This window comes from Amblyraja radiata, chromosome 34, assembly GCF_010909765.2.
Source record: "Amblyraja radiata isolate CabotCenter1 chromosome 34, sAmbRad1.1.pri, whole genome shotgun sequence".
In the NCBI taxonomy this organism is placed as follows: domain Eukaryota; kingdom Metazoa; phylum Chordata; class Chondrichthyes; order Rajiformes; family Rajidae; genus Amblyraja; species Amblyraja radiata.
This window is the reverse complement of record NC_045989.1, coordinates 24105750-24352086: the sequence shown is the minus strand read 5'-3', so window position 1 is coordinate 24352086 and position 246337 is coordinate 24105750. Positions and strand designations below refer to the sequence as shown.

The window sequence follows — 246337 nt, the reverse complement described above, 5'->3', positions numbered from 1 at the left end:
TAATTGCGTTAGTGTTCTCGGACCAGGAAAGATCTTCAGAGATGTGCATGCCCAGGAATTTGAAGCTCTTGACCCTTTCAACCATCGACCCGTTGATATAAATGGGGCTGTGGGTCCCCCTCCTACTCCTTCCAAAGTCCACAATCAGTTCCTTGGTTTTGCTGGTGTTGAGGGCCAGGTTATTGCGCTGGCACCATATGGACAGTTGCTCGATCTCTCTTCTGTACTCTGACTCATCCCCATCAGTGATACGCCCCACAATAGTGGTGTCGTCAGCGAACTTGATGATGGAGTTCGCACTGTGGTTCGCTACGCAGTCATGGGTATAGAGTGAGTACAGCAGGGGGCTGAGCACGCAGCCTTGAGGTGCTCCCGTGCTGATTGTTATCGAGGCTGACACATTTCCACCAATACGAACAGACCGTGGTCTGTGGACGAGGAAGTCGAGGATCTAGTTGCAGAGGGATGCGCAGAGACCCAGTTCTGCGAGTTTGGTAACCAGTTTGGAGGGGATGATTGTGTTAAATGCCGAGCTGTAATCAATGAATAACAGCCTGACATATGAGTTTTTGTTGTCCAAGTGGTCCAGTGTGGAGTGGAGGGCCAGCGAGATCGCATCCACCGTTGATCTGTTGTGGCGGTACGCGAACTGCAGTGGGTCCAGGTTTTTGTCGAGGTAGGAGTTGATTTGCTCCATGATCAACCTCTCAAAGCACTTCATCACCACCGGCGTTAGTGCCACTGGTCGATAGTCATTGAGGCATGTTACCTTACTCTTCTTGGGCACCGGTATAATTGATGCCCTTTTAAAGCAGGTGGGGACCTCAGACCTCAGAAGTGAGAGGTTGAAAATGTCCGTAAAATCTCCCGCCAGTTGGTCCGCACAGGTTTTTAGAACACGACCGGGTATACCATCAGGACCAGGTGCTTTTCGGGGGTTCTCCCCTCTGAAGGATTTCCTGACATTGGCCTCTGTGACTGAGACTGAAATGCTATCACAGCAAATGGGGGATCGGGAAGGCACATCAGTATTCTCCCTGTCAAAGCGTGCGTAAAACGCATTGAGCTCGTCAGGGAGTGATGTTACACCGGCATTCGAGCTGCCTCCTGGTTTTGCCTTGTAGAAGGTGATTGCATTCAGACCCTGCCACAGCTGCCGAACATCTGTCTCGTCCTCCAGTTTGGAGCAGAAGTCCCTTTTGGCCTTTTTGATGGCCTTACCAAGGTCGTATCTGGTCTTCATGTAGGCCACTGTATCGTTGGATGTGAATGCCCTGTGTCTGGACTTCAGGAGAGTGCGGATCTCAAAGTTCATCCAAGGTTTCTGATTGGGAAACACTCGGAAGGTTTTTGGTCCGTCCTCAACCTTCTAAACTCTAGCGAGTAGAGGCCCAGTGCTGTCAAATGCTCACCGTAAGCTCACCCTCTCATTCCTGCTGTCATTCGGGCAAATTCCACAATACCATGATTTGACTTGCTGTTGGTGGAATAATCTTGGGGCGGCACAGTGGCACAACGGCAAACTTGCTGCCTCACAGCGCCAGAGACACGGGTTTGATCCTGACTACGGGTGCTGTCTGTATGGAGCTTGTTTGTTTTTCCTGTGACCGCTTGGGCTTTCTCCGGTTTCCTCCCACACTCCAAAGACGTCCAGTACAGGTTTGTAGGTTAATTGGCTTTGATAAAGATTGTAAATTGTCACTAGTGTGTGTAGAACAGTGTTACTATACGGGAATGGAAATGGAAATGAAATGAAATGAGTTGTTTGGCCTGCCCTGTGCTTTTGCTTTGGCTTTGCTTTGCTTGACCTCACCTGAAATGAAAGCAAATGGATTGTATTGTTGGCTGGCCCCGCCTGCCCTGTGCTTGACTTGACTTGAAATGGATTGAAATGGATTGTTGGCCCTGCACTCACTGTGCTTCACTTGACTTGACCCACAACACCCATGCTAGCGCTCCAGACCCCCCCCCCCCCCTTCCCCTTCCCCCTCCCCCCCCACTGGCCACCAAAATTGGAATTGGTGGAGAAGTGGAATATTACGTTTTGGGACCAGCCCTCCCATGTAAACCTGGGACCAAACGGGTCCCACTTAGTCTAGTACTTTATTAAATACAGGAAATACAATGGTCAATGTTACTCAATGTTACTCATGTTTCCTGTTTGAACAACACTGTTGAGAACTAGACTTACTGGGAAAGTGTGCCGGATGGAATTTAATTTGCACAAGTGGGAAGGGATGCATGTTAATAAATTAAACCAGGACAGCACTTATACAGTAAATGCAAATTGGAGGAGGGGGGGGGAGTGGTGGGGGGGGGGGGGAGGGGGTGGAGGGGGAGAGGGGAGAGGAGGGGGGAGGGGGAGGAGGATGGGGGGGAGAGGGGGGGGGGGAGGAGGGTGGGGGGGGGGGGAGGAGGGTGGGGGAGGAGGGGAAGGGGGGGAGGAGGGGGAAGGGGGGGAGGAGGAGGGGGGAGGAGGGTGGGGGAGAGGGTGAGGGGGGGGTGAGGGGGGGGGGGAGAGGGGGGAGAGTGGAGACACTTTTAAGAAGTCAGGCAACGTTTAATAAAGTTTAGCAGGCATTTAACCTACCGGTCAGTTTTCCTTGGTCCTGAAAACTCCAATGAGCCAATTAAAATGCCCGGTCAGCAAAGGAGATGGCCTACGGCTGCCCTCGTCTGCCTGTAACTAAATAGTGACCCCACTCCACTGCACTACGAGTTAAAAAGAACCATGACGACCAAATTTTACTCGCTGAAAATTTTTCAACGTGCTGAAAAACTTTCCGCGACCTAGCTGAGGCCGCGAGTATTCGGGAACTTCCCTCGAGCATGAAGGAGAGTTCCATCGACCTCATAGGACCTCCTAGGACCACGTGTTGACCGTGCTGCGAGTTTGAAGGTCGAAGACACTCTTCTAAACTCGCAGATTAGGTCGCCCAAGTGGGACAGCCCCTTAACTCAGCGGGACAGGCAGCATCTCTGGAGAGAAGGAAACGGTGACATTTCGGGACGAGACCCTTCTTCAGACTATTTCCCCATCCTTATTGAGGATAGTCTGTGCTGCATTTTGGTGGAACCAGTCTCTGTTGCTGAAGGTGCTCCTCAGGTTGGCCAAGCCTGTCATGGAGGGGGGGGGGGGGTGTGGGGGGGGTTCACCACCCTCTCAAGGGGAGTGTTCTCCAGGAGGGAGGGAGACCATTGCTGGCCAGGTCCGAGTGAAGGGTTTGTGACTAAATAGCTAACTAAATGAGCGTGTGACCATCCGGGCCACACACTCATCTCCCCGCTAACTTCAGGTAGAAGGTACAGGCAACGACCAGGTTCAGGAATAGCTACTTCCCCAAAGCCATCAGGCTATTAAACCTGGCTCGGACAAAACTCTGAACATTAATAGCCCATTATCTGTAATTTGCATTTTTATCAGTTTATTTAAGCATGTGTGTATATATTGATATAATGGTATATGGACACACTGATCTGTTTTGTTGTCAATGCCTACTATGTTCTGTTGTGCTGAAGCAAAGCAAGAATTTCATTGTCCTATCAGGGACACATGACAATAAACTATCTTGAATCTTGTTGTGTGGGGATGGTAAGTCCTCTAGCGGTAGGCGTAGCATTTTCAGTCGCCTGAACGGAACCTCCCCTTTAAAAGACATGTTGCAAAGCGAGTGAATGAGGAAGTGCCTTGTGTGTCAGTGCAGACGGATACTCCAACGAGGTGAGTGACACTTTTTAAAACCTCTGTGCATTTATGCTAAGACATAATTATTATTGTTCCTCAGTCTTTCTTTATTTGCTGTTCTCTTGACCAGTTGCTTTATTTTTTTTAAAAAAGACAAAAAGAGCAGCAAAAAAATGAGGCAGGATTTAAGCCAGTTTTCATTATGTAACGAACAATGAGGATATCTGTGAGCTGCTCTCTGAAGTTGGCGGAGAGGGACGAGGGGCAGCTTTTAATTGACTTTAGACAACTTTACATTTGTGTGGGCAGCGACCTTGGGTCGTTTTGGCGTTTGCAATTTTCTTTTAGCTCCGCATTTGTCTCATTCGTGACAATTCCTGGTGTTTTAACCCCGAAATCGTAGTGGGAGAAGGGAGGAAGGATAGGCGGCTGTGCCGATGTACAGCGCCGTTGTGCTGCTGTCCTTAGCTGGCCCTGAGAGGTAAGGAGCAGCGGCAGGGTGACACGGTGACCAGGCTCTGCGTGTGTGTGTGTGTCTCTCTCTCTCCCTTTCTCTGTCTCTGCTTCCTCGGTTCGTCTCCCGGGAGAGTCTACACCCCATTAAAACAGGTCTGAAAAGCTGCCCGTGACGAGGCGTTCGTTCACCTCCTTACTAAATCACACTGGCTTCTTGCCCCATCACCTTGCTGCCTGTATTTGTCTCTGCTGTTCTAGCAGGGACACAGTCGGGGTTGTGTTGTGTCTTTTCTTTTAAAAATAGCAGTGACAACTAATGTTGTCTGTGGGTAAAAAAGAGATGGAGATACACAGACAGGCAGGGACACAGACAGGGTTGTGTGATACCTTTTTAAAAAATAGCAGTAACAACTAATGTTGCCTGTGATAAAGGCACAGAGGGACAGAGGGACCTAGAAATGTACACAGACAGGGACTCGCACGCGCACACACACAGGAACATGGACACTCGTATTCACACTGGCACACACACACACACACAGGGGCACACTCACACACGGGCACACTCACACACACTTACACACAGGGGCACGCTCACACACACACACACTTACACACACAGGGGCACACTTACACACAGGGGCACACACACACACACACACGGGCACACACACACAGGGGCGCACACACACACACACACACACACACACACACTCACACACAGGGGCACACACGCACAGGAACATATCTGGTGATGTCATCAGCAGTAACAGCTAAGCTTCCTCCCCGTGATTCATTGATCATATAATCGTATAACATAAAAATAGATTTTCATTACTAGAATTCCTGCAAAGGGTTTTAGCCCTGGAGAGCATGCTGGCAGCATGTCTGGCTATGAGCTAGTGTGATTTGTGATGCTGTGCCTGGTGTTTCTCTAGTTCATGCCTTGCACACAGTCAAGGTGCTCTGTGCATAGAAAGTATCATTGGTAAATGAGGTCAGCAAGGTGGGCTTGTGGAGCTAGTGATGATGTTTGTGGAACTGCTGCAGAGAGGTGGAGGCAGATTAAGAGTTCATACGTGATGGGAGCAGAATAATCAACATTTATCAACTACTCCGCCATTCAATCATGGCTGATCTATCTCTCCCTCTCAACCTCATTCTCCTGCCTGCTCCCCATAACCTCTAACACCTGTACTAATCAAGAATATATCTGTCTCTGCCTTAAGAATATCCACTGACTTGGCCTCCACAACCTTCTGTGGCAAAGAATTCCACAGATTCACCACCCTCTGACTAAAGAAATTAATTCTCATCTTCCTAACGGAACATCCTTTAATTCTGAGGCTATGACCTCTAGTCCTGGACTCTCCCACGAGTGGAAACATCCACTCGATTCGGGCCCTTCACTATTCAGTAAGTTTCGATGAGGTCCCCCCCTCATTATTCTAAACTCCAGCGAGTACAGGCCCCAGTGGCATCCAATGCCCATCATATGTTAGTCCACGCGTTCCTGGGATCGTTCTTGCAAACCTCCACTAGACCCTCTCCAGAGCCAGCACATCCTTCCTCAGATATGGGCCCAAAACTGAGGAAGTACTCCAAATGCGGCCTGACCAGCACCTTATATAGCCTCAGCATTCCATCACTTCTAGAGGGACCTTGCAAAACGAATTATGTACAATGTGCAGCGGAGATGTAGACGTCAGTTGGACGGATTAATTAAATCTGTGTACCACGTTAGAATGATGGATGGAGAGTTTGTTGAAACGTACCGAGTAGTGAAAAGCCTGGATAGAGTGGATGTGGAGAGGATGTTTCCACTAGTGAGAGAGTCTAGGACCAGAGGTCACAGCCTCAGAATAAAAGGACGTTCTGTTAGAAAGGAGTTGAGGAGAATTAATTTCGTCAGAGGGTGGTGAATCTGTGGAATTCATTGCCACAGAAACTGTGGAGGCCAAGTCAGTCAATATTTTTAAGGCGGAGATAGATAGATTATTGATCAGTACGGGTGTCTAGGATTATGGGGAGAAGGCAGAAGAATGGGGTTAGGAGGGAGAGATAGATCAGCCATGATTGAATAGCGGAACATGTCAATCTCTGCTTCAAAAAGACCCAAAGGTTTGGCCTCCACAGCCACCTGTGGCAATGGATTCCCGGTTACGGAGAGAAGGCAGGAGAATGGAAATGAGAGGGAACAATATCGCATGCAATTTATCCATGGATTAGACGCTGTGCTCCACATATCGTACTAGGAATGTACCACATCCCTGATTTTAAACAATAATCTCCTTGCCTTACCAGCAGAATATAAATCTTTGTCCTAATGCCTGCATTTAATACAAAACTTTCAAATTCTTGCCCAGGGAGTATAATAATTGAGTATGTTTTGGATTTAAGTGGTTGCCAAATCTGTTCTTGGCAGATCGATGGGGGCAGAATGGTCGCATTGTTCACTGTTGATGTTGAGCTTATTTTGAGGATTGATTGATACTTGGGAGAGGTTGTTTACAAGACTAATATTCTGTACTTTAGATTGTGATCTTGTAGTTACTGCAAAGTTATCGGGAGAGATTTTGCCCGCGAGTTCCTCGTTAGTTTGTGCTTGGTGCATTTTAAATGTCTCCTCGTTTGAAGAGAACAGTTGATGTATTTTTAAATTGGGGTTTACCTCAAACTGCAGGGGAGCACGATGACACTGCCAGTACAGCCACAGAGCTGCATCGTAGTGCCAGAAACATGGGTCCAATCTGATCTCTTGTTGGTGACCCTCGGACTATCCTTGTCTGGACTTTGCTGGCTTTACCTTGCACTAAACGCTATTCCCTTATCGTGGATTAATACACTGTGAATGGCTTGATTCTAATCACGCATTGTCTTTCTGCTGACTGGTTAGCACGCAGCAAAAGCTTTTCACTGTACCTCGGTACACGTGACAATGAACTAAACTGAACTATCTCGGGCGCAGAGGACAGATCTGAAGGTCACGGGCGTCGAAGGTGTTGCGTCGACACCTTTCTTCACATTGACCGTAATAGGGAGAAGAGAGGGGGGAGCGGGACAAAGCCTGGCAAGCGATAGGTGGATAGACCAACGTGCTGGAGTAACTCAGCGGGTGAGGCAGCATCTTTGGAGAAAAAGGATGGGTGGCTTTTCCCATTCTTCCCTCCAGAGATGCTGCCTGACCCGCTGAGTTACTCCATCACTTTGTGTCTATCTTAGGTATCGACTCTACTTCTGCGCCCCTGTGCCACCCCTAAATGTTGTCTGTATTTAATGTGGAGCATGGCCTCTATAATATCCTAATGCCACATTCCTGTCCATGCTAGGAGTTAATCTGCATTAAAAAAACAATGACACAATGTGCTGGAGTAACTCAATGGGCCAGGCAGCATCTGAGAGCTTGGAGAGGTGACGTTTTGGGTCAGGGACCCTTCTTCAGACTGAGGGGAGAGAATGGAAGCTACAAGGAAGGAGGACAGATTGAAGCATCTGCTCTCTAGTTGGTGAGAGGATGGTTCAGTTGCCTGATAGCAGCTGAAAAGAAATTGTCCCTGAATCTGGAGGAACTCAGCGGGTGAGGCAGCATCTATGTAGCGAAGGAATAGGTGACTTTTCGGGTCGAGAACTGTCTTTGGAGAGGGGAGGAGAACTTCTTAAGTAATTTATCTACCTTTGATTTTTCCAGCGGATGCACTTCCTTCTCAAGCACTGAATCTGGAGGTGTGCGTTTTCACACTTCTGTACCTCTTGCCTGATGGGAGGGGGGAGAAGAGGGAGTGACCGGGGTGAGACTGGTCCTTGATGATGCTGCTGGCCTTGCCGAGGCAGCGTGGGGTGTAGATGGGGTCGATGGAGAGGGCGGTTAGTTTGCGTGATGCCTCAGATTTAGTTAATGGCTTGAATTCATTGTGTTCTCGTGGTGGGATTTGAACATGCATCTTCAAATTAGTGGTGTGGACGTCTGGATGTGGGTTCAGCCCTCGGTCCTTATTCTTGTTGGAGTGGTGAATGCAAATTGGTGTCACCTGGAAAATCGTGAACAGGTCTGATCTCCTGAACCGGTAAAGATGTGCTTTCAAGTCAGTCCAAAACATAATCTCTACCATATTAAATATTCTCTCTGTGAATGCCAAGATTTGCCTAAGGTGTTCAAGTTCCTCCCACATTCCAATCACATCCGGGTTGATGGGTTTAAGAAACATACATGGATAGGACAGGTATGGAGGGATGTGGGCCAATCTCAGGCAGGCAGGACTAGTGTAGCTGGGACATGTTGGTTGACATGGGGAAGTTGGGCCGAAGGGCCTGTTTTCACACTCTTTGAAATCAGCTCACATACTGCAATTCTCTCATATTTTTAGAAGATAAAGCATTCCCTCCCATAAAGATGCTGAACAAAAGGATAGGGTCCGCAAGGTGGCGCAGCGGTAGAGTTGCTGCCCTACTGCGCCAGAGACCCGGGTTCGATCCTGACTCCGGGCGCTGTCCTTATGTAGAATTTGAACGTTCTCCCCGTTTTCTCCAGGATACCTCCCACATTCCAAAGGCATACCGGTTTGTAGGTTGTTTAAGAAGGAACTGCAGACGCTGGAAAATCGAAGGTACACAAAAAAGCTGGAGAAACTCAGCGGGTGCAGCAGCATCTATGGAGCGAAGGAAATAGGCAACGTTTCGGGCTGAAACCCTGAAGGAAATAGGCAACGTTTCGGGTCGAAACCCGGAAGGGTTTCGGGCCGAAACGTTGCCTATTTCCTTCGCTCCATAGATGCTGCTGCACCCGCTGAGTTTCTCCAGCTTTTTTGTGTACCTCCGGTTTGTAGGTTAATTGGCTTTGCCAAAAATTGTAAATTGTCCCTAGTGTGCGTAGGATAGTGCTCGTGCACGGGGTGACGGCTGGTAGGTGCGGACTCGATGGGCCGAAGGGCCTGTTTCCATGCTGTTTCTCTAAAATCTTACGGTAATTTCTGTTGATATTCCAGTCAGGATCGCCTGGTGATTTCTTCTTCTGAAGATGGGTCCTGACCTGAAATGTCACCTCTCCATGTTCTCCAGACCTGCTGAGTTACTCCGGCGTTTTGTGTCTTTTTATTTCCCCGGTGTGTGACTATCAAGCAGCAGGTTTGATTGATCAGTGGCTGATTAACTTGGCTTGTTGCACAGAGTTGACCTTGCGGCTGATGAACAGGGATCGCGCACACACACACGCTCACATACGCCCCATCATCGATCCCTGTCTCTTCAATGCTTCATTCTGCTATAACGTTGGGATAACTGCACTGGGCAGAATCTGATATTCTCTCCTTGGTACAATGCTCTAAAAATAGAGGTGAAATGCTGTGGATGTTTGAGATGTGAATTGCAAGCAGTTTGCACAGCTGGTCTGCCAGATTCTGGAGGTGGGGATGTGATATCACGTAGAACTGAGGTTTCATTAAAAGCTGCTCGACGCACCAGCGCTGTTGCAGTGACTGTTCCAGCAGTGTGCGATGGCACTGTACTCTCTGTCTGAGTGTGGCCACGTGAGGGGGCACTTTCAAACCGCGCTGGTTGAAATGTTAGTCCCTCGTACCCTTTGTAAAGGTCACCCTGCTGCATCCACTGGTGTGAATAGAAAATTGTAGCAACCGAGATTCTTTTTCCACCTACCACAATGTCAGGGTGTCGAGAGTGGCAGAGCGACGGCAGGAACATGGGGCCGAGAGGGAAAAGTAGGTCATTTAGAACGGAGACGAGCAAACACTTTTTCACACAAGAGTTGTGAGTCTGTGGAATTCTCTGCCTCGGAGGGTGGTGGAAGCCGGTTCTCTGGATACTTTCAAGAGAGCAAGATAGGGCTGTTGAAGATAATGGAGTCAGGGGATATGGGGAGAAGGCAGGAACGGGGTACTGATTGGGGATCAGCCATGATCACATTGAATGGCGGTGCTGGCTCGAAGGGCCGAATGGCCTACTCCTGCACCTATCATCTATAAGGGCGCAGAGAAGATTTACGAGGATGTTGCCAGGACTAGAGGGTGTGAGCTACAGGGAGAGGTTGAGCATGCTAGGTCTCTATTCCCTGGAGCGCAGGAGGAGGTGGGGTGATCTTCTAGAGGTGTCTAAAATCATGAGAGGAATAGATCGGGTAGATGCACAGTCTCTTGCCCAGACTCTGGGGGAAATAAGAAACCCACAGGTTTAAAGTGAGAGGAGGAAGATTTTTATAGGAAACTGAGGGATAACTTTTCCACACAAAGGGTGGTGGGTCATGTGTATGGAACGAGCTGTCAGGAGGTAGTTGAGGCAGGGACCATTGCAACATTTACAGTACAGTATTGAGGCAGGTACATGGATAGGACAGGTTTGGAGGGATATGGGCCAAACGCAGGCAGGTTGGACTAATGTAAATGGAACGTATTGACTGGTGTGCAAGTTGGGCTGAAGGGCCTGTTTTCATGCTGTAAGACTCTGTGACTATCAGCTCTGATTGAATGCTGGAGTTGACTGTGTGAGTCGGTTGGTTTATGCCTGCTGCTATATTTGTGACGATGATGCTGCTCTGGTACTGAGGGTAGAGCATTTCCTGTTTGTTCGTTGTGGTCGAACGCCAGTGAGAACAATGTTATTTGGAGAGTTATTCTTTTGAGCTTCCACTCACCTCACCACAATTTCCCTGACAGCCGTGACTTGTTCCTTGATGGAAGAGCGAGAGAGAGAGAACATGTCAATTTCCCCTATGTTAGCTGCCGCACTGTTCCAGAGTGAGGTTTACAAACTCGTCACAAACGTACCTCGTACATCCTGTGATGATTAAAACTCGCCACGTCTAAGAAATGTGGGTTGGGATTGTAGTCGGAGCTGATCGCTGAGCCTGACTTTGCCTCTGCCCCTTGACAAAGCTGGCAGACGGGCGGGGCTCATTGGTGCCAATGTCAGAGTCGATAAATTCAACCGCTAAATCGTCACAGTGTGGAAACAAACCCTTCGGCCCACCGAGTCCATGCTCGCCCACAATCCCCATACACTAGCACCACCCCTCACCACACTAGGGCCAATTTACAATTTATCAAGGCAAATGAACCTACAAACCTGCACGTCTTTGGAGAGTGGGAGGAAACCGAAGCACCCGGAGAAAACCCACGCAGGTCACGGGGAGAACGTGCAAACTCCATACAGACAGCACCCGTAGTCAGGATAGAACCGGGGTCTCTGGCAGTGTGAGGCAGCAACTCCACCACTGCACTGTTGGACTTAAAATCATTTTCGTACCACCCAGCCCTTGTTTACAGGTCCACTGGAGATTGTTATTCCCTTGTCAAAACTTTCCAAAAATGTGACTTGTTGATTTGGATTTCCCATCTGTTCCTCTGCCCAGTGTGCCCTCCTGATTTAATTCCTGCACAGTCACCATCCCTGGATTGCAAACTCTGCCGTGTCCCTGAGATGAGGCACCTAAAACTGGAGGCCAGTCTCCAGATGTGGTCTGATTAAAGCTGTGATGGATTAAACCTGTCACTGTGAATCTTCGCCTGATCAAGGGCTGATCTGCTGCTCTGTGACAGGACGTTGCAGTCGTGCATTGTAATCTACTGATGTTTCGTTTAGTGTCCTTTAGAGACACAGCGCACAAACAGGCCCTTTGGCCCACCTGTGCCCGCACCCACCAGCGATCCCCGCACGCACTAACACACAATTTACATATCCTACACACAATTTACACAGAATATTGTTTAAGAAGGAACTGCAGATGCTGGAAAATTGAAGGTCGACACAAATGCTGGGGAAACTCAGCGAGTGAGGCAGCATCTATGGAGCGAAGGAAATAGACAATGTTTCTGGACGAACTAAAGAAGGGTTTCGACCCGAAACATTACCCATTTCCTTCACTCCATAGATGCTGCCTCACCCACTGATGTTCTCCAGCATTTTTGTCGACACAGAATATTGGGTTCAGTTCTGGGCACCAAGTTATAGGAAAGATATTGTCAAGCTTGAAAGGGTTCAGAAAAAAATTACGATGATTCTTGCCAGGACTAGAGGGTGTGAGCTCTAGGGAGAGGTTGAGTCGGCTGGGTCTCTATTCCATGGAGCGCAGGAGGATGAGGGGGGATCTTATAGAGGTGTACAAAATCATGAGAGGAATAGAGTGGGTAGATGCACAGAGTCTCTTGCCCAGAGTAGGGGAATCGAGGACCAGAGGACATGGGTTCAAGGTGAAGGGGAAAAGATTTAATAGGAATCCGAGGGGTCACCTTTTCGTGCAGAGGGTGGTGGGTGTATGGAACAAGCTGCCGGAGGAGGTAGTTGAGGCTGGGATTGTCACATCGTTTAAGAAACAGTTAGACAGGTACATGGATAGGACAGGTTTGTAGGGAAATGGACCAAGCACAGGCAAGTGGGACTAGTGTAGCTGGGGCATTGTTGGCTGGTGTGGGCAAGTTGGGCCGAAGGGCCTGTTTCCACACTGTATCACTCCATGACTAAACTAGGTTCAAATTTCATTTTTTTTTAACAAAGCCAATCAACCTACAAACCTGTACGCTTTAGGATTGTCGGAGCAAACGGGGCACCCAGAGAAAACCTACTCTGGTCACGGGGAGAACGTACAAACTCCATACAGACAGCGCCCATGGTCAGGATCGAACCCAGGTCTCTGGCGCTGTGAGGCAGCAACTCTTCCTCATTCTCCACGATTACAGAGCTTGTGCCCTTGCTGTGCATGGCTCGTACTTGGAGATTGTCCGTGCTTTCTTGCGAGTCGATGTAGCTTTATTATTGTCACGTCGAGATACAGTGACAAGCTTTGTTTTGCAGTTTACCCAATCCGATCAGTTGCTCCTATACATAAATCCAATCAATCCGAACTCGGGTACAGTTGGTAGGGGGAAGGGAAAAGTACAGGGTGCAGAATATAATTCTCAGCATTGTAGCTCAATATAGTTCCAATAGACAAAGTCCAATGTCCATAATGTGGTAGAGGAGGGTGGCACAATGGTAGACTTGTTGCCTTGCAGCGTCAGAGACCTGTGTTGGGCACAGTTTACGGGTGCTATCTAGAGAAGTTTGTACGTTCTCCCTGTGACCTGCGTGAGTTTCCTCCCACACTTGGAAGATGTACATGTCTGCAGGTTAATTGGCTTCAGTAAAATAGTAAATTGTCCCTACTGTACAAGATAGTGGTGATGTACTGGGGGGTCGCTGGTTGGTGGGGTCTCGGTGGGCTGAAGGGCCTGTTTCCATGCTGTGTCTCTAAAGGAGTATAGGACAGTAACTTGTTCAAGAAGGAACTGCAGATGCTGGAAAATCGGAGGTACACAAAAAAGCTGGAGAAACTCAGCGGGTGCAGCAGCATCTATGGAGCGAAGGAAATAGGCAACGTTTCGGGCCGAAACCCGGAAGGGTTTCGGCCCGAAACGTTGCCTATTTCCTTCAGGGTTTCGGCCCGAAACGTTGCCTATTTCCTTCAGGGTTTCGGCCCGAAACGTTGCCTATTTCCTTCAGGGTTTCGGCCCGAAACGTTGCCTATTTCCTTCAGGGTTTCAGCCCGAAACGTTGCCTATTTCCTTCGCTCCATAGATGCTGCTGCACCTGCTGAGTTTCTCCAGCTTTTTTGTGTACCTAGGACAGTAACTTGCCTTGTGGATGTTGCACCATGTGTGCATGTGAGTTCTTGGCTAAATCTACACAGCCAATGAGTTTGTGTCTGGCACTGCTGATGAATCCAATTTGAATCATAGACCTTGGGAACGTGCTATAACACATTTGATTCGTGCCTTCCTCTGATGGGAGCAGTGGGAACACATTGCTATCTCTCCTCGCTGAATAACGCAACAGCTGTGCTTTCTATGCCTCGTAAGCCAGTCGCCCACTCTTCACATTCTGTTTCTTGCACGAGGATTGAGAGAAATTGATTTCTAGAGGATTCTTCTCCAGGGAGCATCGGCCCATCTGTCGCAGTGCCAATCGCGCTCCCTCCCATCTTCACCGTCTTTCCCTGCAGTGGCCACAGAGGCAAGGAAGCAGGGAGATCCCGGCCACAGTGAAAATACTGTTTGTTGCCTGGTTCATAAGTGATAGGAGCAAGATTAGGCCATTCGGCCCATCGAGTCTACTCCGCCATTCAATCATGGCTGATCCTATCTCTCCCTCCTAACCCTACTCTCCTGCCCTCTCCCCAAAACCTCTGACACCCGTACAAATCAAAAATCTATCTATCTCTGCCTTAAAAGATATCCACTAACTTGGCCTCCACAGCCTTCTGTGGCAAAGAATTCCACAGGACAGGCAGGTGGATATCCAAGTGTTGTTTAATTGCTGTTCTAGTCCCTGCTTAAACTAGCACTGACAACTCAACCGGCAGCTCGTTCCATACACCCACTGTGTGGGGGAAAAAAGCTGCCCCTCGGCTTCCGAGGAAATCTTTCCTCTCTCATCTTAAACCTATATCTTCTGGTTTTTGATTCCCTTACTCGGGGCAAGAGACTCTGTGCCTCTACCTTGTCTATCCACCCTCACGATGATGGTCTTGGCATCATCTTCGGCACAAACATTGTGGGCCGAAGGGCCTGTCCTTGTGCTATACTGTTCTAGCGTGGTGAATCTGTGGAATTCATTGCCACAGAAGGCTGTGGAGGCCATCATAGGTTTTTGAAGAACAGAGAGTGATAGATTCCTGATTAGTGCGGGTGTCGGGGGTTATGGGGAGAAGGCAGGAGAATGGGGTTATGAGGGAGAGATAGATCAGCCATGATTGAATGGCGGAGTAGACTTGATGGGCCGAATGGTAATTCTACTATCATGTATTAACTTGTGAAGAGAATATGTGATCCCAATCAAGTTGTCCACAGTGTACAGACACATGATAAAGGGGACTAACGTGAATAAGGTTTAGCATAGTTAAATAAAGTAATGTTACTGTCGGAGTAGATGTTTAAAAGAGTGGAGCAATTGTAATACTTATGATAATACTCGGGTTATGTTCCTCTAAGTACATAAGTACACAATGTCTTTTCATTATGAAAGTGCCCTAACCATGCAAACCTAGCAGTTCTGTTCCGTTTAAGAAAGAACTGCAGATGCTGGAAAAATCGAAGGTAGACAAAAATGCTGGAGAAACTCAATGGGTGAGGCAGCATCTATGGAGCGAAGGAATGTGTCAGATGTATAAAAATAGCAGCCATCCAGTAGTGGCACGAATTGCCCTTTAAAACTGGTTTATGGGCAGCGTTTCATGTGCCTCCATGTACAATGCTGGCCTCTGTACGATGCTGTATGTGTGGGATGGGGAAGGGAATCGCCTTAATCCTGAAGCATATCGTGAATGAAGTATATCGGTACGGCAGCAGGGTTACCATAGCAACAATGAGGCATATCTTAGCAGGCAGAAGATGGTGATTATTTCTGTGCTGGGATATTGGCCAAGCACATCTTCCTGTGGTGGTGGAGGCAACGATTCAGTCTCTACTCTAGACTTTGGAGACGCAGAGCAGAGACGGGCCCCTCTGCCCACCGAGTCCACGCCGACCAGCGATCACCACGTACACTAGCGCTATCCCGCGCACACACACACACACACACACACACACACACACACGGGATAATTTTCAATCTTTATTGAAGCCAATGAACCTACAAAGCTGTCTGTCTTTGGAATGTGGGAGGAAACCGGAGCACCCGAAGAAAACCTACACGGTCCCAGGGAGAACGTGCAAACTCTGTACAGACAGCACCCGTAGTCAGGATCGAGCCCGGGTCTCTGGTGCTGTGAGCAACTCTACCGCTGTACCGCTTGTTCCCTCCAAAAACCCCTCGCTCCTCGCTGGGCTGGCACCTTCCCTCATCCGGCCATCTAAAGGTCTTGCATAAATGTCGTGCCTTCCTCAGAGTTGGTGTCTCCCAAATCACAGCAGTTGAAGTACTTTGTGTAACGATTTATGGAGTTGCAGTCATGCCCATTGCGTAAGTCGGGAAGCGTCTGTGTTTGTATTTTGAAGAGGAATGGAGATCTTCCTAATGGCCTGGAGAACGTCACTCTCTGGTTAATGTCACGCTAAATAGATTGCTTGGTGTTTATCATATTAGTGGGAGCTGTTTACATACTAGCTACCACGTGACCTAACAGTGACTACCCTTGGAGCAGTTAGTTGGCCAAGAATCACTTCATGATGCAGTAACAGATGCTCATGAGTAGGAGTCTGGTTGTCTGCGTCAGTAGAAGATGGAACAGGGCTCCACTGACTTCAGTGACATTAGTGAGTTGGAACCAGTTTGACTGATACGAGTGGCTCGTTCAGAATGAGTCAAAGCCAGGTTTATTTTCTCAGCAAAGTACCATCTGCTTTGTGGGACAAACAAAGATGTGTAGTTGGAATGTTGGATTGCTCACTGTGTTGGGCTGTCCTTGTCTAACGGCAGAGAGGAAGTAAAACAACTAGTGGACTGGTGCGGCAAAAATAATCTAGAATTAAATGTCGACAAAACGAAGGAGATGGTTGTCGACTTCAGGAGGGCGCAGCCAAAGCATACACCCCCTCAACATCAGTGGCACTACAGTGGAGAGAGTGGAGAGCATAAAGTTCCTCGGTGTGCAAATTACAGACAGCCTCACCTGGTCCAGGAACACCACTGGGACCGTCAAACGTGCCCATCAGCGACTGCACTTCCGGAGGAAACTAAAACAGGCCTCACTCCCCACCAACATCCTCAGGACTTTCTACAGGGGTACGGTGGAGTCTGTACTCGCGTACTGCATAAATACGTGGTACTCCACCTGCAACTGCTCGGACAGGAAGGCTCTGCAGAGGGTAGTGAGGGGAGCAGAGAGGATCATTGGCGTCTCCCTACCCTCGGTACAAGAACTGTTCCAGAGCCGCTGTCTGAAAAAAGCTCAGAGAATTGCTAAGGACAAGCTGCACCCCCTCCACATACACCTGGATCTCCTGCCTTCAGGCAAGAGATATCGAAGCATCAAAGCCCGGACTACAAGTCTGCTAAACAGCTTCCTACCACAGGCTGTGAGGCTGCTAAACAGTCACTCTGTACTCACAGTCACTTGATTCTGCGGCTGGCACGGACACTTTAATAACTGGCACTGGCCACTCAAATCAGCTGCCCCGGACATTTTTATGATTGGTTTATTGTATTTTAACGTTGTGTTTTACCTGCTTTTAACTATTTATACTGTTCCATCAGGGACTGGATTGTTTTTAGTGTTGTTATGTGTGAAATGTTTTAAATTTCATGTGCGAGGCTCTGCTATTCCCTGGGAAACGTCTTTTCATTTTGCACTGTACAACTGTTGCTTGCAAGATGACAATACAGGTTGATTGATTGATTGATTGATTGAGGTGAGAGAGAGAAATAGCAGGTGGTGACAGCAGTGACAAAGAGCTTGCATTAGGAGGGAACCCTGGAAGATCTGACCATGGGGAAACAAGCCAGCAATGGCGGCCGTGCTTACCCAGAAGGCCGCGTGCCACGGAAAGTGCCCTGGACGCTGCTGAGACAGTTAATACTCTGAGTTATTTTGGGCTGAGGATGGAGGTGGTGAAATCTGACTGGCGTAACAGTTCACAGAACGTAACCCTGATGTAAGATGGGGCGTGCCCGCACTTTGGTTTCCTTGCCCCACCTTTAGAAGGAAGTGTTTAGTTTAGTATAGATATACAGAGCGGAAACAGGCCCTTCGGCCCACTGAGCCCGTGCCGACCAGCGATCCCCGCACACTAACACAAGCCTACACACACCAGGGACAATTTACACTTATACCAAGTATACAAACCCAAGCCAATTAACCTGCAAACCTGTACATCTTTGGAGTGTGGGAGGAAACCGAAGACCTCGGAGAAAACCCACGCAGGTGACGGGAAGAACGTACAAACTCTGTACAGACAGCGCCTGTAGTCGGGATCTAACCCGGGTCTCTGGCACTGGACGCGCTGCAAGGCAGCAACTCTACCGCTGCAGCTCCCCACGGCAAGATGTTGGTGTAAATGACCCCTTCATGCAGATGGAGGGTAAAATAATCTGTTGTGGAGGCCTCGGCTGATGCACACTTGAAACCACACTGGGTGCAAGGAAATAGATGGGGGAATGTGATAGATGGGACTGATCTGGGACCTAGCGTAGACTCGTACAGCATGAAAATGGGCCGTTCGGCCCAACACCTTTATGCCGACCAAGATGCCCCATCTGTGCTGGTCCCATTTGGCCCGTATCCCTCTAAACCTTTCCTGTCCAAGTAGCTATAAATAAGCGCTAGGGATATTATCATGTTAAATGCAAGCTGTACCATTTGAATGGAAATGTTGCAAGGTTGTTGGTAGTCTTTGAGGTGAATAATTAAACACTTAAAGTTATTTCACGCAAGGGATTCAGTTAAGAATTAGAAATTGGTCGCAAGAACACCTCCACAATACCTGTGTAGAAACGACGAACTGCAGGCGTTGGCTGACAAAAAAATACACAAAGTGCTGGAGTAATTCAGCAGGTCAAGCAGCATCACTGGAGAACATGGATAGGTGAGGTTTTGGGTTGGGACCCTTCTTCAAAAGATGACATCATTGGGTGATCCTGACCAGAATAGCAATGGAAACGTCACCTATCCATGTTCTCCAGAGATGCTGCCTGACCTGCTGAGTTACTCCAGCACTCTGTGAAACGTCACCTATCTATGTTCTCCAGAGATGCTGCCTGACCCGCTGAGTTGCTCCAGCACTTTGTGTGGTTTTTTCTCTCCACAATACCTAGTTATAACAATATATTGTACATCCTGATAATAAAGAGTTGTTTTTGCAATGTGATCCCTTGGGGTGTTACGTAAACTGGCGAATTCCCTCCAACAAGCAATTCACTGTTGTGGCAAAATCGGATTTATTTCAGGGAAACTGAATCTTCGAACTTAATAGCACAAGGAAGTTTAGTTTTTGCCTCCTTGCCTCGGGCATTACAATTATGTATTAATAATAATAATAATGGATGGGATTTATATAGCGCCTTTCTAATACTCAAGGCGCTTTACATCGCATTATTCATTCACTCCTCAGTCACACTCGGTGGTGGTAAGCTACTTCTGTAGCCACAGCTGCCCTGGGGCAGACTGACGGAAGCGTGGCTGCCAATCTGCGCCTACGGCCCCTCCGACCACCACCAATCACTCACACACATTCACACACATTCACACACAGGCAAAGGTGGGTGAAGTGTCTTGCCCAAGGACACAACGACAGTATGCACTCCAAGCGGGATTCGAACCGGCTACCTTCCGGTCGCCAGCCGAACACTTAGCCCATTGTGCCATCTGTCGTCCCGATGGCGCTGTGGGCTACATCTTTTGTGCGAGAACTTTTCTTGAAATGGATTCGGTAGAAACTTCACAGAAATGGCTGAACAGCAGAGTGAATTATCGAGGCAGCATGGTGGAGCAGCGGTAGAGTAGCTGCCTCACAGCATCAGAGACCCCGGTTCGACCCTGACCCCGGGTGCTTGTCTGTACGTTCACCCCGTGACCTGCGTGGGTTTTCTCTGCGATTTTCGGTTTCCTCCCACACTCCAAAGACGTCCAGGTTCGTAGGTTAATTGGTTATTGGTCTCCCCATTTTTCTTCCCTGGTCAAATTTAGCAAAGAGTTTGTCTGCTTGTGGAACTGCTACCTTGTGCCTTGGAGCTGCCGTTCTTCACGAACAGTTTACAAGATTGAAATTGTAGATGAACCTCTGACCTTGGGAACATCACCAAATGTGCGGGGATCGCTGGTCGGCGCGGACTCGGTGGGCCGAAGGGCCTGTTTCCACGCTGTATCTCTAAAACTAAAAAACTAAAACCATTTCTTTACACCAGGACTAGCTTTGTGTAACCTGCAATGTATTGTTAAAGCAGCTAAGTTATGATTGAGTTTGTTAAACAACTGAATGAGGTAATTGCTACCCCTAGTAATGCACAGAATAACAGCAGTCATTGTAACCTGCTCAATATTATTACCTGTACAAGATTCTCTCATTTTAAGTGACTTCCACTTAAACTCCCCTCCCCATTGCCCCCTTCATCAATGCTTCATTTGTCACACATGTAACTCCACAGTGACATTATTTTTGCATATTTACACATGCAGGCGTCACCGAAACAGCACCGAGTCTAGAGTCTGGTCGGCCCGTGCGCTCGATGTACTGGAGCAGTTCTTGCCAATAGACATCCCTCTCCTCCCCTCCCCTCACCCGGCCATCTTTGTGTCCTAGGGGTGCCTCCTGCAGCCCACCTTGAAGGTGCCGATGGCATTGCCCTCCGACCGGCTCTTGCTCCTTACATCCGACGTCTCCAGCTCCCTCCTGGTCCCGCGAGTCTTTGGGTCTCCCAGGCACTCGCTGCAGATCCTGGGGCCATCCTGGTCGTTTAACCACAGTTCCCCACACTGTATCCCCCTGTAGATTACACCTTCCCTGGCCAATGGTGGGGCCCACCAGGCACCAGCCTGCCAAAGGTCGTTGTGGCCCTCCCTTCCTCTTCTCCCCCCCCCCTCCCCCCACCGCCTACTTTCAGTGCGAGGAAGGGTCCTGACCAAAATGTCACCTATCCTTTTTCTCCACAGATGCTGCCTGACCTGCTGAGTGACTCCAGCACTTTGTGCCTAACCTACTCAATACTCCTTTACATGTGGATAGACACAAAATGCTGGAGTAACTCAGCGGGATAGGCAGCATCTCTGGAGAGACGGAATGGGTGACATTTCGGGTCAAGACCCTTCCTCAGACTGACTGATTTTCATGTAATTCATGTTTCTTTCCTTTTAAGTGAGTCTGCACCTTGTGTCTCTGCCACGTGGCTCCTGGACTTTGTGCTGACTGATTGAAGTCTTGGTTGCTTGTCTGTTTTGTATTTTTCACTGTACATGTTGGATCTCTTCCAAGAGGGAAGGCTTCTTAATATCTACCTGTCAAACCACCAGGGCTTACTGAATCGGGTCGCCTTTCAAAAAAACCTTTCATGGAGAAAATAGTCCTGGTGTGATCATTCACTGTCTACACCACCTTGTTTAGTTTAGTGATACAGAGTGGAAACGGGCCCTTCGGCCCACCAAGCCCGCATCGACCAGCGATCCCCGCACATTAACACAGAGACAGAGACAGATATTCCAACGCAATTAACCTACAAACCTGCACGTCTTGGTATGTGGGAGCACCCGTGGAAAAACCCACGCAGGTCACGGGGAGAACATGCAAACTCCTTACAGAGAGCACCTGTGATGGGGATTGAACCCAGGTCTCTGGCGCTGTAAGGCAGAGGTAACACTGCCCCCCTCTGTTCTACCATCTACATACACAGTTGACCTTATAGCTCTTGTAATCTGCACTGTCTCGGAGGCTGTGTCCTATATTCCTCACTATTTCCTTTTCTATTTTTGCGATCACCTTTTTATTGTACATGTGTACGGTGTGGTTACCAACATGTCTGGTACGCTCTGCCTGAATAGCGGTTAAATAAAGGTCAGTCTGAAGAAGGGTCTCGACCCGAAACGTCGCCCATTCCTTCTCTACTGAGATGCTGCCTGTCCTGCTGAGTTACTCCAGCACTTTGTGCCCATCTTTGACTTAAACCAGCATCTGCAGTTGTTTCCTACACAAAGTGATCCCAATATCTGTCTATGCACATTAAAAGACCAGTGGGAGTGGGGGGGGGGGGGGTGCAGCATTAGAGATGCTGCCTTGCAGCGCCACAGACACAGGTTCGACTACAGGTGCTGTCTGTACAGAGCTTGTACGTTCTTCGCGTGACCGTGTGGGTTTTCTCCGGTTTCCTCCAACACTCCAAAGACGTACAGGTTTGTAGGTTAATCAGCTTCAGTAAAATTGTAAATTGCCTCTAGCGTGTGTGACTGGGCCAGTGTACGGGGTGATCACTGGTTAGTGCGGACTCGATGGGCCGAAGGGCCTGTTCCCGCACTTAAGGAGGATAGAACACTTAACCTCGCCCCATAGGTTAATTGGCTTCTGTTAAATTGTACATTGTACCTAGTGTGTGAGTTAGTGTGCGGGGTGATAACTGGCCGGCACAGACTCGGTGGGCTGAAGGGCCTGTTTCTGTGCTGTATCTCTAAAGCCTGCTCTTCCTCAAGGCTGCAAGTCCAGCTCTCGTTCAGCAGCTTCACTTCGAGGTTTTTGCTGAAACATGAATAAATTAGTTGAGGTGAATGTTGGCAGTGAAATGAGTCATGGTTTTCAGCGCCAGGTGAAGTCTTTGTTAATTTGTTTGGATAAATTTGTAAATTTCTCCCACGAGTTTATTTTGGCCTTCGGTTAACTGTTAAACGACAACAATCTCTTGCCATTTGTACCGTGGAAACTCTGAGGGAGGAACTAAAGGGAAGAGGAGCTGGTGTAGGCCACTCAGTCCATCAGGTCTGTCCTACTGTTCAATATGATCATGGATGATCTGCCCAGACCTTAACTTCAGTTCCACAAACTTCTCACTGCCATCTTCTCAAAAACTCCCCTTGAAACACCTTGGATAGACACGAAATGTTGGAATAACTCAGCGGGACAAGCAGCATCTCTGGAGAGATGGGTGACCTTTCAGGTCGAGACCCTTCTTCAGACTGAGAGTCAGGGGAGAGGGAGAAGTAGAGATATGGAAGGGTAAGGTGTGAAAACAAGATTAAAGGGGATGAAGGTCACGGAATATAATAATAATAATAATGGATGGGATTTATATAGCGCCTTTCTAATATTCAAGGCGCTTTACATCGCATTATTCATTCACTCCTCAGTCACACTCGGTGGTGGTAAACTACTTCTGTAGCCACAGCTGCCCTGGGGCAGACTGACGGAAGCGTGGCTGCCAATCTGCGCCTACGGCCCCTCCGACCACCACCAATCACTCACACACATTTACACACATTCGCACACAGGCAAAGGTGGGTGAAGTGTCTTGCCCAAGGACACAACGACAGTATGCACTCCAAGCGGGATTCGAACCGGCTACCTTCCGGTTGCCAGCCGAACACTTAGCCCATTGTGCCATCTGTCGTCCCAATATGTAGAGGGAATCAGTCTGAAGAAGGGCCTCGACCGGAAACGTCACCATTCCTTCTCTCCAGAGATGCTGCCTGTCCCTGGCAGACAATTCCAGAGCTTCACCACCTTCTACATCAAAGTTTTAAATCACTCTCTCTCTGTATTTTCTCTAAACATTAGGATGCCATTAGAGTCTGTACTGATTTAAAGCACAGCCCAATTCCACCCCAGCCCCTCCCTATTTTCCCAATGATCTATTCTCTTCACATTCCTCGTAATTTCACTACCCACTTACACAATAGTGAGTCACAGCGTCATGCAGCACGGAAACAGGCCCAACTTGCCCACACTGACCAACATGTCCCGTCTACACTAGTCCCATCTTCCTGCGCTTGGCCCATATCTCTCCACCTCCTCTCCAGCTCCCAGTCTCCGGGGGTGAGGAGGGGATGGACCTCTGACTATCCCACATATGTAACTACATGGGACAGTCCATCCAGTAAGTTTCCTTTTAGTTCAAGCTAGAAAACGGATGTAGAACCGCTATGATCCTGCAATGGAGCAGGCCTGAGGGAAGATGTCGTCAATTCATTTATATGCTAAGGGTAAACCAGTACCCGCAGTTCCTTCCTATACATTATATGTTCTACCCATGCCTGTAAGAAGCGGATAAATGTGATGCCGGAACTCGAAAGAGGGAGCACATTACGCCAATTTTGGCCTCCCTTCACTGGCTCCCAGTGCACTTTCGAGTTCATTTTAAAATTCTTTTATTTGTTTTCTAATCGTTGAATGGGCTCGCCCCGCCTTGCCTCTCTGAGCTATATGCTCCTGCCCGGTGCCTCAGGTCAGCTGATCAGCTGCTCCTTGAGGTACCACGGTCTAAGCGGAAGCTCAGAGGGGATAGAGCCTTTTCTGTTGCTGCTCCGGCACTCTGGAACACCTTGCCGCTGCACATCAGACAGGCCCCCTCACTGTCCATCTTCAAATCCTCCCTAAAAACTCATTTTTATTCTCTGGCTTTCGACACTGGCTGAGACATTGCTCCTGTTCTTAGTGCTTTTAATGTCTTTTAATTTTTACTGTTTTTTAGTCCTTCGTTTTACGGTTTTTAATGGTTTGTAATAACTTTTTGTCCATGAGTTCTCATGTACAGCACTTTGTGGCAACTGCGGTTGTTTAAAGTGCTTTATAAATAAAGTTATTATTATTATTATTATTATTAAGTTGATGCTTTTGGACACTGTACTTCTTGTCAACTGTGTTAAGGTTTGCCCGTTGGGATACAAAAGACAACAGGTGCAGGAGAGGCCATTCAGCCCTTCGAGCCAGCACCGCCATTCACTGTGATCATGGCTGATCATCCACAATCAGTACCCCGTTCTTGCCTTCACCCCATATCCCCCGACTCCGCTATCTTTAAGATCCCTATCTAACTCTCTCTTGAAAGCTTCCAGAGAACCGGCCTCTGAGGCAGAGAATTCCACAGATTCACAACTCTCTAGGTAAAAAAGTTTTTCCTCATCATTTATCCACATTAAACTGCATCTGCCATGCATCTGCCCACTCACCCAACCTGCCCAAGTCACCCTGCATCCTCATAGCATTCTCCTCACAGTTCACACTGCCACCCAGCTTTGTGTCATCTGCAAATTTGCTAATGTTACTTTGAATCCCTTCATCTAAATCATTGATGTATATTGTAAATAGCTGCGGTCCCAGCACCAAGCCTTGTGGTACCCCACTAGTCACTGCCTGCCATTCTGAAAGGGGCCCGTTAATCCCTACTCTTTGTTTCCTGTCTGCCAACCAGTTTTCTATCCATGTCAGCAGTCTACCCCCAATACCATGTGCTCTAATTTTGCCCACTATTCTCCTATGTGGGACCTTATCAAAGGCTTTCTGAAAGTCCAGGTACACTACATCTACTGGCTCTCCCTTGTCCATTTTCCTAGATACATCCTCAAATTCCAGAAGATTAGTCGAGCATGATTTTGTGTGACACATCACAATGCTGCTTGTCTAGGCTTTGGTTCCAAGACAGAATTCAAGCAATAACTTGCATCCAACATTTTAATTGTGAAAGTTAGAGACAGTTTTCTGCAAAGGAAACGATGCTGTTATTCCACGCCAAACGTTTAGTATTCTCTTCACCATAGCAACCAGTTGATGTTCTACATCGTAGGGAAAAAAATTGAAAATAGGTGCAGGAGTAGGCCATTCGGCCCTTCGAGCCAACACCGCCATTCAATATGATCATGGCTGATCATCCAAAATCAGTACCCCGTTCCTGCTTTTTCAAAAAGTTTAGTTTAGAGATACTGCGCGGAAACAGGCCCTTCGTCCCACCAGCGATCCCCGCACATTAAACTACTCCACACCCACACTTGGGCCAATTTACATTTATAACAAGCCGATTAATCTACAAACCTGTACGTCTATGGAGTGTGGGAGGAAACCTAAGATCTTGGAGAAAACCCACGTGGTCACGGGGAGAACGTACAAACTCTGTACAGACAGCACCCGTAGTAAGGATCGAACCCGGGTCTCTGGTGCTGTGAGGCAGCAATTCTAACAGTGCTGCAGTCAGAAAGGTTCTGACTGTCTACCCCATCTATCATGTTATAATCAGCTGACCTTTTTGAGTTTAACGAATTTCCCCATAAGCCCGTTATCATCAGAGTAAAATATCTTCTGCGTGGGTTAGGCCACAAGTTCCTGTTAAATAGAGAATATCTTGAGGTGTGTCAGATCTGTCCATTTACCACAACAATATACATTTGACCAAGTACGTTGAGATGTTTTGCAGTTTGACACAAGTAATGAAGGGCTGAGAGAGAATGGATGTGTCCAGTTGTGGGAGAGATATCAGGCAAACAAAACCTTTTCACTTTACCTCGGTACACATGAAAATATAAACTAAATTAAATGAAATAGAGTAGGAAGGAACTGCAGATGCTGGTTTAAACCAAAGATCGACACACAGTGCTGGAGTAACTCAGTGGGTTTTCCCTAGTCTGAAGAAGGGTCCCGACCCGAAATGTCACCCATTCCTTCTCTCCAGAGATGCTTCCTGACCCGCTGAGTTCCTCCAGCTTCTTGTGTCTAAATAAAATAGAGGTTCAGCCATTCAAGGTAGGGATGTAAAGAAGCTCTTTTGCCGAATGGTTTTTGAACTTCTGGAATCCTCGACCAAGGAGGGCTGCAGAGTTTTAGTGGGTGAGAATGCTTGGGACTGATTTTTAAGCTTGGGGAGTTGACTGATTATTGAATTAATACAGGAAAGTGTTGATGTTTTGGGGGAAATGGAAATATCAACTGCGGCCTCATTGTGTGAAATTGAAGAAATTATTCTTGTGAGAATGATAAATCCAGGATGTGTATCACAGCAACATTTTTAGTTTATTGTCACGTATATTGAGGTACGGTGAAAGGATTTTGTTGCGTGCTATCCAGTCAAACATGAATGTAACCAAGCCATGTACAGATACAGGATAAAGGTATTCGTATTTAGTGTAAGGTGGAGAAGCATAGGTGACATTTCAGGTCCAGTCGAGCCTGAAGAAGGTACACAAAAATGCTGGAGAAACTCAGCGGGTGCAGCAGCATCTATGGAGCGAAGGAAATAGGCGACGTTTCGGGCTGAAACCCTTCTTCAGACTGGTGGGGGGGAGAAGGAAGGAAAAAGGGAGGAGGAGGAGCCTGAGGGCGGGGGGATGGGAGGAGACAGCTCGAGGGTTAAGGAAGGGGAGGAGACAGCAAGGGCTAGCAAAACTGGGAGAATTCAACGTTCATGCCATCCGGACGCAAGCAACCCAGGCGGAATATGAGGTGCTGTTCCTCCAATTTCCGGTGTTGCTCACTCTGGCAATGGAGGAGACCCAGGACAGAGAGGTCGGATTGGGAATGGGAGGGGGAGTTGAAGTGCTGAGCCACCGGGAGTTCAGGTAGGTTATTGCGGACTGAGCGGAGGTGTTCGGCGAAACGATCGCCCAACCTCCGCTTAGTCTCACCGATGTAGATCAGCTGACATCTAGAGCAGCGGATGCAGTAGATGAGGTTGGAGGAGATACAGGTGAACCTTTGTCGCACCTGGAACGACTGCTTGGGTCCTTGAATGGAGTCGAGGGGGGAGGTGAAGGGACAGGTGTTGCATTTCTTGCGGTTGCAACGGAAAGTGCCCGGGGAGGGGGTGGTACGGGAGGGAAGGGAAGAATTGACGAGGGAGTTGCGGAGGGAGCGGTCTTGGCGGAAGGCAGACATGGGGGGAGATGGGAAGATGTGGCGAGTTGTGGGGTCACGTTGGAGGTGGCGGAAATGGCGGAGGATTATTTGTTGTATTTGCCGGCTGGTGGGGTGAAAGGTGAGGGCTAGGGGGACTCTGCCCTTGTTGCGAGTGCGGGGATGGGGAGAGAGAGCAGTGTTGCGGGGTATGGAAGAGACCCTGGTGCGAGCCTCATCTATGGTGGCGGAGGGGAATCCCCGTTCCCTGAAGAGCGAGGACATTTCCGATGCCCGGGTGTGGAACGCCTCATCCTGGGAGCAGATGCGGCGTAGGCGGAGGAATTGGGAGTAGGGGATGGAGTCCTTACAGGAGGCAGGGTGGGAAGAAGTGTAGTCCAGATAGCCATGTGAGTCAGTGGGTTTGTAGTGGATGTCGGTCAGGAGTCTATCACCTGTGATGGAGATAGTGAGGTCAAGGAATGGTAGGGAAGTGTCGGAAATGGTCCAGGTGTATTGGAGTGCCGGATGGAAGTTGGTGGTGAAGTGGATGAAGTCAGTCAGTTGTGTGTGGGTGCAGGAGGTGGCCCCAAAGCAGTCGTCGATGTAACGGAGGTAGAGGTCGGGGATGGGGCCCTGGTACGTATTGAACAAGGATTGTTCAACGTACCCGACAAAGAGGCAGGCGTAGCTGGGGCCCATGCGTGTGCCCATAGCTACGCCTTGTGTTTGGAGGAAATGGGAGGAGTCAAACGTAAAGTTGTTGAGGGTGAGGACCAGCGCCGCTAGGCAGAGGAGAGTGTCAGTGGCTGGGTATAGGTTGCTCCTCTGGTCGAGGAAGAACCGGAGGGCTTTGAGGCCATCCTGGTGGGGGATGGAGGTGTAGAGTGACTGGACGTCCATGGTGAAGATGAGGGGGTGAGGGCCTAGAGAATGGAATGCGCGGAGGCGGCGGAGAGTGTCTGAGATGTCTAGAACATAGGTAGGAAGGGATTTGACAAAGGGGGATAGTATGGAGTCAAGGTATGTGGAGATGAGTTCTGTGGGGCACGAACAGGCAGAGACAATGGGTCTACCGGGACAGTCAGGTTTGTGGATTTTGGGGAGAAGGTAAAAACGGGCCGTGCGGGGCTGGGGAACGATGAGGTTGGAGGCTCGGTCGGGCAGGACGTGGGAGTTGATGAAGTCGGTGATGGTGCTAGATATGGTGGCCTGGTGCTCGTCAGTGGGGTCATGGTCCAGGGGTATGTAGGAGGAGGTGTCCGAGAGTTGGCGCGTGGCCTCGGCTTTGTAGAGATCGACGCGCCAGACTACCACGGCACCTCCCTTGTCGGCTGGTTTGATAACCCAATCTGGGTTGTTGCAGAGTGATTCAATGGCAGTGAAGAAGCCTGAAGAAGGGTCCTGCCACGAAACGTCACCTATCCATGTTCTCCACAGATGGTGCCTGACCCGCTGAGTTACTCCAGCACTCTGTGTTTATCAGTCTTCATCCTGTTTGTCGTTAGAAACATTCATAGTGACTTGCATTCTTTGCTCTACAACAGAGGACAAATTTGCTGGCATTGATTGACTTCCGCAGGCTGAGAAACCTCAAATATAAATTAAAACCCAAAATATTTGAAATATTCAGCAGGTCAAGTTGCAACTATGAGAAGGGAGAGAGATATCCAGACTTAATAGATGGAACACGCAACAAATAAATGTTCAGTCTGAAGAAGGGTCTCGACCCGAAACATCACCCATTGCTTCTCTCCAGAGATGCTGCCTGTCCCGCTGAGTCACTCCAGCATTTTGTGTGTGTCTTTGTTTTAAACCAGCAACTGCAGTTCCTTCCTACACAAAGAAATGCACAGGACAGCATCGGAACAGGCTCTTCTGTCAACAATGCCGAACATGATGCCAAGAAATGGTTTAGACCCGGTACGAAGTTGTCAGTCTGAAATATTATCTTGGTTACTCTTTCAAACAAGGGCTGCCTCTCCCTCTGTTTCCAAGAATCTATCTTTTTATTTGGGGCTTATGCAATATTCTACTTTGCAATTAGTAACATTTTGATAGCTCAGGGACATTCCATAGAAGGAGCTTAGTAAAGCCAGGATGTTGGTGAGTGACCAACCGTTCCAGTTCTATGGTTTGTGGCAATTTATTGTCACATGTACCCAGGTAGAGTGAAAATCCTTTAGTTGCGTAATGTTCAGTAAAAATTCTTCTTATACATGGGCACAATCTTGCTAGAGTACGGAGTGTGTTCAGCAAAATGGTCGAGAGGTCTACGCTTGGTCTCACCCACGTGCATCTGGCCCTGCTTCGGGAGGCGGTTGTGAAGCCTGTGTATTTGTGAGGAGAAAACATCGTGAATCTCTGCTCGTTGCCTCCGTGGGTGTGGAGAGCCTTGGTCATGGCCTTGTGGTCAAAGATGTCCTTCTTGGGATGTCACTGATGTTTTCTGACAAAGTCCATCGTATTGCCAGAGTGTGGTTCGGGTAACCGGCCAGGTGTGGGTCGGGTAACAGGCCAGGTGTGGGTCAGGTAACCGGCCAGATGTGGGTCGGGTAACCGGCCAGGTGTGGGTCGGGTATCCGGCCAGGTGTGGGTCAGGTGACTGGCCAGGTGTGGGTCAGGTAACTGGCCAGGTGTGGTTCGGGTATCCCTCCAGGTGTGGGTCAGGTGACTGGCCAGGTGTGGGTCAGGTAACCGGCCAGGTGTGGTTCGGGTATCCCTCCAGGTGTGGGTCCGAGATCTTCGGTTTCATCCCACGCTCCAAAGACGTACAGGTTTGTAGGTTAATTGACTTGAGTTTTTATACTTTGTATAAATGTAAATTCTCCCTAGTGTGTGTAGGATTGCGTTAGTGTGCGGGGATCGCTGGTTGGTGTGGACTTGGTCCTGTCTCCACGCTGTATCTCTAAACTAAGTTTTATCACACCTGATGATTCCATGTGGTCTTGTACTGAACCTCGATTCGGATTGATACAATGAAGATTGATACAACCTCGTGTAATGCTTTTAGTAGAATATTGCACAGTGTGCAGCCAATTTTACGACGAGAGGCAGAGTGACTGTGACCTCACTGCCTGAAGCAGCAAAGTGTTCCTTAAAGCCCTGGCCCACGGTACGAGTTTATTCCAAGAGCTCTTCCGAGTTAAAAAAAAATTAAACTCGTGGTAAGCACGGAGAATGAACGTCGGAGCTCGGGGACGTCTCTTAGCGCTAACGGCAGGTACTCGGGAAGACTCGCTAACGGCAGGTAAGCACGGGAAGACTCGTGATGATTTTTCAACATGATGAAAAATGTCCACGAGAGCCCCGAGTACCGACGAGTGGCCATTACCGTAAATCTCCGAGTTCAAATCAGGGTAACCTCGGTAGAACTCTTGGAATGAACTCGTACCGTGGGACAGGGCTTTTAGACTGACAGCAGGAATCGAGCATCGGAAGTGGAGGTGTAACTTATTGGTTGGCAGTGTGAAAATGACGATGCGTTGTATATCACACGGTGGTACAGCTGCTATAATTGAGCTGCATCAGGAACATTGTCGTGTAGTTGTGATGAAAATACATTTCCAGTCATAGTCACACAGTGGAAACAGACCCTTCAGCTCAATTTGACCACAACGGCCAACATGCTACACTAGTTCCACCTACCAGCGTTTGGCCCATGGCCCTCTGATCCTGTCTTATCCATGTGCCTGTCTAAATGTTTCTTAAATGTGATAGTCCCTGCCTCAACTACCTCCTCCAGCCAGCAGCTTGTTCCACTCACCACCACCCCCCCCCCCCCCCCACCTTAAACCCAAGTCCACTGGTTCACTATGGGCAAGAGTCTGTGTCTATGTCTGTGTCTGGTATTATACTGGCTAGTATACTCTGGAGATTAGAAGGATGGGAGGATATCTAATTGAAACATGTAAGATTATTAAGGGTTTGGACACGCTAGAGGCAGGAAACGTGTTCCCGATGTTGGGCGAGTCCAGAACCAGGGGCCACAGTTTAAGAATAAAGGGAAGGCCATTTAAGACTGTGGTGAGAAAAAAACATTTTCACCCAGAGAGTTGTGAATTTGTAGAATTCCCTGCCACAGAGGGCAGTGGAGGCCAAATCACTGGATGTATTTAAGAGAGAGTTAGTTAGAGCTCTAGAGGCTAGTGGAATCAAGGGATATGGGAAGAAGGCAGGCACGGGTTATTGATTGGGGACGATCAGCCATGATCACAATGAATGGCGGTGCTGGCTCGAATGGCCTCCTCCTGCACCTATTTTTTAATGTTTCTAATACAGGGCAAGCCATTTAGAACGGAGATGAGGAAACACTTTTTCACACAGAGTTGTGAGTCTGTGGAATTCTCTGTCTTAGGAGGTTGGTTCTCTGGATACTTTCAAGAGAGAGCTGGATAGGGCTCTTAAAGATAGCGGAACCAGGGGATATGGGGAGAAGGCAGGAATGAGGTACTGATTGTGGATGATCAGCCATGATCACATTGAATGGCGGTGCTGGCTCGAAGGGCCGAATGGCCTACTCCTGCACCCATTGTCTATTATCTATTGTTGTTTTCATGTGTAGTTCTGAGGCAGACCAGCTATACCAATGGAAATGCTTTGTTCTGGTGTAGGTTAGATGCTCAATAAACATCTTCACAGCTGTTTTTAATTTCCAAAGCTATTTCATAATATTTGTCTCTCTGCCTAGTATTTTCAGAGAAACTCTACACAGTAATGGACGGACCCTGGGGCAGTCTGTTGTTCTCTGCCCAAAAAGCTAAATCTTGGCCAAGCTGGCCAACCGCAAGATGCCAGACGGTGGAGGGCTCTACCCGAGCCGGCTGCCTGCCCCTTTTCCGGGGATACGTCCGTGCCCGGGTGCGGATAGAAAGGGAATACGCCCTGTCTACGGGGACCCTGAGGGAGTTCTGCGCCCGCTGGGCACCGTGGGGGGTTGAATGTATCCTGGACAAGGATTGCAATATAGTTGTTTAGCAGTTGCTTAGCATATTTGTCCATCTTGTATCATGGTGGTGTTTTGTTTTATTGTATTGTAAATACTATTTTAATATTTGAATAAATATTTTTGATTTAAAAAAAAAAAGAAGAAAAAAAAAAGCTGAATCTTCAATCCCTTCATCAGGAATTGTTCTTAAATGATTTCTAAGGAAGTTTAATTTCCTCATTATTCAAGGTACTGCACGATAGTTTAGTTTAGAAATACAGCGCAAAACAGGCCCTTCGGCCCACCGTGTCCGCGCCGACTTGCGATCACCTCGTATACTTGTGCCGTCCTACACACTAGGGACAATTTGCAGAAGCCTATTATTTTACAAGCCTGCACGTCTTTGGAGTGTGGGGGGGAAACAGGAGCACCTGGAGTCACATAGAGAAGTTACAATCTGAGTACGGACAGCACCTGTAGTCAGGATGTAACCTGGGTTTCTGGTGCTGTAAATACCCCTGTCCCACCTAGGAAACCTGAACGGAAACCTCTGGAGACTTTGCGCCCCACCCCAAGGTTTCCGTGCGGTTCCCGGAGGTTGCAGGTGGTTGCCGGAGGTTGCAGGTAGTGGAAGCAGGCAGGGAGACTGACAAAAACCCTCCGGGATCTGCTGTGCCGCCCTTGAATGGCTTCAGAGTTAGTTTCATTGCCCCTTTATTCCATGCGCTACATATTCTGAAGAGATTAAGATTGAAACCAGTTGATAAAATGTCACTTCTCAGTGGCCCTTTACCCAAAGATGTATCAGCATTTTGCAGTAACATTATGGGAGACAGACACAAAAAGCTGGAGTAACTCAGCGAGTCAGGCAGCATCTCTGGAGAGAAGGAATCGATGACGTTCTGGGTTGGGACCCGGCATACTCCTGGAGAGCTGCATCCTAACTTCCTCTCACTCTTATTTTTCATGCCCTGACCGATGAAGACAAACCGACTACATAGCCTCTTTACCACTCTGTCAACTTGTGTTGCCACTTTCAGGAAGTTGTGGGTTTGGAAAAAAATCCTAGAAACCATTGGATGCGTGAGGAATAAGTTTTGAGATGAGTGTGGGAAGGAAAAAATGAAGGAGGAACACACACACACACACACACACACACACACACACACACACACACACACACACACACACACACACACACACACACAGACACACACACACACACACACACACACACACACACACACACACACAGACACAGACACAGACACAGACACAGACACAGACACAGACACAGACACACACACACACACACACACACACACACACACACTGATAGATAAATCATGACACGCAACACGGTGGCGCAGCGGTAGAGTTGCTGCCTCACAGCGCCAGAGGCCCGGGTTCGATCCTGACTACAGGTGCTGTCTGTACGGAGTTTGTACGTTCACTCCGTGACCGTGTGGGTTTTCTCCGGGCGCTCTGGTTCCCTCCCACACGGTACAGCCAGCACCCATAATCGGGATGGACCCCGGGTCTCTGGCGCTGTGAGGCAGCAACTCTACCGCTGCGCCACTATACATTAGTACTCCAAGTTAATACATTCTACGTACAAGGCACCAGTGATGCTTTAGTTGGATCCTCGCCCCTTGCTACTGGCCAAAAATCCAAGTCTATTCTTGTTGCAGGGCGATAGTTTCATTTCACCGTGGTGTATTGAGCTCCTGTGGTTGAGTTTTCTTTCATGATAAAATTACAATGCCTCCCAATGTTTGCTCTCTTTCTGCAGATCCTGTTTCTCCTGACGTTGGCCAGAGTCCCATCTCTTATTTGCCGCTTGACGTGAGGACTTGGCACGGCGGCCAACGTGATGGATGAGCAGAAGGAGATCACCAGGTGGAGGTCCTTCCGGGCGAAGACCAAACCCCTCCTGCAGAACCTGAAGGGCAAGATGTCGGGCACGAAGAAGGCAGGCTTGCAGAGACGCCTCCTGGATCAGCGGATGAGCGTGTCGGAGCCCGACATGCTGCAGGTGGTCAAGAGCTACAACGAGGGCTACTCGCCTTCCCTCGTCCCGTCCCGCGCCCCCAATTACTACAGCAGCCCCTCCACCCCAGTCAAGAATGCGGACGAGAGGAGTGAAGAGGAGATCCTCCAGGAGGGTGCAGCACTCTCGGGGGAGGCTGGTCATCCAACAAACCCTTTGCCTGACAATGAACCTTCTCCACCCACTGGGTTGCCCGTGTCGGAGATGGAATCCAGCAGAAACGACGAGGAAATCATTCCGGACCTGAACCTGGCAGATGCATTGACGGAAGGAAAATATGTGGTAAGTGGTGACTGTTCCGATGTGGAGAATTGAAGGAATGAATTGGTAAATCCAACATGTGTTGTGGAGCAGAGGGATCTAGGAGGGCAGCTTTCTTGAAAATGAGGGTGGTTAAGAAGGCTTTCGGTACATTGGCCTTCATCAGTCAGATTACAGAGGTTGGGAGGTCATGTGTAAGAAGTTGGTGAGGCCACATTTAGAGTCTTGTGTTCGGGCTTGGTCACCATGTTACAGGAAATACATTGCCGAGCTTGAAAGGGTGCAGAGAAGATTTACAGGATGTTGCCAGGTCTTGAGGAACTGAGCTATAGGGAGAGGTTGAGCAGGCTAGGATTTATTCCCTGGAGAGTAGGAGGATGAGGGGTGATCTTAACAGAGGTGTACAAAATCATGAGTAAGTAAGTAAGTTTATTGGCCAAGTATTCACATACAAGGAATTTGCCTTGGTGCTCCGCCCACAAGTAACAACATGACATACAATGACAGTTACGAATCTCAGAAAACACTAAATATTAATAATAATAAAATATTAATTATAAAACACCATTGATCAAGCAAGTGAACCAACAAAATACCAGATCAAAGGGAGGCTACAGATTTCTGGCTGTTGAGTAGCACAACTACTTGTGGATATAATCTGTTTTTATGTCTGGCTGTGGCAGCTTTGACAATCCGGAGTCGCCTTCCAGAGGGAAGTGATTCAAAGAGTTTGTGGCCAGGGTGAGAGGGGTCAGAGATGATCTTACCCGCTCGCTTCCTGGCCCTTGCAGTGTACAGTTCAGTTGAGAGGAATAGATTGGGTAAACGCACAGTTTTTTTTCCAGAGTAGGTGAATCGAGAACCAGAGGACAGAGGTTTAAGGTGAAGGGCGAAAGATTTAATAGGAACCTGAAGGGTAACTTTTTTACACAGAGGGTGGTGGGTGTGTGGAACGAGGGATATGGGCCAAAAGCAGGCAGGTGGGACTATAGATGGGGCAGGTTGGTTGGCGTGGGTGAGTTGGGCTGTCGGGCCTATGACCGTATCATGAGAGGGAGAGTGTTTCTTTGGTGTTCAGATCAAGGAGTTGCATTAGAATCCGAACCAAGACTGTTCGGCGTTGGTGTAAAAATATACTTCACCCAAAAGAAAGTCCAACTTTGTATAGGAAACAGTACAGCATAGGAACAGGCCATTCGGCCCGCGATGCCTGTGTCGTGCACGATGATAAGACCAACCGTTATCTGCCTGCATGTGACCCATGTCCCTCCATTCCCTGCTTGTCCAAAAGTCTTCAATGCCACCATTGTATCGACCCATCCCATCATGTCCAGCACTTTGTTCCAGCTGTGTGTCCATCTTGCCTTGCACATTTTGCCCCTCATCTTTTCCCTCTAGTATCAAATACTAGCTGCTATACTCTTGAGTATTTGATATTTCCACCCTGGGGAATAAAGATTCTGTCTGTCTACTGCTAGAACTGAAGAGTTCCCGGCTATCCATAGCTCTCATCGTTGGAATTCCACTAAAAAGTTGTTTGAGACGGGGGAGTGAAAGTATAATTCTGATTTGTGCCAGCTGGTAATGTTAGTATGTGTTTAAAAATATCAATGTGTTTAATATATCAAACAATTATCTTACTGATAACTAGACCGCACTCAAGACTGAAGAGCCTTCTTCTTCTTGTGTATGGCGTGCACAGCCTAAAGTTGTAAGACAACTTGTTCTATTTGATTGTGCACGCCGGGTTGATTGCATTCGTTGAAACAGGGCGGACCACGTGAAGGTTGCAATCTCCCACCCCCCCCCCCCCCTTTCTTAAGTCGTATAACTGGGTAGGAAAAGGTATTGATTTTGCGAAAGGACCTTTGATAATCTGTACTAACAGTATTGATCACCCTGAGTCAAGCAGTTAGTCATTGTTTGAATAATAAGATGCTTGACTATTTGGTGTCATTATTGTGGCTTCGGTAACTTGATGACTCACAAATGCCAATCTCGGGGGACATGATGCCCTTTGTGAAAATTTGAGCTCCTTTTCTCCAAAAAAAAAAAGAGAGATACCAGGTGGCGCAGCGGTAGAGTTGCTGCCTCACGGCGCCAGAGAGCCCGGGTTTAATCATGACTGGTATCTGTACGGAGTTTGTACGTTCTCCCTGTGACCACGTGGGTTTTCTCCAAGATCTTTGGTTTCCTCCCACACTCCAAAGACGTACAGGTTTGTCGGTTAATTAGCTGGGTATAAATGTAAACATTGTCCCTAGTGTGTGTAGGGTAGTGTTAATGTGCAGGGATCGGTGGGCCGAAGGGCCTATTTCCGCGCTGTATCTCTAAACTAAACCTAAGACATAGGAGCAGAAATAGACCATTTGTCCCATCGAGTCTGCTCTGCCATTTGATTATGCATTACTTATTTCCCCCTTTCAACCCCACTCTCCTGCCACCCCCCCCCCCCCCCCCCCCCCCACACACACCCATTTCCAGCCTATTTGTTTGGAATTGAGAGGAAACTGGAGGAAACCAACACAGTTACAGGGAGAACATGCAATCTCCACACAGACAGCACTCGAGGTCAGGATCGAACGCGGGTCTCTAGTGCTGTGAGGCAGCAGCTCTACCCGCTGCAATACGGCAGTGTAGCTGTGAGAAGACATAACCTCAAGGCCAAATGTATCTGTTTGGTTCACTTCCTGTACATGGCTAATGGATAGAAAGTTCGATCAGTGGTGACTAAATTATTCAACAAAACCACAAACTGCGACGTTTGTCCCCATGGGTTGGTTTGAGTTTACAGTTGAGTTGTACGTTAAGTGTTGGCATCTGAATTGATGCGAAGCAGGTTGTGCACTAAAGTTACGGCAGATTATTGATGTAGGCGATGACATCCAATGTGGAGATTAGCAGGAATCGCTCGCGTAACACTTCTTACAAGTTAGGCAGTGGGTAGGCCCAGGTAGAGTGTGTGTGAGGACATGTTAGATCAACATGCATGACTGAGTTCCAAGTTGGGTATGTTACAGGTAATGCCAAGCAGACTGCACAGGACTAGCTTTTGTGTTTAAAGTGTACATTACCTTTCTTGCTATTAATTAGCACGGGTGTCAGGGGTTGTGGGGAGAAGGCAGGAAAATTCCAGGAATGAGTGGGTGAGCGTTTGACAGCACTGGGCCTCTACTCGCTGGAGTTTAGAAGGGACCTCGTTGAAACTTGCAGAATAATGCTTCCAGAAAGGATGTTTCCACTGGTGGGAGAGTCTAAGACCAGAGGCCACAGCCTCAGAATTAAAGGGCGCTTCGCTTAGAAAGGAGGTGAGGAGGAACTTCTTTAGTCAGAGGGTAGTTAATTTGTGGAACTCATTGCCACAGAGGGCAGTGGAGGCCAAGTCAGTGGATACTTATAAGGCAGGGATCAAAAAATTCTTGATTAGAACGGGTGTCGAGGGTTATGGGGAGAAGGCAGGAAAATGGGATTAGGGGACATAGATCAGCCATGATTGAATAGCGGCGTAGACCTGATGGGCTGAATGGCCTGATTCTGCTCCTATCACATTAACGTATTGGTCACTTCCATGTGCAATGATGGAAGGTTTGCTTTGCCCTTTCCCTTGTGTTCCAAGTTGGCCACTCGACGTTTATCTGCCAACGTAGGCATCCTTTTGGAGGAGAAGGCTTTCACTCTACCACACTGGATGTAACTATAGTGTGGGCTAGCAACTGCCAACAGAATGGATCTGGTTAATGTCATGAAGTCATAGCACGGAAACAGGCCCTTCTGCCCAACTCATCCATACTGACCATTACATCCCCTTTACTTGGTCCCTCTATGGTTGTGATAGGATGGTTCAGTTGCCTGATTGATTTTGCCCTCTTGATCCCATTCTTCTGCCTTCTCCCCATAACCCCCAACACCCTGACATGTGGGGTCATACGGAGAGAAACAGCATTGATACAGGCCCTTTGGCCCACAAAGTCCACATTCTCATTAACTCGCATACCCTCCCCTGAGATGTACATAACAACATGTATTAAAATGTTTTTAAAAAGGAACGATATTTGCTGTTTATACCAAATATAGACACATAATGCTGTAATAATTCAACAGGTCAGACCCTGACTCAAAATGTCACCTTTCCATGTTGTCCAGAGATGCTGCCTGACCCACTGATTTACTCCTGGACTTGTGTCTATCTTTTAACAACATATACTGTATGGTATCATATCTACCTCATTGGTGACCCTCGGACTATCCTTGATTGGACTTTGCTGGCTGTACCATGCACTAAACGTTAGTCCCTTATGTATCTGTACATTGTAAATGGCTCGATTGTAGTCACGCATTGTCTTTCCGCTGACTGGTTAGCACGCAGCAAAAACTTTTCACTGTACCTCGGTACACGTGACAATAAACTAAACTGAACTGGACTATACACCTCCGATTTCTGGATTCTTTCTCCATTTAGAGAACTTGTGGCCGTTCAAAGAGTTGAAGTCCTGTCCAGGATGAAGCAACTCATTTGGTTGGTGCCACATCCATTGTCTTTGTCCCTTTTCACATAATTCTGACCTTGGAACTGAATCCTCAATCTTCAATCCTTCATCACTATGGGATCTACATCCAGATAATCCCAGCCCAACAATACCAGAGACTGTCTTCCCCACAATGAATGCAGGAGATTGAGAAGATGACCCTCCACTACTTTATAACAGATAAATATGAACAGGGAACAAACGCTGGCCTTGTCAGCAATGCCCACATTCCTCAGAAACAACCAATGCATAACTTCCTATCAATTATTATTTTGTTCTCTATTCATGTCAATATTTAGCCTTCTCTCGTTCAATGTTTAATTCTTTGATTCATTCCGTAGCTTCCTTATAGTCAACTGGAACTTTCACTCCCATTCTGAGGTCCCCTTCTTCCCCTCTCATAGCTTTCACTCTGGGTCAGTGTCCAAACTTCTCATGCAACGTATACTCAGGGAACTGAAGCATCCCACCACAACCAGAGAGCAGTGCTGAACTACTATCTACCTCTTTGGTGACCCTCGGACTATCCTTGATCGTGCTTTGCTGGCTTTACCTTGCACTAAATGTTGTTCCCTTAAGGGTCTGTCCTCCCCGGCAGTCGCCGAAAAAATTGCCAAGTGTGACAGGCCCTTTATCATGTATCTACACACTGTAAATGGCTCGATTGTCATTATGTATTGTCTTTCTGCTGACTGGTTAGCACGCAACCAAAGCTTTTCATTGTACCTCGGCACACGTGAAAATAAACTAAACTAAAATGGGGCATGAATGAACGGCGGAGTAGACTTGATGGGCCAAATGGCCCAATTCTGCACCTATCACGTATAAGCTTATGAACACGTGGATGGTAGAGCAGGCCTGAGGGGCAGAGTGGCCTACTTCTGTTCCTATCTTTCTCATGAAGTTAAAGGACTCGTCTCCAAAGCCGAAAGGGCCTGTCCCACTTAGATGACCTAATCCACGAGTTTAGACCCTAGACGAGTTGAACAAAATGTCAAGGTCGTGTTGACTCGCTTTCAGTATCATCAAAATTAATTGACTTTAGCATGGAACTGGAATATGCAGATTGCATTTCAGTCTTGCCACTGCTTCTGCTGTGATGTTTGGAGAAATTAGTAATTATAGATTAGTTCATTAACGTGGGCCAATTAGACTGAAATGTCATTTGCTGTATTTATTCCGGTATTTTTGTCTCCTGTATTTCTAACGGGGTTACAATCTGCACCAACCCCGGCTGATGTTTCCCATCAACAGTGTGGGTCACCTCTGGGAACACAGTGCAGTGCGAATTATACTAAAGAATAGAAGTCCCGTCGGAGTGGAGCCCAGCCCGAGGGAGAACGGTACTCACGTGAGGGCGATCCGGCTCGGGGCTGGAACGGTGCTCCGGTGGCTGGGACGGCGTTCTGGCGGCGGTGACCTGAGTCCTGGGTTGAGCCGCGGGCCAGCGGCTGCGTATGCTGGACTGGAGAGCGGCAGCTTCGACCACCCCCGGGCCGCGGTGTTTGAGCCGGCCCGTTTGCGGGGTTTGGCGAGCCGCGGGACTGTTGTGCCATCGCCCGGTGGGGAATCGCCTCAGCGCAGAGGGAGAAGAGGAGGGAAGAGACAGTAACCCTAAGATTTTTGCCTCCACCACAGTGAGGAGGTGCTTGGAGGATACACTGTGGTGGATGTTAATTTGTGTTTATTGTTGTTTATTATTGTATGATTGTATGTATGACTGCAGGCACGAAATTTCGTTCAGACCGTAAGGTCTGAATGACAATAAAGGTATTCAATTCAATTCAATTCAATTCAAGTCGCAGGTTCAATCCTGGCTCAGGTTAGTTGGAAAATAGTGAGGACATGCTTGGTCCAAGCAAATGACCTTGGTGAGAGAAGGGGGTTAAAACTCCAATAATCTGTATTCTGACACTATGGAATGTCCCAATGGTCTGGCATGTGTGGAGATGGTGATGAGTGAATTGGGGGGGGGGTTTGGGGAGGGGGAGAGAATCTGAGGCAATGGAGGTGTAAGAAACTGCAGGATTTGTGTAGTTATCTTACGATGAGGATTGGAGATGTTATCTTGCTTCCAAACAGTGCATCTCGGTGGTGTGGTGTGTGGGGGGGGGGGGGGGGGGGGTGAGTTAATGACCATATGGGGGAGATGCAGATGAGACAACTTACATTGGTGCTTGACAGTGTATGTGGACTCAGTGGGCAGAAGGAATCTTGAGTAAAACATACAGAACTGGAGGGACTGAAGAAGGGTTTCGGCCCGAAACGTCGCCTATTTCCTTCGCTCCGTAGATGCTGCTGCACCCGCTGAGTTTCTCCAGCATTTTTGTCTACCTTCGATCTTCCAGCATCTGCAGTTCCTTCTTGAACAGAACTGGAGGGACTCGGCGGGTCAGGCAACATCTGCGGAGGGAATGGACGGACAACATTTTGGGTCAGGACCCTTCTTCTGAATGACTCGTTGAGTTCCTCTAGAATGTTGCCTTAGTTCGAGTTAAAAAATATATAATAATTTGGGTGGGCAGGAGCCAATGAAAGTTTTTTTTGATCAAAAAGGCAGTCCTCTGGTCAGTAAAGATGGTCAATAAATGTGGGTGTGATTGGTCACACCCACACATGCAGGAAGTGAAGAAAAGTCTGGCACTTTGGTCCAGAAGCTGTCTGATCTCCAACGCAGTGTGAATCCAGTGTGCAGCATCTAGCCCAAGTAGGAACCAGGAACTGCAGATGCTGACCTACACCAGAGATAGACACAAAGTGCTGGAGTAACTCAGCAGGTCAGGGGGCCTCACTGGAGAAAAAGGATGGGTGATGTATTGGGTCGGGAAAATGGTCTTGACGTGGAATGTTCCCAACCCTTTTCCTCCAGTGATGCCACTTGGCTCGCTGAGTTACTCCAGCACTCTGTGTCTACCTCTGGTGGCTCTGGGCTGAGTTCATGTCTTGTGGGGAGGTATCAAATCTTTCAAATGTCTGTAGTGTTGGTCTGATGAGCATCTTCCTGTTTAGCAGCTGATCATGTGTTTGACTGTGGTGAACATAAGCTTTATTTCCTTTGGTGTGTACACACTGCCCAGAGTGATGGCTATCTCGCTTGCACTGCCTCATTGGGTGCAAGAGGCAGGATGTTTAGAAATATTTAAAAAGCATCTTGATTTGAGTTCAATTGCAAAGGCATAGAAGGTTATAGACCAAGTGCTGGTGAATGGTATTAGTATAGATAGGCCTTTGATGGCTGGCACGGGTATGTTGGGCTGAACGGCCTCTTTCCATGCTATATGACACAGCAGGGGTGGCACAGTGACGCAGCAGTAGAGCTACTGCCTTACAGCGTCAGAGACCCGGGTTCGATCCTGGCTAAGGGTGCTGTCTGTACGGAGTTTGTACGTTCTCCCTGTGACCACGTGGGTTTCCTCCAGGTGCTCAGGTTTTCTCCCACATTCCATAGACCTACAGGTTTGTACGTTAATAGGCTTCAGTACAATTGTTAATTGTCTGTAGTGTGTGTGTGTGTGTGTGTGTGTGTGTGTGTGTGTGTGTGTGTGTGTGTGTGTGTGTGTGTGTGTGTGTGTGTGTGTGTGTGTGTGTGTGTGTGTGTGTGTGTGTGTGTGTGTGTGTGTGTGTGTGTGTGTGTGTGTGTGTGTGTGTGTGTGTGTGTGTGTGTGTGTGTGTGTGTGTGTGTGTGTGTGTGTGTGTGTGTGTGTGTGTGTGTGTGTGTGTGTGTGTGTGTGTTACATTATGGAGAGACAATGAAAGCGTGCAAATTGAGAGTTAAGGTGTTGTTGTTTTCAGCTTATCCTGGAGTGATAGAACTTTCAGTTACAAGCTTTAGTTGGGTGCTACCTTGTCAGTGAGCCTCTGCTGGGCAATTTTGCCCTTGAACGTTAATGGCTTGCCGATCCACAGCTGCTGCCTCACCTGCCGTGTGTTTGGAGTGCTTCCTGTTTGTATTTGTGTTGCGTTCCCAGTAGTTGAGATGATGCAGTCTGCTCGTGGAATCCCTGGTCCTCCAGGGTACCGCACTCTGTGTGGGGAATCCATTTTCCACCGGTTTGTCGTTGCTCATTCGGAAGCTGCCTTTCCTTGTGGCTGCTCATCGCCGAGGTTGAAGAAGGGTCTCAACCCGAAAAGTCACCCGTTCCTTCTCTCCAGCGATGCTGCCCGTCCCGCTGAGTTACTCCGGCACTTTGTGTCTATCCGATCTTGAAACCTGCGCTGTGCTGATCGCTGCCTGCCTTCACTGTGATCTGGTAAACATTCCCTCGTTAATTTAGAAATACTCAACATCAGGCTTTACCCATTGGGATTGTATCATTTATTTGTTTTAATCGGTACCTTTTGCTTTCATGCTTGGGATTGAACTCTTTGCTAATTGCAAGGTTGTCTTTGCATGCGTTACCAGCTGCCATCCTACGCTGTTGCTTAAACGTTGAACTAAAAAGAGGGTAAAACGCTGATTAAATTGAACGAGTTCACAGAGAAAGTTGCTGGAAGTGGTGGAGTTGCTGCCTCGCAGTGCCAGGAGACCCGGGTTCAATCCTGACTACGGGTGCTGTCTGTGTGGAGTTTGTATGTGACCTGTGACCGCGTGGGTTTTCCCCGGGTGCTCCGGTTTCCTTCCTCACTCAAGTCACGTGGGTTTGTAGATTAATTGACTTTTGTAAATCCCCCACGAATGTCGGTAGCGCACGGGAAAGTGAAATAACATTTGAACGGTGGCGCAGCGGTAGAGTTGCTGCCTTACAGCGCTTGTAGCGCCGGAGACCCGGGTTCGAACCCGACAGCTGGTGCTGCCTGTACGGAGTTTGTACGTTCTTCCCGTGACCTATGTGGGTTTTCTCCGAGATCTTCGGTTTCCTCCCCCACTCTAAAGACGTGCGTTTGTAGGTCAATTGACTCGGTGTATGTGCAAGTTGTCCCTAGTATGTGAAGGATAGTGTTGGTGTCTGGGGGTCGCTGGTCGGCGTGGACACGTTGGGCCACAGGGCCTGTTTCCATTCTGTATCTCTAAAGTCTAAAGAGGAATTAAGTTGGCCCTTGTTTGTGCCAGCTGAAAAATAATTCTCGTCTAAAATATTTATTAGAGTGAAGATTGTGACTGGGTATTAATATATTGTAGAATTGAGAATTATTTTTTCTTTACTATTTGACTGTTTTCCAGAAGCTCTTGTCATTATGACATTCAAAATGCCACCTGTTCATATTCTCCACAGATACACAAAATGCTGGAGTAACTCTGGTTTCAGGTTGAGACCCTTCAGACTAGTGTCAGGATGGAACCCGGGTCCCTGGTGCTCTAAGGCAGCAACTCTACTGTTGCTCCACCTTGCCACCCTAAAACTGAACAAGCTACAGATGCTTATTTCTAGCGAAGATAGACACAAAGTGCTGGAGTAACTCAGCAATGGGTGACATTTCGGGTCGAGACCCTTCTTCAGACTGGCCACCCGGAAACGTCACCCATTCCTTCTCTCCAGAGATGCTGCCTGTCTCGCTGAGTTACTACAGCATCTTGTGTCTACCTTCGGTTTAAACCAGCAGCTGCAGTTCCTTCCTGCACATACCCTCCGGGGTTGCTGCCTGACCCACCGAGTTCCTCTGGAAGTTGGTGATCCATATTCCTCCTATCCCTGGGTTTCAGTGTGCCTTTTGAAGGCCACTATCGTACCTGCCTCCTCCACCACCACCACCCTACTGACGGGCTGTTCCAGGCACCCACCACTCTCTGTGTAAAAAGACTTTTGCTCAAGATTCCAGCATCTGCAGTTTCTCGAGTCCCCAACGTTTCAGTTTGATAGCACGTGTAGAAGCCTGTACAGAGAAGTGAGAGTGAAGCTGATGAGCTGTATCTCTGCGGAAGATGGAAGAGGTTTAAATGACGGCAGTGATGGTGGGGGATGGCGCGAAACAAAAGATTTGGTCTGGTGTGGGTGCGGACGGGGGTAGAGGAATCGTTATGTGAAATAACAAAGGGAAAATACTGTGGATGCTGGGAATCTGAAACCTAAAACAAGAAGCTGGAGATGCTCATTATCTGGAGTAGTTGATGTCATTGTTGAGACAAGGCTGATGTTGGCTTAGTCATAGGATGAGATGTTGTTCCTCTGTTTCAAGGGAGGGTGGAGGAGGCGGGGATCGGAGGGATGCGGAACGCAGTGCTGAGAAGCTGCAGGTCACGGAGCGGGCTGGAGGGAGGTGTGTGTTTGCGGAGCTCCGGAGGCAGGGAAGCATAACTGGGAAGCGAGGAGTGGGCCCGGTGGGACAGAGCGAGTCCCGAGGACATCCAGTCCAGTTGGTGCGCAGCCTTGAAGTGCGGTGGTCGGCTGGCCCAGGGAGGAGGACTTCAGCAGGTTGACCAACGATGTCCGTGCTGGAGGTGATGAGCAGAGTGTGGCCGCCGGAGGAGGTGAGTCCAGGGGAACGAGTCATCACCCAATCACCTGTGCCCCACCTACAGCTTGCAATGGAGCGATTAGTGGGGGCACAGTGGTAGAGTTGCTGCCTCACAGCGCCAGAGACTGTGGTTCCATCCTGACCACGGGTGCTGTCTGCACCAAATTTGTACGTCCTCCCTGTGAGGACCGCGTGGGTTTTCTCCGGGCGCTCTGGGTTCCTCCCACATCCCAAAGACGTACAGGTTTGTAGGTTGATTGCTTTCTGTAAGTTGCCCCTTTGGTGTGTCTGATGTAAAACTAGGATGATGTGGAGTGAAAAAGAGGGTCTGTAGATGGCTTCCGACTTGGAACGTCGCCCATCCTATTTCCCCAGAGATGCTGCCTGACCTGCTGAGTCGTTCTAGCATCTTAGGATACCATACAACTAGGGTGCGGGTGATTGTTGGTCGACGTGGATACGGTGGGCTGTTTCCACACCGTATCTCTAAACTAAACTAAAATTAAACCATCTCGAGAAGGGAAGGGGGTCTTGGAACATGGTTTAGATTTATTATTGTCATGTGTACAAAGGTACAGTGAAAACCTTTGATTTTTATGCTATCTAAACAAATCCGATACTACATATAATGACTTGCCGATTTTCTGACGTATTCTGCAGCTAAATTTGTGCATTTGTAATTGTTGGAAAGTGCGGCAACAAGGGATTTGCGTGTGTTTGTACATCCTTTCCAAGCCTCGTACTAAATCAAGACATGTAAAAATAGAGGGGAATCTTTTTCCAAGGGGGAAGTTAAATCATTTTTTTGTTCCCGACCATTTTCCTGGAACTGGATGTAAGAGTTCAGGAAAAAAACATATTAATCACAAAAACATTTCCAGTTTGTGTTTATTTTTCATATTGTCCACAGCTTTGAGTTAATTTCATAAACTTCCTCTGTTACTAAGCGAGTGAGCGTCATATCCAGCTCTGCCTGTGAATGTTGGAAGCAAATAGCCACATCATGTTGGGTCTTGACCCGAAATGTCGCCTATTCCTTCGCTCCATAGATGCTGCCTCACCCGCTGAGTTTCTCCAGCATTTTTGTCTATCTTCGCTTTTTCCAGCATCTGCAGTTCTTTTTTAAACATTGCTTTCCTGAAGATTTTTCTCGAACTTTTTTTTTCTCAACATTATAATCAGTATTTTAAAATAGTGGCGTTAACAACTCTACAGTTCTTGCATTATTGAATGACTCAAGGGGCAAACGTTCAATTATAGTTTAAATATAATCGAGGATTAGTTCAGAATAGAACTAGCAATACATCTTACACTGAAGGATCAATGTTGCAGTAAAAAATATAGTTTTTGAAGTCATAGTCATACAGCGTGGAAACATTAATATACCAAGCCAATTAAACCCTACAAACCTGTACGTCTTTGGAGTGTGGGATGAAACCGAAGATCTCGGAGAAAACCCACGCAGGTCACAGGGAGAACGTACAAACTCCGTAGAGACAGCACCCGTAGTCAGGATCGTAGGTGGACACAAAGCTGGAGTAACTCAGCGGGACAGGCAGCATTACTGGAGGGAAGGAATGGCTGACGTTTCGGGTCGAGACCCTTCTTCAGACTAGTGTCAGGATCGAACCCGGGTCTCTGGCGCTGTGAGGCAGCTACTCTACTTCTGCGCCACTGTGCCACCCTAAAACTGAACAAGGTATCATGCCAGGGTGCCATGTTTATTCCTGACCTGAGCTTTGTGGACTTCATTTTGAACTGTTGGTCGTAAGCTACTATTTCTTGCCTGTAGTTTTTGACTTTGTGGGTCATTTATAGAACTTGAGCCATGGACTAGAACTTCGAAGTTTACGTTTTCATAAATTATGTGAACTATCTTTTGCGCGACTGGCTTTGTTCCAAGCTGTCATCCATTTGCAACTAAGACCAGATCTTTCGTACACAGTAAACCTGGGCTTTAATGACCAAGGTCTGAAGCTCCCTACTCTTCAACTGAATGCAGTGGGAATGTGAGGATTCGGATTTGAACCAATTTGGCATCTGGTCTCTGTTAGAGATACAGCATGGAAACAGGCCCTTCGGCCCACCCAGTCCATGCTGACCATCGAACACCCATTCACACTAGTTCTGTGTTATTCCACTTGCACATACACTGTGGGCAATTCTACAAAGGCCAATTAACCTACAATTAGGCAGCACGGTGGCGCAGCGCCAGAGACCCAGCTTCAATCCTGAGCGTGGAAGCTGTCTGTACGGAGTTTGCACGTTCTACCCGTGACCTGCGTGGGTTTTCCCCAGGTGCTCCGGTTTCCTCCCACACTCCAAAGACGTACATGTTTGTAGATTAATTGGCTTCGGTAAAATCATAAATTGTCCCTAGTGTGAGTAGGGTAGTGCTCGTGTACGGGGTGATCACAGGTTAGCATGGACCCATGGGCCTAATGGCCTCTGTCTGCACTGTATCACTAAGGTCTAAAGAAAAGTCTACAAACCTGCACATCTTTGGGATGTGGGAGGAAACTTCCTTTAGGAAGGAGATGAGGAGAAATGTATGTTGTCAGAGGGTGGTGAATCTGTGGAGGCCAAGTCAGTGGATATTTTGTATGGCAGAGATAGATAGATTCATGATTAGTACAGGTGTCAGAGGTTATGGGGAGAAGTCAGGAGAATGGGGTTCGGAGGGAGAGGTGGATCAGCCATGATTGAATGGTGGAGTAGGCTTGATGGGCCGAGTGGCCTTATTCTAGTCCTATCACTTTTGACCTTAAACCGGAGATCTTGTTGGAAACCCTCACATTCACAGGGAGAACGTGCAAACTCCACACAGCCAGCACCTGAGGTCAGCATTGAGACCCCGCTCTCTGGTGCTGAGACAGCATCTCTACCAGCTGGGCCACAGTGGTGGTAAAGACTGAGTCCGAAACTTAAAAGATACAAATAACTTTTCAAAGGTTCACAACTGATTATGTTTTTTTTTTTTTTTATAATATCTCGCCAGTGTGGTTTATTGAGTATGTGACATTTGGTTTCCAGAACCTTCCCTGTACCTTTTTTAATTAGGCCAGAATTCAGATTCTGGTTTCAAAAAAATTTGCCACTAATAAGTAGTTACCACAGCAACAGCACCTTTGGAAATGAGTGTTACTTTAGCCCAGCGTGCTGTTTCAATCATGCATTTCTCTTGTATCAGTGTTCTTTTCTTCGCTGTTCCAGATTCATTGATGTTTCTCACCTTTAGATCATCAGATGTAAGTGCAGAATTAGACCATTCAGCCCATCAAGTTTGCTCCTCAATTCGATTGTGGCTGATCTATCTTTCCCTCTCAACCCCATTCTCCTGCCTTCTGCCTGTGACCTTTGAGCCCTTGCTAATCAAGAACTTATCCACCTCTGCTTTAAAAATACCCAATGTCTTGGCCTCCACTGCCGTCTGTGGCAATGAATTTCATAGATCCACCACTCTCTGGCTAAAGAAATCCCTCCTCATCTCCATTCTAAAGGTAGGAAGGAATTGCAGATGCTGGTTTACACCGGAGAAAGACATAAAATGCTGGAGTAACTCGACGTGACAGGCAGCATCTCTGAAGTCTGGGTCGAGACCCTTCTTATTAACATTTCGAGTCTCTACCCGAGACGTCACACAAAACCTCTCTCCAGAGATGATGCCTGTCCCGTTGTGTTACTCCAGCATTTTGTGTCTATCTTCCATTCTAAAGGTACATCCCTTTATTCTGAGGCTGTGTCCTCTGGTCCTAGACTCTCCCCATAGAGGAAACATGCTCTGATTAAAGAAGTTCCTCCTCATCCCCATTCTAAATCCACTTAATATTTTAGTTGGTTCTCTTTCACTCTTGACATTTAGTGAGCTGTCCCACCACTATAAAACCAAACTAAATATCTCTTGTGTCGACTTGTGTCATTAATGGCGACTGGATTTGAGGCATGCAGGGTCAACCTGCACCTCGGACCAAAATGTGTAAATCCTGGTTGTGTTTCAGTGCGGGAGGGAGTAGCTGAAATGCAGCCCATCTGGATGTATAGCCTCTCCTGCTGTTAATCACCGGAGTAGCGAGTTCTCCCAGAGTTGTACTCCGAGATTCCTCCCTCTACGACACGATATAATAGAAGTTTGTTCATCCCCGGAGGATAATTGGTCCGCCAACATTCACAACACACAACCAGTTACCACAACGAAAACTTGAAATTAAAAATTGAAACAAAGAGAAAAAAGAGAAAAAAGACAAGGGACTGTTGTGGAAGCAGGTCCTTCAGCCCACCTAGTCCGTGCCGACAAGCGTTTTTCCTCCCCACACAGACACACACACACCCAGACACACCCAGACACACCCAGACACACCCAGACACACCCAGACACACCCAGACACACCCAGACACACCCAGACACAGACACAGACACAGACACATACACAGACACAGACAGACAGACAGACAGACAGACAGACAGACAGACAGACAGACACTAACACTATCTTACACATATGGGATTATTTTACAGAAGCCAATTGACCTGCAAGCCATGGAGGTTTTTGGAATGTGGGAGGAAATGGGAGCATGCGGAGAAAACCCACGCGGTCACGGGCAGAATGTATAAACTCCGTACAGACAGCACCCGTAGTCAGGATGGAACCTGGGTCACTGGTGATGTGAGGCAGCAATTCTACCCCTGTGCCACCCTAAACATGTTCAACGGTGTGATGGAAATCTGCAGAGGTTAATGTGCAAACTGAACTTTGAGTACAAATCCTGGCACAAAGTTAGCTCTGCCCATCAATAATATAATGGTGTGCTCAATTCTGGGTCAACATGGAGAATAGGTGCTGAAGAAGGTCATTCGGCCCTTCGAGCCATTCAATATGATTATGGCTGGTCATCTGAAATCAGCACCCCATTCCTGCTTTTTTCCCCCCATATCCCTTGATTCCTTTAAACCTAAGAGCTAAATCTAACTCCCTCTTGAAAACATCCAGTGAATTGGCCTCCACTGCCTTCTGTGGCGGAGAATTCCACAGATTCACAACTCTCTGGGTGAGAACGTTTTTCCTCATCTCAGCCGTAAATAGCCGACCCCTTATTCTTACACTGTGACCCCCATATCCCCTTGAGATGGGAGGTGTTCAGAACACAATGTGGCTTCACACGCACCGTAGACACTCACACATCACCTCTATTTATCGGATCAGGCTCCCGAGGCATCTAATGCGGTGAGGTGAAACAGAAGTATAAAGGACAGGCGTGATCCAGGAAACAGGATATCAAAGTTGCAAAAGAGGAAATGTCAAACTTGTTTCGATAAGCACTGTTTATATTCAGTTACTATGGCTCAATGTAAACAGTAATAATGTGTCCTTCAAACAATAATATCACCAATTAATGTTAGAAATTAAAAATTGAACATTAATCTTTGTCATCTTTCTTCAGAAGGAAAAGTATAGAATAGAATTTAGAATAGAATAGAATTTATTTGCCACACAACCAGGGTCGGTGGAATTTGGGTTGTCAGCAGCAGTACAATAATAAAGAACACACAGCCACAATAAAAATGTAACACAAACATCCACCACAGCATTCATCACTGTGGTGGAAGGCACAGAATTTGGCCAGTCCTCCTCCATTTCCCCCCTGTGGACAGGACCAGAGTCCAGAGTCAGTCCAGGATCGGCTCTTCCTCACCGGAGACTGCAGCTTTAAGTTGGTGTAGGACGCAGGCCGGCGGTCGAGATTTAAAGTCTCCGCCGCAGCCAGAAGCACCGTAGACTGCAGGGCCGGCGGTCGAAGCTCCCCTCCAGGGGTGATGTTAAGTTCACGCCGGGCCCGCGGTAGAAGTTGGCCGCGGGCCGGCAGTGGTGGCTTCTTTTTCCCCCCCCGGGTCCCCAACGAGGGATCCCGGGCTGTAGACGCCGCACCAGCTGGAACTCTGCAGACCGCGGCTTCAGGCTGCCGGCTGCCGCGGGCTTGCAAAACCGAGCGCTCCCCTCCAGCGAGCCCCAGCGAGGGCTCACCCGCTCCACGCCGAGAGTCCACGCTGCGCTCGCCGCTGAAGTCCCGGGCGCGTCTCCGTGGAAAGGCCGCGCCGATCCTTGATGTTAGGCCACGGGGGAGGCGACCTGGAAAAAGTTGCCTCTCCATGGAGGAGGCGACCGAAGCGGTTTCACCCTCACCCCCCCCACACCACCACCCACCCCCCACACAAAACACACAAAGGAACATTAAAACATACTTTAAACATACTGTAGAACATACTAAAAAATAAAAAAAAAGTTGAAAAAACTAACGTGCTGCTGACATGGCTGCTGCCAGAGCAGCTCCCCTACGACATACTACCTGAAATTTGGGTAATGATTGATTAGGGAATGGAATTCAATCAATCTGGGCAGCACGGTGGCGCAGCGGTAGAGTTGCTGCCTCACAGCGCCAGAGACCCGGGTTCCATCCTGACTATGGGTGCTGTCTGTACAGAGTTTGTACGTTCTCCCCGTGACCTGCGTGGGTTTTCTCCGGATTCCTCCCGCATTCCAAAGTGGTGTAGGTTTGTCGGCTAATTGGCTGGGTTAAATTGTCCCTAGTTGGTATAGGATAGCGGTAGTGTTCGGGGATCGCTGGTCGGTGCGGACTCGGTGGGCCGAACGGCCTGTTTCCGCGCTGTCTCTCTAAACTAAATGAAAGAAATGAAACATCTTAACTAGTCAGGACTGCCGTGCTACCGTGGCCCCCGTTAGGACTTTACGATGACTTAATTTAATTATTAAGTTTGATTGTGCTCTGTCACCCAGTCCTGTGGGAAATAAGATAAAACATGTTTAATAAGTAGACGATGAGAATTGATGCAGAAATCACTGGTAGCTTTCACCAAACAAGGATATCGCGCTAAACGGGCAGAGATGAAGGGTGTGGGCGGAAATGTGTTGAAAGCAGAGCAGCCAGTTCATGGAATGTTGTTTACTAATTAAACAATAAGAATACCGAGTCTGAAGAAAGGTTTCGGCCCGAAACGTCGCCTATTTCCTTCGCTCCATAGATGCTGCTTCACCCGCTGAGTTCCTCCAGCAATTTTGTGTACAAACAATAAGAATATTTTGGTTTATTGCAGAAGTATTTGTGGTCCCGCTGCGAAATAAAAAGGAAATCTTCCAGAAAATGTTGAGTTTCCCCATCCAATTGACGGCACTTCTGGTTAACCGTTTAAAACGGGATGAGGAAATGGTGATGGACTCACAAAAAGCTGGAGTAACTCAGCGGGACAGGCAGGCAGCATCTCTGGAGAGAAGGAATAGGTGACGTTTTGGGTCGAGACCCTTCTTCAGACTGAGAGCCAGTGGAAAGGGAAATGAGATATAGATATACATATATATATAGGTAGTGTAGAGAGATGTAGAACAACTGAATGTAGAACAATATGCAAAAAAGTAACGATGGTACAGGCCATTGTTCAGTGTGGTCAGGGTGAGAATGAGAATGGTGAGACCTGTGGTTTTTCAAACCGTTCTTTCTGTGGCTCGTTTGTCAGCGTTCTTATCTCCAAGTGATCGAAGATGTGTTTTGGGTCCTGACTCAAATTTCCTTGGGCAAAGGTTCTGTGTTGGCTTTCCATTGCCGTTTGAAGGAGCGTTACTAATGTCCTGGTGGGAAATTAAAACAAGGAAGAGAATCTTGAAACAAAATGACTCTGCTGTTTATGACTGTGTTTAAGAAGGAACTGCAGATGCTGGAAAATCGAAGGTAGACAAAAGTGCTGGAGAAACTCAGCGGGTGCAGCAGCATCTATGGAGCGAAGGAAATAGGCAACGTTTCGGCCCGAAACCCTTCTGGGTTTCGGCCCGAAACGTTGCCTATTTCCTTCAGGGTTTCAGCCCGAAACGTTGCCTATTTCCTTCAGGGTTTCAGCCCGAAACGTTGCCTATTTCCTTCGCTCCATAGATGCTGCTGCACCCGCTGAGTTCCTCCAGCACTTTTGTCTACCTCAAGTGTTCAAGTGAGTTTATTGTCATGTGTCCCTGTATAGGACAATGAAATTCTTGCTTTGCTTAAGCACACAGAAAATAGTAGGCATTTACTACAAACAGATAAATGTGTCCATATACCATGATATAAATATATACACACATGAATAAATAAACTGGTAGTGCAAATAACAGAAAGTGGTTGCTAATAATCAGAGTTTTGTCCGAGCCAGGTTTAATAGCCTGATGGCTGAGGGGAAGTAGCTGTTCCTGAACCTGGTTGTTGCAGTCTTCAGGCTCCTGTACCTTCTACCTGAAGGTAGCAGGGAGATGAGTGTGTGGCCAGGATGGTGTGGGTCTTTGATGATACTGCCAGCCTTTTTGAGGCAGCGACTGCGATAAATCCCCTCAATGGAAGGAAGGTCAGAGCCGATGATGGACTGGGCAGTGTTTACTACTTTTTGTAGTCTTTTCCTCTCCAGGGCGCTCAAATTGCCAAACCAAGCCACGATGCAACCAGTCAGCATGCTCTCGACTGTGCACCTGTAGAAGTTAGAGAGAGTCTTCCTTGACAATCCGACTCTCCGTAATCTTCTCAGGAAGTAGAGGCGCTGATGAGCTTTTTTGATAATTGCATTAATGTTCTCGGACCAGGAAAGATCTTCAGAGATGTGCACGCCCAGGAATTTGAAGTTCTTGACCCTTTCAACCATCGACCCGTTGATATAAATGGGGCTGTGGGTCCCCCTCCTACTCCTTCCATAAACTCCTACTCCTTCCATAAACCATAAACACCTGTTGTTTATGACTGATCTACTTCCTACTTTACAATGACTGATGTATTTCCTACCTATTCAAATGGTTCTTCAACATTGTGATAGTCTAAAGAAAGGTCTCTCCGCACACATGGCATGTCCCTTTGAGTTATAGTTTCACAAAGTGATACAGTGTGGAAACAGGCCCTTCGGCTCAACATGCCAACACCGGCCAACATGTCCCAGCTACACTGGTCCCACCTGCCTGCGCTTGGTCCACATCCCTCCAAACCTGTCCCATCTGAAGAAGGGTCTCGACCCGAAACATTGTCGATTCCTTCTCTCCCTCGATGCTGCCTCACCCGCTGAGTTTCTCCAGCATTTTTTTTTGTCTACCTTCGATTTTTCCAGCTTTTCTTCCTTAAACAACTATCCATGTACCTGTCTAACTTTGTTTAAACCTTGGGATAGTCCCAGCCTCAACTACCTCATTTGGCAGCTTGTTCCATACACCCACCGCCCTTGGTGTGAAAAAGTTACCCCTCAGATTCCGAATAAATCTTTCCACTTCACCTTGAAGTGATGTCCTCAATTCCCTGAGTCTGGGCAAGAGACTCTGTGCATCTACCCGATCTATTCCTCTCATGGTTTTATACACCTCTATAAGATCCCCCCTCATCCTCCTGTGCTCCAAAGAATAAAGACCCAGCCTACTCGACCTCTCCCTATAGCTCACACCCTCTAGTCCCGGCAACACCCTCGTGAAGTAGAGTTACTCCAGCAGTATGTCTATCTTTTGTGATAACAGCATTGGGTGATGTTTTGGGTCGGGTCTCTTCTGCTGTTTCTGTTGTTGTATCTAACGGGACAGCAACAGAATCTGAAGAAGGGTCCCGACACAAAATGTCACCTAACGCTACTGTCAAACAAATGCTGAACAAGGTGGCTTGGCCCATTGAAGTAGAAGGGCGAGGGGGGAGGGTCTCATTGAAGCCTCATGGATAATGAAAGGTCAAGATAGAGTGGACATGGGGAGGATGTTTCCACTAGTCGGAGAGTTTAGAACCAGAACGCACAACCTCGCAATAAAAGGTCATATCTTCAGAATCGAGATGAGGAGCAATTTCTTTAACCAGTAGGCGGTGAGTCTGTGGAGTTTATTGCCACAGATGGTGGTGGAGGCCGCCATTGGATATTTTTAAAGCAGAGATGGGAGGATTCTTGATTAGGAAGGCGGGAGAATTGGTTTGAGAGGGAAAGGAGAGACTTGATGGGCCAAATGGCCAGATTCTGCCCCTATGTCTTATGATCTAATCCTCACCATTGACCATTTAGATCCATTCCCCTAAGCACTCTCCATTGCACGATGGTGTGAATGTGACCAATGAGGTAGACAGGAGGTCAGGGCGGCAATCTAGTGGATGAGAGGACGGTTGCGTTGCCTGACGACCACTGGGAAGAAACTGTCCCTGAATGTGGAGGTGCCTGCTTTCAAACTTCTGTGCCTCTTGCCAGAGGGGAGAGGGGAGAAGAGGGAGTGACCGGGGTGAGACCAGTCCTCGATGATGCTGACAGAATGTTTTATTTTTCAGGATGAACTTGGTGAAGGTACAGACCTGGAGTCTTCGCAAAGTTCCATGTTCTTCGAAGAGCAGGTAAAGATCTGCTTGTAAAGTCTTGAGTTGTCCTTTGATGACCAGGTGTGCAAGAGCCTTCTCCTCATTCCTCGCACAATCTCAATTTGGTTTTGATATACAGCGTGGAAACAGGCCAGGTCGGGGCGAGTTCTCTCACCCCCCCCCGCCACGGGTACCATGTAATCCCGTGCTACCTGCTCCATGGTCGGATAGTCGGCGACTAAACCGTCTCCCCCACCTGGTTTGCCAGGTGAGGAGGGGGCTGTGGATGAGCTCCTAGCGAGCCAATGGCTATCCACACTTCAGTAGAAGTTACGATCACTGTCGTACACGGCATTGTAAGGAATGATGATAACACACACACACACACACACACACACACACACACACACACACACACACACACACACACCACACACACCACACACACACACAACACCATCTTGTACTTCCAGTGGCGGAAGTCTGCAGGAACTGGAGGACAGAGACGTGCGGTGCGTCCGTCACCGTTCCCGTCGGAAACCAGCGCCACTGCATCGCTAATGTTTTCAACGATGATGAATGAATGAAACAGGCCCTTCAGCCCATCGAGCCCATGCCGACCACCAATCACCCATTCACGCTAGTTCTATGTTATTCCACTTTCTCAGCCACTCCCTACACACTGTGGCATTTTCTAGAGGCTAATTAACCTACAAACCTGCACTTCTTTGAGACGCGGAAGAAAACTTGCAGGGAGAATGTGCAACCCCCTAGCAACCAGTCTGAAGAAGGGACTCGATCCGGAACGTCGCCTGTCCATATTCCTTGGTGCCTATTCCTTGGTAAACCAACATCCAAAAGTTCCTTGTTTCTACTTCTGTTCTGCTGCACAAACTGATCCACATCATTAGTTCCACTAGAGTTGTCCCGGATAGAGTGGATGCGGACAGGATGTTTCACCAGTGGGAGAGTCCAAGACCAGAAGACACAGGCTCAGAATTAAAGGACGTTCCTTTAGGAAGGAGATGCGGAGGAATTTCTTTAGTCGGAGGGTGGTGAATCTGTGGAATTCATTGCCACCGTAGGCTGTGGAGGCCAAGTCGGTGGTTAATTTTAAGGCGGAGATAGATAGATTCCTGATAGTATGGGTGACAGGGGTTATGTGGAGAAGGCAGGAGAATGGGGTTAGGAGGGTGACATGGATGAGCCACGGTGTAGACTTGATGGGCCGAATGGCCGCATTCTGCTCCGATACTTTCTGAATTTAGTGTTAACATTGAGCTGCACTCACACTGGGCTGCACGCACAGCTGGTGAAACCTCGCCTCTGGTTGACCTGCTGTTAATACAACTGGACCTTTGATTATCTCAAATAAACATTCAGCAATATTTGACGGAAATGTAACCACTTCATAATTCAAGTATTTTTTCCCCCCACAGTTAAAATAAATAAATCAGGCATTTATTAGAACATTGAAACTGATTTAAAATTAACATAAACAATTCCTAGTCAGCCTTCCTTTGGAGTCAGTGTTCCTCCAGGTCACACAGAGTCGTGAGTCTGTGGAATTCGCTGCCTCAGAGCGCAGTGGAGGCAGGTTCTCTGGATGTTTTCAAGAGAGAGCTAGATAGGGCCCTTAAAGATAGCGGAGTCGGGGGATATGGGGAGAAGGCAGGAACGGGGTACTGATTGTGGATGATCAGCCATGATCACATTGAATGGTGGTGCTGGCTCGAAGGGCCGAATGGCCTACTCCTGCGCCTATTGTCTAGTGCGTTACAGCTGTTGGCTTGGGATTAATGCAGCATATACTCAGTTGCACATCCTCTTAGAACTGGGAGACTTTGGAAGACCCACAGTGGTGCAGCAGGTGGAGTTTAGGTTAGAAATACACCGCGGAAACAGGCCCTTCAGCCCACCGGGTCCGCGCCGACCAGCGTTCCTCGAACTTTAACACCATCCTACACACACTAGGGACAATTTACACTTTAAACAAGCCAGTTAACCTACAAACCTGCACGTCTTTGGGATGTGGGAGGAAACCGGAGCTTCCGGAGGAAACCCGCACAGTCGCAGGGAGAACGTGCAAACTCCACACCGCCTGTACCCGAGGTTGGGATTGAACCTGGGTCTCTGGTGCTGTGAGGCAGCAGCTCTACTGTATTTATTGTATAGTGAGGCTCTAGGATGGAGTAGAACTTGCTGCAGTTAATGCATTATTACCATAATAGTTTAAGATGCTGGTTTACACCGAAGATAGACACAAAATGCTGGAGTAACTCAGCGGGTCAGGCAGCATCTCTGGAGAAAAGGTATGGGTGATGTTTCGGGTCAAGACCCTTCTTCAGTGACCAGAAACATCACCCCATTCCTTCTCTCCAGAGATGCTGCCTGTCCCGTAGAGTTACTCCAGCATTTTGTGTCTCTTGCTGTGGTAGTAGTGATTGAACTGCTAGTCTGCTTGCACTGTCGTCCATTGAGGCTGGTTTTTAAGATGACCATGGGCTTTGAAACATGAATGGATGAATGAATGAATACTTTATTGTCACAAGTGATAATCCGCAGTGAAATTCTTAGCTTGCAATCCCAAGGTATGTGAATAGTCGCTATGTAAAGGGCGCTTAGAAAGTTATGAATTATCCCCGGAGCCAGGTTCCCCCTTTGTTCTCCCCCTCTCGCCCTCCTCATGGCAGCCCCCCCACGCCGGGCCCTTGGCATCATTGACTGGGAAGCAGGGGCTGGTTAACGGGGATTTGTTTTGTTTGTGTTCCAGGCCTTGGAGCAACAAGAAGGGAAAAGTAGCGACCTGCCGTCATCCCGACTCCCCTCGTACCTGCTGAAGATTCACCTGAAGGAGGGACATCACCTGGTCGTTCGGGACCGCTGCGGTGAGCAACTTCACTGTGTTCCGCCTCGCGACACTGGCTCCTGCTGCTGCAAGGATCAACACATTCAGCGGCACAGAGCAAATCTGCCAACTGTTGCGTACATGGACGTGCTTGCTGCATGTGCTGCCCTTCCAATGCTGTGCACAGTTGCAGAGGTTGTGCGGGAGGGAGACGAAGAACTCGGAGAAAACCCACGCCGTTTTCTCTGTGATCTTCGGTTTCCTCCAACACTCCAAAGATGTACAGGTTTGCAGGCCGATTGGCTTGGTGTAAATGTAAATTGTCTCCAGTGTGTGCAGGATAGTGTTAGTGTCTGGGGATCACTGGTCTGTGCAGGCACGGTGGGCCAAAGGGCCGGTTTCTGCGCTGTATATCTAAACGATGCTAAACTAAACTGGTTTAGTTCCAGAGTACCAGCTAAACTGGTGAACATGGTTGTGTATAAGAATAAGAAAGAACTGCAGAAGCTGGTTTAAATCGAAGGTAGACACAAAATGTTGGAGTAACTCAGCGGGTGAGGCAGCATCTCTGTAGAGAAGGAATGGGCGACGTTTCGGGTTGAGACCCTTCTGCAGACTGATTAAGACATGGTTGTGTGTTGCTCAACTAGAGGAACAAGTGTGGTCAGCGGAGCTTGGAGGTCAGGGTCAATACTTCCTGGTTGATGTTATTACCATCATATTTAATAAATATTTTCAGTTGAACTTTCCCAGGTAAAAAATAAATGAGCTGAATTGAGTTTAGTTTATTGTCACGTGTAACGAGGTACAGTGAAAAGCTTTTGTTGCGTGCTAACCAGTCAGCGGAAAGACAATACATGATTACAATCGAGCCATTTGCAGTGTATAGATGCAGGATTGAGGGAATAATGTGAATAAAGTTTAGTGCAAGATAAAGTCCAGTAAAGTTCGATCAAAGTTAGTCCGAGGATCTTCAAAGACGTAGAAACATAGACATAGAAAATAGGTGCAGGAGTAGGCCATTCGGCCCTTCGAGCCTGCACCGCCATTCAATATGATCATGGCTGATCATCCAATTCCGTATCCTGTACCTGCCTTCTCTCCATACCCCCTGATCCCTTTAGCCACAAGGGCCACATCTAACTCCCTCTTAAATATTGCCAATGAACTGGCCTCAACTACCTTCTGTGGCAGAGAATTCCACAGAGAATAGTAGATAGTATTTCAGGACCGCTCTCTAGTTGGTGATAGGACGGTTCAGTTGCCTGATAACAACTAGGAAGAAACTGTCCCTGAATCTGGAGGTGTGCGTTTTCACACTTCTGTACCTCTTGCCCGATGGGAGAGGGGAGAAGAGGGAGTGACCGGGGTGCGACTCGTCCTTGATTATGTTGCCGGCCTTGCCGAGGCAGCGTGGAGTGTAGATGGAGTCGATGGAAGGGAGGTTGGTTTGTGTGTCGGTCTGGGTTGTGTCCACAATTCGCTGCGATTTCTTGCGGTCTTGGATGGAGCCGTTCCCGAACCAAGCTGTGATGCATCCTGATAAAATGCTATCTGCTGCCAACTCTGGTTTTGTACGTTGAAGAGTTTTTCTTCAAAAGTAAACATTTGTTTTAACCCGCACAATGGTTGTTAGAAGGAAAATCCGAGGGAAAATGATGAGCAATCTCAAAGTATTTGCAATGAAGGTTGGCCGTTTGTTTGCAGTTCTATAGTCTTTATGACTAAATCAATATTTTATACAGCGTAAATATAAACCTACGTAAATCTCATTTGACCTTGGTCATCATTAGTTGTAAACAAGATAGCTTGTGAATCTGAACCAGATGCCTGAATCAGCTAATCATTAGACTACGTGGGGGAAAAAAAGCTGAATAATTTAATATTTAATAAGAAACCAGAGGGTTCAAATGGAATATTTAGTTCAAATATCCTGGTGAGGATAATTTGTAAAGGGCTGAGTTACTCCAGCATTTCGTGTCTATCTTTGGTTTAAACCAGCATCTGCAGTTCCTTCCCACACACATAGCTCCTCTGGCAGCTCGTTGCATACACGTGATGTAGGAACTTCATTCCACTCTGGAGTATATGACACAAAGCTAATCTGTATTTGAATCTGAATCTACAAGAAAGTTCCTCCTCTGGCAGCTCGTTTTTTTTTTTACACCTACCACCCTTTGGGTGTCAAAAAAAAAGCCCCTCAGATTCCTATTAAATCTTTCTCTCCCCCCCCCCCTCCTCTCGCCTTAAACCTATGTCCTCAGATTCTCAATTACAACATCCAGATGACCTTGCTCCCTGACATACATTCCTTCAGCATTGATCCTGTACTAGGAATTGAGGCCACATCCTTCAGACCCAAGGCCCTTTACGACACAATGAACAGGCAGTTTTGAGAAGAATAGTTTGTTTAAGCATTGATGGGGAGAAAATGTATCCTCTGTTAATTGTGGTAAACTTGGCACTGTCAATGAATGTCGGGATTGCCAGTGGTATGTGTGTGGATAAAGGCAAGGAGTTTAGATCAGATTAGTTGGGAGATAGACAATGGAAGTAGGCCCGTCAACCCTCAGAGTCCACCTGTCTGTATGGAGTTTGCATGTTCTCCCCGTGACCTGCGTGGGTTTTCTCCGGGTGCTCCGGTTTCCCCCCACACTCCAAAGACGTACGGGTTTGTAGGTTAATTGGCTTCTGTAAATTGTCCCTCGTGTGAGTAGAATAGACCTCGTGTACGGGTGATTGGTTTTCAGTGCAGGCTCAGTGGGCTGAAGGGCCTGTTTCCACGCTGTATCTCAAAAGTAAACTGTGTCAGCAACCAGCTGGACTCTGTAAAGTTTCTGGCTTGAAACTTTTAAATGGTATTCTCATGAGTAACTTTAGTGTTAAGAACAGTCTCGGTCGTGTATTTAAAGTTTGTTTGGCAGACGTTATGTTGAAGACTTTGTTTTATCTGCAGGGCAGTGCAGTCATTGAGAGCCAATTAATAACTAAGTTCCATTGAGTAAGGTACTAGAGGGATGTATCATAATGACAAACTGTGAGCTTGAGTTAGCGGGAGGTGCACATCAGTGGCCTTGGTTATGATTAGATGCAGTGGTGGAGCTGTGATACAATTTGTAGCAGCTTTGAACCAGGTAATACCAGATAGAAAGCCTCGAAAAGCAAAAACAAGCAATCGGCACGGTGGAGCAGTGGTAGAGTTATGCCCCTGTCCCACTTAGGAAACCTGAACGGAAATCTCTGGAGACTTTGCGCCCCACCCAAGGTTTCCGTGCGGTTCCCGGAGGTTGCAGGTGGTTTCCGGAGGTTGCAGGTAGTGGAAGCAGGTAGGGAGACTGACAAAAACCTCCGGGAACCGCACGGAAACCTTGGGTGGGGCGCAAAGTCTCCAGAGGTTTCCGTTCAGGTTTCCTAAGTGGGACAGGGGCATTACTGCCTTACAGCGAATGCAGCACCAGAGACCCGGGTTAGATCTGTACAGAGTTTGTGCGTTCTCCCCGTGACCTGCATGGGTTTTCTCCGGGTGCTCCGGTTTCCTCCCACACTCCAAAGACATGCAGATTTGTAGATTTGGCTTGGTATAAATGTTACATTGTCCCTAGTGTGAGCAGGGTAGCGATAGTGTGCGGTGATCGCTGGTCGGCGTGAACTAAAGGGCCTGTTTCCGCGCTGTATCTCAAAACTAAACTTAAAAACGGAGATGCTGGCAATCTGAAGCCAAACCTTGCAAACACTGGCAATGCTCGGCAGTTGTGATTAGACTTGAGATCTCAGCTCGATAGTGTAAGAAAGAACTGCAGATGCTGGTAAAATCGAACGTAGACACAAAATGCTGGAGTAACTCAGCGGGTGAGACGGCATCTCTGGAGAGAGAGAATGGGCGACTTTTCGGGTCGAAACGTCGCCCATTCTTTCTCTCCAGAGATGCTGCCTCACCCGCTGAGTTACTCCAGTATTTTGCGTCTACCTTCAGCTCGGTAGCCTTCTGCCAGAGCTGAGGAAAGTCCACAATCTAACGCATCTCAAGTTACGGACTTGCGGAAGGAGTGGAGAGAACAATGGGGGTGTCTGTAGTCGGGTGGAGATCTGGACAGCTTCCTGTGGTTCTGGTTTTCATTCTCAATGGATGTTACCTGATTCTCTGGAGCGATTCCAGCATTAGGTTTGTGTTTTCAGATTTCCAGTAACTGAACTCGTTATCCCATGGTCTTGGTTTGCCATGGTAACGATATTATATTGTCACTTGTACCCAGGTACAGTGAAGATCTTTGTTTTTGCATATATAGGAGACCGCAACATTACAAAAGATACACATCCCTTCTCTCCTTACCAACATGCTTTTATATACTTGTCTCCTTTTTGTCTCTTAGCCCCGTCCTCCTTTGACTGGTTTTCATTTCCAGTCTGTATCCACCCATCTGCCAGTCATTCACCTGTATCCACCTATCACTTGTTAAAACAAGGATCTGCAGGTGCCTAGTTACACCGAAGATAGGCACAAAGTGCTGGAGTAACTCAATGGGTCAGGCAGCATCTCTGGAGAGAAGGAATGGGTGATGTTTCGGGTCGAGACCCTTCTTCAGGCTTCAAACCTCAGACCCTTTTTCTCCAGAGATGCTGCCGGACCTGCTGAGTTACACCAGCACTTTAGACAATAGACAATGGACAATAGGTGCAGGAGTAGGCCATTCGGCCCTTCGAGCCAGCACCGCCATTCAATGTGATCATGGCTGATCATCCCCAATCAGTACCCCGTTCCTGCCTTCTCCCCATATCCCCTGATTCCTCTATTTTTAAGAGCCCTATCTAGCTCTCTCTTGAAAGCATCCAGAGAACCGGCCTCCACCACCCTCTTGAGGCAGAGACTTCCACAGACTCACAACTCTCTGTGAGAAAAAGTGTTTCCTCGTCTCCGTTCTAAATGGCTTACTCCTTATTCTTAAACTGTGGCCCCTGGTTCTGGACTGCCCCAACATCGGGAACGTTTCCTGCCTCAAGTGTGTCTAAACCCTTAACAATCTTATATGTTTTGTTCTAGACACAGTCTAGTCCTGCCATCAGCCTGGGTATTCTGGTTATGGGATGGGCAGGAGATAGTTAGTTTCCACTGACAACACAGAGCTGATGTCATCAAAATGGCCACTGGTTCAAGTGAGATTGTTATTTCTATTTGAAGTTGTGGTTGGAAGTTTTATGGGCAGTTCATAAGTTCTAGGAACAGAATTTGGCCATTCTGTCCATCAAGACCACTCCTCCATCCAATCATGGCTGATCTATCTCTCCCTCCTAATCCCATTCTCCTGCCTTCTCCCCATAACCTCTGACACCCGCACTAATCAAGATTGGAGATAGGACTGGTTTAGAGGGATACGGGCCAAACAACGGCAGGTGGGACTGGTGCAGAAGGGGCACGTTGGTCGGTGTAGGCAAGTTGGGCCAAAGGGCATGTTTCCACGCTGTATGTCTCTGACTCTATGTTGGGTGACAGCCAATATGGTATTGAAAGTGGAAAAGATGCAAAATGCTGTAAATTAAAACTATAAACAAAGTGTTGGAGGCACTCAGTGGGTTAGGCGTCGTCTATGTTGCTTTGTTTTTTAAATTGTCCATTAGTGGTCCTTGATTGGAAGAATCGGGCGCATCTGGACCGATTGCCAGTGAAATAGCAGTCTTCCAATGACTGCCAACTGTTTATACAGCAATGGGGAAACTCCTTTTTACCGGTAGTGCTGATGTGTTGCGACATTATACATTAATTTTCAGAAGATAGTTTCCCAGCCAAATGGGGAAACAAATATGAATTGTACTTCAGCAGTTGTTGCAAAACTGCTGCAGTAAAAGCCCATTGTTTGTGTTGAGATTAGTTTAGATTAGAGAACACAAATGGATGATTGAAATGTGTGTGTTGAGAGCATTTGGTCTTGTGTGAAGCTCAGCTACAAACATATAAATGCATTCTTGTTTACTTTATTGATTCTCCAACATTTTGGGGCATAATTGGTTGTACGAAACTATCCGCTAAAATGTGGGAAGAAGGAACTGCAGATGCTGGTTTCTATTGAAGATGGACACAAAATTCTAAAGTAACTCAGCGGGTCAGGCAGCATCTATGGAGAAAAAGGAATAGGTGACATTTCAGGTTGAAACCCTTCTAAATAATAATAATAATAATAATTCAGATTCAAAGGTAGACAAAAGTGCTGGAGAAACTCAGCGGGTGCAGCAGCATCTATGGAGCGAAGGAAAAAGGCAATGTTTCGGGCCGAAACCCTTCTTCAGACTAATTCAGATTCAAATCTGAAATCCCTGGTCTGAAGAAGGGTCTCGACCCGAAACATCACCTATTCCTTTTTCTCCGGCTGAAATGTCGTGATGTTTACATATGGAGACACAAGAGACTGCAGATGCTGGAATCTTGAGCAAAACACAAAGTGCTGGAGTAACTCAGTGGGTCAGGCAGCATTTGCGGAGGGAATGGACAGACAACGTTTTGAATCGGGACCTTTATTCCAACTCTAATAGATGGTTAGATTAACAAAGGTTACCTGAAGATTTCAGACTACAAGTGCTTTTGATATTGTTCAAACCTTTGGTAAATCAGCTTAATTTTAACTTTGATCAGCATATTATTTTTAATTGTACTTCAGTTTTGACTACACATTTTATAATTGGTTTTGGCCGAGAATATCTGTCAATGTTTTAGCCATTTTGTTGTTACTGCTGGCAATATAAGGTACCTGCAGGAATGAATTCAACCAGCAAGTGGTGAATCTGTGAAATTTGTTGCCACGGATGGCAGTGGAGGCCAAGTCAATGTGTACTTCTAAAGTGGGGAGTGACAGGTTCTTGATTAGTGCGGGTGTCGGGTTATGGGGAGAATGGGGTTGAGAGGGAAAGATAGATCGGAAGACAAACACAAAATGCTGGAGTAACTAAAGGGCCTGTCCCACTTACGCGACGTTGGCTCGCAAATTACACGACCTCGTGGTCGCTTGAGGCGTACGGGCACCGTATGGCCACGCGAGACCGGTCCCACTTAGAAGCGCGGAGTTGTGCGGGGCTAGTCCCGACGTCGCGCGGGGCTCCGAAAATCTGACAGTGTCCGAAATCTTCATGCGCCAACGCCTGTCGGCCCGCGTACGCACGCAGGCGCATTACGATCGTATGCAGCGTCTTGACGGCGTACGCCTAGCGCGTGGCATTGCGCGATGATGTCACCGCCCGGCGTTGCGTGATGACGTCACCGCCCGACGCCGTGCGACGCCCAAATTCAGTCGGCCCGCCTCCTGCCCAGCTGATTGGTAAGTATGACGCAAATTACATCACACGCGAACTTAGCGCAAACTTAGCGTGAACTCCGCTTCCGTTTGGTCGCGCCAAACGCATGCAATCGCAAGCAAGTGGGACAGGCCCTTCATGCAGCAACTCTGGAGAGAATGAATGGGTGACGATTCGGGTCGAGACCCTTCTTCAGACTAGAGTCAGTGGAAAGGGAAAGGAGAGATATAGACGGTGATGGAGAGAACAAATGAATGAAAGATATGCAGAAAACTAACGATGATAAAGGAAACTGGCCAATGTTAGCTGTTAGCTGTCAAGGGTAGATCAGCCATCATTGAATGGCGGAAGAGACTTGATGGGCCGAATGGCCTAATGCTGCTCCAATCACTTTTGAACTTAAGAACCTATGAATGTAAATGATTGCAATCACTCCAATGGAATGAGGATAAGTTCCCCCCTGCTCCCCCCTCTCAAAAAATAAAATGGCCAATCTTGGTAACCTCTGTGATCAAGCCACAGAAGCACGCTGGGTGCAGAGACACCTCGCCCTTTATGCTGCTATCAATGACGGGAAGGCAAGAGAGAAAACTCTACACAAGTGTAAGAAGGAACTGCAGATGCTGGTTTACACCCAGGTTTCTTGGTTCAGCGCTTATCCTGGAGTTATAGCATAAGTACTTTGTGCTTTCAATGTCATTTATCCCTGTTCTACAGAGATGCTGCTGCCTGACCCGCTCAGTTACTCCAACACTATGTCTATCTTGGGTGGCGCAGCGGTAGAGTTGCTGCCTTGCAGCGCCAGAGACCCGGGATTGATCCTGACTACGGGTGCTGTCTGTACGGAGTTTGTACTTTCTCCGGGTGCTCCGGTTTCCTCCCACACTCCAAAGCCATGCAGGTTCTTGGATTCCTAGCGTGTGTGTGTGTGTGGGGGGTAGTGTTAAGCGGCCTTTTCACGGGGCGACTTGACGCAAGAGTTAACCGGAGTTTAACATCGTGGGAACCTCGTGCGATAACAGTGCGGCATTCGTGGACCACCGTGGACCACCGTAGCGCTAACGGCAGGTAATCGTGTAACTTGGTCACTCGGGAGAAAATTCAAGAAAGTTTGAATTTCTCCAAGAGTGACTTGTACACTTGTGGTTGAGCATTGCAACATTATATGGACGTAGTGACCAGTGCGATATCCGTAATAACTCTTGCGGGTACCGTGGGAACTCCTGCGAACGGTGAACCCGGAAGCTGGACAGAGGGGACAGAAGGTGAGTAAAAATGATCTTCTGTGGGATTGAATTTAAAAAATAAATAAAAATAAAGATTTGCATCCGCATATGGACATCAACTTATTCATGAGTTATGTTAATGAGATTCAAGAAAATAACTATAATCTTTAAAAGGGACTTTAAAAGGGACTTTACAGAAAGGTTACGCATTTTTATGGTCCGTGAGAAATTTTTCACATGTACTTCTTTGAGAGATACAGGTCGGAGTCCTCGGGTCCAGGGGTCCGGAACGCTACCAATCAATGTTGTACAGAGACCCGTGTAAGGAGTGAACTGCACATGCTGGTTTAAACCGAAGACAGACACAAAAAGCTGGAGTAACTCAGCGAGCCAAGCAGCATCTCTGGAGAAAAAAAGCTGATGTTTCGGGACGAGACACATCTTCAGACTCAATTCCGATTAGGCTGTCTGAAGAAGGGATCCGATTCGAATCGTCACCTATTCTTTTTCTCCAGAGATGCTGCCTGACCCGCTGACTTACTCCAGCTTTTTATGTTTTTCTTCCCAGATCTGACTTACCTGCTGAGTTACACCAACATTTTGTGTCCTTCTGTGCGTATTAACCAGCATTAACCAGCGTCTGCAGTTCCTTTAGACATTACCTAACTTCAGATTTTAGAGATATAGCGCGTGGGAACTCCTGCGAACGGTAAACCCGGAAGCTGGACAGAGGGGACAGAAGGTGAGTAAAAAACGTGGTCTCAATATCGACAAGGGAACATGTGTCCTTCGAGGACGTCCCACCTAATTGTCATTGTTGGATAATCTTTTTAACAGGAACACTTGCAGAGATGGCTCCCAGAAAATCTCAAAGAAAGGGGGTAAAGCGTGTCAGAGATGTTTTTGCCATGTTGCGCTATTCAGTGCCTATATTGTTTCAGTTTCTATATCTATATTGTTGCTCTATTCAGTTTCCCAGGGGGTCGGGACGGGACTGGAGTTGGGAGGGAAAGGTGGGGGAGTCGAGGGAGAGGAGGGGGAGACAGATGGGGGTGTCTTCATTTACTGGCGGCGGGTGTCTGTCACTGAAACAGGCAGGTGAGATTTCACATCCACCTTGTGTGTGCCTCTCTCTCTCTCTCCATCCCTCTTACACAGGCTGAGAGACTCTGCCTCTGTGAGTGTACGTCTCTTTCTCCCCTTCTCCCACACACAGTAAGACCGAGGTACTGTGCTCAGTCCATCTGTGTCTCCCACATACACAGTAAAATATGTCACCAAATGAGCCAATTCAACCAAGGGAGGATATATATAGTGTGTGAAAAAAAAGTTACATCATTTGTGTCACGTGTAGTTCACGATGTTCATTCAAGATTTAACGCGAAAGCTCGGGAAACGGACAAATCACTCGCACAAATAACAGAAATGCCGAGTACCGTGGGAACTCTTTATCTACCCCCGTTATATCGTGCGAGACTCGCGCTGGACTACGACCTCTTCACTCTGGTGACATCTTGCGTCAACTCGCCCCGTGAAAAAGCCCCATTAGTGTGAGGGAACTAAACAAAACTATCTTTCCTCCACTGCCAGGCTGCCCAGGGAGTGAGAGAGAGAGAGAGAGAGAAAGCTGGCCTGCTTCAAGAAAAGCAATCAGCATTTACATTGGTGTATCGAGTTAGCAAACGCTCATCTGAGATTACCTTCAAACCCTGCAGGGTCTAATTCAAATCTTTATCCGAGACCACAAATGGCCACTGGGCAGAAGGCACCACACACCAACAATCCAATTGCCACTTTTAATGATGCCACAGACTTGTTGCCAATCCAACATTCCCAGAATGTTTTTCTCGCTTGTCAGTGTCCCCACCCCTCTCTATTCACGCCTCCTCTCTCCTTAACCTCACAGCGTTTAGTTTAGTTTATAGATCCAGCGCGGAAGCAGGCCCTCTGGCCCCCTGAGTCCCCAACACTAGCACTACCCCACACGCATAGAATCATTTACAATTTTACCGAAGCCAATTAGCCGACAAACGTGCACGTCTTTGGAGTGTGGGAGGAAACCGGAGCACCCGGAGAAAACCCACGCAGGTCACGGGGAGAATGTACAAACTCCGCACAGTCAGCACCCGTAGTCGGGATCCAATCTGGGTCTCTGGCGCTGTGAGGCAGCAACTCTACCGCTGCGACACCGAGCCACCTTTTCATTCTTGGCCTTTGTCCACCTATCTGTGGTGAAACCAGCCCTTACCTGTATCCACCTATCACTTGCCAGGCTTTGTCCTGCCCCCACCTCTCTTCCAGCTTTCTCCCCCCCAACACCACAATCAGCCTGAAGAAGGGTCGTGACTGAAAACACCACTGTTCCATACTCTCCCGACATGGTGCCTGGCCCACTGAGTTACTCCAGCACTATGTTTTTTGCTCAAGTTTCCAGCGTTTACATTTTCTTTAGTTTAGTTTACTTTATAGATACAGTGTGGAAATAGGCCCTTCGGCCCAACGAGTCCACACTGACCAGCGATCGCCCGTGCACTACTTCCATCCTACACCTGATGGACAATTTGCAGAGGGCCAATTAACCCCCAAACCTGCACATCTTTGGAATGTGGGAGGAAACCGGAGCATCCGGAGAAAACCCACGCGGTCACGGGGAGAACGTACAAACGCCATACAGACAAGCACCCGTGGTCAGGATGGAACTGTGTTCTCTAGTATCATCTTCAGACATGAGTAGCAACAATTTCCACAGCCGTACCCTCTGGGAAGATCACCATTAACCAATTCTAAAGCCAGGACACACATTTCTATGTGCAGGAAGGAACTGCAGATGCTGAAGATAGACACACAACGCTGGAGTAACTCAGCGGGACTGGCAGCATCTGTGGAGAGAAGGAATGGGCGATGTTTTGGGTCAAGACCCTTTTTCAGACACCCATTTCTTTGCTTGTCTCATCCTAAGTTTAACTGCGATAGTTGCAACAAAGATTTATGCGGGGCTTTGAATTTTTTTTAAATTTTAGCATCTAATAAAACTCACCGAGTTAGTGCGTGAGTCAAGGATGAGGAGAGGCTGCTGTGCGTGCCCTTGAAACTGAAAGAAGCAGAGGTTGTTGCAACATTTCATTGTATTTTGAACATTCTCGCTTATTGGAGGGAATGGGCAGCTCTCTGAAGCACTGTTTAAGAAGGAACTGCAGATGCTGGAAAATCGAAGGTAGACAAAAAATGCTGGAGAAACTCAGTGGGTGAGGCAGCATCTATGGAGCGAAGGAAATAGGCAACGTTTCGGGTCGAGACAATGCTGCCTCACCCACTGAGTTTCTCCAGCATTTTTGTCTAACTCTCTGAAGCAAGTGTGAATGCAGTTGATCAAAATGTATTCTCTCTATTTTAATCTCAGTCCTTGGCAGTAACTATGATTTCACACTTTGAAGTTGTGATCAAGACTGTCTTATCTATCGCCTTTCATATTTCGATGAACTCTCGTAAGCCTCACCTATAATTGCATTTGCAGGGAGCAGCACTCGTGTTTATTTGGGACGACAGATGGCACAATGGGCTAAGTGTTCGGCTGGCAACCGGAAGGTAGCCGGTTCGATTCCCGCTTGGAGTGCATACTGTCGTCGTGTCCTTGGGCAAGACACTTCACCCACCTTTGCCTGTGTGTGAATGTGCGTGAATGTGTGTGAGTGATTGGTGGTGGTCGGAGGGGCCGTAGGCGCAGATTGGCAGCCACGCTTCCGTCAGTCTGCCCCAGGGCAGCTGTGGCTACAGAAGTAGCTTACCACCACCGAGTGTGACTGAGGAGTGAATGAATAATGCGATGTAAAGCGCCTTGAGTATTAGAAAGGCGCTATATAAATCCCATCCATTATTATCCAATCGCACTTTGTCCTTTCTTTCACATGTAGATCAGCCTCGATGCTATCTTTATCTTGCTGATGATTTTTGAGAGAAGAACTAAAGATGATGGTTAGGATCAAAGGAGTACGGATGCTGGTTTATACCAAAGATAGACACAAAATGCTGCAGTAACTCAGCAGGACAGGCAGCATCTCTGGAGAGAAGGAATGGGTAACGAGACCCTTCTTCAGACTGAAAGTCACGAGCGATATAGATGATGATGTAGAGAGATGCAGAACAAATCAATGAAAGATATGCAGAACAAGTAACAATGATAAAGGAAACGGGTCAGTGTTAGCTGTTTGCTTGGTGAGAACGAGAAGCTGGTGTGACTTGGGTGGGGGAGGGATGGAGAGAGAGAGAGAGAGAGAGATTGCAGGGGTAAGTTAGAGAAATCAATATTCATGTTACTGGCTTCTGTCCACACCAGTCCTGCCCAACCATTAAATTGGGAAACATCGCCACCCCTGGGTTAAACTAAACATTGCAGGCGAGGGCTAGATTAACTTCACCAAATGTGTGAACAGTGTCATTGGCAGACTGTCATCATTGAAATTACTTGCTTTGGGTATTTGGTTTCAAATCAAAGTGTTTATTTTTGTTTAATTGCATTTTCTAATGTGGATACGTGGAGCAAAATCTCTGATAAACTTAATGTCAACATTTTTTAGCAAGAGTGGTTCTAGTTTAGTTTAGAGATACAGCGTGGAAACAGGCCCTTCGGCCCACCAAGTCAGTGCTGACCGACGATCCCCGCACACTAACGCTATCCCACACACACTAGGGACAATTTACATTTATACCAACGCCAATTAATCTACAAACCTGTGTAAGAAAGAACTGCAGATGCTGGTTTAAATCAAAGGTAGACACAAAATGCTGGAGTAACTCGGCAGGTGAAAGGCAGCATCTCTGGAGAAAAGGAATGGGTGACGTTTCGGGTCGAGACCCTTCCTCGGAGACCTACAAACCTGTACGTCTTTGGAGTGTGGGAGGAAACCGGAGATCCCAGAGAAAACCCACGCAGGTCACGGGGAGAACGTACAAACTCCATACAGACAGCACCCGTAGTCAGCATCGAACCCGGGTCTCTGGCGCCGTGAGGCCGCAACTCTACCGCTGCGCCACCGTGCTCTAGTTGAAGCACTAGACCTCCTTGAACCATTATTTGCCCAGCAACGTAATGCTGATTAGAAGATTCACCGAGAGTTAACGAGGTAATGGGTTCTATCTAACTGGTTTCTCCAATGTCTGGAGGGAAATATAATAGTTTTGTTTAGTTTACTTTAGTTATTTTGTCATATGTACCGAGGTACAGTAAAGTGTTTGTAGCATGATATCCAGTCAGCAAAGACTATCCATGATTACAATCAAGCTGTCCACAATATACAGATGCAGCATAAAGGGAATAACGTTTAGTGCAAGATAAAGTCCAGTACAGTCTGATTAAAGATTGTCCAAGGACTCCAAGTACAGTAGGTGGGAGGTCGGGACCACTCTCTAGTTGTTGATGGGATGGTTCAGTTGCCTGATAACAGCTGGGAAGAAACTGTCCCTGAATCTGGAGGTGTGCAGTTTTCACACTGCTGTACCTCTTGCCTGATAGAAGAGGGAGTAACCGGATTCAATACTGATTACGGATGCTGTCTGTGCGGAGTTTGTACGTTACCCCTGTGACCGCTCCGGTTTCCTTCCACACTCCAAAGACGTACAAGTTTGTACGGGGATCGCTGGTCGGCGCAGGCTTGGTGGGCCGAAGGGCCTGTTTCCGCGCTGTATCTCTAAAGACTAAAGAGAACAAGTGAAGTCCCTTATCTGCTGACACTTTATCTATTATCTTCACTTGGAGTTGGATGAGACTTTTAGTCATGGGAATGGAGCAAGTGAATGCATTTAACGTGAGCAGTTGGCTCACACAACACAGGCCCTCTCAAGATAACACGTTTCATTTAGTGTCTGAATCTGCGAGCTTTAAATAGTGTTGAGATAGTGTTGGGTTGGGTATTGTACTGTGCAAAGGTCATGGCCAGCTGGCTGTGTGTCTTCTTGCCATCTGCCTTCGTGCCAAGGCCTTCTGCTAGTTATGGATGTAGGACACGCCAGGAATGCCAAGAATAACAAGCAGCAAATCAGGTCAAACAGGTTGCCTCTGTGGTAAAAGATCAGTGTTTGGGCTTGGAGCTTTGAAGGAACTGCCCTGGTCCAAACCTTTCATCCACCCAGCATCCGCGGGGCACAAAAGTGTACAATTTACAAAAGAGCCACGTTCTTTAGTTTGCATATTTATGCAGCATCTGTGAACCAAACATGCCATTGTCTAATCCTCTAATTATGAAAGGCTAATGTTGCCAAGCACCGATCGACACAGTGTGCTGGAGTAACTCAGCGGGTTAGGCAGCATCTGTGGAGAACATGGATAGGTGATGTTTCACAGAGTGCTGGAGTAACTCAGCGGGTCAGGCAGCATCTGTGGAGCTAAGGAAATAGGCAACGTTTCGGGCCGAAATCCTTCTGGAAATAGGCAACGTTTCGGGCCGAAACCCGGAAGGGTTTCGGCCCGAAACGTTGCCTATTTCCTTCGCTCCATAGATGCTGCTGCACCATAACTCAGCGGGTCAGGCAGCATCTGTGGAGAACATGGATAGGTGACGTTTCACAGAGTGCTGGAGTAACTCAGCGGGTCAGGCAACATCTGTGGAGAACATGGATAGGTGATGTTTCACAGAGTGCTGGAGTAACTCAGCGGGTCAGGCAGCATCTCTGGAGAATATAGATAGGTGATGTTTCAGGTTGGGACCCTTCTTCAGACTGATTGGTGAGGGGGAGAAACTGGAAGCAAGAAGTGAGCAGGACAGATGGGGGCGGTCAACAGATGACCTTGGGCAGGGTAGTTCCCCGATCAGTCAATTATTGGCTGGGGGTGGTGAGGGGAAGGTTGTTAAACACTGAGTTCTCATTGGCAGGGAACCATCAGAAATGCAATGTCGTTTATTGGGGAAGAATCTCATAGCCCGTGGTATGAACATGGGGTAATGTTTAGTTTGGTTTATTGTCACGTGAGCCGAGGTACAGTGAAAGACTTGTTGTGTGCTCTTGCATTGGATGCAATCAAATCTAGAGGGCGGCATGGTGGCGCAGCGGTAGAGTTGCTGACTCACAGCGCCAGAGACCCGGGTTCCATCCTGACTACGGGCGCTGTCTGTACTGAGTTTGTACGTTCTGCCCGTGACCTGCGTGGGTTTTCTCCGAGATCTTCGGTTTCCTCCCACACTCCAAAGACGTGCAGGTACATGTATGTAGGTTAATTAGCTCGGTATTAATGTAAAATTGTCCCATGTGCGGGATAGTGTGAGTGTGCGGGGGATCGCTGGTCGGTGCGGACTCGGTGGGCCAAACGGCCTGTTTCCACGCTGTATCTCTAAACGAAACTAAACTAGATGTGTAAATAGGAGGTGCAATAGACCGAGGATAATATTGGTCAGCATGAACAAGGTGACCAAAGGACCTGTTTTTGTACTGTACAACTCTGTAAACTGATATTGGGGGGCACGGTGGCGCAGGGGTAGAGCTGCTGCCTTCCAGCACCAGTGAGGTGGGTTCAATCCTAGCTACAGGTGCTGTCTGCAAGGAGTTTGTACGTTCTCCCTGTGACCTGCGTGGGTTTCTCTGGGAGCTCCGGATTCCTCCCACACTCCAAAGACAGGCAGGTTTGTGGGTTAATTGACTTGGTAAAATTGTAAATTGTTCCTAGTGTGTGTAGGGCAGTGTTAGTGTGCTGGGATCGCTGGTCGGCACGGACACGGTGGGTCTGTTTCAACGCTGGCATCGCTAAACTAAACTAAACTAATATGTGCTGGTGAAACTTTGAATGTGTGAGGATTCCCAGTGTAAAATTGAGCGGCTGCGCCCTCTAGTGAATCCCCTGCAAATCGCATGCTTCAACACTGAGGCCTTTCTGGATCAATCAGTCAATGCTGAGTTAAGGGGCTGTCCCACTGTACGAGCTAATTCGAGAGCTCTCCAGAGTTAAAAGAAAAATCAAACTCGTGGTAAGCACGTAGAATGTACGTCGGAGCTCGGGGACGTCTCTTAGCGGCTCGTAACGCTAACGGCAGATCCTCGGGAAACGCGGTAAGCTCGTGAAGACTGGTGAAGATTTTTCAACATGTTGGAAAATGTCCACGAGAGCCCCGAGTACCTACGAGCGGCCATTACCGTAAATTCTCTGAGTTCGAATCGGGGGGGAAACTCGGAAGAACTCTTGAATTAGCTCGTACAGTGGGACAGCCCCTTTTTTTTGTCACGTGCAAAGCACAGTAATTCTTTTCCCATCAATCACACATGCACGAGTCTCCATATCTTGGCACCATTTGCAAAAATAAGTCGGATCCTTACGCTCGATGTACGGGGCTGGTTCAGTTCGGTTTATTGTCACGTGTACCGAGGGACAGTGAAAAGCTTTTTGTTGCGTGCTAACCAGACAATACAAGATTACAATCGAGCCGTTTATAGTGTGACAAGGGAATAATGTGTCCTGGACGAGTTTCTTGAATTGATCCAGCTGGCAGAGGTTCTTTTGTGATCAGTTTAATGTGAAACAATCCAGAGATGCTTTGAACTTGCCCTGGGGTCAGTGTTGCTAAGCGACCTCTGACCCTGTGGTCTTTTGCCTCCACATCTGTCAAACTCCTAGCATGGGTTGACAACATCTGGGCTGTTGGGAGAGGTCAGTCGGCTGGTGAAGAGTTAAGGCCTTGTCCCACTTACGTGTCCTTGGCACGCAATTTACGTGACCTCGTCGTCGCATTGAGGCGCACGGGCATCGCGTTGCAGCGCGGGGCCGGTCCCACTGAGAAGCACGGGGGGATGTGGAGTTGCGTGCGGTATCGCGCGGCGCTCCGAAATTTTGTAGCGAACGAAATCTTCGCGCGACAACGGCCTGTCGCATAACTGACGGCCAAAGTGGGACCGGCCCAAGACCCTGGCGCGACGCAACATCTCACCTCCAACAGCAGCAGAAGCAGGCAAACGATCGCCGAGCTCGGCCTGGGGCTCACGGCCGTTGCGGTCCGGATCCGCCCCCACTTCTACTCCCAGAGCGGGGCCAAGAAAATTGAAGATGGACACAAAATGCTGGAGTAACTCAGCGGGACCGGCAGCATCTCTGGAGAGAAGCAATGGGTGACGTTTCGGGTCGAGACCCTTCTTCAGTCTGAAAGAAGGGTCTTGACCCGAAACATCACCCATTTCTTCTCTCCGGAGATGCTGCCGGTCCCGCTGAGTTACTCCGGCTTTTTGTGTCCATCTTCAAATTACGTCAAAAGCTCCAGACGGCTGTGCGGACGCATGAAGTCGCGCCTCCACGCGACGACGAGGTCCCGTAATTAGCGTGCTAAGGACACGTAAGTGGGACAGGGGCTTTAGTGTCATCCTGACGTTCAGATCTGTGAAGCTTTGCCCCCTGCTGTAGGCTGGTTTCAGGTGCTAAATTAAGTGTAAATCAAACTCTCTGCAGCGAATTAGAGGGTGGGGAACTGAAGGTGGGAAAAGGCCAGAACTGAAGAGACAAACATGGAAACGTGCCTTTTGACATCGATTTCACGGCCACCATCGATAATCCGTTCACACTGTTATCCTACTTTCCCATCCTACACACTAGGGACGACTTACAGAAGCCAATTAACCTACAAACACCAATCTTTGGAGTGTGGGAGGAAACCGGTGCACCCGGAGAAAACCCACGTGGTCAGAGGGAGAACGTGAAAACTCTGTACAGACAGCACCCGTAGTCGGGATCGAAAGCGGGTTTCTGGCGCTGTGAGGCAGCAACTCTACCGCTGCGCCACCGTGCCGCCCTATGTTTTATATGTTGGTTTGTTGTTCAAACTGATACATCTGTTCTTTTTCCCTGGCCTCTCATTAAAACTAAGAAAGCAATCCTTTCAGGCACAAAATGCTGGAGTCACTCAGCGGGACAGGCAGCATCTCTGGAGAGACGTTCCGGGTCGAGACCCTTCTTCAGATTGATGTTTGACATCAAATCCTTTTGCTTGACACAGGAAGGTTTTGGATCATGAATGAAACAATATGTTGGGGGACTTTGTATGTTGGGTAAATATTTAGCTTGCACAGCTCGACAGAATAAAGTACAGCATTTTTCATTTCATTCAACCAAATTCTGCTATTTAGCACAACAAATGAAGATTTGGAGGTGATTCAACTCCTAAGACTGTACTACATCTTTGATAAAGTTACATAACTGGCACCAGTTCCGTGCGAGTTCTCCAGGGTGCCGTAGTTTGCTCAATCAGTATTCTCCAGTTCTCTTTTGCAGATGCTGCTTGGTCTGTTTCCACCAGGGTCTAAGGCAATGCCTTCCAAAACATCACAACTCACAGCTTTTTGAAAGAGCCTATGGCTCTTAGATAGACGCACAAAGCTGGAGTAACTCAGCGTGACAGGCAGCATCTCTGGAGAGAAGGAATGAGTGACGTTTCGGGTCGAGACCCTTCTTCAGACTGTGGCTATTAGTTTCGGATTGTTTCCGCGTCTTTTGCCCAGAGTTTGTGGAACAATAACGACAAAAGGCTTTGTGATTGTCTTCACTGAAACCTGTGACTGTTTGCTGTGGTTTTGTGATTTTTTGCTGCAAGTTTTCAACCAGTAACATTGACAATTCCTCGCCCTCCACATGCTGCCAGAGGTGCTGAGTTCCTCCAGCAGTTTGCTTTTTGCATTCGATTTTCTTTGTTGCGTTCGGCTGCCTGTTTTGAAAGATGTTCTTATCGAGTCAGAGCTGAACACGCTTCTCGGCATCTGCATACAAAGGTGTCTGTCTTGTGATTCTTGTGCATGGTGCTGGAAAGATTGGTGGAAACAGGACTGCGATGTGAATGCTCTTTCCTTGACCTGGTTTTGAAAGATGGATAATAGGTGCAGGAGTAGGCCATTTAGCCCTTCGTGCCAGCACCGCCATTCAATGTGATCATGGCTGATCATCCCCAATCAGTACCCCGTTCCTGCCTTCTCCCCATATCCCCTGACTCCGCTATTTTTAAGAGCTCTATCTAGCTCTCTCTTGAAAGCATCCAGAGAACCCGCCTCCACCGCCCTCTGAGACAGAGAATTCCACAGACTCACCACTCTCTATGAGAAAAAGTGTTTCCTCATCTCCGTTCTAAATGGTTTACTCCTTATTCTTAAACTGTGGCCCCTGGTTCTGGACTCCCCCAACATCGGGAACATGTTTCCTGCCTCTAGTGTGTCCGATGCTTTTACTACTGAAGTTGGATGTTTGTTGTGTCGTTGGCACTTGTGATCTGATCCTTGTTCTCCCACCTGGAACCCTTTCTCAGAAGAAAATACTTTGATCTTGATTGAGCTGTTTTAATCCCCTGGACTGGATATCGTTTTAAATTTTGAAGGTGGACAACAGAATGCTGGAGTAACTCAGTGGGTCAGGCAGCACCTCTGGAGAAAATGGATAGGTGATGTTTCGTGTTGGAACCCTTCTTCAGACGGAAAGTAGAGGGGCGGGAATTGGAGATAATTAAAGGCCAGAACAAAGCAGGGCCGGCAACAGATGACCAAGGAAGGGTGGAGCTCATGATGATCCATTGTTGGCTGGGGAAGAAGTGATAACGAGGGGATACAAGGGTGTGAACAGTGAAACTAGCAGGACCATTAGGGTGAGGGAGATAATGCAGGAGTTACTTGAGTTGAGAGAAATCAACATTTATACCAATATAATACTGCTCCCTATGCTGTGTACAGATCCTTCGGCCCACTGAGTCCATGCCGACCAGCGATCTCCGCTCACTAACACTATCCTACACACAACTAGGGACAATTTACAATTTTTACCGAAGCCAAATAACCTACAAACCTGCACGTCTTTGGAGTGTGGGAGAAAACTGGAGACAACCCACGCAGGTCACAGGGAGAAGGTACAAACTCCGTACAGACAGCACCCGTAGTCAGGATCGAACCCGGGACTCTGGTGCTGTGAGGCAGCAACTCTACCACTGTGCCATTTCTTGCTAATGTTTGTTTCTCTCGTTACAAGAAGGACATAATGACACTTGTATCATCCTCACAACCGGAACGAACGACCCTCGCAACAGATGCAAAGACGTCTTATTACTGGAGAATTAGTCCATAATATTAAACTTCAGCTTTGAGATTAAGGCACCAGAAATGTTATTGTGATTTATTTTTATAATTTCACCATTGCCAGATTCTTTAAAATATTTGGAAACTAAATGACAGAAATGCTTTTTCTAACCAAAGACCATGAGAAGTCAATGTGACAATGTTTGACAAGACTTCATTGGAGTTGCAAAGATGCTGTGTTTGATATCTAAGAAGTACACAATTCCTTTACGATCTAGATCTTTAACACATGCGCGTGGGCCCACAGGGGGCAGGGAACTTCGTTGCTTCTCTGTATGTTAATGTTTTGAAATTGTTTGACTTCCTTGGACATCTGCTTTCAGTAAACTTCAAATAGCCTCCTTTCAGAAACTCAACACTTTTGATTATCTAATTTGTTATAAGAAGTGATATGTGGGAACAAACCACTGGAAATGTGCAGAGAGATCTGAGACCCTCTTAATTGGAATTGTATTAACGTCATTGCTCTTCGTCGGGTCGAGCACTGTGAGAGGAGGCAAGGAGGGGAGCTCTTCGTTGTTGGGTAGTCTCTGGGTTGGACTGGAACCATTTAGTTGTGACCCTGGTCCTCTTTGTATTCAAATCATTTGCAGACAATGGCTTTGAGGTGATGCCAGTGTGGCGCTTCCTGTCAATCCCATTTTTCACAACTTTTGATAAAGTTACATTTCTTCCGAAGGGCAAATCCATTCATCTTGAGTGCAGGAATTTCACAAAGCACATGCCTGAAATAACTTTGTGTACACAGTTTGCGAAAGTCACATCTATCTTTCATCAGGCGCTCTGGTTTGGTGTCATAAGTTCATCAGTTATAGAGGAAGAATTAGGCCATTTGACCCATCAAGTCTATTCTGTCATTCGATCATGGCTGATCTATCTTTCCCACTCAACCCCAATCTTATGCCTTCGCCCCAGAACCCTTGACATCCTCATTAATCAAGAACCAGTCAATCTCTGCTTTAAAAACACCCAATGACGTGGCCTCCAAAGCCGTCTGTGGCAATAAATTCCACAGATTCACCACCTTCTGACTAAAGAAATTCCTCCCCATCTCCTTTCTAAATGTACGTCAATTCATTCTGAGGCTATGGCTGTGGAGGTGGTATCACTAGCATAGGAGCAAGGTCGAAGGTCTTGCTAACTTTTCATTTAGTTTCAGTTATATTGATGGTTGGACAATATTTTAATAATTTATCTCTCGTTATCTGGGTAGAGGAATTCGCTGAGGAATTAGCTGAGGAATTAGCTGAGGAATTCCCAGATCTACAACACCTCTGGTTCCAATTTTTCCGTTGCCAACATCATCTAGTTTAGTTTAGAGATACAACGTGGAAACTGACCGTTCAGCCCACCGGGTCCATGCCGACCAGCGATCACCCGTACACTAGTTCTATCCTATGCACTCGGGACAATTTACAGAACCCGATTAACCGAGAAACCTGCGGGTCTTTGGAGAGTGGGAGGAAACCGGAGCACCCAGAGAAAACCCACGCGGTCACAGGGAGAACATGCAAACTCCATACAGACAGCACCCTGTAGTCGGGATAGAACCCGGGTCTCTGGCGCTGTGAGGCAGCAACTCTACCGCTGCACCAACTAATGAACCTTCTATCCAATGGTGTTTGGCCCTAGCCATGTTTGAGCACATTGGCTGCGAACGTCACCACAGTCCTTCACTAACAGTGCACTGTGTTACCCAGGAGGAAGGGGAAGTCATAGAAACAAAGACAATAGGTGCAGGATAGGCCATTCGGCCCTTCGAGCCAGCACCGCCATTCAATACGATCATGGCTGATCGTCCAAAATCAGTATAGTTTTCTGCTTTCTCCCCATACCCCTTGTCATAGGGGAATGGGAGTCAAGGGCAGGTGAGTTTGTTGCAAATGGCCCATGTCCTTGTGGCCGGGGATAGAGTGGCAACTTCCCACACCGCGACTGATTCAACTTGAAAGTAAGTTGGTGGGAACAAAGCGGGTTGCAATGCAGAGAGTCTCTGAAGAGGCACTCTGTAAAAGCAAGCCTGTTCTTCATTGTGACTTCAGCTAATCGCGTTATTGAGGACAACAGCAAGTGAGCGGCTTTTAAGGAAATGTGCTTATTTTTAAGACAAATCTCCCTTTGTGTTGTTCCATCTTCGGCTTGGACACACATCCCTGGTGTGGGTAGTTATCTGTGAGGCTCGGATGCTCTGGCAGGGTGCTTCTTCCCCACGCTGCACTGGGATCCAAGCAGCTGCTGTAATCCCATTGGAATATATTACTTGGGGCCGAGAGAGTCAGCTCGGGTTGGCTTTGTGTGCGCCGCAACTTTCAATTGCGCGCTAATTATGTGCTTGCGCCATCGTTACTAGTTGTATAATTGAATAGCCGGGGCAGCCTGCCCAAGTGCCACATGGATGCTGGGGAACATTCCGACTACTCTGCCAACAGGTTGAATAAAAGAAAAATAGAAAAGTCTCATTGACTGAATTGTTTTGTTGTTCCCTGTTCTCCTGCCTGGATCGCGTGAGAATATATAACAAAGTTTAACATTTTGAAGTGCTTATTCTCAAAGCCGCTCCTTGTTTTGGACCAACAGAGTTGCTTTCTTTTTTTAAATATATATCCCTTTTTTCCCTCTCCTCTCCACACAAGCCGCCTAGTTGAGATGTTACTGGTTTGACAGGTGACACTTAGCTTCTGCTTACAATTACCACACATTTTCCTTCCCAATTATTTTACCAACAGTCTAGGTCCACTGACTTGACACTTTCCTTGACCAGCTTTGTGAGTTATAATCCGCCTCTATTAACGCCGGTTTTAATATCATCATTCATGCCAGTGTTTTATTATTCAGCCACGGAATAGTTGCAACATTATTAGCCTGTCAAATGTTCAGTTCCACCTGTCAGCCAGATTACCCACTCTCCTTTGCACGTAGGGATGTGTCACTGGTGAGCAGAATTTTGAGATGTTCATTTAGTGTTTAATCTGACAGGCATGACAGCTGATCCCAAGACTGCTCTCTGATTAAAGGCAAGCCTGAAATCGCACTCCATCTACCCCCCTACCCCTCCAAAGCTGGAGCAGAACGCTAAAGCTTGCTTTGAACGTTACTCCAGGTAGATTTGCATCCCATCCACGCAAATTAAACCAACCTTGTGATCAGATGGCTTTGTTATTAAGGAGTGGGGTCCCTTTCCCATCATTTATTAAGCACAAGAATGTGATACGGTCATAAAGATTTTATTTTTAAAGTCCAAATACCACACAAAGTCTTTCAGCCATCGTTGAGTAGCTGTTCACACCGTTAGTTCCATCTTTGGTGTCTGGGAAATGTTTAGCGGTTGTGATATTTACAGAAGAAATAGAATGGCACGGTGGCGCAGCGGTAGAGTTGCTGCCTCACAGCGCCAGAGACCCCGGTTCGATCCTGACAACGGGTGCTGTCTGTACGGAGATCGTACGTTCCCCCCCCCATGACCTGCGTGGTCCGGGTGCTCCGGTTTCCTCCCGCACTCCAAAAGACGTGCAGGTTTGTGGGTTTAATTGGCTTCAGTAAATTGCCCCAAGTGTGTGGGATAGAACAAGTGTATGGGGTGATCGCTGGTCTGCGTGGACTCGGTGGGCCAAAGGGCCACTTTCCACGCTGCTTCTGCAAAGCCTTAAGGAAAGTAAACTTGTGTTGTTCCTTGCATTTTATTCCTGAGATCCAATGCCATCGACATAACGTAAGCAGTTGGAGCAGAATCTTTGCTGCTCACAATGGTGAATAAAACTGCTGCTAAATACTTATTTCCCAGCCTTCTTCTTCCTATTGAGTCCACACACAAGGTTAGAAGTTGCTCAGCCACTTCTCGGCATCGGCACACAATGGTGTCTGTCTTGTCGCTTGTGTGGTGGTGGCGGAAAGGTTGGTGGAAACAGGGCCGCGATGTGAACGCTCTTTTCTTGGCCTCGTTTCCCAGTGAAGAACCAAATGTTTTTGTTTTTTTTAAAAAGGTACCTCCGTGCCTGAGGTGTGGGCGAGGTGCAAATATTACTGATGCAAAATATTCTGGCTTGTATAAATGGTGGCACTTGTGAATGCATTTACGGAAACTATCAACCCTTTTTAAATGCTATGGAAGTGTGAATTTCCCTAAATCATTCTCATTTTAACATGCCCCTTTAAACATCTTAAAATAAACCCCCCCAGATCGTGAGAATAATTCACTGGGTCAAGCAGCATCTGTGAAGGCAAAATGTACATGGTGTCTGGGTTTTTGTTCCAGATTCCAGTCTCTTTAAACTAAGTTTATCTTAGTTTAGTTTAGAGATTCAGCACGGAAACAGGCCATTCGGTGGGGTGACGCCTGTATGGCCGTGAGTAGTCGTCCAAAGAGTTGTAACTTTTTCTAGTCACCGCTGGATTTTCAACATGTTGAATATTTTCGGAGACCTGCTGAGACTATGACGGGTGCCGGCCAGTCGCCGAAAACAATCACATAAGTGGGACAGGCCCTTTAGGCAGCAACTCTACTGCTGTGCCATCCTGTTCATCCAAGTCTTAATGAGACAAAATTGTGACATAGGATTGGATCAGAAACATTAACTCTATTTCTCCCTCATCGGATGCTGAGTTCATGGGTTCTGGGAGCAGAATTAGCCATTCGGCCCATCAAGTCTATTCTGTCATTCAATCGTGGCTGATCTATCTCCCTGTCATCTCCATTCTCCTGCCTTCTCCCCGTAACCCCTGACACCCGCACTGATGCACGTGGTAGACCATGTCAATTGGCAGAATCTTTATTCACAAAGTATAGTAATCCTATTTCACACTTGAAAATGGAGGAGAAAGCGTACAAGATGAAACGAGTTAGAGTTGGTGTGAGATGACTGAGATCGTTCTTTGTAAATGTGGAAGTTAAGTAAACTGATTACTTTGTAAAATTGATTCTCAATTAGCTATTAGGTAACATTCTGTCGGTCTCATTGCCTCTATTTTCTTTTCCTAATTCCTTTTGCTGTGAAATTCATTCCTGCATGGTTCATTTTGCAACATAAGGCCTTAAGACAAGGGGGCAGACTATACATGATTACAATCAAGCCCAGTCCATAGTGTACAGCTCCATGGTGGCGCAGCGGTAGAGTTGCTGCCTTACAACGCTTGCAGCGCCTGAGTCCCTGGTTCGATCCTGACTACGGGCGCTGTCTGTATGGAGTCTGTAGGTTCTCCCCGTGACCGCGTGGGTTTTCTCCGAGATCTTCGGTTTCCTCCCACACTCCAAAGACGTACAGGTTTGTAGGTTAATTGGCTTGGGTTTGTGTACTTGGTATAAGTGTAAATTGTCCCTGGTGTATGTAGGCTTAATGTGCGGGGATCGCTGTGGACTCGGTGTGGACTCGGTGGGCCGAAGGGCCTATTTCTGCACTGTATCTCTAAACTAAACTAACGGGAATAACGTTGATTGCAAGATAAATTCTGATTAGTTTGAAGGACTCTGATGATGTAGATGGGAAGTCAAGACCACTCTCCAGCTGGTGAGAGGATGGTTTAGTTTACACCTGGGGGAAAAAACTGTCCCTGAATCTGGAGGTGTGGGTTTTCACACTTCTGTACCTCTTGCCTGATGGGAGAGGGGAGAAGAGGGAGTGGCCGGGGTGAGACTGGTCCTTCATTATGGCAATGTTTAAGAAGGAACTGCAGTTGCTGGAAAAATCGAAGGTAGACAAAAATGCTGGAGAAAGTCAGCGAGTGAGGCAGCATCTATGGAGCGAAGGAATAGGTGACGAGGCCCTTCTTTACTTTCCAGCACTTTGTGATTGGACTCGATGGTTTAGAAGGGTTCCGACCAGAAGCATCACCTATTCCTTTTCTCCAGAGATGTTGCCAGGCCCCGCAGTGGGACAGCCCCTTTACAGACTCCAGCACTTTGTAAAGGGGCTGTCCCACTGCGGCGACCTAATCCACGAGTTCAGAAGAGTTTGCCCTCGACTCATACTCGCAGCATGGTCGACACGATGCCATTGGAGGTCTTCGTAACTCTCCTTCATGCTTGAGAGTAGTCCCCGCGTACTCGAGGCCTCAGCTAGGTCACGGTGTACATGCTGAAAAATGCCCGCGGGTAAAAAAAGGTCGCAATGGAAAAAATCGCTACTTTTTTTACTCGTAGGTTTAATCAAGGTAGGCCGTAGTAGGTCGGCATGTTAGTCGTAGGTAATCGAGGGTAGTCAAAGGTGGTCGTAGATAGTTTTCATCATAGTCGAAGGGAGGTCGAAGGAGATCGTCTCCACGCTCCACTATTCGGTGTCCAATTTTAACGAAGCTAGTCGTAGCTAGTCTTCAACATAGTCGAAGTAGGTGGAACGAGGTCTTCAACATGACACTTTTTCAAATTCTCCTAAACTCTTCTAAACTCGCCAATCAGGTAGCAGCAGTGGGACAGCCCCTTTGCTAAACTAAACTTAGTTTGTTGGCCACTAGTTCTCTAACAGCATTTAAAAAATGAATCACAGTGAGTATAGATGCTGTTTCCCAAAGCAGGCAGCAAGGAGGAGACATATTCCTTCCTGTCATGGGTGATCAGATTTGCTCAGATCATTGTCGATGGGACAGAGAGACTGCTCTCCCTTGTCTCGGCCATTAACAACTCACAGCTCCGACAGCACGCATGCCCATGCACAGGTCATCCTCAGCTCTGGCTGTGATTTATGGCAGCCAGCTTCTCCTCCTCTTCAAAGTTACTCTGACAGCAGCCAGGCGCTGAATTCCTTTCCTCTGGCTCCCCCACTCACTCTGCGCGCTGCCTCAATGTCTCTGAAAAGTCTGAAGAAGGGTCTCGACCCGAAACGTCACCCATTCCTTCTCTCCTGAGATGCTAGCTTGTCCCACTGAGTTGCTCCAGCATTCTGTGTCTATCTCTGAAACGTCAGGCTGGCAGCCGTATGCTTGAAGGAGGAATATTGTGTTGTGGGTTGTACTAGTTTCACTGTCGTCCGGTTGAGTTCCACTGTCTGTATCCCTTCATTATCATCTATTCCCCCCCCCCCCCCAGCCAACAACGGACCATTGTGGGCTCCACATTTCCTTGTTCATTGTTGATTTTTGCGTATTTTCCGTTCATTTGTCCCAAGTACTGTCTATATCGTATCTAAGACGTACGAGACGAATTAGGCCATTCGGCCCATCTCTCGCCATTCTCGTTTTCACCCTGGCCATAGCTAACAATGGCCTGTATCATCGACACTTTTTTTGCATATTGTTCATTCATTTGTTCTACATCACCATCTATATCTCCCCTTTCCCCCCGACTCTCAGTCTGAAGAAGGGTCTCGACCCTAAATGTCACCCATTCCTTTTCTGCAGAGATGCTGCCTGAGTTTGTGTCTGTATGAGGAAGAAATAATGTTTGTGTAACATCTTATATCACCTTTGTATTGAGCACGAGGGCCAGTATTGTCTAGGGAGCTTCACCAGCTGGATTTCCACAAGACCAGATGATGTCGGAGTAGAATTAGGCCATTCGGCCCATCAAGTCTACTCTGACATTCAATCATGGCTGATCTATCTTTCACTCCCAACCCCATTCTCCTGCCTTCACCCCAAAACCTTTGAAGCCCTTACTAATCATGAACCTATAAATCTCTGCTGTAAAAAAACAAACCCAAATGACTTAGCCTCCTCAGCTGTCTGTGGTATGAATTTCACAGATTCACCACCCTCTGGTTAAATGAATTCCACCTCATCTCCTTTCTTAAGGGAGCAAGTCCTGCCCAATGAGGTAGATAGTAGTTCAGCACTGCTGTCTGGTTGTGGTAGGATGATTCAGTTGCCTATAACAGCGGGGAAGAAGCTGTCCGTGAATCTGGAGGTGTGCGTTTTTACAATTCTATCGCCCGCGGACTCGAAGGAAATGCCAAGAAACTGTTGTGGCGATATTTAACGTCTATATTTGTTCACTTTCAGGCACGAGTGATCCGTACGTCAAGTTTAAACTTGCTGGGAAGACTTTGTACAAGAGCAAGATTGTTTACAAAAACCTGAATCCTCGGTGGGACGAAACCTTTGTTGTTCCAGTCAAGAACTTAAATCAAAAGCTTTATGTCAAGGTAAAGAAAACTCTGCCAAAGCGTTCTCTTGCGTTTTACCAAGATTTCCTCCCACATTCTGTAAAGGGCCTGTCCCACTTACACGACCTAATTCACGACCTTTTTTACCCGTGTACGTTTTTCAGGCTAGAAAAACGCCCCGACCTACTTGATGCCACTAGTACCTACGACTAGCATCACGACCTACCTACGGCCACGTGATGACCATGCTGCGAGTATGAGTCGAGGGCAAACTCGGCAGAGGTCGTGAAAGTGGGACTGGCTTTATTATGCTCTGTGTTCATGTTTATTGGTTGTGTTTGGGTTCAGTTCACTGGTTTGGGTTAATGGTTGTGCTTTGTTAAGGGCCTGTCCCACTTACACAATTTTTTCGGCGACTTGCTGACACCCGTTATAGTCACAGCAGGTCGCCGAAAAATTTCAACATGTTGAAAATCCTGCGGTGACCAGAAAAAGGTACGACTCTTTGGGCGACTACTCACAACCATACAGGCTTCGCCCCGTGACAGGAACGGGGAACTGATTCTGGATGATCAGCCATGATCATACTGAGTGGTGGTGCTAGCTCGAAGGGCCGAATGGCCGACTTGCACCTATTTTCTATGTTTCCATGAGACCTGGAAAGAGGACAGACTGTGTAGGAAGGAACTGCAGATGCTGGTTTACACCGAAGATAGACACAAAAATAGCTAACGTTTTGGGTCGAAAGCCTGAAGGAAACTGGAGATATGAAAAGGAGCAGAACATATCGGAGCTGGCATCGAAGACCAAGGAGAGGTGGAGCCCACAATGGTCTATTGTTGGCTGTGGAAGAGGTGATAACGAACGAATATGTATTTTTCGGTGACCTGATACATCAGTCAACAATGCCGGCAGTCTCCGAAAAAATCACCAAGTGTGACAGGCCCTTTAGTGCTGCTGGGCTGCAGGGCAATTAGACAACAGGGAACGAGACTGATGGGGTTTCCCTGCTGGCAAGGAATGGGTAAAAGGGCCACATCCTGCGCTGTAATACGTTTGTCAAATCTCATTTGGAATGATTGATTTATGAATCTATATTTGACTGTTGAATGGGCATCACACTGCTTCCACCATGCCAGACACATCATCTTGTGTTTTGATCAACTTTTTTTTTTTTCCCCGACTAATCACATTTTGTTAAATTAATCATTTTCTTTAGAGATTAGAGATACAGTGAGGAAACAGGCCCTTGGGCCCACTGGGCGATCCCCCCGCACGCTAACACTATCCTACACACTCGGGACAATTTACAATTTTGCAGAAGCCAATTAACATACAAACCTGTATGAATTTGGAGTGTGGGAACAATACAGGAGCACTTGGAGAAAACCCACACGGGTCACGGGGAGAACGTGCAAACTCCGTACAGGCAGCGTCCGTAGTCGGGATCGAACCTGGGCCTCTGGCAACTGCCGGCGGCTGTCATAGTCGTAGCAGGTCGCCGAAAAACCGGCGATTCCTCCTAATGGATAAATCGGACCAATTCATAACGAGTTGGTCTCCATTGGTCGTTTTTTTGGAATCATATGGTGCAACACAATTGTAAAAAATAACTGTTTCAGGACTGGACGAGGGTTGGTCAAGATTATAAATAATGATCTCCTTTTCTTTTTTATTTTATTTTCTTTTCTCTATTTTCTCTCTCAACTTTCTCCATTTACTCGTTTTCATTTTTCACACACTATATATTTCACATCTTTCTATCCTTTACTATCTAACTTCTTTTTCTTATTCTAATCTTTTTTCAATGTAACAAAAAAAACAAAAGAAGCTGTATATAAAATGTATTATGAAAATATATATTAGGCACTTTGGTGCCATATGACTGTACTTACTTCTAATAAAATAAAATATTAAAAAAAAAAAAAAACCAAAAAAAAAAAACCGGTGACAACCTACGTCACCCTGGCGACAACCTACCACAGCACCTACGTCAGGAGAAGTCAAGCTACGCTCATTGGCATCAAACCCAGTGTCACCGAAAATTGTTGAAAATTTAGCGCCGACCAGAAGGTTGCTACGACTTTTTGTGCGACTGAGGAGACGACTCACGGCGACCACCCGCGAACATGTGGCGACAAACTAGTCGCCTGTAGTTGCCTAAAAAAACTCCTAAGTGGGACAGGCCCATAAGACAGCAACTTTGCCGCTGCGACACGGTGGTCCTGTGTGGCCCGGCAGGACATTAAACCTTCTCATGTACGTGTCAGTGCAGGAACTGGCACTTCAAATTTGAGTAGAAAATGTTCTACATTATCCTCTAGTTTATAGTAAACTTATGGTGATGGCAATAACAAGTCTGCAATCTCTCTGCTAACAGGTATATGACCGAGACTTGGCCACTGACGATTTCATGGGGTCTGCATATCTCAATCTCAATGATCTTGAAATAAACAGGTAATACACTTTGACTCTTTGTGCTATCGTTCAACCACCGTGTCAGATAATACCTACAGAGTGTTTAAACTTCATGGAGTGAGTGATTGATGATTGAACAGCACACTACCTGAGCTCCGTAAATCAGATTGAAGCTAAGCAAATAAGATGCAAAGCACTCCGATTCTGTCATCTGAGACCGAGTGCTATTAAAAGCCCAACATTGTTTGCCAGCCGTGAGAATTCAAGGGTTATAAATTATAACTTGATGGAGACCGGAATTAGAACTGTTAGATCTAAAATAGCTAACGTTGGGCTAAACCTCTGCCAAAGTTTTAAAAGACCGTGTTAATAGATTGACTAAACCCACAGTGGAATAGTGAAAGTGCTGACGACTGATGTAACCTTCTGATTTTAGGTTCAATTAGACCCCGTGCTTCCAAGCGAGCAGTGATAGACAATTACCTAAAATTATAGCCGATGGAAGATGAATGTGTGGAATTAGGAAAAGGTCATTTGGCCCATCATACCTGTGGCAGGTTTTTTACATGATGTCTGGTTTCTATGCTGGGAAACGAGAAGATACCACATATAAAAAACAACGTGTAGGAAAGAACTGCAGATGCTGGTTTAAATTGAAGGTTGACACAAAATGCTGGAGTAACTCAGTGAGACAGGCAGAAAATCTGGAGAGAAGGAATGGGTGACGTTTCAGGTCGAGATCCTTCTTCATACGCCAGTCTCGACCCGAAATGTCACCCATTCCTTCTCTCCTGTCCCGCTGAGTTACTCCAGCATTTTGTGTCTAACTAAAATAATACCTAACAGGTATGATGGGCCAAATGACCTTTTCCTAATTCCACGCAATAATCTTCCATTGAGTTCTCTCCATTGTAAGATCAGGTTTCAACTTCACCATTAGTATGCTGAGGAGGACCTTGTCATAATGATGAAATGGTAAATCGGACACCCTTGTTCCTCCACCAGGGAGAGCTCTATGGCTGCCACTCCCAAGTCTCTATCCATCATTTGTTCCTTGAGAGAGCAATTTTCCCCTCTCAATACATCTCTCCATATCATCGTCTATATCTCTCGTTCCTCTGTCCCCGGACTCTCAGTCTGAAGAAGGGGTTCGACCCCAAAATGTCATCTATTCCTTTTTCCCAGAGCTGCTGCCTGACCCGCTGAGTTACTCCTGCTTTTTGTGTCCATCTTTCCTTTGGGACTGGTGCATTGGGAAGTCAAACTAAATATAATCTCATTGAAGCAGGGCCATCCGATTCCACGCTGTCTCCTTGTGTAGCACCCTGTTCATATTGTACTAATCAGTGGCCAGCAAAATGGTTCTAATTTTCCCTTTCTGACGTTGACTGGGGGTAAATTACATCTAACATGTTCACCAGAAGAAGTTGTGTGCGTGAGTGGGAAGATATTTTTCGATTGTGGAGTTGTTTTTTCTTTCAGTGCTGTGCAGAAAGAGTTGCAGCTCGATGATCCAAATAGTCTGGAGGACTACATGGGAGAAATAATCCTGGAGATAAAACTAATCAACAAGCCATGTGAAAGGAAGGTGAGTAAATGGTTCTAAGGCTACTACATTTTTGTATTTGTTGACTAATGTACTATTAGTATCTTTCCATCACTGGTTCTAGCAGTCGGATATATCGGGACAGCCTCAGAATAAAAGGACGTACCTTCAGAATGGAGATGAGGAGGAATTTCTTTAGTCAGAGGGTGGTGAATCTGTGGAGTTCATTGCCACAGACTGTGGTGGAGACCAAGTCAGTGGGATAGACACAGAATGCTGGAGTAACTCAGCGGGACAGGCAGCATCTCCGGAGAGAAGGAATGGGTGACGTTTCGGGTCGAGACCCTCCTTCAGATATGAAGAAGTCTATCTTTGGTTTAAACCAGCATCTGCAGTTCCTTCATATCCAAGTCCAGTGGGTATTATGAGGGCAGAGATTACTAGGCTCTTGATTAGTAAGGGTGTTAAAGGTTGGTAAGGATCTCAAATGTTGCAGGAAGAGGGGAGGAGAATGGGGTTGAGAGGGAAAACTAGGTCAGCCGGGGTTCAATGGCAGAGTAGACTCGATGGGATGAATAGCCTAATTCTGTTTCTGTGTCTTATAGTCTTATGATCTTATTGGAGAAAAAAGCACCTTGTATTCTGCTAGGGTAGCTTACAACCCAATGGTATAGACATCAAATTCTCCAATTTTTGGTAATCCCCACCCTCACCTTTTTCCCCTTCTCTGCTCCTTGTGTCCCGCCCAGGGGCACACCCATTCCTCCCACTATCCTTTCCCCCTTCCACCTCTATCCCTTCCTCTGGCATCACACTTTGTTCCTCCTCTCTCTTCATCTCGCATCATCTTGTCTCCTTCTCGTGTCTAGCCTTTGTCTGTCCATGTGGCAATCAAACTCCCCCTCCCCACCTATGCACCTATCTATGGCTTGGCAGGCTTTATTCCACCATTCCCCTTTTCCTGCTTTCTCCCTCAACCCCTTCTCAACAATCATCAGCCTGAAAAAGGTTTCCACACCTGAAACATCCCCCACCATGTCCCCCGCAGAGATGCTACCTGACCTACTGAAATACTCCAGCACTTATTGCGTTTTTTTTTGTAAACGAGCATCTGCAGTTCCTTCTACCACCATTTCTCTGCTATTAATTAGCCATGGATGCATTTTGATAATCGACTTTCTATCCCAGGATTATTGTTGAGTCTTGGGTACACACCGAGCATCGATGCGTTGCAGGAAATCTACTGTTGAACAACTTGGGTTAGTTTATTGTCACGTGTACCGAGGTACAGTGAAAAGCTTTTGGTGTGTGCTAACCAGTCAGCGGAAAGACAACACATGATTACAATTGATCCATTTACAGGGTACAGATACATGATAAAGGGAATAAAGTTTAGTGCAAGGTAAAGTCAGTAAAGTCTGATCAAATGTGTAGGAAGGAACCAACTGCAGATGCTGGTTTAAACCAAAGATAGACATAAATGCTGGAGTAACTCAGTGGGTCAGGCAGCATTTCTAGAGAGAAGGATTGGGTGATGTTTCAGGTCGAGACCCTACTTCAGATCTGACTTCTTCAGTCTCAAGAAAGGTCTCGACCTGAAACGTCACCCACTCCTTCTCTCCAGAGATGCTGCCCGTCCCACTGAGTTACTCCAGCATTTTGTGTCTATCTTTAGTCCGATCAAAGACAGAAGGAGGTAGACAAAATTGCTGGAGAAGCTCAGCGGTTGAGGCAGCATCTATGGAGCGAAGGAATATTCCTTCTCTCCATAGATGCTGCCTCACCCGCTGAGTTTCTCCAGCATTTTTGTCTACCTTCGATTTTTCCAGCATCTGCAGTTCTTTCTTAAACAAAAGACAGTTGAAGGATCTTCAATGAGGTGGATGGTAGTTGAATAAGGATGATGAGGCCGCTATTCTTTGGGTGATCGCAGACGGTCACAATGTGGGGTATAAACTCAGTTATCATCACTCATCAGTCATGCGATGCTTTTCAACGGAGCTGCCAGATTGTGTAATTGTGCAGCTAACATGCAGGACAACTCCCGGTGTCGTGCGGTTAGTAAGTCGATGTTCGTGGTTTCCCAGCCACAACCTCCCCCAGCGCCAGCATAAAGCCGTGTGATAATGCGGTGGGCCCCGCTGCGTCAGACCTGCCTAGATGGAATCAAATTTAATTGATGTGGAGGCAGGTTCTCTGGATGCTTTCAAGAGAGAGCTAGATAGGGCTCTTAAAAATAACGGAGTCAGAGGATATGGGGTGAAGGCAGGAACGGGGTACTGATTGGGGATGGTCAGCCATGATCACATTGAATGGCGGTGCTGGCTCGAAGGGCCAATTGGCCTATTCCTGCACCTGTTTAAGAAGGAATTGCAGATGCTGGAAAATCGAAGGTAGACAAAAATGCTGGAGAAACTCAGTGGGTGCAGCAGCATCTATGGAGTGAAGGAAATAGGCAACGTTTCGGCCTGTTCCAGTACTGTACTGTTCTATGGTAGACAAAAATGCTGGAGAAACTCAGCGGGTGCAGCAGCATCTATGGAGCGAAGGAAATAGGCAACGTTTCGTCCCGAAACGTTGCCTATTTCCTTCGCTCCATAGATGCTGCTGCACCCGCTGAGTTTCTCCAGCATTTTTGTCTATCTACTCCTGCACCTATTGACTATTGTCTATTGTCTATTGACATTAACCCTCAAAGATCTGGATTGTTTAACCTGTTTGGACACGCTAGAGGCAGGAAACGTGTTCCCGATGTTGGGGCAGTCCAGAACCAGGGGCCACAGCTTAAGAATAGGTGGTAAGCCATTTAGAACGGAGGTGAGGAAACACTTTTTCACACAGAGAGTTGTGAGTCTGTTTCGGTCGAGAGCCTTCCTTCTCGCCATAGATGCTGCCTCACCCGCTGAGTTTCTCCAGCATTTCGTATCTACCTTTGGTATCACCTCAGCTCATCTCAATGTACGATCAAAGAGCCAGTTCACGAGGAGAAGATCCACAGAGATGGATGGCCAAAAGGCATGCACCTTCTGGGCAATGCTGTATGTAGACTCGGGCATGCTTTGGTGAGTGTTGTCATGTATGTTGGGTGCCTTTAGGAATAGCTAATTAAACATTAACAACCATCTCCCGTTCTTCCTTTCCTCTGTCTTATCTCCTGCCTCCTGTGATGCCTCGTGTACCCTTGGCCTCCACAGTCCAGTCAAGTAAGGAAGAAACGGGGGGCCACCACAAAGGTAAGGCTTTGCTCTTTCATTCATCTTCCCCATGCTTTCATCAGCCCAATGTTTAATATAAAAGAAACTGGTTCTATCTATTAGCCTAGTTTGGAAGCAAAACGCTCTAGTGCGGAATCTTCACTCCTTCAAGGACACACTGTGTTGCCAATGTATCAGGCCAACCGATAGGTGACTGTGGCCAAGATGGACGCTACACACTGGAGCAACTCAGCGGGTCACGGTGGCGCAGCGGTAGAGTTGCTGCCTTACAGCGAATGCAGCGCCGGAGACCCGGGTTCGATCCTGACTACGGGTGCTGTCTGTACGGGGTTTGTACGCTCTCCCCGTGACCTGCGTGGGTTTTCTCCGAGATCTCCGGTTTCCTCCCACACTCAAGGCGTGCAGGTTTGTTGGTTAATTGGCTTGGTAAATGTAAAAATTGTCCCTAGTGGGTGTAGGGTAGTGTTAATGTGCGGGGATCGCTGGGCTGGGCAGACTCGGTGGGCCGAAGGGCCTGTTTCCACGCTGTACCTCTAAACTAAACATACTCTTAAAAACAAACAAATGATAATAGTGCAAAAACACAAAACCAATGTACCAATTCTATGTTGTTCATGGCTATTTCTCCACACCCCTCTCTCCCCCAAACATTTGTGTGCCTCCCCATTCAATGCAACAAATGATGCACCTACTACCCACCAGAGTAGAGAGTGCCAGAGATTCACCACCCTCTGTTTTTTAGTTTTAAAGATACAGCACGGAAACAGGCCCTTCGGCCCACCGGGTCCGCGCCGACCAGTAATCCCCGCACATTGACACTATCCCACACCCACTAGGAACAATTTTTACATTTACCAAGCCAATTAACCTACAAATCTGTACGTCTTTGGAATGTGGGAGGAAAACAAAGATCTCTGGAAAAAATCCACGCAGGTCACCGGGAGAACGGCACGAACTCCGTACGGAGAGCACCCGTAATCGGGATCGAACCCGGGTCTCCGGTGCTGCATTCGCTGTAAGGCAGCAACTCTACCACTGCGCCACCGTGACTGCCCAAAACTCTGCAGGTTTCGAGGGATATTGACCAAACTTGGGCAGGTGGGACCAGTGTAGATGGGACAGCTCTGTTTCAGCTCTGTGTGACTCAGATGCAATCTTTACTGAAGCCAATTAATGTACAAACCTGTACGTTTTTGGAGTGTGGAAGGAAACAGAAGCATTCGGAGAAAACCCACGCGGTCACGGGGAGAACGTACAAACTCCGCACAGACAGCACCCGTAGTCAGGATTGAACCCGGGTCTCTGGCGCTGTGAGGCAGCAACTCTACCGCTGCGCCACCGTGCCGTCCCAGTGTTGAGCAGTACCAATACATTTATGTGTTCAAGAAGGAACTGCAGATGCTGGAAAATCGAAGGTAGACAAAAATGCTGGAGAAACTCAGCGGGTGCAGCAGCATCTATGGAGCGAAGGACTGAAGAAGGGTTTCGGCCCGAAACGTTGCCTATTTCCTTCGCTCCATAGATGCTGCTGCACCCGCTGAGTTTCTCCAGCATTTTTGTGTACCTTCCAATACATTTATTACTGGAGACCAGGCGATGATGCTCTGGTTTCTGAAGTGGACGTAGCTGTATTATATGTTCAAAAGGGAACTGCAGATGCTGGAATATCGAAGGTACACAAAATTGCTGGGGAAACTCAGCGGGTGCAGCAGCATCTATGGATCTATTGAGTCTGAGGAAGGGTTTCGGCCCGAAACGTCGCCTATTTCCTTTGCTCCATGGATGCTGCTGCACCCGCTGAGTTTCCCCAGCAATTTTGTGTACCTTAGCTGTATTATATGCTGTGTTTTGCAACCCTGGAAATTACAAAAGCATGTAACATCATGAACAAATACGTGCAGGATCAATTTCAGCAACTCTTGCAAGCTTCCTCATTTACACATCTGTTCTCATTATTTCCTTGCCTGGCCCAGTGTCCGATTCCTGCCAACAGCATGAGTCAGTGCCACCTTGAGATATTCTGCGGTTAAATATCCCGTGTCAATGCAAGGTGTTGACTCATTCACTGGTGCTCGATCACTTCTCCTACTTGCACCGTAGTTCAGGAGCATGGCTGTGTGGCTTTGCAGGTTCTGCATCTCACATGGTGCTGTACATCATGTGAACAGGAGGCAACTGTCTCAGAAACCAGGAACTGCAGATGCTGGTTTATGCAAAAGGGAAACAAAGTGCTGAAGTAACTCAACAGGTCAGGCGGCCCCTTGGGGGAAAACGTGACGTTTTGGGTCGAGACTCTTCTTCAGTCTCTCTTGTACACTCCTGTACTTACAAAATTCTTAAGGGGTTGGACAGGCTAGATGCAGGAAGATTGTTCCCGATGTTGGGGAAGTCCAGATCAAGGGGTCACAGTTTAAGGATAAGGGGGAAATCTTTTAGGACCGAGATGAGGAAAACATTTTTCACACAAAGAGTGGTGAATCTGTGGAATTCTCTGCCACAGAAGGTAGTTGAGGCCAGTTCATTGGCTATATTTAAGGGGGAGTTAGATGTGGCCCTTGTGGCTAAAGGGATCAGGGGGTATGGAGAGAAGGCAGGTACAGGATACTGAGTTGGATGATCAGCCATGATCATATTGAATGGCGGTGCAGGCTCGAAGGGCCGAATGGCCTACTCCTGCACCTATCTTCTATGTTTCTGTGTATGCGCATGAATTTGTCCCGCTAACACATCTCCACTCCTCCCCCCCCCCCCCCCCCCCCAACCCTTCCACTTCCATCCATTCACGCCTCTCAAATCACGCCTCTTATTTTTCAACCCTTTGTCGTCTTGTCATTTCTCGTTTTTGTCCACCCTTCTGCTTTCTCCCCTCCCCGCCTGCATCCACCTTTCACTTGCCACCGACCAACAAGTCTCATCCACCTGCAATTAATTTAACCACTGATTACTATATTATTGTATTACTGATCATTGTGCATTTCTGGGTGTAATTGCATCAACCGTCTTGAAAAGTTGCAACAGTGACAATGTCACCGTTCCATTGCCGGTACATGTGGCAATTAAACACTCTTGATGCTGACAATGAGTTACCTTGCGCTGAGACCAGATCTAAGCGCTGCAGTCCTGCTTGTGGGCAATTAAGCAGACAACTGGAAGTGGGGGCCTGACTGGTGGGAGGAACAAGAATGTCAACTGAACACAAGGTTAAAGCATTAGCAAAGGATGAAGCAAAAGATCTAGCTCTTGGGGCTAAGGGAATCAAGGGATATGGAGAGAAAGCAAGAACGGGGTACTGATTCTGGATGATCTGCCATGATTATATTGAATGTCGGTGTTGGCTCGAAGGGCTGAATGGCCTACTCCTGCACCTATTTTCTATGTTTCTATGCCGCAACATATGCAGCCTGACGTGCCAATAGAATGATCCCTCTTGGCTTGAGATCCCACCAATGCAGAAACTTGTCTGTGGCCAAAGACAGACACAAAGTGCTGGAGTAACTCAGCGGGTCAGGCAGCACCTCTGGAGAAAAAGGATGGGTCACTTTACAGTTTGGGACACTTCTTCAGACTGATAGTCGGGTCCCGACCCAAAACGTGACCCATCGTTTTTCTCCAGAGATGTTGCCTGACCCGCTGAGTTACTCCGACACTTTGTGTCTAACTTTGCTATAAACCAGCATCGGCAGTTCATTGTTTCAGCAGAATCCTGGAGTTGAACTGAGAACAACTGCGCTTGATAATGGCGTGGAAACAGGCCCTTCGGCCCACCGAGTCCGTGCCGACCAGCGGTCACCCCATCCACTCGCAGTATCCTACACACTAGGGACAACTTACAGTTTTTTTACAGAAGCCAATTAACCCGCAAAACTGGAGTGTGGGAGGAAATCGGAGAAAACTCCCGGGTAGAAAGTACAAACTCCGTACAGACAGCACCCGTAGTCAGGATCGAACCCGGGTCCCTGGCGCTGTGAGGCAGCAACTCCACCGCTGTGCCACAGTGCCGACCCTTCTTGTTCCAGTGCAAGTTGAAGGTGTTTAGCTCCACAAACGGTCAACAAAGCAGCTTCACTCTGACCACAAGCAGCGAGTCCTTCTGGCCTATTGCTGACTGACCATGGACTGAAACAGTGTCAGCGTGTGAACACTAGGGGGTGGTGTTGATCCAGTGTTCAATGATGTCGTTCAGCCATTAAGTATTAATTAGAATTTCAAACGAAATCCAAGTAACTTTCATTATTTGTTGGCTGCTGCTTCACGCCTTCTTTTGCAATTCTCTTATTTTACAAAGCTTTACCTATGACAAATGCTCGATTATCTTAAGAGTTCTCAAAGATTAAAGATCCCTGTGGCTTTGCAGCGAGCATTATATTTTCCATTTTATTTTTCAATCTAACCACACTGGGTATAATTATTTAAAGTGCTCTGACAGGCCACTAATTAGCAGATCGCACAAATTGTGTCTTGAAAAGGAAATTAAAAATTAATAATCTGTCTTTGGAAATTTTTCGAAACTTATTTTTGCATTATTATAGCTATTAGACAATTATTTACCTTCTGAAGATAATTCATCGTGGTGTGTGAACCTGCCCAGATAGCAGCTAGCTTAAAGAGCAGAGGTAATTATAGTGTAAATGTCAAGAAACAAAACTGCTGGAAGGCAGCCTCTGTGGAGGCAAAGAGATGGGTGTCTTCCCTTCTTCAAGGTTAGATGGTCAGAACCAAAGATCCTATCTTGCTCTGCTATAGGATCCTTCTAAATGCAATGGGCTGACGTGTAGGACACGATGAAGCGGAACGTGGGCCTTTTTTCATCCATTTCCATAACCGGACCCGACCCGCAGTGTAATCAACGTTGCGGGGGAACAGATTGTGTTAATAAATTATAATACTGAAAATGAGGAGAGGATTTTTCCCAAATAACTCTTATTTTTACGAGGATGTTTCCGTAACCGGCTTCCGTCTCCGCACTAGTATCCTACGGGATCTTTGGTGCGGAGACGGAAGCCGGTTACGGAAATGGGGCCGAAAATGACCCATGAATCTGCCCATGACCGTACTACGTCTTTTTAGTCGAGTGGACCATCTTGCTCCGCTGTAGGGTCTTTGGTCAGAACCATTGTCCCAGGATGAAAATATCACATACTGGTATCGAATACCAACTACTGCACTGAGTACAGAATGTCGCAGTTGTTTAGGATATTGGTGAGGCCACATTTAGAGTATTGTGTAGGAAGGAACTGCAGATGCTGATTTACACTGAAGGTAGACACAAAATGCTGGAGTAACTCCATGGGACAGGCAGCATCTCTGGAGAGAGGGAATGTGTGATGTCTTGGGTTGGAACCCTACTGTGTGAATTTTCATTCCTTCTATCCAGAGATGCTGCTTGCCCCATTCAGAGTATTGTGTTCAGTTCTGGGTGCCATGTTATATTCAAAGTTTTCAAAGTATTCAAAGGTATTTTATTGGTCACATTCACATACACCGAGGTGTAATGAAGTGAAATGCTTTTTGCCATTTTGCAGCACACAAAGAAAGAATACAGACATAACACCAATGAGAGTCTTAAACACAAATAACATCCCCCACAATGGCTCCCACCATGAGGGAAGGCACAAAGTCCAGTCCACAACCCCAGTTCACCCATAGTCGGTCCTATTGAGGCCTCCACAGTTGCCTCTACGGAGGCCCGATGTTCCTGGCCGTTCTCGCCGGGTGGTGGTGCTCCGGCGTCGGGAGAGTCCTCACAGCGGCATGGGAACCCTGGAACGGCCGCCTCCGTACTGGAGGCCGCGGCTTCCGAAGCCGACAATGCCGCGCCAGTTGGAGCTCCACAACTGGCGATCTCGTCGCGAGATCCCAGGCTCCCGGTGTAAAGTTCGGCGCCGCCGCCCGCAGCTGGCCTCTCCACAGTCCCGCAGCTCCGCGATGTTTTACCCGGCGGTCTCAGCTCACCGGAGCTCCAGCGCGGCGACCCAGGCAAGGCATCGCCCGCTCCACCATAGCGCTCCAGCGCTGTGCCGCCGCCAAAGCCGAGGTTCTGGGCGGTCCGCGACAGGAAACGCCGCTCCAGGCCCGCTGGTAGGCCGCGAGGACGGGTCGAAGCTGCAGCCCGGAGAAAAGCTGCCTCTCCGACCAGGTAGGGACCCTGAAAGGCAGTTTCCCCCTCCCCCCCCCCCCCCCCCACCCCCCACACAATAAAGTCTAGACCTCCAAACAAAACACTTTAACTAACTAAAAATAAAAATAAAACGGTGAAAAGACAGACAACTGCTGGCTGGGCAGCCGTGCACAGGACAGCGCCCCCTTAATATAGGAGTGATGTCAAGCTGCAGAGAAGATTTATGAGGGTGTTGTCAGGATTTGAGGGCCTGAGCTATAGGGAGAGGTTGAGCAGGCTGGGACTGTGTTTCTTCTCTGCAAACAGACTGCCCTGCACATCTCCTTTAAGCTTTGATCCTCCCACCTAGTCCTGCAGTGTGGAAACAGGCCCCTCGGCCCAACTTGCCCATGCTGACCAACATGTCTCATCTACACTAGTCCCATCGGCCTGCGTTTGGCCGAAAATATCCCTCTAAACTTGTCCCATACATGTACCTGTCTAAATATTTCTTATACGTTGCGATTGTACCAGCCTTAACTACCTCCTCTGGCAGCTCGTTCCATGCACCCACCACTATTTGTGTGAAAATGTTACCCCTCGGGTTCCTATTAAATGTTGCCCCTTAAACCCATGTCCTCTGGTTCTCAATTCCCCTACTCTGGGCAAGAGACTCTGTGCGTCTACCCGATCTATTCCTCTCATGATTTTATACACCTCTATAAGATCACCCCTGGTCCTCCTGCGCTCCAGGGAATAGAGTCCCAGCCTGCTCAACCTCTCCCACTAGGTTAAACATGTTGGCTTTGGAGTTAGAGTGCGCTTAAAGGGATCAGTGCTTCAGGCCACACTTGACTACAGTGTATCAGGTTTTAAAATCATAGCTTATCTGTACAATATGTACTGGAGGCCCAAGCATGCACTGGTTCACTTACAGAACGTGCTGAAGCTACTCTTCAATTTGAATGTGTTGGATGAAACTGTAGATGTTGCTTATGCACCAAAGATAGACACAAAATGCTGGGGTAACTCAGCGGGTCAGGCAGCATCTCTGGAAAGAAGGAATGCTTGACGTTTCGGGTCGAGACCCTGCTTCAGACTGAGAATCGGGAGAGGGAGTCTAGAGATATGGAAGGGCAAGGTGTGAAAAAGACAGATCAAAGCAGACTGTGACAAGGAAAACTTAGAATAGTGCATTGTTAGCTGAGGGGAAGGTGACAAGGAGGCATCCTGTCAGTAAAATGAAGAAGGGTTTCGGCCCGAAACGTTGCCTATTTCCTTCGCTCCATAGATGCTGTTGCACCCGCTGTGTTTCTCCAGCAATTTTGTCTACCTTCGATTTTCCAGCATCTGCAGTTCCTTCTTAAACAGTAAAATTAATCAGAAGGACAATAAAGCTGGTAGTTCTCTCCAGGGATGCTGCCTGTCCCGCTGAGTTAGTCATAGAGTGATACAGTGTGGAAACAGGCCCAACTTGCCCACACTGGCCAACACGTCCCAGCTACACTAGTCCCACCTGCCTGCGCTTGGTCCATATCCATCCAAACCTGTCCTATTCGTGTACCTGCCTAACAGTTTCTGAAACGCTGGGATAGTCCCAGCCTCAACTACCTCCTCCGGCAATTTGTTCCATACACCCACCACCCTTTGAATTACTCCAGCATGTTGTCTATCTCTTCAGTTTGATGTTGCTTTGGACTCTTCCAAGCCTTGCAAAGGGTCCGAGTGTCTCACTCCTCTCCGTCAGTGCCCAGAGGGAGCGGCCAGTTGCCATTTCCACCACCCGGGATAAATACCCGGCCTGCTAAAATCCCACCGCGGGCTGAGGCAGGTTTTACAGTGTGGATAAATAAACACTGCGCGTTCCCTAATGGTTTAAACATGTGTCACTAACCTCCTGACTGCTTGAAACTCTGATGGTACTTAAGCCAGTGAAATTGGTAGAAGATTTCTCTCAGCATGTTCATTACAAGTCCTTTCTTTCCCCAGTATTTACAGGATGGAAAGTTACTTGATTTAAAAGAAAAATAAAGTGTGTAATGTTTTGCTTTGTAAAGAGGTGCTAGTACACACAATGGGCTCCCGCAAGGGTCAGTTTTAGCCCCAACCTTGTTCAACCTTTACACAAATGACCTACCCACCACCAAATCCCGCAAATTCATCTATGCAGATGACATCTGTTTGGCCTTCCAAGCACCAGATTTTGGTACATTGGAACAGGTGCTCAATGAAGACCTTGCTAAACTGGACGAGTACTGCAAAACCTGGCGCCTAAAACCAAGCCCAGCAAAAACGGTCTCCAGTGTGTTCCACCTCCATAATGCAGAAGCCACAAGAGAACCAAACATCTATCTGAGCAGGACCAAACTGAAGTATGCCCCCACTCCAACCTACCTCGGAGTGACCCTTGACAGGACCCTATCCTTCAAGGAACATCTTAAAAGAACAGCAGCTAAGGTGAAGTCCAGAAACAATCTCCTCAGTAAGCTTGCTGGCTCAAGGTGGGGGGCAGCAGCCCCCACACTGCGCATTTCAGCACTAGCCCTTGCATTTTCTTCAGCCGAATATTGTGCCCCTGTTTGGTCCAGGTCATCCCACACACACCATGTGGATACCCAATTGAACTCAACAATGAGGATCATCACAGGAACAATCCGCTCAACACCACTCCCCTGGCTCCCTGTCCTATCCAACATAGCCCCTCCACACATCCGGCGAGTAGTCCTCACTCAAAGGATGCTCCAAAAGACCAAACACTCCCCTCACCTGCCAATTCACATGGACATCTTCAACCCACCCACTGCTCGACTTCCATCTAGACGACCAATTTGGAAGAACCCACCACCAGCTGATTTCACCATCCAATCAGCTTGGAAAAGGGAATGGGAGTCCAAGGACGTCCCAAATAAACATCTGGTGTCAGACCCCACCCTACCGGTCCCTGGCACCAATCTCCCAAGGAAGCAGTGGACGACGCTGAATAGATTCAGGACTGGACATGGCCCCTGCTTGGCCAGCCTTCACAAATGGGGCAGCAGTCCAACCCCATGGTGTGCTTGTGGAGAGCAGCAAACAATGCAACACATCATTGAAGCATGCCCTCAACAAAGACTCAAAGGAGGACTTGTCACCCTTCATACAGCAGATCAAGAGGCAACTGCTTGGCTAAAGGACTTTGCATTCGCTAAATAAATAAGTACACACATTGTTCTTTGCAGAAGGCTGTGAAGACCAGGTATTTCTCTGGCAGAGATAGATAGATTCTTCATTACTACGGGTGTCAGAGGTTATGGGGAGAAGGCAGGTGAATGGGGTATTCTTCTTTCCTGTCCATCTTCCATGTTTCAAATGTTGACGCCACTGTCATCGTGAAAAGGACGCAAGCTTCCGGCGACAATCAGCGGGAGCCATCACTTGATGATGGTGGTGGTAGCAGAATTAGCTCAGGATACTTCCAGTTTCCAGCCCTGCCACGTGGATGCTTCTGCTATGGGGCAGGAGAATGGGGTAAGGAGGGGGAGATAGATCAGCCATGCTTGAATAGCAGAGTAGACTTGATGGGCCGAATGGCCTAATTCTGCTCCTAGATCTTATGAACTTATGTTGCTATCTATGGTAGATCATTGTCCTATCAGCCAATTAAAGGCCTGAAGGCCTAATTGAATTAATACATTTTACTTTCTATACTTTAGTACTTTTTTTGTGACATTAAAAATTATAAAACATATTTAAATCTGTTTTTTAGCTTCTTAGAAGTTTCCATTCAATATTCTATCTTTGCACTAAATGTTTATCTGTACGCTGTGATTGTAATCATGTATAGTTTGTTATTTGACTGGGTCCCACGCAAACAAAATGCATTTCACTGTACCTTGGAACACGCGACTATAAACTAACATGGTAGCGGCACGGTGGTGCAGCGGTAGAGTTGCTGCCTCACAGCGCCAGGAACCCGGGTTCGATCCTGACTATAGGTGCTGTCTGTACGGAGTTTGTGCGTTCTCCCTGTGACCTGCGTGGGTTTTCTCCAGGATGCTTTGGGGTTTCCTCCCACACTCCAAAGACGTACAGGTTGGTAAGTTAATTGGCTTTTGGTCAAATTGTAAATTGTCCTCAGTGTGTGTAGAATAGTGTTAAGCCCCTGTCCCACTTAGGAAACCTGAACGGAGACCTCTGGAGACTTTGTGCCCCACCCAAGGTTTCCGTACGGTTCCCGGAGGTTTTTGTCAGTCTCCCTACCTGCTCCCACTACCTGCAACCTCTGGCAACCACCTGCAACCTCCAGGAACCGCACGGAAACCTTGGCTGGGGCGCAAAGTCTCCAGAGGTTTCCGTTCAAGTTTCCTAAGTGGGACAGGGGCATTAGTGTGCGGGATCACAGCGGACTCAGTGGGCTGAAAGGGCCTGTATCTCTAAACTAGACTAAACTAAGGTGTGTACCATCACAAAAAAATACCCAGAGGAGAAGAGAAATTGTAAAACGATGCTCGATTGATGAGAATGAGGTGAAATGTTACTGAGAGAGGTTGAGAATCTGACTGCACTTGTCATCATGAGTTGCATCGTGCAGAGAGAGAGAGAGAGGGGGGAGGGGGGGTAGGGGGGAAGTTAGCCCTCTTTCAGCTTGCTAAGGCACACCCTGCTCTGCACACTCACTCCAAATCCATGGACTGGTCCCCAGCTGAGATTTGTCTGAAGGTTATTTGAGGCCTCACTAAAACGGGGTCATTGCCATTTATAAAAAAAAAAAAAAAGTCACCTGTATCTTCTCAAACGTAAAAACGAGCCCCATGTCTCGCGGCTATCAAAGTGCGACTGGAAAGTATCCCAGCCTTGCCAAGCCTTGCCTTACACGATGACTCTCTGGTGTATTTCAAGGCTGCTTTGCTGTTAAGTCTCACTCTTGAGAAACAAGAATGTCCGCCCTCCGCCCCCCCCAACGAGACCTTCAAAGAGCCGGGGTCGTAGGGTGAGCGAGGAGGGAAGGGGTCGGCTGGGGGAAGGGATGGGCTTCACTTTCTTTTGAGATGAGGGTAGAGACGCCGTTCGCCAGCGCGAGTGGCCCTGGAGCAGATGTGGGGGGGGGGCAGCTAGGGGGCTGTCAGTGGATGTAATGGGCCAACCTGCTGGATAGTGCCTGACTTTCCCCGCATTCCCCTCCCTCCGACCCTCTCTCTCTCTCTCTCTCTCTCCAGTATAGTTCCAGCATATGGAAGTAATCTCCCCTCCTTCCCCCTCCCCCCCCATCCCCCCCTCCCGCCCCCACGATCCCCAGCCCCGTTAACAGCAAGCTTTGCAGTCTACATTCACAAGCATTATAAGGCCGAGAGGAGAAGACTTTTGAACTAACCAGATAGAAGTCGCTTCCAAGATAAACACTTAATTAAAAAATTAGACATACCAGGCTGTAGATTTATTTTGACATATTTCAGAAGAGGTTCTGGTGTTCATCTCCAGTGAATACCAGATCGTAGCCGGCTGCTTTGATCCTGTTTTGAAGAGCAGCTCCCCTAATCTGCCCTCACTAACATATAAATCCACAAGTGCTCTCCAACGCCGGACGGGACAGTGTTTGGCACTTTGAAGCCTAACTCCGGGTATGGCTCAAAAGACGTTTCCACCAGTGGGAGAGTCTAGGACTAGAGGTCGCAGCCTCAAAATTAAAGGACGTTCCTTTAGGAAGTCGATGAGGAGGAATTTCTTTAGTCAGAGGGTGGTGAATCTGTGCAATTCTTTGAATGAATGAATATATTTATTGGCTAAGTATTCACATACAAGGAATTTGCCTTGGTGCTCCGCCCTCAAGTGACAACATGACATACAGTGACAGTTAGGAATGACACATAAAACATTAAACATCCTTGCCACAGACGGCTGTGGAGGCCAAGTCAATGGATATTTTTAAGGCGGAGATAGATAGATTCTTGATTAGTACAGGTGTCGGTGGTTATGGGGAGAAGGCAGGAGAATGGGGTTAGGAGGGAGAGATAGATCAGCCATGATTGAATGGCGGAGTAGACCTGATGGGCCGAATGGCCTAATTCTCCTCCTGATGACCTGATGAAGATGAACTCTTCCCTGTGAATTGTGCTCGTACAATTGGAGGAAACACTTTTGAGGCCAGTTCCCAGGTCGGTTCATCTGCAGTAGCTGGTCCTATCGTTTGCATTCTGGTGAAGGCTCCCAGACCCGAATCATCAGCAGTTCCTCTCTCCACAGATGCTGCCTGACCTGCTGAGTGTTTCCAGCGTTTTCTGTCTTGTTTAAATAACGAGAGGACTTTTGTCGATTGGCCCATTATTAGTTAACAGCGATACAGTGTGGAAACTGGTCCTTCGGCCCACAGAGTCCATGCCGACCAGCGGTCACCTATACACTATATTGAGTCTGAAGAAGGGTTCTGACCAGAAACGTCCTTCCAGATTCAGGGACAGTTTCTTCCCAGCTGTTATCAGGGAACGGAACCATCCTACCACAACTAGGGAGCAGTCTTGACCAACTATCTACCTCATTGGAGACTGCCAGACTAGCTTTGATCAGACTTTACTGGCTTTATCTTGCACTAAACAGTCTGAACCTTGTTCCCTTCGTCATGTACCTGCACACTGTTCATGGCTCAATTGTAATCATGCATTGTCTTCCCCCTGACTGGTTAGCATGCAACAAAAGCCTGTCTCTGTACTTTGATACAGATGACAATAAACTAAACTATGCTAAACCATGTTCTCTAGAGATGCTGTCTGACCCACTGAGTTACTCCAACACTTTGTGCCTTTTTTTTGGACCCACACCTGTAGTTCCTTGTATCCCCTTTCTTGTGAATATTATTTTCCCTATAATTGTGCGGCACGGTGGCGCAGCGGTAGAGTTGCTGCCTCACAACGCCAGAGACCCAGGTTCGATCCTGACTACGGGTGCTTGTAGCTTAATTGGCTTGGTATGCAATGTTCAAGTTCAAGTGAGTTTATTGTCATGTGTCCCTGATAGGACAATGAAATTCTTGCTTTGCTTCAGCACAACAGAACATAGTAGGCATTGACTACAGAACAGATCAGTGTGTCCATATACCATCATATCAATATATACACACATGAATAAATAAACTGATAAAGTGCAAATAACAGATAATGGGTTATTAATAATCAGAGTTTTGTCCGAGCCAGGTTTAATAGCCTGATGGCTGAGGGGAAGTAGCTATTCCTGAACCTGGTTGTTGCAGTCTTCAGGCTCCTGTACCTTCTACCTGAAGGTAGCAGGGAGATGAGTGTGTGGCCAGGATGGTGTGGGTCTTTGGTGATACTGCCAGCCCTTTTGAGGCAGTCCCTAGTGTTGGATAGTGTTAATGTGCGGGGATTGCTGGTCAGTGTGGCCAGAAGGGCTTGTTTCCATGTTGTATCTCTTTTCTAAACTAAACTAAACTGAACACAAAACCTATTAGCAAGACATTTTCTGATTGTAAAATCACCGATGAAGCGCGTGTATGTATTGGTTGTGACTTAAGAATTGCACTTGGCCTAATGTCCGAACCATCTCTCTTCTTTCCCCCCTGGCCTGCCCGTGTACGTAATTGGTGCTGAAGACGAGTTTCATCCAAAATATCCGCTTGTCCGATTCCCTTCGCAAGAACCAGCTGTGGAACGAGATTGTCGGCGTCACTCTGTTCGAGGGCAAGGGCCTCGAGGAGAAGGCAGCTGAGCAACGTTACGTGAGGTTCAGGCTGGGAGATGAACAGTATACCAGCAAGGTATGTATCAGCAGGCAGATACACAAAGCTGGAGCAACTCCACGGGACAGGCAGCATCTCTGGAGAGAAGGAATGGGTGACCTTTCGGGTCGAAACAGTTAATCTGTGGAACCCATTGCCACAGAGGGCTGTGGAGGCCATCAGTGGATGTTTTTTAAGGCAGAGATAGACAAATCCTTGATTAGAACGGGTGTCAAGGGTTATGGGGAGAAGGCAGGAAAATGAGATGGGAGCCAGAGATGAGCCATGATTGAATGGCAGAGTAGACTCGATGGGCTGAATGGCCTAATTCTACTACTCTGGAGAGAAGGAATGGTGACATTATAGGAGTAGAATTAGGACATTTGGCCCATTGAGTCTACTCTGCCATTCAATCATGGCTGATATCTGCCTCCCATCCCATTTTCCTGCCTTCTCCCCATAACCCTTGACACCTGTTATAATCAAGAATTTGTCTATCTCTGCCTTAATAAAATCAACTGATGGCCTCCACAGCCCTCTGTGGCAATGAGTTCCACAGATTAACTGTTTCAACCCATTCCTTCTCTCCAGAGATGCTGCCTGTCCCGCTGAGTTACTCCAGCATTTTGTCTCCATCTTCGGTGTAAACCAATATCTGCATTTAATTATTAAACCTCAGCATTTGTGGTCACTCGGTATTAAAGGCCATTAAATTAAATCTTGTCCCTTTCCTTCCCTCTAGGCCCTGTACAAGTGCGCAAACCCTCAGTGGAGAGAGAGGTTTCATCTCCATCTGTTCAACGACAGGCCAAATATTTTGGAAGTGGAAGTCTGTGGGAAGGACAGCATGAAGCAAGAAGAAAGTTTTGGCGTGTAAGTGTGCAACATCAAATACATTATTGCTGTTGATTTGTACGTGTTGCCAAATACAGTAGTATCATCTGACGGAAGTTGGACAAACCAAAAATACACCAAAATTTCCATCAAAATAGGATTCTTCTCCCCCTGACCCACATTGCTTACTAGCCAATGATGTAAAATTGGAGTCAGTCATAAGGAATAGGAGCAGAATTAGGCCATTCGGCCCATCAAGTCTACTCCGCCATTCAATCATGGCTGATCTATCTCTCCCTCCTAACCACATTCTCCTGCCTTCTCCCCATAACCTCTGGGACTCATTCTGATGAAGAATCTATCTATCTCTGCCTTAAATATATCCGCTGACTTGGCCTCCACAGCCTTGTGTGGCAAAGAATTCCACAGATTTAATCAACATTTCACATGTTTAATCAATAATGTTTTATTATTAATGTTTAATGTTTTATGTGTCGTTCCTAACTGTCACTGCCATGTTGTCACTTGCGGGCGGAGCACCAAGGGAAATTCCTTGTATGTGAATACTTGGCCAATAAACTTATTCATTCAGATTCACCACCCTCTGATAAAATAAATTTCTCCTCGACTCCTTCCTAAAAGAGCGTCCTGGAGTTCTGAGGCTATGACCTCTCGGTCTAGACTCTGACTCTCCCGCTTGTTATGTAGTTATGAGAAAAGGTGGCAACCTATTTGCAGACTTCTGGGTTGTAAGATAATCTGTTTTTAGTCTGGCCATGGAAACCCAGCAGGACACCTTCCCCGCTGCTCTGTGTGAAATGGCAGAAGAGGGGAGATTGCAACAGGCCGATTACTTTACATGAACAATGAACCCTGGCTAAAATAATTCCCAGGGCGGGTGAGGAAGTGGACAGCGATTCAATGTCCTGTTACATTATTTGCCTTGTTCGGCAGCAGATGTAAATTCCTTCAGTCGGCTGAAAGCGCATGTTTTCATTTGCCGCGTTTGCGATTTCTCATAATTATCCTTAAAACAGGGGAGACAATGTCTGGAAGGGTGGGTGAGATTGGCTGATATATAGATACAAAATTCTGGAGGAAATCAGCGGGTTAGGCAGTATCTATGGAGAGAATGAATAGGCGACGTTTCGGGTCGAGTCCCTTCTTCAGACTCCATAGATGCTGCCTCACCCGCTGAGTTTCTCCAGCATTTTTGTCTACTTACACTCTACACTGATCATGTTAACAAGTCTAATTTATTCATTCTTGAATGAATAAGTTTATCGGCCAAGTATTCACATACAAGGAATTTGCCTTGGTGCTCCACCCGCAAGTGACCACATGACATACAGTGACAGTTTGGAATGATACATAAAATATTAAACATTAATAATAAAACATTGTCGATCTTGCTCTTTTCTCCCCAACTCTGCACCTGAGTTTGCCTTTAAATGGGGGCAAGTTAGCATTAAATGCCACGATACACCTGTGCAACATAAAACATAGGTACTATCACAATGTTAAAGAAACATTTGGACAGGTACATGGATAGGACAGGTTTGGAGGGGTATGGACCAAACACTGGCAGGTGGGACTAGTGTAGATGGGTCATGTTGGTCGGTGTGGGCAAGTTGGGCTGAAGGGCTTGTTTCCACGCTGTATGGATCTGTGAAAAAGCAGAATAGTGCTACACAGGAACAGGCCATTTGGCCTACAATGTCGGTACCAAACACAATGCCCAGTTAAACTAACCTCACCTGCCTGCACATGATCCACATCCCTCTATTTGGAATCCGGAGGTAGACAAGAAACGCTGGAGTAACTCTGCGGGACAGGCAGCATCTGTGGAGAGAAGGAATGGGTGACGTTTCGGGTTGAGATCCTTCTTCAGACTGATAGTCGGGGGAAAGGGAAACGACAGATATAGACAGTGATGTACAGCAGTGCTTCTTAAACTGGGGAATGGTTCACCCAAGGGTGAATGAAACTATTTTGGGGTGAATTAAACTAGAGGGGTGAATGACTTAATTTATTCAGATATTTATATGTTTTTTTCTATACCTGTAAAGGCATTGGCATTAAAGTGGTTAGTGAGCTCTTAATGGTTTTAATGGCAGCAGAGCTGAACATTTGATGTTTTTTTCTCTCTACCTATGGTTTTCTAATTTCCAAGTAGCTGGATATTTCCCAAATTCACTGTAATATAACCTTTTAGGGAAGACCAGATGAGCTAGTGGGATCATAAATGTATAAATGGCAACACTGGAGGATTGCTGTACTGTTGAACTGTAAAGGGCCTGTCCCACTTGCCGATTTTTTTCGATGACTGCAGGCGTCATATCAGTGTCGCCAAAAGATTTTGAACATTTCGAAATCCAGCGGCGACAAAAAAAATGTGGCGACACTTGAATAAACACCGCGCGTCAAACGTCATCACGCCGCGTCACCGGCGCTAATTATTCGGTGGCCTGATACGTCAATCAATGATGCCGGCAGTCACCGAGAAAACCGGCAAGTGGGACAGGCCCTTAACTTTACTTTGTGTAGCATCTACCCCATCTAATCCTGTGAGGAAAGTAGTGAAGACGGATGGAGGAATTGTCAAACATGAACTTCATCGCTTCCCACTTGTGTATTGTACATCAATTTGAAATTAATGTGAGTGGGTTCTGAGAACAGCTTCTTGCTAAAAATACATTGTTACCAATTACATCATCTACAGGTTTAACAGCAATAGATAATCTAAAATATATTAAGTGTTATTATGAAATAAGTTATGTAAAAGGCTGTACCTAACTGGAAGATAAACATCATGTAAATGTTCCGAGATACAGCATGGAAACAGACCCTTCGGCCCATCGTGCCCATGCCAACCATACCCTAGTTCTATGTTATCCCAGTTTTGCATTCTACACACTAGGGGCAAATTACAGAAGCCAATTAACCAACAAGCCTGCACGTCTTGTGAGTTGAGTTTGGTTTACTGTGGCTTGTACTGAGGTCCAGTGAAAAGCTTTTGTTAAACAGCGTGCTAACCAGTCAGCGGAAACACAATACATGGTTACAATCGAACCAGTATCTGCAGTTCCTTCCTACACAGTAGATCCACATCCATTTAAAGGACATTTGAACAGGTACATGGATAGGAAAGGACTCATAAGTCATAGGAGCAGAATTGGGCCATTCGTCCCATCGAGTCTACTCCATCATTCAATTATGGGCAATGCTGTATGACGTCTATGACTGACTCTAAGTGACTGCAAAGTGTGCTTTTTGTACATTTGGATGGACAAAGATTTTGGGCGTGGGGAAGTGTTTGTGGAATGTCCATCCATGGCAGAGCGGAGCAAGGCAAGAGAAGACGATAAAGACCCATGGGGAGGAAGTGGATGAATATTTGTGGGGGAGAGGAGGAAATGAGTATCAGCAGGACTTGCCCGAGGAGTCTGTCATTGTTTAATGAAGACATGATAGAGGCTGGGCAAATTGCAAGCAAGGCCGAGACATGGTGAGGTGGGATAAAAATAAACCATTGAAAGATAGGGTGAGAACAAAGCTGGAAATAATAGACTTGCAGAAACCAATGATGATGGGATATGGCAGGATGGGGGCTTTGTGCAATCGGTATAAAGTATTTTTCTGCAGTAATTTCAGGATTATGCTTGCTGTTCACTGGACTGATTAAAAAGAAATAAATCAGACACCTCGGTATGTTGTCTCGTGGATAGTTTAGTGTGTTCACATGTCCGATAGATTAGGATATATTGTGCAACTCGGGGGAGCAGGCCAAAAAAAACAGGTTACATCTGAGTTGGATCAAAGCCAACATCCTAGCAGAGAGCTGACAATGACTTAAACCAGTGATGAGGGAGAGGGGCAAGCACCCTAGACTAATAACAAGATTCCAGCAAGAACAGGAAGGCAGATTATTATCTGAATGGTGTCAAGTTAGGAAAAGGGGGGGGGGGGGGGGTACAACGAGACCTGGGTGTGCTTGTACATCAGTCACTGAAAGTAAGCATGCAGGTACAGCAGGCAGTGAAAAAAGCGAATGGCATGTTGGCCTTCATAACAAGAGGAGTTGAGTATAGGAGCAAAGAGGTCCTTCTGCAGTTGTACAGGGCCCTGGTGAAACCCCACCTGAAATATTGTGTGCAGTTTTTGCCTCCAAATTTGAGGAAGGACGTTCTTGCTATTGAGGGAGTGCGGCGTAGGGTCACGAGATTAATTCCCGGGATGGCGGGACTGTCACAAGTTGAATGAATGGAGCGACTGGACGTATACACTGGAATTTAGAAGGACGAGAGGGTATCTTGTTGAAGATTATATAGCTCTTGGGGCTAACGGAATCAAGGCATATGGGGGAAAAACAGGAACGGGTACTGATTGTGGATGGTCAGCCTTGATCATATTGAATGGCGGTGCTGGCTTGAAGGGCCGAATGGCCTACTCCTGCATCGACAAATGCTGGAGCAACTCAGTGGGTCAGGCAGCATCACCAGAGAAAATGGACGGATGACGTTTTGGGTCGGGGGCCCTTCTTCAGACTGGAGGGGGTGAAGAGCTGGAGGCTGGAGGCGAGAAAAGACCCATCAAGGCTGGCCACAAATGACCTCGGGCAGGGTGGTGCCTGGTAGGTCCGTTGTTGGTTAGGGAAGGTGTGATCTCAAGAGAAAAAATGTGGAGAACCATGGAGCTGGTAAAAAGACTAGGGTGGAGTAAGGAGGTGGGGGGGGGGGGGGTTAATAAGTTACAAGGTTAGAATTCAATATTTATACCACTTGGTAGATCAGCCATGATTGAAAGTGGACTCGATGGGCCGAATGGCCTAATAATGCTCCTATGTCTTATGGTCTATGTCTTATGGTCTAAGTGTTTTGAATTTATCTAGAAATTGTTCCCTTTTTTCCCCCCCCTCCCTTTTGGTCAACAACTTTCACTGACTGAAGTCACACACAATAAATAGGAAGCTGAATCTCTGGTCCTGTGTATGTGCAAAATGTAGTCCCCTCCATCCGTGCCCTTGATGAATGCCCTTCTCTTCCTCCATGCATGAGAGGGATGACAATCCATTCAATTCATTCTCCAGCTTTCAACCCTCATGGAAGTTGAGACCACACGTTTTAATGCACAGACTACTCGAGTTATTTTCATTTCTTTAAAGCTAGATTTACAGTCGTATGTTTCTGAACGTGCCGCTACAAATTTGAAATGTTCTCTCTGATTGCAGAGTCATAGTCATGCAGCACGGAAACAGACCATTCGGCCCCACTTGCCCATGCCCACCAAGGTGCCCTAACTACACTAGTCCTACCTGCCTGCGTTTGGCCCATATCCCTCTAAACCTATGGTCGGCTGTGGACCAAGTTATTGGGTATTTCTAAGGCGGAGATTAACAGATTATTTTTTAGTACGGGTGTCAAGGGTTATGGGGAGAGGGCAGGAGAATGGGATTAGGAGGCAGCGATCAGCCATGATTGAATGGCAGAGTGGACTCGATGGGATGAATGGCTTAATTCTACTCCTATAACTTGTGAACAAGTCGATTGTCTCTTCCTTTTCTCTTGCTACTCCTCAAGTTTGCCACTGCTATGCAGAGCTGCCGGAGCAGGTAGTTGAGGCAGGGTGTCAGGGGGTTATGGGGTGAAGGCAGGAGAATGGCTTTGAGAGGGAACGATAGATCTGCCACGATTGAATGGTGGAGTATACTCCATGGGCTGAATGGCCCAATTCTGCTCCCATGACTTATGACTTATGAATCCAATCCATGTACTTGTCCAAATATCTTAAGTGGATGTACATCTCCTGTCGATGTGGATTTCCGTAGAGGTTTACTGTCTGTCCAAATATTGCAGGTGCACGGTTGATCTTTTGGCGTTGCCCAAGGAACACGTCAGCCACTTGGACTTGCCGCTGGTGAATGGAGCGGGGTCGGTCGTTCTGCTGGTGACGTTTTCAGCTTGTAGTGGAGTCTGCATCTCAGACCCGAGCGTCAGCCTGCTCGACGATCCGACTGAGAAACATCAGATGATTGAGAGATACGTAAGTAATGGTTCAGGTTTCAACGGGTCCAAGCAGGTGGTACGTTTAGGCCTCCTACGTGAATGTGTTTGACTAATTTGTGCCGTCGCCCCTAGGTGGGAGGTTTGCCCAGCACCGGTTTCCCCTTCAGTAACTGTGTTGGAGGCCAAGTTCATGGTACAGGTCCACCGCCGATTTTCCGGCACCCTTGGTTCCAGAGCCTTGCCGTATTATCCGTTTTGCCGGACCAACTGAGGTCGCGGCAACAGCGATACCGGCGCGCAAAGTCGGCCGTGGAATGCCAGCTCCGATTGGGCCGTAGTTCCAGAGCCACGGCCGCAGGGGGCAGTTCGACCCGCCGATCGGCCACTGAAGTCCTGATGAGGTTGAGATTGGGGGGGGGGGGGGGGGGTTTGTCCGGATTAAAGGAAAGGCCAGACCACCAGTTGCCACAAAATATGTGGTGGATCTGTATTATGAATTTTCTTGGTATGATTTAAGCTTTCTCTAAAAGACTCGTGTCTACAAAAAAATTCAGTCACCAAAACTCTGGAGATTAAGTTAATCTTTTGCATTTACAAAAAAAAAAGTCTTGAAGTGAATTGTCAGTCCGTCAAATGATCTTAGCTCAATTAGACACAGTTGGCATGGAAGAGGACAAACGGGTGCTATTCTGAAGAGCCTAACTTTGGCCAAACATGTCTCGGACCTGCGCTCCAAACTCGGCTAACTTCACAGCGAGAGAGCAGAGGAATTCCCAGCGGAACTCCGGTTGTAGTGCGGCACAGACATGCTGCGGGTAGCGCGGTTGCCTCTCAACTATTGTGATGTGAGTCTATCCTGACCTCCAGTGCTGTCTGTGTGGAGTCTGCACCTTCTCCCAGTTTCTGTGGGGCGATCTATCATCTTCCTACCTTCCAAAGACACACGGGTTGATTGATTAATTGGCCTCTATAAATTACTGTCCAAATTGTGCGGCACGGTGGCGCAGCGGTAGAGTTGCTGCCTCACAGTGCCAGAGACCTGGGTTCGATCCCGACTATGGGTGCTGTCTGTACGAAGTTTGTACGTTCTCCCCGTGACCTGCGTGGAATTTCTCCTGGATCTTCAGTTTCCTTTGTACGTTAATTGGCTTGGTATAAACGTTAACAAAATTGTCCCTAGTGTGTGTAGTGTAGCGTTGATATGCGGGGATCGCTGGTCAGTGCGGACTCGGTGGGCTGCGCTGGGTCCCTAAACTAAACTAAACTAAACTCCTGCGGAAGTGTGGGGAAGCAGGGGGGGTTGGGCGCAAGTGATAAACCGGTGGGAATGGGGCTAATAATATGACTGTGTGAGATGGTGTTGACATCAATGGCCTCATGTGTCATGAGAAAATATGAAGTTATGTATAATCGCAGTGTGGTGCCTGGCGAGGAGGGGGGGGGGTGAGCTGGGGAAATTCTCTCTGTACAATTCAGTGAGTGTTTTATTTTTATGTTTGATCCCAGAGGTTGCGAAACGCTTTCCAAGATATGAGTGACATTGGGTTTCTCCAAGTGCAAGTGATCAAAGCCTGTGACCTGCTGGCTGCTGATTTTGCAGGTACCGTTTCATGAACCATTACAGTCTATATATCGACACGCTGGTGAGTTCTCTGCAGACAGAAGGAACTGCAGACGCGGGAATCTTGAGCAAAACGCAAAGTGCTGGAGTAACTCAGCGGGTCAGGCAACATTTGTGGAGGGAATGGACAGGCAACGTTTCGGGTCGGGACCCTTCTTCGGATTGATTGTGGTAGAGTTCCTATCGGAGGTAGAGGGGTGAAAGCTGGAAAAGAGATCAGGGTGAGAATAAGGATGACAAGTGATAGCTGGAGAAACGAGGAACTGCAGATGTATAAGACGTTGGTGAGGCCGCATTTAGAGTTTTGTTTACAGTTTTGCGCGCCATGTTGTAGGAAAGATGTTGTCAAGCTGGAAAGGGCGCAGATTTACAAGGATGTAGCCAGGACTTGAGGGCCTGAGCTATGGGGAGAGGTTGAGGAAGCTAGAACTCTATTCCTAGGAGTGCAGGAGGATGAGGGGTGATCTTACAGAGAAGCATAAAGTCATGTGAGGAATAGATTGGAAGGTGCTCAGAGTCTCTTGCCCAGAGTAGGGGAATCGAGAACCAGAGGTCATAGGTTTAAGGTGAGGGGGGGAAAGATTTAATGAATCAAGGGGTAACTTTTTCACGCAAAAAGTGGAAGGTATACGGAACGAGCTGACGGAGGAGGGAGTTGAGGGCAGGTACTATTGCAATGTTTAAGAAACATTTAGACAGGATCATGGATAGGACAGGTTGAGGGGGATAAGGGCCAAACACAGGCAGGTGGGACTAGTGTAGATGGGATATGTTGGCTGTTGTGGGCAAGTTGGGCCGAAGGGCCTGTTTGCATGCTGTAAGACTCAATGAATCTATGACTCCAAGTCTCCCCTCAACCTCCGACATTGAAGAGAAAACAATCCCAGTCTATCCAACCTCTCCCTGTAGCTGAAATCCTCTTATCCGGGCAGCATTCTGCATCCCCTCCAAAGCCCCACATCTTTCCTGTAATGGGGATGACCAGAACTGCTCGCATCATTTATAATATCTCAGAACTGCATCTGGAAATGTCAATTTCCTTTCAGTAGATTTATAGATATAGCATGGAAACTGGCCCTTCGGCCCATCGAGTCCACACCGACCATCGGCTGCCCGTTTACACCGGTTACAAGTTGTCCCACGCCTTACACCATAAGCAGCAATTTTACTGAGGGCCAATTAACCTGCAGTCTTGTACATCTTTGGGATGTGGGAGGAAACCAGAGCACCTGGAGGAAACACTCACACACTCACACACACTCACCCTCTCTCTCTCTCTCTCAAGGGAGAACGTGCAAACTCCACACAGGCAGGACCTGAGGTCAGGGTCAAACCTGGGTCTCTGGTGCCGTGAGGCAGCGGCTCTTCCGGCCATTAGTGAGAAGCATCAGAAGGTTAAAACCATTGCAGATAGCCTCCTCATTAACCATTGGGATAGCTGTTGCGAGATCGAAATCCCTTTGCCTAAAGACTGCGCTGAGGGGCGTGAACTGAGGCCTCACATGACTGCGTCTGACCAATTTGTGTAATCTCCACCACAACAAGCAGATGAGTAATGCAGCATTCGGAACAAATCCACAAAGCATTGACTTTGTCGAAGAGATGAGCTGTATTAATGAAGTTGCTGTAAACCAGGGTGGGAGGGACTGTGATATTTCAGTCTAATACACCACAGCTTCATTGTCTGCTGGTGAGCTGCAGCAGGAGGTCGAATGTATTCACCTGCTGTCATCATTCTTTGCAATTTAGAGCCTTGATTTGGAAGCTGATGATGTCTGCGGTGACCATGATAGATGCCCTGTAGCCTGTACACATCAAGCTGCTGTCTTGTCTGTCTGTCAGGCGCGATTTCTCCATAATAAGCCTTTTTTTCCCCCCCACTCTCTCAGTCAGAGCAGTTTGGCACCAGATCTCTGAAACCACGTGGAGATTTGCAATAAATCTGATTATGTTTGGGGCATGGTTTTAATATTGTTTTAAGTGGAGCACTCTGTATTTAGGAGAGTGAGTAAATACTTGGTGATGTGATTTGGCTGCAAATCAGTCCATCCCAGCAATGAAATGAGCTCTCTGGATTGAAGGTGTGTGTGGGAAGGGACTGCAGGTGTTGCTTTACACCAAAGATAGACACGAGCTGGCCAACGAAGACCCACTCGTACAAGTCCTGCACTAATCTCATCTATTAATAGCGAGAGGAGTTGAGTATAGGAGCAAGGAGATCCTCCTGCAGTTGTACAGGGCCCTGGTGAGACCGCACCTGGAGTATTGTGTGCAGTTTTTGGTCTCCTAATTTGAGGAAGAACATTCTTGCTATTGAGGGAGTGCAGTGTAGGTTCACCAGGTTAATTCCCGGGATGGCGGGACTGTCGTATGATGAAAGAATGGATCGACCGGGCTTGTGTTCCCTGGTATTTAGAAGGATGAGAGGAGATCTTATAGAAACATACATAATTCTAAAGGGATTGGACAGGCTAGATGCAGGAAAACATTTCCCAATGGTGGGGGAGTCTAGAACCAGGGGCCACAGTTTAAGAATAAGGGGTAGGCCATTTAGGACTGAGATGAGGAAAAACTTTTTCACCCAGAGAGTTGTGAATCTGTGGAATTCTCTGCCACAGAAGGCAGTGGAGGCCAATTCACGGGATGTTTTCAAGCGAGAGTTAGATTTAGCTCTTAGAGCTAACGGAATCAAGGGAGATGGGGAGAAAACAGGAACGGGGTACTGAGTTTGGATGATCAGCCATTATTATACTGAATGGCGGTGCAGGCTCGAAGGGCCGGATGGCCTACTCCTGCACCTATTTTCTATGTTTCTATTCTCCACACACCATGGAGGTGATGAAGTGGCAGCGGCGGTGAGGCCCCGGAGGTGGCGATACATCGCGGGTTGACCCGCGGTCAACGGTCGATGAGAGCATAGAGAACAGCCGCGAGGGAGGGGGGAGGAGAACAATGGACAATGGGGACCCAGCGTGGGGGAACCACTGTGAGGTGGGAGAGAACAAAAGGGGGAGCCGGCGTGCTTTGTAACTTTGTCAGGGCCGTAGGTGGCCGCTGTTTGTATACATTGGGTACGCAACAAAGAATCTCACTGTGTCTTGTCACATGTGACAATAAAGTATTCCACTCCATTCCTGCAACTTCCCCAGACTATCCCATCGTTTAAGAAACAGTTGGACAGGTACATATTATGGACCAAGCGCAGGCAAGTGGGGACTAGGGTAGCTGGGATGTTGTTCGCCGGGCTGGGCGAATTGGGCCGAAGGGCCTGTTTTCACACTGTATTCATCTATGACTCTATGTAGCCACCCAGAGCACACAGGGCAATTTGTGAAAGCCAATTAATTTACCAACCCCAACATCACAGTGAGAACGTGCGCACTCCACACAGACAGCACCGAAGGTCAGGAAATGTTTCGGTGATTCCATTTTGAATAGTTTATTTTCTCTGAATGTTGTGCTCAGAACATTGATAGTCTTTGACAGATGGTTTACTGAGCTGTAGGTATGGCTTTGCTGTCTGTTGCAAGTTTGCAAGGGTATTGAGGGCAGTGAACAGAATGTGATGTTTGAGACCTAGAAGGGGTCTTGCAGACACAAGGAACTAGAGATGCTGGAATCTTGCAGAGAGCACAAAGTGCTGGAGTAACTCAGCGGGCCAGGCAGCATCTGTGGAGGACATGGATAGATGACCTTTCGGCTTGGGACCCTTCTTCAGATGGGGCCTTGCACCTCATTTCTCGTCACGATGAGTCTTCAGGATCCTGAGCAGGTGATTTGGAAAAGTACGATGTGCCTCGGAGGTGTCATTTGTACCCAGCCCATTGATGCAGTCATAAAGAAAGCCACTCAACGCCTCTACTCCGAAGACTCGGGAGATTTGGAGTGAATACTCTCTTGAACTCCTGCAGGTGTAGGGTAGAGAGCCTAAAGGATTTGAGCATAGGAGCAGCGAGGTTCTACTGCAGTTGTACAGGGTCTTGGTGAGACCACACCTGGAGTATTGCGTACAGTTTTGTTCTCCTAATATGAGGAAAGACATTCTTGCCATAGAGGGAGTACAGAGAAAGTTCACCAGACTGATTCCTGGGATGTCAGGACTTTCATATGAAAAAAGACTGGATAGACTCGGCTTGTACTCGCTAGAATTTAGAAGGTTGAGGGGGGATCTTATAGAAACCTACAAAATTCTTAAGGGGTTGGACAGGCTAGATGCAGGAAGATTGTTCCCGATGTTGGGAAAGTCCAGAACAAGGGGGTCACAGTTTAAGGATAAGGGGGAAATCTTTTAGGACCAAGATGAGGAAAACATTTTTCACACAGAGAGTGGTGAATCTCTGGAATTCACTGGCACAGAAGGTAGTTGAGGCCAGTTCATTGGCTATATTTAAGAGGGAGTTAGATGTGGCCCTTGTGGCTAAAGGGATCAGGGGGTATGGAGAGAAGGCAGGTACAGGATACTGAGTTGGATGGTCAGCCATGATCATATTGAATGGCGGTGCAGGCTCGAAGGGCCGAATGGCCTACTCCTACACCTATTTTCTATGTTTCTATTGCCTGGTTGCATCATGGCCTGGATCGGCAACTCAAATGCCCAAGATCAAAGAAGATTGTAAAAAGTGGTGAACACTGCCCGTTCCATCACGGGTACTGACCTCCCCACCATCGAAGGGATCTACAGGAGTTGCTGCCTCAAAAAGGCAGGCAGCATCATCAGGGACACACACCATCCTGGCCACACTCTCATTTAACCTCTGCCATCGGGAAGAAGGTACAGGAGCCTGAAAACTGTAACGTCCAGGTTCAGGAACAGCTTCTCTCCAACGGCCGTGATTCTGTACTCTTTGAGACAATTCTGGCCGTCAATGGAGCAGTTTTATTGAGCGGGTTACTGTGTGCACCTCTTGAATATCAACGTGTGGAAATTAGGAACTGTTTGCACCAGTGAGCAATCCTAGCCCTTAAACACCATGCCTTTTAATTAGCTGTAATTTGTCATCCATATTTTTATCTCTTCAATAAATAACACATGCTTCGGCTGGGACAAACGATACAGGCTGCCGAGGTAAATGTTATTGTTGGTGCTCTATGGTGGCGTGCGAGTCGCATTAGTCAGTACTTAAACAAGCTGTGGAAGAATTCTACTGGTGATGGCTCTTTGAGCTGCAGTATAAATCATCACGCTGAAGTAATAATGCCGGCACTACCTGCTAATGGAGCATGTGAACTCGTTCATAAACAAAGACCAATAAGTGCTGCATGATTCATTGCCTCGTAAGACGGTGTGTGTGTGTGTGTGTGCGCGCTGAAATTCTGTGCCTTTTGTCACCTACAGTACAGTCAGATTCACGATGCCATCTAGCGAACGACCTTTAATCTTGACTGGCCACTCAGTCTGCCTTGCTGTGATGCAAAGGTCAAGGGGACTAACCGCAGGAAACGCTATCATATAAAGTCACTGCACTCAGCTTTGGCCTATTGCTTTGAAAGCGTCTTTTACCTCCTCGATGTCAACATGAAACACCAGACTCTGCGGCATCATTAATAAGGCCACGTATATGTATTCGAAGATATGCAAAATTGAATTGTTTTTGAAAGAATCTTTCGCATATGTTACTTTGGCACACAGTTATCTGATAGGAACATCGAAAATAGGTGCCAGGGTCGGCCATTCGGCCCTTCGAGCCCTCACCGCCATTCAATATGATCATGGCTGATCATCCAAAATCAGTACCCTGTTCCTGCTTTCTCCCCATATCCCTTGATTCCGTTTGCCCTAAAAGCTATATCTAACTCTCTCTTGAATACATCCAGTGAATTGGCCTCCACTACCTTCTGTGGCAGAGAATTCCAGATGTATAATGAAAGGCGTGCGTGTGTGCGCCTGTGTCTGTATTTGTGCGTGTGTCTGTATGTCTATGCGTGCGTGTCTGCGTGTGTGCATCTCTAGAGCTGTGGGTACACAGTTTAAATTGGCCTCTGAATTGCTTTTCATGTGTAGGGAAAGGATATGAAAGTACAATAGCATAGAATTAGTATGAACAGGTGATTGCTCACAGTGGGACAAGGGACCTATTTCCGTGCTGTATCTGAAAACCACAGTGGTGAAGTGGTAGATAGAGCTGTTGCCTCACAGAGCCGGGATCAATCCCCACTACGGGTGCCGCCTGTATGGAGTTTGTACGTTCTTCCTGTGACAGCGTGGGTTTTCTCCGGGTGCACTGGTTTCCATCAACATTCCAAAGTAGTCGTAGGTTAATTAGCTTCTGTAAATTGCCCCCTAGTATGTAGGACATCGAGCCACTGTATGGATGAGAGGTGGTCAGGGTGGGCCGAAGGGCCTGTTTCCATGCTGAGTGCTGAGCATCAAGAACATCAGAGGACGAGGACTGAACTTTGGTGCCTTCCCTCACAGCGGGAAACTTTGATTCTGCTGTGCGGGGATGTTTTATGTTGGACTATCGTGTATTGTGTTTTTTAATTTGTATGGCTGTATGGTGAGCACACATTTCACTGTACCAACTGGTACATGTGACAAATAAATGTATCTTGAACTACATGCCGCATTAATTTACTGTAACACCCATCGGCTCGTGTGCTAATCAATGTCTATTTGCTCCGTAGGAAAGAGTGATCCATTTTGTGTTTTGGAGCTGGGGAACGATCGGCTACTAACCCATACCATCTACAAGAATCTCAATCCCAAATGGAACAAAGTTTTTTCATTGTAGGTTATATTTATAACAACGGAAAAGTGTCCTACTCATGTGAATGTGTTTTCAGAGATGCTGAATAATTGAATTTTCTTCTCTTCTGATATAAGACTAGCGATGAACCAGCTTTTAACATTATTTCAGGATTGTATGGCCTGGATTGGATTGTGGTCTCTGACACTGGGAAGCAATGACTCAATTAGCCGTGCCACTGTGATGCTCTGACTAGTCCTGGGGCAGCCAGCATTACGCTCAATATCTTGGTTGATCCCACAACCGTTGTCATATCCAGTGTAGAGATACAGTGCAGAAACTGGCCCTTCGATTCACCATGACCGCACTGACCAGCGATCCCCGTACACCCGCACCATCCGACACTCCGGGGACAATTTACAATTTTTACCGAAGCCAATTAACCTACAAACTTGCATGACCTTTGAGTGTGGGAGGAAACCCAGAGCACACGGAGAAAACCCACGCAGTCACGTGCAAACTTGGTCAGGATCGTACACGTGTCTCTGGTGCTATAAGGCAGCAGCTGTGGCAGTTTCATCAAATGATTCAACATCAGCAGTCTTAAGGCAGCTGCTGCCTCTCTACCCCAGGGACCCGGGTTCGATCCCAACCTCGGCTGCTGTCTGCGTGGAGTTTGCACTTTCTCCCCATGCCACTTGGGTTTGTGATGCACTAGTTTCTTCCCACATCCCAAAGATGTGTGGGTGTGTAGGTTAATTAGCCACTGTTAAATTGCCTCTATGTATAGGGAGTTGTGAAAGGGGAGTAACATAAAACTAGTGTAAACGGGTAGTCGATGGATGGCCTGTTTAAATGCTGTATCTCTATATAGTCCATACATATTATTGGGGTGTAAGAGCAAGCTGGGGGCTGGGTACCTTGTAGTGGTGACTGACGGGCCTCCGAACATCTCTGGGCTTTTTCAACATCCAAAAGTCAGGGGTGTTTAATTCATTATTTCCGTGTGTAGTGAGGTACAGGAAAAAGCATTTTTGTTGTGTGTTATTCAGTCAGCGGGAAGACTACACACGATTGTACGATTTACTGAATCCCAGGACAGGAAGCGAAAAACAAACGACACGTAGCTGAGCCAGACGCCACCTTGTGTCACGTTTATACCAGAAGCCCCTGTTACCTACATTCTCACCAATCATAACCCGTGCGCAGATAAAGTCAATTATTGCGTCTGATTTTGGAGTTGTTATTAAGCTCTTGTGGCTGGGCCTTCTTGTGAGGCTGTTTGCAAAACCAACGTGGGCATAAAGACGCCACATGATTACAATGAAGCCTCCCATAGTGTACAGATACAGGATATAACGGGTATAATGTTTAGTGCAAGGTCAAGTATAATTAAAGACAGTCCGAAGGTCCCCATTGAGGTAGACGTGAGTGAGGTCACGACTGCTCTTTAGTTGTTGGTTGGATGGTTCAGTTGCCTGATAACAGCGGGGAAGAAGCTGTCCCTGACTCGCGCGAAACTAAATCATGTGAATTAAATTTGTGAAAAACTGATGCGAAGGATTGTTGCAGAAAGCTGGCATGGATCATGCACTTTGTGTTAGTGGGTGAGGATGCGTTGCGTGCTACCTGTTGTACAGCGCGTTGGATAACTGCCTCCGACTGTCCTCTCTTGCAGCAATGTTCGGGACATCCACGACGTTCTGGAAGTTACTGTCTTCGATGAAGATGGGGACAAGCCACCAGACTTCCTCGGCAAAGTTGCAATACCACTGCTTTCCGTAAGCTCTCAGTATTCTGGGTGCGGGGTAAAGTTTGTTTGCTATTTCTCAGTCGCATCATCCTACGTGTGGTGTCACAAAACTGTTCCACCCGAGGCCAAAGCTCAGGAGCTGAAATTAATCGCAAATAATCAGCAGGCCAGGCAGCGCCTGTGGGGAGAGAAATAAAGTCATCAGAAAATAATCACCTCAAGCTTTGACATTCCCTCTCCACAGATGCTGCTGGACATGCTGATTACCTCTTATTCCTGACCTGCTGTGTGTTTTCAACATTTTTATTCATTTAAGTAATAACAAGGCTAAATCTGTGGTCCCTATGCAGTGAGTTAATCCATCACAGCATGTTAGGAGAGGGTTATTTTAGTTTAGAGATACAGCACGGAAGCAGGTCATCTGGCCATCGAGTCCATGCCGACCAGCAATCAGCTGTGCACTAGTTCCATGTTGTTCTACTATTGAATGCTGCACACTTGGGGGATTTTACAGAATTAACCGACAAACCTGCACGTCTTTAGTATGTGGGAGAGGGGGGGAGAGGGAGAGAGAGCGCTTCTTACTACTATCCGGTAGTCACTGATAGTCTGGAGTCTACACACTCTTAAAGATAGCAGAGTCAGGGGATAGGGAGAGAAGGCAGGAACGGGGTACTGATTGTGGATGGTCACATAGAATGGGGGTACTGGCTCGAAGGGCCGAATAGCCTACTCCTGCACCTATTGTCACTTGGCTTATGTTATTAAAACGGCCTGCCTTTGACCCCGCTGACTACCACACCACTAGTGGAGTTTCCAAACATAGATAGAGTTGTGATAGAACGTGGAGAGATTTGGCTTGGCTGATCATCAGCTGGCAGCAAACAATCAAACCTCGCCGTTACAATTATCTGGAAAGGCTAAGTATCTTCAAATTATATTGGTGGTTGCTATGAGTTGGGAGCTTGAGAGAAGTATTCTATCAATCATTGAAGCCACTCTGTTGACTCTAATGAGACCCTTGGGGTTTATTAACTTGAGGAGCTTCTAACAAGGTTGCATTTACAAGGCAATAGTCAACACAATTTAAACAAGTGTAAAATCAGTACAAGAAAATCCTTCCCCTCCGATTAAGTACACGCTAAACATTTCTAAAGAGTAAGCACCTGTCATTCTCTCGACTGACGATGTTCCTTCCTCAGTGGTCAACTAATAACCAGTGCCTACATTTTTTAGGAGAGATACCTTGTGCCAGGATCTGACTTTGCAGTGGAACAGAAATGAGCCTTTGGTCCACAATGTCCATGCTGATATGAGGCCATGTTAAACTAATCCCTGCTTTGCACCTGGTCCATGTTCCACCATTCCCCATATAACCATGTGTGTATCTGCAAGCCGTACAGAACTTTCTCACCAACCTTAATGTGAAATGAAGCATTGACACAGAACAATGTCGGAAGGAACTGCAGATATTGGTTTTCATTGAAGATAGACACTAGACACTGGAGTAACTCAGCGGGTCAGGCAGCATCTCTGGAGAGAAGGAATGGGTAACACAGAACAGTTCCAGTCACATTCAAATGCCTTGAGTCTGAAGAAGGGTCTCAACCCGAAACGTCACCCATTCCTTCTCTCCAGAGATGCTTCCTGTCCCGTTGAGTTACTCCAGCATTGTGTGTCCACCTTGAGTGTAAAAGTCTATTTGTCCATTAACCATTGTGGTCACTTTCTGCTTGATGTTGAAGGGACCTTGTGATGTTTCATCCTTCACTCCTGATTCCATGGCGTGTTGTGCTTTGTGACTCTAGATCAAGAACGGACAGCGGACTGGATACGTGCTGAAGAACAGAAAGCTGGGGCAAGCGGAGAAAGGAGTTCTCTACTTGCAGATGGACATAATCTCTAACCCAGTGAGTAAGCTGAGTGACTCTGGCCCTGCAGGTCTGTTTTGTAACCAGGCTTGATGGTGGGCGTCTGCCACCAAATTACCAAGAGGTCTTGGTGACCACAGTGATCAATGATGAGGAGCTACATTTACCACTTACGGCCAGTTCTCCCTGTGACCCGAAATACCACCCATCCCCTTTTCTCCACAGATGCTGCCTGACCTGCTGAGTTACTCCAGCATTTTGTGTCTATCTTTGGTACAAACCAACATTGGGAGAGTCTAGAACTAGAGGCCACAGCCTCGGAATTAAAGGATGTTCTTTTATGAAGATGAGGATAAATTTCTTTAGTCAGAGGGTGGTGAATCTGTGGAATTCTTTGCCGCAGGAGGCTGTGGAGGCCAAGTCAGTGGATATTTTTAAGGCAGAGATAGATAGAAACTCTTGATTAGTACGGGGTGTCAGAGGTTATGGGGAGAAGGCAGGAAAATGGGATTAGGAGGCAGAGATCAGCCATGATTGAATGGCAGAGTAGACTTGATGGGCCGAATGGCCTAATGCTACTCCTATGACCTTATGACTCTCTCCAGAGCCAGCACATCCTTTGTCAGATATGCAGCCCAAAACTGATCACAATTCTCCAAACGTGGCCTCACCAACACCTTGTAAAGCCTCAGCAAGGTATCTATTTCTCTTGATCTTGATGATATGCGATCATTGTCATTTCTGAAACACTTTCTTTGATAAATGAAAATAGTGTTTGACCACAACAGTGGTGAAATTCACTTTTTCTTTGTGTAAAGATGGAAGGGTAACTTTTTAGTTCAGAAATACAGCGCGGAAACAGGCCCTTCGGCCCACCAAATCTACGTTGGCCAGCGATCCCCGCACACTAATAGCCCTGTCCCACGGTACAAGTTCATTCCAAGAGCTCTCCCGAGTTTTAAAAAATCAAACTCGGGGTAAACACGGAGAATGAACGTAGCGGGTACGTTGGAGCTCGGGGACGTCTCTTAGCGGCTCGTAACGCTAACGGCAGGTAAGCACGGGAAGACTCGTGAAGATTTTTCAACACGTTGAAAAATGTCCACGAGAGCCCCGAGTCCTGACGAGTGGCCATTACCATAAATCTCCGAGTTCAAATCAGGGCAAACTCGGGAGAGCTCTTGGAATAAACTCGTACCGTGAGACAGGGGTTTAAGGCTATCCTACACACACGAGGGGCAGTTTACGATTATACCCGGCCAATTAACCTAAATTAAATTAAATTAAATTTCTTTATTTATATAGCACATTTTTAGTCAACTTGCATTGACCCCAAAGTGCTTCACATATTTACATTCACACACACAGGCAAAGATGGGTGAAGTGTCTTGCTCAAGGACACACACAGGCAAAGGTGGGTGAAGTGTCTTGCCCAAGGACACAACGACAGTATGCACTCCAAGCGGGATTTGAACCAGCTACCTTCCGGTTGCCAGCCGAACACTTAGCCCATTGTGCCATCTGTCGTCCCACAACCTACAATCACGTACGGCTTTGGAGTGTGGGAGGAAAGCGGAGCACCCGGAGAGAACCCGCGCATTTCACGGGGAGAACGTACAAACTCCGTACAGGCAAGCGCCCGTGGCCAGGATCGAACCCGGGTCTCTGGCGCTGTGAGGCAGCAACTCTGCTGCTGTGCCGCCTGTACTGTATTAATGAGCCAGGATGGTTTTGCCAGAGGCAACCAAGCAGTGTTTAAATAACCGAGGAAAAGGTACAGGAGCGTTACATTGTCTAATATTTGTAGTTCCCAATTTTCTTTGAGGGGGACAGCAGGAAACGGTGGCTAGTTTCAGTTCTTCCAGACCGCAGTACGTTAAAAAAAAGGGAAGTGCAACATTGCTTTGCATTTCTTTTCATTATTGCTTCTGTGGGACCATTGGCAGAGTTGGATATTGGAGCGGTAGAACTCTGGGAATCGCTGACGGCAGAAGATCAAAGGTCTGGCTGGATGCACTCAGTCACATGCACCTTGTTTGAACTTCTTACAACATTGTTTGCTTATGTTCCCCAATCTGCGGCTGTCCCACTGGGACAGGAAACCTTCCGCATGTGAGAAGAACCTTCAGTTCAGCGCAGCCATGCCATAAATTGGGAAGCATTCCACACGTCGGAAGAGCGTATCCTAAGGTCAGAGTTGTAGCTGCCGAGTGCTCCCGCAGCTATTCACGGCTGATTTACGCATTTCTCTTGCACGAGGAGCTAAATCCTTCCAAAGCAGATTCCCCAGACGTCTGTGAGCCCTGTTCTGCTAATTGAAAGACAAACTGCTGGAGGAACTCAGTAGGCCAGGCAGCAAATGGAGAGGAAAATGGACAGGGTGTCGGGCAGGGGGTTATGTGGTGAAGGCTGGAGAATGGGGTTGAGAGGGAAAGATAGATCAGACATGATTGAATGGCAGAGTAGACCTGGTGGGCTGAATGGCCTAATTCTGTGCCTTGAACTCATGAACTTAGATTGGGGCTCTTTGGAATTAATTCTTGTTAATTAGTTCTGCTAATTCACTTGCTCAGAGCTTGGAGCAGAGAGAGGTAGAGATGTCTAGAATACTGGGAGCATGTGGTACTGGTACTAAGTGGTCCTAAGGGCAGCATGGTGGCACAACGGTTAGAGCTGCAGCCTTGCAGCACCAGAGACACGGCCATCGATCCTGATTACGTTGACTCCATCTACACCTCACACTGCCACGGCAAGGCCAGCAGCATAATCAAGGACCAGTCTCACCCCCGGTCACTCCCTCTTCTCTCCTCTCCCATCGGGCAAAAGGTACAGAAGTGTGAAAACGCACACCTCCAGATTCAGGGACAGTTTCTTCCCAGCTATTATCAGGCAACTGAGCCATCCTAGCACCAACTATAGAGTAATTGTGAGCTGCTATCTACCTCAGTGGAGACCCTTGGACTATCTTTGATCAGATTTTACCAGACTTTATCTTGCAATAAAAGTTATTCATGTTACACCCATTATCATATATCTGTACAGTGTGGATGGCTTGATTGTAATCCTGTATAGTCTTTCTGCTGACTGGTTAGCACACAACAAAAGCTTTTCACTGTACCTCGGTACACGTGACAATAAACTGAAACCAACCATGCTCAATATTTGTTATTCTTATTTTCCAGATTAAGGCCAGCCTCAGAACTTTCAAACCAAAGGAACCAAGGAAATTGGATGAAAACTCCAAGTTTTCAAAGAAGGTATTTCAACTTTTTAGACCAACAGCTATAAGTCCATGTGTTCTGAGATTTGTGCTGCTTCAAGGGCTCCTCGTTTTACAGCTACAAATACTCGAGCATTAATGCTTATAGAGTAACGTTTGGATTAAGTGAAAGTTCCATAGAAAATATAGAAACATAGAAAAGAGGTGCAGGATTAGGCCATTTGGCCCTTCAAGCCAGCACCGCCATTCAATGTGATCATGGCTGATCATCCAGAATCAGTACCCTGTTCCTGCTTTTCCCCCCATATCCCTTGATTCCATTAGCCCTGAGAGCTAAATCTAACTCTCTCTTGAAAAGTTGCAGGAAAAATACAGAAACATTCATCTTTCTTATTTTACTCTCATTTATTTGTAGAGACGTACTGTGACAATCTCAAAGGGCTGACCAGAATTCTCTCCTCAGGACTAGTTTCTATTTCTACTTAGATCTATGCAATAAAACAGTGTGTAAAAAGAAGACGAGTCAATTCCTAGTCCTTATCTTATTTTTTTGGAAAATCTCTCCATTAATCTGAAGAAGGGTCGCTACTCAAAAATCACCCGTCCATTCCCTCTGCAGATGCTGCCTAACCTGCTGAGTTCCTCCAGCACTTCATGGCATGCTCAAGGTTCCATAGTCTGCACTTCATAGTCATACAGCGTGGAAACAGGCTCTTCGGCCCAACTTGCCCACACCGACCAACATGCCCCATCTACATTAGTCCCACCTGCCTGCGTTTGGCCCACATCCCTCTAAACCTGTCCTATCCATGTACCTGTCTAAATGTTTCTTCAACGTTGGTATAGTCACAGCCTCAACTACCTCCTCTGGCAGCTCGTTCCATACACCCACCACCCTTTGTGTGGAAAAAGTTACCCCTCAGATTCCTATTACATTTTTCCTTCTTCACCTTAAACCTATGTCCTCTAGTTCTTGATTCCCCTACTCTGGGCTTCCCCTACCTTGTGTTTCAATCTTGATTCTCTGCTTTTGTTCACCAAATCTGTATTGCCCTTTGAATAGCATGATATTACAGCAGACAGGGTGAGGATATCGGCAAGTCTTGTAAGTCGCCTTGTGAGTGGAGCCTCCTCAAATCCCAACACCAACCAGATGGTCTCGGAAGTAGGGGGATAACGTTCAGAATGCCTCCCATCACTGTGGACAATGCATGAAACTAACCAAACTGTAAGGGAGAAGAGGGTGAATTACATCGCATGTACCAACCCTTCCCATTGCTGAAATGTAGCCATTATTTTTGAAAGGATTGCAGTCTTTGAAAATGTGTGTTATTACCTTTTGAAGCAGACTATAATACTATACCTTCAAACCATTCAGTCAAGATATGTGAAAGCAATGTTTTATATTTGAAAGCTCAGTTATTCTCATCTTTCTTTCAGTGAGTAAACATTTCCCACTAAGGCTGTTCTGTATCACTGGCTTATGCCATGACACACCAGCGTCTATTAGGATCTATTATATTGCAGTTATACAGCGACAGACACGTCCCCACCGGTACTGTACCCCAGTGTTATACACACAGACCCACCCACTTCTACTGTCCCAGTATCCCAGTTGATTTTACAGGGGAGAAGGCAGGAATGGGGTACTGATTGGGGATGATCAGCCATGATCACATTGAATGGCGGTGCTGGCTCGAAGGGCCGAATGGCCTCCTCCTGCACCTGGAATGCTTGTGAAGTGTAAGTCATTGTGCAACCACAGCCCGTTTGTACACAACGCTGCAAGGTTCCTCATGTAGAAACCTGATAACAACTGGATAACATGTTTGAGGTATAGATGGTGGGATTCTCCACTGCCAATCAAAGCCCCCCAGGAACAATCGCAGTTTAACACCACATCTGAAAGCTGAGAGAGGATGAAATACGGAGCGGTGCGCGTAAACTCGTCCCTGTCTACATCTGCGGCGATGCCCAGTGTGGAACCAAATCCCTTCATAGAAACCAGATCACCTCGAGCCACAGGCCATGCACGGGTAGGCGGGTGCTGCTGTGGTACTCTGCTCTCATTCTAGAGATAGACACAAAGTGCCGTAGTAACTCAGTGGGTCAGGACGCATGTCTGGAGTAAAAGGATGGGTGACGTTTCGGGTCGAGACCCTCCTTCTGACACTTGTTCAATCTGAAGTGTTCCCGACCCGAAAGGTCACCTAACCTTGTATCTCCAAAGATGCTGCCTGACCTGCTGAGTTACTCTGGCACTCTGGAGGCCATCTTTGGTATAAACCAGATCTTTTGTTTCGGAAGAAGGGTTTTGGCCCGAAACGTTGCCTATTTCCTTCGCTCCATAGATGCTGCTGCACCCGCTGAGTTTCTCCAGCATTTTTGTCTACCTTCGATTTTCCAGCATCTGCAGTTCCTTCTTAAACACTTTGTCTACTCCACTGTGGAATCTCCTCAAGGTATGCCTACTTTGAAGAAGTTCTCCTCCTCTCTCCAGAGACAGTTTCACAGCCTCCTCTCTAACTGCCCCCCCTCTATGATCCCCCCCCCCCCTGCCCAACAACTCTACGACCACATCCTTACCCAGACTAGATACCTCAGTAATTTTTTTAAAGAGGATTCGGAAGTAGGGTTTCGGCCCGAAACGTTGCCTATTTCCTTCGCTCCATAGATGCTGCTGCACCCGCTGAGTTTAGCCAGCACTTTTGTCTACCATTTGTTTCCGCATTCAGTTCTCGCTCTGTTTGCTTGATGTTTGCAGGTGTTAACCAGGAACCTTAGGCGAGTGCGCAACATCACTAGAACATTATGGAGCACGGCGCGTTACATCCAGAGCTGCTTTGAGTGGGAATCCACTCTGAGAAGTTTAATCGCCTTTATGGTAGGTCATTTCATTCCACTTTTTCTAGTTTGCATTGAACAAGAGTGCAGTGTTCCGTTAGATAATGGCAGTAAATGGAAGATTAGAAAAATGCCTTCAGGCAAGGTGCACTGTCTTCCTGTAGTAAATCCCTTTGTCTCCAATACACAAATGATCTCTGTGTTAGATGACGTACATGTTTATAGCCCCTTGATTCATGAAGATAATGCACAGGACTTCCTCCCTCTTCTCTATAATCCTGGGCATCAGGTGGCTTTTGAATTAAATGCTAAAACAGGGAATTCCGTCGAACCCTTGGGAACTATCATGATAATCCTGAGGCACTCCATTTCCTCGAAGGCCCAGGGGTTGATTTTCATCGGTGGAACGAGCGTGGGCTGCTCGTAAAACCCCCGGGAGCAGCTCAGTGGCCAATTTTCCAATACACAAGTCGTCAAGCACCACCAAGACCCCTCTCAGCTGGCAGAGAGAGGGACATCTTGTTCTAATCCCACCTGCAACCTCGTTATCTTACCACCGAAGCCCATTGTCCTCTGGGAGGCTGCTCTGGAGAGGAGATGGCTGCTCACCACTTCACAGAGAATGGATATGTGGCAAGGGTCTGGGGAATGATGCATGGATCCTTGTCACAGTTCACCCCAAGCAACTCCATAACAGAAGACTCCGATTTACGGACTGTTCCCAGGGACACACTCGGAGACGGACGGCAAATGTTGCTGGAAGAACATCAGCTCGGTGAAAGACAGCCATCATTGGACTGCCTGAAACTCGTTGAACTCCCAGCAGAGCGAGATGTTGCCGACTGGCCAGCTCCACACTGCTGGAGTACGTGCTAAGGGACGCACTGAAGCCGGGAGCAGCCAACGCCAAGGCTCGGTGGGGGGAGGACCACAGTCTAGGGTCCTTCCGCTGCTGGACATCGAGAGGCATAGTCCATTGGGGGACACTCCTCAAACAGGGGAAGGGATATCACCCTAGGGGCCACATGAGTGGCAAGGGGGGTTTTGTGTAAAAATTGGTCTGAACACCACTGAGTGTAACACCATTGAATAGACAATAAGAAGATCTGAAGAGTATTTTTAGTTTTTTTCCCCATTCATTTAGGTTTGTTTAGTTTACAGTCACGGGTACCAAGGGACAGTGAAAAGCTTTTTGTCTATTGTAAGATAAAGTCCAGTATACTCCGATTAAGGGTCAGAGGGTCTCTAAATGAGGTCGTGGGGAGGTCAGGACTGCTCTCTAGTTGGTGAGAGGACGGTTCAGTTGCCTGATAACAGCTTGGAAGGAACTGTCCCTGAATCTGGAGGTGGACAAAATAATGCTGGAGAAACTCAGCGGGTGAGGCAGCATCTATGGAGAGAAGGAATAGGCGACGAAACGCTGAGTTTCTCCAGCATTTTTTTTGTCTATCTTCGATTTTTCCAGCATCTGCAGTTCTTTCTTTCACACTTCTTCACCTCTTGCCTCTCCCTGACCACCTTGGAGTTGGTGAAAGTGCAGCAACATGTGTGGTTTTAGCAATGGGCAGCAGTGAACAAGAGTGATGTGGCATGACCCACTAGGGAACAGTTGCCAGCTGGTGACGGGCATAGTCCACCACCCCACTGACTGCCCCACTCTTTCTATTCCGAGCCACGCCGTGGGGGCAGCGGTAGAGATGCTGCCTCACAGCGTCAGGGACCCAGGTTCGATCCTGGCCTCGGGTGCTGTCAGAGGGCAACAGCCTCAGAATAAAGGACGTTCCTTTAGAAAGGAGATGAGGAGGAATTTCTTTTGTGGTGAATCTGTGGGATTATTGCCACAGGCGACCTGCGGAGGTCGTTATTGGATATCTTTAAGGCAGAGATAGATAGATTCTGATTAGTGCGGTTGTCGGGGGTTACGGGGGAGAAAGGCAGGAGAATGGGGTTAAGAGGGAAGATAGATCAGCCATGATGGAATGGCTGGAGTTGACCTGATGAGCCAAAGGCCTAAATCTGCTCCTGAACTTACGAATTTATGCCCGGAGTTTGTAACTCTCCATGCGACTCGAGTGGGTTTTCTCCGGGCGCTCCGAATTTTCCTCCCCCTCTCCAAAGACGTACCAGGTTTGTTACGTTGATGGGCTTCTGTAAATTGTCCCTGGAATGTCGGATAAGAACCACTGTAAGGGTGATCGCTGGCCGGAGTGGACTCGTTGGGCCAAAGGGCCTGGCTCCACGCTGTCTCTCTACACTAACTAAACTAATCAGACTTTCAGATTGTGAAGGTTTCCTTCTAATCCTGTTGTCCCATTCATTTATAAATAACTAATGGATGTATTTAAGCAGCAACGTGTTTGCCGCTATTGTTGTCTATAGAGGTAAGGAACATTGCAACGGTTTGTGCTGAAGGTAATATTTTGTTATGACCCTGTGGCTTAAGGACCTGTTGCCATGTCCATAGATTATGAAAGCCTTCTGCAATTGCACAGCCATGGTCAAAACTGTTGTGTGTGGTGTGCTCACAATACAGAGATACTTTGTCCTCATTTCACCCATTTTGCAATGCGCACCTATTCTTCCCTACTTGTCGCTGCGTCTTACTGGAAATAAAACATTGGAGACAATGACGCCAAACTATCAGTAGATCATAAAAGGCAGCGCGCTAACCTTTAGTTCAGTTTAGAGGTACAGCATGGAACAGGCCCTTCCGCCCACTGTGCCTGTGCCGACAACCATCCACATGCACGGGTTCTATGTTAGACCAGTTTTGTTTCCCAACACGCTAGGGACAATTTACAGAAGCCAATTAACCGACACAACCTGTACGTCTTTGAGTGTAGGAGGAACCTGGAGAAACCACCGCGTTTCATGGGGAGAACGTACAACTCGTACAGAGAGCACCCGCGGTCAGGATCGAACCCGGGTCTCTGGCGCTGTAATGGGCCTGTCCCACTTACGTGATTTTTTTGGACGACTGCCGTAAGATTTTCAACCTTTTCGGCGACAGTGGCGGCAATTTTTGCTGTCGTAGGTTGTCCCCAGGTGTCGTAGGTGAACCCCATTAAAACTAGTCCCTGGCAGTTGCCTAAAGAGTCGCCTAAGTGGGACAAGCCCATTAGGCAGCAACTCTACCGCTGCGCCACCGTGTCGCCCCTGAACATTAGGCGAGCGCAACAATATTAAATTGTACGTAGACGCAAAAAAGCTGGAGTAACTCAATGGGTCAGACAGCATCTCTAGGGGGGGGAAAAGGAATGGGTGACGTTTCGGGGACAGCTACTGTACGTGGAATGAACTCTATGGAGCTCGCCTTGCATAGTGCGGCCGTCTTGCGTCAGTCACCGCGCGCGGCCTGATTGTCATTCTTTTCTGAAGCTGTCACTTTTACAAGTCGGACAAGCAGATCTTTCCTTCCCGAGATGTGTGTCAGGCGGTTCTCTCTCTTCCATTGTGTGCTGGGTCCTGCAGCAAGCTGCCTGCTTCCACTGTGGATGGATGTGGGCGTACGTGATGTAGGTAGGATGTAATTATATTCACTGCAGGTGACAGCTACAAGAAGGCTCTAGCGATAATGTAACTGGCGGAAAACTTCACTCACAAAAAAAACAACTTGAGCTCTGGAAAAAGGGAGAAAAAAAAATCTGATTTATTTTTGTGATTCGGTGTAATGTGACTTTGATGCTGTATTCTGCCATGTCTCATCTGCATATTTTAATATGTGGATCCTTTAGTGATCTGGGTGCTCATCTTTTGTGAATTGCAGCCCAAAATAATAAGAAGAGGCTCTCTGTGGCAGGTCGATTGTGCGACAGGGCCAGATCTCAGCTGAAAAGTTGCAAGACAGCCCGACAGAAAGTGTGGGAACTCTGCCCCTGTTGGCCTGAGGGATTACACTCTATAATCCAGTCCAGTTGGATGGGAAGATGCCCATTATCCCTTTCAGCTTGGTTTGGCAGAGAATGCTGGATTAACAGCGGGACAGGCAGCATCTCTGGAGAGAAGGGATGGGTGCTAAGCACTTTAACACCCCCTCCCATTCCCACACTGACATTTCTGTCCTGGGCCTCCTCCACTGTCAGAGTGAGGCCCAGCGCAAATTGGAGGAACAGCACCTCATATTTTGCTTGGGCAGCAGTATGAACATCGACGTCTCTAACTTCTGGTAACGCTTGCTTTCCCTCTCTCTCCATCCCTCCCCCTTCCCAGTTCTCCCACCAGTCTAACTGTTCCCCTGCTTAAGTGTGATCTCTGCTCCCTTTGGTGTCAACTTCTTCGACCTAACTATGATCTATTCTACATCTTCCTTGATCTCATCCCCTTTGATGTCTCATTTTCACACCTTACACTTGCTTATCTCCGTGCCTCCCTCTCCCCCAGCCCTCAGTCTGACGAAGGGTCTCAACCCGAAACGTCACCCATTACTTCCCTCCAGAGATGCTGCCTGTCCCGGAGGCAGCACCTCATTTTCCACTTGGGGAGTCTACATCCTGCGGACATGAACATTGAATTCTCCCAATTTTGTTAGCCCTTGCTGTCTCCTCCCCTTCCTATCTCTCTCTCAGCCCTCAGGCTCCTCCTCCTCCTTTTTTCTTTCTTCTCCCTGCCCGCACCCCCCCACCCCCCATCACTGAAGACGGGTTTTGGCCTGAAACGTTGCCTATTTCCTTCGCTCCATAGATGCTGCTGCACCCGCTGAGTTTCTCCAGCATTTTAGTGTACCTTCAATTTTCCAGCATCTGCAGTTCCGTCTTAAACAACATGCTGCCTGTCCCGCTGAGTTACTCCAGCATATTGTGTCTTATCTTCGATTTAACCCAGCAGTTCTCTGCAGTGCCTTCCTACTCAGCTTGGTTAGGTAAGGTATACTGATCAGTGACAACGATGAGTCAGCCTACAGAGAGGAGGTCCAGCACCTGACAACCTGGTGTGCCAACAATAACCTCGTCCTCAACTCCAAGAAGACGAAGGAAATTATTGTCGACTTCAGGAAGGTCAGAGGAGGCAGTCATACCCCCATCCATATAAACGGGACTGAGGTGGAGCGCGTCTCCAGCTACAAATTCCTCGGGGTACATATCTCGGAGGATTTGTCCTGGTCCCTCAACACCTCCAAGCTGATCAAAAAGGCACAGCAGCGCCTTTACTTCCTGAGGAGGCTCAAGAAAGCCCACCTGTCCCCCCAGATCCCGACCAACTTCTACCGCTGTACCATCGAGAGCATCCTGACCACCTGCTTCACGGTATGGTACAGCAGTTGCACTGTTGCGGACAGGAAGGCACTACAACGGGTGGTGAAAACCGCGCAGCACATCATCGGTGCCCCGCTCCCTGCCATGGATGCCCTCCACCGAAAACGGTGTCTGAGACGGGCTGGGAAGATCATTAAAGACCCCTCCCACCCCAACCATGGACTGTTTGCCCTCCTCCCATCAGGGAGGCGGTACAGGAGCCTCAGGTCTCGTACCAGCAGGATGAGGAACAGCTTCTACAATTATACCATCACATTGCTGAACTCGGAGTCCCGCCGATAGATTTCTCCGGTCCCTCCGTCCCCATTGTTTAATTATTCTGTATTTTTGATTATTCTGTATCTTCTTTTTTTAAATTTCTATATGTACTACTACCACGGACTGACGCAAAACTGCATTTCATTGTACCCATACTCAGTATTTGTGCAATGACATTAAAGTTGAATTGAATTGAATAACACTGCACCATGGTAACTGCCCAAGTCTCAGATCACTGTGCATATAATAAAAGATGAATCCTTGTTTGTCGTGGCTGAAGTGAATGCATTCGCCAAGGTTATATTATTGATCAATGTACAATATCACGACATCAACATCAGGAGTACGAGTCATTGAAACTTACAGAATAATTAAAGGCTTGGATAGAGTGGCCGTGTAGAGGATGTTTCCACTGTGCGAGGGTCTAGGACCAGAGGTCACAGCCTCAGAATTAAAGGGCGCTCTTTTAGAAAGGAGGTGAGGAGGAACTTCTTTAGTCAGAGGGCAGTTAATCTGTGGAACTCATTGCCACAGAGGGCTGTGGAGGTTAAGTCAGTGGATATTTGTTAAGGCTGAGACAGACAAATTCTTGATTAGAACGGGTGTCAAGGGTTATGGGGAGAAGGCAGGAAAATGGGATGTGGAGGCAGAGATCAGCCATGATTGAATGGCGGGGTAGACTCAATGGGCTGAATGGCCTAATTCTACTCCTATAACATGTGAACGTGTGGCAGATGTATAGGTCCTTCAGCGCACTGAGTCCGTGCCGACCAGCGTTCCCCGCACACTAACACTATCCGGCACACACTCGGGACTATTCACTATTATACCAATTTACAATTATAGCATGGGGTCGCATGTGCTGGCGCATGGCGTTGGTCGGCACGGACTCGGGGCTGTATCTCTGAAGTAAAGTCTCACGAGCGGGTTGTACGTATAAGTACATGACTGTGGACTTTTATATTGAAAAACAGTCACTACTCTTCAAAACAAAATTGTAAGCGTAGCTACCCACTAATCTACAAAAAGTTAATCTTCCCAAATGATTTGGGCAAAGCTTTGTTGAAATTTGGCAACATTGAGTGCACAGAAGGCAGAGATTTCACAGAAAGTATTACGTGTGGCAGATGCATAATTTTAGTCATTTAATAATAGTTTACTGAAATGGAGCTAAATAAGGATTACAGGAAACAAAAACTGTGTTGCTTCTGCTTGCTATAGAAGCATTTTCTCCCTTCCGTTTCGGAGCTTCATAATTCCTCAGTTGACAGGCAGTTGTTGAAACAGACGCAGGGCTCTGGGATGATTTGCCAAACCTGGCAAAAACCACAGCTCCCTCATAAGCCTGCACTTCCTCACCCTGTACGTGCATGCTCGCTCTCACCACACGTTAGTCCACATGCTGGTCTCCTGGCATTCAGTGGCATTGAAAGAACAAAAAAACCTCCACAAAACATCGCAAAGGCATTTTCATAGGTGATAGGAGCAGAATTAGGCCATTCGGCCCATCAGGTCTTCTCCGCCATTCAAGCATGCCTGATCTACCTCTGCCTCCCAACCCCATTCTCTTGCCTTCTCCCCATAACCCCTGACACCTGTACTAATATAATGGTATATGGACTCACTGAGCTGTTTTGTAGTCAATGCCTACTATGTTCTGTGTGCTGAAGCAAAGGAAGAATTTCATTGTCCTATCAGGGACACATGACAATAAACTCTCTTGAACTTGAACTTGAACTCAATCAAGAATCTCTATCTCTGCCTTAAAATTATCCATTGACTTGGCCTCCACAGCCTTCTGTGGCAATGAATTCCATGGATTCTCCACCCCCGACTAAAAAAATTCCTCCCCACTTCTTTCTAAAGGTATGTTCTTTTATTCTGAAGGCTATGACCTCCTGTCCTAGATTCACCCACTAGTGGAATCACCCTCGCCACATCCACTCTATCCAGGCCCTATTGACCAGCAGGCATCTCTACTACAAAGACCAACATCACTTTCTTTAAAGTTTAACTGTTTTAAGGAAAGATTGAAGTCCACTGGAAACAAACAGCAAGTCCGGCAGCATCTGCGGATAGGTCAGAGGAAGGTTGAGGATTGAAAGCATTTTTGTTTGATCATCTTGCACTTTGTGCTGCAAAATAGGCACTGCACTTACAGCTTTGAACAAAATTGGAAGCGTTAACTTTCAGCTAATTTACGAAAAGTTATTCTACCAAAACCTATTGGGCAAAACTTTGCAGAAATTTGGCAACTCTCCTCACTACGGGTGCTGTCTGAACGGAGTTTGCATGTTCTCTCTGTTACCGCGCGTGTTACAACTTGCAGGTGAGAGGGGTCACATTGCATCCCTTGCTCTGCAGATGGGAATGGATTTCAGCTTTGGCAGACCAGTTAATCGAGAGCATGCATTTGTGTTTGGATCACCTAAATTTCACCAGCACTCTTTCGGGAAGATTAAAATTGGAATTTTAAACACGCCTTTTTTTTAATAGATTCACACAACACGGAAATGCCCATCGGCCCACCTTGTCCATGCTGACCAAGATGCCCCATCTATGCCAGTCTTCAGACTTTAAACTTTTAGACTTCAGCAGCAAGCCCTTCTCCCCACCGAGACCATGCCGACCAGCAATCCACGCGCACTAGCACTAGCACTATCCTATACACACTAGGGACAATTTACAATACCAAACCAATTAACCTGGGCGGTCACAGTGGCGCAGCGGTAGAGTTGCTGCCTTACAGCGAATGCAGCGCCGGAAACCTGGGTTCGATCCTGACTGCGGGCGCTGTCTGTACGGAGTTTGCACGTTCTCCCCGTGACCTGCGTGGGTTTTCTCCGAGATCTTCGGTTTCCTCCCACACTCCAAAGACGCACAGGTTTGTAGGTTAATTGGCTTGGTAAATGTAAAAATTGTCCCTGGTGGGTGTAGGATGGTGTCAATGTGCGGGGATCGCTGGTCGGCACGGACCCGGTGGGCCGAAGGGCCTGCTTCCGTGCTGTGCTGTATCTCTAAACTAAACTAAACTAAACCTACAAACCTCCACGTCTTTGGAATGTGGGAGGAAACTGGAGCACCCGGAGAAAATCCACGCGGGTCATGGGGAGAACGTGTACAGACGGTACCTGCCGTCAGGGTGGAACTCGGGTCTCTGGCGCTGCGAGGCAGCAACTCTACCGCTGCGCCACCCGGGTTCTTGATTCCAACGGCTCTCTCTGTTTACCGTCATAGTTCAGTAGATGGCAGTGCAGCCACTCGGATCATTGTGGAGACCCATTTGTGGTTTGAGCTGAGCACAGCTTGGGATGTACAGCACGGCAAAGACACAGTGGATCTGAGGTGGTTGGCTAATAAAGGGATAATGACCTGGTGAAATAATTAAATGCAACAGCACCTTGTTGACTGCAGATGCATTGTGTGTGTGCGTGTGTGTGTGTGCAGTCTCCTTGGTCTGTTTCTGTTGATTGTTAGGTGGTAGAGTTGCTGACTCACAGCGGCAGAGACCCGGGTTTCGATCCTGACTACGGGTGCTGTCTGTACGGAGTTTGTACGTTCCCCCCCCGTGACCTGCGTGGGTTTTCTCCGGGTGCTCCGGTTTCCTCCCACACTCGAAAGACGTGCAGGCTCGTAGGTGAATTGGCTTTGGTTAGAATTGTAAACGGTGCCTAGTGTGTGTGGGATAGTGTTAGTGTTCGGGGATCGCTGGTTGGCATGGACTCGGTGGGTCGAGGGGGCCTGTTTCCGCGCTGTATCTCTAAACTAAACTAATAGTTTTAACGTTGCATTTTCAGGTGAGCGGATGCTGGTTTTACTCAAGCTTGGCAAATTGTTTTCACCGGTGTGAGGGCTTGTTTGACTCCCACGTTCGTGATCAGAACGGGCAAATGCATCAGCTGAAAGCAGCATTGTTGTTGTGTAATCTGGCAATGGCAGGATTCTATCACCAAAATATTTTAGTTACTGAAATAACTGATTAAACCAGAGGTGGTAGTTGAGGCAGGGACCATCACACTGTTCAAGAAACATTTATGCCCCTGTCCCACTTAGGAAACCTGAACGGAAACCTCTGGAGACTTTGCGCCCCACCCAAGGTTTCCATGCGGTTCCCGGAGGTTTTTGTCAGTCTCCCAACCTGCTTCCACTACCTGCAACCTCCGGCAACCACCTGCAACCTCCGGGAACCGCACGGAAACCTTGGGTGTGGCGCAAAGTCTCCAGAGGTTTCCGTTCAGGTTTCCTAAGTGGGACAGGGGCATTAGACAGCTACATGGATAGGACAGGTTTAGAGGGATTTGGGCCAAACGCATGCAGATGGGACCTAAGGTCAAAAGTTCACGTGATAGGAGCAGAATTAGGCCATTCAGCCCATCAAGAATAGATACCTTGCTGAGGCTTTACAAGATGTTGGTGAGGCCACGTTTGGAGAATTGTGAGCAGTTTTGGGCCCCATATCTGACGAATGATGTGCTGTCTCTGGAGAGGGTCATAAGGAATAGGAGTAGAATTAGACCATTCGGCCCATCAAGTCTACTCTGCCATTCAATCATGGCTGATCTATCTCTCCCTCCTAACACAATTCTCCTGCCTTCTCCCCATAACCCCTGACACCTGTATAGGTTGGTCGGCATGGGTAAGTTGGGCTGAAGGGCCTATTTCCACGCTGTATGACTCAAAATTGTCAAAGGAGCATTATCTTTGCTGCCGGCACTTCAGGTGGATATCTGAATGACGAGTTTAGTTTAGAGATACAGCACGGAAGGAAGCCCTTCGACCTGCTGTGTCCACGCTGAGCAGTGGTCTCTCCTGCGCTAGTTCCATCCTCTGCACACTACGGACAATTTACAGAAGCCAATTAACCTACAAACCTGTACGCCATTGGGTTGCGAGAGGAAACTGGAGCACCCAGAGAAAACCCACAGGTATGTAACCACGGGAATGTACATTGTCCTTGTGGACCACGTGGGTTTTCTCCGGGTTCTCCAGTTTCCTCCCACATCAAAGACGTGCGGGTTTGTAGGTTAACTGTCTTTTGTAGATTGTCCCTCGTGTGTGTGTGTGTGTGTGTGTGTGTGTGTGTGTGTGTGTGTGTGTGTGTGTGTGTGTGTGTGTGTGTGTGTGTGTGTGTGTGTGTGTGCGCGTGCGCGTGCGCGTGTGTTAGAACTCGAGTATGGGAGATGGGAGAAATTGACCTCTAGGATGTAGGTAGTGGATGCAAATGTTGGATAACATAGGAACAGTGTGAATGATGATCAGCATGGACTCGCTGGGCCAACTGGCCTGTTTCTGTGCTTTATCTCTAAACTAAAAACTTCCCAGATATTTGCTCCCAGCCAATATTTTATGTCTAGCTGGATGGGGCCCAAGTTCCTTGCCTCATCTATAAGCTGGTATTCCGGATGATGTCAGGGGTTATGGGGAGCAGGCTGGAGAATGGGAAGGGAATGAGAGGGAAAGGTAGGTCAGCCATGGTTGAATGGCGGAGTAGACGATGGGCTGAATGGCCTAAATCTGCTGCTATCTTATGAGCATGATTTAGTGCTCCCAATACCACACTCTATCAGCATCTTTAAACTCATTGCACTAAACCTCCACAAGAGTTCATAGATAACAATGAACTATAGAACAAGCTGCCGGAGGAGGTAGTTGAGGCACGTACTATCACAATGTTTAAGAACCATTCAGACAGGTTCATGGATAGGACAGGTTTAGAGGGATAAGGGCCAAATGCATGCAGGTGGGACTAGTGTAGATGGGGCATGTTGGTCAGTGTTGGGCCGAAGGGCCTGTGTCCACACTGCGTGACTCTATAAATGAGAATGAATCATGTAAAGACCCTTGATACATTTCTATGAAATTTATTTTTTCAAAGTTTTATATATCATTAACCCACTTACTTTATCATTAACCCTGCTAAATTCTCTAAGGGATAATTTAAATAGTCTTTCAAAACATAATCTCTGAGTATTGGTTGAAAGTTTGATGTTATTTGAGAAAACCAAACACTATCAAAACAAAAGAAAACTTCTCGAGTTAATTGAGCAAATAAAATATTTATTTTGCTCATTGGGTTAGATGTGGAAGGCTGTGTGAGTTGCTCCAAGCCACTTTAGCAAGTGTTTGTACAGCAGGGCAGCATTTGCTCACAGATGTGTTTCATGGTTACAATAGGCCTTTCTAACAGTTTTTGCAATCAATTAAAAAAAAAAAAGTGTCATAGAGGGCACCGGCCATGCGAGGGAACTTACTGTGTTCTTTCATTCCTTAATAAGAGTTTGCAGTGAAGGCTGCCTATTTCACATCGGTGAGGGGTACTGCAAGACCGGGCTTGGCCAAGCCTGTTATTTGACTTCATAAAATCAAAATAGTGTCCTTGTTCTTTAGAGATACAGCGCGGAAACAGGCCCTTCGGCCCACCAAGTCCGTGCCGACCAGCGATCCCCGGGCACTAAAAGTTGATTAGTACGGGTGTTGGGGGTTATGGGGAGAAGGCAGGAGACTGGGGTTAGGAAGGAGAGTTAGATTAGGCATGATTGAATGGCGGAGTAGACTTGATGGGCCGAATGGCCTAAATCTGCTCCTATGTCTTATGGTTATACACCCACCACTCTCTCCTCCCACCTTGTCTTTGGGGATCTTGGACCTACAATCTCGGGTCCAGAACGTTGCTGAACCTGTGAGTTTGTTTTAAAGGACCTGCTCTGTTCTCTCAGCAGACATTGACTCTCTTCAAAGTTATCCCGACACCGTGGGCCAGGGAGAAGGGGCGGCAGTAACACTTGGAGGGCAGTGAGGGATTGACCAATAAATGCTGGCCTTGCCCGGGACACTCACACTGTCAGAATAAATCAAATTTACAGCTGAAAGAAATTTCAGGCAAACTCCTCAGCTAGTTTAGAGTTTAAGGCCCTGTCCCACTGTAGAGGTAATTCAAGAGCTCTCCCGAGTTTAAAAAAAATAATCAGACTCGTGGTAAGTACGTAGAATGTACGTAGCGGGTACGTCGGAGCTCGGGATGTTTCTTAGCGGCTCATAATGCTAACGGCAGGTACTCGGGAAACGCGGTAAGCTCGTGAAGATTTTTCAACAAATGTCCACGAGAGCCCCGAGTACCTACGATCGGCTATTACCGCAATTCTCCGAGTTCGAATCAGGGGAAACTCGGGAGAGAACTCTTGAATTACCTCGTACAGTGGGACAGGCCCTTTAGTTTACTTTTTAGAGTCGTTTTTGGTCGTTAATTTGGAAGTAAGTTTGATTTGTTTTTAGTTTAGTTTAGTTTTTAGTTTAGGTTAGAGAGACAACCTGGAAACAGGCTCTTCAGCCCACTCAGTCCAATTGCTGACCATCCACTGCCCGTGCACTAGTTCTATCCCACACACTAGGGATCATTTACAGCAGCCAATTTAAACTACAAAACTGTACGTCTTTGGGAGTGTGGGAGGAAACTGGAGCGCCCGGAGAAACCCCCCGCGGTCACAGAGAGAACGAACAAACTGCGTAAAGGCAACAGCTGTAGTCAGGATGGAACCCGGGTCTTTGACGCAGTGAGGCAGCAACTCTACCGCTTGCGCCCCCGTATCACCCGCTATAAGTCGGTATTTTCTAGACCATTGGGGGTTAGTCAGGGGCATGCCGTGAGCATGTATTGTCCAAGAAAGTTTGGAATTCACTGCAACACAGGAACGACTTTATTAGCTACGTCTCCCTCATTAACACACGGGACAGCTACATTTTATGGCTTAAATTGATGGGCGTCGAGTTCTTGCTTAAACCTGGCGTGTGGGCCAAAGGTCAGTGTGCTCGCTGATTGCAAAGCAGCCTCTCGGCAGCACAGTCTTTCCGGTGTGGCAAATAAAAACACAAAATAATCCACCTGTTTCTGCTCCTTGCCCTCCTGGTCTGGAGCTGTTGATGACACAGCCGACTGATGGAGTTGGAAAGATTCTCCCCAATGTGGTTTTAATTACACTGGCGTGGAAACTCTGTCAGAAAAATCAGCGTGAAACCAAGCAATGGTTTTGTGGACTGGGCCGTGTATGCGAAGGTTGGACTATGAGCAGGATAGCACGGCTGTGAGTTTAAAACATGCATTGTGTGCTCAAACACCATCACATCGTCGGGACACAAGAAACTGGAGATGCTGCAATCCTGAGCGAAAGAACAAAGTGCAGGAGGAACTCGGCGGGTCAGGCATCATCTGTGGAGGGAATGGACAATCGATGTTTCAGGCCGGGACGGTTTAGACTCATCAATCTGAAGGACGGTCCCTGAACTTTTGCGGGCGACACGGTGGGGCAGCGGTAGAGTTGCTGCCTCACAGCGCCAGAGACCCGGGTACGATCCTGACTACGGGCGCTGTCTGTATGAAATTTGTACGTTTCTCCCTGTGACCTGTGTGGGTTTTCTCCTGGTGTTCCGGTTTCCTCCCACATTTGAAAGGCGTGCAATACTGTCGGTTAATCAGCCTCTGTAAATTGATCCTAGTGTGCAGGATACTTGTGTACGGGTGGTCACTGGACGGCAAGGATTCGGTGTGTTAAAGGGCCTGTTTCCGTGCTGTATCTCTAAACTAAACTAAAATTCTAAACTAAGACCCAGAATGTTGTCTGACCCAGTGACTTCATGCTGTCCTCTGTTCTTTTGGCCGACAAACTCCTCTTGTACTTCCGGATAAATAAATGAGCAGTCCTCAAATCCTTCAGACAATTTCACAGCAAGAGCTGGTAAATAGTTCACTTTACTTAATCTTCTTTCTTAGAGATACAGCACGAGCACCACCAGGTCCACGCCGACCATCGATCACCCATTCGCACTAGATCTAGGTCCACTCGCTTTCTCATCCACTCACCTACCCATTAGGGGCAATTTACAAAGGCCAATTGACCTACAAACCCACGTGTGTTCGGGATGTGGGAGGAAGCCGGAGCATCCAGAGAAAACCCACACGGTCACAGGGAGAACAGGTGCAAACTCCACACAGGCAGCACCCGAGGTCAGATTCGACCTCGGGCCTCTAGCGCTGTGAGGCAGCAACTCTACCAGCTGTGCCACTGTGCTGCAGAAGTGTTTACTTAATATCTAGTACTTTCAAGTGATTTTAATGCTATTTTAAAAAATATATTTATTATTTTTTGATCACGAGAAAATAATTTGACTTTTCAAATGGCTTGGATCAGGAAAAGCCCTTCAAAACGATGCAAAGACTGTTGATGGCCAGACACTGTCAAAGATGGCCAGGGCTGGGACCTTCTGATTGGCAACCGGTGGCCAGCTCTGGTAGCCATGGTGCCTCGAGGGTATGGAATGTTGTCTCAGAAAACTTTCCCTGTCCACCAGGTAAATGTGGTCGGGCCCTGTGTACATAAGTGAACAATGCAGAAGATAGACACAAATGTTGGAGGAACTCAGCGGGACAGGCAGCATCTCTGGAGAGAAGCAATGGGTGACATTTCGGATCAACACCTACAGGCTTGATCTAGTGGTGTCAGTTAAAGGCTCCCATTTTTTTAATAGCCCTCTCACGCGAAAACCACTCTGTACTGTAAGGACAAGTTCTTCCCTTTTCTCCTCTCTCCCATCAGGCAAGAGGTACAGAAGTGTGAAACATCCCCTTCCATTGACTCCATCCACACTTCACGCTGCCTTCCCGACTACGGGGGGCTGTCTGTACGGAGTTTGCACGTTCTCACCGTGACCTGTGTAGGTTTTCTCCGGGGTGTTGTCGGTTTCCTCACATATTCCAAAGACGTACAGGTTTGTTGGTTAATTGGCTTTGGAAAATTTGTAAATTGTCCTTGGTGTGTGTAGGATAGTGCTAGTGTGTGGGGCTCGCTGGTCAACGCGGGCTCAGTGGGCCGAAGGGCCTGTTTTCACGCTGAATCTCTAAACTGAACGATTGTTTTTTCGCTTGTCAGAAATTTCCTGCAGCTTTACTGTTCTGCCTGCCTTAGAGATTTAGTTTAGAGTGGAAATGGGCCATTCGACCCTCTAAGTTCGTGCCGCCCAGCGATTCCTGCACCCTTGCACTATCCTACACAAACTGGGGACAATTTATATTTATACCAAGCCAGTTTACTTACAAACCTGTACATCTTTGGAGTGTTGGAGGAAACCGGAGCACCCAGAGAAAACCCACGCAGGTCACGGGGAGAACGTACAAACTCCGTGCAGACAGCACCCGTAGTCAGGGTGGAACCTGGGTCTATGGCGCTGTGAGGCAGCAACTCTACCGCTGCGCCACCGTGCCTGACTGTTTGAAGGTGTCCAGTGCAATCTCTGTGGTTTGTAACTGGACACATTGGTGTCACTTGATGAAGCTTCCAACACACTCCCGCTCGCAGCAGCGATCGGCTCTTTATACTTGATTCTTGATTCAATACTCCATTCTTCTTATTCCCTTCTATATTATTTAGCTGTCGATCTTCTTTGTTCCATTATTTTTAATTTAAATATTTTTGTAAGACTAAACGAAACTAAACTACAAAGTGAACATCAGTGGAGAACCAGATGCCACAAGGTGAGATAGTTGTTGGTTTTGAAGGACTCCTGTAGGTCATGAAATATTACAGTTGAAAAATTATGAGAACTACATTTTGACTTTGCCTGTTTGTTGCTTGTCTTTGCTATTTGTGTCTCCTGTGGATTTTACTCTTATGTATTGAGGCCACAGCTGCCTGTTCACCTAAGCAATGTCACAGAAACAATTAGGTTTATTTGAATGCCTTTGTGACTTTAAAGAAACAGCGTGGAAACAGACCCTTTGGCCCACCGAGTCCATGCCGACCAGCGATCGCACCTACACTAGCACTATCCTACACACACTGGGGACTATTTACAATTTTACCGAAGCCAATTAACCTACAGTCCTGCACATCTCTGGAATGTGGGAGGAAACTGGAGCACCTGGAGAAAACCGATGCAGTTCACAGGGAGGGCATGCAAACTCCATACAGATAAGCACCCGCAGCAAGGATTGAACCCGGGTCTCTGGTGCTGTAAGGCAGCAACTTTTCACCACTTCACCACTGCACCACCTTCAGTGGCAAATGCTCTTATGAACACACCAGTTATAGGGTGCTATTTAAGCAAGATTAGAAACTAGTTAAAGAAAGTTTTGCCAGCAGTGTGAAGGGAATGAGGCAGAGACTTGACAAGGCAGATGATGAGAAGGTCAAACTGGAGGTAGAGGAACACAAATGCCAAATATAAATGCATGTGTGTGTAAATGCCAACACCCACTCGCATGTGGATTTGCAATCGCACTCATGTTCACACTTATACACTCACGCTTGTTCACACTTGTGCTTACTCAGAATGGCACGGAAACATGGCGACTCTTTGAGTGCTTGATCCAGAGGAATATCCACTATTATCCAATACAATCACCCTGCTCCTCCAAATGTATTTTCCACTTGTAAATCTATCACTATTTCCAGTTTACCAACAATATTCCACACTGGCATCTTTCTCTTCACTCACCATGTTGTGTCTGGCATGATTGCACTCATGACTAGTATTATCTGATTTAAGGTCATACGTCATAGGAGCAGAATTAGGCCATTCGGCCCATCAAGTCTACTCCGCCATTCAATCATGGCTGATCTATCTCTCCCTCCTAACCCCAATTATTTGCCTGGATAGCATGGAAACAAAAGCTATTCACTGTTCCTGAGTACACATGACAATTATAAACAGAAACATTAAGTGCACATTCACACTTATGCACACGCACACACACACACGCACACACGCACACACACACACACACACACACACACACACACACACACCCACACGCACACGCACACGCACACGCACACACACGCGCACACACACACACAGCACCAGAGACCCGGGTTCAATCCTGACTATGGGCGATGTCTGGACAGAGTTTATATGTTCTGTCCTGTGATCACGTGGGTTTTCTTCAGCTGCTCCGGTTTCCTCCCACACTCCAAAGACATGCAGGTTTTGTAGTTTAATTGACTTCTGTAAATTGCCCCAAGTGAGTAGGATGTGAAAGTGGATTAACGATGGAACTGGTGATGGCTGGTCGATGTGGACCGAAGGGCCTGTTTCCATGCTGTATCTCAAAACTAAACTAAACTTCATTCTCTCCTCCCGATTACCTCCTTTGAGACCTTTGGAATATTCATGTCTTTTCACAAAGCCGGTGAATTGTACTTCCCGCTGTTCATATGCCATGTCTGAAGAAGGGTCTTGACCCGAAACATCACCCATTCCCTTCTCTCCAGAGATGCCGCCCGTCCCGCAGAGTTACTCCAGCACTTTGCGCTTAGCTTTGGTGTAAAGCAGCATCTGCAATTCCTTCCCATATCACACTACTTTTCCGTTTGGCATGCTGTGCAGCAATAGACAATAGATGCAGGAGGAGGCCATTCGGCCCTTCGAGTCAGCACCGTCATTTAATGTGATCATGGCTGATCATCCCCAAACAATACCCCGTTCCTGCCTTCTCCCCATATTCCCTGACTCCGCTATCTTCAAGAGCCCTATCTAGCTCTCTTTTGAAAGTATCCAGAGAACCGGCCTCCACCGCCCTCTGAGGCAGAGAATTCCACAGACTCACCACTCTCTGTGAGAAAAAGTGTTTCCTCATCTCCGTTCAAACTGCAGGAAATGTTGTTGCTTTAATTCACTGATCCATGTCAGAAATTGGCATTACAGCTCCTCAAATGCTCAGAAATGTAGAGCTCTGAACTGCAGCCAACTTTACATTATATTAAACAGAACTACTATTCGATTGTTAATGCGCAGTCATAATAAATATAGCCTTCCCTCAGCCTTGCTGTGTAAGAACATGTTGCATTCTTCAGAGTGTAACGTGTTATTTTGCTTCTTCCCACTATGAAGTCATTGCTTGTGCAAGGAATGACAGGCTGGTTCAGCTAACACTCTTGCTTAAAAGCCTAGGGGGAGCTTCACAGGTCCAGCCATCTGATCTATCACCAGGGAGGTCGAACGGTGTTAATGCAGCCAACACAGATTACAGAACCTCTTTAGATGTGGCTAATGCAAGACACACTTGGTGAAGTATTTAAATGGACACTGGAGATCAGAGTCCATGTCAAACAGCCGTTAGAAAGGGTAGGGGGGGAGATGCCATTCTTTATAAACACCAAGATTAGGAAACCCGAGCTCTGATAATATTCTACGGCATGGGTCATATTGTAGGTGACAATTCTGACAGCCTGTTTATCTCACCTTTACCTGTCTTGTAAACTGTGTGTTCTGCTGTTGTATTGTGACAGGCGTATTTAAGCCATGTCACGACGTGTCAGAGAAATTACTCGATATTAATGGACGGAGAGAATTAACAGTGACCAGTGATACTAAAGCTGCAAGCCCTCGCCTTACCCAACCCTTCAAGAATATCTCCAGTGTCTCTGCACAAGCATATCTCGACTTTAAAGTAACACCTGGGCACAGAAACCTCTCGCAGCTAAATTGGAAAACATAAAACCTGGTTATGTTTCTAACAAGGAGTTATAGAGGAGAGGGGGATTTATCATTTGTTTGTTCTGGAGACGCAGTGGTCGCCCCTCTCTTGTGAAGACAGGTCACCACTTTGCCCAGAGGCTACCAGCGATCATTGACCCTGCTTTGAACAAAGCTTCAGATGTTTAACTGCCCCAAGTTAGCTTGGCACACCAGAAGAACTGCTAGCAAATTAAAATGAATACTTTATTGTCACAGGTGACAAGTCACAGTGGAATTTTTAGTTTGCATGCCCAAGGTATGCAAATAGTCACTACAGTAAGGGCGATTACAAAGTTAAAAATTACCCCCGTGCCAGGTCCACCTCTTGTTCTCCTACCCCCCCCCCCCCCCCCATGGTGGTACCCTCCCCCATGCCAGGTCCTTTGTCCCTTCCCCTGGCCCGGCCTGACCAGGATGCAGGAATATAAATTGGTCTCTGATTGCCACAGGTTTTCCCCTTTGATCTCTCGTTTTCACACCTTACCCTTCCAGATCTCTGTGCATGCTGAACAGTCCTATCCATTGATTGCCACCCCCACCGGTTCCTTTTTGACTTCTTTCTTCTCGCCCCCCCCGGCTGGGCCCCCCTCAATCCACGTGGGTCCCTCCTCAGTGTTTGTTTCTCTTGCATGGATCCAGCAAAATGTTGGTCCGCTCAATGATGGGGTGGAGGGGGGCAGAGGGCGGTTCTCTGCGCCGTTTCACACTAAGGATCCTCTGATGATATGACAAACTTTAATCGCAAACTTCAGACTCGTCTGAAGGTCGCCAGACCCCATCTGTCCATTCATCCCCCCAGATGCTGCCTGACCCGCTGAGTTCCTCCAGTTTTTGATCAAACTACTCCTGCAGGTTTAAAACTCATTGCTTGGACGTGCCACTGGGGACGAGCGTAGATGGGATGTCTTGGTTGGCATGGACAAGTTGGGCCGAAGGGCCTGTGTCCGTACTGTCCAACCAATAGCCTTGTTCGACAGAAAGACACCATAATTGGGGCTGACAAATACTCGAGGCAGACAGATCTGAGGTACAAACTTAATGTTTAAGAAGGAACTGCAGATTGTGGAAGTATTTTCAGCTACCGTTGAGGTACAAACCTGCTGTCTTTATATTTTAGGCCCTTGAGCATTATTTAAAATGTGGTGATTTTTATTTGAATACTCCTTGCTCATTTGAGGGATGTACAAATACTAGTGTGGCAAAGATTTCAAAAATAAATGCAAATGTCTGAGCCCAGTTACTAAATTTATTAAAAGCATAGTCAATTAAAAGTTTATTTAAAAATCTGTAGAGTTTTACGTGTGCGGAATGTGATTCTCATTAGTATTCAGTAAACACTATTTGTGGCGTGAAATAATGAATAAATGTTGCTCACTTTAGCAGTGAATGGCTCATATTTTATTTATTACTTTTGCTTCTTGTATAAAGCCACAGTCAAATGATATTATTACAAGCTAGCAGGGTTGACAAAACAGACGGTGTTATCAGGAGTGTCGCTATGCCTCGATATCTTCCCCTGACTTCAATTGACCATTGAAGACCAGAGAATGCGTTAGTTATAATGAGGCAGGATGGGATTCAAAGTGTTCATTTGTTAGTCCTCATGTTCTGATTGTACAAGAGATACCCATGATATCAGCATAGAAGCCTCATGAGGTCACTTCCATGTCAAGTTTGCTTTTTCCATATCTCTGTCTCGTTTATAAACGTCATATTTTGTTCTCAAATACCACCTTTTGCTTATTTCACTCCAACAGTGTAGAAACAGGCCCATTGGTCCAACTTGCCCACATTGTGGCACAGTGGTAGAGTTACCGTATAGCGCTTGAGACCCGGGTTCGATCCCGACTACTCTGTACGGAGTTTGTATGTTCTCCCTGTCGCGCGTGGGTTTTCTCCGGGATCTTTGGTTTCCTCCCACACTCCAAAGATGTACAGGTTTTGTAGGTTAATTGGCTTGGTATGAATGTAATTTGTCCCTAGTGTATGGAGTGTGTTGGGGATCGCTGGTCGGTGCGGACCTGGTGGGCCGAAGGGCCTGTTTCTGCACTGTATCTCTAAACTAAACTACCCCAGCTACACTAGTCCCACCTGCCGGCATTTGGCCCACATCCCTCCAAACCTGTCCTACCCATGTAACTACGATAGACACAAAAAGCTGGAGTAACTCAGCGGGACAGGCAACATCTCTGGAGAGAAGGAATGGGTGACGTTTCGGGTCAAGACCCTTATTCAGACAGTTCTGAAATATATGATACTCAAAGCTCGACCCGAAACATCACCCATTTCTTCTCTCCAGAGATGCTGCCTGTCCCGCTGAGTTACTCCAGCTTTTAGTGCCTATCTTCGGTTTAAACCAGCATTTGCTGTTCCTTCCTGCACCATCCATGTACCTTATCTAACTGTTTCTTAAACGCTGCGATAATCCCTGCCTCGACTACCTCCTCTGGCAGTTTCTCATCTTTGGCTTCACATTATAGGCGGGTTGATCAGAACCATCTTCGCTGGTTGAATGCGCGGGCTTTTCTGTGCCACCCTGGTGCCAGCTGCATGACTCTCAGTGTAGCTGGTGAACCCAGTGTGTCATGTCATCTTGCATCTTGTCAGCAGAAGTCATCACATTGTCCAAGCACGGCTGGTGATTGATGCCTGCCAGTGGGTCTAGTCCAGGTACATCAGCTTGAATCTCTGTTTTAAGCCACCCATAGGCTATCGCAATGAAATCCATTTTCCCTTCTTCACTGATGCACCTGCCCAGGTGACTGACCTGACGATTCTTCTCCTTTGTCCTGTCCAAATAGCTCAAAGCCTTTCGTGCCTTTGATGTGCGCTACACCAGTAACGAGGGGTTATCAATAATTATGTCGACCTTTGTGTCAGAGCTGGCTTTAATATCTCCCCATTTAACACCGGTGGATCAGCCACCAGCAAAGTCTTTATTGATAAATGTGCAGGAAGGAACAGCAGATGCTGGTTTAAACCGAAGATAGGCACAAAATGCTGGAGTAACTCAGCGGGACAGGCAGCATCTCTGGAGAGAAGGAATAGGTGACGTTTCAAGTCGAGTCCCTTCTTCAGACTGACCCTCCGAGCATGAAGAAGGGACTCGACCCAAAACATCACCTATTCCTTTTCTCCAAAGATGCTGCCTGACCCACCGAGTCACTCCAGCTCTCTGTGCCTATCCTCTTTGTTTTTGATAATGATCCAATGTACACATTGATGAATGAGAAGTGATTATGAATGAGCAGAAACTGGGATGAGTTTCTCCTATGTCACGCTGTATGTTATGATGTGGTTGTCACAATCTGACAATGGTCCTGTTTCCCCAGTAATCCATTTTTCCTGATTATCCAGTTTATATAGAGTGTAGTTATATTCCTTCTCATGCTGAACTTGACAAAAACTTGCGTTTTGCTTGTAGGATGTATCTGGTTTCTAACCAGGATTATGTAGAACATTTTTCCTGGTGGAGGAATGTTTTCTTTTTGCAGTCCAGCCCCTGAAGGCAGCTTTGTACGTTCAGCCGCGCATGGTTTTCCATCTCCTTTAAACCTACAGTATTTGAGCTGAAAGTTTTCGACACATTCGACCCCCCTTTTCTTTCCTCTACCACCCAGAAGGCTATTTAAAAACTTTTTTTTTTTTTTAAAACACCACTCAGCCTTTTGTCAATGTTTAAAAGCAACACGAAACTTGGGCTTCAGATTTCTTTTAAAAAGCCCGAGACACACCTGAGCTCACACTTTAGGGACGAATAGATGTTAATGGTGGTCTATAATCTTGCAGCTCAACAATTGCTTCATCGGCAGCTAGCAGGGATGATGCTATGTGTCGGAATGAACTGCACGTGTTGGTTTAAACCGTAGATAGACACAAAAAGCTGGAGTAACTCAGTGGGTCAGGCAGCATCTCTGGAGAGAAGGAATGGGTGACATTTTTTGTGGGCCGAGTCTTAGTTTAGTTTTAGAGATACAGTGTGGAAACAGGCCCTTCAGCCCACCGAGTTAGTGCTGACCAGCAATCCTCGTACACTAACACTATCCTACACACAATTTTTTACAATTATACCAAGCCAATTAACCTGCAAACCTTTGCGTCTTTGGAATGTGGGAGGAAACCGGAGCACCCGGAGAGATCCCATGAGGTCACGGGGAGAACGTACAAACTCTGTACAGACATTACCCGTAGTCAGGATCGAACCCAGGTCTCTGGCGCTGTGAGGCAGCAACTCTACCGCTGTGCCACCGTGACTGAGGCTGAGTTACTCCAGCACTTTGTGTCCTCCTAGATATAGATGGTTGACTGTGGCAAGATTCTAAAGCTAGATGTTTAGAAAGGCAGCACGGTGGCGCAGCGGTAGAGTTGCTGTCTTGCAGCGTCAGTGACCCGGGTTCACTCCGGACTACGGGTGCTGTCTGTGTGGAGTTTGTTCGTTCTCCCTGTGACCGCGTGGGCTTTCTCCGGGTGCTCCGGTTTCTTCCCACACTCCAAAGACGTACAGGTTTATAGAGTTAATTGGCTTTGGTAAAACATGTAAATTGTGCAGGTTTGTAGGTTAATTGGCTTCTGTAAGTTGTCCCTAGTGTGTAGGATGGAACTGGTGTATGGGTGATCGATGGTCGGCATGGACTCGGTGAGCCCTAGAGCTTGCTTCAACGCTGTATCTCTAAAAACTAAATAGTTGAACTAACTCGTGAGAGAAGAATTGTGTTATTTGGGTCAATTGCTGGTGAGATAGATCGCTCTGATGTTTACCATATGGGGAAACTAATTTTAGATATTACTGTTGTATATGCACAGTTCACTGGAGTTATTAAGCTCTCTCACAGTCCAGGGATTCAAACAAAAAAGGTTTCACAAAGATGGTTGATTGATTCACATTCGCATTTGTTTTGCTTCACATGTGTTTTCACCACTAAAGTAGCTCGCGATACTCAAGTTGACTCTTTAGTCAGAGGGTGGCGAATCTGCGGAATTCAACGGAAATATTTAAGAACCAAGAATATCTAAATAAAGTGAAGCGCAAAATCTGTCCATTGTAATGCATAATTTATCCATTGCTACTGCAAAGTTGTCAAAGTAGAAGCAGAGGGTGGAAAGGAGAAATGTGGAAAAATACATCCGGGTGGTGAATCTGTGGAATTCTTTGCCACAGACGGCTATGGAGGCCAAGTTAATGGATATTTTTAAGGCAGAGATAGATATATTTCTTGATTATAGACAGTAGACAATAGGTGCAGGAGTAGGCCAATCGGCCCTTCGAGCCAGCACCGCCATTCAATGTGATCATGGGTGATCATCCCCAATCAGTAACCCGTTCCTGCCTTCTCCCCATATCCCCTGACTCCGCTATCTTTAAGAGCCCTATCTAGCTCTCTCTTGAAAGCATCCAGAGAACCGGCCGCCACCGCCCTCTGAGGCAGAGAATTCCACAGACTCACAAATCTCTGTGAGAAAAAGTGTTTCCTCGTCTCCATTCTAAATGGCTTACTCCTTATTCTTAAACTGTGGCCCCTGGTTCTGGACTCCCCCAACATCGGGAACATGTTTCCAGCCTCCAGCGTGTCCAAACCCGTGATTAGTGTGGGTGTCAGAGGTTGTGGGGAGAAGGCAGGAAAATGGGGTTAGGAGGAAGAGATAGGTCAGTCATGATTGAATGGCGGAGTAGACTTAATGGGCCGAATGGCCTAATTCTGCTCCTATCACATGAACTTGACTCCTTCTTGTAGCCGAGTTGGAATGAAAACTTCTTTAAATGTGACGCATTTAAAAATGAAATGCTGTGTGGTGCATTCTATTGGATTGGGATTCTAACTGTATTCATCCCTAAGGGCTAACCAATGAAAGATTTATGATTTGATCACTATTATAAGTGCCTTGTAATTTAGTTACAACTGGACTGTTGTTCAATTGAATTATATTGTTGCTAAACCAAGACATTGGACTTTTAAAATATCTAAACTGAGAACTGAGCTTCACTGCTTTAGTTCGGCACGGTGGCGCAGCGGTAGAGTTGCTGCCATACAGCACCAGAGACCCGGGTTCAATCCTGACCACGGGTGCTGTCTCTGTGGAGTTTGTACGTTCTCCCCGTGACCGCGTGGGTTTTCTCCGGGTGCTCCGGTTTCTTCCCACACTCCAAAGACGTACAGGTTTGTAGAGTTAATTGGCTTTGGTAAAAAAATGTAGTGTGCAGGTTTGTAGGTTAATTGGCTTCTGTGAGTTGTCCCTAGTGTGTAAGACGGAACTAGGTGATCGATGGCCAGCATGGACTCGGTGGGCCTAAGAGCTGTATCCTTCAATGCTGTATCTCTAAAAACAAATCACTCACGACCATACAGGCGTCACCCCATGACATGTCGACACGTGACGCTTGTATGGTCGTGAGTAGTCGCTCAAAGAGTCGTACCTTTTTCTGGTCGCCACTGAATTTTCAACATGTTGAACATTTTCGGCGACTTGCGGCGACTATGGCGGGTGCCGGCAGTCGCCGAGAATATCGCGTACGTGGGACAGGCCCTTTAATGTCTGCATCTTATGATTTTTCAGGACAGGGCACGTGGTCTTTGAGTTTAGACTTTACAGTTGACTTTAGGGATAGCGCAGAAACACGGCCTTCGGCCTACTTTGTCCACGCCGACCAACGATCACCGTGTGCACTAACTAACACACTCGGGACAATTTACAGTCTTTGTTTACTGACGCCAACTAACCTACAAACCTGCACGTCTTTGGAGTGTGGGAGGAAACCGGAGCGCCCGGAGAAAACCCACGTGGTCACGGGAAGAACGTACAAATTCCGTATCGAGTTTTCTCCGGGTGCTCCGGTTTCCTTTCACATTCCATGACTTGTAGGTTGGTATGTTAATTGGCTTCTGTAAATTGTCCCTAGTGTGTAGGGTGGAACTAGTGCACGAGTAATCGCAGGTCGGCACAGACTTGGTGGGTTGAAACGCCTTGTTTCCACTTTATTTCTCTGAGCTAAACTAATTTGTGATTGTAAATCGCCCTTCCTTCCAGTGCATTTACATTGATACTATATTCCTACCTCTTTGCAAAACACATCACATTGTTTTGTTAAACATCAACTGCCTCATCTCAACCCATTTCATCCCCTTTATCTTAAACAGAAAATATAATAACCAGTTGTCCAGTGTAATATCTGTTCATTCAGACACTCATTTCCTGCTCGTTATTAACAACTACTGTATATTGTTGTAACAAGCTTCATTCAGCCTGAACCAACATGATGGATATGAACGGCATGGGAGATCCTTCTTCCCCCTGTGGCTATCAAACAGTACAACTCCTGCCACTTCTGTCGTGGGGTAGACTGACTCCCTCCCCCACCCCCCCCCCCCCCCTGTTTCATGTATCTTGTTGTGTTTTATGAATGTTGGCAGACCAATTTTCCTCTGGGAATAAATGGAGTTCTATCGTATCGTATCATATGGAGGGATAAGGACCACACGCGGGCAGGTGGGACTAGTGTAGCTGGGACATGTTGGCCGGTGTGGGCAAGTTGGGCCGAAGGGCCTGTTTCCACACTGTATCACTCTATGATGTTGCCCAGTTTATTTTCTTTAAGCAAGCAGACCAGATTCCCTTCATTTTTGCAGGTTTAAATCTGAATCTAAAGGATCAGAGAAGGGGTTGTTTCATTTGTTCGTGCCTGTGTGTTTCAGCCTTGGGATACAGTTGAATCGACATTTTTGTTTTGTGTGATTTATTCAGGTGAGAGCAACCCAGCTAACCTGAAATTCAACTTAAACATAAAAACGACCTGGCAAAACTTGCTTCACAAGTGAGCAGATAATGAGCTCCTCTTTGAACGCGCTCTCTAGCCCACCTGTACCCCAGGGCTATCAGCCCTCCATCCTCGTGTCTGTTGACGTTGCTTGTGACTTGGCCTGTTTCTCACTGTCTCATATCAAACTTCAGCCTCCAGCTCCCTGCCCTTCCTTCATCTGAGATCTTTGACTGTGCATTTGTTTTATTTAAATGCTGGTCGTTGCTTCTCCGTGTGTTTTAAGACATAGAACGGTAGGCGGCATGGTGGCGCAGCGGTAGAGTCGAGTCAAGTCAAATTTATTTATATAGCACATTTAAAAAACAACTCTCGTTGGCCAAAGTGCTTTACATTTGTTATAAGAATAGTATAAACAAACAAACTACATACATATATACATGTAGCCCTCGCTCAGTGGACGTCAGGAAAGGCTTGGGAGTATAGATAAGTTTTTAGTCTTGACTTAACGGAGTCGATGGAGGGGGCAGTTCTGATGGGAAGGGGGATGCTGTTCCACAGTCTAGGAGCTGCAACCGCAAAGGCACGGTCGCCCCTAAGCTTATGCCTAGACCGCGGGATATTCAGCAGCCCCAAGTCGGCCGATCTGAGGGACCTGGAGGTGGAGTGGTGGGTGAGTCGCTTCATCAGAGGGAAAATACATTTGATTATTGGCCAAGCGGTTCAAGAGTGTTTTATTGTCACATGTCCAGAAACGGAACAATGAAATTCTTACTTGCAGCAGCGCAGTAGATATGAAAACATAGTACTCTGTAAATACGTAATAAACAACACATAAAGATTCAGTATCTATCCCTCCGTCTCTCCGTCTCTGTATAGATATGGACTTTCAGGTTGTGGTAGAATTGAAACATATAAGATTGTTAAGGGCTTGGACACGCTCCAGGCAGGAAACATGTTCCCGATGGTGGGGGAGACCAGAACCAGGGGCCACAGTTTAAGAATAAGGAGTAAGCCATTTAGAACGGACACGAGGAAACACTTTTTCTCACAGAAAGTGGTGAGTCTGTGGAATTCTCTGCCTCTGAGGGCGGTGGAGGCAGGTTCTCTGGATGCTTTCAAGAGAGAGCTAGATAGGGCTCTTAAAAAATAGTGGAGTTCTTAAAAATATGGGGAGAAGGCAGGAACGGGGTACTGATTGGGAATGATCAGCCATGATCACATTGAATGGCGGTGCTGGCTCGAAGGGCCGAATGGACTACTCCTGAACCTATTGTCTATTGTCTATAATGATTCAGTTGCCTGATAACAGCTGGGGAAGAAACTGTCCGTGAATCTGGAGGTGTGTTTTCACAATTCTATACCTTTTGCCTGATGGGAGAGGGGAGAAGAGGGAGTGGCCAATGCACAATAATAGCAAAACTCACATTAATACTCCAAAGACACAAATAATGTCCCGTCTATGTAGTTGCGAGCTTATTTGCAGGTTGTGATGTTTAATAGCCTGATGGCTGTAGGGAAGAAGCTGCTTCTGAACCTGGATTTTACAGTTTTTAGGCTCCTGTACCTTCTTCCCGATGGCAGGGGTGAAGTGAGCGTGTGGCCAGGGTAGTGTGGGTCTCTGATGAAGCTGGCTGCCTTTCTGAGGCAGCCTCCTATATTTTATGTTCCCGTGAATGACACTGCAGCAGATAAAGTCCTTGCCAATTATCTCAGCCTTGGCCCTTAAAAACGCATTGTGCCGTTATCTAATTAAGGTTCCTCTGCCCTGTGGCTGACCCAGTTTAGTACAATCTACCTCAAGATGTCCTTTTGCTTCAAGTTGGTTAAACTGTCTGATTACCGCACCCTAATTGTGATCTCACTGGGCGAGAGAGAATTTGCCATTCCTTCAGCCTGGGCTGCATCTGTTAAATTATTCCCCTGATACAAAGTTATTGGATTTTCACACTTTATTTTAAGGCGATTACTCTGCCTGAGCTTACAGCATGATGGTCGCACTTAATAAGTGTTTTTATTACTAAGCTTTTAGCCATAATATATGGCCTATTGGCTGCTCTAAACATGGTATTAGTTACATCTTTTGAATGTTGCAAGTGCGACCCCTTGAATAGTTTCATAAAATAATTACGTGCTACATGTTCGGAGGCTTAAATATATCCCGAGAAAGCACTGGCTTCAAGATGGAAAGAAATTTAGTTTCCAGATGTGAGCTTCAAGCTGGTGAATATTTCATACTTATTGGAACGTTCAAATATGAAATCTCATTTACAGATTCCTTGCCTTGACAGGGAATATCCGCCAATCTCATCCAGTTGAATGAGTACTTTGTGCCGTTCCTTCAAAAGGTTTTGAAGAGCTTTGCCAGACGTGGAGACGAGCTTGTTGCTTGTTCTGGCCCAGGTTCCCATAGCAAGAGTATATGGGAGCCTAATTCAGATTCAAAACCCTGAGGATGTCGTCAGAGCCGTTTTATATGTTTCCGTCAAGACCTCCCATGCACTTCACAGCCATTGAGTTGCTTTTGAAGTATCGTAACATGAAAAGCGATTTGCATAGCCACAGCAGAGTGGCACAGTGGTGCACAGCAGTGAAGATGGGTCCCGACCCGAAACTTCACCCATCCTTTTTCTCCAGAGATGTTGCCTGACCCGCTGCGTTACTCCAGCATTTTGTCGTCTGTCTTTGGTATAAACCAGCATCTGCAGTTCTTTGTATCTGTGGCGGTAGTGCTGCAGCCTCACAGCACCGGGGACCCGGGTTCGATACTGACCTCGGGTGCTGTCTGTGCGGAGTTTGCACGTTCTCCCTGTGACCACGTGGATCTTTCCTGGATGCTCCGGTTTCCTCCCACACTCCAAAGATGTGCAGGATAGTTGGTTAATTGGCTTCTGTGAGTTTGTCCCTTGTGTGTAGGATAGAACTAGCGTACGGGGTGATTTGTCGGTACGGACTCGGTGGGCCGAAGGGCCAATTTCCACGCTGCATCTCGAAACTAACCTAAACTAAACCAAGTAATGTGCGAATGGCTGGATAATCTGGTTCAGTGTCGCTGGTTAGGGAGTAAATACTGGCCCGATCTCTGGGAAGATCTTTCTCATTTTTCTTTCTTTCTTTTAAAATCCTTTTATTGGGTTTTTTCCCCAAAAAAAAGCAAAAATAAAACATTAAAAAACAGAGCAAAAAGAATAATGATAAACAAAACAATGGTATTGATACATAGGGATCAGGATTACATTAATAACAGGTATAACCTAATATAACCTAATTTTCAAATTGTCCATGGGACCTTTACTCGCCTGAGAGCAGATGAGGTCTTGCTTTAATGACATGAAATAATGACATAAAAAGGCAAAACACAGCCTGTTTTATTACCATTTGGGAAATGTCAACACTCTTTATTTTCTGCTGGAGCATTTTTTTTTCCTTTTGAAGATGAACAGCTGGAGCTAAAATATAAGCAGAACATGCCAGAAATACTCAGCAGGTCAGGCAGCCACTGTGGAGCAAGGAACAAAATTAATGTTTCAGGGTGGTGACCTTTCATCAGATCTCTCTCCAGGACTGTGACCTCCCCTGCTGATAGCTCCAGCATTTTCTATTTATTTTAAAATTATTATTGCCAGTGTTCCCCCATATTTTGTATAAGTGCCAGCGCTGATAGTTTCCAGCCTCCTCCACTGCTAATAGGCTTGGCTTGGTTTGGTTTAATTTAGTTGAGTTTCGAGAGTCTGTGCCGACCAGCGATCCCCTGCACACTAACACTATCCTACACACACTAGGGACAATTTACATTTATACCAAGCCAATCAACCTACAAGCCTGCACGTCTTTGGAGTGTGGGAGGAAACCGGAGATCTCGGAGAAAACCCACGCAGGTCACGGGGGGGAAATACAAACTCCTTACAGACAGCGCCCGTAGTCAGGATCGAACCCGGGTCTCCATTTGGTGGCTGAGCAAAGATTTACATTGATGTAAAACAATTAGCTATTGTCATGTCCCTGCCGTAGTGGTACGGTGGCGCAGTAGATGCCTTACTGCGCCAGAGACCTCGGTACATGTGAAAATAAAGTACCACTGAACCACAAATACAGTCCGAAGAGGTGACCTGACATGAAACGTTTCCCTTCCATTTTCCTCCACAGATGCTGCCTGACCCACTGAGTTCTTCCAGCACTTTCTATTTTACTCATGATTTCAGCATCTGCACAGTCTCGTGCAACTCCACTGATACAGAGCCTTTAATGATAAGTTCATAAGTCATAGGACTTATGTGCACAATTAGGCCATTCGGCCCATCGAATCTACTGCTCCGGTTCAGTCTGAAGAAGGGGTTCGACCCGAAACGTTGCTTATTTCCTTTGCTCCATAGATGCTGCCGCAAACGCTGAGTTTCTCCAGCACTTTTGTGTACTCCACCATTCGATCAGAAGTGAGAGGAGTAGACTTAGACCATTCCGCCCATCGAGTCTATACTGCCAATCAATGATGGCTGATCTGTCTCTCCCTCCTAACGCCATTCTCCTGCCTTCTCCCCATAATCTCTGACACCCGCACTAATCAAGAATCTATCTATCTCTGCCTTAAAGATATCCACCGACTTGGCCTCCACAGCCTTGTGTGGCAAGAATTCCACAGATTCACAAATCATTCCAGAGAAGATGGCAATGAAAGCTTCCATGCCATGAATGTGTGAAGCACTTCCATACGATGCAAGCTGGAGCTGTGTACTCAGCATCTCACAGCGTGGCTGCTGTCTTGAAGCGATCTTTCAAGAGCTAATAACTGCAGTGTTCGTTCTGCAATCTCTTTGTGTGTGTGTGTGTTTAAGAGTTGAAAAGGAAAATCCCTCCTCTCTCTTCTGAGACATCCCAGTTGTTTTCACGATGTTCTTTATATCTTCTCTCGGGCATTACTGACAGAGCTCTCTTTTTTCAGCTGTACCTGGCGGTAGTCTGGACATTTGAGATCTACATGCTCCCACTTGCACTACTGATGATCCTTGCCTGGAACTACATCCAGATTGCCCGAGGAAAAGTCGTCAGCCATCAGTACCTGGTGAGTTATTCATCGACCCCTCTCGCTCCAGCCGAGCATGGCCACGCTTCTAAAAATTCGCTGCATGATGAAGCAGTGGTAGAGTTGCTGCCTCACAGCGCCAGAGTCCCAGGTTCGACCCTGACCACGGGTGCTGTCTGTGCGGAGTTTGTACGTTCTCCCCGTGACCTGCGTGGGTTTTCTCCAGGCGCTCTGGATTCCTCCCACACTCAAAGTCTTGCAAGATTGTAGGTTAGTTGGCTTCAGCAAAACTATAAATTGTCCCTAGTGTGTAACATAGTGCTGGTATACAGGGATCACCGGTCAGCACGGACTCGGTGGGCCGAAGGGCCTGTTTCCGCAATGTATCTTTAAACTAAACTAAACACTCCCACATTCAAAAGATGTGCAGGTTTGCAGGTTAATTGACTTCTATTAAAAAAAATGTATTCCTATGTGTGCAGGTTAGAACTAGTGTATGGGTTGGCATGGAGTTAGTGCTGTATCATTAAACTAAACTCGAGCCTTTGTATTGGTGAATGTGCTGATCAGAATAAAAAATGCCAAACCCTCAGATTCAAGCTTTACTTTTAGACTCTATACAGCACGGAAACAGGCCCTTCGGCCCACTGGGTCCGTGCTTTCCACTGACCATACACCATCACTACCCTACACACACGGGACAATTTTTACAATTTTACAGAAACCAATTAACCTGCGAACCTGTACACCTTTGGAGTGTGGGAGGAAACCAGAGCACCCGGAGAAAACCCACGTGGTCACGGTGGGAACATACAAACTCCGTACCTGCCAGCACACGTAGTCAGAATCAAGGCCAGGTCTCTGACACTGTGACGCAGCAACTCTACCACTGCACCACTGTGTAGCCACATTTAGAGTATTGCAGGTACACAAAATTGCTGGGGAAACTCAGCGGGTGCAGCAGCATCTATGGAGCGAAGGAAATAGGCGACGTTTCGGGCCGAAACCCTTCTTCAGAGTATTAGAGTATTGTGTTCAGTTTTGGACGCCATGTCATCGGAAAGATGTTGTCAAGCTGGAAAGGGGGCAGAGAAGATTTACAAGGATGTAGTCAGGACTTGCGGGTCTGAGCTATGGGGAGAGGTTGAGCAAGCTAGGACTCTATTCCTTGGAGTGCAGGAGGATGAGGGGGTGATCTTATAGAGAAGTATAAAGTCATGTGAGGAATAGATTAGCAGAGGCTCAGAGTCTCTTGCCCGGAGTTGGGGAATCGAGAACCAGAGGGCTTAGGTTTAAGGTGAAGGGGGAAAGATTCAATAGGAATCTGAGTGGTACCTTTTTCACACGAAGGGCAGTGGGTGTATGGAACGAGCTGCCAGAGGAGGTAGTTGAGGCGGGTACTAACGTACTAGGAACCATTTAGACAGGTACATGGATAGGACAGGTTTAGAGAGATATATGGGCCAAATGCAGGCAAGTGGAACAAGTGTAGATGGGAGGTAGACAAAAATGCTGGAGAAACTCAGCGGGTGCAACAGCATGTATGGAGCGAAGGAAATAGGCAACGTTTCGTCCCGAAACGTTGCCTATTTCCTTCGCTCCATAGATGCTGCTGCACCCGCTGAGTTTCTCCAGCATTTATGTGTACCTTCGATTTTCCAGCATCTGCAGTTCCTTCTTAAACACAAGTGTAGATGAGACATGTTGGTCGATGAGGGCAAGTTGGGCCGATGGGCCTGCTTCTAAGCTGTATCACTGTGACTATAACCTGATCCAGGCCCATCCACATTTTGGATTTGTTCCAGATGGGCATTAACCCAGAATTAAATGTGTTTTGCCATTAGAAGAAAACATTTGCAATTCGAATAACGAGGTTTCTTTTTGTTTTGGTCTTGAATGTCAGGAGTATGAAGATGTGGATGGAGATGATGACGAGGATGATGATGAGAAGGTAATGGAAAACTGGTCCAATTATTTCTGTACAAGAACAAGTTTCTTTTATGGTTGAAACATTTTAACTGTTTATTACTTAAAAACCCATTGCTGTGATTTCATTTTCTGATCCTCAACCAATTCTCGTTGTGTACGACATCGTTGAAATGAGGTTTTTGGCAGCAAACTAGTTTTGGCTTAAGTACATTAACATAAACTCGGCTGATGTGGAGGATAAGCTGAAAGGAACACTCTGTTTAATATTTCGGGTCATGTCGAAACCTTATCTTTAAGCTGAAACCCGTCCTAATTGGATAGAGTGCATATCTTTTAGCAAGTTTTCAAATGTTAATTAGTACCTCTATCTGAGAGTGTTGCTAAATTATTTTGCTATTCCTAGTTTTCCTTTGATAAAAAGACTAACAAGAGAGTGATTTTGATTTGGAACTCACTGCCTTATATGTGTAGGAGGGAACTGCAGGTGCTGGTTTACACCGAAGATAGACACAAAATGCTGGAGTAACTCAATGGGACAGGCAGCATCTCTGGAGGAATGGGTGACGTTTTGTGCCGAGACTCTTCTTCACACCCTGAAGACTTCTGAAGAAGGGTCTCGACCCGAAACGTCACCTATTCCTTCCTTCCAGAGATGCTGCCTGTCCGGCTGAGTTGCTCCAGCATTTTGTGTCCTCCTTCGGTGTAAACCAGCATCTGCAGTTCCCTCCTACATGTTTCAATGTTTCAATGGGGCTTTGTTGTCACATGTGCTATTGTCACAGTATAGTAATGCCATACTTAAGCATGGTCAGGTCTGGGGGAGTTTTCCCCGCCACGGGTACCATGTAATCCCGTGCTACCTGCTCCATGGTCGGATAGTCGGTGACTAAACCGTCTCCCCCACCTGGTTTGCCAGGTGAGGAGGGGGCTGTGGACCCCCAGCAGGACCAAAAACAAGACCTGTCAAAGGGCGGATGAGCTCCTAGCGAGCCAACGGCCATCCACACTTCAGTAGAAGTTGCGATCACTGTCGTACACGGCATTGTAGGGAATGATGATAAAGCACGCACACACCAAAATCGGGGGGTAATGCCTGTTTGGTCGTGAGTAGCCACCCAAAGAGTCGTACCTTTTTCAGGTTGCCGCTGGATTTTCAACACGTTGAAAATTTTCGGTGACCTGCTGCGACTATGACGGATGCCGGTAAGTCGCCGAAAAAAATTGGGTAAGTGGGACAGGCCCTTTAGTGTACACTGAACGACACAGTGAAGTGCTGTAATTTGTTCAAGTGGGATTTTTTTGTGCAGCAAAATTCCTTCCATGTTTATTCTTACGACTCTCACTACAGTTTGCCTCGCTGAGGTCAGAGTTTGCTTGTTTACCACGTCTGATAACCTGAAACACAGATTGTGTCAATTGACCTTGTTCATTCTTTTAACACCAGCCTGTAAACCTGGGTCAATGCCTTTTGGTCTGTCACTGCAATGCATCTCCAATTGAAACCCCCTCTATGTAACACTTAAACGCCTCTACGTTCAAAACGGCTGAAGATTCAAGTCAGCCTTTGGAAATGCAAACTTGCTCTCTCACCCGGAAGCTTGCTCATCACGGAATGCTCATAAAATCAGGGTAGATTTATAAGGATCAGGTTCAAAGGGGCTTTCCCTACTGTTGCTGTTCCAACATTTTTGTGAGTGAGTTGGAAACAGCAGCTCGAATCCAGTGGCTTAGTTTAGCTTACCTTAGAGATACAGCGCGGAGACAGGCCCTTCAGCCCATCGAGCCTGCGCCGACCATCGATCCCCATACACTAGCAATGTTACAAAATTTTGAGATTTTAAAAATCAAGTCTGTAATTTATCCCATCAGATAAAGCATAAAAATAAGTTTAATTTGACACCTAATTCACTTTCATATCTCAAGTATTTAAAAAGTTATGGCCATTTTCATACTCGGAAATGAGCATCTTGTTCCCTATTGATTTTCTATGGACATAACAAAAAAGTTGTGATCGTGAACAGTCAAAAGCCCATAACTTTCTTAAAAATTAAGAGAACTGAATGAAATTTTCAGTTATCATAGATTGAAGCATTCTGAAACAAATATAAAATAATCTTACTTGGATGACCTGAAATTAAAGCATATAATTAGTTAGTTACCTAATTGTAGCTAATTTCAGACTTCAATTACTAGATCTAAACATCTATCCATTTCTTAATAAATTATTAACATTTTTAAATAGCCTAAATGTCCAAATAATATTCACAAATAATTCACAATAAAACATGATTTTTAAATCTCATTTACATTAATTTATAGACCAAATGGAAGGAATTTAGTGTTCAATTGCTGTAAATAAATGCCCATTTAAATCAGCTTTCCAGTGGGTCCCTGTGGAACGCGCTGGTTTAGAACGTTCACATTGCGGTAGATTTGTGCCCCAAATGCCCAGAAAAATACTGCGGGATATAATGGGCCCAAAATGAGCTACTCGCAATATTAAATTTTGTATAAAGGGATCTTTAGAAGCCCTTTTTAATGTAAAAATATACAACCTAACTTCTGCTATTTGCTTTATGAGACCCTGCAGTTGCTGGCGGTCGCGGGTTTAGAGATTGATTTTTAAACTACTATAACTATTATACGAGGCCTTTAAACCTAATAATAGCTTTTGCGACGGGGTCTTCCAGCGATTTTTCGTTAATAATTAACTAGGCTGAACATCTTCGATTTGAACAGCCTAGAGAAAATCGCGTTTTAAACCCGCCCCCTCTAAACGGCGCCAAAATCGCGCACACCCGCAACGGCAGATTTTCAAAGACGCTTCAGGTAGGCTTTGCAACATACCTACATACACTAGTTCTACCCTACACACTAGAGACAATTTACAGAAGCCAATTAATCTACAAACCTGCACGCCCTGAAAATGTGGGAAGAAACCGGAGATCCCGGAGAAAACCCACGCAGGTCAGGGGTAGAACGTACAAACTCCGTACAGACAGCACTGGTGGTCAGGATCGAACCCGGGTCTCTGGCGCTGTGAGGCAGCAACTCTACCGCTGCGCCACCGTGCCACCCTGTTGATAAAGAACTATTTTTGGAACAGATTCTAATGAGCAACCGTCAAGATGATTTGGTCTCCGAGACCAGGATCGATTGTTCTAAACAGTATCAATTGAATGACAGATGCTGTAATACGCGGGTTCAGTGCCTGGTCTGAAGATCCATCTTAGAAACGATTAGGGTTTAAAAAGGTTGATTTAATGTTTTATTTCTCATTAACTGGCAATGTCAGTGGGTCTTTCCTAATGTTAAATGTAATATTAACATAGAAGAAAGCCACATCAAAGGATTATACACAAGTGGGCCGGGCAAAGAGTGCTGCCTCCTTTGCTTTGCATTGCATCCATAACTGTTTGTGAAGATGCTTCAAAACACAAACCTCCTGGGTCTGGGTTTCTTTGTAAGTCTAGCCAAATTATTTAAGCATATTAATTGTCTCATTGACTTCTCAACGCTTGCTTCGGCAAAATCTGATTTTCCGCAGAAGGAACAAACACCAGCTGGTGAAGTAACGAGGGCTAAAAAAATAATTAAAAAATCAAAACGTGTAACTCTAAACCCCAAATAGTCCAGTGATAGTTTATTATTGTCACCGAGGTAAAGTGAATAGCAAAGTTGTTGCTTACTATCCAGTCAGCGGAAAGAATATAGACAATAGACAATAGGTGCAGGAGTAGGCCATTCGGCCCTTCGAGCCAGCACCGTGATCATGGCTGATCATCCCCAATCAGTACCCCATTCCTGCCTTCTCCCCATATCCCCTGACTCCGCTATTTTCAAGAGCCCTATCTAGCTCTCTCTTGAAAGCATCCAGAGAACCTGCCTCCACCGCCCTCTGAGGCAGAGAATTCCACAGACTCACCACTCTCTATGAGAAAAAGTGTTTCCGCGTCTCCGTTCTAAATGGCTTACTCCTTATTGTTAAACTGTGGCCGCTGGTTCTGGACTCCCCCAACAACGGGAACATGTTTCCTGCCTCTAGCATGTCCAAACCCTTAACAATCTTATATGTTTCAATGAGATCTCTCATCCTTCCAAACTCCAGAGTGTACAAGCCCAGCTGCTCCATTCTCTCAGCATATGACATTCCCACCATCCCGGGAATTAACCTTGTAAACCTACGCTGCACTCCCTCATATATATGATTGCCATCAAACCGTTAAATAACTTTTGAGATGCATGTTTTTGCAGTTTTGCTCAGACTAGAGAGAGGTTGCGGGAGGGAAGGATCTTCAAACAGATAACAATGGTTGAGGAGGGTAGAGTTGCTGCCTCACGGCGCTAGAGACCCAGGTTCAATCCTGACTAGGGGTGCTGTCTGTACAGAGTCTGTACGTTCTTCCTGTCACCACGCAGGTTTTCACCGGGTGCTCCGTTTTCATCCAACACTCCACCAAGATGTACAGGTTTGTAGGTTAATTGGCTTTGGTTAAAAAAAAAAAAAAAAATGATTGTCCCTTGTGTGTAGAATAGTGTTAGTGTATGGGGTCGATCACAGGTCGGCACGGGCTTGGTGGGCAGAAGAGCCTGTTTCTGTGCTGCATCTCGAAACTAAACTAAACTACCTAATAGAAGAAATGTTTAGTTTAGTTTAGAGATACAGCACGGAAACAGGCCCTTCAGTTCACCGGGTCCCCACCGACCAGCGAACACACTTATACTATCCTACACACACTAGGGACAGTTTTTACATTCACCAAGCCAATTAACCTGCAAACCTGTACGTCTTTGGAGTGTGGGAGGAAACCGAAGATCTCGGAGAAAACCCACGCAGGCCACGGGGAGAAGGTACAAATTCCGTAGAGACAGCGCCCGTAGTTGGGATCGAACCCGGGTCTCCGGCGCTGCATTCGCTGTAAGGCAGCAGCTCTACCGCTGCGCCACCGTGACTGCCCTGTGTTATATTAATGTGTTATATTAAGTTTAAAGATAGAGACCTTCTGGCACAGCTTATAAACAGCAGTCACCATTTCTGGTTTTCCTAATCAGTCCTTGAGGGGAAGAGCTGTTTACCAGTTATAAACATGCTGCTTAATACATAAACAAAAGGCCAACACAAATCCCATTTGCCTAAACTATGAAACTAAAATGCTTTGCCTTGTTTAATTATCAAAATTCCATAACATTGCCCCAACATTATGCCAAAAGATAAAAGTCCATGTATTCCCACCGGCCTCGGGTCGAGGCATTTAGTTTCTTTTTCATGGAATGTCTTTACATTTTGTTTAAAGAAAGCCAGGCCGGAGTTGTGGAGCTGTGTTCTGTCTGCTTTGAACTGTCAGAGTTTGCATTTCTGTGCAGTTGGATCACTGTGGCGTCTCATCCCTTGAAAGATGCAGCAGCTCAGTTTTTTTCAGTTTCGAGATACAGCGTGGAAACAGGCCCTTCGGCCCACCGAGTCCGTGCCGTCCAGCGATCCCCATACACCAGCACCGGTTTCAATTCGTTTTGGCGACCTGGGAACTGCTGCTCGTCCCGGGGACGTGAGGGACCTGGGAATTGCAGAAAACGAATTGAAAAACACGTGAAAACTATTGGGAGAAACAACACCAAGTGTCACACTATGGCGATAGATGTGGCCCGCTATCCCCTCACAGACATGGGTCCTGGCCCCTATGCAGAACAAGGTTGCCAACCCCTGATCCAAGGCGTAGTCCAAATCTTCCAACCCACCTCATTGCAGACATTGGACTTTTTTTCTCTGGAATTGCAAGGATAATGCTGGAGCACTGTATTCCGCACTCCGCTGTTTTTCTGTTTGTGTGACCTGTTGTATTTGTGTGCGTGTGTGCCTTGATTATACCAAGGTGTGTAATATGATTTGAATGGACTGGATAGTAAGCGGACAAAAGCTTCTCACTGTATCTCGGTGCGTGTGACCATAAAATAATACCCATAAGCTGGGCCGGCAGTCACTGTTCAACCCAGTGAACTGCAAGTAAGTCATCCTCCATCCTGAGGGAGTGTCTAAGAGGAAGGAAAACAAAAGGGAGGTAATGAGGTGGAAAATCTTCCTTTGTCCCTTACACCAAGCACACAATCTAACTTTCAAAATATGGTGACGGTGAATTCAATATCAGAAACTGAGTAAAACCCTCAACCTTTATGATGATGTTCTCTGTTCTGACACCAGGATAAATATTTAACTCCTAAGGTTTGACTTACATGGAAGCGTTTCGTGACTTAATGCCTGAATGTACTGTACAATCCCCAGGGACTTGTCAGGTGGCAAGTGGATGTGGAGAGGGTGTTCCTACTAGTGCACGGGTTCCCAATGTTTTTCGTCCCGTTTACCCCAGGCAACTTTAATAGCACATCACAATGTTATTTCACTTATTTGTGAACAACTAATGATGAACAGATATACCTGAACCAAACACAGTCAGTCAATGAGAAAGAATATGTACAAATCTACTATCAACAAATTTACCCCCTGTTTAGGTGGGGACCTCATTGAAACTTACTGAATAGTGAAAGGCCTGAATAGGGCGAACATTCCAATGTTCCAATTGTGGGAGAGACCAGGACATACCTTCATAAAGGAGCTGAAGAGGAATTTCTTTAGTCAGAGGGTGGTGAATCTGTGGAATTCACTGCCACAGAAGGCAGTGGAGGCCAATTCACTGGATGTATTCAAGAGAGAGTTATGCCCCTGTCCCACTTAGGAAACCTGAATGGAAACCTCTGGAGACTTTGCGCACCACCCAAGGTTTCCGTGCGGTTCCCGGAGGTTGTAGGTGGTTGCCGGAGGTTGCAGGTAGTGGAAGCATGTAGGGAGACTGACAAAAACCTCTGAGAACCTCCAGGAACCGTACGGAAACCTTGGGTGGGGCGCAAAGTCTCCAGAGGTTTCCGTTCAGGTTTCCTAAGTGGGACAGGGGCATAACTCTCTCTTGAATACATCCAGTGAATTGGCCTCCACTGCCTTCTGTGGCAGTGAATTCCACAGATTCACCACCCTCTGACTAAAGAAATTCCTCTTCATCTCCTATGATAGAGCACTTAGGGCTAATGGAATCAAGGGATATGGTGAGAAAGCAGGAACGGGGTACTGATTTTGGATGATCAGCCATGATCACATTGAATGGTGGTGCTGGCTCGAAGGACCGAATGGCCTACTCCTGCACCTATTTTCTATGTGAATACCAGTGAATCCCACCTCCTCCATCAGACCGTCACAGAGACGCCACCACGTGTGCGCCTCGAGTCACAGCGCCCCTTTGCCTCGCAAGCCCAAGAGCTGCTCTGCCCAACACCGGCTGATGCTTCCAAGGCCGCCAGGGTCAAGATGAGATGGAGAGACCAGTGGATGTCAGCGTAACCATCTAGGCTACACCATTACACTGGCCACTGAATGGTGAACGAGGTCTGATTGACCTGTAGGATGACACGCTGGCCTGGCTCGCCTCAACTGAGCTGCAGGTCTAAAAGACATACGACAGAAGAAGAAGAAACAACTCATTTGATGGTACACAACACCACACCATAGGAGCTGCAGGTCTGTTGATAAAATTGCAGAGGGGTAACTTTAATCTCCATTTTTGCAAGACACACACATGCAAATAAGGTGGCCAGTGCTTAAGTGGACAATTGATGTCCACTTTAGAGTCGAATTGTTAGTCTGCTCATTGCTTCGATTTTTACAGTGAAGCAGTCAATACCCCAAAAGTATGGTAATAAGTTCAAGATAATAACATTAACTGTGAATCATTATTCACATATACTCTGATTTATAAAGGACTTCAGTAATAAATCAAGTCAGTTTTTTTTTTTTTTTTTTTTTTTTTGAAAAAGGCTTTTTCCTCTCTGGAATGTTAAACGTTTCTGGGATCGAGGCATTAAAGAAGAGAGCCATGTTCTCGTGGATTTTAAATGCTGCACGTTTGAAATATTCCCAAGCTACCTGAGGCTAGTGTCTTTTTGCTTGGCTTGCAATTAGCTCTAACCTATTTTCCACTCGAGCTCCCTAATAAAATTCAGAATGCCACAGACTTGGAGAGTGGAGCTTGTTAAACACAAGGTGGCATTTTACAAAAGCTCTCCACTGTCTTTGTGGTCCTGGAAATGTTAAGAGCAGGGTGTCATCCACGATTGTTATAATAACTGGGCTAATTTGTTGTGAAGAGCCGCTTGCTAAGTCAGGGCTAAGTGGCCTGGACATTAATGTGCATTCCCATGGGGCAGAAGATAGCAAATTGTGCAAAGGCTTGCTTGCTTCATGCTGTGAATCCTGAAGGGAACCTGTTGGCCTTCATTGTTCCAGCCACAAACCCAAAATGCAGCTTTAATGCTTCTTAATACAGGAGTCTAAAGGGCCTGTCCCACTTACGCGATTTTTTCGGTAACTTGCTGGCACCCGTCATAGTCGCAGCAGGTGGCCGAAAATGTTCAACATGTTGAAAATCCAGCAGCGACCAGATAAAGGTGCGACTCTTTGGGCGACTACTCACGACCGTACAGGCGTCACCCCGCCACATGTCGCGCTGTATCTCTGATCTAAACTAAAAACTATACTCCAAAGACATACAGGTTTGTAGGCTAATTGGCTTCGGTAAAATTGTCAATTGTCCCTGGTGTGTGTAGGAAGTTGCCGTACAGCGCTTGAGACCGGGTTCGATCCCGACTACGGGTTCTGTCTGTACGGAGTTTGTACGTTCTCCCCGTGACGCATGGGTTTTCTCTGAAATCTTTGGTTTCTTCCCACACTCCAAAGACGTAGATGTTTGTGGGCTAATTGGCTTGGTATGAATGTCATTTGTCCTTACTGTATTTAGCGTGCGGGGATCGCTGGTCGGCACGGACTCGGTGGGCCGAAGGGCCTGTTTCCGCGCTGTATCTCTAAACTCAACTGAACTAAACACTGAAGAAATATCAATTTATTGAATGATTGCTCTTCGTTTTAGCATCGGACCAGAACCACCGTCTACATCTTCAACATACCATGTTGGGACGTGTTGGGCAGTTTTCTGTGTATGAACCTGATTTATAAACTCACAACACAATGATTTAATAATGCTTTAATCATCACGTATAGAAGTGCTTTTTGCAGGAACAGTGTGTGTCTCTGCTATTCAGTCCATTTATCTGGTCTATTCTTTATCTGACAGATATTTATTGTTGCTTCCAGGACTCTGAAAGAAAAGGATTACTGGGCAAGCTCCACAAGGTTCAAGATATTGTCATTAGTGTTCAGAATTTCCTTGATACAATAGCATCTTTTGGCGAAAGACTGAAGAAGTAAGTATTGTGGCTGCTTAGAGCTGTGATTTTATTTTCCTACTTAGCCCGATTGTACCAAAGTCCACATTTAATTCTGCTCCCTGTTCCATACAGCAGTTGAAGAATGGGGCAGCGTCATAGATTTGCCGGAGATAAGGGCGAGAGGGGTTACGGGGCAGGGCAGGAGAATGGGGTTGAGAGGGGAAGATAGATCAGCCATGATTGAATGGCGGAGTAGACTCGATGGGCCGAATGGCCAAATTCTGCTCCTGTTCAGGCGGCACGGTGGAGCAGCGGTAGAGTTGCTTCCCCACAGTGCCAGAGACATGGGTTCGATCCTGACTACGGGTGCTATCTGTAGATCAGTGCATGCTCCTTTAACATAGTGACCTCACCACTACTAACCACTCCCCATTGTCTCCTGTATAATTGTAGCTTCCCCGCCTCTAGCTCTCTCTCTAGTCCCAGTGATGAACACGGACAGCTAGAGCATAATGTGTGTAGTGACTTTAATAAAGATACTTAGTAAGAGACTTTGTGTGTCGAACAATACCTTTTACATGGTGTCAGAAGTGGGATTCTTTTACACTATCTGCGTGGGTTTTCTCCGAGATCTTCGGTTTCCTCTCACATGCCAAAGACGTACGTACAGGTTTGTAGGTTAATTGGCTTGGTATTAAAAAAATGTATATATTTGAAAATCCTCAGCCCTGCCCAGGTTCATGAAGACTGAATATGTCCACATTGCTTCTCATTGATTTTTGAAGATAATGTATTCGGAATGAATGACTTTTAAAGTGCACTCCTTCACGTGGGAAGTCAACCACAGAACACAAAGTTCCACCAAAATCTCTTTCTAGAAGCAAAATTTGAAGTGAAACATTGCCTTTATTGGAAACATTGCTTTGAAATGGATGGAAATCAAGATATTTGTTCTATTTGGAAGATAAAGCAATCCATATCTTGACTCTTGGAGACACGCGGAATTACAGATGCTGGAATCGTGAGCAAAACACAAAGTGTTTAGTTTTTAGTCTTGTTTAGTTCAGAGATACAGCGTGGAAAGTGGTCCGTTGGCCCATCAAGTCCGTGCCGACCAGCGACCAGCGATCAGCCCGTTCACTAACACAATCCTACACACGCTAGGGACAATTTACAATTTTGTACTGCCAAGTCAAGTGAGTTTATTGTCATGTGTCCCTGTATAGGACAATTAAAATCTTGCTTTGCTTCAGCACACAGAACATAGTAGGCATTTACTACAAAACAGATAAGTGTGTCCATATACCATAAGGTAGCCAATTAACCCACAAACCTGTACGTCTTTGGAATGTGGGAGGAAACCGGAGCTCCTGGAGAAAACCAACGCTGGTCACGGGGAGAACGTGCAAACTGCATACAGACAGCACCCATAGTCAGGATCCAACCCGGGTCTCTGGCGCTGTAAGGCACCAACTCTACCGCTGTGCCACCATGCCGCCCTCTGTGGTGGGAATGGACAGACGATGTTTAGGATCAGGACCCTTCTTCAGATTGAATCACGATGTTGTCTGTCCCACTGAGTTCCACCAGCACTTCGCATTTTGCTCTTGAATCGTGGATTTATGTATTGGATGCATCAGTTAGCTGTCGGAGAGTCAACTACTTAATAGATACATGGCATTATTAATTCACCTTGGCAAAAGTGACCACAACTTCAACGAGAGGCTTTCCAGTAACTTTCACCCACTGAGCAAATCTGATAGAGGTACACAAACACAATTCATCATCCAGTGATTATATATTGTTGAGAATTAATTAGCTACAAATGGGGTCGTACTTATCGATTCAGTACGTAATCAATCCTGCGAGCCTTTGTAACCTGCAATAATTTTTGGGAGGTATTGACAACATGAAACCAACAGCACAACTATACGCATGCATCAATTAGCAAATTTAATATGTAGGATTCACTAAAGCACAATTGTTCAGCTAGGCCACACTTGTATGAATATTCATTCAACACAACCCCAGTTGTACGTCTCAACCTTTGTTGGGTGATCAATCTGCCTTGTCATAGAGTCTGACACTCTCCAATCAGTCATTTTCAAAAATGGATTAAGAGAAGAAATTTGAATTCTCTCCAGACAGATGAGCTTGTTTTGTGTTGATTCCATGGATCAGTTTAATGTGAAACACTCTTGTATGGAGGGAGTGTGCGAGTAACTACGAATGTATCTTTGCAGGAAGGAACTGCAGATGCTGGTTTAAACTGAAGATAGACATAAAAAGCTGGAGTAACTCAGCGGGACAGGCAGCATCGCTGGGTGATGTTTCAGGTCAAGACTCTTCTTCAGACTAGTTAGGGATAAAGGAACTAAGAGATATAGACGGTGATGTGGAGAGATAAAGAACAATGAATGAAAGATATGCAAAAAAGTAACACTGATAAAGGAAACAGGCCACTGTTAGGTAGACAAAAAAGAGGGTCTGAGGATAAAGTCAGGGGGCTATTTGAGGTTAGTGGGCCCTTCAGGGATAAAGTATGTGGGCTTTTTAAGGATAAGGTTTGTGGACCCTTTAAGAATAATGTGTGTGGGTCCTTTAAGGATAAAGTACGTGGGCCCTTTAAGAATAAAGTCTGTGCGCCCTTTAAGTATGAAGTTCAGAACTGCAGCTCAATGCCTCACGGTGTACCATCCACAGAGGAGTGGAGTGAGCCAATCAGATTATATTATTTCGATAAACTATCTACTAATAGGCTTGTGCAAACATCAGAGCTCATCATAAAATGATAGAGTGGTATATTGTCACAAGAATTTAATCTGATCTGACAACAATTTTCAGTTTGCACATCATTATTGTGTTTTACCTTGTGCCTGTCCTAATCCTGAAATACATTATTGAGCAGTAATTAATTATTTCTAACTTTATTGACAAATAGGGAGAGGTCTGCCTTCTCGGAGTGGCAGTGTGGTTAGTATATTCTCTTCATCTGCATCCCAGCTGCAGGGCTGTGTACCTTGTGAGTGTTATAATGAGGATGTGAACTAGCTATCTCCCTGATATCCCAGGGGTTGAGCGGATTTCAAACAGAAGAAATTAGTATTATGATTCTTTTCATTGTCAAACACATACATTGATGTGAGCTGATTAAAGTTTGATTACACACTGGGTTTTTAATTAATAACCCAGTGTGTTTTGAGCGAAATAGGTGAGTTTTCTTTCACGTGCCGTTTTAGTTCCTCTCATTACACAAAAGAGGATTAATTCTGCCTTGACACACAAACCCGGGCCGGGATTAAGGGGTCCAGTTACACTGATAAAATCAGCTCCTTGGAACGTGTTTGCTTTCAAGCAGCTGTCGTGACACGAGAAGAAAAATAGCATGGAAGAGTCTGGGGCAGCGTTGAGAAGATGCAGATAGATCTTAGCTGGGAGACAGGCCCCAGATAGTCGATAGCAAAATAGATCTGTTTGTAATCCCGTCTGACAGTGATCCAAATTGCTCCTCCATTGTAACGACATTTTATTGTTCAGCGTTAGGGCACGTCTTTGTTGATGGGCTAAAAGTTTTTCCCCGCTTGCCTCTGTGTCCACTACAACATTATATGGACTTCCCCCAGCAACCACTTCCAAAGCAGTCGCAGTGGAAATATACTTCACAGAGACAAGTGTGGTGATAAGACCTTTCACAGGGTCAGAGCCACAATTTGTTTCAGGATCCTTGTATTCAAAACTCAAACTAGTTCTGCCTTGTTGGGCAGAATAATGACGTTTGACGTGCGGGGAGAAACATAGAGGAGTAACAGCTGTGGCTAGGATCAGTCAGTCTGTCTGGAGGAGGGGGGTGGCAGTGAGGGTATGAGGTACAGGTGGAGTGACGGACATTCAGGCCGAGTGCTGCCGCAAACACATTAACCCTTCAGTTGGGTAGAAAAGGATCTTGTGGAACTGTGTTGAAGCAGAGGAGTCAAGAGTGTTTTATTGTCATATGTCACAAAAGAGAACAATGAAATTCTTACTTGCAGCAGCACAACAGAATATGTGATCGCAGTACTCTGTAAAACCCATAATTACAACAACAAAAAAATATATATATGTATATATGTGTGTGAGTATGTATATGTGTGTGAGTGTATGTGTGAGTGTATGTGTGAGTGTGTGTGTGTGTGTGTGTGTGTGAGTGTATGTGTGAGTGTATGTGTGAGTGTGTGTGTGTGTGTGTGTGTGTGAGTGTATGTGTGAGTGTATGTGTGAGTGTGTGTGTGTGTGTGTGTGTGTGAGTATGTATATGTGTGTGCAAGAAAGAACTGCAGATGCTGGTAAAAACGATGGTAGACACAAAATGCTGGAGTAACTCAGCGGGTGAGGCAGCATCTATGGAGAGAAGGAATGGGCGACATTTCTGGTCAAGACCATTCTTCAGTGTGTGTGAATGTATATATATATGTGTGTGTATGTATACTGTATGTATATATGTGTGTGTGTGCGTATGTATGTGTATGCATATATGTATATATGTGTGTGTATATATGTATGTATATATGTGTGTATATATGTGTGTGTGTGTGTATATTTGTATGTATATATGTGTGTGTATATATGTATGTATATATGTGTGTATATATGTGTGTGTGTGTGTATATTTGTATGTATATATGTGTGTGTGTATATATATATATATATATATATATATATATATATATAAGGATTTTCCAGCATCTGCAGTTCCTTCTTAAACACTATATATATATATATGTGTGTATGTATATGTTTGTATATATGTGTGTATGTGTATGTGCGTGTATATATAAATATATATTATCCTTTATTATATATAAGCCAACCCAGAAGTTGCAGGTGCAGTTTCTTGCATTCCACACGAGACCCATTGCAATGACAATTGTCATGGATAATTTAAAGTATATTTGACAAGAACAGTACAGACCTGCGTTATCAGAACTAGAATATAATGTGATAAAGTTTGCATGAATATTGTATTGGAGAAACTGCTGTAAGAACAAGCTTATACTTAACATTTTATGATCTTGTGTCTTAATAAATAAGAATAGCAGGGAAAGCAGGCAGCAGTATGAATAGTTACCGAGTTAATTAGCATCAGATGCTAAACACAAACAATGTAATTTTAGTCGGAAATTCTGTGAGTTTGTCGGTAAAGGTCTAAATTACATCATGATCATCTTCTCCTTGGAGTGTTTAAGAAGGAGCTGCAGATGCTGGAAAATCGAAGGTAGACAAAAGTGCTGGAGAAACTCAGCGGGTGCAGCAGCATCTATGGAGTGAAGGAAATAGGCAACGTTTGGATATGGATCATGTGCGTGCTAACCAGTCAGTGCAAAGCCAATACATGATTACAGGGTCTCGCCCGAAACGTCGCCCATTCCTTCGCTTCAGAGATGCTGCCTGTCCCGCTGAGTTACTCCAGCGTTTTGTGTCTACTACAACCCGATCCATTTACAGTGTATTTACAGTGTATAGGAATAGAGGTTCAAGAGTGTGGAGCGAATGTAATATGCGTTTGTGGATCTACTTCTGTGGCTACCACAGAAAATAGCGTCCTGGGTTGGGCACCATCTTGGAAGCATCAAGAGACAATAGACAATAGGTGCAGGAGTAGGCCATTTGGCCCTTCGAGCCAGCACCGCCATTCAATGTGATCATGGCTGATCATCTACAATCAGTACCCCGTTCCTGCCTTCTCCCCATATCCCCTGCCTCTGCTATTTTTAAGAGCCCTATCGAGCTCTCTCTTGAAAGCATCCAGAGAACCGGCCTCCGCCGCCCTCTGAGGCAGAGAATTCCACCGACTCGCCACTCTCTGTGAGAAAAATTGTTTCCTCGTCTCTGTTCTAAATGGCTTACTCCTTATTCTTAAACTGTGGCCCCTGGTTCTGGACTCCCCCAACATCGGGAACATGTTTCCTGCCTCGATTGTGTCCAAGCCCTTAACAATCTTATATGTTTCAATGAGATTCCCTCTCATCCTTCTAAACTCCAGAGTGCACAAGCCCAGCCGCTCCATTCTCTCAGCATGTGACAGTCCCGCCTTCCCGGGAATTAACCTTGTAAACCTACGCTGCACTCCCTCAATAGCAAGAATGCCCTTCCTCAAATTAGGGGACCAAAGCTGCACACAATACTCCAGGTGTGGTCTCACTAGGGCCCTGTACAAGTTACACCAATGATCACACCTCTGACATAATTGTAATATTAATGGTACTCTTTCTACTTGTTTGTTCCCCCAGCGTTTTCAATTGGACCGTGCCATTTCTGGGCAAGTTGGGCTGCACTGTCCTCGCTGTCTGCACGATCGTCTTGTACTTTGTTCCACTGCGGTATCTCCTGCTGATTTGGGGTAAGAATATATATATATATATATATACATTTATCTCATCTGATTTGTAATCACAAAGCAGCGGCCAGGGTAATAAATGGGCGGCAAAGCATTCTGAGCGCTGAAGGAGGGGAAACGGAGGCGATGAACTGAAGCTCGTCAAACATTTGTGTCGTGGATATCCATACTCCGTAATTCAAGAGTCGAGAGAGTCCATAATGACAACAAAACAATGACATTCGTACATGCTGCTAAATAGGCTGTCATCACACTACCCTCATAGAAATAAAATAATCAAAACATTTAAATTAATTAATAACCACAATACTGGTGCACACCCCCCCCCCCCCCCGAAGTTCATAGTGTAACCAAAGACATAGTCCGCAGCTCGTGGTTGATGAGGTTAGTGTGCAGTGTTCAACAGCCTGATGGTCGCTGCAAAGAAGCTGTTCTTGAACCCGATAGTTACAATTTTCAGGCTTCTGTACCTTCGTACATTAGTGAGGTAAATAATAAAGAGGAGGTGTGAATCATGAAACTTAGAAGCATAGAAAATTGGTTAAAAAATAAATGATTGTCTCTAATGTGTAGGATAGTGTTAGTGTGTGAGGTCGATCGCTGGTCAGCATGGGCCTGGTGGGCCGAAGGGCCTGTTTCTATGCTGCATCTCTAAACTAAACTAAACTGAACTCGCAGTCTGCTGAAATTCAGCGCCATAGAAAATAGGTGCATGGGGAGGCCATTCGGCCCTACGAGCCAGCACCGCCATTCAATCCGATCAAGGGTGATCATGGGGAGAATGTACAAACTGTAGTCAGGATCGAACCCGGGTCTCTGGCGCTGTAACTCCATCGCTGCACCACTTCTCAGTTAGTTAGGAGGAAGAGTTCTCTTTCAATATAGTAAAGTGTTCCTTATTATTTCAGTCCAGAATTGTTTGTTTTTCGTAATTTAGCATTCCCAGTGAGATGCAGTGGATGAGAGAGGTTTTGTTTGAACTCCAAGTGCAGAAAGTAATGAAATTTGATCTTGCACATTGCAGGAATGCGATGTTGCATAAAATATAGTGCACATATACATGGAAAACCTTTCAACTGCAATCATTTTGTTTAGTTCATAGTTTAGAGATACAGCGCGGAAGCAGTGCCCTTCGAGTCACCAAGTCCGCATCGACCTGCGATCCCCGCACACTAACACTATCGTACACTAGGGACAATTTTGCATTTATACCTAGCCAAGTAAACCTGCAAACCTGTACGTCTTTGGAGTGTGGGAGGAAACCGAAGATCTCGGAGAAAACCCACGCAGGTCACTTGGAGAACGTACAAACTCCGTACAGACAGCACCCGTAGTCAGGATCGAACCCGTGTCTCCGGCGCTGTAAGGCAGCAACTCTTGTTGTTACACAGACGGGCAGGGTCACTGTTGTAGTGAGGGATTCCGTAGCCTGACACAGACACAAAGGAGCAGTGTTGCTCAGCCTGAACTCTGGTAGGCCCCGTCGTTTGAAACCGTTCAAACAGATGGAGTCTTTCATACCTTCTGCAGATTAATAAAGTAATGGGTTGAGGTGAACGAAATGTTAAAATAGAAAACCTGTATTCATTGGCACAAATTTATATACAGCTGAAACTTGAAACTCTTCCAAAGGCCTTTATATGCTGCGACCATGCTTGAAATACACTCCTGGCCCATTAACAATCGAGGTTATTGAGGTGTGCGGAAAACAAACAACTTGCGTTTATCCAACAGCTCTGGCAGTGTGGGGCCGCTGAGGATATTGTAGAATTCTTGCGAATGAAACATAAACCAAAGGAATAGTTAAGGTCCTGTCCCACTGGGGCGTCATTTGCACGTCACGCAGATGGCGCGCGAAGATTTTGTATATACCAAAATCCTAGGGCGCCGCGCGGGACCGCCCGTCACTGCCTACATCACCACGCACCATGCGCGCATAATGCACACCATGCACGCATCAGGTGCGCGGCACAACGTGCGTGTCGTGCGTCGTGACGCGTAAATGATGACGCGTAAATTACGCGCAAATGAAGCCCGTGGGACTTGCCCTTTAGCTGGGTGTTGAGCAGCCAGGTCTCTGCGTCAATGTCTGCCGGGTCCTGAGCTCCATTGATATGCCTGATGGAAGTTTATAAAACTGTGAGAGGCACAGATATGATAGACGGGTCGGAGCGCCGCGTCCAGCCCCGCCTCACCCGTCCCGACGTAGTGCAGCAGCAGCAGCGCCTCGCCCATGGCCCCCGTCGGTCGGCAGCCCGGCCAGCTGCCTGACCTTCGGACCTTCGCTTACCGCCGACACCACCACCCCTCCTTCTCATGGCCGATCATCAGTTCATGAGTTGGACGGGGCGTCGAACTTTGCGCGCCCGGGCCAAAACTCCTCAGCTGGCCCGCCGGCTGGGCTTTGTGTGCAGTCCAGCACCCGGGCCAATTCATCATTCACCCAGCCACGGCCGAGTCGGTCAATGAGTTGCCGTCGGGAATTTATCCCTTATTTTGACCCTTTGTCCCTTTTTTGGGAGTGAGAAAGTTGGCAACCCTAGTAGTAACTGAGCGGGTCAGGCAGCTTCTCTGGATGAAGAGGATGGGGGACATTTCGTGTCGGGTCTGAAGAAGGGTTCCGACCCTAAACATCACACGTCCTTTTTCTCTCGCGATGCTGCCTGACCCACTGAGTTACTCCAGCACTTTGTGTCTATCTTGTGGGCTGAAGGGCCTTCCCCAATGCTGGTCTGTTCCACATTCTAGATATTTTCATATTTCAATGTCTCTAGACATTACATCTCCCTCAGTCTCCCCTCGGTCCTCACTGGGAGAAGGCAAGTAGGCGTCTGGGCAGGCAGGCCAAGTCGATTAATATTTTTAAGATGGAGATTGCTTAGGTTCTTGATTAGTACAGGTGTCAGGGGTTATGGGGGAGAATGGGGTTGAGAGGGAAAGATAGATCAGCCATGATTGAATGGCGGAGTAGACTTGATGGGCCGAAGGGCCAAAATTCTGCTTCTATGAATGTATGAAACCTTTCCTATTCATGGACCTGTATAAATGTCTTTTAGGTAGATGTAGATGGACTATGGATGTAGATTTTAGTAGAAGTACGACATATAAACTTAGGAGAGCCCGATGAGACTGGGTTGTGTGCAAGCCTGCTTACCTCTGTGCTGTTTGGTGCTCCCGACTCACCAGTTTGTCAGGACTCAGCAAACGCCGAAACATTTAGGAGGTAGCGACCACGATATGATCAGTTTTAATCTGCAATTTGAGAGGGAGGAGGTGATATCGGAAGTGTTGGTATTGCAGCTGGGTAAAGGGGACTACAGAGGCATGAGGGAGGAGCTGGCCAAAGTTGACTGGAAAGGAACCCAAGCAGGGGTGACGTTGGGAACAGCAATGGCAGGAATTTCTGGGAATAATTCGGAAGATGCCGGATCTTTTCATTCCAAAGAGGAAGAAAGATTCCGGGGGGGGGGGGGGGGGGGGGGGGGGAGAAAGAGGCGACTGTGGCTTACAAGGGGAGTCAAGGACAGTATATAAAACTCAAAGAGAAGGCGTATAACACAGCAAAGATTAGTGGGAGGCCGGAGGATTGGGAAGCTTTGAAAGAAGAACAGATTGGTTTGAACACCTACTTGGTGCTCGCGACGCCCCAGCTTGTCGGGACTCGCTCCTTGCCGAACCTAATAATACGGGAGGCAATCAACAGAAGTCCCATCGCATGAAAGAAAAGCCTCTTGCGTTTGTCTCCCCGTGAAGGCAGCAGGACTGAACATGCTGGGGTCATGAGGAGGCTTGAGCTCGCTGGAGTATTGTGACGTAGCCTCGAGTCTGTGGCACGAGTGACTCGTGGAGACTAAGCACTAATCTTAGCTCGCAGGAAGAGGTGAGGTGTCGCCTGCTGCTGCTGCTCCAGTAATGGATTTTGCAATCGGAGAAGATGAGATTTTGATATAAAGAGAGGGTATTTGTTAATGAACCCAGATGACAGAACAGAGCGTGGTAATAAGGTTGGGACATGAAGCCTGGCGCACATGTGTGGCAGCCGTATTCTAATTGTTTTCTCAGTAATTTTCACTTGCAAAACTGTTCCTTCTGTCTGAATGAATTATATATTTCGAAATTAAATTCTGTTGACAGGCATACACAAATTCACTAAGAAGCTAAGAAATCCATACGCCATCGATAATAATGAGCTCCTTGACTTCCTGTCCAGAGTGCCGTCAGATGTCCAAAAGGTGGGAGATTATATTATAGATTATATTTATATTCCGTTGTATTTTCTGGGCAAGGCTGCCCCTCCCTCCGGCTCTTTCACGGAAGGGCTTTATTGGCTGGCGAATGCTTTGATGTGGAGAGGGTAAGAGGCGCACGTTCTTGTCCTGAAGAACACTAGAGGGCGGCACGGTGGCGCAGCGGTAGATTCGCTGCCTCACCGCGCCAGAGACCCGTGTTCGATCCCGACTACGGGTGCTGTCTGTATGGAGTTTGTACGTTCTCTCCGTGACCGCGTGGGTTTTCTCCGAGTGCACAGGTTTCCAACCACATTCCAAAGACGTGCAGGTTTGTAGGTTAATTGGTTTCTGTGAATTGCCCCTAGTGTGTAGAATAGGATAGAACTCGTGTACGATGATTGCATGTGGGGGCGGGCTCGGTGGGCAGAAGAACCTTACTCCATGCTGTAGCTCTAAACTAAACTAAGTTTGAGGAGTTACAAGAATGGCCTCGACCCAAAACGTCACCCATGTTCCCCAGGGAGGCTGCCTGACCCGCTGAGTTACTCCAGCACTCTGTGAAACGTCACCTATCCATGTTCTCCACAGATGCTGCCTGACCCGCTGAGTTATGGTGCAGCAGCATCTATGGAGCCAAGGAAATAGGCAACGTTTCGGGCCGAAACCCTTCTGGAAATAGGCAATGTTTCGGGCCGAAACCCGGAAGGGTTTCGGCCCGAAACGTTGCCTATTTCCTTAGCTCAATAGATGCTGCTGTACCCGCTGAGTTACTCCAGCACTCTGTGAAACATCACCTATCCATGTTCCCCACAGATGCTGCCTGACCCGCTGAGTTACTCCAGCACTCTGTGAAACGTCACCTATCCATGTTCTCCACAGATGCTGCCTGACCCGCTGAGTTACTCCAGCACTCTGTGAAACGTCACCTATCCATGTTCTCCAGAGATGCTGCCTGACCCGCTGAGTTACTCCAGCACTCTGTGAAACGTCACCTATCCATGTTCTCCACAGATGCTGCCTGACCCGCTGAGTTACTCCAGCACTCTGTGTCTTTTTGAGGAGTTACATTATTGATGTCAGTGAAATTGAAATATAAAGTACACAGATTGAGAAAAGGTAGCGATAAAGCAACAGGGTGCTTCACATGTGTTGGGTTTGCAGAGAGTAGTGCTGAACTACTATCTACCTCATTGCTGACCCTCGGACTATCCATGATCGGACTTTGCTGGCTTTACCTTGCACTAAACGTTATTCCCTTATCATGTATCTATACACTATAATGGTCTGATTGTAATCATGTCTTGTCTTTCTGCTGACTGGATAGCGTGCAACAAAAGCTTTTCACTGTACCTCATTACACGTGACAATAAACCAAAATGAACTAAACCGAGACTGAACTGAACTGCATGCAATTTCTTTACACTGATGACCAGTTACAGCTTTTTCCAATCAAGCTAACCTCCCCGCTTAAACCTACATTAGTCAAGCCTTGCTTTCTGCAATTACTGCCTCGGCCTATCTTCTTATCCTGAAACTGATCATTGTGTTTGAAGCTATGAGCTTCTGTCTCTCTGTGGATGCCATGAAGCATGTACCAGTTTAGTTTAGGTTGGTTTAAGCCCCTGTCCCACTTTCCAGAGTTACCACAAATTCTCCCGAGTTTTCCCCTTGATTCAAACTCGGAGAATTATGGTAATAGCCAGCCGTAGGCAGTGGCGGACTGGCCAGAGTGTCAGCTTGCCCGATGGCGAGTGGGCCCCTGATGAAGTGGGCCCCCTATATCAAGTGGGCCCCCTTTGTCTCCTGGCAACCGATATTTTTAGACCCAGTCTACCATTGGCCGTAGGTACTCTAGGCTTTTTTTTACTTGTGGACATTTTTCAACATGCTGAAAAAACGTCCCGACTTACCTGATGCCCCGAGTACCAACGGCTGGCATTACGAGCCGCTACGATATATCCACGGACTCCTACGGACATTCTCCGAGTTTGAATCAAGGGAAAAACTCGGGAGAATTCGTGAGTAAAGTGGGACAGGGGCTTTACTAATGTCACATGTACCGAGGTACAGTGAAAAGCTTTGTTCATTGCGTGCGATCCAGTCAGTGGAAAGACTATACATGATTACAATCAAACCGTTCAGTGCACAGATACTGGAGAAAGGTAAAACACAATTGGTGCAAAGTCCAGTAAAGTCCGATTAAAGATAGTCCGATGGTCTCCAATTAGGTAGGTGGGAGGTCAGGTCCACTCTAGTTGGTGATAGGATGGATCAGTTGCGTGATTACAGCTGGGAAGAAACCGTCCTTGAATCTGGAGGTGTGCGTTTTCACACTCCTGTACATCTTGCCCGATGGGAGAGGGGAGAAGAGGGAGTGAACTTACCGAATAATGAAAGGCTTGGATAGAGTGGATGTGGAGAGGATGTTTCCACTAGTAGGAGAGTCTTGGACTAGAGGTCATAACCTCAGAATTAAAGGATGTTGCTTTTGGAAGGAGATGAGGAGGAATTTCTTTAGTCAGAGGGTGGTGAATCTGTGGAATTCTTTGCCACAGAAGGCTGTGGATATTTTTAAGGCAGAGATAGATAGATTCTTGTTTAGTACGAGTGTCGGGGATTGTGTGGAGAAGGCAGGTGAATGGGGTTGGGAGTGAAAGATAGATCAGCCATGGTTGAATGGCGGAGTAGAATTGATGGGCTGAATGGCCTAAATCTGCTCCTGTCACTAACGACCTTACGGCTCTTAAAAATAGCGGAGTCGGGGGATATGGGGAGAAGGCAGGAACGGGGTACTGATTGGGGATGATCAGCCATGATCACATTGAATGGCGGTGCTGGCTCGAAGGGCTGAATGGCCTACTCCTGCACTGATTGTCTATTGCCTATTGAGTGACCGGGGTGAGACTGGTCCTTTCTGTGGGGGTTAATTATCTGGAGAGTGACGTGCTGTTTGTTTTAACAGGTACAACAGGCGGAGCTGAGACTAAGCAATGGGCTCGCGGCTGTAAGGAAGAAGAAATGCACGTCGTAGCTGGTGGAGAGGACGGCTTGTTGCTGCTTTGATCGTGTGACTGAGACCAACGTCAACAGTCCCCACTTCAGATTGTCCACTTCCCAATTTGCTGTGGGTACGACCGTCCATCTGATCAGTCAAGGTTTAAAAACAAAAGTGACATTTGCAAAGCCAGTTTGATGGCAATATGTGCAATATTTTGAAGTCATTCGGATATCATCTGGATCATGTGTCTTGCAATATTATGATTTTTGTCCTGTCTGTGCTTCTTTCTTGACTCGCTGGAAGAGTGCGGTGTCTTTTGAGGTTGGCTGGTCATCTGATGAGACACCCATGTTCTGCCACAGAAGGCACTGGAGGCCAATTCACTGGATGTTTTCAAGAGAGAGTTAGATATAGCTCTTCGGGCTAAAGGAATCAAGGGATATGGGGAGAAAGTAGGAACGGGGTACTGATTTTGGATGATCAGCCATGATCATATTGAATGGCGGTGCTGGCTCGAAGGGCTGAATGGCCTACTCCTGCACCTATTGTCTATGTTGTTCTATTTTCCTGCATTACACCAGGTGCTTTCTCCAGAGAATGAGCCGCCGGCATTTTTCACTCCATCACGTTCACGGCTTGGTGAAGAGACCAAATGTCAGAGGGTGGTGAATCTGTAGGATTCGTTGCCACAGACGGCTGTGGTGGCCAAGCCAATGGGTATTTTTAAGGTGGAGATTGGTCGGTTCTTGATTAGTACGGGTGTCCGGGGTTATGGGATGAAGGCAGGAGAATGGGGTTGAGTGGATGAGATGGATCAGCCATGATTGAATGTCGGAGTAGACTTGATGGTACATGGACCATTGAACAGAACAGAACAGGAACTTCAGCCCACTATGTTGGTGCCGAACATGATGCCAAGTTAAACTGACCTCATCATGATCCATATCCCTCTCTTCCTAGCACTTCCATGCGCCTATCCAAAAGCCTCTTAAACACCGCTATCGTATCTGCCTCCACCACTGCAATACTGAGAATTCCCTTTACTGAGAGGGTGATTAATTTGTGGAACTCTACCCCTTCCCACTGCCCGCAGTTGAGTTGAGTGTAGTTTATTGTTACGTACGCCAAGTTACAGTGAAAAGAACTGTAGATGTTCAAACATTGAGATCTTTGGACACTGAGATATGGAGACAGTGGGCAGGTGGACAAGGTGTAGGGTCAGCCAATGTCTTATTGAAAAGTGGGGGAGGCTTGAAAGATTAAAGGCGCTACAACTACTCATTCTAATTCTCATGGATGTCGTCTGACAAGGTATAAAGGGGCCTTTTACCTTTCTGGACACATTCTATCGAACGAAGATGAGAGCAGATTGACAAAAGCATCAACTCTATCATTTTCAGCCACAGTGTGGTTCAGGGGGCTGAGTGTAAATATCCCACGGGATACATTGATGGTGTGAAACAGTGCTCATCGATGCTGCCTTGCTGTATTAAGCTGAGAGATGGATACAACGAAAGTGGGAGAATCTTTTCCTGCTTTGGTTGGCCCACACTTAAACCAAAAATGCGCTATGGCACTAAGTAGAATGTTGATGAAGTTACGGATAAATATTTCCCCGTAAAAAAGATTCTTGAAGATTTGTATTTCACTTGTACCTTCTGGTGTGTGTCTCCGATGTAAACTGCTGCACATACAACGAGCTGTTTTTAGAGTCACAGAGAGAGAGTCATAGAGTCTAACAGTGTGGAAACAGGCCCTTCAGTCCAACCTACCCACACCGACCATCATGCCCCATCTACACCTGCCTGTGTGTGGCCTATATCCCTCTAAAACCTGTCCTATCCGTGTACCTGTCCAAATGTTTCATAAACATTGCGATAGTCCCTGCCCCAACCAAAGATCCTATAGCGGAGCAAGATAGACCACTCCTTCTAAATTGAATGGGCTGACGTGTAGTACGCAATGGAGCGGAACGTGGGCCTTTTTTCATACATTTCAGTAACCCGACCCGACTCGCAGTATAATCAACGTTGTGGGGGAACAGTTTGTGTTAATAAATTATAATTCTGAAAATGAGGAGAATATTTTTACCAAAGAACTTTTATTTTTACGAGGATGTTTCCGTAACCGGCTTCCGTCTCCGCACTAGTTATCTTTGGGATCTTTGGTGCGGAGACGGAAGCCGGTTACAGAAGCCGGTTACGGAAATGGGGCCGAAAATTCCCCATGAATCTGCCCATGACTGTACTACGTCTTTTTCGTCGAGTGGTCTATCTTGCTTGCTATAGGATCTTTGGCCTCAACTACCTCCTCCGGCAGCTCGTTCCATACATCCATCCCACTTGGCCTGAAGAGGTTACCCTTGGAATTCTTATTAAATCTTTCCCCCATCACCTTCAACCTATATCCTCTGCTTCTCGATTCCACTACTCTGGGCAAGAGACTCTGTGCGTCTACCCGATCTATTCCTCTGATGATTTTATTACACCTCTGTAAGATCACCCCTCATCCTCCTGTGCTCCAAGGAATAGAGTCCCAGCTTGCTCAGCCTAAACCGATATAAATGGTTTTGGCTGGCAAGATGGCAGGTGTGGTCATACAGGCTAACCCATCGGAACATAACGTGATGGCTAGCTCATTTATTGATATTCTGTTGGTGGAAACAGAAGTAAAACACTTCCACAATGCGTAAATGAAACACTCGGCATTGTACATTCCTTTTCTTTAAATTATTTATTAGGGGAAATTTGAATCTTGTACGACTGTGGAATTACTAAGTGTAAAACCTGTAGCAACTCATTGTAGAAAATTATAGCCTGGATATAATGCTCTCATCCTTTTTACAATCTTTTTCAATAATTCAGTATTCACAAGAGTAACCAAATGTTTGAAATACATGTTGTCATGAATGTTTTGTGCGATTTATAATGAATGAACAATTTGTACAAACAATTAAAGGGAATTTTATTTTTAACGCTGTTGCTGTTGATGGAATGAGACTTTGATCACCAACCCACCTCAGTCAGCTTCCCCTCGACCCTGTGAGCACAACCTCCACCCCCCGACTGTACAGCTCATCGATTCCTCCACCATCTCCATTAAGACTGAGAAGAAGTCCCTTTGTTCTTAAGAGTTTAAGAAGGAACTTCAGTCTGAAGAAGGGTTTCGGTCCGAAACGTTGCCTTTTTCCTTCGCTCCATAGATGCTGCTGCACCCGCTGAGTTTCTCCAGCTTTTTTGTATACCTTCCCTTTGTTCTTAACCATTTCTTGTCCCGTGAGTGAAGAGGGAGAAGAACAGATGAATTTCCCTTTAATTATCCTGGGTAGACAACAGTGCTGGAGAAACTCAGCGGGTGCAGCAGCATCTATGGAGAGAAGGCTCCATATCCTTCTCTCCATAGATGCTGCTGCACCCGCTGAGTTTCTCCAGCACTTTTGTCTACCTTCAATTTTCCAGCATCTGCAGTTCCTTCTTAAACACTTTAATTCTCCTTCCCATGTCCTCGGTCTCCATTGTCAAACGTAAATTGGAGGAACAGCATCTGATATTTCGCTTGGGCAGCTGAATTTTGATTTCTCTCACTTCAGGTAGCCCCGGCATTCCCTCTCTCTCTACCCCTCTCCCACCCAAGTCGCACCAGCTTCTCGTTTTCACCCAACAAACAGAAAATAATGGCCTATTTCCTTTATCATCGTTACTTTTTTGCATATCTTTCATTCATTGTTCTTTATCTCTCTACATCATCTCTCGTTTCCCTTTTCCCTAACCAGTCTGAAGAAGAGTCTCGACCAGAAACGTCACCCATTCCTTCTCTCCAGACATGCTGCCTGTTCCGCTGAGTTACTCCAGCTTTTTTGTGTCTATCTTCGGATTTTTTTTTAATATCCAGTCTCTACATCCTTTGCAAAGGTATAGACTGAGCACCATGAGACAGGTGGGCCCCATCAGGCAGAAATGGACGACGAGGGATTTTATCAGACTGTTTTATTTCCGCCTTCGGAGATGGGAGAGACTGTGTCATGGCTGGATGAATTGCTGCCTCTCAGCTCCAGTGACATGGTTTCCATCTGAACCTTGGTCACACTACGTACCGTGTTTGCCCATTTTCCCAGTGATCGCGTGGCCTCCTGGTTTACAGTCATGGCACAGAGCCAAGCCCTTCGGCCCAACCTGCCCATGCTGTCCAAGATTTCCCCATCTACACTAATCTCACCTGCTCACATGTGGTCCATATCGCTCTAATCCTGCCTATCCTTGTACTCATGTATGGCCTTTCCGCTGACTGGATGGCACGCATCAAAAGTTTTCCACCCACAGAGCCACACGGGAGAACGTACAGACTCCGTACAGACAGCACCCATGGGCAAGATCGAACCCGGGTCTCTGGCGCTGTGAGGCAGCAACTCTACCGCCTCGCCACCGTGCTGCCCAATCTATTCCCCTGGTCTTTAAACACTTGAAGCTCTTGGTTACAAGAGTGTGGGGTTGTCCGTTTAGGTTTGTAATTGGACAGCCTAATTTAAACCTGACACCAGATGCAACGAGAGAGAGAGAGAGAGGGAGAGAGGTGGCATTGAGAAGGTTAACGGTGAGCTGAGATCACCTGGAACATGTTGGCATGCCTCCATATGTATTCTCTACCCTCACCCCACTGTTTATATCTCCGGAAAAGCATGTGTTGTCTTACGCAACCTCACCATGGTTCACTACTCATCATCAATGCGGAAAAAGTTAGTTGTGAAATTATCTGGAATAAAAATCAATCTCCGTGAATCCATTGTACGACTGAAACTCCACATGAGGCAATGTTCTCTGCTCTCTTGAAATAAACTTCTCTTTAATAAATTATTACAGCTTATTGATTACTACAGCAGACGTTCACATGTTAATCCTATTGAGATGAAATGCACGGGGGCTTTTTGATGTTTATCTCTTTAAGCCAACAACAACAAAAGGCAGTAAAGCAAGTATTGGTAACACGGGGGGGATAACTTTCCCCAAACAAGGATTCAGCACGAGCTGAAGAACACATCTGGCTGGTGTCAGCTTGATGGACACTGTCACACTGGTCTCCTCACATCCACAAGTCCACCTCTTCCACCCATCTTGCCCTTTGCTACTCACCTGGACCACAGACAGGTGTGAACAGGCAAGCAAGCTCATAAGTGGCAGGAGCAGAATTAGGCCATTCGGCCCATCGGGTCTACTCTGCCATTCAATCGCGGCTGATCTATCTCTCCCTCCTAACCCCATTCTCCTGCCTTCCCCCCATGACCTTTGACAGCAAGTAGCGGGGAGCAGAGAAGGGACGAAACGCAGAGAGCGGTGAAAGACAAAGCGTGCTGGAAGGAACTGCAGACGCTGGCTTAAACTGAAGATAGACACAAAAAGCTGGAGTAACTCAGCGGGACAGGCAACATCACTGGAGAGAAGGAATGGGTCGAAACGTCACCCATTCTCTCCAGAGATGCTGCCTGACCCGCTGAGTTACTCCAACTTTCTGAGTCTATCTTCAAAAGACAAAACATGACAACATGGAGTCTCCACTGACTGCTTATCCAACTGTGAAGTCAGGCAACTTTCCATCTGTTTTCAGTTTCTTAGAAACATAGAAAAATAGGTGCAGGCATAGGCCATTCGGCCCTAAGAGCCAGCACTGCCATTCAATATGATCAAGGCTCATCATCTAAAATCAGTACCCATTCCTACTTCTTCCCCCTATCCCTTTATTCCTTTAGCCCTAAGAGCTAAATCTAACTCTCTCTTGAAAACATCCAGTGAATTGGCCTCCACTGCCTTCTGTGGCAGAGAATTCCACAGATTCACAACACTCTGGGTGAAGAAGTTTTTCCTCATCTCAGTCCTAAATGGCCGACCCCTTATTCTTAAACTGTATCCCCCGGTTCTGGACTCCCCCAACATCGGGAACATTTTTCCTGCATCTAGCCTGTCCAATCCTTTAAGAATGTTATATGTTTCTATAAGATACCCTCTCATCCTTCTAAATTCCAGTGAATACAAGCCCAGTCAACCCATTCTTTCATTATCTTCTACAAAAGGTTGCCACTGAAGATACTTTCCAGGTTCTCTGACCTTGCCCTATTAACAGAGCAAATGTTGGTAAATTTGTAGAAGGCCACCAGCAATTTCAATTAATTATACTTTATTGTCACATGTACCGAGGTACAGTGAAATGATTTGCTTTGCATGCAACCCGGTAAAAACCCATTAAAAAAAATTCATTATTCCTTTTTTTTTTTTTTTGTCTGTTTAGTTTCAGTGATCTGCCATGATCACATTGAATGGCGGTGCTGGCTTGAGGGGCCGAATGGCCTACTCCTGCATCTATTGTCTATTGTTTAGTCTAAAAATAGAGCATGGAAACAGGCCCTTCAGCCCACCAAAGATAGACACAAAAAGATGGAGTATCTCAGCAGGACAGGCAGCATCTTATATTCCATGTTTGTGTATGCAGCAAGTCAGAGACCATTTAATGTATTTAACTTCCACCACGCTCTTGTCGTTCTTGCCAAAGTGGTTTATTTGGTGTAAGTACGGTTCAGTTTATCCTCCATTCCTTTAAAGCAGGAGCCTGGTAAAGGTCTCTCTGGGAAAGTCAGTGAACTGATTCAGTCAAGCCCCTGTCCCACTTAGGAGACCTAAACAGCAACCTCTGGTGACCTTGCCCACCACCCAAGGTTTCCATGAGGTCCCCGGAGGTTTTGGCCACTCTCCCTCTCCCAGGTTTCCGCAGTGGTCGAGGCTTCATCTAGGTTGCTGCTATTTTTCCACCATGTTTAAAACCGGCCTCGACGAAAAATAGGTTGTCGTTTTAAAAATCGATCATTTTTTAGTCGCAGGTCTAGTCGAAGCCAGTTTTCTTCATAGTCGAGGAAGGTTTTCAACATATGCGTGGGAGGTGGTAGGAGGTTGCAGGTCACCTCGACCTTGATATTGTTTTGGGTGTCGGGCAAGGTCACCGGAGGTTGCGGTTTAGGTCTCCTAAGTGGGACAGGGGTTTGACTCTCATTTTCCATTTTGTGAAAGTGATTACTGATTTGGACAAATGGCGGTGGTGGGGAGGGGATAACTCTCTTTGAGTGAAAGACCCTCAGCCCTCGGTGTGTGTACAGAGCTGCTGTATTTGTTTAAGTGTATTTACAGGCCTGTGTGTTGTGAATGATGTGACGGGTATTCATGGAGTGCGCTCCGATCTCAGTGTCACAGCCCTACAGAGGATACGATGTACACACTGACGCCCAGCACCATGGGCAGGGTCACGGCATTCATCGACCTCTTCAACCCTGCCACAATGGGGGAAAAAACCACAACCCTGTTGCAGTGAGAAACCCCAACCTCCCTCCCGACTGAAAGGTGAGATGGTCTGAAAGTGCTTTATCTGTGACCTCCGCTCAAGCAAGCCTGCGTCTCGGAACTGGTGCAGCCAACGCCAAGGCTCTCTGGCGGAGGACCACAGTCTAGGGTCCTTCTGTTGCTGGGCATGGGGGGGCAGGGTGTGGGGGAGACGTCCCTCAAGAAAATAAGGGAAGGGATTCCACACCAGTGGGCCACATGAGTGGCAGGCAAGGGTGGGGGATAAATTTGTGTAAACAGTGTTGAATGTTTGTATAGCCTCCGAGAATGTCGGATGCATTTTTTGCACGGTTCCTGTGTTGTTTCATAGAAACATAGAAAGTATTTATTACTTGAATAAAATCTATTTTGAAATTTAAAACAAGTATTGTGTGCCAGATTGGACCCCTCTCTCTCCTGTTATCAGGCAACTAACCCATCCTACCACCACTGCAGTGCAGTCCAGAACTATTATCTACCTCAAGTATCTCCAGCTTTCTGTGTCTATCTTCGGTTTAAACCAGCATCTGCAGTTCCTTCCTACAGACTACTATCTACCTCGTTGGAGATCCTCGGACTATCTTTGATCCAACTTTATCTTGCACTGAACACTATTCGCGTGTATCCTTTATCCCGTATGTGGATGGCCCGATTGTTATCATGTATTGTCTTTCTGCTGAAAATAGACACAAAATACTGAAGAAGTTTCGGGTCGAGACCCTTCTGCAGACTTGTCCTGACCCGAATCGTCACCTATTCCTCTTCTCCCGAAATTCTGCTTGACCCGCTGAGTTACTCCAGCATTTTGTGTCTACCTTCGATGTAAACCAGCATCTGCAGTTCCTTCCCACACGCTGATTGTAATCATGTGTAGTCTTTCCACTGGCTGGATAGCACTCAACAATGAAGGCTTCTCCCTGTACCTGCTTCACAGGACAATAAACTGAACTAATTTATAATTTTAAAGTTTGGATAACACTTTCTAAGTGATGAGATTATATGAAAGCACCCTCGATCTCCCTCTGTGATAACACTGGCTGTAGACTTGTAAAGCATGTGCAGGAAGGAACTGCAGATGCTGGTTTAAATCAAAGGTAGACACAAAAAACTGGAGTAACTCAGCGGGACAGGCAGCATCTCTGGAGAGAAGGAATGGGTGACGTTTCGGGCCGAGACCCTTCCTCAGACTTGTAAATCATCTTGGATTGAAGTGATCGCATTGATTTTTACTCGGTAATTATTACTGCGTGTTAATAATTGCAGGCAACCCTGCTTCAACTGAATTATTAAGTGGAAGTATTACTAAGATTGTCAGTTGTGTATGAACCCCAGTAAAACCTCTCTTATTTGTTGGTTTCCCAGGGATATTGAAAGTAGTTTTAATGATGTCCCTGGATAGCACCGTTAGACTACCCAGTGAAAGCACGACTTTAATTGCAGCACGGGGATTGTAAAGGGCCATTGCTCGGGCACTTATTTTTACATAATCGTCAATGTTTTCAAGTTATTTTCCCCCTCTCTACCCAAAACCAAGTTATTAAGCTTCCTGCAGATCCAAGCTGTGCTGTTTTCGAGATGTACCAACGAAAGTCCAGTCACCGACCACAACAGAATCAAATAAAACCTCTTTGACATCACAACCCATCCTTGTTCACCGCAACTATTCAATATGCTTATAATATTGAGCACTGCCCCAAAAAGTCGAAATATCCATCTCGGTTTTTTTTTCTCTCCCCAGGTAATTATTCATTAAAAAGTCTGAAGGCGGAGGCTGGATATGTAGAGGATATAAAATGAACGTCAGCTGTCTTCAACTTAGATCTTGTAAAGAAGTTGTCAATAGCTGACTGTATAAATTCTATAGAACCCTGAATCCTGGACCTTATCAATGTTTGACAGAACTCTTTGTAGCTGAGATGAATAGTTTATGAGATATATGAATACCAAATGCTTTTTTTTCACTGTTTTGTTCTCTACCTAGACTTGCGTCCCCCCCCCATGGGAAGGGAGGAGGGGGAGGGAACTGCTTACTGTTAAACACTCCTGCTTTTTGTACTTTATTTAACTCTTTCAGTCCAGACTGACTGAACTCCATGCTGCATGTAGCAACATATGTCATGTATTTAAGATAGACACAAAGAGCTGGACTAACTCAATGGGTCAGGCAGCATCCTTGGAGAACATGGATTGGTGGCGTTTTGGGTCGGGATCCTTCTTCAGACAATCTGAAGATGGATCTCAACCCAAAACATCACCCATTCCTTCCCCTCCAGAGACGCTGCCTGTCCCGCTGAGTTACTCCAGCTTTTTACGATACGATACAATAGAACAATTTTTCTCTCAGGAGGGAAATTGATCTGCCAACAGTCTTTGAAACACATACACACAAAGTACATGATTTTGGGTCTATCTTCGGTATGGATGTTGAATTCTCCAATGTTAACCTTATAGTGTCATGTATTTGTTTGATCACTTCATATTACATTGGATCGAATTCCATGATTAATAATGATATAATAATATAATGATGATAATATAATAATATTATTAGATAATATGTATAATATGACAAATATAAATATATCATACAAATAATAATTAATAATTAATAATAATAATCAAGGATATAATATAATAATAAAAGATAATTTAAAAAAATCCTTTAAAAAATCCTTAAAATATATGCTGAATAGAACATTTGTTGGAAGCTGCCGTCCATCTGAGCAGGTTTGTAGTATTAACATTTTCTGACAACAGAATCAATATGGGTGAAGCATTTACATGTTACTTGAGGTGCAATTAGTTCAATTGCCCATCTCATTAGATTTAAACTTGAGGATTTTAAAAGGTTGTTTTTTAAAATGTATTCTAGCAAATAATGTCCTGAAAAAGGGTTTGCAAAATTATTCTCTGACTCTCATGATGAATGCAAACATAATTAATATATCTGTGCGTCTGAGAGCTTTTGCTTTTAATTTTCCAGAGCACCCTTTGTTATATGTGCTATCTGCTAACATCATGCTTTAGGCATGGGGAAGTAATTTAAGCAAAATAGTCATTGCGTAACACGAGGTCACAGCTAGATTGTTTCAACAACATGTTAAAAGTTGTATTTAATTGGGTGTTTTTAATTGACAATTCAGCCTCTTTGATAAGGTATTTGAAAACAGCTTCTGTTTAAGTATTGGGCACTGTTTGTGGATGCTCACTTTATATTATATTTCATTGGATTGAATTTCATGATTAGTTTTGCTATCTGACTAATAAAGGTGAATAGTTAATAATCATAATATAACTGTATAATACAATTTATATAACATAACACAATATAACTATAGAATTAAAATAATAATAAGATTTGAAGATATAATATAATAATTGAAGATTTTTTTTCCTTGAAGATGTCCTTAAGATATGTGCTAAATCAAACAGCTCTTGGATGCTGCAGTCCACCTGAGCAGGTGCGTAGCATAAACAATAGTGTGAGAGAGCGAGTCAGTCAGATGTTGTGGGTCAGGACCGTTCCCCAGCATCCTGACACATTTAGTTGTCCATCCACCGAGATGGCTGTGATGTCTTCATCAAGCTGTCAGAAGTTAGGGCCTGGAGCGTTGGCAAGTCCCTTGGAACCTGTCAGCCTTGGTTTCCATGGTACCCCTGCAGGCAGCACTGTAGGCCATGCGCAGCGCTGAATCGCCCGCTGCAACCTGTTCTTGCAACCTCCAATGTTGAGCCCCGCGGCGCGCTACAAGCCAACACAGATCATCCTGTAAACCTTTACCTTATCCCAGGTACACACACAGCTTGTCGCTTCCACAAGCAGGGCTGACATTCTCCTAATAGGCCACATATTAGGGCAGCAGCACGTCCTGCCGTTAATGAGGTCCTTTTCTCTTTTCGATAATCTGTATAAAAGATTACCCACAACCTTTCAACTGTGTTTTCAAAAGTATTTTTTCACACACGTCAAGGGTTTCATTTATTAGGGACGAGACAAATTCTTCAAAATATTGCGGGCGCTGTTATTAACTCTGATCTGCAGCTTTCTAAATCACCGCAGCTGCGTTTCGGAAAGGGCAAAATGCAAAATTCCTGCATCTAAATGTTTGCCTGCAAACAACTAATGCCCCTGTCCCACTTAGGAAACCTGAACGGAGACCTCTGGAGACTTTGCGCCCCACCCAAGCTTTCCGTGCGGTTCCCGGAGGTTGCAGGTGGTTGCCGGAGGTTGCAGGTAGTGGAAGCAGGTAGGGAGACTGACAAAAACCTCCGGGAACTGCACGGAAACCTTGGGTGGGGCGCAAAGTCTCCAGAGGTTTCCGTTCAGGTTTCCTAAGTGGGACAGGGGCATTTTGTGTCCCAGTTCATGCTCATACTTTATATAAGCACTGCTACCTCTTCCACCCTTGTTGAACAATTCTTAGAGTGTGTACATGCATGCTGTCCCTGTAAATATTGCAGAGGAGGCTTCTACTGGTGGGAGAGTCCAGGACCAGAGGTCACAGCCTCAGAATTAAAGGACATTCTTTTAGGAAGGAGATGAGGAGAAATGTCTTTAGTCAGAGGGTGGTGAATCTGTGGAATTCTTTGCCACTGAAGACTATGGAGGCCAAGTCAATGGATAATTTTAAAGCAGAGATAGATAGATTTTTGATTAGTACGGGTGTCAGAGTTTATGTGGAGAAGGCAGGAGAATGGGAGAGAGAGGAGGGAGAGATAGATCAGCCACGATTGAATCTCACCTTAATGCTAAATTCAACACGAAATCAGAACAGTGCTGAACGCATCTTTACCGGATTTGTTCCGAGATGCTGAAAAATGTGCGGCACGGTGGTGCAGCGGTAGAGTTGCTGCCTCACAGCGCCAGAGTCCCGGGTTCAATCCTGACTATGGGTGCTTGTCTGTACGGAGTTTGTACGTTCTCCCTGTGACCTGCGTGGGTTTCCTCCCACACCCCAAAGATGTACAGGTTTGTAGGTTAATTGGCTTGGTATAAATGTAAATTGTCCCCAGTGTGTGTAGGATAGTGCTAGAGAACGGGTCGGTATGGACTCGACGGGCCGAAGGGTCTGTTTCCGTGCTGTATCTCTAAATTATACCAATGAAGCTGCATTTAGTTGCAAAATCTTCTCGGTGAACAAACATTGACCTGTTTCTCTCTCGACGGACGCTGCCTGATTCATGAGTTTTTGTGGCATTTTAATATTTATTTTATTTTAATTAAAAATTTTATTTTAAGTAAATCCTGTTTTTGGTAAATTGGTCGTCAACACCTTCCCCTCTTCCCCATTCCCCCCCCCTCCATCCTGCCTCTAGTCCCCTCCTCTCCCCATCCCCTCCCCCTCCCCCTCCCCTCCCCATCCTCTCCCCCCTCCGCCATCTCCCCCTCCCTCCTCTCCTCCCCTCTCCCCACTCCTCCACCCCCCTCTGCTGCCCCCCTCGCCCCTCCCTCTCTCCTCCTCCCCCTCCCTCCTCTCCCCACCCCTTCCCCCTCTCCTGCCCCCTCCCTCCTCTCCCCATCCCTTCCCCCTCTCCTCCTCCCCCTCTCCTCCTCCCCTCCCCCCTCTCCTCCTCCCCCTCTCCTGCCCCCCCCTCTCCGCCTCTCCCTCTCATCCTCCCCCTCTCCTCCTCCCCCCCTCCCTCCCGCCATTTCAGGAGCAGAGAAGCCCTTGTCATGTTCTGTTCACTCTGCAGACTCATTTACATTCAGCAGTGGAGCTAGCTGCAGGCATCAGTTAGACATGCGGACTTGGCAGCAGCTGAGGATTGGTGAGAGAGCAGACTGGAGCAGAGGCCACAAGGCTAACGATGGGAGGAGATCGTGTGCTACAATTACATTGTGGCGCCCGAGGTAAAAACCACATCTCTCCTCCTCTTCTCCAGCGAGGAGACAAGTCCAAAACATTTGTCAGCCTCTTCCCCCGAGCAACCTCCCTTCCATTGACTCCATCTACACTTCACGCATAATCATGGACCAGTCTCACCCCCGACCACTCCCTCTTCTCCCCTCTCCCATCAGGCAAGAGGTACAGAAGTGTGAAAACGCACACCTCCAGATTCAGGGACAGTTTCTTCCCAGCTGTTATCAGGCAACTGAACCGTCCTCTCACCAACTAGAGAGCGGTCCTGACTTCCCATCAACATCATCGAAGACCCTCGAACTGTCTTTATTTGGTACTTTACTGGACTATCACACCCTTCCCTGTATCGGTGCACTGTGGACAGCTTATGTACCTGTCCAAATGTTGTTTAAACTTTATGATAGTACCTGCCTCAACTATCTCCTCTGGCAGCTTGTTCCACACACTCTGTGAAAAAGTTGCCCCTCAGGTTCCTATTAAATCTTCCCCTCATCTTAAACCTGTGTCCCCTGGTTCGTGATTCCCCTACTCTGGGTAAAAGATACTGTGCTTTCACCCTATCTAGTACTCTCATGATCTTATGATTGTTGATCCTCTCATGATCTTATGATCTCATCAGTCTGAAGAAGGGTCTCGTACCGAAACGTCACCTATTCCTTCGCTCCATAGATGCTGCCTCACCCGCTGAGTTTCTCCAGCATTTTTGTCTACCTTTGATTTTTCCAGCATCTGTAGTTCCTTCTTAAACATATGCTCATGATGTTGATTGTGGAGGATTCATGAACTTTAATGATATTGAAGGTGGTTGGTGAGCAGATTGGGATTTGGAGACTGATGGGCCAAACGACATCCATCTGTGATACCATGATGAGTAGGAAAAAACTGCAGATGCTGGTTTAAATCGAAGGTGGACTCAAAGTGCTGGAGTAACTCAGTGGGACGGGCAGCATCTCTGGAGAGAAGGAATGGGTGACGTTTCGGGTCGAGACCCTTCTTCAGACTCTTTGGGTGATACCATGATCAATAGTCCAGTTCATTTAGTTTAGTTTATCGTAGAAACAGGCCCTTCGGCCCACTGAGCCCATGCTAACCAGCGATCCCCACACATTAACACTATCATGCACACACATTAGAGGGAGTTTTTATATTAATACCAAGCCAATTAACCAACAAACCTGCACGTATTTGGAGTGTGGGATGAAAACGACGATCTCGGAGAAAACCCACATGGGCCACAGTTAGAGCGTACAAACTCCGTACAAATAGCACCCGTAGTCAGGATCGAACCCGCGTCTGTGAGGCAGCACCTCTATTGCTGCCCCGTCTGGGTTATTCATGGTGTAACATCACCACTAGGCAGTCCCTCCATGAACACTGTCAAACCTACTCGTGTAAGTTCACGTGATGATTGGCAGAGCAGAGTGGGGAATGCCGACTGCTTTACCTCTGCCGGCATTCCCGTGATTTGCTTTGCAAACTCTTGGGCTGCCGTTCCAGCCCCGTCAGAATCGTTCAAACGCAAGCTCCCGGCAGCTGAGACTTTGCAGATGGGATTGTTTGTCCAACTGGTCAAAGCTCTCGTGGTTGTTGTTTAAATAAAACTTGCTACCACTAGACCCCCCCCCCTTTGACATCGCTCACTGTGAAAGCAACGTTACTGCTTTACATTTACAATGAATTGTTGCCAAGTTTTCACAAAAGCAATGGTGATGAGAGATGATGATAAGATGCAGTGGATCTTAGTTCCTGAAACAGAGCCCGCGTTGTCTTTACCAATCACAGGCAGATTGATAAATTAGACTCTCCTCCCAGCACCACAGTTGTGCCTGGGCAGAATTGTACTGAGTCATGTCAGGAGGCATAATCCGGCAGTGCATGCTTTCAATGCATTACAGAATTGCAAGCATGCACAAAGCATGCAGTTTAGATTGACAGAATGCATGGAAGTTAGTTTAGTTTAGAGATACAGCGTGGAAACAGGCCCTTCAGGCCCATCGAGTCCGCGCCGACCAGCGATCCCCGCACACTAACACTATCCTACGCACTCTAGGGACGATTGTACAATTATACCAGGCCATATAACCGACAAACTTGTATGTCTTTGGAGTGTGCGAGGAAGCTGGAGCTCCTGGAGAAAACTCAGGTGAACGAACAAACACTGAAAAAGTCAATCAGTTCACAAGTTATAGAAGGAGAATTAGTCCATTCGGCCAATCGAGTCTGCTCCACCAGTCAATCATGGTTGATCTATCATTCTCTCTTAACCCCATTCTGCTGCCTTTCCCCCACAACTGATGGTAAATGGTTATGACAAATATGAATCAGCTGCCATTTCCTGAGTTTCCATTTCCAATCAAAAAACACAAACATGCTTATGAAAAGCTAATTTCAGGGTAAATTCTCCGACCAGTTTTTTTTGGAGTTAATTATCATGTTACCATAGTTAGTGCGGCACGGTGGCACAGCGGTAGAGTTGCTGCCACACATCACCAGTGACCCGGGTTCAATCCTGACTACGGGTGCTGTCTGTACGGAGTTTGTTCGTTCTTCCGGTGACCTGCGCCGGTTTACTCCGGGTGCTCCGGATTCCTCCCACGTTCCAAAGAAGAGCAGGCTTGTAGGATAATTGGCTTCTGTAAAAGTGTCCCTAGTGTGTAGGAATCAATGGTTGGCATGGGCTTGGTGGGCTGAAGGGCCTGTTTCTGTGCTGTATCTGTGAAGTAAAATAAACTCAAGTTATGCAACAGACAGTTCCATTTCAATTATATTTTCTTTGTGAATTCTTAATCAAAGATATTGAATGAGTCATGTCAAATATAAATAGCACAAACAGGAGCTGGATATTATCATGAAATAATAATCTGAATGTTGTTAAGGGCCTGTCTCACTTAGGTGATTTTTTCGGTGACTGCAGGCGACTAGACTGTGGCCACATGGGCGCGGGGTGACGCCTGTATGGTCGTGAGTCATCTCCTCAAGTCGCCGAAAGAGTCGTAACTTTTTTCTTGTCGCTGCTGGATTTTGAAATGTTGAAAACTTTTCGGCGACTGTGGGCTTGACGTAGCTTGTCTTCACCTGACGTAGAGCGCTGTCGTAGGTTGTCGCCAGGTGACGTTGGTTGTCACTGGGTGATGACTTCGGTGAATTCCATTGGCGACTACCTACGTCAACTGGCAACAGGTACCGGCGACTGAATTGTCTTCAGTTTTCGTCGACAGGGTCGTACCTTGTGGACGTAGGTTGTCGCCTGTGTGGTCGTAGGTGGACATCCTAATGGGTCACCAGTTGTCGGTAGCTGTGGTAGGTTGTCGTAGACATTTTCGCCGGGGGGGGGGGTCCATTCACTGTTTTTTCTGCGACCTACTACGACTGTGGCAGTCACCGGCAGTCACCGAATACATCGCCATAGTGGGACAGGTTACTGCATTACTCTTGGCAAAGTGGATTGTCGGGCAATATTATGACTTTCTGACGAGCCATTTTTCTACCACTTTGTTTTACATTCGTTCAAAACTTTTAGTATTAGTTTAGAGATACAGTGTGCAAACAGGCCCTTCGGGTTAGGAGTAAGGTCAGCGTTAGGCCCATCGAGTGCGCACCGACCAGCGAGCTCAGTACACTAGCACTATCCCACATTCTCGGGACAATTTACAATTTTGCAGGAGCCAATGAGCCTACACATCTGTAGGTCTTTGGAGTGTGGAGGAAACAGGAGCACCCGGAGAAAACCCATACAGTCACCGGGAGAACGTGCAAACTCCATACAGACAGCACCCATAGTCAGGATCGAACCCGGGTCTCTGACGCTCGTGGTCCCGTGACCTGTGTGGGTTTTCTCCGGGATCTCCGGGTTCCTCCTGCACTCCAAAGGCGTACAGGTTTGTAGGTTAATTGGCTTGGTATAATTGTAAATTTACCCTAGTGTTTAGTGTGCGGGGATCGCTGGTCGGCATGGACTTGGTGGGCCGAAGGGCCTGTATCCACGCTGTATCTCTAAACTAAACTAAATTAAACTAAGCGGTATATGGATCGTGTACAGGCAGATGAGATCAGTATAACTTGGTGTCAAGTCCAGCGCAAACATTATGGGCTGTAGGGCCCGTTCCTGTACTGTTGTGTCTGATTAGACCAAGTTATTAGTGATTCCCATGTTCAAACAAAGTGAAAGAATCTTGCTGCTCGGCTCTGGCAGTGAATAGAATCTGAGTGCTGTGTGTGTTCTATGTACATGTCACCCTCATAGACTGTAATAGAATCTGATCGCTGATATTATTTTATTGTAAGCCATACTTGTGTGATTTGCCTTGGGAATCGCATGCAGAGGAGCTAAATGCATAAGGGAGATGTTTCCTAGTGAGGGAATGATAAACAATGTGCATCCTGTTAGATGTGCAAGATGCACGGTGATGAAACTGCACAGCATCAGCTAAGCGCTGCTACTTAATGACAAGCAGCAGAACAAGACTGAAGCACTTCATATAGTTGTCATTGAAGTTGTAACCCTTCAAGTCCAAGTAGATGCAAGACTTTTATCCTATTCCTGTTCATTTGATTTAGATATTTGGGATATCAGCATTAGAAAATATCTCATTATTGAAGGAAGCTATCCAATTTTGTCTTTTCATTCAGTGATAACAGCACATTTCATTCTGATTCTGATTTCCAAACAGAATCTAACCAGTGCAACACATTGAACAGCAATCTTATCTCGAAATGGGTTTCATCTTCATGAACAAGAAGGGCACTTTCCCAGGTTATATAAAATTACTTTGCATGTGTAACTGCTATTGAACATATTGTGATGTCACTTGATTAGTACAGGTGTCAGAGGTTATGGGGAGAAGGCAGGAGAATGGGGTTAGGAGGGAGAGATAGATCAGCCATAATCCTTTTATTCTGAGATGTTTAATTCTGCATCAAACATATTACCAATATGGAATGAGTTATCAATATGTATGTGGGATTCATTGCCACGGACGGTTGTGGAGGCCAAGCCAATGGATATCTTTAAGGCGGAGATTGACGGATTCTTGATTAGTACGGGTGTCAGGGGCTAGGGGGAGAAGGCAGGAGAATGGGGTTGAGAGGGGATGATAGTTCTGCCATGATTGAATGGCGGAATGGACTTGATTGGCCAAATGTCCTTATTCTGCTCCTTGAACATGAATTTATGAATTATGAATACAGTCAAGCAAAACTCAAGTGAAATAGATAGAGCAAAGGGGAAGATACAGAATGCATTTTGGGTTTGTACAAATTGGGATTGGTATGGGTGTCAGTAAGAAAGTGTTTGGTCTTGGATGCCATCAGGTCAGAAGGTCATAAGTAATAGGAGCAGAATTAGGCCATTCAGTCCATCGAGTCTACTCCACCATTCAATCATGGCTGATCTATCTCTCCCTCCTAACCCCATTCTCCTGCCTTCTCCCCACAACCTCTGACACCCGTACTAATCAAGAATATATCTATCTCTGCCTTAAAAATATCCACTGACTTGGCCTCCACAGCCGTCTGTGGCAAAGAATTCACCATCCAGACATGTTCCATCCACACTTCTCCTCAACCACCCACTGCTTCTGCTTTGACAACTTTGCTGTGGCAATGGTTAAATTAAGCATTGCAAAGGATAGATTTTACGTTTCATTTTATTTAGATATTCTTGGCTCTTAAATATGTTTCTTGACCTCCTACTGGCAAAGTAGGATTAAGAGAACCTTAACAAAGTCATGATTTATAACGACTGCACGCCTTCGCAGCACAACTCACCGTCTGTGCAAACTAATTGGGCACAGCAAGAGGAATTATCAAAACTGGAGTTAGGAAGCCAGGTTTGAGGAGATTAACCACAAAATTGTTAAGCCCTCATAGTGTTTATAAACTAACCTGTCAGAAGGAAATTGTTTTTCATTTGAAGGGATGAGGTGTTGGCCTTCAGAAATTGTAGGTGCATCAATCTAAGTTCAGTGGGGTGCGGGAGAACATTTGGCGGAATTCATTAATGGTCAAAAGTGTCTGCTGGGTTCTATATTTGGGATTCCTGCTCTTCATTTTTAGTTGAGAATAACATCTTAGCAATCAGACAGTATGAGAAGGCGGGAGCAGAGGATCAAAGGTGAGGAATATATTTGCCTGGCTTTCCGCTAACTTTCCAAGCAGGAATCGTTTAACCTCATATTCTGGAGAAGTGGAACGGTTCAAACCAAGACCTCTTCAGTGGATCTTGATGCTTTCAATCTTGTCGCTTCAATGAAACCTTATTGTTTGTTTCTAGACAGCTTTTTTCAGTCACTGGGTTTCAAAGAAGCGTAACCAAATTATGCATGATCAGATTGAGATGCGCGGGGCAAGATATTTGATACAGAGTTTGGTGGATCCCTGTATTGTGCTGTGGTGGAGGCAGATATGACAGTGGTCCACATAAGAGATAGGCATTTGGATAGGAGGGGCATGGATCATGTACAGCCAGGTGAGATTCATTTATCTTGGCAATATAGATAGACACAAAATGCTGGAGTAACTCAGCGGGACAGGCAGCGTCTGTGGAGAGAAGGAATGGGTGACGTTTCCCTTCTTCAGGTCGAGACCCTTCTTCAGAGTTCTTCTTCAGCGTTTGAAGAAGAGTCTCGACCTGAAACGTCACCCATTCCTTCCCTCCATAGATGCTGCCTGTCCCGCTGGGTCATTCCAGCACTTAGTGTTTATCTTCAGCTGAAGAAGCATTTTGGATGGTACAAGGAGCTTGTTTTTGTCACAAATAACCCTGTGTCTCTAATGCCCGCTGTATTGAATGCTGGTGCTATAATTACTGGCCTTATCAAGTTCCCCAGTGCTGTAGAGGGCATCTTCCATACAAACTTTCACCCTGAAATTGTTATGTGTTAGGAGCAGTTCCAGATTACCCAGTAACATCAGGCAAGTGTTACGGGAGTGTGAAAACGCACACCTCCAGATTCAAGGTAGACAAAAATGCTGGAGGAACTCAGCGGGCGAGGCAGCATCTATGGAGCGAAGGAATAGGCAACGTTTCATGAGACCCTTCTTCAAACTGATGTGAGGTGGTGGGGGGGGTGTGCGGGAAGAAGAAAGGAAGAGGCGGAGACAGTGGGCTGTGGGAGAGCTGTGAAGGGGAGGGGAAGGAGGGAGAAAGCAAGGACTACCTTGCTTAAACACCTCCAGATTCAGGGACAGTTTCTTCCCAGCTGCTATCAGGCAACTGAACCAACCTCTCACCAACTAGAGAGCGGTTCTGAATTACCATCAACCTCTTTGGAGACCCTTGGACTATCTTTAATCAGACTTTACTGGACTTTATCTTACACTAAACTTTGTTACTATCATCCTGTATCTATACACTTGATTGTAATCATATATAGTCTTTGCACTGACTAAACGGCACACACTGTATCTCGGTACAAGTGCCAATAATAAACTAAACTAATGTTAAGCAAATATCAAGCAATAAGTGTTATAATATATGGATATAAGTAATATCAAGTATTAATAAACCAAAGAAGGGTCTTGACCATAAACGTCACCCATTCCTTCTCTCCAGAGATGCTGCCTGACCCGCTGAGTTACTCCAGCTTTTTGTGTCTATCTTTGGTTTAAACCAGCATCTGCAGTTCCTTCCTACACATAAACTAATATTAACAGGCACAATCCAGAGCACGCAACTAATTATTTCCAATTAAACCGTAATGAATGAGTAATCCTCAGATCTTCTAAACTTCAGTCAAGTTTTTAGATGTAAAATTTGGAATATAAAAAAATGATTGTGTTTAGCATGGTGACATCATACATGACACAACCCAATTAACATTCAGGAGCTCTGCGGGGCTGGAGGGCTCATTTTGTCGCAGGCTTTAATAAATAGATATTCAAAAACAATCATGAGATATTTATTTGTTAAATAACATTAGCAGTCCACTGAATAAGGTGCCGGCCGCACTTGGAATCTGTAAGGAGGAGAGGAAATATTACCCACATAAATGCAAATAACAGAATACTTGTGATCCACACACTTCAGTGAAATATACGCCCGAATTTATATAAACACGGTGGTTAATGGCTTTTTATTATTTTTTGCTGTTGCTTTTCATTCACGCTGTTTAAGTTCCTTGCTAATCCGAGCATTAATAAAACATTAGAATTATAAAATAGTAATTCTTCATGTTTTTTAGGTTCTGCGAGAGAAATGTGATCGTATTGTGAGGAATTTAAGCGTGAAGAAAGGGTTAATGCGTGAAATAATATAACGTGGAAGAGGCTCAGTTAGAATCAAGGTTCTTGTCTGCAATACAGGGGGCATTAATAGCCTGATTCGGAGGCATCTAGCCATAACAATGCTTTCACCTAGTTCACATATGCATACCCTTTTGCAAGAAGCATTCATTTCTGTGCTAAACATGTTAGAGCCTAATGCATTCGTCTCAATAGGCCATCTCATGTGTCAGTACAACTGAAAATCACCTTTAAGCTCTCTTTCATCCCGGACAACAGGCACTGAATCCAAAATAGTCCCAGAGTTAACAGATTTGGATGATCTGCACATCATCACTGAATCGTGTATTCATTTGCCTCTGGCAATAGAACCTAGAGAGGCTACCTCACTGACATTCTGATGTCATCCGAGAAGAGACTATAATTGGGGTGAAAAAGAGAAAGAATCGAGGGAGGGAAAAAAAAAACCCCATCAGCCAGTGCTTTGGAGGGCGGCAGGCCAGAGAGTGTGAGAAACGAAGCTGGAAGTAACATGAAAATGAGGTAGGCTTTTGTCACTCGTTAATTGGACTCTTGTGGGCAACTTTGCGGAACATAATTAAAACAAACACGGCGGATCGCCTGTTCGACTGGACTTTCAGGGCTGTGATCACAAACACAGGCGTTGTAAAGGGGCTTCTTAATTACCTCCGACACTGTGGTATCGCAAGACCTTTTTTTTAATCAGAAATTAAAGGATATTGTGTCATGGAACTGCAGGAATCGCTGGGAGACAGTAATTAGTATGGGCCGTTAATAGATCATGGCTCTGATTGCCGTACCAGCAATGGGCATGCTTGAGAGCTTCACAAATCTTTAATGAACACCTGCCTTACTGAAAGGAACCGAGACCCTGCCCTCAGATGTGTCTGACTGATGCATGCAAGTCATTAGAAGTAAAGCCTTTCTTGTGGGCCGCTAATGTGATATTTTAAAACTAAAATCCAAGATTGACTTCCACAGCGTTTAAAGTTTGTGATGTCAGAACCCACGCTGCAATAAATAAATAATCTATCACCCGCTCCCGGTTACTGGTTAGGCAACTCCTTCGCAAAATGTCCCATTGTGTCTAGCTCCACAGATGTCACAGAGGTTTGGGAAGCATTCACCGAGACTCGAGCTGGAAAAACCTGTCAATTGTGAAGAGATGTTGTTAGATCTCGCAGGGTTATATTGTATCCCTTCTACTGAAGGCCCCACCAACCTATCTTCCATCTCCTCTCAATATTTCTACTTCCCCCTCCAGTCCTTCAGAAGTCTGAGACCTCTACACTCCCTTAGCTCTGACCTCCTTTGTTTCAGGCAGAGGTAGATAGAGATAGGTATGGGGAGATCAGCCATGATTGAATGGCGGAGTAGACTTGATGGGTCGAATGGCCCAATTCTGCTCCTATCACTTATGAACTCCTCCACACTTCTCGTTTGCTTCTCTCCACCATCGGCACCGATCCTTCAAGCAAGAGCTTTATTTATCTCAGGAGGGAAATTGATCAGCCAACAGTCTTCAAGCCCAAGAAACAAGAAACATGAAATTAAAGAAGTAAAGGGTGACAAAAGGATTGGGGATGTGCAAAGATTGGGGGAGGTTGGGGGTCGGGGGAGGGGGGGGGGATGGTCAGTCTACCCCACGACAGAAGTGGGAGGAGTTGTACAGTTTGATAGCCACAAGGAAGAAGGATCTCCTGTGGCGTTCTGTGCTGCATCTTGGTGGAACCAGTCTGTTGCTGAAGGTGCTCCTCAGGTTGACCAGGTGTGTCATGGAGGGGGTGAGCTGCATTGTCCAGGATGCTCCACAGTGATGGGGGAAAGCTAGAGGTTCGGACTTGGTTTGAGAGGCTAGTCACAATGATGGTATGATAGTAAGTCCTCTGCCTAACATGACTGGAAACCTCCCCCTGGTTTAAATTCTGCTCATACACACTTGAAGAAGTGTTGATGGATCTAATCGGGATGGCCGATCTCTATTTTGATATTTTGACTCATGGTGGACTTTGTAGATATTTGTAGATAAAGAGTTCAACAGCAATGTGACAAAATGGTACCGGCCCAGCTTGCAAATCAATTGGAAGCATTCTTAGGAGATTAATTCTCTAGATTGTTTCCTCTCATTCCCAAGTTCGAACTCGTTCAAAGCTTTTCCCTGTACCTCGGAACACGTGACAATAAACTAAACTGATAAATTAAACTGAATCTGAATGAGCAGGAGATGAGACCGAGGGGGAAGGGTGGAGCCTCATTGCTTGCGTAGGAAGGAACTGCAGATGTTGGTTTAAACTGAAGATAGGCGCAAAATGCTGGAGTAACTCAGCGGGACAGGCAGCATCTCTGGAGAGAAGGAACGGGTGATGTTTCGGGTCGAGACCCTTCTTCAGACTGCATCATTGCTCGTGTTCCACTTGTCAAGTAGAGAGAGCCCGTCCCAATTTGATCCATCACCACCTCTTCCAACGAGCAGGTCAAATGCAGGGTGAGGTTTCCAGACATATTCGCCAAGAGGCCTCACTTAGCCAAATTGTGACTGACCTTTCAAACCAAGTCCGACCCTCTCTCCCTCCTCCACCCCCGGTTGGAATACATAGCCACATCTTTTAAGTTGCATGAAATCGAAGAGTTAAAACATAATATTACACATTAATTCTAATTGTTTGCCCTGCTCTGCACTGCACAAGGGCCTCCTGATTTTTCTTCGAGGCAAAAGCTGTCTATTTCATCAGAATGCCGTGACAGATATTGAAGGGAAAAGGAAAAACATATGTTGAATATATAACACTCGCAATTCCTGAAAAAAAAAAAATTAGAAAAATGGTGACCTTGTCAAACTTGTCAAATATAGTGACCCACTGGTATGGAGGACCTACACAGGAACTCTGCGTCAAAGCTCATTGGGATTGTCACATGAAGGGAACGTATGCAAAGTTATCTTTATGAATATTTAGGCTTTGAGGGATAAAGGCAAGGACACCTTGAAATGATAACTTCAGGAGAAGCATTTTTAAAAGGCAGCTCTGAAGTTCTGGCTCTGCCAGTTTGGTTGAGTTTAGTTTAGTTTATTGCCAGGTGTACCGAGGTACAGTGAAAAGCTTTTTTGATGCGTGCCATCCAGTCAGCGGAAAGACTGACCACGTGGGTTTCCTCCGGGCGCTCCGGTTTCCTCCCACACCCCGAAGACGTGTGGGTTTGTAGGTTAATTGGCCCCGGTGTATAGGGAGTGGACGACAAAGTGAGATAACATAGAACTAGTGTGAACGGGTGATCGATGGTTGGCATGGACTAGGTGGGCTGAAGGGCCTGTTTCCACGCTGTATCTCTAAACTAAACTAAACTGTACATGGTTACATTCAAGCCGTGCACAGCCTACTGATAGACAATGGGTGCAGGAGTAGGCCATTCGGCCCTTCGAGCCAACACCGCCATTCACTGTGACCATGGCTGATCATCCACAATCAGTACCCCGTTCCTCCCTTCTCTCCATATCCCTTGACTCCACTACCTTTAAGAGCTCTAACTCTCTCTTTAAAGCATCCAGAGAAATGGCCTCTACTGTGAGGCAGAGAATTCCACAGATTCACAACTTTCTGTGTGAAAAAGTTTTTCCTCATCTGCGTTCTAAATGGCTTGCCCCTTATTTTTAAACTGTGACCTCTGGTTCTGGACTCCCCCAACATCGGGAACATGTTTCCTGTCCAAATCCTTAATAATCTTATATGTTTCTCTCATCCTTCTAAATTCCAGAGTATACCAGCCCAGCCGCTCCATTCTATCAACATATGACAGTCCCGCCATCCCGGGAATTAACTTGGTGAACCTACGCTGCACTCCCTCAATAGCAAGAATGTCCTTTTTTTCAAATCAAATTTGGAGACCAAAACTGCACACAATACTCAAGGTATTCCCAGGATAATAGAGTCTTACAGCATGGAAACAGGCCCTTCAGCCCAATTTACCCATACTGGCCAACATGTCCCATCTACACTAGTCTCACCTGCTTGAGTATGGCCCAAATCCTTCTAAACATGTCATGTCCATGTACCTGTCTAAATGTTCATTACCTAAAGGGAATAGACACAAAATGTTGGAGTAACTCAACGAGACAGGCAGCATTTCTGGAGAGAAGGAATGGGTGATACTTCGGGTCGAGCCCCTTCTTAACCTAAATGGAATAACGTTTAGTGCAAGATAACATTTAGTGCCAAATATCATGATGAAGCCGTGTTAGTGTGGCCCTCTCCCTCTCTAGAAAGACAGGTTGCATAAACTAAGGGCTCTACAAAATGGTAAAACTCAAATCTCTCCCAGAGACCATAACTACTGCCTGGTATTTAGCATTGATTAAAAACAATTCCAGGAGGAAAGTACAATCTCAGCCATGCTTACAACAGTTAGCAATGTTGTGAATGTTGGTGACTCTACATTTTAGTTTGGGCTTCAGTTTCACTTTGACTGAAGAGTCTCAAAGTAAGTAGGACTTGCAATGTGACTTGGCCTATGTCACTGGTAACTGACTGTTAAACACTGTGGACAGGTATTGACCAGACGACTTATCCAACAAATGTGATTTGAGACTGCTATGGACAGGCAACGACAAGTCTAACACAAGTGATGAGGCTCCACATTTCCTCCTCGATTTCACCTCTTGCTCATTCACAACAAGCTCGAACTGGGGAGGGAGAGAGAGAAAAAACACAAAACAAATAATCTATTAATCTCCTAAATTTACTTCCAATTGCTTTGCAAGCTGGGCTGGTACCGTTTTGTTACATTGCTGTCGAACTCTTTGTCTTCAAAAAAATGTGCAGGAAGGAACTGCAGATGCTGGTTTACACCGAAGATAAGATCAAAATGCTGGAGTAACTCAGCGGGACCGGCAGAATCTCTGGAGGTGACGTTTCGGGTCGAGACCCTTTTTCAGACTTTTCAGAAATGTCTCCCATTCCTTCTCTCCAGAGATGCTGCCTGTCCCGCTGAGTTACTCCAGCAATTTGTATCTATCTTATTTAAACACAAATGTACCCTGTCTAGTTTAGTTTAGAACTACAGCGTGGGAACAGGCCCTTCGGCCCACCGGGTCCACACTGACCAGCAATCCCGAACACTAGCATTATCCTACAAACTAGGGACAATTTAAAATCTTTACCGAAACCCTTTAACCTACAAAGCTGTACGTCTTTGGAGTGTGGGAGGGAACCTGGCCACCTGGGGAAAACCCACGCAGGTCACGGGGAGAACGTGCAAACTCCTTGCAGACAGCACCCGTAGTCAGAATCGAACCCAGGTCTCTGACGCTACTCTACTGATGTCAGTAAATAAATTCTCTCTTCTCCCTTCAGCAAAAGGTACAGAAGTGTGAAAACGCACACCTCCAGATTCAGAGACAGTTTCTTCCCAGCTGTTATCAGGCAACTGAACCATCCTACCACAACCAGAGAGCGGTCTTTGATTGGACTTTTGGTGACCCTCGGATATCTTTGATCGGACTTTGCTGACTTCACCTAGCACTAGACATTATTCCCTTAACATGTATCAGCACACTGTGAATGGCTCGATTGTAATCCTGTATTATCTTTCCGCTGACTGGATAGCACGCAACGAAAGCTTTTCACTGTACCTCGGTTACACGTGACAATAAACTGAATTAAACTGAAAATCTCGTACGATTTCCTTGATTGACAAGAGAACAGTCATTTAATTGAAATATTGATGCTGAGTTCTAAAGTTTGTTTGGCAGGTGTCAAATGAATAATGAATTAGTTTATACCTGTGGTCACAGCTATATGTGTCTCTCATCGGAGTCTATTTGCTCTTCAAGTCCACAATGTCCACTGATGATATTCTGATTAATCTTTTCATTTGTTGACTGCTGTGAACAAATCACATGAAAACTATCATAAATATTAATATTAAGCAAAAAAAAAATTAAGGTAATGCATGAATCTTTCAGTATCTAATACATTAGCTTTCAGATTTCCAGTACATTAAATCCTGCAGGAATGTACCTGCTGTCATGTATTTTGCTAAATCAAGAGCAATTAAAAAGTCCGCTTTTTTTTTTATCACAGTCAATACAATTGCCGAGGCAACATTTGAAGTTTCTATCACGGTAACCAAATTCTTTAGTTTAGTTTAGAGGTAAAGCGCAGAAACAGCCCCTTCGTCCCACCGAGTCCGCGCCGACCAGCGATCCCCGCACACTTACACTATCCTACACACACCAGGGACAATTTACACTTACACCAAGCCAATTAACCTACAAACCTGTACGTCTTTGGAGTGTGGGAGGAAATCGAAGATCTTGGAGAAAACCCACGCGGTCACGGGGAGAACGTACAAACTCCGTATAGACAGCAAACTCCGGTCTCTGGCGCTGTAAGTGCTGTAAGGCAGCAACTCTACTGCTGCGCCACTGTGCGACCTCTTCTCAACAGATTCTAGATCATTGCCGGAATTTAAAGAGGAAGTGAATAGATTTTGGAAGGATCTAGGAACTGCTGGTCTTTGGGAACTAGAGCAGAAGAGGAGAGGAGGTCTGGGGTAGACCACCAATGCACATATTGAACAGTGGGGCTAGCTTGAGGGGCTGAATGGTTTATTCATTCTCCTATTTACTATGTACTTATGGGTGGCACAGTTGCACAGCTGGTAGAGCTGCTGCCTCGCGGTGCCAGAGACCCGGGTTCCATTCTGACCTTGGGTGCTGTCTGTGTGGAGTTTGCGCGTTCTCCCTGTTACCACGTGGGTTTCCTCCAGGTGCTCCTGCTTCCTCCCACATCCCGAAGACGTGCGCGTTTGTAGGTTTTTGGTGGCTTCTGTAAATTGTTCCTGGTGTGGAGTGTGTACATGCAGAAGTGGGATAAAATAGAACTAGTATGAAAGGGTGTTTGATGGACCATCGTGGTCTCGATGGGCTGAATGGCTTGTTTTCAATTTGTGTCTTTCAATTCAATCAATGTTCTTATTGCAGTTAGTTTAGTTAATTGCCACGTGTACCAAGGTAAAGTGAAGAGCTTTTGTTTCATGCCAACCAGTCCGTGCTAATTAAGGTATTGGTATTTGTTTATTGATTGTTTGATTAATTGGAAGATACACGGTAGAAACAGCCCATTCAGATGTTGTGGGATGAAGGACCTATTCCTGTGTTTTTGTGTTCTCATCCCATCTCATCTCATCCCATCTCATCTCATCCCATCTCATCCCATCTCATCCCATCTCATCCCATCTCATCCCATCTCATCCCATCTCATCCCATCTCATCCCATCTCATCTCATCCCATCTCATCCCATCTCATCCCATCTCATCCCATCTCATCCCATCTCATCCCATCTCATCCCATCTCATCCCATCTCATCTCATCCCATCTCATCTCATCTCATCCCATCTCATCCCATCTCATCCCATCTCATCTCATCCAGCGCAGCCCAGCGCAGCCCAGGCAGCAGCAGCCAGCCAGCGCGCAGCCCAGCGCAGCCCAGCGCATCCCAGGCAGCCCAGCCCAGCCATCACCATCCAGCCCAGCTCAGCCCATTCATCCAGTCCATTCATCTCACAGCAGCCCATCTCAGCCCCAGCCCATCGCCAGCGCATCCCAGCCCATATCGCATCTCATCCATCCATCTCATCAAATCTCATTCCTCATTCATCCCATCTCATCCCATCTCATCCCATCTCATCCCATCTCATCCCATCCCATCTCATCCCATCTCATCCCATCTCATCCCATCTTGCATAAAGGGTTATAGACCATGTGCAGGCAGATGGGACCCATTGGAATGGCATCATGGTCACCACAGACAAGATGGGCTGAAGAGACTGTTCCTCTGATGTACTGTTCTATGTTTTTGCTCAACTCAGGACCGTGCCAATCTGACTCTGACAGCGCATCTGTGTGTGTTTCTGTGCATGTATTTGTGCCCAGTTGTCGACCAGCGATCCCCGCACACTAACACTATCCTACAGCCACTGGGAACAATTTACAATTTCACCAAAGTCAATTAACCTACAAACCTGTACTTTGTGTCTGTCTTCGGGTATAAACCAGCATCTGCAGTTCTTTCCCACGCAAGTGTCTCTGTATTCCTGTTTTAGGATTCTTTGTATGAATGCGGCATCCTTACAGAACCTCATTCCTCAAATGCAATTTAAAAGCAGTCAATGCCAAGTGGTTGAGCCGGAACTTATGATTTTGAAGTTCACCATTTTTTTCATTATAGGAAAAGAGAGAATTATAATGTATAATTACTTAGAACAATGCAGCATAGGACCAGACCCTTTGGCCCACAATGTCTGTGTCGAACATAATGCCAAGATCATTCCTTATTTGCCTGCACATAATCCATATCCCCCCGTTCCCTGCATATACATGTGCCTGTACAAAAATCTCTTAAATGCCACTACTGTATCTGCCTTCACCCTCTGCCCCAAACACTGTGCCCTCAAATCTCCTTTATACTTTGTCCCTCTCACCTTCAAACTATGTCCTCTAGTATTTGATGTTTCAAAGTACGACACGTGGTTTGGAGAAACTTCTGTACTTTTCTGTCCCCATTTTTAAGCTCTGCTTGTGAGCTAACATCTGTGTTAATAATTTGTAGAACTGGCTCTGATCAGAATTGTAAGTGTTTATATTTGACCTAAGTGAAAATGCAGAAAGAGTGGTCCTAAATTAATATTCCCAGAGGTTCTGAGAAATGCATGAACTAGTCATTCAGTGAAACAATATTCCCCTTTACCCAAAACTACTTTAGAATTAAACCCATTCACAAATATCTGGAGCGGGACCTCTGCCATCTGTAAATTCTTACAGCACCAACCTCAACGTGACCCTTTCACAGAAGTCAAAAATCTCAAGCATTTTTTATTCCTAAAGCTCTTTTGCAACATAATTATAGTTTAGTTTTGAGATACAGCGCAGAACCAGGCCCTTTGGCCCACCGAGTCCGCACCGACCAGCGATCACCCCGCACGCTAACACTATCCTACACACACTGGGGACAATTCACAATTTACAGAAGCCAATTAACCTACGTACAAACCTGCAAGTCTTTGAAATGTCGGAGGAAACCGGAGCAGTCGGAGAAAACCCATGCGGCCACGGGGAGAACGTACAAACTCTGTACAAAACGGTTCAACGGCCCTTTACTGTCACGTGTACCATTTAAGGTTCGATTTACCTTAACAGTCATGCAGGAAAAAAGCAACAAGGCACAAAACTACATAAAAGTTAACGTAAACATCCACCACAGCTGATTCCCCACATTTCTCACTGTGATGGAAGGCAATAAAGTCTATAGCACCCGTAGTCAGGATCGAGCCTGGGTCTCTGGCGCTGTAAGGCAATAACTCTATCGCTGCACCTCTGTGCTGGCCATAATGTACATTTATCAATAATCTTATCCTCTTTATGTTCCAGAATATGGACGGTTTTCTTCCTATCTGAAGGCTATGATTTCCTGAAGTGATGTCTGGTTTTAACGGCATCTGTCGGCATTGTGGCGTATGTATTGAATATTGTTTGTTGTGTCAAATGTTGAACACAATAATTTATCTTTCTAATGGAAGCACCAACGTGACTGAAGCAAAACTGTTGTTTAGATTTTGTTTTTGATTCTGAAGCTAATTGAGAAACTTTGAGATAAATATTTATACTCTATTAACAAACTCGTATGTCAAAAATGCCCAGCTTTGACCCAGTGACTGTGGCTGGTGAAGTAGGGATGGAAGAATGGAGAGAAGCAAATTTAATTGTGGTCTTCTACCATTGTAGGTTTAGTTCAGTTTAGTTTAGAGATACAGCGCGGAAACAGGCCCTTCGGCCCACTGAGTCCGCGCCGACCAGCGATCCCCGCACACTAACACTATCCTACACACACTGGGGACAATTTACACTCATACTAAAGCCAATTAGCCTGCAATCCTGTACGTCTTTGGAGTGTGGGAGGAACCCGGAGATCCCGGAGAAAACCAAAGCAGGTCATGGGGAGAACGTACAGACAAGCGCCCGTAGTCAGGATCGAACCCAGGACTCTGACGCTGTAAGGCATCAACTTACCGCTGTGTCATCGTGCCGCCCATTTCAGCATTGTAGCAGGTGTTTGGCATTCAGGGACAACAGAATATTCACAAATCAACACGAAGGGATTTAGTTGCAACCGCTGGGCGGCACAATGGTGCAGCGGTAGAGTTGCTGACTTACAGCGCCAGAGACCCGGGTTCGATCCTGACTACGGGCGCTGTCTGTATGGAGTTTGTACGATCTCCCTGTGACCGCGTGTGTGTTTCCTCCCACGCTGCAAAGATGTTCAGGTTTGTAGGCTGATTGGCTTTTGCAAATTGTCCCTAGTGTGTAGCGTAGAGCTAGTGTACGGGTGATCGATGGTCGGCGCGGACTCGACGGGCCGAAGGGCCTGTTTCCGCACTGTATCTCAAAACTGAACTATACTAAACCAAATAGTTTCAAGCTTTTCCTTTTAGTTATCAAATCCACCAGGTGTTGGTTCACTTCACACCGTGCATTCATCTGGTTAGCAACAAGGAACTGCAGATGCTGGTTTACACGAAAGGACATAAAGTGCTGGAGTACCTCGGTAAAATTGTAAATTGTCCCTAGTGCGTAAGATAGTGTTAGTGGATGGGGTCGGTGTGACTAGATGGGCCAAATGGCCACTTTCCATTCTCTAAAGTAAAGAGATAGTAAAGATACACTCAAGTAAGGTCTTTAATCGGCAGACCCTCAGTATTGACGATTGATTTGTTGACCATGGGCTCTGAGGTGCCAGATGAAGACAATCAGGGTTGTCCACACAGGGATTTCCTCGTAAATCTTCCCAGACAACAGCTTGACAACATCTTTCCTAAACTAAACACAATATGCTGAATGTGGCCTCGACAATCTCTTGTACGACTTACAGAATCTCCCAACTTCTCGACTCAACCACCTCCCAACCTCAACAACCTTCCAACTTCTAGACTCAATAACCTTCCAACTTCTAGACTCAAGGGTTGTACCTAATGGAGTTCGTCAACAATTGGTTTTTGGCCCTCAATTGTTTACTCTTTACTTGATGACAAGAACGAGGGAACAAAATATGACGTTACCAAGTATGCCACCGATGCGGAAACAGGCAAGATGACACGTTGCTGCTACAGGCCATTGTGATTTTACATCGGGATGTGGACAGCCTGAGTGATTGGGTAAAAACTGGGAAAATAAAGATTAACGTGAGCAAGTGTCAGGTCATGCACTCGGATAAAAGTAATCAAAAGGTGGATTATGATCTAAATGGGCGAGAGATTGCAAATGAGTGAAATTAAGAGGCATCATGCTGTTCCAGTGCGTGGATAAGTGAATAATTTAGCAGTCAGGTTCAACATTGATAAGAAGGTAAGCAGCATATTGGCCTTTATTAGAAAGGTGTTGGGTTTTAGGAATATGGGGGATTTGTTACAAATGTTGGTGAGGCTGCACTATGAATAGTGTCCATTACCTATGATGTGATGCCTATTTCCTTCGCTCCATAGATGCTGCCGCACCCGCTGAGTTTCTCCAGCACTTTTGTCTACCTTCTATGTTATATTTGTTTTGTGTTGTGTTAAAAGTTAAGACGTCATTTTTGGTCCCCTTGACGAAAAAATGAATGTGTTGAATAGTTGCTACGTATAGGGTGGCAACAAAGTTACAAAGTGTTCATTATAGTCCCCAATGGTTCCTCTTTGTTCACTACTCGTCCCCCCCCCCCCCACGCCAGGTCCCTCTTTATTCTCAGTGGCTCATCCTCGCCCATTCACCACACGCACCTCGAGCAGAGCCTGGTGACCTCTTCCTGCTCCATTTCTCTCTTGCGTTAATTCATCTATTTGTTGGATGAAGCCTTTCACTCTGAACTGAATGGTTGGCGTCCGGGTAGGGTTATCTCACAGGGAGCTGGAGCTGATCCACAGTGGGCTTCCGAAACCGGGAATTGGATTGTAACTGGAAACTAAACGTTGAGTACTCCTGGGAAAGGGCCGAGGGAGATGGGACTACTGCAGCCGCCCAGACCATCACACAAACCAACCTCCCTCCCATTGACTCCATCTACACCTCACGCTGCCTGGGCAAGGCCAGCAGCATAATCAAGGACGAGTCTCATCCCGGTCACTCCCTCTTCTCCCCCCTCCTATCAGGCAAGAGGTACAAAAGTTTGAAAACACACACCTGCAGATTCAGGGACAGTTTCTTCCCAGCTGTTATCAGGCAACTGAACCGTCCTCTCACCAACTAGAGAGCAGTTCTGATCTCCCATCCACCTCATTGAAAACATTTGAACTATCTTTAATTGACTATATCGGACTTCAAGGGAATATCATGTAGCCTTTATCTTTATGTGAGTGTTGTGGACAGCTTGATTGGATTCATGTATAATATTTTATTTGACTGGATAGCACGCAAACGTGACCACAACAAACCAAATTTACAAAGGCGATGATTGGCTCCTTCTGTGCTGTTACTGTTCTAGGACAATCTTTGAGGATCTTATATTTTGATCAGAGCAATAGAATTCAAGTCTGTCTTCTAGATAATATCAATCCTTCAGCTAAAATCGATTAGTACGGATGTAAGGGGTTATGGGGAGAAGGCAGGAGAATGGGATTGAGATGGAGAGATAGATCAGGCATGATTGAATGGCGGAGTAGACTTGATGGGCCAAATGGGCTAATTCTGCTCCGAGAACTTTGAACTGATAAAACCAAACTGTCTGATCATTACGGAGACATAAGGAACGGCAAATGCTAAAATCTTGTGCTAACTCTGCGGATCAGGCAGCATGTCTGGAGAAAATGAATAGGTCGAGACCTTTCTTCAGTCTAATGATAATAATAATGGATGGGATTTATATAGCGCCTTTCTGGAATACTCAAGGCGTTTTACATCGCATTATTCATTCACTCCTCAGTCACACTCGGTGGTGGTGAGCTAATTCTGTAACCACAGCTGCCCTGGGGCAGACTGACGGAAGCGTGGCTGCCAATCTGCGCCTACGGCCCCTCCGACCACCACCAATCATTCACACACATTCACACACAGGCAAAGGTGGGTGAAGTGTCTTGCCCAAGGACACAACGACAGTATGCACTCCAAGCGGGATTCGAACCGGCTACCTTCCGGTCGCCAGCCGAACACTCAGCCCATTGTGCCATCTGTCGTCCTAAGTCTGATTCTTGTTCTTTATTCTTTTTCTCCAGAGATGCTGCCTGACCCTCTGAGTTACTTCAGCGTTTTGTGTCTATCTTTGGTGTAAATCAGCATCTGCAGTTCCTTCCAGCAAATAGATCCTGATAGTGTTTTTACAGGGGCATCAATAGTAGGTAACAGTATTTGGAGATATTGTGAATTTCTCCATAGATGTCGCCTGACCCGTTGAGTTACTCCAGCACTTTGTGTCCATCTTCAATACTTTTGCTTAGTAGTTGACTCTGAGAAAAAAACAATGCGTATAAAAGTGGAAAAGTTTGATATCGCAAACATTTCCCAAATTCTTTTCCATTTGCAGGAAAAAAACATCTTCCTCTGGCAACTCAGGTAGCGAAGGCTTTGCCTGAATCCTGAATCCTGAATCCTGCCCTTGGTCCTTATTGACCGCATTCCCACCTGTTCCGAAGTAAAGTTGGAATTTGGCCTTTAATTCGATCAGCATTGTTGCATTCTTCAATGCTCTTCCCCTGTCTGCTCCCTCCTTACAAATTTAGCCTCGGGCTGAAGGAACAGGGCTGTGGGGCTTCACACTGTTTTGCTTCAACCTTGTGTGACAGATTCCATTGTGCCCCCCCCCCCCCCCCTTTAAGACATGTCAGGGAGGCTGTGCCTGTCAAAAATAAAAGCAGTCCAAATTATCCCCAAGTTCCCTTCATCCCAAGAAAATGAATGCAGGTAAATAGCGTTGTATGAAACCTTTGTTGGCCACTCGATGCACGTGACCAAGACGTATGATTTAAAAAAAAGGAATTGGCTATCTTGATTCTTATTCTTTTATTGATAACGGGCATCCAACTGCTTCCCACTGCAGATGGCCCCCATTCAAGCAGGCAGACGGATGTGAGTTGTCATTCACTCTGCTTTCTCTCTTACCCAATTGCCTTCCAGTTACTGCATGATAGCCACAACTTTTTTAATCAAAAATAAACCAAAAACAAATCGGACTACAGGAATAACGGCAAGTAACCAGCCGCCTTTGATCTGTTTTGGGACAACTGTGAAACCAGGTTTAAAACTTTGAATCCATCTGGTGAAATTTGCGAGCAATTTGATTTTTTTTCTGAGATGTACAAATCGTGCATGAGAAGTCAGGAATTAAACCACATTTCTATTCATGGTCATTATGTTGTGTTCTAATTGTTACACCGTATTCTTTCTGGCATGACCAGAGAGATTTGTTATATCAGTGTTACAGTAGACACAAAATGTTAGAGTAACTCAATGGGTGAGGCAGCATCTATGGAGCGAAGGAATAGGCGACATTTTGGGTCGGGACCCTTTTTCAGAAGAAGGGTCTTGAACCGAAACGTCACCTATTCCTTCACTCCATAGATGCTGCCTGTCCCGCTGAGTTACTCCAGCATTTTGTGTCTACTACACACACACACACACACACACACACACACACACACACACACACACACACACACACACACACACACACACACACACACACACACACACACACACACACACATGTATAAATATATATGATCTCTCGTTATGGATCTCTAGTTATTATTTAGAATACGTAAACATGGAGTAATAACAATATTTGTTATTTTGAAGTGATTTTATTTAGCACTCAATATATATACTACCACCGGATAACTTGTCTATGAAAAAATGTTATGTTTTGACTTGGTTGAAACAAGGGACTGCAGATGCTGGTTAATACACACAAGAACACAAAGTCCTGACGTAACTCAGCAGGTCGGGCAACATCTCTGGAGAACATGGATATGCAGAAAATATAGAATAGATCACTGTTAGGCAGGAGAAGGTAACAACAAAGCAAACAGAGATAAAATGTAATCGAGGACAGTCAGACTGGTTGGCGAACTGTGAAGGGGGGAGGGATGGAGAGCAAGGGGTATTTGAAGTTAGAGAAACTATTCTTAAGCTTACAATGAGAAATTCAATGGAACTGCACTCTCCGGTTTTGCCTCTAGATGGCAGTAACAAGCCATGGTAAGACAGAACAGCCACAGCCACTTAACCTGCTCCACTGAAGGACATTCCCAAATATCCTGTACTTGATGGAGCTGTGGTTCTTTTTATAAAAAAAGAAAGAAAACATAGGCTCCGATTCAAAGATCTGATATTCTTGGGTATCTGATAATCGAGTGATTCACACCGGCCACCCATCAAAGTAAAAATATTTTGATTTTAAATTGTTTGATATTCTTTGTGAATTTCAGAGGGCATGTCAGGAGAGTTGGGATTGGTGACGCGACGACATTAAAACTAGTCAGACTTCTTCTTGAACATCTTTAAGTGGCCAAAACTGCTGCCAGTTAAAAGAGGGAGTGAGGGAGTGAGGTTTGAAGGAAGTGTTTTTATTAACAACAGCTGCCACAGTTCTGAAGTCCGTACATGAGGCATCGCGCGGATTTTTGCTGTTTCTTGCCGACTTGGAAAGAAGGGGCGAAATTAGCAAATGGCTAATTGGTTGCAATATTTAGTAGGCTGTGTGTGTGTGTGTGTGTGTGTGTGTGTGTGTGTGTGTGTGTGTGTGTGTGTGAGAGAGAGAGAGAGGGCTGTTGAAAATATACCACAATGTGGCCCCGTGTATTTTTTAAACCCACTCCAACAAATGGGTTAAAAGGCCTGCAATGTAAACGGGATCTGCCAGAGAATCTCATTTTTAAACAATTCTGTTTTATTTATAAATGCACGCATCGGGCTTGAAGCTCCCCCTGTTAAACCGGCATCACTCTGTTGATTTTCGGAATAATGAACCAGGTTCAGTAGACAATAGGTGCAGGAGTAGGCCATTCGGCCCTTCGAGCCAGCACCGCCATTCAATGTGATCATGGCTGATCATCCCCAATCAGTACCCCGTTCCTGCCTTCTCCCCATATCCCCCGACTCTGCAATCTTCAAGAGCCCTATCTAGCTCTCTCTTGAAAGTGTCCAGAGAACCGGCCTCCACTGCCCTCCGAGGCAGAGAATTCCACAGACTCACAACTCTCTGTGTGAAAAAGTGTTTCCTCGTCTCCGTTTTAAATGGCTTACCCCTTATTCTTAAACTGTGGCCCCTGGTTCTGGTCTCCCCCAACATCGGGAACATGTTTCCTGCCTCTAGCTGTCCAAACCCTTAATAATCTTATATGTTTCAATAAGATCCCCTCTCCTCCCTGTAAATTCCAGAGTGTACAAGCCCAGCCGCTCCATCCTCTCAGCATATGACAGTTTGGTGCTTTGAAGGTTCGCCTATGGTGTGTGTGATGTGTGATGTCTTGTGTGATGCAGCGATGCTGATCTGGGAGTTGAGTTAAACTTTCTAACCAGTTTTGCCTCTGCCTGGAAGAAACACAGAGGGGTTTACATTGAAAGCAGATCGATCATCCACTACCTGATGAAGGTCCATTACACTGGGTGACAAAGGACCCAGAAATAATAAAAAATAAAGAGATTTTAAAAGATTTTCTACCACAGAAAGAGTGCAGAGAAGATTTACAAGGATGTTGCCAGGGGTTTGATTGTTACGGTTGTCAGGGGTTATGGGGAGAAGGCAGGAGAATGGGGTTGAGAGAGAAAGATAGATCAACCACCATTGAATGGTGGAGTAGACTTGATGGGCCAAATGGCCTAATTCTGCTGCTATAAGTTATGAATGTATGAACACATAAGGGTTAGAGGTGTCAGAGGAAGCCTTAGAGTGGTAAGAGCAAGATGGAGGGACGGGAGGGGGAATTAGAAGACTCAGGCAAAGATAGAGAGGGAATAGAGGCAGCACTGCGATGTGTTTTGGTGGGAACGACCTTTAGTGTGGGTTTGTTTGGGTCATTTGTAACTGGGCCACCACCACCAGGGTTAGGATGATAGGCTCCAGAGATTCATGGACATCTTGGTGGGGTGGTTGTCTATTGCCTGTGTTCATTGACGTTGCCAGAACCATTGCAATAAATGACAGATCATGGACATCATAGCCCAGTCTAAAGGGAGCACAAAACCAATGCTATAGATTGTGTGAGGAAAGAACTGCAGATGCTGGTTTACACCGAAGATAGACACAAAAAGCTGGAGTAACTCAGCGGGACAGGCAGCTTCTCTGGAGAGAAGGAATGGGTGATGCTTCCCAGTCGAGACCCTTCTTCAAACATTTTCATGTCGAGTTGATCTGGGGGTCGGTTGTCTTCCTCTGAAGACCATGTGGTGGTTGAGGGGCTGTGTGTCAGTTGAAGGCAAGGTGGCATAGCAATTGTGCGGGAGGGTCTGATGAGACATTAGTGTCGGTTTGCACAATTCAAGAGCCAGAAGTATTTAATTGTCATCTGCTTTTTGCAAAATTACTTTTTACATCTGCTTTTTACAAAATTATTCAAGACAAGAATGGAACCTAATACTGAAATGATTATATTTGGCGTAATGGAAGATGGGAATAAATTGAACACATCTCAAAATCTATTCCTTAACTATGGTTTAATAATAGCAAAAAAATTAATTCTTAAATTTTGGAAGGGTACATCAATACCAATGCTTAAAATGTGGATTGCAAGTATGTTGGACACCGCTCATCTTGAGGAAATGCGATTCCTCCTAATGGATAAATCAGACCAATTCATAACGAGTTGGTCTCCATTCGTCGTTTTTTTGGAATCATATGGTGCAACACAATTGTAAAAAATAACTGTTTCAGGACTGGACGAGGGTTGGTCAAGATTATAAATAATGATCTCCGTTTCTTTTTTATTTTATTTTATTTTCTCTATTCTCTCTCTCAACTTTCTTCATTTACTCGTTTTCTTTTTTCACACACTATATATTTCACATCTTTCTATCCTTTACTATCTAACTTATTTTTCTTATTCTAATCTTTTTTCAGTGTAACAAAAAAAAAAAAAGAAGTTGTACATAAAATGTATTATGAAAATATATATTAGGCACTTTGGTGCCATATGACTGTACTTACTTCTAATAAAATAAAATATTAAAAAAAAAAAAAAAATAAAAAAAAAAAATTGTCATCTGCGCCAACAATGGAACTATGAAATCCTTACTTCCAAAACTTACCGGGCAGCATTTCTGGAGAGAAGGAATGGGTGACGTTTTGGGTCGAGACCCCTCTTCAGACTCTTTCATCTCCCATTCTATTTTTGACATCCTTGGTGTTAGAAACAGAGGCAGCTTTTCTCCCTCAACCACTTTGTGTTCTGCTGAGTCTGGGAACGAGATGGAATTGTGACCGTTAGGGGATTAATTCTTTTAACAGAGTTATCTATAAAATTCCTTGAAAAACAAGATATACATATTTGAAGAAAAGTCTAATCTGTGCCAAATAAATCTGATAAACATTTGCAATTTTGCAAACATTTTATAATTCTACCATTTTTGGTAAATATTTTAGGCCCCCTTCGGTCGTGGCTGACCATGGGTGTCTCCAGGGAGCTATTCCCTACATGGAGGACGCCTGTGCGTGACTTTGTTTAACGTGGGGAGACTGGTGCACAGACAGCCACCCCACGGTCCTTGACAGATCTGGGTCAGGATCCAGTGGCATGGAGTCCAAGACGACCGGAGACCCTTTTCTGCTGCAGCCTTCATCCGCCTTCCCAGCCGTTGTGACGCTCCACTAAGGTCAGCCATCGTCCTCCGCCTGTTCCACCGTTGAGGTCTTGGTTGGATTGCTCTTTGTCAGAGACCTCCCCCTCGACCTTACCGCCATGGGTGGCCCTACCAAGAGCACAGCTCCAGACGGCATCGCTCTCAGGATCTCAGGACCCCACAAGCTTCTCCACCACGACAAGGTGACAATCCACAGAGAAGTATCCACGGTGAAACAAAACCATGTATTTATTGAATGTTAACAGGCCTTAACTTTGGGACCAGGGTCATTTGGAACTTGCGATCGTAGATTCTGCTTGGGATGGGGAGTATAACAGGCACCACTGGAAGAGTTAGTTAATAGTCCTGTCATACTGACCCAACCTTTTATCAACTTTGCAGCGTTTGCAGAGAGAGCTACTGGCTAAATGCCACAGTTCCATCTTCAAACGTTACACGTTATACTTGCCGAAGAGTAGTCATGTTCTATTGATGCAAATGTTGGGGTGGGAGATTGAAACCATCACGTGGTCCACCCTGTTTCAACGAATGCAATCAACCTGGTGTGCACAATCAAATAAGATCAAATAGAACAAGTTGTCCTGCAACTTTAGACTGTGCACGCCATACGCAAGAAGAAGAAGAAGCAGATGATTAGTTTAGTTTAGAGGCATTTCGACCCACTGAGTCCACGCCGATCACCCATTCACCGAAGATAGACACAAAGAGCTGGCGTAACTCAGCGGGACAGGCAGCATCTCTGGAGAGAAGGAATGGGTTCCCCCTCCCGTGAACGGCCTTCTTACTGGAAGCATACCTGTCTTAAATTACAAACTAAATAAACTTTAAAGAGACAGATTTAAGAGAACTGGTAAATAAAAGAGGAATGAAGAATAAATATTTTTCTGTGATTATGATTTTTAACAAAATCTCTGAAATGACTAAATGCCCAAGTTCGAGGAGCAGAATTAACCTGTTCAGTCCATCAAGTCTACTCCGCCATTCAATCATGGCTGATCTATCTCTCCCTCTCATCCCCATTCTCCTGCCTTCTCCCCGTAACCCCCGGCACCCTCACTAATCAACTTACTAAGCATGTTTACTAATTAATAAACAACTTTCAATGGAAATATTGGACAAAGATGAAAATATTGCAGAACTATGGAAAAAGGGTGCAGCTCCTCCTCCTCCCTTTTCCCTTCCTTCTCCCCGCCACCCCCTATCAGTCTGAAGAAGGGTTTCGTCCCGAAACGTTGCCTATCTCCTTCGCTCCATAGATCCTGCTGCACCCGCTGAGTTTCTCCAGCATTTTTGTGTACCAGCGGGAGAGTTGCTGTCTTACTGCGCAAGGGACGCGGGTTCGATCCTGACTACGGGTGCTGTCTGTACAGAGTTTGTACGTTCTCTCCGTGACCTGCGTGGGTTTTCTCCGGGATTTCCAGTTTTCTCCGACACTCCAAAGACGTGCAGGTTTGTAGGTTAATTGGCTTGGTATAATTGTAAATTGTCCCTAGTGTGTGCAGGATAGCGTTAGTGTGCGGGGATCGCTGGTCGGCACGGACTCGGTGGGCCGAAGGGCCTGTTTCCACCCTGTATCACTAAACTAAACTAAAGATGAGTGGGCATGTCCCAGTGATAGCCCCCTTTGAAGAGCCGGGACAGGGACAATAGACAAGTGGTCTCCCTTTACGCTGACTAATTCCACAATAAAGGCTTTGCCTGCCATTGATATCCTTCGCTGATCAAACACTTGATTTTCTAAAGTTTTCCACTGCTGTCAGACCTAACATTTCAGAGAGTGCCTGGTCACCTGGCAAAGTGAAATGTCATCCATTTACAGCACCAGTCTGACAGTCCATCGAAGGGTATTTGTTAACAATTATGTGTCTATTAACCAGCACTTGATCAGTCAATGCGCAAATAGCCAGCTCTCTGGGGTTTGGCTATTGACAGCTGGCTGCCAATACCCAATCCAATATGCTTCAGGAAGCAATGCAACACAAGGCAAAATTAGGTGGACTGAATAATCGTTAGTTTAAAGTGTCTGAAGGCTAACTTTTTTTTTTTCCAGCTCGCATGATGAAATATAAGTTTGAAGCAGTTGAAAAGAATGATGTAGCCGGGAAGTGGTCTAATTAGAGTTGGCTTCACATCATGCGGAGCAAGGTTAGAGTACGTTTTACACTGTGGTTAGATTTATTGTAGACCGTGACACCGGTGTAATGTATTATTGCGTAGGAAGGAACTGCAGATGCTGGTTTAAATCAAAGATAGACACAAAATGCTGGAGTAACTCAGCGGAACATGGGTGATGTTTCGGTTCGAGACCCTTCTTTAGACTGATCTTCAAGTTGAGACCCTTCTTCAGTCTGAATAAGGGTCGCAACCTGAAATGTCACCCATTCCTTCTCTCCAGAGATGCTGCCTGTCCCGCTGAGTTGCTCCAGCATTTTGTGTTGGTCTTTAATGTATTATTGCTGGGGCCCGTGTCAACCATAACACAGCATCCAAGTTGGACCTGAGTATAATATGAATGATTCACTCAACCTTTCATTTTCACCCTGTCAGTAGCAGCATCTCTGTGACCTGTGCGGCACGGTGGTCCAAGGGTAGAGTTGCTGCCTCACAGCGCCAGAGACCCGGGTTCGATCCCGACGACGGGTGCTGTCTCTACGTTCTCCCCGTGACCTGCGTGGATTTTCCCCGGTTTCCTCCCACACTCCAAAGACGTACAGGTTTGTAGGCTACTTGACTTGTTATAAGTGTAAAATTGTCCCTAGTGTGTGTAGGACAGTGTTAATGTGCGGGGATCGCTGGTCGGCACGGACTCGTTGTTTCTGTGCTGTATCTCTAAACTGCACTAAACCGTAGGGTTTTAGGGTTTATCTTCGAACTAAACTAAACCTGGTCTTACTTTTTCTTTTTCCCGCCCCTCCCCCCCCACCTGACATCTGTCTGAAGAAGGGTCTCCACTCGAAACTTCGCCTATTCCTTCTCTCCACAGATGCTGCCTCACCTGCTGAGTTCCTCCAGCATTTTTGTAACATTCCTTCCTCTGATTGACCTAAATGGGTCATTTTCAATCGATGCTCCACTAATCCTCCATAGACCGCTTGACAAGGGTTTGGCCTACGATTCCATATAAACTTTACAAAGAGATGAAACCTGATCATATCTCACTGTAAGATAGCTGCATCTTAATGAGGGAATATTGTATAAGGTGCTTCACAGGACTAGTTTCTCCTTTGCTGGTATCGTTCGACTGTCTAACTGGGGACAAAAGCATTCACCATGTAATGATGTGAGCATTCTTGCCTGTCAGTTTCATCACGAAAAGACAGAAACATGGAAAAAAAAAACACCCCATGTGTAAACACATCTGCATCAATCATATTTATTTTCCTGTGGGCTTTCTGACAAAGTTAGCGTATGCTAATAATGATTTCGAGTGAGGCTGATGTCTCACCACTTTGAATAGAATCTAAATAGTTCTGTGTAGGAAGGAACTGCAGATGCTGGTTTACACCAAAGATAGGCATACCATAAGTAAGTAAGTTTATTGGCCAAGTATTCACATACAAGGAATTTGCCTTGGTGCTCCGCCCACAAGTAACAACATGACATACAGTGACAGTTACGAATGACTCAGAAAACACTAAACATTAATAATAAAACTAATGATAAAACACCATTGATCAAGCATGTGAACCAACAAAATACCAGATCAAAGGGAGGCTACAGATTTTTGGCTGTTGAGTAGAGCAACTACTCGTGGATAAAAACTGTTTTTATGTCTGGCTGTGGCTAGAGTAACTCAGCGGGACAGGCAACGTTTCTGGAGATAAGGAATGGGTGATGTTCTGTGTTGAGACCCTTCTTCAGACTGAGTCAGGGGAGAGGGAGACTCGAGATATCGAAGGGTAAGGTGTGAAAACAAGAGATCAAAGCAGACGATGTTCAAGGAGGTGTATGTAGAATAGTTCAGTTATGTGTAGGAAGGAACTGCCGATGCTGGTTTACACTGAAGGTTAGTACAAAATGCTGGAGTAACTCAACAGGACAGGCAGCATCTCTGTAGAGAAGGTATGGGTGACGTTTCGGGTCAGGCACATTATACATGATCTGAAGAAGGATCTCAACCCAAAACATCACCTATTCCTTTTCTCCAGAGATGCTGTCTGACCCGCTGAGTTACTCCAGCTTTTTGTGGTTATCTACGGTTCATTGTTAGCTGAGGGGAAGGTGACATCAAGGCAGGCAATCAGTAAAATTAATCAGGAGTGCGGTGAAACTAGTCGGAGAACTTGGACAGGTGAGGGATGGAGAGAAACGGAAAGCAAGAGTTACTTGAAGTTAGAGAAAACCACATACAAAGTACAAAGTAGACCTTATTGTCAATTCAAATAATGCAACAAGTAGCTACACAGAGGATTGAAATTGCGATTCCCCATACTCCAAATGTGCAAGTAATATTTATAACACAGACAGACAATATACCAATAAAGATAGACAATGGACATATAGATTATATAAAACATTCACAGTGTGCCAGAGTGTAGTAACATTTTGAGGTATGTTATTAAGGTGTATATATAATAAAAGGTGCAATATAGAAAAGTGCAAATAGCATCCTGCAGACATTGAGTTAAAGTTAATTTGACAGTCAGTTGGTCTTTGTTTGTGTAATGTTCATGGAATTTTCTTGAGTGTGTCCTGGCTGGGATTTATTGTCCACACCTGAGTGAAACAGCTGGATATAAAGAGAGGTGAAACAAAGATTTCTTCCCTGTCATAGGTTGAAGTAACATGTTAGTATAAGAGTTAAAAAAAAAATTAGATTAAGTTATTTGGGGGTAAAAAACTGCCAAGCATAGAAATGTTTTACATGTAAAATTATATTTCTTTAATTTCAAATTGAAGCATTCTGCATTTGGAAAGCACTTTAACTCATTCACATAAATGCTGGAGTGACTCTAATTCACGTAGCTCCTGAACAATACTATAAAATGGTCTGAAGAAGGGTCTCGACCCGAAATGTCATCCATTCTTTCTCTCCAGAGATGCTGCCTGTCCCGCTGAGTTACTACAGCACTTTGTGTATAGTTACCCAGCATCTGCAGTTCCTTCCAGCACTATAAAATGGATGCCATGCTCTTTGTTCTCTAATGACTTGATATTATTTGACAATAAACTCCAGGATGGTAAATTGGAAATGCAGGCAGATTAGAAAGTTTCAAAGTGTGTTTTGAAAACTTAAAACAGCCTTCCTCACAAAATGGCTAAATGCTGTCGTCCTATGTACAGTTTTGAGTGGAACAAAAGGGAGAAAAAATAGATTTCAATGTGTTAATCAACCTTCCGTGTGTGTCATTACCTGCGACTTTCAAGCAGAATAGAAAGATATAATGTGTAGGAAGGAACTGCTGAAAGATGCTGGTTTAAACCGAAGGTAGACACAAAAAGCTGGAGTAACTCAGCGGGACAGGCAGCATCTCTGGAGAGAAGGAATGGGTGACGTTTCGGGTTGAGGCCCTTCTGCAGACGGGTCTGAAATATATTATACTCAAATCGGCTGATGGTAATAAACATTGCCATTTAGAACATTTTATCAAATCGGCTGAGGGGCACCCTAGCATTGCAATCCGTCTGCATTGATAAATAAACCAGCAATATTCATGCCAGCTGTCATGTGTTATCCCGGGCTCTGGAATATTTCACATCCATTAATTCGGAATTACTCCAATTACGAGCTTTCGGCATGTCAGAAGCCCCTTCTGAAGAGAGAGGTGAAGCAGCCGATGGTGGCTCACCAATCGCAGCCCGCTGCAGAAGCCTGCACCAGATGCCAGCAATTTAGTTTGATTTCTGCATATTCCGCTGGAGCCCAACCAGTCACGTCACCTTCAACCCCAAACCTGCAGGATTCTAACCTCCCCAAATTAAACCTCTTTGCTCACTTACTCCTCTGCTCTCCTTCCCCAGCTAAACATGCGCTTCACTCCCTAGCAACCCGAGGCAGGCGTGCAGGCACATACCACCAATCTAATCAGCAATTATTGCTGTTGGGCGCGGGGAGGGGGGGGCTGCGGAATACAGCACTATAATATTATTAGATGGCGTACAGGATGTGCGACCGAGGTCGCTCCCCTCCTGTGACGCTCGCTGCTCGCGCCTTCCATCATTTTCATCTGCCAGTCTTTCAGGAACGGCCACAAAGTTCCATGTTTATTTTGAACCAAATCTCAGGCCCAGCTGCAGAAGCAGCTGCAACAAGCCTTTAAAGATCTTGTCGGAAATATAATGTTGGCATCATAAACATGGAGACAGGTCAGAGCTGGGAGGCACACTTTTCTGCACTGTCCATCTTACGGTGAAATTGAAGGCGATGTATATGTTATGATGCACTGAATATAGATTTATCATGAGGTGGTCTCCCTGTGTTTTGGCAAGACTTGATCTATATACCACAACCAGCTAGTTAGTCCCGACATTTTGTCCACAGTTTGCTGCTTTTTCACTCTTGAGTTCCACTGGACATTTATATTTTTCCCTTGAGATGCATCTTATACTAATAGGGCATCGCAGCTTGGTGGCGCAGTGGTAGGGTTGCTGCCCTACAGCGCCAGGGACCCCGGTTCAATCACACAGAAACATGGAAAATAGATGCAGGGGTAGATCATTCGGCTCGAAGGGCCGAATGATCTACCCCTGCATCTATTTTCCATGTTCTCTTGAGAATATGATCATGGCAGATCACCCAAAAACAGTACCCCGTTCCTGCTTTCTCCTCATATCCCCCTTTATTCCGTTAGCCCTTAGAGTTAAATCTAACTTGAAAAAATCTAGTGAATCAGCCTCCACTGCCTTCTGTGGCAGAGAATTCCACAGATTCACAACTCTCTGGGTGAAAAAGTTTTTCCTCATCTCAGGTGCTGTCAGAGTTTGAACGTTCCCCCTGTGACCGCGTGGGTTTTTTCCGGGTGCTCCGGTTTACGCCCACATTCCAAAGACGTACAGATTTGTCAGTTAATTGGCTTCTGTAAATTGTCCCCAGTGTGCAGGGCTAGCACTGGTGTGCAGGATGACCATTGGGCGGCATGGACTAGATGGGCCGAAGGGCCTGTTTCCACGCTGATTCTCAACTGCATCTCAAACTAACCTCAGCTAATTTTTCAGTCTGAAAAAGGATCCCGACCCGAAAACATCACCAGTTCATTTTCTCCAGAGATACAGCCTAACCTGCTGAGTTACTCCAGCACTTTGTGTCAATCTTTGATAATAAACCACCATCTGCAGCTTAGTTTAGCTTAGCTTAGCTTAGTTTAGCGGTACAGTGCGGAAACAGAATGAACTAAATGAATGTTATTTTATAGCCAAAGTATATACAGCAGCATACGCAGAGGGGAGGGAGATGAGGCTGAGTGTGGCTATGTAAGAGGTTCCATGGGGGACTGAGCTATCTCTCCCTTCTGCTCACCACGCCCCACTTTCTAAACTTAATTCCGTCTGCCAAAAGGCATTTTCTTGGCCTTCCCCCTTCACTGTCTCCTCTCCAGCTATGGTTGCCTCTCCCCTCCTCCAGCTAGTTCCCTGTGCTCCCAGCTCCTGCCTCTTCCACCGCACAGATTGTGGGAGGAGGGCAAATTGTCAAAAGCACAGGGGGAGAGGGAAGACGTTTCAATTTTAAATTCCCTGCGCGCTGGAAGTTGCATTATTTAAATAGCGCTGTGCAAAAATTAAATTGCTTTAAAGACATGGTTGGATGTTTGGCGGGGGTCTGGGATATTTATTTGTCTGCTTACATCCAAGTGAAATGTTTACGTTTATTTCTATGCATATAAAGAAAGAACTGCAGATGCTGGAAAAATCGAAGGTAGACAAAACTGCTGGAGAAACTCAGCGGGTGAGGCAGCATCTATGGAGCGAAGGAATAGGTGACGTTTCGGGTTGAGACGTCACCTATTCCTTCACTCCATAGATGCTGCCTCACCCTTAAGGGTCTCGACCCGAAACGTCACCTATTCCTTCGCTCCATAGATGCTGCTTCACCCGCTGAGTTTCTCCAGCATTTTTGTATATATTTATTTTTATTATCGATTAGAGGACATCGGTTTAAGGTGAGGGGGGGAAGATTTGACGGGGATCTGAGAGGGGCAACCTTTTCACACACAGAGTTTGTGTACCCACAGAGATGAGTACAGAGAACGAGTTGCCGGAGGAGGTAGTTGAGGCAGAAACAATAACATCATGTAAAAAACATTTGGGCAGGTACGCGGATAGGTAAGGTCTAGAGGAATATGGGCTAAACGCAGGCAGATGGGATTAGTGTAGCTGGGGCACCATGGTTGGCATGGGCTGAAGGGCCTGTTTATGTGCTATATATATATATGGCTGTAGGGAAGAAGCTGTTCCTGAACCTGGACATTACAGTTCTCAGGCTCCTGTACCTTCTTCCCGATGGCAGTGGTGAGGTGAGTGTGTGGGTCCTTGATGATGTTGGCTACCTTTTTGAGGCAGCGACTGCGATAGATCTCTTCGATGGTGGTGGGGAGGTCAGAGCCGGTGATGGACTGGGCAGTGTTTCCAACATTTTGTAATCTTTTCTGCTCCTGGACGTTCAATTTGCTGAACCAGGCCACGATGCAACCAGTCAGTATGCTGAATATTAATGTTGCCTCTCTCTGTGTGCAGACAATGGACATTTCTAGCGCTTTGTTTTATTGGAACGATTGTAAGCTTTGAATCTGAAGAAGCGTCACCTGTCCATGTTCTCCACAGATGCTGCCTGACCCGCTGAGTTACTCCAGCACTCTGTGAAGCGTTACCTATCCATGTTCTCCACAGATGCTGCCTGACCCACTGAGTTATGGTGCAGCAGCATCTATGGAGCTAAGGAAATAGGCAACGTTTCGGGCCGAAACCCTTCTGGAAATAGGCAACGTTTCGGGCCGAAACCCGGAAGGGTTTCGGCCCGAAAAGTTACCTATTTCCTTAGCTCCATAGATGCTGCTGTACCCGCTGAGTTACTCCAGCACTCTGTGAAATGTCACCTATCCATGTTCTCCACAGATGCTGCCTGACCCGCTGAGTTACTCCAGCACTCTGTGAAATGTCACCTATCCATGTTCTCCACAGATGCTGCCTGACCCACTGAGTTACTCCAGCACTCTGTGAAACGTCACCTATCCATGTTCTCCACAGATGCTGCCTGACCCGCTGAGTTACTCCAGCACGGTGTCTCTTTTTGTAAGTTTTAGATTGCACTTCAAATATTATAACTAAAAAAAGTAATTAAAATGTATTAAAACTCCACGAGATGCCTAAACAAAATACAGAATAGGTAACTTACCTTTATCTTCTGGGATTTTGTATATCATGATTCCCCTTTCAAATGAATGGGAACTCTGATCCTAGAGAAGAAACACAAAGTGCTGGAGGAGTGGGTGGGGGAAGGGAAGCAAGAAGAGTTACTTTTCCCACTTTGCAATCAGTCTGAAGAAGGGTCCTGACCTGAAACGTTACCTATCCGTGTTCTCCAGAGACAGACACAAAATGCTGGAGTAACTCAGCGGGACAGGCAGCATCTCTGGAGAGAGGAAATGGGTGGCGTTTCGGGTCGAGGCACTTCTTCAGACAGTCTGAAGAAGGGTCTCGACCCGAAATGTCACCCATTCCTTCTCTCCAGAGATGCTGCCTGTCCCGCTGAGTTGCTCCAGCTTTTTGTGTCTATCTTTGGTTGGAAGGCGTTGTCGTATGATGGGCTTAACTAAATGTAACATGACCCAATCCAAATCACCATACACTTTCTAAAAACGGTAGTTTTCTAGCCTTGCATGCATTATTGCACCACTCCAGTGCTTTCGTAATTTGAAATAACCATTCACTTCACAAAGCTTGAATCTTTTTGTTTCTATTCATTTCCTAGTCCCCACTTAATTTCTGCTTCATTGAGCTGAGCCTTCTTAGAAACAGAGCAAGGGGGATTAGTGGACCTTCAATGCTGTTATGTTCACTACATCTGAATTATTCTGCACAGCATGTCTCCTCCCCTGTTTTGGTGTTATTGGCAAATAGTGACATTACCCCTCTCTTCAGGTAACTGAAGAGTTTCTGCAGCGTTAGTCTTGGCTCAGCAGGAAGTACTTCTGCTGCTGCCAGAATAAAAGTCTATAGTGATTTAGCCACATGACCCAGGCCGATTCCTGGGCAATGGACAGATGCAGGTCAGTTCAGTTGAGGACGTCACCTTCAGTTTAGTTTTGTTGGAATGGAATATTTTATTGTCACATGTGGCAAGTCACAGTGAAATTCTTTGTTTACATACGCAAGGTATGCGAATAGTCGCCACATTAAGGGCGTTTACAAAGTTACAATATATCTGCACTGGTGATCCCCCCCCCCCCACGCTGGGTTCTCCATTGTTCTTCCACAGCACAGAAACAGGCCCTTCGGCCCACCGAGTCCACGCCGACCAGTAATCCCCGCACACTAGCACTATCCTACACGCACTCGGGACAACGTACAATTTTACCAAGCCAATTAACCTCGAAACCTGTACATCTTTGGATTGTGGGAGGAAACGGGAAAAACCCTCGCGGTCACGGGGAGAACGTGCAAACTCCGTCCAGACAGCGCCCGTAGTCAGGATTGAACCAGGGTCTCTGGCGCTGTGAGTCACAACTTTACCGCTGCGCCAATCGCGCCGCCCTTCCTATGGAAGGAGAAATGGAAAAGAAAGAGAAAAGTTGGGCAATACACGGAGGTTAGAACCAGTTTCAATGGATGTTCTTCTTAACCTTACACCATGAGAAAACTTATTCTGTGCTGTTTGTCAGCACCAAAACATGGCGACTCTTGTGTACAGCTTAGGTGAGATCTGGTACATGATTTTACCAGCTTGTATGCAAAAACAAAGCATCTGACTGTACCTACAGTTGGTACATGTGGCAGTAAGGTATTATTGATCATTGAATATCAGTTCAGGCTGGGCTGGACGCACTCTAGAGAGAGCAAGCACCCTACGTTCTCTGCCCCTGACGAGCTGCTGGCTCGAACAATTCTTGTGACTTCATTATTTTAGTTCAATATTCCCTTTCAAAAGGAAGATGGCAGCACGGTGGCACAGTGATCGAGTTGCTGCCTTTCAGCGCCAGAGACCAGGGTTCAATCCCGACTACGGGCGCTGTCTGTACGTAGTTTGTACGTTCTCCCCGTGACCTGCGTGGGCTTTCTCCAAGATCTTTGGATTCCTCCCACATACATGCGGGTATGTATGTTAATTGGCTCGGTATAAATGTAAATTGCCCCTAGTGTGTGTAGGACAGTGTTAGTGTGCGGTGATCGCTGGGCAGTGCGGACTCAGTGGGCGGAAGGGCCGGCTTTTGCTGAAGATAGACACAGAATGCTGGAGTAACTCAGCAGGACAGGCAGCATCTCTGGAGAGAAGGAATGGGTGACTTTCCCAGTCTTCAGACTGAGTGTCAGGGGAGAAGGAGTGAAAGCCCTGTCCCACTGTACGAGTTCATTCCAAGAGTTCTCCCGAGTTTGCCCTGATTCGAACTCGGAGATTTACGGTAATGGCCACTCGTCGGTACTCGGGGCTCTCGTGGACATTTTCCAACATGTTGAAAAATCTTCACGAGTCTTCCCGTGCTTACCTGCCATTAGCGAGTCTTCCCGAGTACCTGCCGTTAGCGTTACGAGCCGCTAAGAGACGTCCCCGAGCTCCGACGTACCCGCTATGTTCATTCTCCGTGCTTACCACGAGTTTGATTTTTTTTTAAACTCGGGAGAGCTCTTGGAATGAACTCGTACCGTGGGACAGGGCTATGACTGGAGATAAGGAAGTGTGAGAGAACAGGCCTACTTCCCTGCTGTATCTCTAAACTAAACTAAAAGGTGCTGTTATATACTGTAGAGCTCAATGCTTATGGTTAGTGTCAGTTAATGTGAAAAAGTGGTGAAATGATCAACCTGTCAATATGGGTCTATATCTGTTTGCCTGTATGTAGTTAGGTAGAATGCTCCAAAGTGATCATTCTTATGGCTTGAGTATCAGCATTTGAGTTGCTGGGTGATTTTCACTAGATGTATATGGTTTGTGTGCATTGATATAAATGTAACTGGTAAAGGGTGTGTCTAGTATGGATGATATGCCTTGTGGAGATTCAGTTAATCATTGATTTACTAAAACAAGTAATGTATTTCCCAGTCGCTGTTGATTCCTTTCCCCTGGGGGTCTGGGTACTTCATGTGAAATGTTTAGCTCGAAAATGTGTCAAAGAAATTGTCACACAGTCAGGCCTGCAAGCAGTTATAGATCCTCCTTGGCTGCCCAACACTCATAGCCCTGACCCCTCTGGTCTCCGGCCATGCTCGATCCATACCGCTACTAATAGAAACAAAAGCACCGCTCACACAAACTCAGGGAAGGTCATTTGAAGCAGTCAACAAGGGCCGCTGCCCCTATATAGCTACCTCACCCCTGACCTTTGGCACCTGAACTTTGCCCCCTAATTTACAAGGGGGCACTTTGTCACAACTGGTTCTTGCAGAGGTCAGCATAAATGTCTGCCATGAAAATAACATTCAAACCAAGGCAGAGGCATTATGAAATAGAAACGTAGAAACATAGGAAATAGGTGCAGGACAAGGCCATTCGGCCCTTTGAGACAGCACCACCATTCAATATGATCATGGCTGATCATACAAAATCAGTACCCCGTTCCTGCTTTCTCCCCATATCCCTTGATTCCGTTAGCCCTATAAGAGCTATATCTAATTCTCTCTTGAAAACATCCAGTGAATTGGCCTCCACTGCCTTCTGTGGCAGAGAATTCCACAGATTCACAACTCTCTGGGTGAAAAGGTTTTTCGTCATCTCAGTCCTAAATGGCCGACCCCTTATTCTTAAACTGTGAACCCTGGTTCTGGACTCTCCCAACATCGGGAACATTTTCCTGCATCTAGCCTGGCCAATCCCTTAAGAATTTGAAGAAGGGTTTCGACCCGAAACGTTGCCTATTTCCTTCGCTCCATAGATGCTGCTTCACCCGCTGAGTTTCTCCAGCATTTTTGTCTACCTTCGATTTTCCAGCATCTGCAGTTCCTTCTTAAACATTAAGAATGTTATATGTTTCTATAAGATCCCCTGTTTACAAGGCTGCCTTCATCTGGTTTGCCTTGAGGAATGCTTGATAAAATCTGCACCAAAGATGGACTTTAGTCAGAGGGTGGTGAATCTGTGGAATTAATTACCACACAAGGCTGTGGAGGCCAAGTCAGTGGATCTTTTTAAGGCAGAGATAAATAGATTTTTGATTAGTACGGGTGTCAGAGGTTATGGGGAGAAGGCAGGAGAATGGGGTTAGGAGGGAGAGATAGATCAGCCATGATTGAATGGCGGAGTAGACTTGATGGGTATCAAGAACCCAAGGTGAGTGGGGAAAGATTTAATAAGAACCTGAGGGGCAACTTTTTCTCACAAATGGTGGTGGGTTTATGGAACGAGCTGCTAGAGGAGGTAGTTGAGTAAGGAACTATCACAGCATTTAAAAATCATTTGGACAGGTACCTAGGTAGGACAGGTTTAGAGGGATATGGGCCAAATGCAGGCAGGCGGGACTAGGGTAGATGGGGCATGTTGGTTGGCGTGGGCAAGTTAGGCTGAAGGGCCTGTTCCCACACCGCATGACTCTCCAGACTGGAGAAGGGATCTGACCCAAAACGTCACCTATTCATTTTTTCCAGAGATGCCGCCTGCTGAGTTACTCCAGCACTTTGTGCCACATCTGTAGCATCGGGCAGCAACTGCAGTTCCTTCCAACACTGCATCTCTGAACAAAAATGTGACCCCATGTGATAGAAACAGCCAGAGAACATGCTGGATGAGCTTGGTAAGAATTGCAAATGATAGCAAAAGCATGAAGAGATGGATTCAACAAGGAATGGAGTTGATGGATGCAGCTTCACAGATTATGGAAATACGAAGACATTTTCATTTTTGGCATATTATCTGTTTTCAATCATACTTTGGATGAGTACTAGCTTTGGTGACAGGCATTTGTGTAATGTCCTACTCTACTTTTTCACTAGACCAGCCTATGTGGTATTCATGAAATTATATAATGTGAGTTCTTAAGGGCCTGTCCCACTTGGGCGTCATTTGCGCGTCACGCAGATTGCGCGTCACAGCCTACGCCACCATGCCTCACCACGTGCCATGCGCTCGCCATGCACGCGTAATGCACGCCATGCGCACGTTACACGCGCGTCACGATGCGTAAATGATGCTGCGTAAATGACGCACAAATAACGGCCAAATGGGACAGGCCCTTTAATGTACCAATACCAGGAAGCACCATCTCATCAGCCATCCTTTATACACTGAATGAATCATACTATTGGAAGGGAAGAACCCTAATGGGTAATCAATAGAAGGGTTTCATTGGACTGAAACAACAACATATGAATGTTATGGTCTAGCTGTAACCCTGTGTGAATCACAAATTATGGGCAGCCTAACTTATGTTTTCTCTTAATAACTGGCTGTGGTTTTGCACATCAAAAATTCACCACTAATCCCAACGTGGACAACTGTAATTGCTCAATGTGTATAATTAACCTGTTAAGCTTTTAATTGCCAAGGAGAGAAAGCTTCTTTAATCAGAGTCTGGTAATGGTACACAGTTTATATGGAATCACTTCATGCCGCTGTTTCTGAATTTAAATCAGAATGTTAACAAAACATGTCACGGGCCTGTCCCACTTAGTGATTTTTTCGGCGACCGCCAGTGTCATATATCAGTGTTGCCGAAAGATTTTGAACATTTCAAAATCCAGCGGCGACAAAAAAAATGCTGCGACATTTGAAAAAACGTCACCATGCCGCAGACGCCGCAAATTTTTCGGTGACCTAATACGTCAGTCAACGATGCCGGCAGTCGCTGAAAAAATCGGCAAGTGGGACAGGCCCTTTAATATGACCAAATTAATGAGGTGTGAAAAGTGCATGTGTTTGACTGACATCTATGACCATGGCTAGTAGATGGCTCTTGGATGAATCCATTTTTTTTTGGTACATTTACAACGAAAATGGAAAATGAGAATAGGGCCGTGTTGCTGTGCCCTTGTTTCGAGAATTGTGAAAGATAAAAGGAACAAAAGGCTATTTTTCAAATTGTGGGAAAGGTTTCTTCATGGTCAGTGTAAAGATCTAACGGTTTACAAATGTGCCGCACACTCCGAAATCAGAAGCTGGGGTTGGAAGAATGAACAGGCTGAGTTCTGTTCAGGTCGTGGCTGGACCCTGCTTTCATCCCATATTCTCCCACACACATGCCCTTATTTATCCGACCATCACACACCAATGGGGGCCCATCTGTGACAGTGAGTGGGGCCCACATCAAAGTGTTTCTCAGCCAGCAGTTGCTGCAGTTAATGCTGCCACTATTGAGTGCAGTGGAGAAGGGGGAATGAAAGGCCTTCTCCTTTACACAAGGATGCCAAAGATTAGAACAAAACCCTCCATTCTTTCCCCCAGTATAATACCACCAAATCAGAACGCTTGTATACAACACATCTGCGTTAAAACTCTTTCAGTTTACAAACAAGAAGGGCAAATGAGAGGAGAATGGAAACTAAATGAGAAAACACGCTGCTGTGGTCTTTTGTAGATATTCATTAATTCTGCAAACTTAAAACTTGCTAAGCATTTTTTCTCCAGTGATCTGGCCTCAGCTGCAAGCAATGCAACTAAGCCAGCTCATGCTGCAAATGGTGAGCTATACTGTGAGAGAGATTTATTCGAATAACACCGAATAGCTGCATTACAAAAGTCAAGGAACATGTTACTAAAAAATTGCCAAATGATAACTTTGTAATTTTCCTATCAATATAAGCACAATAGAGCTTACAAAATGGGCCATTTGACACACTTTGGGCAGGAACAAGAACCCGTCGACACTCGTCCCATGTTTCCCATTCACAAGGGCAAAGGGCGACATTATTCGGCGCGGCACGGTGGCGCAGCGGTAGAGTTGCTGCCTCACAGCGCCAGAGACCCAGGTTTGATCCTGGCTACGGGTGCTGTCTCTACTGATTTTGCACGTTCTTCCTGTGACCTGCGTGGGTTTTCTCCGGGATCGCGGGTTTCCTCCCACACTCCAAAAATGGACAGGTTTGTAGGTTAATTGGCTTGGGGTAATTGTAAATTGTCCCCAGTATGCTGGATTGTGTAAGTATGCGGGGATCGCTGGTCAGTGCGGTCTCAGTGGGTCGAAGGGCCTGTTTGCCTGCTGTATCTCTAAGCTAGACACTAAACTAAACTAAACATGGCTGACAGCATTCTGCCAAGACTGATTGGAGATGATAAGAGACCTAGGGTGTGAGAAGAGTTTA

The 246337-nt window shown here is 46.4% G+C and overlaps 1 protein-coding gene across 2 annotated transcripts; it reads left to right on the top strand.

Annotated features, from left to right (window-relative positions):
* The first annotated feature begins 3677 nt into the window (after positions 1–3677).
* On the top strand, positions 3678–190462 carry mctp2 (multiple C2 and transmembrane domain containing 2). 2 transcript variants are annotated; one of them, XM_033050709.1, is made up of 23 exons: positions 3678–3721; positions 34068–34607; positions 55811–55873; positions 58611–58725; positions 87191–87333; positions 89675–89751; positions 91195–91300; positions 94453–94491; positions 108150–108314; positions 109018–109148; positions 114965–115151; positions 116621–116714; positions 123360–123462; positions 125100–125202; positions 126983–127084; positions 130228–130302; positions 133030–133149; positions 164815–164934; positions 166799–166846; positions 176015–176124; positions 182355–182464; positions 186596–186693; positions 189653–190462. In XM_033050709.1, exons 2-23 carry the CDS (start codon positions 34149–34151, stop codon positions 189719–189721), a joined length of 2637 nt encoding a protein of 878 aa, XP_032906600.1. In that variant the 5' UTR covers positions 3678–3721; positions 34068–34148; the 3' UTR covers positions 189722–190462. The 2 variants fall into 2 exon arrangements, with proteins under 2 accessions (XP_032906600.1, XP_032906599.1); XM_033050708.1 differs by lacking the exon at positions 3678–3721 and adding an exon at positions 3730–4166.
* Positions 190463–246337: the final 55875 nt, after the last annotated feature.

Bases quoted from the DNA above. Each gene is read 5' to 3' on its own strand.
- mctp2 (XM_033050709.1), top strand. From the start codon at position 34,149: ATGGATGAGCAGAAGGAGATCACCAGGTGGAGGTCCTTCCGGGCGAAG. The intron at 133,150-164,814 runs GTAGGTCATTTC...CTCTTTTTTCAG, and splicing joins GAAGTTTAATCGCCTTTATG to CTGTACCTGGCGGTAGTCTG. The intron at 182,465-186,595 runs GTAAGAATATAT...TTCTGTTGACAG, and splicing joins GTATCTCCTGCTGATTTGGG to GCATACACAAATTCACTAAG.